The sequence below is a fragment of the Vulpes lagopus genome, chromosome 12 (assembly GCF_018345385.1).
Source record: "Vulpes lagopus strain Blue_001 chromosome 12, ASM1834538v1, whole genome shotgun sequence".
Taxonomy (NCBI): Eukaryota; Metazoa; Chordata; class Mammalia; order Carnivora; family Canidae; genus Vulpes; species Vulpes lagopus.
Window position 1 is genome coordinate 11409820 of NC_054835.1, and position 271709 is coordinate 11681528.

Sequence of the window (271709 nt, forward strand, 5' to 3'; positions counted from 1 at the left end):
CCCAGGCCCAGTCTGTGGCCGGGCCCCAGGAGCCCTTCCCAGAGGCCAGGACGCGGCTCCATCCAGCAGGCTAGGCTGAGCCAGGGATCCAAACTCCCACCCGAGGGAAGGCTGAGTGGGCTGCAGCTCAGCTTCCCAGGGGCAGGGGGGCCTGTGCCAGGTCCTCAAGCCTGCAGTTCAGGCTGGCCAACCCGGGGTGGGAGCATCAGGAGGCCCCTAACAGTGAGGGTGCTGCCCCTGACCTTCCACGGAAGCTGCAGGGCAGCTCTAAGCAGGTAACACCCCCTCCTGCCCTCCCTGTGGACGGTGTGAACAAGCATGGAAGGAGGGGCGAAGGAAGCGGGATCCTCCCGGGATGCTCAGCTCCCATGCAGCCTCAGAGCTCCTGCAGGCTGCGTGCATGGGGGCGTCCACACCTCTGTACCTCCAAGGGGCTCCTCGGCCATAACCTGGAGCTGCCCAGAGCCAGGTGTGGGGCTGGCTGTCCCCCCCCCCCGAGCCCCAGGTTTCAAGTGCACATACGAGAGCATCTCCAGACTGAAGACCACCTGCCTGGCCTTTCTGGGGGCCAGACCCCATGCTCAGAGCTCTGGACTCAGATGCATTAGGTCTGAGCTTTGAAATTAAGGAGGGAAAACAGCCATGGCTGGAGTGGGCAGTCTGGGAAGGGGGCCTGCTTCTCAGAAACGGGAGGCCCAACAGGCACTCAATGCTTATTCTCACTAACAAGTCTGTGAGAGGCAAAACGTTGAGGCAAGAGAGGGTGTCCCCACCCTGGAGGGTACCCTGCACAACCTGGGTGCAGATGGCAGCTGGAGGGGCCTTGGGAGTCCTAGGCTGACCCACAGGTACAGCAAGGAACCTGCAGCCACAGGGGGCCCTGCTGGGGTCCCCCACTGTGGGGTTGCACACTGGCCCCTGTGCTTCGGAGTGTTGCACTTGGCAAGGCCATCCAACAGGCCACACAGAGGGGCACGAAATCTGTTGACCCCGCAGAAATCCCGGCAAAGGGGGACATGGCTCAGGGTGCAGAGAGAGCCAGCCAGCTGTCCTCAACGTGAGGCATTCGCTCATGGCCCTGAAGAGTGTCGAATCTGCAGGCTGGGACTGGCCACAGGACGGTCTTTGAGAACTCCCCCCACACCCACCCCGTAACTGCAGCTGCTGGAGCCTTCCAGCTCTGGCCCATTGAATGCAGGAGGGCCGTCCTCCTCCAGAGCCAGTCACTAGACCTCCACCTACACGGGGCAGGAGCCACACTCAGGCCAGAAGGCACCTTGCTGCTACATTCTTCTGCCCACATCCTATGTTCAGATGCGTCCCCACTCACATGAGACTCCAGGAGACACTAGCCAGGACCCTGGGGGCTACAACGGAGAAAAGGCAGGCAGCGGTAGTGTGCCTGCCACCACCCCTGGTGGCCACTGGGAGGCCCCGGCCAGCGCTGAGGGCTCTGTGTCCCAACCCCAGGGGAGGCGGATCCTTGCACCCTCCAGCCTGCTCTCAGCTCCAGCCCCACAGTCCTCCCTTGCATCCACACCCACCAGCCAGCCCCTCTACAGGCAGCAGGGGCCTGGTGTCCACCCTCCAGGCCTGCAAAAGCAAATCCCACACCTTACTGGCAAGAGGGAGCCAGGCCTCCAAAGAGCCGCTTGCTTGGGCAGCTGATCTGTGGTTCCCACAAAGGGCAGCCCGTGAGACCCCAGGACTTCACCGGCCTCCCAGGTCCCAGGGTAGCTGGGGGCTGAGCCCGTCCTACAGACATTCTACCTACCTCTGAGATCAAGACGGGGTGTGGTGAGGGCAAGCACCCCATCGGCACCTTCCCCTGGAATTGCAGCCATAGTTGCAAACACATGTGGTGTCCAGGGTGACAGGACCGGCTGGAAGCCAGACCCAGGCCGTGTAGCCACAGGAACAAAAGCTACACCCTTGGGCACACACACAGCATCTATGGGTGTCACCACACACACAGGCCAGGCCTGAGCGTCCAAAGCCCCCCTCCACATTCAAAGCCTGATGGCTCTCCCTTGATGCCCCACTCAGCCTCATGCTCCAGCTGTGCACCTGCCGATTAGGGCCTCATCCAGACCCAGCACCAAGCTGCTTCTCACCCTGCGGCCTTCGGAGCCACCTTATCCTTCCCAACGGCTGCACCTCTGGGCTGGCCCCCCACGTTCCTCTGCACTGAGCTTGGCTTCACCCCGTGACCAGGACCCAAGCCCTCCCCTGCGTGCCCCACAGCCCATGGGCACATCCCTCCCGCCCCTGCCTGCTGAGCAGTTCTGCTGCTCTGGACTCCCCCAGGGGACCAGGAGCTCCCAAGGCAGGGAGGTAGGCCCCGATCCCACCGCCTGGTAGGAACAAGTGACCGCGTGTGCTTGGGAAGCACAAGAAGTAGGAGTGAGTGCCTAGGAGTGAGAGCACCGTAACAAAGACCATGGGGACCAAGCCAGCCTGTCCAACAGGAAGTAGGGTCACTCTGTAAAAGCGGCTCCGTCTCCTGCGAAGTCACTGCGTGACACGTTCACACACACTGGTGTTCCAGAAAGCATCAACAAGCGACAGCTGTAAGTAAACAGCCTCACTCGCCCCAGCCCGCCCCCAGCTCACCAGGCCCCCAAGAGGTCTACCCTGGGCCGGGGCGGTGCAGGGGACTGGCCACGGCTCGGCTCCCAAGCCCCCAACCCCAACCCCCGCAGTGCCCTTGGGTCTCCCAGTGGAACATTTTTTACATATTCTAAACTGTCAGCAAAACGAGATTCAAAATTCAGTCATTACTTTTGGCAGAGAGTCCACAGGCCAGAGATAAACCGAAGGGATACAGGAGACGGCCGGGACAGAGCCAGACTGTCGCTGACACACTGCAAGACAGGAAAAGTCCGGCTGTGCAAAAAAACGTAACATCATACTTGAGCAAGTAAAGCAGATGTTGTGCTACTTAGTGGCCCACAGTTGGCCGGCTGGGTCCCCGAGTAGGTGCTGGCTGAGGCTTGCTGGGTGGCACTCGGGTCCCCAGCAGGGGAGGGGGCGTGGATCCCAGGGTGTCTGGCCGGGGTGGGGGACCTGGGTCTGACCCTTCCTGGCCCTAGACGAGGACAGAACTCACTTCACCTGCTCAGATCAGTTTCCGTGTCCCTTGGTCCATCCCTCTACGTCCATCCCCCTGGGTCCATGCCCCCCTCGCCTCCTGCAGGCCCCACTCGGATGCTGGTTTGTCAATGAGGGATGAAAGCAGACTGTGAAGGTAACAAGCCACAACATCCAGGCCACTGGGACATCCAGGCCCCTGGCCGTCAGGCAACTCTCCATCCTCCTCCCCCGCCCCCCCGCCACACACACACACACCGCCACGTCCAGAAGAGGAGATGGAGGCTCACGGAGGGGAGTGCTTTTCCAGGCTTGCACAGCAAGCACTCGGCCCCAGGCTGTCTGGCTGCCCTGGTGGGACCCCAAGAGCAAAAGAGGCAGGGGTCACAGCAGTGCCTGAAGAGGGGCTGCCGGCCAGGGAGGAGACAGCCTCACCACAGCCCTTTCCTGTTCCCTACAATGCCCCAAGCAGGAGGCACCTGACAGTGTGGGGTGGCTGAAATCCAGAGAAGGTACCCAAGAATGTCCCCTAGGGGATGTCTGGCCAGGCCTTTAGTATGGCTCTACTGGGGCCTGGCCCTCAGGACTGGCTGCCCCGAGTTACAAGGAAGGATGCTCTGTGCTCTGCACACCTGCCCATGAGTTGGCCTACCCTCTGTGGGCTCCTCTGTCCCGTCTCTTGGACCGGGCTGGGACCCTTCCACTCGTCACATGACCCCAGCCCTGCCTGGCTATTTCGTTCTTTATTTTTTTTTAATTAAAAAAAATTGTATTTATTCATTCATGAGAGACACAGAGAAGGGGGGGTGGGCAGAGACACAGTCAGAGGGAGAAGCAGGCTCCATGCAGGGAGCCCAACATGGGACTCGATCCCAGGTCTCCAGATCACACCCTGGGCTGAAGGTGGCACTAAACCACTGAGCCACCCGGGCTGCCGGGCTACTCCATTCTTACCCCATGGGGGGCAGGAGGCAGGACAGGGCCCTGTGGTCCCAGCCTGTGCTTGGTCTCCCACCACTGCCCTGTTTCCTGGGGCCTCTCACCTGCGGACCAGGCCTGACTCCAAACCCCTCTCATCAGGAAGTGTGGCCCTCCCTGGACACCTCTGTCTACACCTCCGGGTCAGAGCTGACTCACACGGCCACCTCGCTGCAAGGGCAGCCAGGGGACCCGTGTTTTCTTGGGTTACGCACACTGCCACCCCAAACAAAACCGGGACCCTTCTAGGAAGGAGCCAAAGGGCATGGAGGCTGAAGTGCTGCCCCATAGTCCCTGCAGGCTGATGTGGAAGGGGGCTCTGGCTGTGTGACTCCCAGGGACACAGCCAGAGAGCAGCCTGTGGCCCACCACTCTTCAACAATAGCCAAGAGAAGCTCCCTGGCCCCTCTAGAGCCCCTGAGCTTGCCTTGCAGACTCCCACCAGCCCATAACCAGGCTGCGAGGAAGGACGCCCATGTGGCTCTGTGCGTGCACTTGCGTAGGGAGGCTGCGTGGATTAAACACGTGAGCATGGCCACATGTGCCCCCCATGCACACACTTATACTTCTAGGGGGAGAAGCCCCTCTGGACCTTGCCTGAGGTCTCAGCCCTGCTCTGCCCGTTTGCACTCGTGACAGTGCCTTGACAATGCCATGGGGCTTCCACTGCCCTGGCTGAGGCCGCATGGGCGTCTGCATGCAGCTCACTGCAGAAGGACCTGTACCTGCAAGGAATGTTTTGTTCTGTGTGGCTCAGGGACCCATTTTATAAACAGAGAGCAGCCAGTGGCCCCACATACCTCTAGACGCATGCACACTCACACACGTGCACATGCAAGCTGCCTGCCCCGCTGCCAGCCAGCTCAGTGCCAGCCTCCCAGCCCACCTGGGACTTGTCCGACCGCGTCCCCAAGCCCGTCCTGTCACCTTTTGCAATGTCCCGCCCGCCCGAAGCTGGTACTTTCCTAACCTGGGGCGCCTGGCTGCCCCGCATCCCCGGGAAGAGGCAGAGGGGAGGAGAGGCGGGAGCTGAGGTAGGAGCTCACCCCGAGGTGAAGCCGTGATGTTTATAAAATGGGTCCCTGAGCCACATAGAACCACCGTGGGGCAGAAGGACACCCATGACTCCGGGCAGTGACCGGCATCGGCACCCCCACCCCTCCTGTCCCCTCCACCCCCTATCCTGAGAAAATATTTTGGGTATTAGATACAGACATGAAGGGAACAACGGCAAACAGCAAATGGTTAAAAGAAGTTCTCTCTACGTAACCAGACCTGTGCTTACCCGAAATCTCAAATGTTCCCACTTCGAAAAAGAAAACAAAAAAAAAAAAAAGAAAAGAAAAAGAAAAACACCTTCACCTGCCCCCCAACCCCCCCCCGCCCCCCCCCCCCCGCCAGGCCTGAGGGGATCCCGCCGCGGTGGTGCCATTCCCACTTCAGCCACCAGGTGGCGGCCAAGACCAGCAAATCCCTGCTCCAGGGTCAGGGCTTCCTCCAAGGGTCCCCGGACAGGGGGGACCTGAGGTGGGGTGGGGGGTGAAGGGGAGAAGTATCTGCTGCACAGGTGACCAGAGTGCCCGCTGCTTAGCCTCACAACGCTGCACAGTCACCCTGGCTGGATGCCTGAGGAGGCTGAGGCCCAGAGCGGAGGACAGAGTCCACCGTCACCACCCGTCAGGGACAGGGCCTGGGCTGGAACTCTCATTTCCTGGTCACTTTGATTCATCCCACAGATGCCCAGGGGGAGCACCCAGGATGCTCGCGCCAAGATGGGGGCCCCACCCCCGCAGCAACCCTGCATGAGGTGAATTTGAACCCTCCGGCCTGAGCACCTGTGGCTGCCCCAGGCTCAGCCCACCACCTGCCGCCATTCGCAGGCCTGAGGCTCCAGCAGCGGCCAGGGTCCATCTGAGCTCCTGAAGCTCCAGCAGCGGCCAGGGTCCATCTGGGCTCCTGCCCCCCACCGTGGGGGGGGCCTTAGGGCCTTCCTCAGGTCCCACTGGGGCCTCCCCACACGCTCTACCCCCCAACCCTGTCCCTGGCTCTGGTCCTGTTGCATCACTCCTGAGACAGGGCCAGGCCCAGACAAGGGCTACCCCACCCCCTGCCTGGGAAGCCACCTTAGCAGGGGCCTTGGGAAGCCTGTCCTACAGCAGCCAGGCCAAGAGTAGGAGGAACAGCAGGACCAGGGCTGCAGCCAGGGTCACGGAGGGCACCAGGTCCGAGTCCTCAGGACCAGGGATCACATCGCCAAGGGCATGGTGGAGGGCAGCAGGGGCACCAGACAGCTGAGTGTCCAAGACCTTCTCCCCTGGGGGCTCCGGTCGGCCCATCTGTGAGAAGGAGGACATAAGGGAAGTGTTTCCCTTGGTCTCTGTCCCTCCCATCCCTCTCCCTTGGGAGGCCCTCCAGACACAGCAGGAGCAGGGCCAGGAGGTATCCCACAGGCCACCCTGGCCAGTGACTCCCTGAGACCCGGTTTTCTCCTCTGTAAAACAGGGATGCAGAAGGCCACCAGGGAGGACAGGGACCAGATGAAATAGTAGGGTCTTGGCATCTCCTCCCTCCCTCTTACCTTCTCTCTTGAGATGACCAGGCCTGGAAGGTCAGGTTCAGAGCCACAGACCCCCTCCAAGAACTTTGTCCTTGTGCCAGGGGGTCTGGAATGCAGCTCAGCCAGTTCCTGGGGCACTCTAGGAAGCTGGCAGACTCAGCAGACTCGTCTGGAGGGACCTTTGTCAAACTGTAGAAGCAGCTCCATCAAGGCCTGCCAGCTGCCTTCTGCCCACACAGTGGCCCCCGGGAGGAGGGCACCCGGTTCCATCCACTTTACAGCTCAGAAAACCCAGGTTCAAAGAAGGAAGTGCCTCCCTGGGGCAGAGTTCTCGAGCATTCCCAGAGGTTGGCAGAGATGGTCACAGCAGCCTGAGACCAGGTCCCCAGGCTCCTCGTCTGTACAGGGGCAGACTGTGCACCAGGTCACTTGCTAAGCTCTGGTGCCCTGGATCAGTGGGGGGATGGAGCCAGTCCAGGAGCCCAGAAGTCGGGGGGTGGTCTCTGCCCAGCCCCTCCCCAACCCTGGGAGCTCTGTGGGATGTTTACCTTCTAGCAGGGTGGCAGCTGCCACGCCCTGGGGGCTGTCAGGTTTCACTGCAGACACAGACCACTTGCAGCTCCAGTGGATCAACCAGAGATCTTTCCTCTACAGAACCCACCCTCCCTGGCGCCTCCCTCTGGGAGGAATTGGAGCTGGGGGGCGGGGAAAGGAGAGGCCCAGCCCCTGCTGTGGGTGTGTCCAGGCCAAAGAGGGGAAGCAGATCCAGGTGTCCCGAATCCCAGACCAGTGCTTTGGCTGCTCCCAAGCAGAGGCTTCCCTGATGGGGGCTGGGAGAGCCGCAGGAAGAGGGGAGGGCTCCGAATTCAAATCGACCAGGGGCCTCCTGGCACCAGGCACCAGGAGGGCAGGGAAGAGGAGAGCCCCTGCCCACTCCAGGGGCCAGGTTCCCAAGCAGCACATCTGGGGCTGACCCAGGTAGCAGGAGAGAAGGCCCAAGCCACCCAACTAGGGGGTAGGAGGCAGTGGATAAAAGAGACCTGAAGACCAGAGACACATCCTTGCTGAGAGAAATCATCTTTTAAGGACAAAGATGGCCATCGAATCAATAATCTTTAAAGCAAACATGTTTGAGATAGCCGTAATGCCCATGACCAGGTTATATCTCAATTGTTAAAATATGGTTCCAGGAATTGTGCCCCCTTAGCACTAGGAGTCACTGTTTATTGGGTGTGCCTGGATCCAAAACTCATGTCCTTTACAGCAAGAAAATGCCTCAGATGTGATATAAAGTGGCCACACAGTGGTGTACACACACACACAATGGGGAAATATGCAGAAGGGACCCATGTGGGGAAGGACACTGGAAGGCTGCAGGGAAATGGACGCGACCTTCCCGAACCGGCTTTCTCCATTGTAAAACATGGATGCAGAAGGCCACCAGGGAGGACAGTTGTATTGTGATAGTAAAAGAGAATTCTAGAATACCATTTTTTAAAAGATTTTCGAAATGAAAAAGATTTCATTTATTTATTCATGAGACACACACACACACACACACACACACACAGAGAGAGGCAGAGACACAGGCAGAGGGAGGAGCCTCTGTGGGGAGCCCAATGTGGGACTCGATATCAGGACCCCAGGATCACGCCCTGAGCTCCCAACCAGAACCGAAGGCAGATGCTCAGCCACAGAGCCACCCAGGTGTCCCTAGAATACCTTTTAAAAACAATTTACTGGGCAGCCCAGGTGGCTCAGCATTTTAGCACTGCCTTCAGCCCAGGGCTAGATCCTGAACACCCAGGATCGAGTCCCACATCAGGCTCCCTGCATGGAGCCTGCTTCTCCCTCTGCCTGTGTCTCTGCCCCTCTCTCTCTTTCTCTCTCTGTGTCTCTCATGAATAAATAAAATATTTAAAAATAAATAAAAATAGAAACAATTTACTGAGGGCACTTGGATGGCTCAAGTCCATTGGGCAAACGACTCTTGATTTTGGCTCAGGTCTGATCTTAGGATTGTAGGATCAAGTCCTGTGGGGCGTCAGCGTCTGCTTGAGAGTCTCCCTCTGCCCCTCTCCCTGCTCCCACACTCATATTCTCTCTCTCAAATAAATAAATTTTTCTAAAAAAAAAAAAAAAAACTCAAACGACTTACTGTTTTAATAGGTACAATTTGGAAATAGCCTGAATGCTCAACAACAAAGGATCAGTTAAAAAAGCACGTGTGGCACATCATGCAGCACAGTAGGACGTGAGGCAGCCCCTCTCTGAAAAGGTCGCAAGTAGAGCTGGCACCGTGACTGTGTTATTGTTTGAGGGTAAGCCTCCAGGAAATCTTCAGTTTCGGCTTTTCTTATACTTTAATTTTATCTTACGTGGATGATTCTCAACGAGCCCAGTTTATTTCTGCAGTCAGGGCCAGAAGTGGGGAAAATACAACTCTCTGCCACTGGGGCCACCGCCCCCTCCTCCCTGGGCCTTCAGCCCACACACCGTCAGGCTGTCACCCTCGGGCTGTCTGATGCTTTCACGTCACCCTGGGAGGGGAGGGGCAGGCCCAGCGGCCACACGATGTGGCAGGGAGGGAGTCCAGGAAGGCAAAGCGCAAGGCCTTCCTTGGTGGGAGACATGTGTTCTCCGTGTACCTTGGGACACGGGCGGTTTCCTCCGGCCTGGAGGCGCTGGGCCGTGGTGGGGCTGCAGGAGCAACCGCTGCTGGTGCCCCCCTGGGACCCGGGCCCGGACGTGCTCCGCGTGACTGTCGCGCCTCTTACTTCAGGCGCGGGGTTCCCCTCTGAAGGGCAGCACACCCGCCCCGGGGGCGCACGAGGTGCGCGGCACGCCCACTGGGCGCCGGGCTCGCCCCACAGTCGGAGCCTCAGGAAAGCCCCGCAGAGCTCCGCGCCCCAGCCTGCGCCCGGCTCCGTCCCCCGCGCCGCGCCCCGGGAAAGCCCGGCCGAGCCCCGCCCCGCGCCCCCCCGCCCGGCCGAGCCCCGCCCCGCCCCCCACCCCGCCCGGCCGAGCCCCGCCCCGCACCCCCCCCCGCGCCCGGCCGATCCCCGCGCCCCGGGAAAGCCCGGCCGAGCCCCGCCCCCCGCCCCGCCCCGCGCCCCGCCCCGCGCCGCGCCGCGCCCGCATCCCGCATCCCGCATCCGCACCGCTCGCCGCGGCCCCATTGGCTGGCGCCCGCTCCGCAGGGCCGCCTCGCAGCCAATCGCGGCCGAGGGGTGGAGCTCAGCCTGCGCCGGATGCTCGGAGCCGCCGCTGCCCCGAGCGTCTCCCGGCCGCGCTGTCCCCGGCACCGGCACCGGCACCGGCACCCGGCACCGGCACCCGCACCCGCACCCGGGCCGTCGGCGGCCGCACGGACACACTGCGAGCAGGGCCGGCCATGCAGGAGCCGCTGCTGGGAGCCGAGGGCCCGGATTATGACACCTTCCCCGAGAAGTCGTCCCCGTCGCCAGGGGACAGGACGCGGGGCAGGTGAGAGTCGCCGGGCATGCGGGCTGCGGGTGGGGGCCTCCTCCGACCTCCGTGAGTGTCCGGCAGAGGCCCGCTGGCCTCCCCTAACCCCAGACACCTGAGTCCTATTTAAGGCGTGCTCGCCCGCTGCCCGAGGCCCAGCCCCCACATGACTCAGGTAGGGTGAGAGAGGGAAGCCCAGAGAGAGCAAGGGGCTTGCTGGCCTGAGAGGCGAAGCCGGCAGCAGAAACCCAGGCTCCTCTTCTAGAGAGAAGCACTCCTTCCCGGTGTCTCAGCCATGGGAATGGGCTTTGGGAAGTGTCCTGGGGATTTTCCCAGTGAAAGGACACTCAAGCCCTGGGAGCCCTCAGTCCCGCCCAGCGCTGCCCTCAGAGCCTGAGCCTGCGGCCACTGGGCTCAGGACAGGCAGCCTCTCAGCCGCAAGGGGAGGAGGGACTCCAAACCTCATCCCTCTGCTCCCCACCCCCACTAGGGCCCCACAGAACAAGAGGGTGTTCCTGGCCACCTTTGCTGCCGTGCTGGGCAATTTCAGCTTCGGGTATGCCCTGGTCTACACGTCCCCTGTCATTCCTGCCTTGGAGCACTCCCTGGACCCTGACTTGAAGCTGACCAAAGCCCAGGCATCCTGGTTTGGGGTAAGAGCCACGCTTGGAGCTGGAGACGGGCAGAGCAGGGTGCACGGGGCCCCACTGAGCTTGGGATGCCCTCTTGAGCCCTGGTCCTTCCCCTCCTCCACCCAGCCAGGCTGCAGGCCAGGCAGTGGGTGAGTGAGGCCAAATGATTGCTCTGAAATAGAAGGAGGAAGTGATAGCTAAGAAGGCATGGGAAGGAGCGAGTGAAGAGGTGGCCCTCCAGACCTCCCTGCTGCCCCAGGCCCCCCACACGCACAGCCGGGCAGCCACAGCACAGCAGGCACCTCTCTGGATGATGGGGGGGCAGGAGCATCAGATGCCAATGGAAAGAAGCAGTGGCTAGGGCAAGGAGGGTTCCAGGACAGAGCGTGGGCCCACAGAAGGGAAGAGCAGAGGCCCCAGGAGTCCCAGGAGTATAGAATGATGATCTTAGGGGCTTCAAACAAACAATCTCAACAGAGTAGCTAAGATGACACCCCGTGTGTACTGAGCACTCGGTGTGAGCCGGGGGTGCAGCTGGGCACTGGGTGTGGGAGCTGGTTGAGTCCAGGGCCAACCCTATGAGGTGGATACTCCTCTCTCCCCATAAAACAGCTAGAGAAAATGAGGCTTGGGTAGGCCAAGTGATGTGCCCAAGTCACTGACAGGACCCTACTCACTCCACTCCACAGGGAATCCAAGAACCCCCAAATCTAAAAATGCCAGTGGTTTCGGGTCACAGAATTCTCCCGACAGCTGTATTATTATAGTGTCAGACATTTAAACGTTCAGTTGAACAGAACCACTGTGGACGCACAGCCCCACACACTCCTCAGAGTGAGACTCCCCATGGTGGCGTCTCTAACAAATGGTTGTGCACGTGATGGTTGCACACCTCTAAAGACAGGAGGCTCCCTACTATTCAGGGCCTGATCCCACAGGCAAAGATGTCATGATCAGCCAGGAAAAGCAGCTGAGTCTGGGCTCGTGGGGTGGGTAGGAGCGATGGGTGCCCACACATGTCTGCCTCTGCACCCCTTTCCTGCAGTCTGTGTTCACACTGGGCGCAGCAGCGGGGGGCCTCAGCGCCATGGTCCTCAATGACCTCCTGGGCCGGAAGCTCAGCATTATGTTCTCAGCTGTGCCGTCAGCAGCTGGCTACGCGCTCATGGCAGGTGCCCACGGCTTCTGGATGCTGCTGCTGGGGAGGACGCTGACAGGCTTCGCTGGGGGACTCACAGCGGCCTGCATCCCGGTAAGGCCAGGACTGCCCATCCCTCCCTGCCTCAGTGCCATGCCAACCACCATGCAGTTAAGTCTCCTGGCCCTCGAGGCCCCTGGTCCCGGGGGGGATTTGTGTGCCCGGGAGCCTCAGCTTACCTGCAGCAGGGCGGCTGACCTGTCCCCACATCTCCAGCTGACCTGAGTCCGGACTTCTTGAGGTTTCCACCCCATTTCCCGACACTCAGGCACATTGCTCAACAGGAGAAAATCTGCATTGAGCAATGAGGGAAGGGGAAGTCTCTCCCCTCCCTAGGACTCCTCCTGTAGCTACACACATGCTAACAGGGGCCAGAGATGCCTGGGAGGAGTAGAGTTGGGTGCCTCTCACTTCCCAGCCTCAGGCTACTTCACAGTTGAGCGCTTCTGCCCACCTGACAGGGAAGTGGGCTGAGTCACAATCAGGACCACAATGCCACCAGGAGGCCCGACTACTCACTTCCCAAGGTTCAGCAGGGCCCCCTCTCCCATCTCAGCCTGGCCTGGGTGGGCCGATGTGTCTTGCAGGTATACGTGTCTGAGATTGCTCTTCCAGGAGTCCGTGGGGCCCTCGGGGCCACACCCCAGCTCATGGCCGTGTTCGGATCTCTGTCCCTGTATGCACTCGGCAAGTATCCTCCAGAGGAGCACTGAGCCTCTCCTGCGTGCAGGCATGGGAGTGACAGGGCGCTACTGAGCAGACAGGGGTGGAAGGGGAGTGAACGTGCCCCAAAACAAACCCTGAGCTGGGAGACAAGGTACTTGCTTAGCCACTGCTGTGCTGTGTACCTCCAGGCAATGCCCTGTCTCTCTCTGGTCGAATGGGAAGTCCATCTAGAAAGGAGATGAGAGCACCTATGGTTGAGATGGAGTGGGGGTTTGCAGGTAGAAGCCTGGGGCCTTGTCTGTTCAGGCTACCCCTACATCACCCCGCCACAGCCCTTGAGACCCTGCAAGGACCTCCTTCTGTGTGCTGGGCCCTGTGCTAGGGGCCTAGCAATCCCCATGGCCCCTTCTGGGGCAACCAGGGTAGACTTCCTCTAGGAGGTGGCCCTGGGACGAGCCCTTGAGGACAGATGCATTGCTCAGAGGGCTCCGTGGGAGGGGACTCTGTCCAGCCCAGATCCCAGCTCCTCACCTCCTCCTCGCCCCCAGGCCTCCTGCTGCCGTGGCGCTGGCTGGCTGTGGCCGGGGAAGGGCCTGTGCTCATCATGATCCTGCTGCTCAGCTTCATGCCCAACTCACCCCGCTTCCTACTCTCGCGGGGCAGGGACACGGAGGCACTGCGGGCACTGGCCTGGCTCCGTGGGGCGGACACCGACATCCGCTGGGAATTCGAGCAGATCCAGGACAACGTCCGGAGACAGGTGTGGGGGGGCAGGTGCGCAGGTCTGCGTGGCTGCGGCCAGCCTCTGGGCCTGTCTGTGCCTTGGCTGCTTCTCCTGGGGAGGGAACAGGAGTCAGAGCTGCTCTCCCCTACTAGAATGAGGGGGAGTGGAGATGTTGCCACACCTGCCCCAGAGCGCAAGCTCCATGCTGCCGCCATTCTGGGCACCCAGAGATACCGACAAGCAGAAATCTGCCTTGTCCCACCTGCTTATCCAAGTGCCTGGGGTCAGGCAGAGGTCCCCCGGGCCAGTCTGTGGCCCAGATTGCCTCCATGCACAGGGGTCTTTCCGGGGGGGGGGGAGAAGGGAGTCTTCGACCCGGCCCCGTGCAGCCCAGGGCAGGGTGGTACCTGCTGGAGGGGCCGGCACAGCCCCCTCAGTGGCAGCTTCATGTTTCTAGAGCACGCACATGTCATGGGCTGAGGCTCGGAACCCCCACATGTACCGACCCATCCTCATTGCCTTGGTAATGCGCTTCCTGCAGCAGCTGATGGGCATCACGCCCATCCTTGTCTACCTGCAGCCCATCTTCGAAAGCACTGCCATCCTGCTGGTGAGAGCCCAGCCCCACACCCCAGCTCTGACCCCAGCATCCATGGAGGCCGGCCCTCACTGAGCACGTGTCAGGGGTGCATGCGCCATGGGGAGCACCCTAGAGTCTCTTAAATTTGTTTCTGTCCCCTGCATCTGTTCTCAGAATAACGTCTGTAAGTAAATTTAGGTGTTTGAAAATATACAGAATCACAAAGGAACCCAGAGCCCTTGGCCACGGACCCCAGATTCAGGGTATCGGTCACTCACTGGGGAAGTCGCTTCCTTCCAAAACTCAGTTTCCGCCTCTGTAGAAGGGAGATAACAGGGTGAGCCCCCATTGGCCAGTCCCGGGTTCAGCGGGAGAGGAGATTGAAAGATTAGTGACAGCACAGTCCCAGTCACTGTGGCGCCTGGATTCTGTGCTGGCCTTGGGCTCGGTGGTGGGCACCACACCTGTGCCCTGCCTGAAGGGCCCACAGGTGAGGCCAGGGGACCAGAGGAAGGCCTGGCACGTGGTCTGCACTCAGCAGCCCAGCACTCCAAAAGAGCTGCAGCCATGGCCTAGGACCTGAGCACCCTGTGGCCCCTTGTTGGGGGCCGTGTTGGTGGGTGAGCACAGCAGGTGGAGCCCCTCAGCCCTGGTGGCTTCTTCCCTGCAGCCCCCCAAGGATGACGCAGCCATTGTGGGGGCTGTGAGGCTCTTCTCTGTGCTGATCGCTGCCCTCACCATGGACCTGGCTGGCCGCAAGGTTCTGCTGTTCGTCTCAGGTGAGCACCGGCCTGTCCCTTGCACCTGCTGGCCCCCACAGGGTACAGGGTGCTGAGGGGCTCTGCAGAGGAAGCCCCTGGCTTAGAGGGTCCTGGCCCCCGAGGGCCACCTGTGTGTCCACAGCCACCATCATGTTTGCTGCCAACCTGACGGTGGGGCTGTACGTCCACTTTGGCCCGAAGCCTCTGACCCCCAACAGTACCATGGGCCTAGAGAGCATACCCTTGGGGGGCACAGAGCAGCCCCTGGCCACACCCTCCAGCTACCTCACCCTGGTGCCCCTGGTGGCCACCATGCTCTTCATCACAGGTGGGTATGGCAGTGCCACCACGGGGATGGGGCTCTGGGAGACTGATGGCCAGCTAGCAGGGGGCTATCTGCTGCTTAGGTATGTGGGGGACACGCTAGGGCAGGGGTGGGGTGCTGCTGTCCTGCTTTGTCAGGGTGTTTGGAGGGGGGCGGTCTCGGCAGCTCAGTGGAGGCAGAAGAGGCCCCTTGTCCCCTCTGTTGGCAGGCTACGCCATGGGCTGGGGGCCCATCACCTGGCTCCTCATGTCGGAGATCCTGCCCCTGCAGGCCCGTGGCGTGGCCTCGGGGCTCTGCGTGCTAGTCAGCTGGCTCACCGCCTTTGCTCTCACCAAGTCTTTCCTGCTGGTGGTGGTGAGTAACGAGGGTTAGGCTTCTAGGCCGAGTCCTCTGGGTATCACACAGGCCCTCTAGGCCAGGACGAGCCAGCCACGGGGCCACCCTGCCCACCCAGCTGGGCCTTTGTCTGGGTCTCTCAGCCGGGGTTCCCGCAGGCCCTGAGGCCAGCCAGAATCATGTTCCCCGCTCCCAGGAGGGAAACCTGACAGGCCTCTGGGGCCAGTGCCTACTCTGGTGTAGCCAGTGGGGCAGAGCAGGGCTGAGGAACTCTGCAGTGTGCCCAGCCCCAGCAGAGGCGCAGGTGAGGTGGGGGCCAGGCAGGAGGACACGTGGGGTGGCTCTAGCAGCACAAGAGCTTGGTCCTGTGGGGTTGTAGTGGCAGGCCTCCTGCAGGTGGCAGCATGAAGCAGCCAGGGAGAGAGCTGAGGGCAGAGCTCCCGCCAGGGCAGGCCACTGCCTAGGGGAGGCAGTCCTAGGACCCAGTGCCACAGGGAGGCTGCTCCAGACCTCGAGGGTCTCAGGGCCATGCTAAAGCATTTGCATTTCCTGTGGGAGGCAGTGAGGGAATATGGTAAAGGCCCCCAAGGCTAGCTGGACTAGAAGGGCCAGGAACCTCCACGTGACCAGGTGTCCCCTCCATGTCCCCAGAATGCCTTTGGCCTCCATGTGCCTTTCTTCTTCTTTGCTGCCATCTGCTTGGCCAGCCTGGTGTTCACCGGCTGCTGTGTGCCGGAGACCAAGGGCCGATCACTGGAGCAGATCGAGTCCTTCTTCCGCACCGGGAGGAGGTCCTTCCTGCACTAGGTCAGGTCCCCGCCCACAGCGGGCCAAACCACTGGGCGCAGGGCCTCTCTGCTGGCCAGGAGCCTGCACACCAAGGCCGGGAGGCGGCAGCCGTGCGCCATCAGACAGAGCACAGGAGGACGGGACAACAGCAGGACGGACCCCCACGGTGTGCGTTCTGGCTCCGGGCAGGCAGCACCTCTACCAGCCTGGGTCCCAGCTCAGGCGGCCTGCTGTGTTGCACGCTCATCTGCTAAGACCTGCTGGGGCAGAGGAGGCAGCCACGGGCCACAGGGCAGCACATGGCCCATGGGCCAGGACAAGGCCCTGCTGGGTGACCTGGGGCCCGGTTCCTTACTCGTACACAGAGGACACCCCCACAGAGGACTGTAACCAGGAGAGATGTGGGGCAGGCACACAGGGCCATCGTCACACCGTTTTGTTCTGATCCTCTGAGGTACCACAGAACGACTTGACTCCGGGAAGGAAGACAGAAGCCTGCACTTCTGAAGGCTTGTGGCTGCACTGGGGAACATTCTGGACTCCACCCAGGTCAGGGCACAAGACCCAGCACAGACACTTCCTCCTGCACCCACTTGGCCTCTGGAAATATGGGACTCTTCAGCACTCCCATCTGCAAACCACGTTCACCCCATTTGTAAAAAATAAATCAGGCTACTATCGGCCTTGGAGTAGAAGGTTGAGGTCTGCTGCAGGTGGGGGTGCCTCCCAGCAGCCAGGTTTGGCTAGACCCAAACTCCAGGCAGGCCAAGGCAACCAGGGCCTGCTGCCCCAGGCAAGGCCCTCTTCGCGGCCACCCCCTTCCTGTCCACAGTAAGGCAGCAAGGAGGGGCGAGGCGGCCAGTGAGGGAGAGCCTGGCTCTGCCCCTCAGGCCCTGGCCCTTACCAGCTATGTGACCTGGACAAGCCACTTCCCTGGTCTGAGATGCCATGAACCGGACTGCGATCGAGCCAGGAGCACAGAATGTCCTCAATAAAATGGCACTTACCCCCAGGCCAGGGGTCCCAGCCTGCTTGTTTGTGAGACCAGGGGAGAAGGTAACAGGCAGAGCATGCGAGCAAGCATACAAACTACTACCAGGCTTTATTGCTCAAAATGCAAGCTAAACACAGCGTACATGAGGCCCCCAAGGAGACAGTGCAGACCCATGGGGGCGGGGTGGACCCTGGCGGCCCAGCCCCTCTGCCCCCGATGGCTGTTCCTCACAGGGCAGCACCTCAAACCGAGGGATGGTCACAGACTCCAGGACTGCTTAGCTCTACTCGCTGGGAACCTCGGGCACATGTGGGAGGGTTTGGAGCCCCCCCCCCCCGGTCCCCTGCCTCTAGGGCCCATCCAACACCCCACTTCCTGACAGGGTGGAGGTGCAACCTTCCTGGATCACAGACAGCCTGTCTCCTGCAGAAGGAGCAGGAGGACTGGGCCCAGGTGACCCCGAGTCCCACTCCCTGGGTAAGAATGAGCCAAGAGTGCTCCTCTTGGGAGGTAGACAGGTCTTGTTCACAGCACACACAGAACACACACAGAACACACACACACACACACACACACACACACACACACCCGCCCGCCTGGAGAGTCTAGAGCTCACAGCCCTTTGAACCTAGTGCTTGTTTGAGGAAGATGGTCCCAGAGGACACCTGAAGGCACGTGTCCCACCTGGCCGGCCACCCCAGGGCTCAGCCTGGCCAGCTCTGGAAGGCAGCAGGGCCCTCTGCTGACCAGAAGCCCTCTGACATGTCCCCAGGGCAGTGACTGCTGCTCCTGGTGTCCAACACTGACAAGCCCCCAGAGAGGAGAGCTCCCTCTGGGAAGCAAAGATCAGGACACAGCCCAAGGGCGGTTTCAACAAAGCAGGGCTGGGGCTGAGCTCCAGCTGTGAGCAGGCACAGCCAGGTCCTAGGGGAAGGATGGGCGGGAGCTGGGCCCCAGAGGGAGCCTTGTCCACACCAGCCTGTCTCTCCCCAGTGCCCCCCGGGCTAGGCCAGGCCCCATCGGATGGGCCTAGCAGCTGGGGGGGGGGGGCAGTCTGGGGAGCGGAACGTCAGCGGGCTGAGGCAGAGACACGTGGCGGACACAAGTAACGACGGCATGGAGGGTGGCCGGGGTAGATGGCGCACATCCCAGGTAGGGCTGCTTCCTTGGGCCCTCTGCATAGGCCTGGTTCCCTGATGGCCTGGCACTTGGAGCAGTGGGGACAGCTTATGGTGGTGGAGGCAGCTGTGGTCTCTACCCACCTCTCAAAGGCAAGAAGCTCCCTGAGGGCACGGTAGGGGGCAGGCCAGCAGGAATGTTGGTGGGTCGAGCTTAGCCCTAATAACCGGACTTGGGCCACGGCTAACATGGCAGGACCGCATCACACAGGCGGACAAAGAGCCCCATGGGACAGAGGAGAGCCTGCCCTCCCCAGATGCTTAGCACCAAGGCCCTGGGGGTTACGGGGAGAACCTGGGAGCATGGGCCAGGCCCGTGAGAAGTCCCTGGAATGGCCTGTCCAAGGTTCCAGGGAACTGAGACAAGTACCCAACTGTCTACCCGCTGCCAAAGCTGCTGTTCTGGGTACTCGAGGAGCATCCTGGGAGTGCTGTGGGCTTCCACAGAGAAGAGAGAGGTCGGGAGGGGCCTGGACAGTGGTAAGAGACCCTGGGCAGCAGGGCACAGCTCTGTCCCGATGGCAGGTGAACAGAGGGGGCCCAGGTGGCTCAGCCTACGGGGTATGTTCCTGCCTGGAGAGCCAAGAGGAGGCTCCCCTCTGACCAATGCCCAGGCCCGGGTTGATGTGCCTCCCATCTGAGCACAGGCCCAGCATCTCCGGGGGAAGTTCCTCCCAAGCCTTCAGCAGATCCCCGGTGGTTCTGCTAGTGCTGTAATTCTGGAAATGTGCACAGCAGCCTGTTTCTGGCCAAGCCAGGCCAGCTGTGAGAAGTGGAGCCAGATGGGCTGTCTGCATAGCTACTGCAGGCTCTTCCTCCAGTCCTGTGGCCTGGGTCACCCCTGAAGCTACCTGCTGTCACTGCCAGTCTCTTTGCTGCTGGCTGCGGTCCAGGGCCAGAAGACACCAAGCTATAGAGAGGAAAAGACAGAAGAGGACTCCAGGTGTAGGGACAGGCGTACAGAGACTGCTGGGAGCCAGGCAGGGGCTCCTCTTCCAGGCTGTCCTTCGGGGTCAATGCTCCAGGCCTCGTCCTTGCAGGATGTGTCCACACAGAACCAGAGGGCCAGCGGGAAGCTCACATTACAGCTCCCCCTCCAGGGTGTCCGTGAGTTTCTCCTCATCTGCCTGCTGCTTCTGCTGCTGGATCCTGGCATAGGAAATTGCATCACCCCTGGGAAAGAACAAGTCCACATCACAGTGAGGACAGACCCCAGGCACACAGCCCTCCCAGCCACCACCAGATTCCTGGCCTGTGACCAAGGCATGACCTGCAGAAGAGACTACTGGGCCTCTGGTTTCCCCAGAGACCCTGTTGCTACGATGGCACACACATCACCTCTAAGAGTGGCACAGGCTGCCTGGGATGGTGGGTGGAGAAGGACTGAGAGTTGCAGTCTTGGCTCTGAGGGCAGAGGAAGAAGCTCCTCCAAGCCAGACTTGCCATCCCCACTATCAGCTGCAGCAAGGTACAGCCGGGCCACCAGAAGCCCATGAACCCTCTCGCTCTCATTCCCTAGAGCTGAACACCCTGGGGACACTGACAAAAGTCACTGACAACCTCTGTGCCTCAGTTTCCGCAAACGGCTAAGGGAGGCCTGTCTCCGACCTTCCTCCCTGAGAGACTTCAGATTCCTCCCAGGGGCTGGGAAAGGCATACATACTTTTTGCCGAGAGCAGACAGCCCGTACAGTACCCCAGTGGCAAATGCGATGGCGTTGCCCAGCAGCGTGGTCAGGGTCAGGCTGATGACAATGGGAATGATGGCCATCCTAGGAGAGAGGCAGAGGTCAAGGGGGTACCCCCGCCCTGAGGCTGCCACCCCACCTCCAGGCTCCCCAGACCAACCCCGGCCCCCTTCCCAGACAGCCAGGTACAGGAAGGGTCCCTAGAAATCAGTCTGGACATAGGTTCACCAGCAGGCTTCAGAAACACCCATGCACCTGTCCGCACAATTCTCTGTATTTTCTGGGGAGAGGACATAAAGCCTTCATTAGATCTTTGAAAGGGTCTGTGGCACACAAAGGGTGAAACAGCCCTGGGACAATCCACCCGCCCTGTTCCTAAAACAGTTCACCCTCTACTGGCTTAGCGACTTGGCAAGTTCCTGAACTCCTCCGTGTTAACTACACAACACAATGCCCGGATCAGCAACGTTAGCACCAAACATATGGTAGCTCTTCATGCTGCAGAAAAGCCAGCCCTGTCTAAGAAAGATCCCAGAGCTTAAGCTGCAGAAGGCGTGGGGCTTCCTAGTTGCAAGGTTCCCAGCAGGAGTAGCCCTGGCTCCATCTGGTCCCCTGACCGCAGTCTGGTGCCACTTGGTGGCAGGTGTCCACTCGGGCTCCAATGTCTCCAGGGCTGACTCCACACGCTGGCTGGGATTCCCAGACCAGGGGCAGTGGCTAGGGTGAACCAGAGGACCAGCACTCCGTCCTGTCGCTTCCCTGGGCCAGGCTGCCCGCCCAGCAGCCCCACCTGCCCTCACACACCCTGTACACAAAGAAGGTCAGACTGGGCCACCAGACTGGCCAGTCGAATTCCACCTGACTTTCTATCCAGAACAGACAAGTAAGTGATCGTGAGGTTTTACTGTGGTTATAAAATCTCTAAGTAAAAGCATAATAGAAATGACACACACACAAGAAGAGCACAGAGGAAAATCTTCTGTCAAAGCTGAAAAAATATTTGCAAGAAATATAACAAAGGATTAAAAAATCTTCACTGCAGGAAATGTAGGAACTTGCAACGTAAAACAGTAAAATGCCATTAATGAATGTCTCCCATTAATAGGTAAAAAGTAAACTAGACCATTTTCAAAAAAGAAAATGCAATTAGCAAAAACATTTGGAAGAACAGGTCAGCTCCTAAACAACGGACACAACTGTAAAACGGTGCATGGCCCCGGGAGGGTAGAGAGGTGGTGGAAATGCTGAAAACCTCTTAGCAGTCACGTACTGAAACCTTTTCAATGACTGTGCTCTCTGACTTCATAAGTGCACACCTGGAAACATATCTCAAGGAAAGCATCACAGAAAACATGTTGGCACATCACTGTATATTTGATTTGCACCACAGTTTGGAACTTAAGAAAAGCACAACGTCCACAGTGGAATGAGTATTCCCATCATTAAAAGTAACCTCATAAAGCCTTTGTGGTAGTACTGAAAGTGAGTGTTTATATCACGATATTAAGTGAAAAAAAGCAGGATACATATTTACTTAGGATGGAGCTGTGTAAGAAACAGGTTTATTTTTTATTTTTTTAAGATTTTATTTATTCATGAAAGACACAGAGAGGCAGAGACACAGGCACAGGAGAAGGGGAGGCTCCCTGCAGGGAGCCTGATGTGGGACTTGATCCCAGCACCCCGGGATCATGACCTGAGCTAAAGGCAGATGCTCAACCACTGAGCCCCCCAGGTGTCCCAAGAAACAGGTTTAAAAGGCTCCCCATGCAGAAGTGGACAGAGACCTAAACGTTCCAAGAAATGGGGCTTTAATATTTTCCAAATCATTTTTAATGAATGTATATCTCTGTTAGTATTTTTAAAACACATTTCTTATAAATAAAGATCAAGGGCCCCCTGGGTGGCTCAGTGATTGAGCGTCTGCCATCAGCCCAGGGCACAGTCCTGGAGTCCCAGACATCTTGAAATTGGTTCAACCTCATGACTCAGGTGGGCAGTGCTGTGTACCAAATCTGTTGTCAGAAGTGGGAAAATCAGAGGTGCCTCAACTGTTCAGCAGTTGAGCATCTGCTTTCGTCCTGGGATTGAGTCCTGCGTCGGGCTCCCCACAGGAAGCCTGCTTCTCTTTCTCTCTGTCTCTCATGGGTAAATAAATAAAATCTTGGGGAAAAAAAAAAAGTGGGAAAATCAAAGGAAAGCCTATTGGAAGGTGACAGTTTCTGTTTTGCAACCTGCCCTCATGTCAGGGCACCTGTAAGGACAGTACTCTCTCCAAAGGCTGCCCACAGACGCGCTGTGGACCTACCAAGATGTACTTAACAACTCCTCGAGGCTGGGCCAGAGCTGCAGGCACACTCACTTCTCTCTGACGCAGGGCAGGGCTCCCGCCCCTCATGTCTGCAGCGCAGGTGACTGCAGCGCTGAGCTCACTCCCCGGCCACCACACCACTGGTCCCACTTCACAATAGCCACCATTGTGGTGCAGAGGACCCTGCACCAGGCTCACCCAGGCCCATCCTCACCAACAGCCCCACATGCTGGCTGCTACCCATCGCCTGCCCTTGGGGTTCCTGAGTTTGGAGGTCAGCCTCTGAGCCGTCCCGGCCCCTGGGGCCCCTCACCCGCAGTAGAAGACAGCCTTCTGCCAGGAGCGCAGCCGGTCCACCTTCTCCGCCACGGTGTTTGCAAACTCAATGAACTGGCAGCAAAAGGGTGCCTCGCAGAGCAGCAGGATGAAGGCGTTCATGCTGGAGGGCAGAGAGAGAGAGGGCGGCAGGCTGACGAGCCTGGAGAGCGGGAGGTCCCCAATGGCCCCCCACGTCTCCTCTTGGGGCCTCTGCGGAACCACTGCCCACATGCCAGCCTCCCTAACCAAACTGAACGCTCCAGAGGGAGATTCCGGTCTTCCCTTTATCCTTCTGTATTTGAAGGAGACAAGACCCCCTCCATCATGGCACTGCTGTCAGTAGCACTTTGCAGAGCGTGGACTGCCACTCAGCTACTAGCATGATCACTGCTGTCACCCACAGGGCCATCAGCCCTGAGAAAGCTGTCCCCAGCAGTGGCTTGCCCACTGGGACAGCCCAGAGTGGGTCAGTCCGTCCACAGTCACTGAAGGCTGCCCCTCACAAAGCCCACGTAGGGAGAAGGGAGCTTAGCAAGCCCTTTTGTGCAGTATTCTTCCCCTGCCACCCCCTACCCCGGCCCGCCTTCCTATATTCGGGCTGGGAACAACTAGGCTATGGGGACTGACTGAGGGTCTGCTCCAGTCTTCGTGTTCTCCATGGCTGGGTCACCGTCACAGACATTGGGCCCTCATGACCTACAGAGAATCAAGCTAAGGGTGCCCCAGGTGCCCACCTGAGCCCCAAGCAGGGACTCTGCACAGCCCACACTCGCCCTGGCTCTCCCTAGTCCTCCCCCAGCCCTTCCACACCCAGCCAGCCAGTCTCCTGACTCTACCCACTGATGCCTGGGCCCAGCGCCTTGACCCACCCCCATCCCTACTGCCTGTGGCCAGCACAGGCCTCTGGGCCCCACCACAGCAAGCCTCACCCCTGGCCTGAGTTCTCTGAGGGCAGGGCACCCCGTCTATCTCTGTGCCCCTCCCCAGCCAAGTCCCATACAGGCACAGGCACTGCTTGGTGCACAGCCACTTGGCGCATGCGCTGGGTGGGTCAGATGCAGCCAGAGCTGCACTGGTCAGGGCTCACCCCTGCGTTCCCTTCCCATGGGATCAAGGTATCCTGACACGAGGTGGGCAGGGAATTCATCTAGGGCATTCTAACTACCTGGTCCCGCACTAGCTCTGACCTGCCCTGTCTGTGGCTTGCCCACCTCCCAGCTGGAGCTCCTGATCCCAGCACCTGACTCCAACCCCACCAGACACCAAGCCTCCAACTCAGCCCTTGACTGGCTCTGATGGCCCCCAGAGCTCCCATGGTAGTGGACATGGTGCCCGCAAAGACTGGCTCAGTGGGCACTCGGCAAATGTTTGTGACTCTGGCCCTACAATAAAGGCCTGGGTAGGTGCCTCCAGGGCCCGGCCCTAATGAGAATCAGGAAAACGGAACATGGCAGGGTATGAAGGAGGTGAAGACCTGCCCGGTGACTAGAAATCCACATGCCCCAAACCCCACCGGGCAAGACAGTAGGTCACAAGGCTACTCACATCATCCACACGCCGGCCGCGATGTTCAGGGGGTGGATAGTGACGCAGTTGAAGAGGCCCGAGATGGCACAAGCTGGGAAGCGAGACAGGAGCAGGAATCAGCGGGGAAGAAGGGACAGAGCCTGCCAGGAAGGATTCCTTCCGACACCCAGCACTTGTTTCCCCCCACAGCACCCGCAAGCCTCCTCTCTGCCAGCGGACACAAGTGGGACCAACGTAACTGCCCCACACCCCAGGTGAGGATGCAGGCTCACAGAGGTGAAGCAGCTTGCCCCAGGCCCCAGAGCAAGTGTGCGTGCAGCTGGAGGCTGGTGGGCTCAGAGGGCGTCTCACCCTCCGTCCAATCTAGCGCTGGGAGGGCTGGCCTCTGAACCCCAGCTGAACCCCTACCGACCTCAAGGTATTGAGGATGAAGAGAGAGAGGAGTCTAGGGGGTTCAGGCCAGGCAGGCACCACCACTCACAGGGTTAGCCACATAAGAAACCCTCTGATGCAGGAAACATGGATTGAATTTTGGTTGGGTCAAGGGCTGCCTCTCCTCTCTTGGAACAGAAATTGGGACCAGGGAGACCTGGATCACCACACCGGCTGTGACCTGCACACCAGCTGAGGAACCCTGGGGATGTTCTTGTTACTTTTGTAGGTCCGTTTTCTCTCCTGCACACAGGCAAGTGCCACAGCCCAGCCCACCAACCCCTGGAATATCAGGCCCTGAGGCCCCAAATGTGGAGCCTGGCCCAGGGCTTCTGACTGTGCCCCACAGGCAGGGTGTGCCACACTCGCCTCCGCTTCTGCACACAACCAGTTGCCTCTGGGCCCTGCTTCACCCAGAATTCCTGGAGCTGGCCAGACACTTCTGGGCCCTGGCTCCCAGCTGGCACGTAGCCTGGCACCCAGCCCAGCACCCAGCTGGGGCCTTAGCTGGGGGGGGGGGGGCTGGAAGCTCAGCCCTCAGGCAGCAATTAGCAACCAGTTCATTAAACTTGCAGCAGCTCCTCTGCACTTGATCCCTGACTGGCCTGGAATTCTCAGGCTGTTTTCCCTGGTAACCCAATGCAGACTACCAGTGGTGGGAGAGGAAACCAGATGAAGTGAGCCCAAACTGCAGAGGGACTGCCCTCGTGTGTCCCCAAGGTCTCCTAGAATGACAGAGGTACGTTCTGCCTACTAAGAAGGTGGTACTCCCCTTGGACATGGCATGTATGCTTTCAGGCAGCGAGGTTCCCCAGGGCCACAAATGTGAGCACCCCCAACACAGTCCTGCTTCTGCCCTGATTTCAGCTGGGCCTGGACTAACCTGACAGAGGCCTACACCTGTGGCAGCTAGCAGTTCGCCTCCAGGTCCCACCCTCCCCTCCTCCGTCCTGCCAACAGCCAACCTTGGGAGAGAACCAGGTTTCGACCCAGACAGAAGCTTCAGCCAGGAGTCCTAGGACAATCTAGGCTGGAAGATGTCCGTCCCCCTGAAGTTTCCAGTTCTTGCTAAGTGAGGGAGGCATCCTGTACAGTCCTCTTTGATCCCAGGCTATAGCTTCTGGATGACTGTCGGGACCCAGAATAAATGCCTCTCCAAGACGCCTGCTGACGAGGAGGGCAACCCTACACTGAAGAGACCAGCCAGAGTGCAACCCTTATCAGAATTCCTGTTTCATCCCTAAGCTTTTTTTATTTAAAATTTTGTTTTTGGGCAGCCCCGGTGGTGCGGCGGTTTGGCGCCGGTTTAGCGCCGCTTGCAGCCCAGGTCGTGATCCTGGAGACCCTGGATTGAGTCCCACATCAGGCTCTCTGCATGGAGCCTGCTCCTCCCTCTGCCTGTGTCTCTGCCTCTTTCTCTCTCTCTCTCTCTCTCTCTCTCTCTCTCTGTTGTCTCTATGAATGAATAAATAAAATCTTTATTTTTTATTTATTTATTTATTTATGATAGTCACAGAGAGAGAGAGAGAGAGACAGAGACACAGGCAGAGGGAGAAGCAGGCTCCATGCACCGGGAGCCCGACATGGGATTCGATCCCGGTCTCCAGGATCGTGCCCTGGGCCAAAGGCAGACGCCAAACCGCTGCACCACCCAGGGATCCCTAAAATCTTTAAAAAAAAAAAAAAAGATTTTGTTTTTAAGTGATGTCTACACCCAACATGGGGCTCGAACTCATAACCCCAAAATCAAGAGTCTCACATGCCACCAACTGCACCAGCCAGGTGTCCCTCATCCCTAAAACTCTTGGGTGCCTTGCACTCTACCCTGTGCACACAAATACCTTATGTGGTATTTACATAACAACCCCTGCCTCACAATCTTCGAGTGAAACTGACATTTGAGAGCAATGGCACGAGCTTCTCCTGGTGCTTCATCTGTAGCCCCAACACCATGAAGTCCTGGGGTGGCCCAGGTACCCCACTTTGAGAGGCACAGAACTGCCTAAGGACCTAGAGAAATCAGCAGGGACGGTGAATCCAAGACAGTGGGAGGGTGACGGCCCACAGGCCACAGTCGGAACCCTTCCTTTCTCCCCCACTGACCACTGTCACTCCCTCCAGGACCCCCTACTCTGATCTGCAAGGAAAATAGCTAACCAAACTAGAGAGGGTCTTATCTAAGGCCTGACCTCAAACCACCAGTCTCTCCTCTGGAGGCAAAAACGTGCTTGCTCTGACACCAGTGACAGGGACGCAGGGGCCACCTCTGGATAAGGGCATGCCCTGCCTGAGCCGCACACTCCCACCTCGCACTCCTGAACTTCCAGCATCCACCCACCCGGCAGGGCTGCGGGACCTGCAGGGGACCCTGCAAGGTGTTCCCCCGGCAGACTGGATGGGGGTCTGCCCCGCCCCACCCTCTGTGCCAGGTGCCCTCTCCGGCTCCAGCAATTCCCAAAGTTGAGGGCCACGGGAAGAGAAGAGGAGAGCGGACCAAACAGACCAGACGCGCCTCTGCCTTCGGAAAACACGCCGTAGGATCTCTGCCTTACTTCTGCAGCAGGTCTGCCTCCTATTCGTGTTCCTTCGGGGAGGGGGGATGTGCCCCGGCTTCCCCGCAACTAGAGGTCAGGATGTGCGTCGGGGATGGCGCTGGGGGCATTGCGTCGGGGCAGGAGAAACGGCAGAGCGGCCGGCAGAGGGCTGGACGGGGAGGACCCCCTCTGCGCCCGTCCCCTGGCACGTCGCACGGATCAACAACCGTCGCCCAAAGGTTAAGGCGGCTGCCGCCCCCACCCACGCCCCGGTCAGCAGGCGAAGCCGCGCCCGGCCCGGGCGCCATCTGGGAGGACCCGCCAAGCCCCGGGCGCAGGGACACGCGGCGGGGGCAGCGACTGGGCCGCGGGAGCTCGCGTTCCCTCCCGGAACGTCCCCAGAGCCGCCAGCCCCGCCCGGGGTCGCCACAGCCCGGGCCGCAGGGCCAGTAACCATAGCAACCACCGGCGTCCGCTCCGCGCGCGCCCCGCAGCCCCCCGCCCCGCCCCGCCCCGCAGCCCCTCCCCGCGGGGGCGCGCCGCAGGGGCAGGACCGGGCACGCATGCGCGGTGGGCGACGTGGCCGGCCCCTCCCCCGGGCCGGGTACTCACAGACGGCCCCCAGTACCCCCGACAGGCGACACAGCCAGCGGTACCACCACGTCATGCCCTCGTCCTGCGCCGGCGGCGCGGAGCTGACAGCCGCCGCCGCCGCCCCGCCCGAGCCGCTCATGGTGCCGCCGTCTGGCGCAGCCCGCCGCCCTCACAAAGCGCTCCGGAGCCGGCCGCGTCGGCCCGGCGCGCTGCCTTGTGGGAGAGGCGGCCTCTCATTAGCATAGGGGGCGGGACCCGCAGGGCGGGGGGCAAGGTGCGCCCGAGGGGCTCGTGCTCATTAGCATAGGGGGCGGGGCGGCGCGGCCCGGGCGCTCTGGGCGCTCAGATCGTCCCTGCCGGACGAGCGTCCCGGCCGGACGGCGCGCGCAATTAACAGGTGCGCTGGGTCTGGCCCGTTCTTGACTCCGCAGCCCCCGCTCCTCCACCCTGGGTGGCAAAGGGGAAGACCGCTAGGGACGGCGCGGCTCAAGAATGGTCTGGAGCCCGACCGCTGCCCGGGAACCCAGGCAATGCCTTGGGATAGGTTTTCAAGCCAGATTGGACAGGTTTGGGGAAGGAAACGCTACTCAGACTGCACATTCCGTTTATTGGTAGAGAGGCTGGAGACTGCCTTTCCAGCGAGTCCAGTCCCTGCCTCCCACCGCCCAGCCTTTGGCATGTTGGAGGAAGTCCTAAAGGAGATAAAGATTGGAGGGAATCCAAATTGGAGAGCATTCAGAGCCCAGAATCAACCCTCCAGGCCTCACCGGGCACCTAAGAGGTGCTCATAGATGTCAGGCTCCTTCCTTTCTCTTCTGGGGTTTGGAGGAGGCATCCCCCTGTGCCCACAGGTCACTGGAGGTATGTGCTCAGAGAGGAAGCTAGGGCTCAGCCCAGCCAGGTTCCTGCACTCTAGATTGGAGGGTCCAGTACTGGCCTCGCAGGCTGGCATGCGCCTCCAGGAAGCCCTGGCTAAACTCCATCTCAGCCTGGCTTCCCTCCGACTCCCAGTAGAGTGCCTGCTGCCCACGGAATGTCATCGTCTTCAGGCTGTGGATGTCCCGGATCTGAAGGGAAAGGGCCAGCCCCAGAGGGCCAGCCACAAATGATAACTAGCTAGAATTCGGGGAGCCTTTGATATACAAGGGATCATACACTCAGGATCACATATAATCTTCACACAACAGCCCTATCAGGAAGGCACTGTTACTCTACCAGGAAACGGGGGTTCAGAGAAGTTATACTACTTCCCCAAGGATACACAGCCAGGGTGTTAGAGCTGGGATCAGAGCCCAGGTCTGTCTGATTCCAGAAGCCAGGCTGCCTACAACAGGGGAGCTAACACCTTGCAGAGGACAGTCCCCCATGAACTTTGTGGGGGGAGCCCGCTCTTCTGGAAAAGTTCTTTTGGGGTCTAAAATTATGCATTAGTCCTGGGCTAGCTGACAGTCTACACCAGAAAAAGTGTATTCCTCTTTCACTCCTGTGAGGAGCTCAAGAAACATTTGTTGATGTACTTGGAGGAAATTCTCTCTCATTCTTTCACTAATTTTGGGGTTTTTGAGCAAACTCGGGGCGTCCTCTAGTAGAGTACTCCTGGCTCCCATCCCCAGAGACAGCTGTCTAGATTCATAGCAAAAGTCCGCCTGTTCCTGTCCCCATCCTGGCCTTACCAAGACATAGCTGGCACCGGTTCCTGTGCCATCAGTGGCCAGGGCATGGATGGCAATTCGGGCCTGTGGGGCCACATTAATGAAGATGCGGCAGCCCCCTGAGTTCCTCCCATCAGCACCCATGGAGGGGCTCACGATTTCCCCCCAGGGTCCGAAGAGCTGCATGTCACACTCTGTAGAGAGGAGCAGGTGGATGAACTGGATGTGGACTGGGTGTGGACCACCAGGGGAGCAGTGAAAGGGGGCAGTTTGGTGTTGTGGTCAAAGTCAGGTCTCATGTCCACCCATGTCACTGCCAGGCCCCAGCGAGGAAGGGCGCAGCACACATGCTGGGACCTCATCCTGGGGTCGAGGAGCCCAGGGTGTCTTCCTCCATCTCCATGGGTGCCCTCTGCCTGGCCAGCCGGCCAGTTAACAGTAGCACCCACCCAGCCACCCTGCAGGGATGTGGGGGAGGCTCAAACGCCTTGCCATACCTCGGTGGGGGGCTCCCGGTGCAGGCTGGCTCCTGTACCGCAGCACAACCCCGCCTTCCAGCCGCACGCGGCGCTGCCTCACCACCAGCGTGTTGGTCTTGGAGCTGAAAGTCATGCCAGATAGCTTCCCGCACGTCTTCTTCCACATGAGCCTGTCCCAAAGCAGCAACACATCCCCTAGGAAGCGGCAGTGCAGTGAGGCTCCAGCACCCCCACTCCAGGTGTCCTGGGGTAGACCCACTGCTGTGGGCAGGGCCCTCCCACTTCCCAGCTGTGTGACTCTAAGTCACTGGACACCACCTCAGTTTCATCATCTGGGGCATCCCAGGCCAATCGCGCAATGGGTATGAGGATTATGCGTGGAGATGCACATGGCACATCTGGCCCCAAACGGGGTGGGCTCACGCTCACTGGTGCTTGGCGGCCTGGCACTTGCAGCACTTGCACACATGGCCTGAGACGTACCAGCACTGCAGCTGAGGGAACTCTCGAGGACTTGGAGGGTCACCACCTCACCCAGGGGCCGCCCAATGGCCACTGCACAGTCAGCCCGCCCTGGGCCTCGCATGTCAATGGTTCCCATTGGCTCAAGATGCTGCCGGCCACAGGCACCTGGAAAGGCGACAGGGGCCCCCGGTGAACAGAGGTTCCAGGTGGGCAGGGCATCCCTAGCAGGGCGGGGCCTGGAGTTTTCCATGCTGAGTGGGAGACAGGCAGGGGAGTGGCTGGCATCCTCCTAGGCCCAGCCAGACCATACTGAGGGCAGAGAAGGGAGCTGCATGGGTCCAAGTGTCACCATCCAGGGCACAGAGCCGCTTCCAAGATGCTCCAGACAGAGGGAGGCAGCATATATAGTAGGGCCTGGCTTTGAGTCCCACAGACCTGGGGCCGACTCTCTGAAAACACAGGTTCCCTTCCCTTGATGATAATAAAAGTGAGTTTGCACCCTGCTGGTGGATACAGAGTGGGAGAAGAGGGCCAGCCCAGAGCACCACTTCCAGAGCCCATCCCTTCAGTCCAGCCGCACACATCCCAGGGTTCTGAGGGTTGCTCCACAGGACAGCCCCAGGGGTCCCCACAAGGAGCTAGTCCCAGCTCTCCCAGTGGTGGTGCCTTTGCCCACCCCTCCTGCAGCCAGCCAACCAGCCACCTAGACAGAAAGGTTGAAGAACATAACTGGACTCAGCTGGGTTTTCCTGAGACCCAGGCAGAAGCCTCTGAAGTGGGGGTGCTGGGGAGAGAAGGTGGGCCCGGGGCTGAGGCCACTCCGGAGAGGTACCAGCAGTGGCCTGGTCTGGAGCAGTGGCTTCCTCGTTGGGTGCTGGCCTGGGAGTCACCTGCCCACCACAGGGCCCGGCCCAGCAGCCCCGCACGGTGGCTGGCTTGTGCAAGTGCTGGCAGAAGTCAGCCGGCACAGGTGCCTGGGCCTGGGGTCCAAGGCAGGCCTTACGCCTGCGCTGGATGCCATCTCCGCAGGAGACAGAGCACTGCCAGGAAAGAGGAAAGGAAGTTGAGGCTGACCTTGCCAGAGGGCATCGGGGGCAGCGGTGACCACTGGCCAGGAATGATCCCATCTAATCTTTGCACAGCCCAGGAGGCAAGCATGTTTCTCCATTCCACAGGTGAGGAGACTGAGGCTCCCACCCTGTCCTCATCTGAGCTCCCACCTCTACCCAACCTGTATGCCCAGAGTCCTGTGACCGACACCAGCGGTGGCTGGCTACTTTGCCTCTTCTTCCCCTCTACATCACGAGTGAGCTTACCCAGCAGGAGACCTAACCTTATTTACCTTTGTCTTTCTAGTACCTTGTGAGGTGCTGGACACAGGACACCAGAAAAGCAAGGTGTGGAACAGAGTTACCTTCCCCTTCATCTTCTGGTGTCTCTGGACCTTGGGCTAGACCTGCCCCTTGGGTCTCGAGGCCCTGCTGTGTCTTCCATCTCTGGGTGCCCCAACGACCTCCTACCCCACATGCCCCCTCCTTTCAGGGGATCACAATCAGAGCCCCCAGGGTTCCGTGTGTGAGGACCCTCAGCAGATGCACTTCCCAGCCCCAGCCCCAGCCCCAGCCCCAACCACACAACTTACCTGTGTCCAGGTGCTGACATGCCACCGGTAGGTGCAATAGGCGAGGATGCAGGGGATGCTGGCCTGAGGCCGAACCAGAGCCGCACAGGCTGCCCCATCCACCTCAATGTCCTGGCCTTGGCTGAGCTGCACACAGGCCACAGAACGTGTGGCAGTGCCAAAGCCACAGCTGGCTGAGCATGGGCCGAGGGACATGATTTTCCACCTGCAAGAAGAAAAGACCCAGAGTGCAGCCCTGAACCCAGGAAGAGCGAGCCCTTCCTATCAATGGCTCACCATTCCTGGTTGGTGATTCCAAGTAACAGGGATGGAGGAAAACATGCCCCAGAAGAAGGGAAAACAAATCTTGGCGTGGGTCAGTTCTGCCCATATTAACTTGTAATCATTCAATGAATGGTAACAGCTGACATTTTTTAGAGCTGATACCGAACCCAGGGAGCCTGTGCTGGAGCCTGAGGCTCTAATGGTGACACTGTGCCACCTCCTGGCTCTGGGATGCCACCTCTCAAACACATGCCTTCTGTGGGCCTGACACTCTTCTAGACGCTAGGAAAATGGAGTGAACCAGACCAAGCCCCCCACGCCACCCTTCAGAACACATGTGCTTCTCCACTTCGGCACCACTGACATTTGGGGCCAGTGGTTCTGTCGTGGGGGCCATCTGTGCAGTGTAGGATGTTCAGCAGCACCTCTGGCCTCCACCCACTCACCAGAGGCCACTAGCACCCACCCCCATTCCCTAGTCATGGCATTTAAAATGTCTCCAGACATTGCCACATGTCCCCTGGGAGGCAGAATAACCCCTCGTGGAGAAACCACAGGCTCGAAGGAAGAGACAGCAGATAAAGAAATAAATGCTAAGTGGTAGAGTCAGGCAGCGCCGAGAGTCCTGGGGTGAGTAGAGTGTGCTGTTCAGGACTCCCCACCTCGCTGCTGTGGTGCTTTGAGCAGAGCCTGGTTGCAAGGATATCCAGAGAAGACGCATTCACACAATGGGAAGGTAGGCGCAGGAGCCCTGAGGCAGGAGCATGTGTTCCAGAATATCAAGGAGGACATGGCTACAGTGACATCCAGAGAGGAGCTAGACCTCATGCATGTCAAATTCCCATACAAGTCCCAGATAAAATCCCATATAGATGAATGTGCTGCATGGCCAAGGGACTTTAGCACAAGCAAAGAAGCCAAGAGACACTGGTGCGGGTGGTAAATGGACCACAGAGCTACAGTATTTAAAACAGTCTGATATGGGGATGGGGATCAATGGGGGATTGCGAACTGCAGAATCGGGTCAAAAGCCCTGACACAGATCCCAACACACACAAGGATCTAAGAGGACGTGATAATGGAGCCGGCTGGGGGAAATTCTGTTAGCAATCTGGAGAAATAAAGTATGCTCCCTACTTTGCAACATACCCCCAAAGATATCACAGATGAGTTAAGGCTTCTAATTTAAATGAATTCTTATCTGGAATGGTGTGTTTTTTTAAAGCCAAGGACATGAAGGAAATGTGGCAATAAAGCACATCTGTTAAACCTGGTGGTGGCACATGGGTGTCTGTTTGCCTCTTTCAATGATACAGTAAAGCATTTCATTGGTCAAAGTGCAAAACTACAAGGACGCAGCCATGGAGCTGTGAACAAGGTGGGCGATTGTCTGCTCTTCCTCAGGAGGCTCGGACCCCACCTCTGGACCTTGCTGGCTTGAGCTCTTCTGTCCCACACCCCAGCTGGGACCATCCTTGGGCTCCGCTGAAACCCTGCCTTTTCCCAGGGAAGTTCTCCAGCCCTCCCCACACCTTCACCCCAATCAGAGCGGGCCATGCCACCTGCATTTTGTTGGAATGTCACCTCTGACACTTGGTACAGCCTGCCAGTAGTCCTGCTTCCCAAGGACTGTCTCCCTGGCCAGAGCCACCCTATAATAAGCCCCACGGCAACTGGCCTCGTGTCTGCACACTCCAGGACCTCAGGCTGCTTCCCCAACACCTCGGGGCTGCTGACCTGGGTGGGCAGGGATCTGGGCTGCAGGCTTCCTGCTGCTCTGGACGAGGCAGCCCCTGGCACTGGTTATCTGGCAGGATCTCCTCATCCTTGTCCTCCCCGTGAGCCCGTGCACAATATAGCATCCTCTGTGCAAACCCTCCTCCACAGCTCACACTGCATGCAGCCAGCTTGTACCTCCACCTGGGGCAAACTGGAGTCAGGAGGGACCCAAGGGAACAGGGCTTCCCCTCATCTCCCCATACTGGAGAGGGCCTGGAGGGGTCCTTCCTCTGAGGGTCACCCTTACATCTCCATGGAGCAGCTGGGCACAGTGGATGGAGAACATTCAGAAGGGCCTGTTTTACAGACAGAAAGCTGAAGGCAAACTGATGTGTTCAAAGGGCAGACGGGGGAAAGGCAGGGCACCCCAGGGGGACTGCAAAGCTGTCTGTCTCCCATAGGGATCCCAGCCCGGACAGGGCCTGGCCAGCACTCCCAATCTTCCTTCCCACTGTGCTTGCCACATCACACCAGCACCACCTGTCAAACTCTGTCTCCCTGTCTGTTTGATTTCTCTTCCATCTCCCCAGTACCCCTGGTGTCTGGTCCAGGAGGGCAGGGCTAGGTGCTCACTGCTGCAGCCCCACTGCCAGAACCACACCTGGGCATGGCAGGCCCTCAGTAAAGAGCAAGCAATGACAAGTGAACCATCGGCCACGTGTGCCCACAGCATCCCCCACAGCCTTCTAGGACACCGGTGTGACCCACTCTTGCAGGAGAGGGCACTGGGGGTCAGGAGCTTACAGGAAGGTGATGATGCCACCTCTAAGGATGCATGCCTAGGACTACCTGTCTCCTTGGGAAGGGGCCCACCTGGCAGGGCAGGGCTCTGGACTGCAGTCCTTGATGGGATGGGGCCTGGGGGCCGGCCAGCTCTTGGAGTGAGGCAGGGGGATGGGGTGGCTGTGGTCCAGCCCCACACAGTGAACATCAACTGGCACCTGCCCCCACCCCCCCACCCCCGCCAAGGCCTGGGTCTCCCACCCGCAATAAGAAGGCCAGCACTCAATCAGAGGCTACACCCCAGGGTAAGACTCCTTCCTCTGTAGGGGACCCAGCTGCCGCAACACCCCCTGCGGCACTGAGGCACTGAGCCTCCCCACCACCACTGCCACTCACCAAGCCGGGCATGGGGCAGCCTGGCAGACCTCCTGCCGGCTCCCAGGCTTGCTTTCCAGGTCACATAGCTCTTCCCGGACAGGGGTTCCCAGGGCAGAGTCCATACACATGAAGTTCAGCTCCATCAGGCCTGCAGGGAGGAAGCAGGGACCCCCAAGCCCCAAGAGGAGGGTTAAATAAGAACTACAGGGGTCAGCTCTCTGGAGAGCTCTAGCAGAAAAGGCCTACTTGGGTTTGAGTCTTGACTTGGCCACTTACCAGCTGTGTAACCTTGGACAAGTGACTTAACCTCTCTGAGCCTCAGATTTTTCACCCAATGGTGCCTAACTTACAGGTATATTTATATAGATTTTTAAAATGGAGATACAAATTACCTGGCACATAGTAGGTGCTCAAGTGGTAGCTGCTGTTGTTTACTGTTATTTTATGAGAATTGCCATGTGAAAATCTCTTACCGTGTTTATAACAAATATGTTACTAGAGCTGGTTTCCTTGAACCTCCCCTTTAGGAGTATCCTCAAAGTCTCTGGTCTTGAGTCTAAACATGCACAAATTTTGGGACACCTGGGTGACTCAGTGGTTGAGTGTGCCTAGGACCTGTTTGGCTCAGGGCGTGATCCCGGGGTCCTGGGATAGAGTCCCACATCGGGCTCCCCACGGGGAGCCTGCTTCTCCCCCTGCCTGTGTCTCTGCCTCTCTCTCTTGGTGTCGCTCATGAAAAGAATAAATAAAATCGTAAAAAAAGAAAGAAGAAAAGAAAGAAAGAAAGAAAGAAAGAAAGAAAGAAAGAAAGAAAGAAAGAAAGAAAGAAAGAAAGAAAGAGAAAGAAAGAAAGAAAGAAAGAAAGAAAGAAAGAAAGAAAGAAAGAAAGAAAGAAGAAAGAAAGAAAGAAAGAAAGAAAGAAAGAAAGAAGAAAGAAAGAAAGAAAGAAAGAAAGAAAGAAAGAACAGACACAGCGTATCTTAAAAATCTCATTCCTCTGGTGTGGCTGCCAGGAAGCTCAGAGCTACTGGGGCCCTTCTCTTGCTGCTTTTCTAGATCTTAACAAATTGCTGAGTTTTGTCATCTTTTCTATCTTTCAGCCAAGCAATGAACAAGTTTACATGGTGGTCCTTACTCTGCCCCAACGTCCTCGTGTATTACATCATGTTTCTCCATAGTGTGGATTCTCTGTAAGCCAATTCACATGCTTTTTAGAAGCAGGCAAAATGCAGGCAGGGAAGAGCTCATGAGCCCTGGGCACCTCACCTTGACCACAGGAGGCAGAGCATGGCCCCGCCAGGGGGGTCCACATGTGTGTGGTGCGAGCCCCCAGCCCAGCACTTCCTGATGGGGATGTGGCCTCCTTCTCCTCCTCCAGAGACTGGAGGTCTGGCTGCAAGGGACAAGCAACAAGCTGGCGCATTCCGGCTTGCCCCCTCTAGATCCCTGAGCACCTGGTCCTCCCTCCCCCATCCCAATCTCTTCAGGAGAGAGCAGATGTGGTCACCGACACCCAAAGCCTGCCCCTCCCTGCTACTCCTTTCCAGGGAGGCGTGCTCTGGCTACCAGAGGATGTCCTCACCCCACTACCCACCAAGGTCTCTGTATTGGCATGAGTTATTGCTGGGGGGCAGGGCTGAGGCTGGGGCTCAGGAGCCAGATTTGCAGGCACACTTGGCTCTGCAATCACTACCAGCCTCAAGGACACAGGCTTGGCCAGTACCCTTGTCTGCAAGCCCCAGGACACAGGCGGGACTGTGGCATGGTTTCTCTGTGTAGTGGAGAACTGGCAGCATTCTGACAGGGTCTGGGTCCCTGGCCCCGCTTGCCAGCTGGAGGGAAGGCTAGGCGGGCTTCCCAGCGGTCCCTGTGCTTTTTCCCTAGGTCCATCCTCTGACCAGGGGGATCCTGCACACAGTAGCACTGCAGAAGGACGGTCTTTGAGCTCTGGCCAGGAGGTCTATGGTAACCAGTGCTCCCCATTCTCCTGACCAGATACGCCCCCAATAGCCCGGGTCACCCTCATGCCCAGGACACTCACATAACCCTGTCCCGGAGGACATGCCGTGGCCACACAGGGCTTGAGGGCAGGCAGCTTCTCGTCTGTGGAGCAGGGTCCAGCCGTGGTCAGTGTCTCCAGGCCAGCTACCCTGTGCACACACGTCACATTCTGTGATGCCAGGTCTGCTCCACAGGCTGTTGTGCATGCATCCGATGCCTCCTGCCTAAGGATGGCACAGGACAGATATAAGGCCCTGTCTCTCATTGGGCTGTAGGTACAGCTTCACTCCTGGGACAGGAGGCAGTGAACCTACACCCTGGTGTCCAAGAGCTCAATGAGAAGCCCCACAAAGAAACAAAATCCAGAGGCTGCTCCCTAAAATGCTGGATGAACTACTGCCAGCACTCCACTCAGCAGGGACAGTGACAGTGTCACAGGGACAGTGACACAGGCCCTGACCCTCCTGCCATCCAGAGAGGAAGGTGGGCCTCCATCCAGAGAGTAACACCACTCCTTGCACCCAAGTGGGTGCTGTAACACAATCAGATCACCCAGATCAGGGATGGCCACTGTGTTTCATGTGTGTGCCAACCCTGACAGGTGGTGGCTTCCTGCCGTGCTGAAGCAGGAAGGGTCCTGAGGCAGGAGTGGGCCTATGTGGGAAAGGGTGAGGATTCCCAGGTCCGCCAAGGATGGGAGAGGGACAAAGGAGCCCAAGCCATGCGTGTGCCACCAGTGACCTAGGCCAACCCCCTCCCCACTGGGGCCCAGGGAGGGAAGGGACTTGACCCGGTCACCCAGCCAGTTAGTGGCAAATCAGAATAAGCCACTGTCAGCTTGGACACTGAAGGGATGGGAGGTGCCCTGGGGACAGCAATGGCAAAGTGACGCATTGCTTTACATTTGTGGCTTCACTTGGTCCTCACAACCCCTCCTAAGCAGGGACTAGGGGGTTCAGAGAGGGAAATGGCCGGCCCAGGGTCTCTTGGATAGTGATTCTGAAGCTGGCCACTCCAGACCCAGCCAGAGTCCTGGGAAGAGGGGAAACTCAGGGTAGGGCTCAGTGCAGGGACAAGCCCTGCCAGGCACACTGCTTCCCTGTGTCCCTGGACCCATCTCCTGGAGCAGGGATGAGAGTCGCAGGTTTATAGCACTGCTGGCTGCGGGGCCGGTACTCTGCACCAAGCAGGGGGCAATGTCCTCAGGAGGCTGCCCTGGGCCTCCATGCAATGCACCACCCTCTCCTGCAAGCCTCCCCCATGGGAGGCACTGCACACACCAAAGTCCTCAGCTGCCCAGCTGCAGAGGAAGGGAACAGAGTGTTGAGCTCCATCCCCTGGGGGAGGCGGTGAGAGACAGGCAGATCTATCCAACTGACTCGCTTCCCTGTGCTGGGCCAGGCCCCAGGTCCCTGCAGGTGCCTGGACACTGCACACATACAGCCACCTCAGCCCAGGGGCCCTCCAGATATCTCCAAGCTGCACCTGAGCCAGAGGACACCTGTATAAAAGTGTTGGCAAGGGGCGCCTGGGTGGTTCAGTCGGTTCAGCATCAGACTCTTGCTCTTAGCTCAAGTTTTGATCTCACGGTCATGAGTTCAAGCCCCATGTTGGGCTCCACAGCCAGTGTGGAGCCTACAATCAATCAATTTTTTTAAGGTAGCTGCATCAGCTCTGCACTCAACAAGGACAGTCTTGTTCTTAACGTTACACTCCTACCAGCTGCACAGGCCAGGTACTTTCCCCTGTCACCTTTCTGACCCTCACCACAACCGTTCTGGGGAGGGCGGTCACCTCCACCTTGCAGCATGTGCCCACAGACGAGGTGCAGCAGGTATGGGTCACACTAGGCTGTCACCTGTGTTTGCCTGAGTTTCCATGTCCTCACCTGCAAAATGGGGGTACTGACATAACCCACCTCACAGGGCAGCATCCAAGACTACAGAGAACATGCCTGGACGTGGCCTCACTGAGCGCACGTGACATGGGCTCCGTAGCCAGTGAGAGCCCAGCGGCCATGGCTTAGCGCAACAGCACTCACTGTGGGGGGCAGGGCCTGGGGGCGCAGGACTCTGACCACGCTGCTGGCTGCTGGCTCCCTTCGCACCGGGCAGCCTCCACCCACACGTTCCTGGCCTGGTCCAGACAGCTGTAGGTCACCCAGCGCCGTCCTGGGAGGGAAGAGGGAGGCTGGACCACCTCCCTGCAGGGCGCAAACCATGCTTCAGGTGAGCCCTGCCCCAGGCCTCACCTGCCCCACAGCTCACCGAGCAGGATCCCCGCACGGCGACCCAGGCCCAGGCCTGTGGCTGCTTAGGCTCGAAGTAGGTGAAGGTGATGTCTGGGCGTGCAAGGTCACCATACTCCTCCCCGTAGCGCCTGTAAACCTTCACGAGACAGACAGAGAGCTCGGGTCCTTGTCCAGTGGGCTCCGTGAAGGAGCTCTGAGGGTCACACTGGGCTCCGTCCCCTAGCCCAGCCCCAGAGAGGGGTCAGGCTTGAAGGCTAAGCTCTGGAGGCCTCCAAGTTTCCAGCACCTGCCCCCACGATGCCTCATCTAGCCACACAGGACCATCCTCTGTTAAAATGGGGGTTCTCGGGCCCAGCCTGGCAGGTCCTGATTCAGTGGCTCTCGGAGGGGCCCAAGAATGTGTATTTTTATACATACAAATACATACATTTTATACATACATGTCTGCAAAGGATGCAGACAGCTCAGCTGGCTGCTACCACCTGAGAACCATTCCTGGTGGCAGGGAAGTGGTTGAACTGGGCTGCGTGGGCAGGCAGGGAAGGAGTGAGTGGCTCACCAGGGGGCTCCTTGTGGCCTGGGTGGACTCTGGGGGAGCCCCACTGTCTCCTCCAGCTGTGGGGGCAGAGGCTAGGGCTGCTAGACCAGAGTCAAAGACCACTGAGACTTGGCCCCCTCCCCAAGAGCCTCAGGGCTCTTTACACACATGCTAACATCCATCTCTCCCTCCAAGTGCCTTCCTCAGCAAAGCACGCATGGGGACATGTGCAGAGGAGCTCACGTGCAGATGACGCGCCCAAAGCATGTGCTCCCATGTACCTCTGTCCCCAAGAAACAGTGAGAGTCAATATCCACTCAGAGTTTCCTTGGTACCAGCAATGGCTGCCAACACTGCCTGGCACATGCACCCCATAACCCCAGCAGGCAGGCCGGCAGCTCGTGCGCATTCTACAGAGGAAGCCTGAGGTCCAGGGTGGTGGCAGAGTCAGGCTGAGAGCCTAGAATGCTCTGCAGAGGACAGAGAGGCTTGGGAGAGCATTCAGCTTCCAGGTCAGGCCCTTGCTGTGCCTGTCCCTTTGCCTCAGGACTTCTGGTGGGAGGGGGCTCACTTTCCCACCTTTAGGATGGGGCATCCTCAGTGTCGGGTACTTTCAAGACCTAAGCCAGCAAGGACTTTTGTCGCAGCAGCCACCTTTCAGGGTGCTTGCGCGTGTAGGGTGCCAGACACACCACCACATGCCTAACGCAACTTATCTTTAAAAAATGAACCTTTATAATAACTTCATAATGTGTGTGTGCTTAGCCCCATTTTGCAGATGGGAAAACTGAGACTCAGAAAAGTCAATTCCCTTGCCCAAGTTCTTGCAGAGCCAGGATTCAAAGTCCAGTCTACCTGAGTCCCTAGGCCTTGGCCCCTGACCTCTGGGTTTCCCTGCTTCCAGCTGCTGGGCTACAAGAGTCTCTAATCTGGGCACCCCACTGTCTCACTCCCCACACCCTCCCTCAGCCAGGGCTGACACAGGCCCCCTGTATCCTACACAGAGCCTCCTCACCATCCTCCCTCCCTAACCCCTGGAGATCATGAAGCCCTCCAGCCACCTCCCCTTCCCTTATCCCTCCTAATTACCCGCCCTGTGCACACCCTCTTCCCTCAGCACACGCCACTCCCTGCTTGGCCCAGCAGCATTAGCTCATCTCAGACCTCAGCCACACAGCCCAACCCCAGGCAAGCCCCTGACCCCTGCACACCCACCCTCAGAACTCCAGGGGCTGCTGAGTGAATAAGCAGGTGATACCAGGAGGAGGCCCTGCTGGCTCCCCCAGGCCCTCTGGGTCACCTGGATCTCCATGTCTTCCTGGGTGGGTCCCTGGATGGAGATCTCCTCCAGGCGAGGCAGCCGGTCCTCAGTGAGGGTCACTCTGTACTCCACACGGCTGTCCTCCAGGAGGGACGGGTAGGTGGTGCTGGGAGAGATGCTGGAATTCCCAGCCACGATGTAGTGCCCTCGGATCCGCACCGCTGTGGGGGGGGCAAGGCTGTGAGCAGGGGAGCACCCCCTCCACAGCTGTGGCAGGTGGGCACCAGCCACCCACCAGAACAGATCCTGACTTATGGAAAGGGGTGGTAGCAACAGTCGGATAAATCTCGCCCCAGGCCCCAGCCCTCCCCAAGGAGCCCGTCTGCCTAGCACCTCAGTCCACAGGCCATCCCCGCAACAAGCAAGGCATATCCTCCCATAGGCACACAGGCGCCTGCCCTCAGAAGGCTTCCGCATGTCAGTGGCTCTGTGGCTCTGTCCAGAACCTAGTGAGCATTGTGGACCTGCCTCTCACCAAGTGTGCTCATGTGCAGGCTTGGGGGCTCAAGGACCTGGGGCCAGCACCCCCACTCCAGATTCAGAGGACAGGCATAGGCACCCTCTGGAAATCAAGAAGCACAGATGTGGCCTTTGCCCTGGGACCTACGTCACACTTGATAGGAGTGTCTTTGTTTACAGTGGGGACTTCCCAAGCCAGAAAGACTAAATATGTGATTTAGGACAGCAGCTTTGAGTTGATCTCATCTGTGAACCTAGAGACTGAGGCCATCCACGTGAGTAATCAATCAGTCATGCCTCATGTCTGCATAACAAAGTCCAGGATGCAAACTGGACACTGAGCCTGGGTGGCTCAGCGGTTGAGCATCTGCCTTTGGCTCAGAGTATGATCCTGGGATCTGGGATCGAGTCCCACATCGGGCTCTCTGCTTCTCCCACTGCCTGTGTCTCTGCCTCTCTCTGTCTCTCATGAATAAATGAATAAAGTTTATATTTAAAAAAAACTGGACACTGAGCCTGAGGGAGTTCCCCGGGTGGGCAATACTCTGTGTGCGTTGCCATGCTTGGGATGGTGGACATGGAGCCCTCCCACATTGTGCCCTAGGCATTTCCTGCTCGGGCTTGTCTTATTATCTCCTTCCCCTGTAATAAGCCATAATTGCGGGTATTCTGGGGGCCCTGGTAGTGACATACCCAACCTGGCAGTTGGGAACCCCCCTAAACCTGCAGGTGATACCAGTAGTGAGGGCATCTTGGGGACTGTGCTTTATAAACTTCAGGTTGGCTACCTCTGGGGGAGCGTCCTCAGGTCAGCTCACCCAAGTGTGTGAAGAGAGGCCTCCGGTTGGTGATGTGTACACTGGTCAGGTTGTGGGTAACTGTCAAGAACGTGACATATTCTAGATGGAAGCAGACATGGTGGGTGGTCTCAGATCATTGACATCACAGTGAAAGGGAGCAAATGTCAGATGCCCAGGATGCAGTGCCTCAACACCAAAAGCTAACAACAGGACCACCTTGAGCAGTAGACAGTCTCCTGTCATGGGTGGGGGGGTAGGTAATCAAAGCTGGGGGGACGGTCAGCTTCCAGGGTGTGCCCTGGCCAGGAGGAAGGACTGAATCCAAGGGCTCAGCAGGTGGGACTCCACTCCTTGGCTGACCATCTAAGCGCCTAGTTGGCAAATGAGTTGACTTCTTTTATAAATGGATCAAAGTCAAGGGTTACCGAAGTATAATATCCCTTCTGATGGGATTCCTTGCGGAGGAATGGAGAGGCCAGACGACCGCAGACTGCCCAGTGCCCGGGCTTTATCTGCATCACAGCTACTGTGAGCCATGAGGGCTCAGTATCGAGGCTCTGGGCTGCAGGTGATTTTAGAGGCTGGGAGGATCCCGGCCATCCATCCCTAGGGCAGCTCCTACCTCTGGCCCTTCCAGCTGTGAAAGAGCCGTTCTGTGGGCTACAGGTGCTGTTGTCCCCTCCGCACACCTGGCACACGTCTCGCACCTGTTGGGAGTCCATCCTGCCATCACAGCCGAATGTCTGCGCAAAGAGCAGTGGCAGGTGACACCCAGGCAGGTGTCATTGGAGGGTGCTGGCCCACTCACCCCATAGCTCTGAGGCTCTGGGAGTCACACCACAAATTAGAGGCATTTTGCAAGCATCTGACATGGATGCAGGAAGCAGGTGTGACTCACCCAAGGTCATGGCAGGGGTCTTAACACCCAGATGACTCCAAGGTCAGTCCAGCACCCTGGCATCACCCCGTGCAGACTGCTGCAGCTTCATGGGGGGCCAGCCCCTGCACACTGGCCCCCTCGGAGCCCTTCAGCATCTGGCTTTTGAGGTGACTGGCCTCGGGGCCACCCTAGATGGGAGGGCACCTCTGCTGCCCACACAAACCTACCTTGCAGCTGCCCAACATGCACAAGCTCAGGGTCCCGTCCTCCCGCTGACCACTTGGCACACACCGGGTCCCATCTAGGAAACTTTCCCCACGCCTCACAATGAAGGCCTCGCCAATGGCCCGGCACATGTGTCTGCACAGAGCATCCCCTGGGAAGGTAGAGGGACAGGGAACCCTGGCATGAGGGGGACAGGGGGTAGGGGGAAGGCGGTAACCCTGCAAGGCATGACCCAGGTGGGCCCACCTCCCTGCCAGGGCTATCTGTCTTCATCCTTTGGGTTGGGGGCAAGGGTCCTGCCTCCTGAGGACATGGCGATTGTTACTGAGTTATAAACCAAGGAGCACCCTTGGTGCTGCCCGGGGATCATCTCACTGAACCCTAAACACCCAAGCAGGGAGGCCCTGCTCTCATTTCCATTTTTACAGATGGGAAAACCAAGACTCAGGCCTGTTAGCCAGGAGACTTGCCAGGATGTGACTCGACTGATGCAGAGCCTGAGCACAGCCCTGCCATCTACAGCATCGGGGTAATGGTGGTCAGTCCCACCTTGACTGTACTGCTCAGCGGAGCCCCAGCGGTAGAAGGAGGCATTCCCCGGGGTCAGGTAGAGCGGTTTCCTGTCCGTCTGCGAGCACTGCTCAGACATGAACTCCAGCTGGGTCTTCTCACAGGCCTGGCCGGGAGGAGGCAGAGGACAGGCACAGGAGGGGCCCTGGGATGGGGGCAGGGGACCTAGGACAGGGGCCTCTGCCCCTGGGGATAGCAAGGCACCCTGCAGCACAAGGTCAAAATGTGGATTGGAGCCCAGCTCCTGGCTACACTTCGGTTCCCTGCTCTGTAAGGTGGGGGAGGCCAGAGCCTTCCTCTGCTGATGGGAGGATCCAGAAGAATCTGCAAGGACACAGGGCAGAAACTGCCACTCGGCAACAAAGAGGTAAAGAGCCCTGCTCGCTCATTCCCTCCCCCAAGCCTGTGCTCCAGATGAGAACTCGGCCCTCTGTGTCTGGGGAGGCGCTGGGTCTGCCTGGAGAAGGCGGGAGGGAAGGTCTCACCAGGTGCACATCTTAACTAAGTGTCACAGGCACCATTCTAGCAGTTGGTGCCCAGGATGATGGCCATGATCAAAACCACGGACCACAGGGATAGAGAGGATGGAGAGAAAGTGGAACCCTTGCACACTGCAGGTGGGAAAGCCAAATGGCTCAGCTGCTCTGAAGGATGGCCGGCAGGTTCCTCAAAGGACTGGGTGTAGAAATACCATGTGATCTAATGACTCCACTTTTAGGTGCATTACAAAGGAAATAAAAACTGGTACTCGAGTGTGCATATACACATGTTCAGAGCAGCATGATTCTCAATAACCAAAAGGTAGAGATGGCCCAAAACGTCAAGATGGCCCAAAATGTCTGCCAACAGATAAACAGATAATATGTGGTCCATCCATACGATGGAATATAGCCCTAATCAGCCCTAATAAGGAGTGAACTTCTCACACCGGCTATGACACGGGTGACCCTGGAGGACATGACACGTAGTGAAAGAAGCCAGTCACAAAAGACCACATATTGTGGGGTTCCATGTCTATGAAATGTCCAGGACAGGCAAATCCAGAGGCAGGGATCGGTAGTTGCCAGGAGCTGGAGGATGTTAGGGTCAGGGACTGCTAATGGGTCTGGGGTTCTGCTTCGGGGTCATGGAGATGCTCTGGAACTTGATAGAGGTGGTGGTCACATCACACTGTAAATGTACCAAATGCCCCTGGATCCCATACTTTTAAATAGTTTTATATGATGTAGATTTCACCAGCATTTGGAACTGAAAGAATGGTTTCAGGAGGTCCTGGAGGGGAGGGAAGTCCTAGAGTACGCACCATGGTCCCAGGGGAGGTGGAGCAGCACCCCCAAATCTCAAAAGCGCCCTGGTGTGAACCACAAATTCAGCTGCCCTGATCTTTTGGGATCCTTCCTGATTCCAGGGCCCAGCGCTGCCCACCTGAGCCTCTCGTCCTGTCCCAAGGGAAGGCCTACCTGGGTGTTGCACATCTCCGCCTGGAGGTCAGCACCCACGCACACATGCCCTCCAAAGGCAGGCCTGAAAATGTCCACAAGACATGAGGGGTGACAGGTGAGCCACTGCCCTCCCAACCAGGGAATGTGGAGCAGGCTCCATCCCCTCCCAGACCTGAAGGGCAGTGCTCCCTCCACGTGTACCTGGGGTTGTTGCAGTGCCGCCTCCTGGTGACCACACCTCCTCCGCAGGAGCGGGAGCAAGGGCTGGGGGGACCCCAGCTAGACCACTGCCCGTGCACCACCCCCACTGGGCTCAGCTCTGCCAGGGAGCGGCAGTGACCCTTGGAGCACCACTGTAAGAGAAGGACACACCATCCCATACCCAGGGCACCCCACGTCCCCCATAACCACACGGTACCGCACACACAAGGCACCCACACCCACATAGGCAAGCACATGTGCAGGCACCCCCCACCCTCATCCTGCTCAGGAGACAATGCTAGATGGAAGAGGGCAATGCCCAGGCTGTAGGACCCAGGAAGGGTCTGGCCATGCCCCACAGAGGGGAAAGGCGGAGTCACTTAGGTCTGCAGGGAAGAGGGAGGTGAGTGCCTGGTATGGCCAGAGAGGGAGTCTGGGTTAGGGAGCTGGGCCAGGCTATCACTGTCACTCAAAGCCTTCATCTCCTCTGTGGTACAGGGGTGACAGCACAAGCCGTGTCTCCAGACCCAGGGAAAGAGGGAAGGAGACTCAACAATTGTGCGGGGAGGGGCAGGGCATTCAATACACGCTGGCTGTGGCTCTGGACCCCTCATACGCCTCAGCAGAGTTATCAGCAAGCCCTTTGTCAGTTTTTGTAGGTCCCATGGACCTAGAAAACACATCCCATCGTCCAAAAATCACCGGATACACAGGGCATCCTGCAGCCCATCTCTCCTGACCAGGTGACCAAGGTCCTCTGCTCTGGGAATGCAGGCTGCCCGTATGTATGTGCATGCACTCTCTCTCTCTCTCTCTCTCTCTCTCTCTCACACACACACACACACACACACGCACACGCACACGCACACACACACACACACACACACACACTCTGGCATCTCTTCATTCCCTGCTCTGACCTTCTGCACGCCGCACTCTGTCCCATCCAGGAGAGGGATGAGGAGGCGGCTACAGCTGCTTTGGTCCAGGGGATCTGTGTGGCAGGACAGAGCCTGGCACATGTCCTAGGAGGGGGGACAGCCTGTTCAGCGTCCAGTCTTAATGGTTCCCCACACACCACAGGACACAGTGACACATACGGGGTCCCGTGGGCACAGGGGCCAGGGAGAATGAGCATGGCATGCTCCATAGAACAGGGACGTGACCAGGGCCCACAGTCATTTTATGGGCTCAAGAATATGGTTTCAGTTATTTTATCCAAAGAAAAAATATCTTTTAGGTCAAAGAAGATATTCTAATGTGTATCATTAATATATAGGGAACCTGGGTGGCTCAGTGGTTGAGCATCTGCCTTGGGCTCAGGGCATGATCTCGAGGTCCTCAGATGGAGTTCCCCATCGGGCTCCCCGCAGGGAGCCTGCTTCTCCCTCTGCCTGCTTCTCTGCCTCTCTACGTCTCTCATGAATAAATAAATAAAATCTTACAAAAAAAAAAAAAAAAGAAGAAGAAGAAGGGCCCCCCGACAGCCTGGCACAGAGGGTGCTCACTCAGTGCACAGCGGGGCATGAGCTGGACTGCGGGGCGGACAGGCCCAGGTAGAGGGAGCACCGGCAGGGTCAGAGGGTTGTGCACAGTGGGGCGGCGGGACTCACGAGATGCTCCCTGGTGAAGGTGCAGGCCACTGCCCCAGCGCCGAAGGCAACGCGGCACTGCTCGTCCGTGCCATACAGGAGGCCAGGCTGTGCCTGGGGAAGGCGCCCGGCGGCCCCAGCCTGTGGCTCTGGCAGGTCCCCCAGGCAGCGCAACCGTCCTGCACTGCGACAAGGCCCCTGCTCAGGTCCCCGGCGGACAGAGGGCAGGAGTGGGACGTGGGACGAGGAGCCGGCAGGTGGGGAGGGGAGTCCTTAGCAAGGACCTGCCCTGAGGCCAGAGACCACGAGAAGGGGAGGTGGGAGCGGAGCAGGTGGGGGCCGGAGCGGTGGGGGTGGAGCAGACCCCACGCTATGCAGCCGGAGGAGGACACGGCTGACAGAGGTTGGACTGGGAAGCCGGTGGGGCCAAGGGGTCGATGCAAGGGCGGGATGGGTGCAGGGATGGGCGTGGATGGGGTAGAATTGAGGGGTGGGCACAGAAGCGGGTGGGATGGAAGAGGGGGTGCATGGGGGTGGGAGGGAACCAGGGAGCCTGTGTGGGGAGGTGTGGATGCAGGGACGGGTGCACACGTGGAGGGGCAGATGGAAGGGTGGATGCAAGGGCACCAGGGAGGATGGAGGCTGCCCCGGAGTGGTGATGGGGGCCTCTGGGGAGGGGGCGCAGGACACCATGGGACTGAACAGAGGGCTGGGCAGGGCTGGGCAGGGCTAGGGCAGATGGAGGGGTGGGTCTGAGGGACAAGCAGGGGTGCCCCCTGATATAGATGGGGGCGGGGTGAGGGATGCAGCTACCTGAGCAGATGCAGCAGTTGCTGGCGGCTGCAGGCAGACCACGAGAGGTCCCCACGGGCGGCCGCTCGGTCCTGGGAGCCCATCACATGGCCGCTGGGCTTGCAGCTGCTGCCGGCCACACCGTCGTGCTCCAGGCCCAGGCTGTGCGCGGAAGGCAACACTGAGGGTCTCCTCACGGCCCCCCCACCCAGTTCAGGTCTGACCAACCCTTTGGCCGGCAGAGAGGCCGGGTGTTTTCGGACCAAAGGGCATCCTGATCCTGCCACCAGAGAGCCCTGCTTCGGTTTCCCACCGGAGAGAGCGCTGGGTCAGCCAGGGAGCTCCTGCCTCTTTGGGCTAACAAATACTGAAAAGTTTTAAAAACGTTGAGACCAAGCTAATCTGTGGTGTTACAAGAAGGGGCCCTGGGGGGCGGGGCTGCCAGTGATGACTTTTTGATTGGTGGCCACTCAGAGTAGGAAAATTCATCCACTGCCTGTATAGCGAGGTTGACAAAAAAAATCGAGAAAATGTGCAGGCCTTTGGCCATTGTTTCCAATCCCAGTGGAAGGCAGTGGTTTTCAAAACCTTCTTTTCCCTCCAAACCAGGCGAATGAAGGCACTGTGTGTGTGTGTGGTCATGTCCAAGTGCAGAAGTCATTGTAAATGTAGAGCTGTTGTGAACTGATATGGGGGTGAGAACCCCAGCCTCGCTGGGCACCTGGGCCACCCACAGAGATGGGGATGTGGGGCTTCCACAGCAGAACTCAGAAAGGCTGCAAGGCCTGGGGGCAGGTGGGGGCCATTGGGCAAGGAGCATAGACTCACTTTTTACTTTATGGGTTTCTGTGCTGACTTTCTACAGCAAACAGGTGTTACTGTCATAATGAAAAGACTAAAAATCATAAAAGAAGCTCGCCACTTTAGGTAAATGACAATAGACAGGAACAAAGATTTGCCTACAGAATGCAGAATGTTCATAACAGGAAAAATTTGTAAACAACCTAAAAAGCCAACAACAGGGGATTAACTAAATTACAGCTCATACAAAAAATTATAAAAGATCTGGGGAAAAAGTGTTTGGGATGTAGCGTTCCATTAAAAAAAAAAAAAGAACAGTAACAAAACAATTTATGGTATAATCCCAATTTTACAAATAAAAAATTATGCGTGTGGGTAAGAAATGACTAAAATTAAACATAAACTGTGAACAGATGTTACCTCTAAGCGGTAGGATCTGGGATAATTTTGACAGCCTGCTTTTTCTTTACCTGAATTTTCTAGAAAACTTATTTTCTAATTGCTAAGTTTGCTTATGTTAGGCTGAAAAAGTTTTTTAATCAAGAGATATCAGATTTCCCAGCTCTTGTCCCCCACCCCCAGCCCCAAGTCCACTGGGGCCAAGGGTACAGGTTCCTTCCAGCACACTCTTCCAGGGCCCACTGCCAGCCTTGACATTCCCTCCTAAGAACCCCGGTCAGCTCCTGGGCCTCAGCCTAGAGGACAAGATGCCTACCTGTGACCGATCTCATGAGCGATGGTGACCCCCAGGTCAAAGCCAGTATCCTCAGTGATGACGCAGCTCCAGGAAGATGAGCAAGCGCCCCCCAGCTGGGTGACTCCCCGAACCTGCCGGTTACCATCAGGCAACTCCAGATCAAATCTTGGGAAGAGAGAACAGACACTTGGGTGATGCTTAGGTCCCTGCCTGCTGCCAGGCAGCCTCTGCAGAGAAGGGGTGCAGCTCCCCCAGCAGGCTGGTGGGCCACTGGGGAGCTCAGCTACCTGGTGATGTAGAGGACCAGGTCGGCATGGCCAGGATCTGTGTCATCCTCAGGGTTGACTGTCCTGCTCCACTCACAGACACTCAGCAGTGATGCCGTGATGTTGGCCGTGATGTTCGGAGCATCCTGGGGATCAGTATAGAGCCCATGTTTATGGGAACTGCACCCAACAGGGTCCTCACCACAGCCCTGTTACTGTGAATGCTACAGAGGGGGAGACCCATGGGAAGAGGTAAAGAGGATAGAAATGGGTTTTCCAGTGACTCTGGGCTCCCAGCTTGATGCCTACCTCGGGCTGGGTCAGAATGACCATTTTCACCAGATGCACTTGGAACTGAGCCCCCAGGGATGGGTCCCTCAGCAGCTCTGACCCCTGTGGGAGAGCAGGAGGGAGAGGTGACTCATGTGGGCTCGTGTGGCCTAGCTGGTGGTGGGGGGGCAGAGAGCTGGGCCCACAGAAGATACTCCATCAGCATGGGGGGAAAGGCTAGTCCTTGGGCTGGGAGCCAGCCACAGGGGTGGGCAGATGGGCTCTGGTCCTCCCTTTGCTCATGACTCAAGAAAGCCAGCCAACACAAGGAAGAAAAACCTGAAACAACGGGATGCAAGTAACTGTTATTAGCCTAGAATATTCCACTCCAACACTGCTTCTCTCTCACCAGATTTGCCCTCTCCCTTCTCATTTCTGTCCACCCACTCAAAACACCCTTCTCTCCACCTCTGCATCTCCATGAGGCAGCACGAGGGCCTCCCTGCCCTCCACAAGGCCTTTCCTGGGGACCCCAGAGAGAAGACTCCCCCACAGCCAGCCTCCTGGCTCTCTCTTGGCACATGTGTCAAGATGCCAATCGTGGTCAACGTGTAGTGTGGTTGTTGGCACCAGCTTGTCCTCTGAATTACACATGGTGCCCAAGAGAGCACCCTGCTGTCCCCAGCCTCAGTGGGCCTGAATCCCAGCTCTTCTGCTTCCCACCTGTACGCCCAGGATCCTGCTAACTGACTGGGGAAGCTCAGGTTCATAATCTGTAAAATGGAGGGAAAGCCTCCTGTGGTCTTGGCAGACTTAGGAACAGCACAGCTGGCAAAGGTGGGTGTCCGGTCATGACAACGGCCATTACCGAGGAGCCAGTCTGGTATCTACTACCATCCTAGGTCCTCACATGACACATCAAATGACCAGAGGAGAGTATGGCTCCATTATGAGATGTCAGCATATTAGAGGTGGTAGCACCCCTAATACTCAAAAACAGATTTTAAGGGGCTCAAAGGAAATGCGTTTCACCTCTGGGACTGCAGGCAGACACCTGAGCAGGCTTATTGTGGACTTGGGCTGGGTCTGAGAGGCCGCAGGACCACGTGGGTATGGCCCTGGGACCCAGGGAACACATAGGGATGGGGGGGGATGGCCTGGGGCTCTGAGCCTGGGGGGACTTTTCCTTTGGCCCAAAATAGGTGGACATACCCAAGACTGGGCATAATGCGGGGCTAAGTACCCCACATTCTTGGTGGCAGCCTGCCTCCGGGGCCAGCTTCCAAGAAGGTGGCACTCTCCATGCAGTGTTGGTATTAAGCTCCTGACACTGTGGAAGCTTACCTGGCAGCTGTGTGTGCGTGTCACACGTGCGAGCCTAGCTACAGGTATGGGCTCTCATGTAGTCCCTTACATCACAGTATGTTACACGTGAGCATTTGATTATGGAGACACCTGCTTCTTTGCTGACTCTGTCTCTCGATGCCCACCAGTGGGAATCATACTTCTCATCCCACCTTCACCCCTAGGAGCCAAGTGAAGGAGAGGCCAACAGCAATGGGGATGCCCAAGGGAAAGGGAACTGGGAGAGGCCAGTGTGGGGCACCCCTGCTGGTGCCAGGGCAGTGCTGGCTGAGGTTCCTGGGGAGCAAATGGACCTCAGGACAGAGGCCAGACTTGAGAGTCCCCCAGAGAGAAGAGACCCAGGTAGCAAGAGGCTGTGGGGTGCACTAGGGAGCCAAGAGGGGACCCGGGACCTCACCCACCTCCACTCCAAGTAAGGGAGGGGAGGAGGAACCAAAGGGCAGACCACACCCCTTGCACCCCAAGGCCCTGGGCCCCAAGCATGACCCCAGCCTTAGGTTTACACTGGAGTTCAACAGGAGTTCAAATCACCACATAAGCTGGCCCACTCCCATTCTGCCCCAAGTCCCCAGTGTGGCGTGCTATGTGCAGAGGCTCCCGCACTCCACTCCTCATGGTCAGCATCATGCACGGAGTCCCCTGCCCAAGGAACACTCACCATGTTGAGGTTAGTGAGCACATAACGCTCAGTGTCCTCCTGGTGAGCCTGATAGACGTCGGGGCCCACGGCCACCAGCAGCTCCAGGTGTAGGACACTCCCAGCAACCCATCTCCGGAGGCGAGGGGACCGAGGACGGCCTGGTGAGGGAGGAAGCGGGGCTGACAGCGAAGCTTCTAGAAAACAGATAATCCGTGGCTTTGGCCCCATGGCCAGATCTTTCTGGGCTTGGAGACACCATGTGAGTCCTGTCCCTGCCACTTTCCACCATGGGTTTAGGGAGTCAGGGGGCGTGATCCCCAGCTTTCTCATGGGGAACGTAGGGAGCAGGGAATACCTAATTCCCAGGCAGGGGAGCACCCAGTGAGTGGGCCTATGCTGTGCCTCCAGGAGCTGGCCTCCTGGCTCCTCAGGAGGATTGAGGGTCCCAAGCTCACTTTCCCAGAAGTCATTGTCTGTTGTGAGTCTTATGACCAGTGGTGGCTGGTCCAGGCTGCTGCCGGTCTTGGTTTCCACCCTGCCCCAAGGGCCAGATCCCATTAGTGACTAGGTATTCTGGAGCATCTGGAAGGGCCAGGTGGCAGTGCAGGGCCCAAGGAGGTAGCTCTTGGGTGGCCTTTTTGTTCTTTGGGTTCCCCAAAGCCCCAGGCCCTGGTTCTGACATCTCTCTGGGCACACGCTGGAGAGCAGAACAGGGTCATTCCAAGATGACAAGGAGAGCCCAAGCCACCACCCTGCCTGCACCTGGGTACTGGACGAGTGGGCCTGGGAGGCAGCAGCTACCAGCTCCAATCCTGGTCATGCCCTGGCACCACCATATCAGCCCTGAGCAGCCACTCCATGGTCCCATCTGTACTAGTAACTAACGCCAATAAGTGGTTTCCTGCCAATCACACGTGTCCATGAATGTGCTTTGTAAACTATGAAGAGCTGTCCGTACGTCTACCTGGCCACCAAGTAGACAGTGGGCGGCATGGCTGATGACCGGCCATGTGCTCCCCTGGCCTACCCGCTTCCAGCATCCTGAAGGAGATGGTTCAGTCAGGATTGTGGCCACCTGGGCATTGGGGAGAACTGGCCATCCCCCAGGGCTGTCCCCAAGGGCAGCACCACCCTCTCTCTCCCAGGAGCTGTACCTCGGATGGTGTTAAGGGCCTCGGGGGCCATGGGGACCTTGGGGAAAGGCCTGTGGATCAGGTGGGGCTGGGCAAGAGCCCAGGGTGGCACCAGCTCCCGGTGCTGCATCTTCACTGGCTGGATGTGGAACAGGTCTGCACCCACCAGGATGTCACCCTCCTAGAGAAGAGAGAGCAGCCTGGCATGGAGCCCATGTGCCCCACTTCAGGACAGAGCCTCCCAGGGACATGACAGCCCTGGGCCCCACAGACCTGCCCTGAGCTCTCTCCAAGTGTGACGTCCCCAGGCCCATCCCTGTGGGACAGCTAGGGATCCATGCCTTGCTGGGGCTGTGCCTACTGCTTCCACCTGTCACCAGCCCCCCACTGCCTACTCTCCAGGCCTCCCTCACGTCCTGGCCTCTGGGCCCCAAGCTGTAGGCCTGGTAAAGACACCGGTGGGATCCCACGTATACAGACACAAGAGGGGGTCTCAAGGACTAGTGAGCCCCATGCTAATGAACAGCACAGCAGTCAGCAGCCTGATCCCGAGTAGCACGTGTCCCAGCCCATGCTGGGCCACCCAAGGCAGCAACCACGGAGGGGCATTGGGCTTTCCCCAGAACGACGTGGATGGCTCTAGCTTGACTGATACATGGTGACAAATTTACATGGACACCTGACACCAGTCCTCTCGACAACCCAGGATAGCTCGCCATTTCTCAGTGGAGGCCCTGAGATCCAATGGAGTGACTGGTCCATGGCCATGTGGATGACTGCCAGACCCTGGTTCTTCCCATCCCGTGGTCCCCTGTATTCGCACCTGGCTCTGCCCCCCTGCCAGCCCGGTGGTCTTGGGGAACCCAGACAGCTCTCCTGAGCCTCGACGGAACATGCCTTTGCAGGGCCTGGCACGTGGCAAAGACCTGATGTTGTTGTCCTCTCACACCTTCGGATGGAGGGCCTGTTCACACCATGGGGGTCCCACCAAGCCCAACCTCAGTGTGGTCTTGCCCTGGTGCTCACCAAGTGGCCTGAGCAGTAAGTGACCCTGGCCGCGGCCCCCAGGGGCAGCAGGGGGTGGCCCCCCAAGAAGCAGAGATGGGGCAGCCGCCTCAGGAGTTGGAGGGAGGCGTTCAGGACGAGCTCGCTGGTGAAGGAGGTGGTAAAGAGGCTCCATTCAGGCGGGAAGGAGATGGTGAAGAGCTGTCCCCAGATGTGCAGGGAGCAGCTCAGGGCCCGGCAGGGAGGCACCCCGGGCCCATCTTCACAGATGCAGCTGAGCGGGGCCACGTCAAATGGGGGTGCTGCAGGAGAGAGGAAGCTGCCTGGCCCAGCCCTGCTGAGCCCTCTGGGTCTTCCTGCCTGGGACAGGGGGCCCCAGTTCATTCCCCTTTGGTGAGTGGGCATGAAGGCTGGCCTGGAAGCCCAGGGAGAGAGGGGGCAGCCTGAGTTCAAATCCAACTCCTCCCAGCTTGCAGGGTGGTGGACTGCAAGTTGCCTCTCCAATCTGGGCCTCACCCCTGGGGGAAGACCGGCGTTCAGTGCCCTAGCCTCACCCCATGACAGGCTTTCACCAAGGGTGGCATGAACCCTAACAGGCAAAGCAGGTACGAGCACAGCCTCTGTGGCCTCTATGAACAGCAAGCGCCCGAGGCCAGCCTCACCATCCTTCTCCACCATGTGCCTCACTCCTAAGTAGCCCCCCGGAAGCCTTAGGGACCCCAGGCCCCAGGAAGGGCACAGCTGCAGGGACCTGGGGTCCTGATAACAGTGTCCAGTCCCCACCCTCCACACCTAGGCAGCCCCAAGCGGGGCTCTGTTTGCCTTTGGCCCAGGCCACAGAGAATTCAGTCACAAGCGGGACACCCCTTATTTCTCTCCACCCTAATCACGAGCCCCACCCCCACCTCTGGTTCCCAGCAGCCTTTAGATCAGTGGCCCAACTTGGAGAAGGGGGCGGGCACCCCACAGTAGCCCACAGACAGGTCCGAGAACGACAGAGAGGCTCTGGCTGGAGCCTGAGCCAGCGCCTATCTTGTTTCTCACAGAAGGGATAAATATTTCCATCCATGACCAGAAACCTCCAGAGCTCCTGCAGCTCCGCCAGCCTGCGGGAGGCCCCAGGGTAAAAGGGACCAGCTAATTAGTGACCATTTCCTTGAGATATTGAGCAGAAGCTTGGGGTCAGAATACCAGGACCAGATTCTATGGCCTTGGCAGAAGCCGGGAGCTAATTAGCAGGAATGATGGCAGCCCCTTGGACCTCCTCCCAGCAGAGCCCAGACTCCAGGATGACATGCCCCGCAGGCCCTGGGGAGCACCCCCTGCTAAGAAGACTCTAGGACACGTACCTTTTAAGGTAGCTTCAGGGCCAAAATAAGAAGTCACTTCCTCCGGGTCCAAAGCCTGAAGAAATTGCTGCAAGACCAAAAGGACAAGAGAAGAGGGAGAGGAAGAGGGAGTGAGAGAGGCAAGGCAAGCGGGCGAGAGAAGCAAGGAATTGACATGGCGGTTGCGGGGACACATTGAGAAGCCCATTCCTTCAGCAGCAAGCACACTTCATCCCCGGAACCCCAAGCTCAGATCTTCCCCCCTCAGTGCACGCCCCAAAGCTGAAAGAACACCCCCACTCTACCCAAAGGTTGCTTAGGCAGCCCTCTCCCTCCCCAGGGCACCCTCCTTCAGCACCCAGAAGAGCCCCAGGGCTCCTGCAGACTCACCCACCTGCTGGAAATCGGAGAGTCCCCAGCAGCCCAGGAGAAAGAAGACAGATGTGAGAATTGCCCCCACACATCTCCCCCAGGGGCGAGGCTCCCTCATCCTCAGGAAAGCCAGCCTGGAGCAGAGGGAGAGAGCCTTTTGACTGGAAATCTGGCTGGGGTGGATTGTGGTAGACCCCACGGGGCAGTGGGCGGGGAGAGGAGGCTGTGTTTACTCTTGGGAGCTTCCTCCCAGGGCAGGGGCCAAAGAGTGGGCAGCCTGCAAGTTCTTGTACTCCTTGGTCCAGAGCACCAGATCCTACCCCCACCCCCTACCCCAACAACGGGGCTGGGCCAGGCAGCACGGCCAGGAGGTGACGGCGCTGGACCAGGGATCTTGCAGAAGTGAATTCAGGTGTGATTCTGTAACTGGGGCTGGGTTACTGTCCCCTGACTGAGAGGCTGTACATTCCAGCCTCTGACAAACTGCTCTTCCACTGACACCCCCTGATCTGTCCTGCATTCCAGTACTTATTCCCTTTGTCGATCTAAAATTGTTGGGAGGCAACAATTACACAAGCACCTTTATCCGGGATCCAAAACAATTGCAATTCAGAGCACAGAGATTTGGATCACAATCCAAACAGTGCCCCACTAGGGAGCAAAAGTCGGGAGCATTCACAGCAAAAAAAGGCCGGCTGTGTACACTGCTTACAGAGGATTTTTTATTGGTGTTGGCAACAGATGGGAAACCTTTATGTTATAAATCTCAACTAAGGCCCTCAGTGAGCAGTCTTCCACCCACCGTAGGATGGTTGTAAGTGGTCAGGATAGGTCCCTGTAGGTCCCTGCAGCATTTGCACTTTGGCCCAGTCCAAAAGTTCACAGTTCCACTGGTGAGAATGGGGAAGATGTGCATGTGGCCCATCTCCTTCATGGACTCCCAGTTCCATTTACTTATTTTTTAAAAAGACTTTATTTATTTATTCATGAGAGAGGCAGAGACACAGGCAGAGGGAGAAGCAGGCTCCATGCAGGGAGCCTGATGTGGGACTTGATCCCAGGACTCCAGGATCATGCTCTGGACCGAAGGCAGGCGCTAAACCGCTGAGCCACCCAGGGATCCCCTCCCGGCTCCATTTAAAAACCCCTTGATGTAAGTACTGTGTTTCATTTCACCCTTCTCACCCAGTGCAGATTCTGGGTCCCCCTCTATACTCACGTCCTGCAAACTCTCCTCTGTCTTACTTCCTCCCGCTCAGCTACTATTCTGTGTCTGCTCCCCTGAAAGACAGTCACAGAACCAGGTGAGGTGGCACCATGCTCCCCTCAGCATCACGGATCGCCTGGCAGCCCATTTCACTTTCTGGAAGGTTCTTGGTCACACTCTTCATGCTCCCTTACGCCTCCATGACACCCCCTCACCCAAAACCCAGCTGGCAGCTGGCAGGGGGATTGTGCAGGTTTCCTGCCTCCTTGTCCTCTGTTAGCTGGGGGCGGGGGCTGCAGGATTCCATCCTGGGCCGGTCTGCTTTCCTTTCTCAGGCCAGATCTTCATGATTGCCTGAGGCTCATCCTGCCCATCTTGCACTTCTTCCTTCACCTTTCCCAGGTACACCATCCCAATTTATGCCATGCGTTCCTGACCATCTCTGTGACTGCTCCTTGGAGACCCAGATGGACACATTGCCCTAATCCAAGCTCATCACCGGGGCCCTGGGCATGGGTCATTGGCTCCTGCCTGGCCTCCCTGCATGCATGCTTATTTTCTTTCTCTCTCTCACACGCCCTCCCCATTCCACTTCTCACAGTGCCAGTGTTCTCTAAAGAACTCAAGTCAGACTGCATCACCCCCCAGCTCTAAAGCAATCGATGGCTTCCCCTTGCCCTTAAGATGTCCAAACAAACACTTCCCGGCAGCCTGGGAAGCTCCGTAATCAGATTAGACTGGCCCCTGCTGTCGCTCTGCCCGCATAGCTAAGCCTGTCCCCTTGGCACACAGAGACTTAGCCACACTGGCTTCCTCTTCCTCAGGCACCTCAAGGGTCTTGCTGTCTTCCCTCTGAGTCCTGGTTTCCTGTCCAAGTGTGCACGCACGTGTCACTTGCTCATTCAGAAATAAAAATCAGTGCGCTCAATTAAATTTCAATTTTGGGGGTCACCTGGGTGGCGCAGCGGTTTGGCGCCTGCCTTGGGCCCAGGGCGCGATCCTGGAGACCCGGGATCGAATCCCACGTCGGGCTCCCGGTGCATGGAGCCTGCTTCTCCCTCCTGTGCCTCTGCCTCTCTCTGTGTGTCTCTCATGAATAAATAAATACAACCTTTAAAAAATCTTTAAATTTCGGATAAACACCGAACACTGTCGGCATTCGTGTTAGTAGGTCCCAAACGTTGTAACTACTGAAGGGGGCACATTCACACCGAAAACCGTTCTTCCCCCGGCCTCCGGCCTCCCGCAGGTCGTCTGCCCGCCCCGGCCCTGCCTCAACCTCCCGCCCCCGTCCCTGCCCCCCGCAGCCTCGTCCCCGTCCCTGCAGGGCAGCTCCTGGTACCCGGGACCTCCGGCGTCCCCCTCCGCGAGAGCCCCACCCCCGCGCGCACGCACAGCTGGAAGCTCTCGGAAGCCGAGGCTCCTCCGCGGGATGAACCAGGGCCCCGCGGGGCCAGGCTGGGGGTGCTGGGGATCTACCGTCACCGCGGCGCCGCAAGGTCATACACAGCGTCGTTACAAGGCATCCTCGGTGCTCTCGGTGGTGGCTCAGCGGCCTCGGCAGCCCCGTGTCTCAGTTTACCCTCTGAGGTAGGCCCCGCCCCGGCCCCGCCCCGGCCCCGGCCCGGCCCCGCCCCCGCCCAGCCCACCAGCGCCCTCTCGCGGCCGCCTGCCTCCCGGCGCTCGGCCAGCCCAGTCGCGGTGCTACACTGACGGCGGCCCCCCAGTTCCTTTCCGGCGCCCTCGTTTCTCATCCCCGTCCCGGCTCTCGGTAAGATCCTCGGCCACCCCGAGCCCTGCCCTCGGTCGTGGAGCCTGGACGCCGCTCGCTGGGGCGGTGGGCCTTCTCCCAGGAGGGCGCAGAGGCCCCGCCCCGCCCCGGGCCCTGCGGAACCAGGGGCGGAGGCCGGGTTTCCAGCGGGTCGGGGAGAGAGGAGCGCTTCCGGGGCCTGGGGCGCACGAGCCGCGGCGCGCGGGGTCGCTTCCGGGGTGCGGGAGGCCGGCGTCCGCGGCGTGCGGGGAGCCGGGGGCGTGGGCCTGCGCTCCGCGGGCAGAGCCCGGCTCCGGGCCCGGGCGGCGAGGCCCCGGGGCCCCCCCCGCCCCCGGCATGGCCAAGGCGCTGACCTCCGGGCGCGCCCCGGGCGTCCCCCAGGCAGAGCCGGGCCTGGGCCTGAAGCTGCCTCGGAAGAAAAGCAGGAAGAAGAGACTCTGGAAAAGCAAACGGCGAGAAGCGAGCGAGGGGGCGGGAGGCGGCCGCAGGGTCGTCATGGGGCGGCCCCCAGAGGCGCCGGAGGACTTCTCCCGAAACTGGAGGGCGCTGCAGGAGGTGCGACTGGGCGGCCCGCGGACGGAGGGCGACGTGGGGCCCCGGCCGGCCGGGCGGATGGGATCCCCGCGGTACCGAGGGTGCCCCCAGGCCCCAGCCCTCGCTCGGCGTGGACCCGCGGCCTCGCTCCTGCACGTGCCACGGGCCCCGTTGCGGCCTCGCGCTTGCAGGTGGAGCCCCTGCTCTGCAGGCCAGGGGAGCCTGCCGCCTCTGGGCATCCAGGCCCAGCTCCCCCGTGGATGTTCCTTTCCGCCGGGTGCTGTTCCTTGTAGTTCAGTCACAAATTCGCTAGGCCGCCCTTGGAGTTAGCTGCTGAGGAAACTGAGGCCCGGAGCTTAAGGGATCATCACACAGCTAGTGAAAACGGGGCGCCGGGTTGCAGATTCACACTTCGGCGGCACGTGTGCTTTGCTACTGGTGACCTGCAGAGCCTTCCACGGGTTCCTGGACTCTGTTCTACAGCCTCCGGGCTTCTGGAGCCTCCTAGGACGGCCGGTGTCTTGGGATGGGAGACCCCGACCGCCTGCCTCGGGGGACAGGACTAATGAGCTTCCTTCAGGAAGCCCCCCGGGTTCTGTGCAATTTCTTGGGGTGTGACTCTGCCTTTCTCTCTCTCCGGAGAAAGTAAAGCAAGATTGAATGAGGCGGAAGGATGGTGGTTATGGGGGAAACATCGTATTTTCTCTACTTCCTATAAGAAAGTAAATCCTCCGTTCCTAAACGTGTGTAGAAGTGAGTAGGCACCCAGGTCATCGTGCCCCAGCGCACTGCCACGTGACCAGCGTCGTTGTGGTTGAGAACAGCCGTGCTGGGGACAGGAGCACAGCAGGGAGGTTGGGCTGGAAGAACCCCGAGAGGGATCCCTGGGTGGCGCAGCGGTTTGGCGCCTGCCTTTGGCCCAGGGCGCGATCCTGGAGACCCAGGATCAAATCCCACGTCGGGCTCCCGGTGCATGGAGCCTGCTTCTCCCTCCGCCTGTGTCTCTGCCTTTCTCTCTCTCTCTGATGACTATCATAAATAATAAAAAAGAAAAAAACAAAAAAAACCCCGAGAGCCCTCCTTGCACAACAGCAGTAGTAAGGCCGCTGGCCGCTCGTCAGCCTCCCCCAGTTTGACAGACACTCTCTGTGGAACATACGCCCCTTCCCCTTCCTGGGACCCCATTGGCGAGAGCATACCAAGAGATCTTGTTAAGGAAGTGGTTTCCATACTGCAGCTGGTTGGCCCAGTCTGTGGGAGAAGTAACTCTAACTGTAAACAGGTTGCTTATCGTCCCCTTGGGCTCAGACTGAAGTCTCTGTTCCTTCAATAGGTACTTAAGATGCAGACACAGTTTGAAATGTAGGAACGAGGAAGCAGATCTCAAATCATGCACTGGAGTCAGATAAGCCAGGAAACTTTCACCGTGTGTAACTTCAGATGGGAGTGATAAGGGGCTTTTCCCAGACCCTTTGAAACTGCATCTCAGTGATGGTGGAAGCAGCCATACGTAGATGTGACTGATGCGTATGAGTGCATGTACACACGTAAGGCTTTTCAATCTCTTGTGTGTGATTTCCAAATCTAAATGTGTCCTGTATTTTATTTTGGGTTCTATTAGCTCCTGAAACAAAAAACACAAGCCCCGGAAAAGCCTCTCGTCTCTCAGACAGATTCCAAAAAGCAGCCCGGGATTACCCAACAAAAGAGAAAAGCAATCCTAGATAAAGCACAGAGAAGTAAGGTGGAGATGAAGACCACAGACCCAGGGGCCACTGGCAGTGACTCTCTTGCTTCAGGATCTCCAGGGAAAAGGAAGGTGCCAGCACCTCCCACAAAGGCCAGCAGAGCAGAGCACAGTGAGAAAGGAGCCAAGAAAAGGACAAACGGTGACATTTCTCCAAGAGGAGGAGACATCAAGTATGGAAAGTGGAAATGGAAAGCTAAGGAGGTGCCTGTGGCCTTGACCCCGGCCCTGCCCACCAAGTAAGTACAGGTGGCGTCTGCCTGGGCCAAATTCTGGTGACCCAGCTGGTCACCTCCACCCCCCTGTGCTGCAGGGGGGGCCTGTGTCCTCAGGGAGGCCTAGGCTGGTGGCTCCTGCACTCCCTCCGTCACCTTACCCCACTGCTATTTCTTGGCTTATTACTCGTTTCCCCTAGGATAAAGCCATAGTGAGGGAAGGCCCTGCTTGATAACTGTTGAATCTCCAGGGCCTAGAGCAGCTTGGCCCTTAGTAGGCCTCCAGTAAAGATATGTGGGATGAATGAATGCCACAGCCAGAAAGACCTGAGTTTCAAACCAATTTCTGCATCTTGCAAGTCAGATGCTCTGGTGTAAGCTCCTGACATCCCATGACCTCAGTATGGTCATCTGTGATACTGGGGGTGGGGCGCGGGTATGAGATGCGATGTGTTGGCTCAGCACCTGGTGGTTACTCAGTAGACCCTGTGTGGATCACTACCTGTGGGGCAGGCAGACCAAGAGCCAGTTGCTGCCTCTGCGTGGCTTGGCTGGAAGTGGCATGGTTGTAAGTCAGGCTGGTGGCGAGTCGCCTGGGTTGCTGAAGGTTCCAGGAAAGAGGGGTTTGAGTGCCGGCCATGTGTCACTGTGCCAGGGACATCTTCTGGAAATGGAGCAGGTGCGACAGGGCCCTCCCCCTTGACGATGACAGTCAAGCAGGAGAGACCACTAAACTGAAATTACTCCAGTGATTCTGTAAGTGTGGTCAGGATAAACTCAAGGAGGGAGAAACTTCTGGGAGCAAAGGGCCAAAGCAACGTGGCCAGAGGTGGTGTCAGGAAGAGATTTCTAATAAGGAAAAGGCATTTAGCTGAGCCCGAGAGACCGAGTTTCCCAGGTGGGAATGGTCACCCTTGCATGTGCATCTAGCCTTGAGCCCTCAATGTGACGACACTAGAGGTTGCTGGTGGGCGAAGTTGGGGGAGCTGGGCAGGGATGTCTGGGTTTCCATTTCCTACTCCTTGGAAATGTTCCTTACTAAATGTTCCATGATGAACCTACTGCTTCCTCGACATGGGGGAAAAAAAGTTAGTACTCATTATACCTGGGTTGTATGTTTGTAATTGACGTCCTTTTTGTTTACTTGTAGTTCCTAATTTCTGGATAACGAGCTCATCCTGTAACTAAAAGGAAAGCAGGGTGCCATGCTGGGCAAACAGCAGGAGTAGCTGGACCGCTGGGTCCTCCCCCCTCCTCCAGCTGTACCAGCACCTCCACTGACCAGTGTGCCTGGCCTGTTCTCTGCCCTTTATTTATTTATTTATTTATTTATTTATTTATTTATTTATTTTTAAAAGATTTTATTAATTTATTCATGAGAGACACAGAAAGAGGCAGAGACATAGGCAAAGGGAGAAGCAGGCTCCATTGCAGGAAGCCTCATGTGGGACTCGATCCCAGGACTCCAGGATCACGCCCTGAGCCGAAGGCAGACGCTTAACCACTGAGCCACCCAGACGTCCCTGTTCTCTGCCTTTTAGAGAAGACATCTGGTTTGATGATGTTGACCCCGCGGATATTGAAGCAGCCGTGGGCCCAGAAGCAGCCAGGATAGCAAGACAGCAGCTGGGGCAGAGCGAGAGCAGCATCACGCTGGTGAAGGAGCAGGCCTTCGGCGGGTATGCACACAGGGCCGGGGCCCCCGGCAGCACTGAGCCCAAAAGGGGCAGGGTTTGGTGAAGGAGCTCTGTCCTCCCTGACTTGAATCAGGCAGGCGCCACCCTGTCCTGCAAGGAGCGTTGAGCACAGAGAGCTGGTCCCTGAGCAGTGGTGAGGGGCGGAGAACTGTAGGTGCCGATTGCTGGGTCCTGCCGTGTTGGTTAAACTGGGACCTTTGGTTCCTTTCAGCCTGACGAGAGCCTTAGCCATGGACTGTGAGATGGTGGGCGCGGGCCCCAAGGGGGAAGAGAGTGTCGCTGCCCGAGTGTCTATTGTGAACCAATATGGGAAGTGTGTTTATGACAAGTACGTCAAGCCCACCCAGCCAGTGACGGACTACAGGACGGCGGTCAGCGGGATCCGGCCAGAAAACCTCAAGCAGGGTGGGTCCTCCCAGCTCATGAGCACAGAGGAGAAGCAATGCCTGAGTCCCTTCTCCCTTTTTTTTTTTTTTAAGATTTTATTTATTCATGAGAGAGAGAGAGAGGCAGAGATACAGGCAGAGGGAGGGGCAGGCTCCATGCAGGGAACCCAACGTGGGACTTGATCCCGAGTCTCCAGGATCACACCCTGGGCCTATGGCAGGCGCTAAACCACTGGGCCACCCGGGCTGCCCTCCCTTCTCCCTTTTTATTTTGTTAAGTAACCTCTATACTTAGCGTGGGGCTTAAACTCACGAACCCAAGATCGAGTTGCACGCTCCAGTGACCAAGCCAGCCAGGTACCCCCTCTTTTTCTCTATCCCCTTTCTTTTGGGAGCATTCGCCACAGCAAGAGTCCCGAGGGGTGACCCATTTTCAGATGGCTCTTGGGCGCATTTGTGTCCCTGCCTCTGTGTCACCCAGAGAGTATATGCTGGTGTGGGGGGCAGGAGAGCAGGTAGACCCTACAGGGTCTCATCTTTGTGAGGATTTTCGGAAGCCATGCAAAGGTCTGAGCAGTGAGAGGCCCAGCTCAGCTTCTAGCAGGTTCCTTCTGGCTGTGGTGTCGAAAATAGACTCCTAGGCCCATGAGGGTGGAAATAGGAAGAGGAGGCATGTGCTAGTGGTGACCTGGAGGGGGGTGGCCCAAACCCAGATGCACCCTGAAGGCAGAGTCTGTAGGTTTTCTGATGGATTGGGTGTGGGGGAGGAAGAACAGAAAGGCCCCCAGAGTGACTCCGAGGTTAGGGACCTGGAGAGGTCCTGGAAGCTTTCAGGATTGAGGTCACAGTCCCTTCTGCCCCATGCAGTCTCCTTTCTGCAGCTCTCAGGGTCCCTCTGTACATCCAATCAACAAGTGGTGCTACAGCCTGACCAGCCCCTCAGCTCCAGGCCCTGACAGGTCCTGCTCAAGGTGGGCTGCCCCTGATCTCATCTCCTCTGTTGGGGACAGGCGGGGTCACGGGGTGACCTGACCCTTCCCTTGGCAGGAGGGGGCGGGGTGAGCCCAAGGGCATCTGCTAGGAGAGCAGGCTGCTCCCTGTGGGGCTGAGTGTCTGGAGCAGCACTCCTCACCGTCCGTGGTGAAGGACCATTTTTGTTTTTATTTCCAGTTGGAAAGCTTGAAATCCCAGCCTGATTCTTACAAGATTCAACAGTTAAAATTATTGTTGGGTGGCTCTGAGTGCTTCTGAAAGCCCACCCTCGTCCACGTTGCTAAAAACCACTTCTTCGTTCTGCTTGTCAGGAGAAAAATTCGAAGTTGTTCAGAAGGAGGTGGCAGACATGCTGAAGGGCCGCATTCTGGTCGGACATGCGCTGCATAACGACCTGAAGGTACTGCCGCCTGCTGCGTGCACGCCTCATGCCGTGGAGGGGCTTGTAGGCCATAGTCACAGTACCAGGTGCAACTTAGCGAGTTCTTCCCCTGTCCTGGGAGTAGTGCTAGGCATTTTTCAGTTCTTTAAAAGGCGTCTGAGGCCTTCATGCTCCTGTTGTAGGCGCTAGAAACGAGGTGCTGTGGGTTATGCGACATGCCCACTGCTCAAGCACATTACATGGAGAGGAGCCAGGCTGCTGCCTCTGCAGCTTCCACCCAACTGGCCAGGCCTAGGACTCCACAGAGGTCAGAGTGCCGTCTGTGGGGAAGCGTCCCCTAGGGCCACTCCCCCCACAGCCACTGGGCCGTCTGGGGCTCCTCTTGTCTCCCCAGAAGGGGCCACTTCTGGTGCCCCAGAGGCTGTGACGTCCAGCCTCTGCTCCTTGAGGGTCTCTGCTATGGGCAGAACTGAGCCACCTTAGATGAAAGCAGCAGGGCAGGCAGAGTGGGAGGCTGCCCTTTCTGGGCATGGCGTTTCCATGGAACCCTGGAGTTCTCAGACATTTCAGGCACCCTGGAATGTCAGCCTGTGTTGCCTTTTGAAATTTTGAAGTATTGAAACTGCCGGCAGGTCCTCTGCCCACTGCAATGCAGTGCTACAGACCCTCAGTGGCCACCTCCCTACTGGTCCTGCAGCCCCTTTGCACCTGCCCCATCTCTGGTGACGTGGGCGCACTTGTGTCCAGCCCTCTCCTGAGGTCGTAGGATGAGCTGCTACAATCTGTTATCCCCCCGACGTCCTGCCTGTGTGACACCCACTGACAATGCAAGAACGCTGTGCTCGCTGGTCAAGTGGTGACTGCTGGTCTCCTGTTTCCCTGGCTTTGAGACTGAGGCTTTATTAATGGGGTTCTTAGGGTTTGGCATGGTCTTCGGACAGCGTGATAGCTTTCTATCACAAGTCCGAGTTCATATCAGTCCCCTTTTACCTGAGTGTGTTTTGCATCAGGGTCCCTTGAGAGGCACCTTGAGAGGAGGGAGCCCCGCCACTGCGCTCAAACAACTGTGACCATCCTTCTCTTCTTCCAGGTACTGTTTCTTGATCACCCAAAAAAGAAGATTCGGGACACACAGAAATACAAACCTTTCAAGAGTCAAGTGAAGGTACTTAAAATGAGTGGGGCTCTGTACGTCACAGTTGTTCCCCTGGTTTGTGTAATGGTTCTGGTTTTGGTTTGGGGTTGTCTTAAGTTTTGAAACTCAAAGGTTAAAAGGAAAAAAAGTATAGAGTTCTGCTGAGGGCTGCCCCCAGAGGTCCATGTGAGCAGGAGCAGATTCTTCCAGCCCTGATCTCTGCAAGAAGACCCCCAACATTTCAGGGGAGCTGCCGCTCTCAGATCTGCTGTAGCAGGAGGCCTGAGGCTAGAAGAGAGATGCAGACTCCGCCTGGGTCCTCCTCTCCGGGCTGACTGCGGGTGCCACCAGCCCTGGAGGCCACAGCACCTCTGGTGAAGGCAACATCGAGGGGCACTGGGTTGGGGCTCAGTAGGTGACTCCCCTAACTCCCTGCCCAGTGCAGTGCCCAGCAGCCCTAGGGCAGAGCCCGCAAAGGCCTGCACCCCAGTGTAGCTGTGTGCTTTCTCCTCTCCCCTGGCAGAGTGGGCGGCCATCTCTGAAGCTGCTTGCAGAGAGAATCCTGGGGATCCAGGTGCAACAGGCAGAGCACTGTTCGGTAAGTGTGTCCTGGGGGGACTGTCCTCAGGATCAGGGGCCATCCCTGACCATACAGCCAAGGTGCCCTGTCAGGGACCTGGATAACTTAGTTGTAGGAGGCCTCTGGTCCCTAAAAGTGAGATGGCACAGCAGGCTCACGGAGCGCCTTCCTAAATTCTGAATATTTGTTTACGTTTAGCTAATTAACATTTGAACACAAAAGAGTACCATCATTGCAGCTTTTTGGAGAAAAAGTCCCCCACGTAGGTTGAAGGTCTTTTAGGGTGACATGGCCCCAGCTAGTCCCTGGGCCTGGTGAGAGGCTGCAGTGTGGGGGCTAAGGAGTGCTGGTGTCAGGCTGCTGGCCCCTGGAACCCAGCCCCCACATCATGGCATCACACTCAGAGACGTCCTCCCGCCTACGTGTCCGTGTGTCTGTCCTTGCCCTGCCTTGGGTTCCTTTTTTCCCCCATAAGTGAGGCACCAGGGTCACCAAAGCCTGGCCAAGATCGAGTCCCTAAGCTGCTGCCTGGCTTGGCTTTTTCGTGTGCATGTCTGGTCCTTGGGCCTGGCAGTTGTGGGGTTGGGTGGCCATGCGTGTCACCTGCTCGGACAGTCACAGTAGTGTTCTGTGTCCCCTAGATTCAGGATGCCCAGGCAGCAATGAGACTGTACATCCTGGTGAAGAAGGAGTGGGAGAGCACGGCCCAGGACAGGCACCCCACAGCCCCCACTCCAGACAGCAGCGGTGTCTCCATCCACAGGCGCTTGTGACCAAGCATGGGACAGCTCGGGTCTTCCCAGAGCAGCAGCTGTGTCGAAACATGTTCACTGTCCTGGCGGCAGGGCGTGTAGTCGGAACTTGGGGTGGGCAGCATGGGCAGGAGCGTCTGTCCTGGGCACAGCCAGAGGTGGCTGGTGGGGACTGATGGAGGGAGGTACCTGCTGCCACTGCAGTGTGGCAGCAGCCTTGCCAGGGACTTGCCTGGTCCCAGGGGTGGGAAGTACCCACTCCTGGGTTTGCAGCGCCTTCCTCAGAGGAGGCCCCTCTTCCCTCTGAGTCCGGTTACGTAAAGAAGTCTGCTGGACTCCTGGACCTGGCCCTGTCTCGGAGTCGGCTATGGCTGCCTTTGGACTTAGGGAGATTTTCCAAGAGCGCCATCCCCTTCTCACCCCCTTGCCCCCTCCCCCCCCGCCCGTGTGTAGACCTACCAAGTTTAAACAGAAGGGCAGGGCCCACAGTGTGGCGGCAAGGCTCAGGCTGTCTACGCTCAGTGACAGCAGTCACTCCCAGAGGTAGCACCTCTCCCCCTCTAAGATGGACGTGCCAATCCGACCCCCAGCCGTTGGGCTGGACCATCGTGTGGGTTTGACCCCAGGTGTGCTGGTCTTTCTGAGAACAATCGGGGGGCTACGAGTCGCACTTGGTGCATGAAACCCTGGGCCACCTGACCGCTGCACAACGAAGGCCCAAACCCACTGAGGACAATTAACATAAATGCAGGTTTTTACTGGAGGTGAAGTTTGTGGAGGTTACTGTTTCCCTCATTTAGGATGGCCCCAAAGGCCCGCTGTGTCCAGCTGCCTCCCTGAGCGGGCCAGGGCCAAGGCCTGTGTGCGCCTGCCAATCCAAGCCCGCAGAGCACCACCAGCCTGTCCTGTCCCTGGGACGCTTCCCCACCAGGCTCCGCCTTGGGCCTCATCCCCAAGAAAAGTGAAGTGACGTTGCCCCCCCAACCCTAAGGAAAACCATTCACTGGGCAGCTCCAGGAATGTACAAGGAAAGAAAGGACAGGAGAGAAGGGGCAGGGGGTGGGAGGCTTCGGGGGGCCTGCTGCCTCACGGCAGGCCTGACTCTCTTCCCGCGGAGCCTGGTGGCATGTTGGCCTCTAGGCTGAGGAGCACCGTCTCTGCATATGAAACCAGCTCCTGGGAAGAGACAACCAGCAGGCACTGTTGCTGTGGACACTCTGGGGGCCTAGGAGTAGGTATTTTTGTGATGATCTGCTTTTCAGTGGAGAGGTCTGAAAGTCTCCACCCTTTAGGTTTGGGGCATTTGGGCAGAGTCAGAGACATGAACTCACTACTAGGAGAGGAGTCATCAAAAACCACATATACAGATTTGAGTCTGTGCTACACAAAATCTCTCATTCTGAGCCACTGGATTCAGTGCCCCTGGGATCTGGCTGAGGGGCAGGTGGGAGCCCTGGCTTGTGGGTCCCTGCTGATACTCACCAGGCTGGAGGTGAAGCGCTCCTTGATCTCCTGGACCAGGGGCTGGATCCCATTGGACACCAGCTCAGGCAGGATCTCCTCTGTGGGCAGAGCAGAGGGTCCTTAGGTCAGGGCACAGCCAACCTGATACCCCCAACCCGGCCGGGGCACTTTGAGGAAGCCAGTGTGACAAGGCTGGGCCCATCTGGCTCAGGCTCGGTGTGCCCCACGCTCTGTCTCGGGGGCTCAGGAGCGGTGGGCATGGTGCCTGGCACCTAGTGAGTTCTCTTGACAGGATGTTGCAGTTCGGTTAGAGCTGGGAGGGGTGGTGGGGAGAGGGGGTTCTCACTGTAGGAAGCCAGGTGGGCCAGCAGCATACACACATTCTCTACCACCTCGGGGTCATCCTTGTGGAGCTCATAGGTCTCCTTGATGAGGTTGAGGCCGCTACTGCCCTCTGCTGCTACCACGTGCAGGGCTGCCAGCTCTGGAGGGAAGTGGGGTGACGGTGGTAGCGAGTTTTCAGGGTCATTGAGAAAACCCAACATGCTTAGGATAGCAGGGACCTCAGCCACTGGCAGGGGAGGCCAGTTTCCTGCCCCCAGGGACATCTGAGGCCGGCATGTCCCCACCTCCCTCTCCCAGCAAAAGGCTCCTGCCAGAGGGGTGGTCCCAGCCTGTGGGCACAAGAAGTGCTGGGACGCATTGCAGAGAGTGCCTAGAGGGTGGGTGCCAGGGGAGCCCCAAAGCTGCACGTACACCCTGTTAGGGTTAGACCAATTCCTGAGGGCTGGAGGCCTGGGGATCTGATGCTCAAGTCATCCCACTTGAGTGTCCCAGCCAATAGGGGGCAAAGCCCATTCTTTCCCAGACTGGTCCCAGGCTTGACCACCCCTCCTCCATTGCTAAGCCAGGTTCCTTTTGCCCTCAGGACCTCAGTAGCTGATACACACCTGCATTGGTAGGACCTCAGGCTGGGGAATGGGTCTGGAGCCCTGGGTGTCTAACCAGGAAGGAAGACCCTGCCCGAGTTCCTTGGAACCTCTCTCCCAGGAGTGAGGGTGGCTGTGCTCCCTTCCTAGGGCCCAGACAGTTTCAGGTTGAGAAGTGGACAGAGGCCTGGCTGGCTCTTGGCCCCCAGCCTAGCCTGGCCCACCCTGCACACCTGTCCTGGACCTTGGGGGGACTGAAGCACCCCTCACACACCAGCTGGCAACCCTGCCCAGTGCCCAGGCCCCAAATGTCTCTGAGGGGTTGTGGTGCCATGAAGCAGTCACAGTGCCAGGCGCTGTGCACCGAGTAACCAGCTGTTCTGTTAAGGAGGTGGGACCTGTCTCTTAGGGCGTTTGATAAGCTAAACTTACAGGATTACCTGCGCAGACCAAATATGTATTCATGAACAGGGAAAGACTATCAGTAGAGCATTAAGAAAAAAGTATATGACGAGTCTCCATGGAAACTTATGGATGAAGGGACTACAGATTGTTCTTTTTCTTGATTTTTCACATGTGTGTTTGCTTTGGGGTTGGTTGGACATGCTTTGTCAAGCTCTGCCCCTAGCTCCTAGTGGTACCCCATCCACAACCAGGCTCACCCGACATCTTTGCGAGTCTGGCCAGTCCCCGGTAGGCGTTGTTTACCAGTGGGACTCTGTCCTGGCACAGCTGGATGCTTTGCAGGAACAGTGCCACCACGTCTTCAAACTGGTGCTCCTCTATGCAACCTGCAGGGGGCCTCGTTCAGGCGTCGCGGCCTTGTGGGTGGGCCCCGCTTCTCAGCCCAGCTGCTCACCTAGCAGGGACAGCAGCCAGAAGACTGCACAGCCTGCTTCTGCCATCTCCACGTCCTTGGGGTAGGTGGCCAGCATCTCGGCAACGAGGGCTGGGGCTTTCTCCAAAGGGGTCTTGTCCACAATGATAGCTGGAACCAGGACGGGAGAGAGGAGGGAACACCTAGCTGCCAAGTGCCTGCTGTATACATGGCCCCACACCCCTCCTTCTCCCACCAAGAACAAGAGTCAAAGTTGATGGGGAGGTGGGGGGGAGGGGAAAGACTACCGGCCCGAAGGGTCTTGGGGAACTGTGCCCGCTGGGTGTGGGCAGCACTCTCTGGTTTCCTAGGCTCTTGGTGGCTGGAGCTCCCTTTCCCAGGGGAAACGCTCAGCTGGCTGCTGGGGAGACGGGGCCTGGAGGGGAGGATGCAGCACAGCCTGGGAGGGATGCTAATGCCCAGCTGCCTTCAGAGACCAGGGGCTGCCCAGGCCACCCCAGGATGGGTGGCAGTAAATGGACCCCCAGGGCAGGAGGCCCTGCTCCACTGGCTGCAGCCCACCCTCCAGCCCTCCTCCCCTCCTTGCTGTTCATCTGCTTCCCGGCTCACAGAAGAGCCTTTTGTGGGCCCTGGTCCTGAAGCATGGAAGGGGCGGCCGTGGAGGCCCTGAAGTCTCAGAGGTGATGAGGGAATGGCGAGGACAGCAGCCCCAGGCAGGAGAGCAGGAGGAGGGGCCCTCACCATCCACCAGCAGGGCCCAGAGCAGGCTCAGGCCATTGATGCACAGGTCCCTGTTCGTGGGGAAGGTGCTCAGGTGCTCCAGGATATGCTCAAACAGCCCAGCCTTCTGCAGCTTCTCTGAGGCTGATTCTGTGGGTGAGCCCTGCAATTAGGCTCATGGAGAACCCCCTCCTCCAGGAAGCCTTCCCTGTGCATCACCTCCCTCTGTTGTCCTTGCTCACATCAGGCCCATGCAGCCTGCGTGTCTGGGTGTCCACTCTGGGCTCATACCCAGTGTGGGGCCCCAAAGCCAGACAATGTGGTCTGTCCCTGGGGTCACCAGTCCCAGTATTGCCCATTCCTCCATGGGGCTGGAGCCGCACACAGCAGGCCTGGGACTCCTGCCTGATGGCTCTCATTGACACCTGCTGCTCTAACATGCCAGTTCATTGTGCCCCTGCTTAGCCCCCAGAGTGGGCTCCTGTCAGGTGTGGGGAGGAGCAGAGTGCTGGTGTCTCCCTGGCCACGGGCCTCCAGGTGAGTGTCCCTGGGCCCGAGGAGCTGGGTGGGAGCAAAGTAAGGTGTGTACGACCCACTGCCTGCCAGGCCAGTGGCCTCAGGAGCCCCAGTGCTCTGAGAAGTGGAGATGAACAAGGCGGGAGATGGCAGTGTGAAGCCCACACTGGTCCCTGGCACCTGGTTGATGTCTGCACATTTGTGGAGAACAATTGACCGTCACATGGAAGCTTTCCATCAAGAGAAGAAAAAGAGCAAGCATGTGGAACAGACCCACCAAAGGCAGTGCACCTGTGCCATGTGGGGAGCAGGCATAGTCCCCCCCACTGTGCCCTAGCCCTGGCTGAGTGGGGATGGCCAGGCGCACCCACCCTGGCTGGAGATGATGGCGAGCAGGCTGTAGACCATGACAAGGAGCGGCTCTGAATTGGGGTGGCTCTGCATGATGCTCAGAAGGACGGAGATGACGGAGCTGTCGCTCAGCACCTCGGCTGCTGGGTCCTGCGCCAGTGCTGCTCGGGCCAAGGGAAGGTTACCTCGCAAACTTGGGGATCGTGGGGCAGGTAACCTGTAGATGTGCTCCCTTCCTGATGGGGGGGCAGGGCCCCCACTTGGCACGGAGGAAGCCAAGGTCAGCCTTGTTCTGGAGCAGGTCCATGGAAGGGCTTGCTGTGTGACAGGGTGAAGGACAGAAAGGGCAGGCATCCACCCAGCCCACACAGTTGGTGAGTAAGTGGCACTATGCAGCTGGGTTGGGAACAGTATGCAGGGTCAACACACGGCTCAGCACCCACCTTGACCCAGGCTGCGCAGCAGCAGGGAGCAGGCATACAGCTGTATGTCGAGGATCCTCTCGTGCTGCTTCATGATGGCGACCAGCACCTCCACCACCTCCATGGGCCACGGCAGGCCTGCCAGGGCGGGGTACCAAGGTGAGCCTTGGCCTAGGGAGTGGGGTGGGCAGGAAGGGTGTACGGACCAGGCCAGGGAACCTGACAGTGCCGGGCGTCTCCAGGGCATCGCACCCGGGCCCCCAGACGGATGAGTAGGTGAGGAAAGAACATGCTCGATGAGCACTCACTATATGTCTGCCACGGGCATCTTCCAGCAGCTCTCTCAGGTGGAGCTTCCCATCACTCCCTTACAGGTGAACAAGCAGGGTCAGGAAGATGAAAGTACTTGCTCTGAACCCAGCTGGTCTGCCTCAAGCCTGTGGCCCTAACTGCCCTGAGTATGGGCATCTGTGTGTCTTGCGGACTTTCCTCTGCCACTGCCCAGGGGAGGGGGTGGGAGGCGGTGGCAGGTGGCTGAGGGTCCTGTCTCCTTCCCCACTGCTGCTTCGTTTGCCTCCCTTGGTCTCTGCACCCTGGAAGAGTGGGGAGCACAAGCTGTCCATCACAGGCTTGCAGTGAGAACAGCCAGAACAAGGACACTGGCACCTGCAGGCCCAGCTCAGCTAACCCGCCCCCAAATGAGGCTGGCTGGGGCGGGCATGGTGGCTCTGGGGCACAGTCTCCCAGCCTAGCTCCAGGAGAGGGGTCAAGGATGAAAAAGGGGGAAAGGCGAGTGGCCAGTGTGGGCCTCTGCCATCTCCGATGCCCCAGCCACAGGAGTAGACCCTCCGTGGAAGGACAGATGGACAGATGGGTAGATAGTTAGATGGGAAGAACTGATGGATGGATGGATGGATGGATGGATGGATGGATGGATGGATGGATGAGTAGAATATTCAGGCTGGTGAGGCAAGTTGAATGGAGAGATTTTATGAAACCCTATTTTGGCAAAATTTAAAAGATAGGAGTTGTCCTTGTTGGACAGTATGGGGAAGACAGTGTGTCCTGCACTCTTGATATGATAGGTGGGTAAGTTGGTCAGCAATCTGTGGTATCTGTGAAACTATGAAATGCTCACACCCTGAGCATCTAGGCACACATCCTATGCTCCGGGGTGGTCAGTACAGTACCATTTATAATCCTGGACAACTGGCAACGACTCAGCCATCGATAGAAATGGTGGGAGACGTGGGATCCTTACTCAGAATCCGTGGAAACCATGTGAAGTCTGGGGGCCCGTGTGCGATGCCCTGGAGACTCCCAAACAAACTGGGTACCGAGCCACCCCATCCCCCCTTTGCTGGGTAAAAGGGGTGACGTGAATTCCAGGTTGCCCATTCAAGCAGGTGGGGACATAAGGCTCAAAGGTGTAGGAGAGGTTGGTGTGAAGGGCCATACCGCAGGGTGTGCCCTGGAGCAGCTGGGGAAAGTGGGTACACGGGGTCTCTACCTAGCTGATTCTCAGGCATTCTTAGGAGCCTCTTCATGGCTCTGAGCTGGACTTCGGGTCTGCTGGAGAAGCTCTGCATCACCTCTGCAGGAGACAGGACAGCATGGGAGGAGCCTGGCTGGCTCAGGGACCCTCCAGAGGGCCGGGCACCTGGCACCTATCTGCAGGCACCACACTGCTCACACATCTATGTGACAGGGCATGAGTGGGGCTCTTACCACCCCCCCCCCACTTTGCAGGCCTAGCAGCCGGTCCAGAGTCAAACCCAAGCCCATCTTGGGGCCTCACTCATGGCTCAAGATGGCCAGAGCTCTCCCCTAAGCCCAGGTTCTTTCTGCTGCTCCTCTTGAGCCTCCCTGCAGGGCCTTTGGCCTTTGACTTATAACAAACGACTCCAGCCCCCAAAACAAGCTGCAGTGTCCAGCTGTGCACATTGGAGATCCCTTCCTCGTCCCACTTAGAACCCCTGCTCCACTCATGTCTGGGCACCGTGCACCTCGGAGCATCCCACAAATGGGCCCTGTGGTGCTCCTTCCTCCACATGAGCAAATGACTCATTCAAGGCCACTCATTCATGGGTGATGAGCTTCCACTGGCCTAGCTGCCTGCCTGCCTCCAAAGCCCTGGCCATGAGACCCAGCGAAACAGAAGCTAGGGCCTTGTGAGCATCCCCTCCCCAGACGTGGGGGCGGAGGTGGCAGATGCGGGGAGGGTCCCTGTCATAGGTGGCCAGGCAGGGAGCCACAGACGGAGAGGAGGGGCGAGCAAGGAGCTGGTCTCGGGCCGGAAGGTGGCCTCTAGACCCACCCCGAGACCCAAGACCTAGGGAGTGGCGGTTGTGTGGTCATGGTGCTGTGAGTTGTGAGGAACCCCTCGGCAGGGGCACTCAGTGGAGACATGGGGCTGTGTGGTGAGCGAGTAGGGTGCCAGGTCACTGGCAGCACCCTCAGTGGAGTTCGGAAGCCTTCTGACCCCCCTGGCCACATGTCAGGAGCAGTCCAGGGGCCTGGGTTTGGGGGGCAAGCACTGTCCCCCAGAGCTGAGACCCTCCCCCTTTGGATCCCTGCCATTACCTAAAATGCTGGCGATGTTGCTGTCCAGCAGCAGGTCAGTGATGAAGGCGGGCACCACCTGCTGGTGCAGGGTCACAGCTATGCTGGAAGACTGGAAGTTGCTGATCACGAAGGTGATGTGGATCACCTCCCTGGAGGGGAGGGGACACACCACTGGGCTCTGCTGGGCCCCTGCCCCCTCGCAGGCAGGCTGGCCAATGCAGGCCCGTCACCCTCCTGTTTGGGCCTCCACTAGGCAGCCCTTCTCCCACCATTGCCAGCACCCACAGCTGGCACCCCAGCAGCCCCACCTCCAGGAGGGGCCCCAGGCTTGCTCCCCAGGGCGGGGGTGGGGTGATGTTGGGCAGGGCTGAGGCGCCTGCACTTCCGCCTGTGTGTGCCCCTTCCTCCCTAAAATATATTGAAAAAACAGATTGTACAACTCTATTAGCATAAAGGTGAATCCAACCCAGGCTGGATTCACGGTCGTATGTTCCTTCTTTGCTTCTCATTTTAGGATAACATACAATTAGAACATCTTCCTGGCCCTCAGGGCCGTGTCTCCGTACCCGACGGAGAACCATCGGTTCTGCTGGCTCCAGGGCTCAAAGGTGTGCGTGCCAGGTCACCCGCAGCTGCAGTTCAGGATGCCCATGCTTGGAGAAGCCGGCAGTCCACGGATGAACCGGTGTGTTTGTGGCGTTAAAATGCCAGGTGGCAGGTACTCCGCCGGAGAGATGGCCAGAGAGAACCGCTGGCCCCTGAGCTCACCTGATTGTTATTCGCTCTGAGGGGTTGATCTGCAGCATCAAAGGCAAAAGTGACCCAAAGGTTTTTGCGTCGGGGATCTTCTTCTCCTCCATAGTCTTCAGGACGCCCTGCAGGCCGTCCGGGTGGCTCCTGATGGACTTCCGTAGAAGCAGGCCCTCTGCTCTCTGCACAGACACAACACTGCCCCGTTGGCCCAACCCAGTGGTGCCCCAGGGTGAGCCAGCAAGACGGCCAGATGCAGGAGGCTGGGGCCAGGAGGCTGCATAGCCACCTGGGGTCCCTGGGTGACAATAAACAGCCTCTGTGCGGTCAGGCCCACCGAGGTGCAATTTCCCGTGGCCTGCCTCCTGCCGGGGCCGCTGTGCACCTCAACTCACTTTCTCACCCATAACGAGGTAGGGAGAGCACAGGGATGGACCCCCCCTCCCCCACCCGTGAGGGCTAGCCCTGGGGCCTAAATGTCTCAACCATGGTCGTCATCACCATGCCAAGGGTGAGTGTGGGTGCCCCAGCAGTGGAGACAGGGGATGGGGTCCACACAGCAGCTGGGATGGGGCACAGGGGGTTGTCCACACAGCAGCCAGGATGGGGGGGGTCTGCACAGCAGCTGAGATGGGGCCAGGGGGTCCACACAGCAGCGGGGATAGGGCGGGAGGGTCTGCACAGCAGCTGGATGGGGCGGGGGGGGGGGTCCGCACAGCAGCTGGATAGGGCAGGAGGTCTGCACAGCAGCTGTATGCGGTGGGGGGGTCTGCAGAGCAGCTGGATGGAGCAGGGGTGGGGTGGGGTGGTCCTCACAGCCCCTTGGAGGCATAGAGCAAGGCAGGAGGATGCAGGTGGGGAGAGTGAGCCCCTTTGAGGCAAAGTAGGCAGGGCTGGCTTTTGGGGATGTGGGGTGTGGAGTCCGGGTGCATGGGGGACAGAAGGCAGCTCACATCTATGAAGGAGCAGCTGGCCATGTCAAGAATGATGCAGCCTAGGGACCAGATATCAGCTTTCTGGCTGAAGGAGAAGTCAAGGGCTTCGGGGGCCATCCAGGACTTCTGGAAAGGATCTGTAGGCAGAAGAAGGTGTCGGATGGGTGAGCCTGTGCCCCTGGGGGAGCGAGTGGCTCAGCAAGCGAGGGGAAGTAGGGAGCTGCTATCTATGGAGTCAAAGGAAGAGGGCCAGGTCTTCAGCCAGTGAGGCTGGCCCGGGCGGGCACGCACTCTTCAATGGGCCCAGGAAGGCGCAGATGCGGTCCAGAGGGGCATGTGCCAGGGAGGCTGGAACCTCTACCCTCTTCAAACACCTTGCTCCTCCAAAGGCCAGAACCCGGAGGCAAGATGCCAGCTGCCCCATACTAGTCCCTAAGCCTGAACCCCAGACAACGAGCCACAAGGGTGGGGCCATCAGTGTTAGTGCCTGACAGACCTCAGGCAGCCCCCTCTCTCTGGACCTTCCTTCCCCAGCCAAATAGCACAGGGTGGATTCCAGGGACCCCTGCCCCCCACACACGTCTAGGAGGTCTGCCCACATACCCATCCACCCACCCATCTGTCCGTCCATGCATCCATCCATCTACCCACCCATCTGTCCACCTGTCTGTCCGTCCATGCATCCATCCATCCACCCACCCATCTGTCTGTCCATGCATCTATCCATCTACCCACCCGTCCATCCACCTGCCTGTCCATCTGTGCATTCATCCATCCACCCACCCATCTGTCCACCTGTCTGTCCATCTGTGCATCCATCCATCCACCTGTCTGTCCATGCATCCATCTGTCCATTTATTCTGTGCACGTGGGACTCTGAAATTCTCAAGACAGTTACTCTCTGCTTTCTGACAGCTGGTATGGCTTCAAGCCCAGCTCCCTTTGCCCCATGTCTACCATCTCCTTGGTGACCTTTAGGACTCAGTAAGGTAATCTGGCTCTTACCAATGCCTGGCACCCACTAGCCCCCATCTCCTTCTGAGGCCGTTCTTCTCCTTCCATATGAAGATTAACATTTTCTGGGTGTCTCTTGAGCCCCACTTGCACCCGCCCCCCGGCCTGGGGTACTTCTGCTCAGTTATAACCTGGGAAAGGGGGTCCCTTTGGAGCCCACATAAGCCCATGGGGGTCTGTGGGGGCCTCCTGAGCAAGTGGAGGTTTGATGTTGCCTTGTTCCAGTTTGGGTCACTGCCTCTGGGCTCTAGGAGTGATTGACCCCACCCGGGTGACCACCCCCTACCCCCTGTTCCCTAGCCACTGCTGTCCAGCAGCCTGGGAGGACCCCTGGCCACCTTCCTCTGCGCGGATGTTCCATTTGGCTTTGTCTGTCATCATTGTGTTGGAGCTCAGGTCCTGTAATTTGCAGTGGTTGCTGCTGACAAGGACTATGTTGGAGGGCTTAAGATTCCTGAAACCAAAAGGCAGGACTTTGCTCTGGGGGCCGGCACCCCTCAATCCTCACACTCTGTGCCCCACCCCATCCAGCCCTGCTCCTCTCTCAACAACGCCCCCTTTGCAGCCCACTTTTTAAATAGCGTTTCCTACAGAAATAAAATATACTCGGTTATTTTAAGTGGCAAGACAATAAGCCAACTACAAATAGGAAGACACCCAATCCTGCAGCTTCTCCATTAACATCTCCTCCATTCCCTTCCACCTCTTGGGGGTGCATTTGTGTTGGGACCAGGTTCCCAACCATTTTGTAATGTTCACTGACATTAACACTAAGTTGGAAGCGTTGTCTTCACCCGGATGGTCCACGTGGTTCTCTGTCCTCCTGCAGGTCTGATACTCATCCAAACCAAAGCCACTCCCAGCGCCTTTGGACTATGGATGCCAGAGCGCGACTGAAGCCAGGCTGCAGGTGGGTCTAAAGCTCAGACCAGAGGCCACAGCACGCAGCCTAATCTCTTCCTCCGAGTGCTGTTATCTGGCTTCTTTCCCTGCACTTTAGAACCCACCTGCCCGGGTCAGTGTACACTGGACGGAGCTGGTGAATCACTGCAGGTGACGTGGAGGGGGTGGCATGCTCTTCAAGCCTGGGAGGTGCTCTGCGAAGGTGCTGCACTGACCCCAGCCACACCTCTCTCCCCCGGCCCTGCCCGGGGGGTACCGACGACCAAGGGGACTCAGTGCCCTCTGTCCCAAAGCAGCCTGCTCACCCCACCCCCTGGTCACCTGTGGACGATGTCTAACTGGTGCAGGTATTCCAGAGCGTCCAACACTTGGCCCAACATGTTCTGCATCCACTGCAGAAAAAGTGAGAGATGCCAGGATGCGAGGGGTCTCCCAGCAGCAGGACAGCGACCCCTCAAAGCAGCCTGCAAGGTCACAGCACATTCTCTCCTCACTTCTTAAAACAGGCCCACAGCTACAGAAAAGCTCAGAGCCAGTGCAAGACATTTGTACTTCAGGTTCCCTTCAGGCTAAAGTGTACGCAGCTCTCCAGACAGTACAGTCATCTCAGCCAGGGCCATGCCCCAGTTTCCAGACCCCACACTCCTGGTCTCCATGCCAGAGACACCCCAGCCTGTGCCCCACCCCTTGGGGCCAATGGGCCTTGTGGGTGTCAGAGATAATCGAAGCCTTTATTGTTGACTCTGGGCTTGCCTCTCTATGTCATCGGAATGAGAAGAGCTCTGACAAAGAACGTTCTGGAAACACTTTGTGTCAGACATGAGATCCATCTAGTTTCCAGCATAGTGATTTTCAAACCATGTTCCTAGGAACCCTAGATTCCACCCAGGCATGTCAGAGAGGGGCTGAGTGAACAGGACCCCAGGCTTCTTCCCACTCCACCTTCCACTAGTCCTCCCACACCCCTGATTACAGTAGCTTTGCCTTCCTTACTGGGTTTCTGAGAACATTTTGTGCTTGTAAGGGTTCTACCACTAACAAAGTTTGAAACCCACTAAGGGGAGAGCCTACCCTGAGGTCCGTGCTGGGAGGGGAGTTGCATGCCCCTCAGAAACCCTCAGGGGGGCAAGGTGGTGCACAGAGACCCACCCCTACCCCAGCAGAGGGGTGCTAAGAGCAAAAGCAGGTAGATCATAGGCCTAGTGTGAAAGCAGAAATGACCAAGGTCAAAAGACAACAGGAAAATATCTTCATGACCTTGGGGTAGAACAGGCTCTCACATGAGGTCAAAGGTGCTGTCAAATAAAGAAGCATTGCTAAACTGACTTTGTTATAATTAAGAAGTTCTTTTCATCAAGATATGGTTTAAAAAATGAACTGTCAAACCACAGTCTGGGAGAAGGCAGTCTGGATGCCCGCATCCATAATATGTGAACAAAACTTATAGACCAGTGAGAAAAGACAACCCCAATGTTTAAATGCACACAAGACTCGAACGACACAAAATCCAAATGGCTAAAAAGCACCATTAAATGGTGAATTTAATTCAAATGAAGGGGCGCCTGCGTGGCTTACTTGGTTAACCATCTGCCTTCAGCTCAGGTCATGATCCTGGGGTCCTGGGACCCAGCCCTGAATCAGGCTCCCTGCTTCTCTGCCTCCCTCTGCTACTCCCCCTGCTTGTGCTTTCACACTTGTACTCTTTCTCACGCGCACTCTGTCTTTCTCAAATAAATATTTTAAAAAGTAACTCAAATTAAAATGCAATTTTTAATTAAAATGAGAAAGACTGAAGTGTTGGCCAGGAAATAGGAACTGGAATGCTTACAAATTGTGCTGGGAGTAACCCCAAGTGAACCAAATGATCCTGGAAATTGGAAGATCTACTAAAGCTACACATACACCTGCTCTATGACCCAGCAACTGCACACCTAGGGATGCATCCAGAAAGGATGCGCACACCCAGCAGTGTTCATGGCAACTCTGTTCATGAGTCCCCAGAAACAGGCTGCACGCTCACAGCACTAGGCTGTGCACAGACTAGGGGCACGCAGCCCCGGCAGGGATGATTTCCTGATACACTCGTGCACGAAATCCGACACAAATGATGACATGTGTGTGAGTCCAGTGCTGGGAACTTCAGGGCAGGTAGAAGGACCTTTGGAGGCAGAAACCCAACCGCAGACATGGACAGGGACCTCTGGAGTGTTCTGCATCTCGATCTGCAGGAGGTTATATGAGTGTATGCCCAGGTACAGTGCACCAAGCAGTGCACTTAAGTCTTGCGCACTTTATACTATGCACACACTTCCACAGGTAAATATAAGAAAAAATAAGCCAGACTCCAGTAACGTCTACCTTGCCCTCTGCCCCCCTGGCCCCCGAGTAAGCCTGGGACATACAAGACCCAGGTGGTCCCCAGGCCTGGTGTCCTAGAGAGCCTGTCTTACCTCAGAGTCAATGATTGTCCTTGTCTCCCTCTTCTTCTGGATAATCTCCTGGAAGCTTCCATCGTTATAGTCCATCACCAGGCAGAGGAACAGAGAGGAGATCTGGTGGGGACATGAAGCCTTAGCCGGATGCCGCGGTCCTGGCCCCCAGAAGCCCAGGTTACCTGCTCCAGGGCCTCCCTCCACTGGGCTACCCTCTGTGGTGGTTTTGGAAGCACTACCAGCGGTGAGGTAGGAGCGCCCCTCAAGAGTGGCTCCTGAGGTGCTCAGCCTCTGGCTCATCTGTCCTCTCCTCTGCCTCCACCCCAGCTCCATCTACACTAAGCCCCTCAGATGTTTCTGAGAGCAGCCTGGACCTCTGGGGCTTCTGGCCACCATGCCTGGGACCCCGTCGCTTCCCAGGGTAACTATTCATTCTTCAGGGCTCAGCGTTCCGTCTCCTCCCCCAGAGGCGCTGGCCCTGGATGGAATTCCAGGAGACCAGGTCAGGAGCCTCAACTCAGGGCTCGCAGCGGACCCTGCTGCTTCTTCCATGGTGAAATGTCTTCTTGGCTTTTCTGTGCCTCCTTGAGAGTGTTATGGGTGCTCAGAAAATACCCGGGGTGCACACAGAGATGGCCCCTCCCTACGGCTTTCCTTAGGGTCCAGCTGAAGAGGGAGAACGTGTACGAGGGGACCCTCCACTCCTGCTCAAACCCTTGGCTGTGCACCCCAGACAAGGATGCTAATGTAGAGCTCCCATGATGGGCCAACACTGGCCAAGAAGCCCTGCCGCCTCTCTTCACCTCTAGGCTGCCTGCACTGCCCCAGCTAGACCTCCCCCTGCATCTCAGGCCCGTTTGGAATAATTTGCTACATTGCTACTTTCTGGATCCCTGTAAAGACAAGTCATACAGCCTATGGGGTGAAGCATAGGGCATGGGGGCTTTACAACATCCTGGTTTGAATCCCACCACTTAGCTGTATTTGTTTGTTTTGTTATTTTTCCCCACTCAGCTGTCACTGGCTGTGTGGTCTTAGAGAGCTCCTTAACCTCTCTGAGCCCCAGGGAAATGAGGATAGTACTTCCAACCCTGCAGATCTCCCGGGGGTCTGAGGATAACCATGCAGCTTTAATAAGCTACGGGAGCTGCAGAAGTCGGGGGTCCAGGGACCCGGGACAATTTGATGGCACGTAAGGGGGAAAAGTGGGGACTGGCTTCCTAAGGGCTGCTCCTTCTACAAAAGTCAAAAGCTCCACCTTCAGAGGGCAGACTAGACTCCCTGAGCCTCGGGCTGCAGAATGAGCTCAGAGGCTGAACGCACATGGCACTGGCATCAGGCTGCCAGGCCTCTCCTCCTGGCTGGGCCAAGGGGTGGGTGGGTAACCAGGACGGACATCTTTCTCTTAGCTTCTATTTCTTCTTTAAAGTCGTACACCAACCCCCCTAGGCTGAGACTATTGGAGGTTCATGTGAGATGACCCCCAGAGAGCCCCCGGGGGCCCCAGGAAGTGCTGAGTCAGGGGCAGCCACATTTAGAGTCACGGTCACAACTGCTCAGGGGGTTAACAGTGCTGGGGTGCCCTGTGCTCAGCTCGCTTGGTCCTGCGGGCACTGAATGCCAGCCGAGCCCAAAGGCATGGGCTCTGACCCACCTCACTGTTCCACATGATGAACAGCTCCTGGTATATGGAGATGTGGGCGTGCCGGAGCTTCAGCAGCGGCATCAGCTGTGGGGAGAGAGCAGAGGAAGTAGAAGATGTTCCAGAAACACCGCTTCTCAGCTAGTGCTTCTAGGTCAGGCCTCCCAGCCCAAACACAAGCTCCTGTTCGAACAGGGCTGTGGGGTAAGCATGAGGAGGGCGTGCAGCCTTGTGCTTCAGAGCCAGACAGTCCGGTGGGGGGCCCATCTCTCCAGCCTGTGCCAACTGTGTTGTGTGACTGAGCAGAGGCTTCTCAACCTCTCTGAGCCTCTGGCCTCATCTGAAAATGGCAGTGACTGTGGTATCTGCTTCACAGGGGAGTCGAGAAGGCTAACGGGAGCTGGTGCAGGCAAAGTGCCCGACACAGAGGAAAGAAATCATGGTCAGGAGCATCTGGAGAAGGTGCCCTTGTGCCCAGCTGGCTTCCTGGGTGCGCACACTTGAGGCCCCAGGCCCCGCTCCTGGTTGGAGGTGCTTGGAGGACGCACAGAGTCGGGCTGCAGCAACGGCTGCAGAGGCCACCGGGAGCCAAGGGCACGGTCACCGCTGGGGGCAGGCTGGCTGCGAGAGCCCGTCGCCTTGTGGGCTGGGAAAGGGAACAGGGAGGCACACAGCCGTGATAAGTGGGGAGAGTCTACCACTGTCTCTCCACTTTGTCAGGATGCAGCCTGGGTCCCTCCCTGTATAGCAGTCACACTGTGGACCGGACAGCCATTTGTGGGCAAAGCTCAGAAGCCGGGGATTCTGGGAAGAAGGCAAACAAGTAACCATTAAATAGGAGGGTCATGTTTGCTTCCTGGGAGATTTGAAGGAAGCAAAGAAAAACTACTCCAAACCTTTGTCCAGCAAATCCAAGTGCACGCAGCTGGCATTGCTGTTACTATAAATCAGGATGTTCTTGTTGGTTCTGACTGGCAGATTGAAGGAATATAAAAGAATGTACATTTTCTTTGGTAGACAATTCTGTACTTCCCAAATTTTCTGCTGTGACTAATATTTTTATAATTGAAGGAACAATATTTTAAAAGATGGCTTGTGGTAGATTAGCCTGGGGATCCAGCCAGCATTGGAACTTTATCATCTCTGAGAACCTGTATTCTAAGCTGTCTGCACCTTGATTTATAAATGAATGTTTTGGGTGCAGACTCCTTTTGTGACCTGGGGGATTCTGGCTTCATAGAATAGGGCAAGAACTGGTTCTGACCCTCCATGCCTCCACCAAGGCTTCTATCCAGTCATCCTACAGGAGAGGATGGGACCATCTCTGTGTGTTCTGCTTCATGTCCTTTAGAGAGAAACTACCCAGTGAATTACCTCCTCCAGGGCCTTGTTGGCATGATGCTCATCAATACATTCCACCTGTAGGGGTGCAAGAGCACTAACTCAGTGAACATGTAGTCAGCCCATCACCACCACCACCATCATCACCATCATCACCATCCCCACAATCACCATTATCAACATCACCATCAATATCACCACTATCTCCATCAGCATCATCACCTTCACCACCATCACCACCAATCATCATCACCTTCATCATCATCACCTTCACCACCATCACCACCAATCATCATCACCTTCACCACCATCATTACCAATCACCATCACCTTCATCATCACCACCAATCATCATCACCTTCACCACCATCACCATCACCACCACCATCATCACCATCACCACCACCATCATTCACAGGGATGCCAGGCTTCTACCACATGGCACCAGATGAGGCCATGCTTTGGGCAATGAGAACATCTTTGGTCCTGTTGCAAGGATAAGTTTGGGATAGCAAACTGTAAACTCTGAGCAATCATTAGAGGATCCATTCTCAGACCATCTTGAAAGCAGGAAAGAAAAAAATGTGTTGCCCCTAGAGCCAAACAGCTCTGTTCTGGTTGGCAAAGCATCAACCTCACCACTTCATTCCTTACCCCAATTGGGAACACTGTCCCTGTCCCTGAATGTGGGGCAGTGAGGGAATGTGAGAGAGAAAGGGTGGTGGGTGGGAAGGGGAGCATCAAGCATCCAGTCTCTGACATATTTGGTGGCATAGACTGCAGGTGCATCTTAGCACCACATCTACTACCAGACCCTCCCCCAGAGCTTTTGCTCATAAGACTTCCAAACAATGAACTCTTGTAGTTGAGGGTGATCGTAGATGAAAATGCAGAGATGGTGGCTCATTCCCAGATCCTCACAGACCCCAGACACAGCAGCACTGCGGGTCTGTCTTCCCTTCCTCCTGTTCCAGGACTCGTGCTTATAGGTGAATCTAGCCAAAACATACCGAAAGCCCTCAGAATGTCACATCTTTTGACCTACAGGCCCGACCCCTAGGAATTTATCCCAAAGGATATAATGGATCCTCAAAAATTTTGCTTATCAGAGTTGTTTATAAAGAGTGAAACATCAAGAACAGGCTAAGTGCTTATCATACACAAGGGGATGGTTGGGTCAGTGGCAGCATATGGAGCGGATGGGGTCACACAGCCACCAGAGCCAATAAAGGAGGAAGCTGTGTCAGTGGCATGAAATGGTGTTTGCCATATGCTAAGTGGGAAAAGGTACATTATCAACCTCTGTGGTGTTCTTGTCAAAACAAAGTTTATAAATGCTTAGGGAAAAGATTAGAAGGAGACACAAATCCCTATCTGCAGCCAATCCCCATCTTTATTTAATTAATTTATTTTTTAATAAGAAAGACTGACTGGCTTTTTAAAAAGCTCCTTGATTGCCCAGAAGGCAGTGGGCTCCTGCCCCACTGGCCCATGACACAATGGGGCCGGCCCCACAGCCAGCCCGCCATGGGCCCCATGGAGTGGGAGGAAGGTAAGGACTCTGGGCCCAGGCTCCTGGCGTAGAGGCTGCTGAGTGGCTCCACAGGCAAGAGGCCTGGCTTCACAGAAGCGACCCCAGCAGCTGATGCCAACAAGGCTCTTCCATGTGCACAGCCACCCCCAATCCCATGGTCTACCAGCCAGCGCCGGGCACCACAAGGGGATACCAAGGACTCTTTTATGGCAGTTCTCTTCTCCCACTCACTCTGTTCACCTGGACAACCCTGACTCGGATGCACAAAGGGCTGTCTCCCTGCAGGTCCGTACCCCATCCTGCCATGCCAGTCCTGCCCTTAGCCTCCAGTGACCTTGGGCAAGTCCCTGCCCACCCCTCCTCCACCCTGGTTGTGGCTCCCCTTTGGTAAAATGGTGGCCCCGCTGAGGTAGCCTGAGTTCAAATCCTCTTGGGAGTTGTGTGACATTGGCTAGCCTGCAGCCTCCCCAAGTCTCCCTATCCCAGCTTTGCAGGGCTGGTGGGAGATTAATATGAGCCTGGCACGAAGCACCTGAATAAACCATAGGGATAGTTGCTGTTGTCATTGAAGGACAAATGAGCATTCCTTCTCCAACCAGGTGAGAGAGTCAGATGTGCCAGGAAGCCTGAGGAGCCTCATGCCACCGCCATGTCTACCCTTGACTGGATTTGCCTCTGTGACTGCTGGTGGAGAGGAACCAGTTGTCACGCCAGGAAACCTTTCCCTAACATGGGGATGATGCGTGTATGTTTGGGGGGGACCACCCACACAGGAGCCACCTCTTACCTGCTTTATCACGTGCTTTACTTTGTTTTTTGTTTCTTCTACCACCAGGTTCACCCCCAAGGCCCCAGGACTCAGCCGGCCCAAAATCTACCAGCAAGAGAAAGAGCAGCTTTCAGGAAACGCACAGGCTATTGACTTTTCAAAGTATGCTTAGCCCCGACACCTTTTCTGGCCCCAATTTCTCCTGCAGGCCAGGAGAACAAGCATCTCCACCACATTTTTCAGAGCAGGAAATGCCCAGAAGGTTGAGGAACCCAAGCCCATCTCTCGGGTGCCAATTCTGGACCTCTTTCCACCCTATACCCTTCTCCAATCTGCAGCAGGGACCAGTGGGCACCCAAGAGCCAGCACCTCCCTGGGGCAGAGCTTTATTCACTCTGTTCCCCTATTCCCCCAGCTTCCAGCACCCACCTCCAAACTGAGCATCCAAACAAACAAACTAAATGGTCTATAATTGGTGCATAGTCACAGCCATGAGTGGCCTGGCACTGGGCCAAGCACTTTACAGCCACCGCCTGTGAGCAGCACTATTGCTATCGCCATTGTTCACACCGAGGAAACTGAGGCACACAGGGACCGAGGTCCTTGTGTCTGAGGCTATAGTGCTAATAAGTTAGATGGCCTGGATTGGACTGGAACTGTGGGGTCTGACTCCAGAGCCTGTGCTTTGGACCAAACCCCCAGAGAGACAGCTGCCATGTCAGAACTCTGTGCAGAGAGCCCATGGGCCATGGGGTGGGGTGGCTGCTGGGATTACTTCTGTGGGAGGATGGAGGAAGCCTGGCAAGATACAGGGAGTGGACGCAGGAGATGGAACCCTGAGTCTAGGGGCTCTCAGAGTCGGGCAAGTCTTGGATTCTGCAGTCCGAATCCTGCTTAGGGAATTTTGGGGACCACGTCCTGAGCAGCGTAAGCCAGTCTAAGAATGCACATACCTTGGCCCTCTTAAGCGGCAGGCTAAACAGTAAAACACACTTGTATCTCAGATAGGGTCTGTCGTTATTTTTTCCTGCAAAGGTCACTTTGCCTTTAAAATTCACTGGGCCCTAGAAACTTGTCTCCTTTACCACCAGCTGACTCCTGGGAGTCCTCCCATACAAATGGAGTGCTCACAAAGTGAGAAAAAAACCAATCTACAGATTGTTTTCAAATTAATGACATTTTTACAAAGACTGAATCTTACACTTGATAAAGTTGACATTATGTATAGAAGCAGTTAAACATTCATTCATTTTTATTTTGCAGCTTTCCTTTTGTTTTATGAATTTTTCAAGTCTCATACATTGCCATAGGCCCTGGAAAAGGCTAAAGTCCTCCTACCCAGGACTACTGATGGGCTGTATTAGGAGTATGGGGGCTCCTGATACTGAATTTTGGACGCTTTACGGTGTCCTGGGGACCCATGAGTGGGAGAGGTGGAGCTCTTTGCCTTCAGCTATTCAGACAGACGGGGATGGCCAGTCCTTCATTTCACCCATCATTCTAGAGAGGGGAAAACAGGCTCAGAGACCAAAGGGCAGCCAGGAGGTCACCTCCGAAGGTAGCCGAGGTCACCCTAGCGCTGATGGCTCACCCTGGCCCTCTCCAGGGGCTGTGACCCGTAGACCAGTAGGCGGGTGGGGAGGTGGGAGCGGGTGCGTGTCCAGGTCCCCGGGAGGCTGTGGGCTGTGACCCGGCTGTGACCGGTAAACCAGTCGGGGGCGGGGAGGTGGCGGGGTCCAGGTTCCTGGCTCGCACCAAACTGGCGCGTACTCGTCGCCCCTGCCCCCCCGCCAGGGAACAACTCGGCACCTGGTACTTCTCCATAGCGGCTGCAGCGGGCGGGGGGAGACTCCCAGCCTCGTCTCCCTCCGCGGGGCGCCGCGGCTGCGCCGCCCCCCGGGCCGGCGCGCGGACCCTCCACTGAGCACGCGCAGTAGAGACGGCGTCCGGCCGAGCGGCCCAGCCCCCACCCCGGGGGCGACCGTCAGCCCAGCCCCGGGCTCCGCCCACGCCCCTCCCGCGGGACCACCCTCCCCGCCCCGCGGCCTCCAAGCGCGCCACGGGCGGGGCCGGCGCGCGGTGGGCGGGGCCTGCGGGCGGCGGGCGGGGCGGCGGCGGCGGCGCGCGGCCCCTTTAAGGCGCGGCCGGGGCGGGCCCGCCGGCGCGGCCCCTTTAAGGCTTGGCCTACGTGGCAGCCGCTGGAGCCGCGGACGCGGAGCGAGGCCGGCCGCCGGGCACTTCCTGTGGAGGCCGCAGCGGGCGCGGGCGCCGAAGGGCCGAGCGCCGAGCGAGCGAGCGAGCCGAGCGAGCCGGGCCTCCCGCCGCCGCCATGGGCCAGAACGACCTGATGGGCACGGCCGAGGACTTCGCCGACCAGGTGCGGCCCGCCGCCCGGCCCCCGGCCCCCGCCCCTCCCGCGGGCCCCCCGCCCGAGGATCGCGCCCCCTCCCCCAACCGGGGCATGCCCCCCGGGGCTCGTGGCGCCTCCCGGCCCCGACTCCCGCGGCCGGCGCCCGGGCCCGGCCTGCGCTGGTCGCCGCCGCCCGCCAGGGCGCCCAGCTCGGGGAGCCGTCCCCCGCGCCCTCACGCGGCCCCCCGTGCCCCCCGCGCCCTCCCGCGCCCCCCGTGTCCCCCATGCCCCGTGCCCCCCGCGTCCCCCGTGCCCCCCGCGCCCTCCGCGCCCCCCGTGCCCCCCGCGCCCTCCGCGCCCCCCGTGTCCCCCGTGTCCCCCATGCGCCGTGCCCCCCGTCCCCGTGCCCTCTCCGTGCCCCCCGCCGTGCCCTCCGTGCCCCCCGCCCCCCGCCTCCCCCCGTGCCCCCCGCGCCCTCCGTGCCCCCGCGCCCCGTGCCCTCCGTGCCCCCCGCCCCCGCGCCTCCCATGTCCCCCGCGCCCCCCGCCCGGCCCGGGCGCCTCCAGGAGAGGGACGCGCGGGTCCGCCCGCCGCCGCCAGCGCAGGGAGCCAGCCGGCCGCCGCCGCCGCGCAGCGTCCCCTCCCTTAGAACAGCCGGGGTGGTCCCCGCACGCTCCGCTCGCCGTGGCACCCGGGGGGCGGGGTGCGGAGCGCTGGTCCGAGCTGGTTGGTCCGGCTGCAGGCCTGGGGGTCCTCCCGCGGGGAAGGGGGCGCCCTGCTCGGCACCCCGGCCGCCGCCGGCCACCGCACGCCGCTCTCCGCTCTGCCCCGCGGGCGTTGGGCTCGGGGGTCCCCCGGCCCTCCCGGCCCTCGCCCTCGCTGTGTGGACTCTGCCCCGACCGAGCGGAACGGCGCCTGCCTCGCCGCGGCCTGGAGGAGGGGAGCCGGCCCTGCCGGCGGTTTCCCCTTTCCCTGCCAGACTGCGCCGGCGGCGCTCTGGGCGACGGGGAAGCCCTGGGGCGGGCGGTTGGCCACAGGCTGGATGGACAGAACCAGGTCCTGGAGAGGCACAGGACGGAGCTCCCGCCCGCTTTTGATTAGGCTTTTGAGGATTTTGCGTGCCTCTTACCCGTGAAAGTATTCCGTTACGCCTGCAGACGACAGCCTTCTGCTCTGCCGCGCGGTCCGCGTCTGACCCAAGCCAGTTTCTTCCCTTATTTCGCTTAACGTGCTTGTGCTTCCACCAGAGCCAACAGCAGTGAGGTCAGAGTTTTCATTCTTAGGGAGGTGGTAATTGAGTAATCAAACTCTGAAGCTAAGGTTCATCAGAAGGCTTGTATGCGTTTGAGCGATTTTAAGAGAGATGAATGAGTGTTTTCTGATTGGGCATGGGTGAGCAAGATTTTCCACTGTTCCCCTCAAGGGGTGAATCTGCCTCGTGCGGTCTGCTAATCGGGACCTCATTCCACCACTTTCCTGCGAGCTGCTATCTTAAGACCACTTCGGGGGAGAAAAAGTGTATCAGCTTGAAGACATAGTTTTTCCTAAGGTCAGGATTCTGTGCTTACAGATGCAGTGTAAACATCGTGTGCTTCGCAAAGACGATTCATGCTGAGAGCTCTCAAGAGCTCAGTAGGCCTTCCTTCCCCGCCAGTTTTCACTGTCATGGCTTTAGTGACCTGATTTCATTTCTCCCAAGTAGCGACTCCCTGAGAACATGGCTCCTCTCAGCCAAGGGGACCGGGAGAGCTCTGCACACTCACTCTTCAGCCTGAAGAACCCTGATTTTGCAAGTGCATTTCATAACCGGAGCTAGCTAAAATGTCTCTAACCCAGCTGCTGCCAACGATCAAATGATAAACTTTCTTACAGGGGAAAAAAAAAAAAAAGTTAAAAATCTCTTTATGTAATTTTTTTCTTCTTTTCCTCCACGTATTCTGTATTAAATGAAAGAAGCAGAATCGCGGAACTGGAAAGGCCTGTGGAGGGCACACAGGGTCTGCCTGTACCAAGTTACTGCTGGGAAGGCAGGCAGGGCCTGCAGGAGCTTCTGGACTGGCCCGGGGCTTGGGCGTGGGGGCAAACCCAGACTCCAGCCTCGCCCCAAGGCTAGTGCCACATACCATAAGCTTCTGAGGCCTGGTGTTCTTCTGGCATAAATGGGGGGGCGGGGAGAAGGACCCCCCTCCTTGTAAAAAGGGCATGCTGCATCAAACCCAGCACCCAAAGTGGCCCAGGGCTGTCTGTCAGGCAGTGTGGACTCCTGCTGTTGGTTTATCAGCACCAAGGCCCACCTGGGTGGTGGTAGCAGATGTCAAAAGACCCCTCCATGCCCCGTGATGGGTGACTGGGGAGGGCAGTGGCCCTCGTGCTCTTCAGAACCAAAGTCAGGAGCCTCTTCTGCCACAGGCAGGCTTGACGCAGGAGGATGTGGGCAGATAAGAGGGCAGAGCCAAAGTGATGGCTTCCCATGGACAAAATTTGGCCACACCGCGGTGGCATTTTTGTTTTTAACATTTATCCACATAATATTAAAAGAAGGCAACCAATCATAAAGGTGCTGGGAGTCCAGGATTTTCTTTTTATTGATTGATTTTTTTTTTTTTTTAATTTTTATTTATTTATGATAGTCACAGAGAGATAGAGAGAGGCAGAGACACAGGCAGAGGGAGAAGCAGGCTCCATGCACCGGGAGCCTGACGTGGGATTCGATCCCGGGTCTCCAGGATCGCGCCCTGGGCCAAAGGCAGGCGCCAAACCGCTGCGCCACCCAGGGATCCCTATTGATTGATTTTTTAAGAAGATTTTTATTTATTTGATAGAGAACATGAGCAGGCGAAGGGGCAGAGGGAAGAGTAGGCTCCCTGCTGAGCAGGGACTCGATCCCAGGACCCTGAGATCATGACCTGGGCCCAAGGCAGACACTTAACGAACTGAGCCACCCAGGCGTCCTGAGTCCAGGCTTTTAAAATGAAAATGATTTCAAAAGAAAAGAATGGCGAAATATTAGATAGCATATCCATTTTTCTCTAACCTTGTCTTCAGAGAACAGAAGCAAAAACCAAGTGACAGGATTTGACCAGAAAGTCTGGGTTGCTCGAAGGGGACCTAAAAAGGCCTGTGTTCCCCCAGTACTTAGGACAAGAATCCTGAACTGCTAACTCTGGGCCAGGTCCTCCACACTTGGCGCTGTGCTACCCTCCGGAGCGGGTGAGGCCGGCCACAGTACCTCCATCTTCAGCTGTGGGAAGGTGGTCTTGCATGGCACGTGGTAGGCCGGAATTCTGAATCCACATTTTCGTAGCGGAGGCTGGGCTCCTCACCTCTTGGCTGTCCGGCAGCCTTTCCTTCAGGCCTGCAGAGGTGAGAGTACAGGGTCAGCTGTCTGGTTAGTTCTGACTGGCAGGCTCTTCAGAGCTGCATCTCTGGCATCAGGCTCCTCGCCCCGGGCGGCCAGGGACAGTGTCCTGCTCCCAGGAAGCCAGGCGCTAGAGAAAATGCTGAGCGTGCCCTCTGCAGAAGCCAGGCATTCGGAAGCCATCTGAGACCAGGTTGGAAGGAGCCAGAGACCAATGAACTCAGCAGTCCAAAATTATGTTGTGTCCTGCAGCTGGTGCTTGCTGCCGTGCAGCAGAATGTAGCTCCCAAGTACATCTGTGCCAGCCAGCAGGAGTATTAGCACCTAATAGGTTCAGTGTGACAGCTCATCACTTGAGTGACAGATAAGCTGCATGGGGCCTTGCTCTCCATGATGGCCTTTGGTTTTAACCTATCTCGGGTGTGACAGAGCCAGTCCTAGGAGCTCTTGCCCCATGCAGTGCCCCTGGGCCCCTGGTCAAGCGTTGGGTAGCTGGGATGGCCCTGACAGCAGTGACTGGGCATACCTGACCCACAGGTGTTAGGGCTCTGGATACACAGCCATGGATGGCCATTGGGTGTGAGTGGGGCTCTGGTGACAGTGATGGGGTCTCAGCATCACTTTCCTTCCGTGTCTCTGTGACCCCTGCCCTCCCAGGGCTGCCTGCCCTGCACCACCAGGAGTGAGGGGAAAGGGCAGAGGGGGCTCCTTCCTCCCCACCTGCCTGCCTTAGGAGGTTAAGAAGAGGGGCCCTACCTCTTCTGGGGAGCGGGGTGGGGCCATGGCGGAGGGAACTGTGGTTAGCGAGGCTTCTCCTGGAAAGTGAGGCACAGCTATGTTCTCTTCCATGTGGCCTGTTGCTGCTCTCCTGTGGTTAAGCTCTTGGTCACGTGGATTTTGGGTACGGAAAGCCAGGTCGTCTCCAGGGCCAGTTGACACTTGTTCCTATTCTTGGAGGTGCAGCCTGAACCCACAGAGTGGCACTCCGGGAGACTTGCTGGGGGAGTTCTGGGGTCATGATGGATGCACACGTGTGAGTCACCAAACTCTTGCTCCAGTCCTGACTCAGCCTGATGAGAAGGAAGTTACCCTACTGCAAGCTCTAATTATCTGGGACGTGTAGGCTTGAGGTGGCCCCTGAGAAGGGCAGCCCCAGTCCCTGGTGATCAGACCTGACTTGCCCTCTCCACTTCCTCAAAGTCCTCAACCAAAAATTGCAGACTGTTTCCCTCCTTTCTGTCCCCAATACTCCGAGAAAGTGAGTTTTTCTGTGTTGCGTGGGAGCTGCAGGTGGCTTGGGACCTGATTGCTGTGTGTTCAGAGTTCTGTTTCGGGTGGGGTATGTTTCTTAAATCCCCTCTAGAATAATAACCCCTCATAAAGAAATCCCTGCTTTCCATATTTTGGAAGTCCTTCAGGTGCTGTCACTGCTCATGAGCCATGTCGGGCTTGACTATGAGGTTCTTGGAGACGCCGGTGAAAAGCCGGCCCCACAGAGGCTGACTGTCCTCTCCTGCCGTTTGTCCCTGCTCCGTGTCCGTCTCCAGCTCTCCTGCCACGATGCTCTCCCGTACGAGGCAGTCCGGGTCTCAGCATCCTGAGGGGGCATTACCTGGCCCACAAGGCCTGCAGGTGCTCTGGGCGCCACCACTGCCACCACTTCTACACCAGCCAGGGAACCACTGGGCTTGTGGGTGCTGCTGGGCTGCCTGATTTAGGGACTTTTCTCTGCTGTGCCCAGGCCATGCTGTCCGCAGATGCATGGTGTGGATTCAGTGGCCACATCTGAATTGCTGTGAGCAACACGCATTCAGGGAATCAGTAAAATTGGGCCTGGCTTCATGTTTATTTGTTTGTTTGTTTGTTTTTAAAGATTTTATTTATTCATGAGAGACAGAGAGAGAGAGGAGAGAGAGAGAGGCAGAGACATAGGCAGAGGGAGAAGCAGGCTCCATGCAGGGAGCCCGACGTGGGACTCGATCCCAGGACTCCAGGATGACACCCTGGGTGGAAGGCAGCGCTAAACTACTGAGCCACCCGGGGATCCCCCTGGCCTCATGTTTAAAACAGGGTTGTTTTTTTTTTTTTTTTTTCCATGTTGAGTCCAAACAGGTGCTTATTAGAGGCTGGCTGGTTTAAAAGGCGCTGGAGCAGCCTGACTTAACAAAACACAGTCGGCCCTAAGCCTAGACGACATCTGACTTGGAAAATCAGAGATATGCTTACTTCATAGCACAGATAACCTGAATTTTGGCATTCCACGCCCCCCACCCCACCCCCCAGCCCGGAGCTGTCTCCTCAGCATGTCTCATGGGGCAGGGAGGAGTCTCCCTGTTGCTCTTTAATCCTCTTGACCCAGACACTCAAATTAGGAGTACAGACTGGCACAGAGGCTTTTAAACACTGCCTATGTCTCTTGGGCCATGCGGCAGAGCTGAGCATGTGTTACACGGGGGTGCTTGGTGGTGAGGAGGCTCAGAGTGAGGCCCGAGGGCCCGGGCTCAGAGCACACTGAGCACCTTTCAGTTCCAGGTCCGAGGAAGGTCAGCAAACCTCTAATGTCTGCCTGCCGGCCTTTTGGTCTCAGCTTTCCCCGGAGTCCTGCCGTGGCCCCGCTCTCTGTGTCTCTATGACTGGACTGGGAGTGATGCCACCGGTGACTGTCGCTGGATCTTATGAAAGCATTTGGGGGCCTTGAGGCAGAAGTGGCAGGGGTGGTGGCGTCTGCCGACGGGAGGCGGGGTGTGTACACCGAGTGTGCGTACATCCTACACAGGCTCTTATGTAGACTCCAAAGTTGGTGGGACATTCGAGGCCTCTCTTTTTCTAAAAAAGGGTCTTTTCCTTCATTTTCCTCTGCTTATTGGAGTTGGAAAGAATCTTAGCAGCCATTAACCCAGCCGTTCCCTGCCTCCCTATCCCGCCACAGTACACAGGCTGGCAGGACTCACAGCATCATCTGCCTACATCCACCTGGTTGATTGGGCATCTGTTTTCTCACTGTGACCTCTGCCACCGCTTCAGTGAGGGTCAAGGGCTGAGTGAGCTTGTGAAGAATCGCCACCTTGGGGCTCAGGAGATTTGAAGAGAAAGGACACTTGGCTTGTAATCTCTCTCCTCGCTTGCTCTCCCTCCCTCCCAGGTGAGCCTGTCTGCTGCGGTCCAGGTGGAGGCGCAGGCGGTGGGGAGGCTTCTCTGCTGACCGAGCCAAAGTTGGCCAACTGAGGGTTGATCTAAACAGCCAGAGGCTCGTTACCTGTGGCTGCAAGCATCAGCTGTTTCTAGAACTTGAAGGCAACTTTTCAAAATGCCAACAATTAAGAGATGCTCTTCGATACTTAGACACCCCTTCGTTGGTGCCAGTACGCTTTCATCGGCCCTAAGAGGAGCAGTGACATTCGTTTGACCATCCCTTTGTGGGGGCTAGACCCACAGATGCCCTTTAGACTCTGCCTGACACGTCCCTCCTGTGGGTGGGGCTGTCTTCCCCGAGCGGCCACCGTTGCTGTGTGTGGTACGGTGTCCCTTTGCACTGGGTTTGAAGGTTGGAAAGAGAAAGTGGCTGCTAGGCACCTAAGCAACATTTGTGCCTCAATTCAACTCGAGTTATTTGTTTCCTAACCGTGCCATCACACCTCAGAGGGCAGGAGGAAGTTCTAGACCTGTTCTTGTCTCTCTCACCTTTGCCAGCGAGTTCTGAAACTTTTCTGAATTTCACTGCCCTTGACACAGTGCGCCTTCCATTTGTTAGTGTGTGTTTGTAAGACCCGCAGGGCTTTCCAGCTGTTGGGCACACAGTTACACATGTGTGCTCAGCGCTCGCAAACACCTGCCCCGGCTCCCTCCTGCCCAGTGTGGGCCTGGGACATGCACGCACAGCTGCCAGGGCCTGGCCTCTCCTGGCTGCTCTGCAGGTTCCGGTGAAGTATAGACACGTGAGCATCCTGTTAGGGCCCCCAGAAGGCCCTCTAGGCCTGGGACCCTGGCCATCACCCAAGTGGACTGTCATTTCAAGTGTGCTCAGCCCTGTTCCGTGTAGAGCGGGTTTGAGTGTTGCTGGGTCTGGAAGGCCGTGGCTCGGCCGGCTGTGACCAGCAGGCCAGGTCAGGCCTCGGCACAGCAGTGTCCGGTGGGTGCAGCACTGAGTGGGCCCCCCGGTATGGGGTTCGGTTTTGCCCTTTTATAAAACGACAGGTTCTCAAGGGAGTGGGAGAGGTTTCCCCCTCCAACCTCTGGGACACATGGAAACGTCTGGAGGCATTTTTGGCAGTCACGGTTGGGGCCGGTGCTGATGGCATCTGGTGGGCAGAGGCCAGGGATGCCACCCCCATCTCTGGGCGGGACAGCCCGTGGTAGAGAATGCAGGGGCCCACAGGTGGGCGGGGAGGCAGCTGGGTGGGCTCGTGGGGCCTTTTCATGCCGTGACCCTCATCCACTAAGGCCCCAGCCTGAGAGTCCGCTCTCTGTTGATTACCGTTGTTGCCCACACACGCGTGTGAGACGACGGGGCCCAGGGGCCTGAGCCAGCCCCACAGGGCTGGGCGGAGAGGGGCACCAGCAGGGCTCTGACGTCAGGCCCGCAGCCACTTCAGTGGTTTCTGTGCCTGCAGTTCCTCCGGGTCACGAAGCAGTACCTGCCACACGTGGCGCGCCTGTGCCTGATCAGCACGTTCCTGGAGGACGGCGTCCGCATGTGGTTCCAGTGGGGCGAGCAGCGCGACTACATCGACACCACGTGGGGCTGTGGCTACGCGCTGGCCTCCGCTTTCGTGTTGCTCAACCTGCTCGGACAGCTGAGTGAGTGGCCTTAAAGCGCGTGCTCGGGGGCTGGAGACAGTGTCACCTGGGGGTCTTCCGGAGTGGTCACTGCACCCCCTCCCCTCCTTCCTGGGCAGCAGGCCTCTGGCGGGATGACACGGTCCCTGTCCCAAGCACCTAGAGAGGGACACATAGGGGACCTGGGGGGGATGACATGGTCCCTGTCTCAAGCACCTGGAGAGGGACACATGGGCGAGCTGGAACCCTGAGTGTCAGGGGAAGATGAGTGAAAGGACACAGAAGACGAAGAGCATCAGGTGGGCATTCAGCTCCTGTGGGCCTGGGTTCTCCCTTTGCTGACCGCTGTCTTCTGGTGGCAGCCTCCCTCCCTGTGCCTCGTGGGGCTTTCTAGTCTGTCCACGGTGGAGTTTCTGAGGGACCACACACTCTGGGAGAGGCCCCTTCTCTGGTGCAAGCTTTCTAGAACCAAGTTTCCAATAAGCGAGGTCCAGCTGAGGCGTGTGGTCTGCGCCTATCACTGGTTCTCCTGGAAGTCACTTTTCCTTGGGGTGGGTAGTTAGGCTGCTGCTGCACAGGGCTCAGGCGAGGTGGCCAGGTACCCAGGTACCCGGTGGCATCCCTTCACCTGGGACATGCCCACAGCCCCCTCACCCTCGCCCTTCTCCTTTCCAGCTGGCTGCATCCTGGTGTTGAGCAGGAACTTCGTGCAGTATGCCTGCTTTGGGCTCTTTGGAATCATAGCACTGCAGGTACATGGGGCGTGAGGTCCGGGTCTCTCTCTTCCTGAGCTTCTGCAAAAAGGCATTTTTGGGGATTCGGCTTCACTCCCCCTTGAGCCCTCTGCCTCTGGCTGAACCTCCTTTTCTTTGCTGAGAAATCACTGAATTTTCCTCAAAGCAAGCTCAGGAGAGCTGGAGAAGATGGTGCCCCGAGAAGGCCCCGAGCTCTGGGTACCCACGTTTTTGCCATCTTCTGGAGTTTCCTTTGACTGGGGGATGAATCATAAGGTTGGCTGAGGCCAGGACATTATCTTATCATTTCATCTCCTAAGGAATGCCCGTGGGCTGCGCGGGCTGCATAACACAGTGCATCTTAACCTGTTCTAGCACACCTTGGGCACAGCTCTGGTGAGCAGGTGCGTGCTAAGCAGGTCCAGGCTGGCGGCATGCCCCGAGAGATGCTGAGCCAGGTTGTAGAACTTGGCGCTGTCCTGGGGTCCAAGCTGTTCTGTACCTCCTAATGTTCGCACTCATGGCAGAGAAGTTGCCTCGGTAGGAGTCTGAATGGGTTTGAAAATGCTGAGATTTAAGTTTCTGTCTCTCTTCTCTGTTCCATTCAGACCATTGCTTACAGCATCCTATGGGACTTGAAGTTTTTGATGAGGTATGTGTACTCCTGATGGTGAGCTTCCTTTTCATGTCTCTAGACCCTGTAACTAGCAGTCGGGGTAAACTTCTTTAGGTCTGAGTGGCTTTGGAGTCTGGCGGGTTGGCAGAGGCTCCCCCTCCCCACCCCGAGCACGGGGGACAAGGCAGCCTTTTCTCCCAGCCCTGTGTTCATGAGGGAGGGAAGGAGGCCAGAATGAGCGCACTAGCTCACAGGGACCCAACTGGTCGTCATTGGGGCCAGGACTAGGATGGGTCCCGAGCGTGTTCAGGTTCCTGTCACCATTTGGCACAACAGCCACAGAAGGCCCTTGGAGCTATCAGTCAGTCACCTGGCTGGTCCAGCTTGGTGTGGAGAGGGACCTAGGGACCCTTTCTGTGCTCCCGCCGAGGCCTTGTGACCTGGTCTGAGGGGCACGTGCCCGATGAGCCTTAGTGACTCACCTGGCGTTTGTTGTCAGGAATCTGGCCCTGGGAGGAGGCTTGCTGTTGCTCCTGGCGGAGTCCCGTTCTGAGGGGAAGAGCATGTTCGCAGGGGTCCCCACCATGCGCGAGAGCTCTCCCAAGCAGTACATGCAGCTGGGAGGCCGGGTTCTGCTGGTCTTGATGTTCATGACCCTCCTCCACTTTGATGCCAGCTTCTTCTCGGTAAGTGTTCCTGTTGGCTTGGATGGGTCAGGTCTCCTGGCCTTTGGGAGCCCGTCCCCTTCCCTGGTTGCATACTCAGCCTCGTTGAGGGGCTGTTGTTATGATGTTCCAATGAGTTGGCTCAAAGGAAGCAAACCTTTGATCCTACGAAAAGGAATGAAGACCCGTCAAGTCCTGTGAACCCAGAGTGGGCACACGAGGTCTAGAGTCTCCCTGAGCTCACAGGAGGACCAGGCACCCGGCATGCTGGCCTCCGGGCTGCCCACTCAGGCTCCTTACAGACCCTCGCTTTATTTCTTGCCCACCGCTCCCACCTTTAGGGCATGCTATGTGCGCCAGGTGTCGGCTACAGAGCTGAAGTTCTGTCTGTCCCCAGGAGCTTGCAGCGCCCCTTTTTTGAGCCGGCTGGGCGCCCTGGCCAGGAAAGGTTCCCAGGAGGGGTTCCCGGCACCCTAGGAGGGGGAGCCCAGCCCTAAGAGAGTACTGGGGAAGATCTCGATGGCTTGCAGGCCCCCAGGCTCCTGGTAAATCACAGCCTGTGCAGTGGAGGCTTTCCTTTACCCTTCCTGACCGTTGGTGTTCAGAGTGTTGCTCTGTGTACCGCCCCCTGCACCGGTCTTTACTTCTCACCTGGACGCACGCCCTTCTGTGACATCGCCCCGACACTGACAAGGGAAGTTGGAATTTGCCTGTTGATAAAACACAGTATGAGTATGTCTTTTCTTCCTTACCTCTTTCTGAATTTCTTGCCTTCCGACCTTTGCAGATTCTTCAGAACATCGTGGGCACAGCTCTGATGATTTTAGTGGCCATTGGTTTTAAAACCAAGTTGGCTGCTTTGACTCTTGTCGTCTGGCTGTTTGCCATCAACGTGTATTTCAACGCCTTCTGGACCATTCCTGTCTATAAGCCTATGCACGACTTCCTGAAGTATGACTTCTTCCAGACCATGTCGGTGATTGGAGGCTTGCTCCTGGTGGTGGCCCTGGGCCCCGGGGGCGTCTCCATGGACGAAAAGAAGAAAGAATGGTAACACACCCCTTCCCTGCCTGGCTGAGACCCGTGGCCATCGAGGACTGGTTCGGGGTGGATTCGACAAAACTGCCAGCATTTATGTATCCTCTTCCCTTCTTTCCCTTGGTAAAGGCACAGATGTTTTGAGAATTTATTTGCAGACACCTGAAAATTGATGGTTAAATCTGCTCTGGACCCACACCCTAGTATCCGGCCATTGGGGCTGGCCAGCTGGCCGGCAGTACCTCCCCCACCAAGGCAAGGCCTCAGCCTCTCGGAGTGAGTGGCCGGCTGGGCTGTGGCCTCAGTTCCTGTTTTGTTTTGCGGGTGGGGGCCTCAAGCTGTACCGTGAGCAGATACATTGGTGTATCATTCAAAGTGGTCTCCCTCTTCTTATTTTTTAAGTTTACGTTTTTAGCCAAAACAAAAGAATTCGGGATGGCCCAGCCCAACATCAAATACACTGTCAAAGCCCTGGTTTTAAACCGCACCCATGGCTTCAAGTTGTCCCTGCCTTGCGTTATATTACTTGTGGGAACAGTGACAGCACTTCGAGACCCAAACCCAAAGAAGGAAGCTGTACTGGAGGGGTGGCCGAGGCCACTGCTCATGGTGAAGTCCCTCATCAGAAAGCCAGCTCAGATTGGTACAGATTTTTTAGAGAGTAATCCCCCCAGAGCTTTAGTGGCTCAGGGTGGGGACGGAGGGGCCCGAGGTCCTCCGGCGCCCCAGAACCCGTAGGGATCCCAGCTCCAACCCTGGCCTGGCCACATGCCTGCAAGTTGGCTCCCCCAGGAGGGGTATGGGCTGAGTGGCAGCCGCGTGGGGCAGGGTGGCAACAAAGCAGCCTCTCAGACCAGTTACCTCACCCCCGACCTTTACACAGCCTCTGCTGAGCCGTGGGCCTGGCCTGGCTGAGCACCCGCCTGGTTCTCTGGCGGGAGGGAGCAGTTCCCCAGGCTGAGCGGCCGTGACTTACCATCTTCTCAAGGCTGTCGCTTGCTCAGAGTGTCTATTTGCTATGCTGAATGCAGCCCAAATTACTTTTTACGATTTGTGATGCCTTACCGATTGGATCTTAATCCTGTATTTAAAGTTTTCTAACATTGCCTTATACTGTGTTTCTCTTCTTGGGGGTGTGAGCGCCTGTGGCTCTTCTCTGCTCGCTGGGCTATAGCGAACACCACGAGGGGAGAGTGGGACATCTCTGTGCTTCCCCCCAGTCCTCCCCCAGAACCTCTTGGGGGCAGGCTGACCAAACTCAAGTGAGGACTGATCAGAGCTTTTCTTTTCTCCTGGTTCATCAGCGAGGTGTGCAGGCCTCAGGGTCCTGCTCAGGGATGCTGGGGCCAGTCCCGAGCCAGGATCCACATTTCCCAGCCAGACCAGAGCCAGTGTGAGGTGGGGAACCTGCCCCACTTTTGCCTACCTATGCTCCTAGAACCTTTACTGGCTCCATAGCCTGGACCCACCAAACCTGAGGGCCACATGGCACACCTTCTTGACGCCCCCGCCCTGGTGGAGGTTCACCCCAAGATGTCCCTAAACCCTCCCCCACGGCCCACTTGCATGCCCCTCTGGCCTTCTGAAGATGAAGCAGTGGCTTATCGGACGGAGGCTTTTTCTACTTCCCGACACTAGGACATTTACCACACAAAGGGGTTTCTACCTGCTGGGGCCACCTGTTGGCCTATCCCTCCCCCATCAGCACAGCATGACAGTCCTATCAATCGACACTCAGCCAGGTCCGTTCCTCTGTGACACGGTATTTGACGGTACGGGTCCCTCTTGGCCCTGTGCTCGCAAGACCTTTTCTTTGTCAGTTTGTAGAAACAGGTGGACCCCAGGAGGCTGATGGGTGTGGTCAGAGGACACCCTCAATGCTAGGGGGTGTTCTGGCCTCCCGGGGCCCTGCGCAGGCCGGTGCCTGGGACAGGGTAGATGCCTTTGCAGGGAGGAGAAAAAAAAATACTACCAATTGGCTTTGGCAAAACAATTTCTGAAAATTTTTTTGCTTTATGTGGGAAATAGGTATAAATCTCATTTTATGCTGTATTTTATATCTTAGTTGTGTTTGAAAACGTTTTGATTTTTGAAAACATCAAAATAAATAATGGCATTTGTTGTACGCAGTGTGGTCCTCTGGTGTTGTCCAGCTGGCGTGAGGCCTCGCCAGGCCTCTCCTCAGACGCTGAGTGAGCCTGACGGACCCCTAGGCTTCACTGAGGACCACTTAGAAGCCATGTCCAGACATAATTCTTCCCTGGGGGTCCCTGCTGTTTCTTGGGGACAGGGAGTGTGCCCCTGAGCCTGGGGGCCAGACCCCCAGCCCACCAACATGGAGTGGATGGAGAAGGGCCTGGGACACCCCAGCAGCTGAGAGGATGCACTGCAGACGGCATGAAGAGGAACACGGGGTCGAGTGTCTGAAGAACTCTCAGGCTCTCTACATGTGCTTTCTCCAGCAGCCGTTTATTAACCACAGTGTTTAAGAGAGCTGAAGCTCTTAGCTTTACGATGATGACTTTTGAACTTCTTCTTTGACAAACTCAACTGCTTCTGGAACACGAACAGAGGGTTCCAGGTCATGAGCCTTTCCCGTCAGAGAGGAAAGGGCCCCATGGGGACACCCAGCCGCAGAGACAGGCCAGCTCTCTGTGGCCGCTCTCCTCTGCTGCTGGCCTCCCGGCACCCCCGCGTCCCCAACTTCCTTGAGCCCGGCTCTGCTCAGCTACCAGGGATGATGGCACTGGCGATGGCAAAGGGAAACAAGTCCTTCCCTCAGCCAGAAGCAGCCCCCACATGTCAGGGCAGAGCGGCCCTGGCTCCTGTTTTACTTACAAACTGTTAGCTTGGCACTTTGTTGGCAAGAACAAGGTTCTTTAAAAAAATTTTTTTTAAGGAAATGGAAAGCTACCCCCAGAGGAAGCTGCTGCCACACCAGCAGCCCCGGAGGTGACACTCACCTTCCCACGCTTGTGAACTAGTGCCTGGGCCACTTCCATCTCTTCTCTGTCCCCAGGGCCCTTCCCTGGTGTGAGCCTTGGCTTCCCGTCCTCGTCTTCTGTCAAAAAGTCACTGGTGCTGTCGCCAGGCTCAGTCCTTCCCAGGTCCTTTCTGGTGAACAACTCGGCTGGAAGGCACAGAGGGATGGGCAATTTCAGCTTAGCTTTACCGTCTGCACAGGGCTGAGCAGGGGGCGGCCAGCCAGGGCCCAGGACTCGAGGTGGGACAGACGGAGGCATACACCAGACAGCCAGGACCCAAATCTGCAGGAAGGCGGGTGGGGGGGCAGTCCCACTTACGCGGGTACAGGTCTGTCATGCTGTCATCACTGTCACTGGCAGCTGCATCGTCCTCACTGGACGCAGGTTCCCAGAAGGCTTCTCTTGAGTGAGGTGGTCCAGCGCCGTCCATCTGGGCTTCCCTCCTCCTCTTGTGCAGGAGGCAGGCAGGCACATATTCCACACCCTGCTTCTGACACTTTTCATCTGGAAGACAGACCAGCACATTGCCTGGTTCTGTGCCTGCCCCTGTCCTCCAGTGCGGGGCCACGCAGGGGTGGGGCCTTGAGTGCTGAACCCCCCAAGCCCTTGCCTGGCCTCGGGAGCCCCAGGGAGGGTGGCTGGGCCCCCACGCCAGAGCCACAAGGTCCTATGTAGAGGACTCGGTGAGGCCAGGAGCTCAGTGTGGCAGATCCAGATTGAGCCGAGATGAGGAGCAGGGTGGCACCAACCAGCCTGGCTTCTGAACCCTGCCCTCTGTGGGCATGGCTCCTGTCCATGCAGCCCCCTCAGAGAGGAGGGAGGGGACTGGGCCCCCTGGTCTCTGATGTCTGCTTCTGCACTCCTCCAAGGACATATCCTCTGCCTCACCTATGCCCCACAGGGCCTTGTGGCCACTGGGCTCTGCACCCGGGTCTCCTCTCTACACTCCTAGCCGCTGGTCCTATGAACCACATACCCCAACATAGGATGACTCTAGCCTGTGGGGAAACCCAGGCCCCCCTTCCCGCCCACACCAAGCAGCCCTCAGGCTCTGCACCTGTGTAGGATGCCTGCTTCTCAGCTGTCCACAGCATCCCTCACTACTGTCCTGAGGTGAAGACTGTACCTCGTTTCTTCCTGGGAGAAACCCCGCCTTCAGAGTTCTCTTCCTTATCCTGTCTCTGTGTCTGTCCCCAAAGCCCCTGGTCGTCCCAGCACTCCTAAAACCTCTGCCCCCGACCCCTCCACCTGGCTCTTCTCACCCTTCTGGACTCCTTTGTTCTCAGGCCTAGCCCCATCTCTTCTTCCTTCGCTCTGTGTCGGTGATGTGCACCCTCCGAGCACTGGCCCGACTTCAATAGCCACTGTCCCCCGACACAGGTTGAAAGGAACATTTCATTTCCTCAGGGAGTCTCTTATCCAGATGCCACTTTCCAAACCACAGGTCTTGAGCCAGGAATTGAGGAATCCAGATGATTTCTGATCTCCAGGTCAGAGCCAGGTCTTGAGCCAGGAATTCAGGAATCCAGGTGATTTCTGACCTCACTCCCTCACCTACTGATTCTAGCCACAGACAGTTCTGCCTGTCCACATCTTCCCTGCCCACAGTGGTCGTGCCACAGCCCTGCTTCAGTCCTTTCAACGCATCTCCACCTTCCGTGGTCCAGGCCATGGCCTCCAAGACCCCCTGTGGTCGTCTCCACCTCCCTTGCTGACTGACCTCCCCTTGCATGGTGGCATGGAGGCCGTCGTTCAGGAGCTCCAGCAGCCAAGCGTTCTTCTGACCTTGGCTGAATCCCTGCCTCTACTCCCCACGGACAGCCCTCGGCACCCGTCCTTCACAGCACGTAGCAGTCACCAGCCTGCAGTGACCTCGGGGCCCACCGCCTGCTTTATCCCCACCTCCAGCCCCATGCCTCCCCTGGGCTGGGCCCAGGGCACCACCAGCGGCTGCCAGTGGGTGACTGAGACGCCGCTGCTGCCTTCCAAGGGCGCTTGTCCTGGAGGAGAGAGCAGGCCGGGTCCACCCACGGCTACTTACATTCACACAGGGCTCTCTGGTACCGCTGGCCCTGGGTGTGCCTCAGCACATGCTCTGGGGACTTGTTGATGTGCCGCAGGGTGAGTTTGCAGAACAGCTGGTGCCTGGGGGACAGGGACAGTCATGAGGATCTCAGCCAGCCTGACAGCAGAGGTCTAGGATGGGGCCTGGGCAGCAGGGCGGTCCCCTCTGCAGCCGAGGTGGACAGCACTGGTCCGGCCCGGCTGTGACCTCCCGCGGTTGGCCTGGAACCCAGGCCTGGCCAGCCTCAGCAGCCGCCCCTGCTCCAGGGGATGCGGGGAAGACTCGGCGGCCCGGCCCAGCGCGAAGCAGCGGCCACCACCGCCCTCTTCCTTTCAGCCCCTGTCGGCAAACAGCGGCGGCTACACCAAAGTCCTCCCTAAGTATGTGAAACTGGCCCCACTCAGAACCTGAAGGCACAGACCTCGGCCCCACGAAAAGCGTCGGTAACACACGACGGTGGGCCCGTCCCCCTCGGAGCCCCGCCCGCAGCGGCCCCGCGCACGTACGGGTTCTTGGTGCTGGGCACGATGTGCGGCTCGAACTCCGCGTAGTCGAAGGCCGGGTTGGCGCGGACCAGCCGCCGGTATTTCTTGCCGCGGGTGTAGACCTCGAGCTCCGGCAGGCGGCAGGGCAGCTCGTGGCCGGTGAGGACGCACTTGACCTGCGGGCAGGAGGGCGGGCGAGGGGGTCAGGGGGGCCCGGGGCGCCGCGCGGCGCCGCGCCTCCCCCCGGGCCCGCGGACCTTGTGCGCGCCGGGCTCCAGCCGCAGACTCGGGTGCTGGCGCAGGAAGGCGCGCACGTCGGCCGGAGGCTCGCCCATGGCTCAGACCCGGAGGCGGGCGCCGCTCGCGCCGCGTGGACCGTGGGCCGGGGGCGGGGCTCGGCGGTGCCCCGGAAGCAGATGTCTCGCGGCCCGGAAGTGCCGGCGGGCGATGGCGGCGGCCGTGCGGTGGCTGGGGCTGCGGGCGGCGGCGGGGCGGGTGAGCGGCGCGGGCGTGTCGGGCGGGCTGGGGGCCAGCGTCCCGGCTTGGGGAGCTCAGCCTGTGTCCCGGTCTCCGCAGGGCCCGCCCCGCGCGGTCAGGAGGAGCGTCCTTGCGGTCCCCCTGCGCCCAGGTGAGGACTGGCTCGCGGGTGCCCCGGGCGCCCGGGAAGAGCCGCCCCCGCTCCCGTCCCCCGCTCTGCCCGGGGGCCGCGGCCTTGAGGGGAGCTCGGAGCTGCCCCCTTCCAGCGCCTGATGGGGTTTGAAGGCCGGGAGCCTGGGACCCGCGGCCTGCGGGCTGCGCGCGCACCGACAGCCGGGAGCGGGGCGCCGCGCGAGGGGGAAGGGTGCCCGTCAGCCCGCTGCAGCCTTTTTCTTTTTTTTTTAACCGTCCACAAAGCCCGTGTTACTGACTTGAGACTCACACTCCGACAACTAAAATATACTTTCTGAGTACGTTGTTCCAGCTTTAAGTTTATGAGCAGTGGAAAGGAAGGTGTTCGAGCGCTGAGAGCCGTGAGCCGCTGTCCGGGTTTTCACGGTTCTGTCTCTGCGCGGGTGCGTCTTAGTGCAATGGAATACCTCGCAGAGTATTGTGTAAAAGGCGCAGGTGGTTCCGGGAGTTACCCGGGGTCACAGCTGGTGGCACAGCAGGACTAAGCCCTAGGCCGCGTTTATTCAGTCAGTAAACATCACCGAGTGTGCAGCGTGTGGCCCCAGTTTAGAAGCTGGGCTGGACGCAGGTGTCACTGGTTGGCTGCTGGCCACGGGCTGTGGCCTGTTTACTGTCTGGCAGCAGTGGTGGCGTCTCCTTGAGGGATTGGCTGCTCCCATTCTATTTGTCAAGGGCTTCTGACCCTGGTTCTGTGGTGTTGAACTTCCCAGGGTTGGCCTGGAGGCCAAGCAGGTGTGGCAGTTCTTCAGCTGAAGCACCTGCCACAGAAGCACAAGAGGACTCCTTCCTCCAGTGGTTCCTGCTTCTCATTCCTGTGACAGCCTTTGGCCTGGGGACATGGCAGGTAAAGCCCGACTTCTAGCTCTGGCGGCTCTGAGCTTTTGCCCTTGCTGCCATTTGCTCGGGTTTGTACTGTTCCCACAGGTCCAGCGTCGAAAGTGGAAGCTGCAGCTGATAGCAGAACTGGAGTCTCGAGTTATGGCTGAGCCCATCCCTCTGCCAGCAGAGTGAGTGTGCAGCTGCCCACCTGCAACTGGTCTCACTTGGTCAGCAGTGGGGGCCTGGCTTCTGCTTGTAGTCCTGACCCTCACATGGGAGCCCCTAAAACAAGTTACCTTACTGGGCGTCCTGACAAACTTAGAAAAACATCTTTGATCCTGGATTTTACTTTTTTTTGAGATGCATTGTACCTGAGGCATCCCCCACAGTGCTGATGGGCCCCCTAGAGCAGTGACTCTTACCTGATGGGTGAAGGAGGGCAGAGTGTACCCTCATGTCATGTCTTAACATCAGAGCCTTATCTTGAAAGAGTGCTGCAAATGATTCTACAGTGTCTACCCCTTGTTTCAATGGACTGTCTTGGAGCAACAGTCCACAGAGCTTCCCATTCAGGGGAGCAGACGTGTGTGCTGTATTTGTAATAGTGTACAGGCCTGGAAGGGTTTGAATGTCCTGCCAAAACTTGCTTGGCCTCAGCCTCACTTCTCCCCACTCCCATGTAGCCCAATGGAACTGAAAAATCTGGAGTACAGGCCGGTGAAGGTCAGGGGGCACTTCGACCACTCCAAGGAGCTGTACATGATGCCTCGGACCATGGTGGACCCAGCCAGGGAGGCCCGGGAGGCTGGCCGTCTCTCTTCCTCGCCCGAGAGTGGTGCCTATGTCATTACCCCCTTTCACTGCACTGACCTGGGGTGAGTGGGACATGCAGGGATGAAGCAACCTTGGGGAAATCTAAGAGACTCAGAAGGTTTCAGTTTCCTTAAGAGTTTGGAATTAGTACTTGACTTCCCTAAGCCCATTCATTTCAGTTCTTCCTGAGTCATTCATCTGCGTGAAACTCTGAAGCAAATGAAATCGGCCACCTTGGAGACTGTGTAGTGGCAAACACACTAAATGGTCATAGTGCAGTACGAGGTGGGGGCTCGTGTGAGGACTGAGGGAAGGGAAAGGAAAGGAACCAAACCCTCACTCGGGTGGAATCAGGGAAGGGTTCCCAGGTGACCAGTTGGGCCACAAATGGAGTCAGGAGGGGAAGGGCAGTCCAGGGAAACGACCTTTCCAGCAAGGGGGCACTGAGCTCAGCCAGAGCAATTTCCTGGCTTCGGGTGTGGGAGGGTCTCTGCGACCCCACAGGCAGGTCCAGAAGGCAGCTGCTCTTCACAGAGAAGCTATCCGAAACCTGGCTGTTGCAGTGGCTGAGGCACAGGGAAGTGGAGATGGGGGGTGGGGGGGTACACTGCATGAGAAAGGAAGACCTTCCCATTGGCGTACCTGCAGGCTAGCCTCATCTTAAACCATCCCAGACACCATCCTTGTTCTCATAGGGATGACCAGTGATAATCTTTATTCAAAGATCCTTCCCCGCCCTGAGAGCATACTTCTATTTATTCCAATAGAGTCACCATCCTGGTCAACAGAGGGTTTGTCCCCAGGAAGAAAGTGAATCCTGATACACGGCAGAGAGGCCAGGTGAGGAGCCTGAACCTTCCCTTGTAAGCAGGGGTGTCTAGAAACCGCCAGCCCTGAAGAACAGTCTTGGTTTCCCTTTGTAGGTCGAGGGAGAAGTGGACCTAGTTGGGATGGTGAGGCTGACAGAAACCAGGAAGCCCTTTGTCCCAGAGAACAACCCAGAAAGGAACCACTGGCATTACCGGGACCTGGAGGCAATGGCCAGGCTCACAGGCGCAGACCCCATCTTCATCGATGCAGACTTCCGTACGTTGTGAGCGGCCTGCCTTCCTTTCAGCCCTGGACAGGACCATTACTTCCTGCTGCCTGCATTTTAATGTGTGGGAGGAGTGTCTGGTGGGCACTAAGGAAAGGAGGCCACAGGGTCTAGTTACAGGTCCAAGGCCTCACTGAATTTGACAGCTCTAAAGAGCTCTGGAAGGCCCCATGGAGACAGCTGGCCAAACTGCCCTAGGGATTGTGGACACTAAACCCACTGTCTCTGCAGAGAGCACGGTCCCCGGGGGACCCATTGGAGGGCAAACGCGAGTTACTCTGAGGAATGAACACATGCAGTACATCCTCACCTGGTAAGTCCCCGCCTCTGGCTGCTCCCTTCTCTTCCCCTTCTAAACCCTGACTGCTCATCTCTTCAACCCAAGGTATGGCCTCTGTGCAGCTACATCCTACCTGTGGTTTAAGAAATTCCTACGTCGGACTCCTGGTGTATGATCTACTGAAGTAGCTCCGCTACTCTCTTGAATAATCACTAAGTCACAGATTTCTTTCTTTTTATACGATTTATGTGGATTAGGTATGAGCGGTATGAATAAATCCATACAGTACACATGCCGTGCTTGCCTTTTCTACCTATGCAACAATCTGATCATAATCAGTGGGTTCAAGTACCATGTACCAATGTGTGGGTGAGCTGCTTGTTCAGAACCATCGCCTTGCACCCCCCACATAGCACGTCGTCTTCCCTCAACTCCCACCCTGCATCAAATACAAATCCTGGATTTTAAACAACTTTAACTTACGGTAACAAGATCAAGTATATTCAACCCCAAATACCCACTGACACTCACTGAAAGAGAACCTTTTATTACTTTTATGTACAGAAAGTTCAACAGCGTCCACTCAGCCCAGCTTGGTGGCCAGTTCTTTAGCCTTTGCTTTTTCCAGCTTGGCGATGCGAGCCACTGACTTTGGACCCAGGACGTTGCCTCCCCAGTGGCGGCGGATCTGCAAAGACACAGAGGGGTCAGTGTCCGCTGCTGAGGCTCCCACTACGCTAGCTCATGCGGTCTCCTACTGGAGTGCTTAGGAGGGCAGAGTCAGCCAGTCCTCTCCCCAATGACTTACCTCATCATATCTGTCATTGTAATTGGTCCTGATGGCTTCTACCAGCTTAGCCAGAGCTCCCTTGTCTTCCCTAAAAAGGCAGGGGAAAATCTGGGTCATTAGCTTCTCTTCTCAGTTACCTTCCAAAAACCAGGGAGGACCTGCTGACCCAACAAGCCCTTTGCCTCAGATACAGTATGACCACATGGCTGGTTCAGGTGAAGAAATTCGTAACCATCATTGGCAAAGATGAAGATAGACACACTCCTTTAGAAAAGCATGACGTTTAATCTTTAGGGTAAAATCCTAAAGGAATTAAAGGAACTGTGTGTGTGTGTGTGGGTCCCTGACCTCCACTGGCTGTTGGGAGTTTGGAGCCATCTTGCATACTTACGAGTTAACCTGTGTGAAGGCGACAGTGGTGCAGGTCTTCCTGTGGACCAGACGCCCCAGCCTGGCCTTCCCCTTGATAATGCAGTAAGGAACCCCCATCTTACGACACAGGGCAGGCAGGAAGACAACCAGCTGGAAGACAGAGTTAGCTCTAGAGTGTATTTTGACCAAAATGGTAATTTAAAACCTAACTCTGTAACAACTGCTAAGGATTATGAGGATTAAACTCCTGGATTTGCACTTCAAGGTTTAATTCACTAAGAAATCCACATTGTCGTAATGGCTATCACACGGATCCCTCGTCAGTACCGTCCTCAATAGAAAGCGGTCACCCCACCTTGGCCCAATGCGCCAGACAACATTCAGCTTTAGCCTTCCTGATACCAACATAAAGACCCAATCTAGGCTCGACAGTGGATACTTCGACGTACCTCAATGGGATCCACATCATGGGCTATCACTACCAGCTGAGCCTTCTTGTTTTCCACCAAGGTGGTGACAGTGTTAACCCCTAGGACACAGAACCCATTAGCCTGAGCAGTCCGTGTGGGCTGCTCTGTTCACAAAAGCCATCCTACTACTCTGGGCAAAGGCTGTGACTCAGGGTTAAAAAGCTCGATTTTACTCTTCACAGAGATTCCAGGTGTAGAAATTCCTGCATCATTGTCAACAGCCGGCCCCACCACTCACCCCTGGAGAAGGGGCCCACTCACCAGCTCGAAGGACAGGCGGCCTCTTAGTGGGGACATCCCCTTTGCCCGCAGCTTTCTTCTCGGCCCGGGCCAACAGCCTCTGCTTCTTCTCTTGCTTAGTCTCTGGTCTGTACTTGTGCGCCAGCTTAAGCAGTTGTGTAGCTGGAAAAATCACGGTTTAGGTTTGTGTTTTAGGCTCTGGTCTGTGCCACCTGACCTCACGCTAGGCCACTGTCCCCTCACACTGTGTAGTGATCCCTTCAGCGGCACCACCTCCTACCCTCACGGCCCACGAACTAGAGATTTCCTAAGTTATGACAACCCAACGTACTCGAAAACACCCACCGCCCCCCCAACATCTGCGGGTCCAGCCGTGTCCCCACCCCGTCGCCCAGGAGGTTTTGTCCACAGCAGCTCACCTGTTTGGCGGTCCAAGGCCTGGGTGAACTGGTTAATGGCGGGAGGCACCTTGAGACGTTTATACAGGATGGCCCTCTGGCGCTGCAGCCGGATGTAGCGCGGCCACTTGACAAAGCGGGTGAGGTCCCTCTTGGGCTGGATGTCCTGTCCTGAGGGGAGGGCAACACGGGTCGGTGCGGCTCAAGCTCCGGCGGCGCGGCCGGTAGGGCCCCCCGAGGGTGCGCGTGCATCAGCGATCTTGGTGGTTTCGGGCGTCATCACCGTCTCTCGGATAGCAAATATTCCTTCACATCACCTGCACGCACACCGGGGAGCGCCCCCGCCCCGCCCCGCCCCGCCCCGGCGGAGGACGGGCTCCCACCCCACCCCGCTCTCCAGGCGGCCGCACGCACCGATGCCGAAGTTCTTAGGCCTCTTCTCGAACAGGGGGTTGACCACCTTCTTGGCCTCCTGCTTCTTCACCACGGCAGGGGCCGGGGCCACCTTCTTCCCCTTCGCCTTCTTCCCTTTCGGCTGGGCGACAAGGGAGGGACCCAGTCAGCCCCGGCCCGCGCCTCGCCGTGCGGGGCCCCGCGCAGGCTGCCAGCCGTTAGGCGCTGAACACCTCGACGTGAGCCCGGCAGCCGCGGCCGCCCCGGACTCGGAACCGCGCGCGCCCGAGGAGCCCCGCATTGCGGCGCTGCGCTCCCCGCCCGGGCCCTCGCCCCGCACTCCCGGAGGCAGCCGTCGGCGTTACACACGGCCCAGCGCCTCCCTGCCAGGCCCCGGGGGGCTCCCCTAGCGCCCGGCGGTGGAGGGACCCCCGCACGGCCGCGCCCCGAGGAGGATGGCGGCGGATAGAAGCCGGACTCGACGCCGACACAGCGAAAGGCGACATCACTCACCATCTTGGCTTGCCGGAGAGGAGAGAAAGAAAAGGGAATTGTGGGCAATATGTAGGCGACCTTGGAGATCGCGAGAACTGGAGCCCGCGCGGGATTCCGGATTTAAAGCGACAGGACCGCTCTCGCCTACCCACTCACCCCGCCCCCGCAGGAGGCGGTGCCTAGCGCGGCGGCCGCGGCAGGTGTGAGCGGGCGGGAAGCCGGGACTTCCGGGGAGGGGCGCGCGCTCGTGTGCCTCGCGCCTCCCGCCTGCGTCCCGCCGGCTCACCCGGCTCCGCGGAGTAGGTGGGGACGTCGGCGCGTCGGGGCGGGGTCGCCGTCTCTTCTCGGGTGTGACCCTCCCTGCCCCGCTGCCAAGTGGCTCCCAGGCCGCGAGTTGGGTGGGTCGCGGGGCGCGGGCGCGGGGTCGGCCTGTGCGGAGCGAGCGGGCCCCGGGGCGGCGCGGGCGGGGTCTGCGGGCCTCCGGCCGGCGCTCGCTGGCCCAGGGCGCCGGCCCGTCCGTGTGCCCACGGCCGCACTGTGTGCTGGCCGGGACGGGGCTCCCGAGACCGAGTCTCTGCTGAGGCGGGGGCACGGAGGGCGGCGGCTGGGGGTGGCTCCGCTCACGCCGGACTCCGGCCCGCAGGTGCCGCCCGAGGCCCGAGGCCGGCCATGGCCCAGCAGAGAGCCCTGCCGCAGAGCAAGGAGACGCTGCTGCAGTCCTACAACAAGCGGCTCAAGGACGATGTCAAGTCCATCATGGACAACTTCACCGAGATCATCAAGACCGCCAAGGTAGGGGCGGGCAGGCCGGCTCCTGCCCTTCGGAGACAGGAGACAGGGGCGGGGATGGGATGGGGTGAGTCTGCGTGCCGGTGGTGCGGAGCAGCAGTGAGCGAGGCGGCCAGGGCCTTGTTCCCCCCACCCCAAGGCAACAGGTCACCCGGTGACCGAACCAGCCGGTTGGTTACCCGCTGCGGTGAGATGGCCAGGCTTCCGTGTGCCGCACCAGCTACCAGCAGCATGGATCTGGGGGGGAGTGGACTCCGTGCCTTGGTTTCCCTGCACCCTAAGGTCCTTCTGGTGACTGGGTGACTTTGTGTAAAGTGGTTACGTGCAGCCTGATGCGGGCCAAGGCGCCCCTTGCCCAAGTGCCATCAGGGAGAAAAGCTGGGAAGGCCCCTCCAGGTGTCTGGGTGGGGTCGGGCAAACCTGTGGGGCTGCGCTGCACCAGGTGCGGGTGGATCTTGAGCCGCTGTAGACCTCAGAAGGCCGGGTAGCCCCGTGATGAAGAAAGCTAGCCTGTATTAAGCATGTGTTCACTGTGCTCTGTTGTGAGGGCTAGGGTTAGCGTATATTATGCGTTTAACCTTCACAAGAGCTCTGTGGGGCAGGCACTTCTTGTCTCCGTGTTTAAAAGTGGAAACTGAGGCTCAGACTTAGTAATTCGCCAAGGTCATTCTGCGAATAGCCAGCGGAGCCAGGATTTGAACCCAGGAAGTCCAACTCCCTCACTTTAAAGTGCCCTGCCCCCAGCCCGGCCTGGCAAGGCCCCCTGTGGAAGCCCTGTCCCCATGGATGGGCTGGATGGAGCCTGAATAGCCTGCACTTTGGACGAGACAGGCCAGGCAGTGCTTCTGGTTCCTCCGTTTACTGTCGGAAATGCCTTGAGTGCACCCTCTGTGCTGTCCCTAACTCAGGTTTGCACCCTGGAAACCCAGGATGGCACTCCAGGCTTCTGCGACAAACCTGTGAGATAGGTAACGACGGTCAAGCGCTGACCGTGGTGCCCAGCACCCTGGAGGCACTTGGTAGATAGTTGCTTAAAAGAGATACGACGAGCCTTCATGCGTTCAGTAATTTATCGAGCGTCTGAGTTAGTGACCTGGTTTGATACTGAACAGGGTTCTAAAAGAGACCTAGACCTCCTTGGCTGTGGCACCGCAGTCAGGGTACATGGACACCCATCTTCCTGGTGAAGGTGCCCCTTAGCTCCTAAGAACAGAACTAGAAGGCATGAGGCTGAAGGCTGTCCAAGGTCTGGCCAACAGGGCCTGGCAGAGAAGGCGAAGGGGATGAGAGGCAGCGGGTGTGGGTGTGCTGCAGCCGCCCAGTGACCTGCGGGCTGGGGCACCTGCCAATTCTGGGCTTTTTTGTTCGCCCTTCAGATCGAGGACGAGACACAAGTGTCGAGAGCCACTCAGGGCGAGCAGGATAATTACGAGATGCACGTTCGAGCTGCCAACATCGTGAGTCACTAGGTGGGGGGCACAGCCCCAGCTGTGCAAGCCTCATGGTCCCACTGGGGCTTCCTGGGTGGGGGGCAAACTACTTCTCAGGAGACTCCTCCCAGGCGGGGGGCTGCCTGGCAGCTGTGCAAGGGGTGGCTGACTGTCGCTGCATCCATCACGGAGAGTGCTGTGCACTGGTTGGAAAGAGGTTGATCCTGTCTTGCTGACGAGAAGGCTCCTGGAGATTCATTGTGAGAGCAAAAGCACATTGCCGAACAAAACACGATGTGGGTTTTAATCTGTTCTGAGGTCACAGAACAGGCACGTCAGCCGAATGTTGCCATAGATTAATGCCCACAGGGGATCCCTGGGTGGCGCAGCGGTTTGGCGCCTGCCTTTGGCCCAGGGCGCGATCCTGGAGACCCGGGATCGAATCCCACGTCGGGCTCCCAGTGCATGGAGCCTGCTTCTCCCTCTGCCTGTGTCTCTGCCTCTCTCTCTCTCTCTCTCTCTCTCTCTCTGTGACTATCATAAATAAATAAAAAAATTATATAAAAAAAAAATGCCCACAGGTGAAGATGCATAGGAGAAGCCCCGGAGATATCCTGCCCGCCTGGCTTGCACACTGCCCCCAGGAAGCGCAGGGGCAGGAGTTCAGCAGGACAGTAGTTTTATCTTGGGGTTTGAGGCTTTGAGAAGCAGGCCATGTACCTGCATAACCTGGAATGGGAGGTCAGTGCCTCGTGGAGCAGCAGCCAGTGTGAGGGGAGGGACTGGGGAGCGTGTCATGCCGTCAGGGCTGTGCCATGGACCCTGTCCCCCGTGGCTCACTTTCAGTTCTTATTTCCTACAATGACTCCGTCATCGCTGTAGTCCCACTTTACAGACAAGGAAATGGAGGCAGGGCCGCTGTGGCTCCCCACCCACGTCTGCCCTGGTTCTGATGGCCGCAGGTCCGAGCCGGTGAATCCCTGATGAAGCTGGTGTCTGACCTCAAGCAGTTCCTCATCCTCAATGACTTCCCATCGGTGAATGAGGCCATCGACCAGCGCAACCAGCAGCTGCGAGCCCTGCAGGAGGAATGTGACCGGAAGCTCATCGCCCTGCGGGACGAGATCTCCATCGACCTGTACGAGCTGGAGGAGGAGTATTACTCGTCCAGGTACAGATAGGGCTGGACCCTGCGCAGAGCACACCTGTGGGCCCGGGCCCGGCCTGCAGCCCCGAAGGCCCTGTTTTTGCAAACCCTTCCTGGTCGTGGCAGCACAGACGCCTGCTCTGGTTTCAGAGCAGAGCTCGTGGTCAGAGTGATTGATGGACAATTTACACCGACTACCAGGCCCGGGGCAGCAGGATGAAAATCACAGAACTTCAGGGGATGGGTGGGCTGAGCCCAAGAAGGGAGTGCAGAGCCAGCATCCCTCCCTGCTGGGGCTGCTGACTGTCTCACTCAGGGCCTGTGTGCTTTTCTTAGCTTTTTATCAAGATTTAAACATTCCAGCCAGGCTTGGGCTAGCTTCTCTTGGCAGCCCGGGTTCGTGTCCAGGATGTGCAGGACATTAGTTGTTGCCTAGGGATGTAGTTCCAACTGGGTATCACCAAACCTTCAGTGTATGTCAGGTCCCACATTGCAGTGGTGGGGCAAGGGGGATCCAGAGCAGAGGATGGCTTTGAAAGCTGGGCCTGGAGTGCCTGCACTACTGAGTTCCTGTTCAGCTCAGCCTGGTTCGCAAACCAGAGCCTTCCTACACACTAGGCCCACGCCGGGCCCCAGGGGTAGCGGGCAAGACCTGTCTCCCCAGCCCACGTGCACCACCTTGAATCCTGAAACTGGAGTTGTATGATCTCAAGGAGTCCAGAGGAATCAGAGTCCAGGTGTGATTTACATGCGGGAACAGGCTGGAGACCAGGAGGCCTTGCACCTCTGTCCCCAAGTCAAGTCTCAATTCATACAGAGTCAGTGGCCCGCGTGCCCTTGCCCAGACAAACCTGTTCCTCCTGTGGTGGCTTTCAGATGCTCCTTTCTGCCCCACGGAGACCAGCTGCTCCAGGCTGGTCTGTGGTCTGGGCCTTGGTTTCCCTGCCCTGTACTCAGTACCAGCCCTCACTGTCCCTGGCCATCTTGGCCTCTGTGGGAAGGGACAGTGCCACTTTCCAACTGGAGTGGTTCTAGACTTTTCAGAAATTCTGGGGCCACCCTTGGTGCCTGGTGCCTATCAGCTCAGTAGACGTATGGAAGCACCTCATGCACACCAGGCCTTCAGAGAAGGGCCCTGGGTGGGTCCCTGGGGGTGGGGGTTGGGGGGTGTCTGTGTCACCAGGGACATGGCTCACAGCCCCACTGCATTTTGCAGAGTACCCTCACGTCCCTGTGTTTGTTTCCTGCTGCCTCCGGGGCTGGGCTTGTGTACTAAGTGATTACGGACATCATTTCAGCCCTGCCTCTTGACGTTGCGGCCTGGGTTAGGGGTGGCCTGAGGGACCTGCCCAAAGTCACTTGGACAGGACTGCAGGGAACCCAGGGGCCCAAGTGCCAGGCTTCCCACGTCCTGCCCTGTTGGTCTCTGGTTCATTCAAAGGGGTTCCTTGCTGCCCCCGGTGCCTTGGGAGGCTGAGTTCCTCCCTCATGGTAAAGACCTGTGTAAGGCCAGGGCTCAGCTGAGTCACAGCTGGCAGGCTGCGTGCTCCTCCGCGAAAGCCCCCGACACAGACTGCCATGCCCTGCATGCCCGTGTCCACGCTCGCCTGCTCTCTGCTCACGACTTGCTCTTTCTCTGCCTCTTGCCCTCTGCTCTCCTTGGGATGCCACTCTGGGCCCAAAGTGCTCAGGGCAGGAGCAAAGGAGGGAGTGAGGGGTGGGGTAGGATGAGGGGCAGGTCAGATAGGTGTGGGACCTCTGTGCTCTAGCCACCCCTTGACGGCCCTAGTGAGCCACGCCCCTCACCTGCATCCTCACCCAGGTTCCTCCCATGCCCAGGGAGGCCAACACTTGCAACCCCATGTTAGAGGTGGGGAGACTGAGTTCAAGGGGCCTCTGGGCCTGCTGGAGGCCACACAGGTGGTCCAGTGGTGCAGAAGGGGATGCCAGGGCTTCTGGTTCTGTCACCCCATTCAGGCAGAGTCCCTGCTGGCCAGAGAATCCAAAAAGAAGACCGGGTCTGCTCTCGGGATCCTTGCGAAGTATAGTGACTGTGGAGAGACCCTAGCGAGCTCTGGACACTGGTGTCCGGGGCCTGCAAGAGCATCTGGAGCTGGGGTGGGAGGTGGCAGCTCGGTGGGCTCAGCCCTGTGGCCCCCAGTTGGGGAGCACTCCTGGCTGGTCAGCGGGAGGAGACCGCTGGGAGGGTCACACAGCCTGCTGGTGGCTGGTCCTGGAAGGGCCTCCCCTTGAGGACCCTGGACCCTGAGGCAAGGGCAGCCCCACCTACCCACCCGCAGCCAGGCCAACCCAGAGGAGGGGAAAGCAAGTTTGGGGTGTGGTCTGTTTCCTTAACTCTGCTTCTATCTTGCTTCCCCTGCCCCTGCCCCCGCCCTGCCTGCTCCTGTCTCTCCCTGGGTTTCTGGTGGTGGAAAAGCTCAAGTCTTTGCGAAGCTAATGACCTGCCTCTGTGCGAAGCGTACTGGAGGCTGGACCCGGACACAGACTCTGCGGATGGCCTCTCGGCCCCCGTGCTGGCGTCCCCGGAGCCCAGCGCTGGCCCCCTGCAGGCTGCAGCCCCTGTCCACTCCCATGCCAGTGGCCCCGGGCCCACGGAGCACGCCTGAGCCTCCCAGGGCTCCCTTCCCCACGCCCCTAGGTTCTTAGGAAGGCTGGTGACCCCTTCAGCCTTGCCTCCCCTTGGGGAGCCGTGGTGGCCTGCCTCCTTGGGGACTTTAGCCCAGGGACAGCCCCCTGCCAGGAGTGTTGGGGAGGATGAGTCCCCCCAGGGCCGTTGCCAAGGTGGCCCACCAACCTGAGTGGTCACCTCTGTTCACAGCCCTCCTGGCCTGCTGGGCAGAAGCTTCCCGGCCAGTGTGTCCTGGGAGGCCCTAGTAGTGGGGCAGGAGGATGTCCTGCTGTTTTAAAAGCTGCAGTTGGTGCTCTGAGTGGACAGTATCAGCCAACTCCAGACTCCCTGTCTAGGGCAGGCCTCCCATGCAAAGCCCCACCTGTTGCCTTGTCCCAAGGGTCCCTACACAAGCGGACTGTCCCTGTGGGGGCTGTGACAGGGAGAGGGATGCTGCCCTTCTCACAGAAGCTAGGACAGGGACCTTCTAATTCTGCCGTATATGTTACGGTACTTTTGTGATGATACCGTTGAATAAAAGCAGCACTGCCCTTTTGTGTTGGTTGGCTCTTTCTTCCTTAGTCCTTGGTCTCTTGGACCACCCTTGGTTTCCTAGTGACTGTCGGGAGAGCAGCTTTCAGGCTCAGCCTGGACAGCTGGGTGAGCAGGGACTTGGCCAGTTTGTGGTTGTGGCTGCATTGCCATTGCCTAGAACTGCCTGGGACCTAGGTCTTGAATATCTGGCAAGTGAAAAACTGCTGCCTCTCCTTCACATTAAAAGATCCAGGTGCCTGTACCTGTGGTCCCAGCGAGCCCTCACTGCCCCTGGAGTCCCCTGTACTATTGGGAGGAGTGGCCGCAGGCTGGGAAGGGGTTGAAGTGTTGTGTCCGCAGTCACCCAGCTGGGAGATGCAGCAGCAGAAGTCAGGACTCCACCCACAGGGGGTGCAAGGCCAGGTGCTGCGGTGCCAACACCAGCAGAACTGGGACTTCAACCCTGTGCCATTACTGGCATGCCTTCTCTCGGTGGCTATGGGGGGGGGGGGGACAGCCCACAATCCAGCCTCAAGGGCAGTTATGTTGGGTCCCACAGATCCCCCACCCCCTATAGCCAGGCAGAGGCATCCCACAGGTGGGAACATGGAGCCCGGCCCTGGCTCTGGTTTTCTGGGGCGGCCTGGGGAAGTTGTTTTTCCGTCGAGAAAACAGGTGATCTCTTTCCGACAAACCTTAATTGCTGCTAACAAATTAAAAGGAAATGCATCCAGTGGAAGCCCTTGTGAGGAAAAGGCTGGAAGGACTGGACCAAACCTGATGGGGTTTCTACTGTTTTCACTTTCTAAACACCTGAGGGGCAAGATCTCTGGACCATCGGTGTGACGCTCTCCTGGGCTCGGTATACTGTTCCCATTGGAAGATGAAATGGTTTTCCTCATCCTAAAGCAAGGTAGCTCTTTGCCACCTTCTCCTCTCCAGCCCATGTCCCTGGAAGCAGAACCCACTGGACTCAGGGACCATTTTCAACTCTCCCTTGAGCCTGCTTCCGGCAGGTTTGGTCTCCAGGACTCTGGCGGAGCTACACGTATTAAGGTACCCAGTGGCCTCCATGTCGCTAAACCATTAGTGCTCCTCAGTCATACCCTTTGTATCCCAAGTGTTTTATTCTGAGACCATCCAAACTCCTGGCGAAGGCATAAAGGTTGCATAAAGAACACCCACAGAGACACTTTTCTGGATTCATCTTTTGCATCTTTACTTGCTCTCACTTCTAAAAACCACCTGAACGTCAGCTGCATGCCTCATAACACCTCACCTCTAAATACCTGCCAGCTTGCCTAAGAAGACCAACATTCTTCATGGCCCGATGTCAGCATCAGGCCCAAAATGACCAATTGCTCCATAATATCCTCTAGGATCATGACACATTCTAACTTACCCAGTTCTCCAGCTGTTTTTTTTTTTTTCCAGCTGTTTTCTTTTATACTTATTTTTATTTTGCATTGCATTTACTTATTATTTCTTACAGTCTCTTGAAATCTAGAACAGGATCAAGGTGGTGGTCTGGGCTAGGTCTAGATACAGTTCCAGATATACTTTTGGGGTTTTATTTTTATTTAAAAATAAAATTTTATTTTATTTTATAAAAAAAACTTATTCACTCGTTTTAGAGAGAGAGGGAGAGAGACTGCATGAGCAGGGGGAGGGGCAGAGAGAGGAAGCTGATTTCTCCCTGAGCAGGTAGCCTGATGTGGGATTAGATCTTCGGACCCCGAGATCATGATCTGAGCTGAAACTAAAAATCAGACGCCCCCTGCATATACTTTTAAGGGAGAGCCAACAGGATTTGCTCAAGGACTAGATGTGGGGAATGAGAGGAGGAGGCAAGGTGGCTTCCAGGTCTGACCTGTGTGCCTCCAAGCATATGGCGGCCTTAACTGACATGGGAGGCAGTGGCAGGAGGCCCGGGGGGGGGGGGGGGGGGCAGACCTCTCTTCTCTACATACCCATGGAGATACGTGGAATTCAGGGGAATCATCAGCACCAGGTCAGGGGCCCTGCAAGGGGTCACTGCACTGAGTTGACAGAAAAAGCAAGTGAGGCTCAGAGGAGAGACGGGGGAAGGAGGAAGGCCTGTCCTTTGGGGTCCCTGGAGTCCTCTGGGGACAGGATTTCAGGGAGGAGGTAGGATCAGCTGGTTAGACCCTCCAGGCAACCTAATAAGGGCCATAAATCTACATTTGCTCCTGGAACTCCTTTTCCCTCCCCGCGGCAGTTCTGCTGGCACGTGTCACCCCGTCCAGCAAAGACCTCAGCAAAGCCTCAAAGGCCTCCCTGGAGGTGGTGACGCAGGACGGGGAAGCCTGCCTTGTGGCGTGGACCAGCGTCGCCCTGAAAGAGGGCCCGGCATTCCTGGACCTTCCCGCATCCCGGTCCCTCGGCGCCCCTGGCTTTGCCGGCTGAAACTGACAGCCGGAGAGGGCGCGCTCTGGCCCAGGGGTTTGCTCCAGAGGTCGGGCTGGGGCACTGGAACCGTGCGGGAAGACAGGGGGCCACCCTCTCCTCCAGGCGTCACCCCACAGCAGAGGCTAGGGCCGCGAAGTCAAGCCGTGCTTCAGGTGTGACCTCCCAGCGCCCCTGTGACCCAGGCCCGAGCCCCCGGCCCCCCTCCACGAACGTCGCGGTCTCCGAGGCGACCCTCGAAAGGCTCCCAAGGTGTCGGAGCCCGTCACCGCCACGCAGCAGGGCGCCGGCGTGCGGGGCCCGCCCGACCCTCGGGGCGCTGCGGGGAGGGCGAGGGCAGCGCCGGGGCACGGACGGGTGTCTCCGGCGCCTCCCACCCTTCCCCCTGAGCACCCTCCGACTCGCCCTGGCCGCGCCGCGCTCAGCACGCGGCCGCACCCTGGCGCTCCGCTGACGACACCGGCGCGCGGTCCCCTACGAGCCGACACGCCCTCGCCAGATTCCGCGGGACCCGAGCCCCCGGAAGCGCAGCCGCTCGTCCCGTCGCCGCGGCGTCCCGAGCGCCGACTGCGTAGGCGGCACCGCGCGGAGCGCGGCGGGCAGGGGCGGGACCCCCAGGCTCCCTCCCAGAATGCTTTGCGCCTGGCCCCGTGCGCCTCTTCCGGCGGAGCCAGGCCGGACTAGTCGAGCGCCACGCGCCGGCGGCTCGGCGCTCGGCCGGCGGTGCCTGCGCACGCGCGGCTTCCCGCGCGGCCGGAGGGGCGAGGGCGGCGCGGCACCCTGGTGGCGTCTCGGGGCCCGCCGGCATGTCTTCGCTGCTCGCCAAGGACGCCTACCTGCAGGGCCTGGCCAGGAAAATCTGCTCCCAGCCCAGCCTGGAGCCGCAGAAGCGCACGTCGGGTAACGCGCAGCCCGCGGTCGCGGTCGGGCCTGGGAGGGCTTCGGGGGGGGCTACCCCGGCTGCGGCAGCCCGGACGCCCCCCCGCCCCGCCGCCTCCTGCTTGGGGGCACCTACAAGGGACGGTGAGAGTGGCCGCGGACTGCTCCCGGCCGGCAGCTCCTGCGGGGCTCGAGGCGGGGACCCCGTGGGGCGGGCAGCGGTGGGAGAAGCGGGGAACACGGTGCCTCGTGCCGGGGACGGGGGTGCTTGCGGCGCAGGGCTGGCAGGGAGGCCGGCCCGCGAGCAGGTGGGACGGGAGCTGCCCCCCGGGGTGGGACGTGTGGGTGCTGCCTGGGCGGGAGCGGGGCGCGGGGGGCCGGGCGGGAGAGAGGACGGACTCCTGTTTTCACGCAAAAAGCGGACGGAATCCATCGACGGAGTTCAGAAACTAAGCGAGTTATTTAAGCAGTTGGTGATCATTTAGGTCTGTATTTTTCCTACAAGCGTATTTTACGTTTGAAAACGCTTTTTGTGTACTCGTTTGCATCCTTAAACGTAAATGTTACTTAACCTGTTAGAGCGCAAGCTGGTGTCCTTTTTTTACGGGCGCTCAGCACTTTGTCAGGTAGCAGTGCCTTACGCTGCTCTTGTAGGTGGGTATTTAGGTGTTCTTGGGTTTGCCTAGTTTTTCTCTCAGAAAACGTTGTAATAAAAATCCCTGAGGCCACGGCTTCATGCACACCACGGATGGATTCTCACAAGCAGACTGCTGGGTCATGTGGATGTTGATTTTTCAGGGTTTTGATATGTGTGGGCAGTCTTCTAGGGTGTGTGGGTCTGAGCTCTATGGATAAGGGCTTCTGGGTCCTCCTTCCTGATTCATTCGCAGCCTGTTCTGGGGATTCGAGCTTTTACAAGATTTTTTTTTTTTTTTTTTTTTGGCCAGTTAAACGGGTCACAAAACTTGAGACCGCAACCTTTTCTAATTTTGTATTTCAGCCAGTAAAGCTCGAAGCTCTGAAGCTGCTGGGCCCCCCAAGAAGAAGAGGAAGACGGCGCAGAAGAAATCCCAGAGGCGGGAGGAGAAGGCTGCGGAGCCTAAGTCCCAGGCCCTGGAGAAGTCTCCCCCAGCTTCCAGGGCTGGAAAGCCAGCAGTAGCCAAGGAGGAAGAGGCCTTCAGCTCCACAGGATCCCCAGCAGGTGGGGATGTCGGGCAGGGCCAGCTGAGATCAGGTGAAAATGTGGTCCTCTTGATCATAAGAAAACACTGTGCCAGGCGCACTAGGGTAGCTTGAGATTTCCCAGAGAGTGAGCTTTCCAGGGACAGACCCCAGGGGCTCTGAGGGTGGATGGTTCCAGGCCATTTGGCAACTGGGTCTGGTGAGGGGCAAGGTCATGTCCCCCTGAGGACCTGGAGCAGTTTTCCCTGAGGAACTTCACTGCCTGCACATGTCTGAAGGGAATTCGTGAGAGCTGACCTGTGGGGAGATGTAGGGAAACCCAGGTTGCAGAAGTTGGAAGAAATGAGAGGTGGGTTTGGCTTGTCCCATAGGAAGTGCCTTGTCATACCACACGGGGGGTGTTCTGTTCTGGAGGCTGTCCTGGGGGCCAGTCCAGCTTGAAAAGGTGGAGTAGAACTTACTGAATCTGCCCTGCAGGTCTATGAGTGGCCACCTGGTGGTGGTAGTGGTGGGAGGTTCAGGCTTTGAAGCTGGGCCTTAGGAAGAGGGACAGGAGGCAAGGAGGGGGTGTCTTCTCAGCTGTCTATTTTCTTCCTTGTAGATGCCCTGGTTACAGAGCCTGACTCTCTCTTTGCCTTGGAGGTTGTACGACAGCGGCTACATGAAAAAATTCAGGAGGCCCGGCATCAGGTGACCCGGGAGGCCTCTGGGTTGTGGGGAGCAGTGTGGTTTATTAGGGTGGTTTCCGTGCTCTGTTTGGAGGAGAGGTGCCTTGCTGCTCTCTGTGGGGTTGGTTCCCAGCTCGGCCAGCCATTGTGGGGCTGGTGGCAGAGGCCTCAGCTGCCACTGCCACCCCTGTAGTGGGTCCTGCCAGGGCCTTAGCAGCTTTGATCAGCAGGAGATAAGGTGTGGTTGCGGCATCTCACAGGGGCCTCTGTTCCCAGGTTTACTCGCCTTGTATGATCTGTGCTGAGCTGCAGATTCCTTGTGCCCTTGGAGAGAGGCTCAGTCTCCTCTCCCTGGGAAGTGGGAAGCTCCCTTTGCTGAACACCCCACCAGGCAGCCCTTGGGTCCCCAGAAGTGTCATGACAGCCTTGTGAGGTAGGCGAGGGCTGGAGAGAAGACCTCCACGGGGAGCACAGACCTGAACCAGCCTGGGCCTTTTCTGCTAGTGGTGTAGTCCTCCTGGTCAGCCATCACCTGCCTTTTCCCAGGGGATGTCCCCTGAGCCTCTGGCTGAGTGGGGATGGTCCCCTACCTTCTTTGTGTGCTGCCATGGCTCAAGCTAGGAGGTGGTTCCCAAGGGGTAGTCCAGGCTCCAGGCCTGGCCTTCCTACACACAGGTCTGGGTCACTTTGGTCCAGGGTTTTCTTGTTTGCCTCCAGAAGAAAAGGCCATCAGTGAGAGAGCAGAGGTCAGACATGTCACTAGCAGAACGCTGCTGTGGTCAGCACGGGCACTGAGTCATTCTGACCTGATGCTACATTCCAGTTGGTGGCCTTTGCTAAGCCTGTGCTTTTCATCTATGGAATGATGCAGGATATGTCATCTGTTGGAGCTTTAGGAAGTTACAGTCGCTATGCTTGTAAAGTGTCCTAGTGTGGTATAAGTCCCTAGGAACTGGAAGCTGTGTTTCTTATTTGTGGGTCCCTTGCATTCTGGGCAATAGATGGTTTCACAGGCGAGCACTGAAGTCAGTGGGCACTGTGTCCTGCACAGCAATCTCCTACCTGCTTTTCTGCCCTGATTCCTCATCCCAGATTCGGGGGCCCCAAGTTGGAGGACCTTAGGCTTGAGTTCTTCCTTTCCTCCTCTCCAGGGCCGTGACGCGGAGCTGTCTCCTGCCGCCTTGGAGAAGAGACGGCGGAGGAAACAGGAGCGGGACCGGAAAAAGAGAAAGCGAAAGGAGCTGAGGGCAAAGGAGAAGGTGGCACAGGCTGCGGAGGTTGCTGAGCCGCCCCATGAGCCTCACGAGCCACCCTCTGAGGAGGCACAGTCAGGGCTGCTCTTCAACAAGGTGAGGGGCATGGGGACTCTGGCTTTCCCCCAGCTGGCCATGTGGTTCTAGCCTGTGGTTGCCTATCTGCAAAGTGGAGTGGCAGCAGTGCCTGCCCACAGGGGTGCTCGGGAACATTCATGGGAAAGGTTCCGAAAAGCTGTAATTCACTGGGGTTGCAACCCTTGCTCCTGAGGTGGAGGTGACTGAGGAGCAAGCCAGCAGCAAGGCCCAGCGCCGGAAGGAGAAGAGGCAGAAGCTGAAGGGGAACCTGACGCCGCTGACGGGCAAGAACTACCGGCAGCTGCTGGAGCGCCTTCAGGCACGGCAGGCTCGGCTGGACGAGCTGCGGGACCAGGACGAAGGGAAGGCCCGGGAGCTCGAGAGTAAGATGAAGTGGACCAACCTGCTGTACAAGGCCGAGGGCGTGCGCATCCGAGACAATGAGCACCTGCTGCAGGAGGCCCTGAAGCGCAAGGAGAAGCGGCGTGCCCAGCGCAAGCGCAAGTGGGAGAAGCGTACCGCCCACGTGGTCGAGAAGATGCAGCGGCGGCAGGATAAGCGGCGGCAGAACCTGCGCAAGAAAAAGGCGGCCCGGGCCGAGCAGCGCCTGGAGAAGGCTCACAGGAAGGGCCGCATCCTTCCCCAGGACCTGGAGCGAGCTGGCCTGGCATGAGGGCCTGCAGCCCAGGTACCCAGACCATGCCCCTAACCTGGGATTGCCCTCCCACATCCTGGGACACTGAGCAGGAGCTCCTGGCCAGCAGGAGGCTCCGTCGGCTCACCTTGCCAGTGGGTTCTCAAGGCTCAGCTTGTATGTGTCAAAGGAGGAATGCTGCTGAGAATGGAGGCCTGGATCCTCCAGAGCCCAGAAAGCTGTGACTGGGCCCGGGGTCCAGCCTTCTCTTAGGAGGTTGTAAAGCTCCCCGGACATTTGCAGGGTGAGGGAAGAATGGAGGCTGCGAGGGCTCTGGAGGGCATGTCACTGGCCCTTCTTCCCCACCGTGGTGGCATAAGCTGGGAAAGAATGGCCTTTGGAACTGCCCATGTCAGTCCAAAACTCACCTGGAAGGGAGGAAACTCAGAACTGCTGTACCCTGAGGCAGAGGTGGAATGGGCCTCATGGGACTGGCAGAGGGTGGAGCTGACCTTGGCTGAGACTGGGAGGGAATCATCCTGAGCTGACTTGTAAGAGGAGCAAGAATTAGAGCTTAAGGTAAACATGTGCATGAAAAATGTTCAGGTGCCTGCTGGATTGGGGGTGGGGGGTCCTTGAGGGACTCAGTTAAGTGGGTTTTGGCTCAGGTCCTGATCTCAGGATCCTCAGATCGAGCCCCATGTCTGGCTCTATCCTCAGTGTGGAATCTGTTTGAAATTCTCTTACTCTCCATCTTGCTTTTTCTGCTCTTGCTCTCATTTTAAAATAAATACATTTTCTGGGAGGGGGAAGTTGTCTCCTGGAAGATGGGCACAGTATACACTACACTGGGAGGAAGGGAGAGGCGGGGTGGGTGGGAGGGTGTCAGTCCAGGAGAAGGCAGGAGATGAGGAGGGATAGAAGCTAGGACTCAGCGAGGCTATGGAAGATGCCCAGTGAGGTGGTGGAAATCCACGCATACCTGCCAGCAGCAGAACCACTGCAGATGCACAAGACCAGCAGGGCTGGTGTGGATTTCGTGGCTGGTGAATCACTTTTCAGTAAATCCTTGATAACTTTTGACTGAGCTCCAGTGAGGGAAGGGCTCAGTGTGGCTGTGCTGGAAGTGAGGATGAGCCACACTGAGGAGGGCAAAGAGCATCATGGTGTAATGGGGGGACTCTGTGCCCCCAGTGACAGAGCTGCAAGGCTGCCCCTAGAAACCCACTCACAAACAGAAGTGGGAGATCTCTGACACCCATCTTAGACCAAGAAACACCAGACAGGATTCTGGTATTGATGAGAGGTCTAGGTGGGACCGATAAGCTTGATCTAACGACACTGGGTGTCTGGAAACAAGGTTCAGGCTCTCCGCGAGCATCTGGGACAGCAACCAGAACTGATGGCCTGATCTGTGAAGCAAGTTTTCCGGTTGAAGGAATCCGTGTCCCCAAGCATGTTGTCACTGCAGCATGATAAATCGTTAAGAGGTAATTCTAGGAATTTCACATTCAGAAGTTTAAGAACGTATTTCCGAGTTAATTTGTGGGTTGTTGTGGGAGATTAATCTAACTCCTAGTGTTAACACTGAAAATGCCCTGATTCGCTTTCTCCACTTTCCCAGGCCTAGCCAGTCCCCACCACTCCAGAGCTGGGGGCTGCTGTTGCGTAGGGCAGCGTAGCATGTGATGTGTCCTGGGACGGATGGCAACAGAAACAGCTCATCTAGGACCTGTAGTGGACGAAGGAACATGGGCAGTAGGGAAGAAAGGGTAAAATCAGAGTGGATCTAAGGCCTGATAGACACCTGTTGAGTGTGGAAGAACTGAGTGTAGCATTGTGGGAGAAAACTTCCAAGGGCCAAGTGTCCGAGACCTTTCCAGAACCAAATGGTGGTGGTTCCCAGTTTCAGAGCTACCCACCCTCCTCGGGTGGAGGGAAGTGGATGAGTGCCTTAACCAGGACCCCTCCTGCCCAGGAACTGGGGTTCCGGCAGTCACAAAGGTGGTTCTATGGAAAGCAATAAGGGGAAAGCTCACAAAAATGTGGTCAGGAGGTGGGAAAGAGGAGCTCCCGTGCACTGTGCCACCTGGAGTCAGTTACAGGAAGAATTGGCACTTCCACACCCCAGCAGAAGTATCCTCAACAGGAGGGAATCGAGACTACATACCCAATAGCCAAAGATGGATGCTGCATCTCCTACGGGAAATCCACTCCCCCAGCAACTCCCAGTGAGGACCTGCCCTCACCTGAACTCCTACTCTTCTCTGGCGGACTTGGGATCAGGACAGCCCCTTCTAACTTCCTCCTCACGACACAGCACTCCTTTCTTTGTTGGACTTGTCTGGTTTTGTTGTAGCTTGTGTGTCCCAAATTGCAATTCTCTGCTATTCTTGAATAAGCCCATTTTATTGGTGAAGTACTGGCAGTTTTAAGGTCAGTAGTAGTCTCCCTTTGACACTGGCCCTTTGGGCAAAGCTGAGCAGAAAGATCACAGCCAGCCATCCCTCCTTTTCAGGGGCCCCAGGACTTGAATTAATGCGTGTTTAGAAATTCAGTGAGGGGCTGTGACCAGTCCTAGTGAGTCTTCTGTTCACCAGACCTTGGGTTGGGTGGGGGCAGAGATTGAGGTCTCCAGACCCTGGTGGGTTGTCTTATCCAGTTCACTGCACTAGTCTGGCAGACAGTCACAGGATCCCTGAATACATGGTGCGTGGAAATAAAACAGCTGTGTATTCTCTGCTGTCTGGTTGTGACGACTGTGTTGACCGTGGGAGCTCAGTTATGGTCTCACACCAGCATTCCAGCCGTGCTGCTTTTCCGTGATCTCTGAGCCCTGCATGTGGCAAAGGTGTGTCTTCTGGATCCTCCCCAGACCATCTGTTGGGTGGATAGGCAGAGAACATGGTAAGGCTCCAGTAAGCCTACCTCTCCATTGGGGTTTCTTACCTTTCTGTTATTCCAGGTTTCTAGAAGCTTCACTTACCTTAGTATGGACCTCCATGGACTCCACTTTTTGGTTGGGTCCAACAGAGAAAATCACTGATTCCTTTCTAGTTCCCTCACCTAGGCCACTGGATCTTAATTCCAGATGGAAGCCAATCTGATATTGCATCTCTCCCTCCGGCCAAGCGGTTCCAGGATCAGTTCCCACGTATTTCTGATACTTTTCGATATAAAGCAGCAAATGTTTCTGTTCACTTACGGGGTTAACCTTCATACTTTGACCTTGTAATTGGGTGCTTGGGGCCTGCTCGGGCCCTACTCTTGCTTGTAGAGACCGGAAGGCGAGATGGCTGTGGGGATGAACACACGGCTCCTCACAGGTTTGCTGTGGGCCTGAAACTGTTCTCAGTGGTAAAGTTTATCAGTTAAGGAAACAGACTAAATGTTGGATCTGAACACTTTTGTCTGCAAGTGTCATGTATTCTGATATCACTGGCCAAAACAAGACACATGGCTGCACCTAAGTTCCAATGGGCACAGAAATGCACCTACTCAGTGGCAGGAAGAAGAGCCAGGATGCTTTGAAGAGCCTGATGCCTCCTGAGCAGAGGCTGCCTGCCACTGCTCTTAGCACAAATTTCCACATCAGGGCTCTTAGCTACAAGATACAGATGACCACTGTTGATCGAAGCAGAAAAGGGTTTTAAGAGATTAGGGCACACCCAACTTGAAAATGTCAGCGTAAAGCTGGCATTTCTTCATTCATAAAGCACCACAGCCGACTGGGAAAATAACAGAAAACAGGACCATCTTAGCTGTAAGGAGTTGTTGATGTCCTAACCCACACAACAGTTGGACTGGGTGCAGAAGCCAGGAGAGGTTGGATGGGAGCAAAATGAAGTGAGGAGGGGATGTCCTTGGTGGTAATCTCTGGGAGGACTAAGAAGTCCCCTTCTCTAAGATGCAAATACAAGCCTGTGCAAGCTCCGAGAATGTGAGGGCAACTCTGGCAGCTGGAGCCTGTGTGGGAGTTTGGTTCTGGGAAGTTGAGTATGGTGTGGGACCAAGACTCCACCACCCTCGCTGAAACTCCTCTGTGTTGGGGGCTGGAGTGACCATTGTTGCTTTGAGAACAGTCTCAGAGCTGCTTTTTTCTCTCTGACTCAGATATAAGAGCTGAAGTTTACACATCCAGTCCTGAATGATAATCATGTTTCATCCTGTTTCAGTGACGCTGATGCAAATACATAAGTCAGGAAGATCCTTAGTCCTTAATGAGTTTCAAAGTGGGAACTTGCATGAGATCTGTGTAATAATATCACACAATCCCAACAAGGAAAGAGCCAGTAACACAAGTGCACACGAATAACCCGTACCAAAACGCTTTTGCCAATGAATTTTCTCAAATATTTCTCCATAAATTAGAAAACAACAACAAAAAGCAATCACCTCTATAAAAGAAAGCCCAAAAAGGAAAAACAACATATGGAGGAAATAGTTAACAGAAGGATTGAAGATATCAGACAAGGGGTGCCTGGCTGGCTCAGTCAGTGGAGCATGTGACTCCTGATCCTGGGGTTGGGAGTTTGAGCCCCACGTTGGGCGTAGCCATTACTTGAAAATAAAATCATGGGATCCCTGGGTGGCGCAGCGGTTTGGCGCCTGCCTTTGGCCCGGGGCGCGATCCTGGAGACCCGGGATCGACTCCCACGTCGGGCTCCCGGTGCATGGAGCCTGCTTCTCTCTCTCTCACTGTGTGCCTATCATAAATAAATAAAATTTAAAAAAAAATAAAATAAAATCATTTAAAAAAATACATCAGACAGCTCAGAGAAAGAGTGGAAGAAAAATAAGTCATCACAGAAATAAAGTTAGAAGCAGCACATGAAAGAATAAACAGTCCTAAGATTTTATACAAGAAGAGGCATTGACAAAACACAGGAAATGAAACAGGATAAAGCATTAAGAAAGTACAAACAGAAATTCCAAAGTATTGAAAAACACACCAAAGAAAACCAACCAAAGCTAAAGGTCCTTCAAGGCTATAAAAAGCAAAACAAACACCTTCACAGAGTAAATATGATAATCCTTCCGTTCCCTTATCAAAGGGAAAGAGTTTCCACCTGGACCAAAGAAGCCCGAACTCAGTAATGTGTACAAGGAACACACTTTACAAAGATGTGATGCAGATGGGCTCACAACCAAAAAGTTCCCAGGGAAACCGGATGAATGCAAAGAAAAAGTGCCCAGGCTGTGTCTGCGGCACCTGTTGCCATTGACTTCAGGGATTAGAACCCTGGTGGGTGGGGGGGTGGGTGGGGGGGTAGGCAAAAAGACAGGCTTCTTAAGACAAGTGGCATTCTCAACAGGGCTTCGGTAGGTGTGACTGACCGGCTACCAAACAGCACATCATTAATGTGCAAAATGCAAGGAGAGATGGGCCGAGTCGGCGTCAAGCTATTTGTGTCTGTTCATTTACATCATCTAGACACAAAATAATACTGAACACTGAAGTGACAGGATTTCCCATTCAGGTGTGATGTGTATATTGAGAGTGGACGGTACAACTTTTCAAAAACTCACTGGATGGTCACAATTAGAAATGTCCACAAATGGGGATGCCTGGGTGGCTCAGTGGTTGGGTGTCTGCCTTCGGCTCAGGGCGTGATCCCAGGGTACTGGGATCAGGTCCCACATTGGGCTCCGCACAGGGAGCCTGCTTCTCCCTCTGCCTGTGTCTCTGCCTCTCTCTGTGTGTCTCTCATGAATAAATAAATAAAATCTTTAGAAAAAATAAACTATCTGTTCTCTAAACTTTTGGGTAAGATTCTGTAAAATTCTGCACCTCATTTTATTTCATCATTATTATTTTTTGCATGGCAGGTGTAACTCTGGAAATTTTCTCCATTTCCTTTATGAAAAGCAGTGTGCTTTAACCTTCTCTCTCTCCCAAAATCAGCTTTGCTAGCAGACAGTCAATTGCTGAGCCACCCAGGTGCCTTGAGAACAGATAGTTTAAAATCTGTTTAAATTGTTCAGAAAATAGAACAAGTATTGCTTCTAAATTACTTGCATTAATTGAGCATAATGTTGGTAGTGACACACAACAAACAGCACAAAAGAGAAAAAAGTCCAGGGCGACAGCGCGTAAGGTCTGGCCAAGCCTGTTGGGCGAGGAGGGCCCCAGCGTCTCCCTGGTTCCTGGAACAGGGCCTGCCACGTCGCTGGCCACCACCACCAGTCATTGAGTACGTGAACATGGACGCACCAGGTCCTGTTGGGGGCACAATGCCAAGATGTCTTATCTTCCACCCGAAGTCCCCATATCCTAGAGGGTGCACAAAGCACCATTCAGCAGTGTGGGGAGGGCTTCCATGGGGCGGCACCCAGTGCACTACAGGGGAACTGAGGCACGGCTCCTGACACGGGCTAGTGGTGTTCAGGAAGACCCCCCCAGGGGAGCAACGCAAGAGGGAGAGCCAGTTGGACGTAGCTGCTGTAGCTGATCTGGGGAGGGGTGTCCAGGCAAGTCAGGGGGTGGGAGAGGAGCATATATTCTGGGGGGTAGGCAGAGTTTGCTTTGGTGAGACTCAGAGCAGCAGGTGACAGAAGGTGGGCCAAGCCGGGAGGGTCTTGATGGGGGCAGGTTGTGTGTGGTCTTGGGTTGTTTTTTCTGTTTTTTGTTTTTAGTTTTTAAAGATTTATTTTATTTATTTGGCAGAGCACAAGCAGAGGGAGAGGGAGCAGCAGACTCCCCACCGAGCAGAGAGCCCAACGCGGGGCTCCGGGATCGTGATCTGAGCCGAAAGCAGATGATTCACTCACGAGCCACCCAGGCACCAGGTTGTGTGTGTTTGACAGGATTTCACGTCTAGGATGATCTGCACCCAGGTCCCAGGTGACCCGAGGGGTATGGGGAGAAGGAGTGAGTCCCATCAGATGGGAGTGCTCCTGGGTGACCTACGTGTGTGAAGCTGGGGCCGAATCCTGAGGCAGTGTTGGTGAGTGCCTGATAGATTGGGGCAGTGGGTGGTAAGAAGGCCCTTGAGCAAAGACTGGATTGAGCAGACGGGCCCTGGGGAAAGGCCCAAGTCGGGGGTGGTGGCTGCAGGGGGCAGGAGACAGCTCCAGGGCCACCTGGGAATGAGGCCCTCCAGTCTGCAGGCAGAGGCAGTAGGAAGATGAAAGCAGGTTTGTCAAGCCAGTAGAGCAGGGAGGAGGCTGGGAGGGAAGTAACTGGAATGTGGCTGAGCTGCTAAGGGGTCATAACCCTGGGTAGGGCTCCCTGCCAGCTGTGCCTGGGTCACATCTCCCATGTTTCCCTTAGTTCCTGTTGGGTCTGGCTCTGCCCCACCTGCCCCCTGCGCTGGGGACTTTGGCCCAATCTGACCTGGTAACACGTAGGGGGCCCAGTCGCTTCTCCTGGCCTGGACCACTGTTGTTTCAGCCTCATGGTGCCACACGGTGGTCCTCGGACCCTGACCTCGGGCTGGAACCTGGGGGCCCTCGCCTGCATCGCCCAGGCCTGTCTCAGTGTCCAGCCCCCACAGGTCCTCATGCAGTCTCCCCATCAGACATGCAGCCCTCAGGCTCAGCAAGGGAGTAGGGGACCCACCGTCTCCCTCACCCCCTGGTGCCTCAAAGGCCAACATTGCCCCAGGGCAAGGGGAGTGCAACCAGGAACCGGGAGCCCAGGTGGCTGGGGTCTGGGAAAGATGTCCTTTGTGGTTTATGAGCCAGTGGTAGGAAATAAAGCTGATTTGTGAAAATATTAGGACAGGGGCACCTGGGTGGCTCCCATCTGTCAAGCATCTGCCTTCATTTGGCTCAGGTCATGATCCCGCGGTCCTGGAATCGAGACCCTGTGTCGGGCTTCCCATTCAGTAGGGAGCCTGCTTCTCCCTATGCCCCTCTGTCCTTGTGCTCTCTCGCTTGCTCTCTTTCAAATAAACCAATAACATCTTTAAAAAAATTAATCAAATTGTTAGGATGAAATTAATATATTATAAAACTAAATGTTTTAAAAGCGTACAATTCAGTGGCCTCTAGTCATCCACACTGTTGTGCAGCCACCATCATTCTCCTCAGGACATCCCCATCACCCCCAAAAAAGACCCCCTGCCCATTAAACAGCCGCTGCCCATTCCCTCCTCCCTCTGGCCCCGGCACTCACGACCTGGTTCGGCTGCACAGAGTTACCTACTCTGGACAGTTCACAAAGGGGAATGACAGAATGTTGGCCCTGGGCCCCAATCCTTTCACTGAGCAGAGTTTTTTGAGATCCCTTCACAGTGGCATCCATCAGGACCTCATTCCATTTTACAGCTGAATCATTTTCCATTGTGTGGACAGACCACATCTTATCTGTCTGTTGATGGGCTTTTGGGCTGCTTCCACCTGTCGGCCATTGAGAACCTGCTGCTGTGCACGTATGTGCACAGAGACATGTTTCAGGAGGTGTTCTGAGTCCCTATGGGCTGTGCCCAGGAGTGGAGTTGCCAGGTCCGCGGCTTGGGGGGAGCCGCCAGAAAATTTTCCATGGTGGCTGCACCATTTGACATTCCCACCAGCACAGTATGAGGCTCCAATGTCCCCAGTCTCACCAGCATTTGTGATGTTCCCGATTTCTGACTGAAGCCCTCCCAGTGGGCGTGAAGGAGTAGCTCATGGTGGCGTGGACTTGTGTTTCCTTGAGGACCGATGGTGTTGAGCAGCTTTGCCCACATGTATTGACTTCTCAGGGTCTTCTTCCGAGATGCGCCAAGTCCTTTCCAGTTTTCAATCGGTTGTCTTTTGTTGAGATGTAAGAGTTCTCTATACATTCTGGACATTAGACCCTTGTCAGATGTGATTTGCAGGTGTTTAAAAATGTCATTATATATATATATTTAAATATTTATTATTTATTTTATTTATTTATTGAATATTTATTATTTATTATATATATATTTAAATATTTATTTATTTATTTATGATAGACATAGAGAGAGAGAGGCAGAGACACAGGCAGAGGGAGAAGCAGGCTCCATGCAGGGAGCCCGATGCGGGACTCGATCCCGGGTCTCCAGGATCGTGCCCTGGGCCAAAGGCAGGTGCCAAACCGCTAAGCCACCCAGGGATCTCATGTCTTTTATGTTTTATAAATATTAAAACAATGTTTTTAATTGCTTAAGCTCATATTTAGGGCACAGATCCATTTTGAATCAAGTTTTGTGCACAGAGTGAGGTAGGTGTGAGGGCTGATTTGTATGCTGCTTCTCCTACCGCCATGTCACCCTGACCAAGGACCTCTCTGGGAGCAGCTCTGCTCCCCTGCCCTCGGCGGGATGGGGGCCTACACATGCCTTTGGGAAAGCATGTGGAAGGGCCGTCTCTCCATCCCCCAGGGCTGGTACCGTGGCTGGTTGGGCGTGGCAGTGTGACATCCCCACCCTGTCCCACCTGGTTCTTCTCCCCTCCCCCAGGCCATGTGAGAGCCTGCACAGAAAGTCTGCGCAGGAGGACAGGGCCAGACACGCGGCTGTCCTCTGCCTCTCCCGCTCTCTGCAGCGTGCTGTGTTCAATCCCTGAGTGGGCCCCCACACCCCAGTGTGCCCTACTCCGGGCGACACCCTCTCCCAGGCCTGCATGTCGCTCAGCTTTCTCCCAGGGTGTCAGAAATCTCTGGAACCTCCCCTCTAAAGAGAATTGTGGGACACAGAAGGCGTCCAAGACCATGGGGCATTTTGAGGTTGGGTAGATGATGTGCCGGGTGAGAAAAGCAGCTTCCCCAGGCTGGAGACAGAGTGAGGAAGACCAACGGCGCCCTCCCGGGAGCCGAGGTAGGTGGGAAACACTGCCCCTGTGCCAGCTGGGCAGCCAGCCACGGGCATCAAGCTGAAAAGTCTGTTTTTTGTCATGGGACTGCCCCAGCTGCCCACCCCTGCCAGACCTGGGCGAACCGGAAGCCTGCTGAGGTTCCTCCCACCCAGAGGGCTGGATCCAGGCAGGCACCAGGACTTTGTTCCTTGGGCTTGTCTGGCTCTGAGCCTAAGGTCTGAGCAGCACTTAGCTTCTGAACTGTGCCCTCTACCTCCTGCCCCCGCCGTGTGCCCAGAGCACCTGGCTTCTGGGGCCCCAGGGGAGCCATGGACCCCAGAGGTGAGTGGGGAGGATCCAGGGCTCCAGGATGGGCCTCTGACCATCTGGTCGGGGCTCCCCAGCCACAGGGAGCCAGGGTCCAGACCCCGCAGGGTGGGGACAGCTGGGGCGAGGGCAGTGGGGAGGGCCTGGGGGCTCAGTGTGCCCCTGTGCTGTGGGAGGGGAGGTGGTCTTAGGCAGGGTGATGGTGGCACTCAGGGAAGAAGGACAGATAGGATGTGGCTGGAGCAGTTTTGTATGGGGGGCAGACCTTTGGAGGAAGCATCTTGACTTGACATACAGAGCTCCCTGGCTAGCCCTCTGCCAGCCCTCCTGCCCAGGCCTCCTGCCCGGTCTCCTCTCCTGGGCTCTCTTCTCTGTACTTATCTGGTCCCCAGAGGTCAGAGTGGAGGGCCCAGGAGGGGATTTCCTCCTGCTGGGACGTCTGCCTGTGGGAGGAGGGCCAAGAGCCGTCCCAGGAGCTCAGAGCTCAAGCACAGCCAATGCTAGGAGTGGGGCCCTGGGCACCTGCTGGGGATGGGGGTGTGGGGAGGAGGCCGGGAGAGAGAGGGAGGGAAAGAGGAAGTAGGCTTCGGGGAGAGGAGTTTCCTGTGGGTGCAAGCTGGCTCCCTGATATCAGTAACCCTGCCTGTGAGGCTGGCATCTGAGGGCAGAGGGGACAGAGGGAGGGCGAGGGAGGAGAGGGGAGCTGGAGCCAGGAGGAGGGCCCCTTCCTGCCTCCACCCTGCCCTCCCAACCGGGCCGGGATGGTGGGGGGGCTTCACTTCCCCATGGGGTGGTCTTTACCCCTCTGGCTGAGAGATGGAGGCTTCTGGGGTCCCTCGACCCTCTCCCCCTGCCTGGCCATCTCATGCCACCTCTGCTGCTACCTGGCAACAGACCAGCTCAACAACTCAGTTCTTGTCAGCAGGACCTGCAGGCCCTAGGCCCAGCCCCTGCGGCCGTAGAGGGGGCAACCCCAGCAGAGTGGTGAGCGCTGGGAGCCCCCCACTCCCCGACATGGGAGCATGTGCCCTCTCTGGGTGCCGGCGCCACAGCACAGCAGCAAGTACACCTGCTCTGAGCTCCTGCCTGGGACTGCCCTGTGCCCAGCTGCGCCTCCTCAGGGACCAGGAGGGCAAGGGTCTGGCTTTCATGTGCATCTACTGAGGCCCAGGACCTGGCACTGTTTATTTACCCTCTCATCCGTGGCACTCTGCTGGGGGCTGGGACACTGTGCGATCTCATGCAGAGGTAGGTGTGAGGGCTGATTTGTATGCAGCTTCCCCTGCCGCCATGTCATCCAGCAGAGCATGTGCCCAGCCTAATGGACATGAGATGGGCTATGTGGGTCCAGGTCTCCTGGGTGCCCTCACAGCTGGGCTCAAACCCTAGGTCCTGGAGTCACCCCTTCCTTGACCAGAGGAGAAAAAGGAGTCCTGGGGGCCCAGGGAATGCTCTGGGCTCTGTTCAGCCCCCTGCCCTGACTGCAGGAGGAAGTGGCCCTGAAGAGACCGTTGGAGGGTCCAGGGAGATGAGGACAGAGCCCTGGAGGCCTCCCTCCCTTTTGTCCTGCCTCCTGGGACAGGGCCGGGCTGGGTGGGGTCCCTGCCAGAGCCTGGGAGGAGGCGTAGAGAGGCCAGGGGCTTCCTCGGTCACTTGGGGAGTCAGGCACACATCTCAGAAGAGAAACCAGAGACAACAGCCACTGTTTTCCTCATGTTTAGTCATTGAAATTCTTTCATTGATAAGAGGCCTCCAGCCTGGCCTGGCTTGGGCTTGGGCCTGGAGCAGGCCTCCCTGAGGGAACCCGCCTCGGATGGGCTGAGAGGATGCACCGGGCTATCACAGTTTACTTCTGCCCTCGTTGTAAAGTCTTCTGACCTAAGCAGAGACCCCGTGTGGTTGGGGGTGGTGAGAAGGGCCCTCCTAGAGCCCAATCCCAGGCCTAGGAGGCACCAACACCAGGGCAGAGTGCAGGGTGCTCCTGTGATGGCAGCGCCCCCGACATGGGCCTGAGCTCAGGGTTTCCTGGTTCCCTGGAAGGTGGTAGGTCAGGACCCGGTGGGTCTCCTGGGGCAGACATTGGCTCTGATGCCAAGCTGCTCAAGGAGAACCAGGCTGGCAGCCCCAGATGTGGCTGTCCCACCTCCTAGGGATGCCGCTCTGTTAGAGGCCTGCAGGCAGTGACACGTCTGGTCTGAAAGTCACACCCTGGCTGGGTGCCCAGGGCTTCCCAGTGTGCCCAGATCTTCCCTGGTTTTAGCACTCCAGACTACCCTCCGGGGCCTGGCGGTCCAGCTTCTGGCCCTCTGGGATGGCTTCTCTTCTTCCCAAGGCCCTTGGTGACCAGGTCCTTCCTGCTGCTATGGTTTTGCTAGTCCCTTCCCTGGATCTTGCTCATCTGCTGTGCCCCTTGGGCCTCTGCTTCTTGTGTGCCCTCTGGGGGGCCTGCCAGCCCCAGTGGACCACCACCCTGGTGCTCCAACCTTTCCTGCCCCACTTCCCTGTGTGGGGTGTGCATGCCCTACATGCTCCACATTGGGAACAGGCCAACCCAATCAGGGAGCTAGTGGCCCTTTAGGGTCACCCAGGCCAGCCTGCCCCGTGTCAGTATGGGGGATGTAGAGGGTCAACTGGAAAGTGCCAGGACCCGGACCGGGCCCCAGCCTGGACTACGGGCCACTGTGCTGTACACGGTGTGGGCCAGCAGTGTCCCATCCTCAGCTGTCTGGTGAGCTCCTAATGCGTGGGGCCACTGTCTAGATGGGGGGCCAAGAGAAGAGTCAGAACACACGGCACCAGCACCCCTGGGTCGGGTGGAGACCATGCGGGTTATTGGGGGAACTTGCCAGCAGAAAGAGTGGAGTGGTCCAGTCGGCACCCAGTAGCCTGATGCCAGCTTCTCGCAGGGCAGGTCAAGGGCAGGTGTACTGTGGACACTAGGTGTCCCCCTTGCCCCCAGCTGGGTCCAGGTGAGACGGGGGGGGGGGGGGGGCTCCCCACATCAGGAAGCCGCCTTGCTGGACAGGGGCTACCTGCAGCCATTTGGCCAGCGCTAGCTCCGGGGCAGGGGAGCCTCCAGGCCAGTCCCACTCGCCTGCCTGCCCTTCTCATAATATGTTATTGTGATATAATGCGCACAAGATGGAATTTACTGTTTTAACCAAGTTTAAATGCATAGTCTAGCGGCCACAAGCATCACACTGCTGTGCAAGTGTAACCACAGAGCTCTTCCATCCCCCCCAAACCGAAGCCCTGTCCCTGTAGAACACTGACCCCCATCCCCGGCCCCTGGCACCCACCGTCCACTTTCTGTCTCCAGGTCCCTGAGGGGCATGGATTCCTGAAGGTTCTGTCCCTCCATGACCTCCCTGTTTCAGTCATCTCTTGTCCTTGGAGCCCGTTCATGTTGGAGCCTGGGACTACCTTACCTTCCTTTCTAAGAATATTCCATGGGGCGGATGGAGCATGTCTTCTCTGCTCCTGGGTTCCTGGTAGGACCCTGGGACGCTTCCCATTTTCAGGGAATAGCGCTTGGGAACATGCAGAGACCCAGCCCTGGAATTGCTGAATCATATGGTAATTGTACATTTAATTTTGCCTTACTTCCTCCCCCAGCAGGTGGACCCGCATGTGGAAGGTGTGGCCAAGGAGGCGTGCTGCTGGGTCAGGGTTGGGGTGGGAGGAAAGGTGCCTCTGAGTTTCCCAGGCACCCTGGTGTCTGGCCATAAGATGGGAAGAATGCCCCACTTGGGGTGTGGGCAACAGGGACCCACGGTCCTACTGGGCCGTGAAAGGGTTGATGGGCCTTCGGTGGGGAGGCCCGTGGGGCTCAAGTCTCCTCGTCCTCGGTCCACGGACACACAGGTAAAGGCTAGAGAATGGCGGGAGGGGGATGACAGTGTAGATGCCGTAGTTCATGCTCCTGGCACAGTGGGGACAGAATAGAGGCCGGGACCACACCTGAAGCCTCGGAGGATTGTGCTCCTAGGGAGGTTGGGCAGGTGCAGCCAGCTGACAGGCCAGAGGGAGCAGAGTTCACCTGCGCCGAGGAGCTGAGTGGCCAAGGGCAGAGGAGAGAGCGCCAGGTTAGGAGGCAGGTATCCCAGAGCCAGCCAGCCAGAGGGGAGTCCCGGGGTGGTTGGAGTGACAGGCTGGGTAGGGAGGGTGAGGAGAGAATGGGAGGAGGTGGGGAGGGCATGGGGATGACCATTCAAGCTGCTCTCTACAGGGAGGGGTGAGAACAGGGTGGGGAGAGAACGCGGAGGGAATGTCGGTAGAGAAATCTGAATGATGCACGGACCTCACGCTGGTCTTTGGTGCCCTCCTCTGGTCCTGGCCGCTGCTCCCAGCTCACCTGGCTCAGCGCCCACTTTACCTGGGCAGCCAGCCAGCTCCCCGTGCACACCTGATGAGGGAAATCAGGACCGTGGGGACAGTCTTTAATGTGTTGCTCTCACTATTGATAAGATCAAATGTCTTTAACGTGGTTATTGCTGCATATCATTTGCCCTTTAAGCCAGTTTGTGGGGCACCTGGCTGGCTCAGGGGGTGAAACATGGGGCTCTAGATCTCAGGACTGTGGGTTCAAGCCCCACCTTGGGTGTAGAGATTTCTTAAAGATAATATCTTAAAAAAAAAAAAACCAACTCACCAGTTGCTCTTATTTATTAAATCATAGGAAGATATTATCCTAAAGGGTTTGGGGCTTTTTTGTGATATGAGTTCCAAAACATTTCTTTAAGTTATTTATTTGATTTTGTTTGTGGTTGTCTTTTCAACCATGCGTCAAATTATTTTCATCAGGTCTTGTTTATTTGTCTTTATTTAGGGCTTTTGAAAAAAATCTGGGGCCACACTTAGGGTCTTCCCCTCTCCCAGACTGAAAACATAGGCTCTTTCTTTTGTTCTGGTGTATTTACAGGTTTGTCTAATTTTGTTATTTGTAGCGGTCAGTACATTTGCGGGGTACTGAAGTCAGAGCTGATGCCTCAGGGTCTGATGGAGAAGGGTTGCCTTGCATGGTGTCTGCCAAGGCCTCTGCGGGCTCCCTGCTCCCCGCAGTTACTTGTTCTGAGTTATTGCTTGTCAGCCTTTTAGGTGTTTAGATAAGCATAAGAATATACAGAAGTGCTGTTCTGGACTTTATTTGGAGCTACCCCACCCCCCATGCCTTGAGCGCTGGGCTCTTCCTTAAAGCCACACAGGGAGCTGAGTTGGCAGCTCGGCAGGTGACCTCTTTCAGCCTCTAGTGCAGAGCACTGGCCATTTCCAGGCTTCTGCTGGAAACAAAGCCACTAAGAACAACCATCATCTTCTGTGTGGGCAGGTGTCTCCGCAGTGTAGACCCTCACCTGGGTTTGCTGGGTCAGATGCTGAGTGAGTCTGGCTCAGGGTAAACACGGCCAGATGTCCCTCCCTGTGGAGTCTGGTCTCTTTCTACCCCTACCGCGGTGTTTCTGAGCCTCACCCCTCCTGGCTGATGACCCTGTAAGGAGGAAAATAAAATTGAATTTATTTATTTATTTATTTATTTTATAAAATTGAATTTAAATCGCCCCTAAAGGGCAGCCCCGGTGGCGCAGCGGTTTGGCGCCGCCTGCAGCCTGGGGTGTGATCCTGGAGACCTGGGATCAAGTCCCACATCAGGCTCCCTGCATGGAGCCTGCTTCTCCCTCTGTCTGTGTCTCTGCCCCTCTCTCTCTGTGTCTATGAATGAATAAATAAAATCTTTAAAAAAATAAAAATAAAACATAAATAAATAAATAAATCGCCCCTAAAGAGAGATGCACCTGACTGGCTCAGTCCGGAGAATATGGGACTGTTCTTGAGGTCATGAGTTCAAGCCCCAGGTGGTGTAGAGCCTATTTAAAACAAAACAAAACAAAAAAAACCAAAAAAATTTGTCCCTAAAGAAAAAATATTAAGGAGTAAGAGTTTGCTGGGTAAAGTTAAGCTTTGGAAAGCCACAAGTCATCAATGATCAAGTTTTTTTTTTTGCATCCTCAAAAACCAATTTTCACCTTCTCAGGGGCGGCATCCTGACCTCCCGCTCCCTGCTCCTCCCCCTGCCTGGAGAAGGCTAGTGCCACCCAAGGTGTGGACAGGAGGGATCCCTGGGGCACCTGGAGAGCCCAGGGCAGGCGCAGGCATGTTGTTGGCATTTGGTGGTGAGAAATAGTATCTACTGTGGCTTTTTTTTTTTTTGACCAGCTCCAAGAATAATTGACTTACAATAAACTACACATATTTGAAGTGTGCTGTTAGATAAATTTAAACATTTGCATACACACATGAAACCATTACCAAAATCAGATAATGAACCCCCATCCCCCCCAAATGTTCCCTCTTCCCTTCTACAATCCATCCCCCTCTGCCTCACCCCTGCCGTATGAGGCCACATACGTATGTTGGCCCCTGCCGTATGTTGGCCTTCCATAGCTACAGACTAGTTTGATCTTCTAGAATTTCACATAAAAGGAATCAGACATTAGCCACTCCTTTCATGCCCCCATCTCTCAGTGTAATTACGCTGAGATTCCCCCACGCTGGTGAGTGTATCCACAGTTCATTCCTCTCACTACTGTCTGGACACACGTCCACTGGCCGATCTACTCATTTGCTGCTGGCCATCTGGGTGGTTTGCAGTTGGTGGCTATGACCAGGGAAGCTGCTGTGAGCCTATGTGTTAAGTCTTTGTGTGGACACACTTTTCTTTCTCCTGGAATGACTGGGTCACGCGGTGGGAAGTGCCAGGCTGTTTCTCAAGGGGGTTGTATGAGATACATCCCCACCCCGAGCATCTGAGAGCTTGGTGCACCACGTCTTCACCAGCATTTTGTGTGGTCAGTCGTTCTAATTCCAGTAGATGTGAACTTGGGACTCACTGTGATTTTTTAAAAATTTTTATTTATTTATTCATGAGAGACACAGAGAGAGGCAGACACAGGCAGAGGGAGAAGCAGGCTCCACGCAGGGAGCCCGATGTGGGACTTGATCCCAGGACCCCAGGATCATGCCCTGAGCCAAAGGCAGGCACTTAACCACTGAGCCACCCAGGCGTCCCACTCACTGTGATTTTAATGTGCGTTTCCCTAAGGACTGATGCATTCTGTGGAACTCTGGCCATCTTTGTATCTTCTTTAGTGAAGTGTGTGTTCAGATCTTATATGTATCTATGAGATATATATGGGTAGAGTTTGTTTTCATACAACTGAGTTTTGAGACATAGCTCCTTTCTTCCATATGTGGTTGGGAAAGAATTTTTTTCTAGCCTGATTTGTCTTTTCATTCTCTTAATTGTGACACTCAAATAGCAGAGGTTTTTAGGGGTCCCTGGGTGGCTCAGTGGTTTAGCGCCTGCCTTTGGCCCGGGGTGTGATCCTGGGGTCCTGGAATCGAGTCCCACATCGGGCTTCCTGCATGGAGCCTGCTTCTCCCTCTGCCTGTGTCTCTGCCTCTCTCTGTGTGTCTCTCATTAATAAATAAAATCTTAAAAAAAAAAAAGCAGAGGTTGTTAATTTTGATCAAGCCCAATGTATGCATTTTTCTTTTATGGACATTGCTTTTGGTGTTGTATTTTGATTTTGTTAAGTTTATTTATTTAAGTGATCTCCACACTCAACGTGGGGCTCGAACCCACAACTCTGACACCAAGAGTCACGCACTCCACCAACCGAACCTGCTGAATGCTCCTCGGTGCGTCACATTTTCAAACCTTGGCCCAGTCCATGGCCACGAAAACTCTTATTTTTGCATACATCTCTGAGATGACCCATTTGGATACATCCCTGGGATACATCACATTTTCATACCCAGAGGGAACAGACATGTCTGTCTTAGACCAAGGGAAATCTTTGGTAACAGTTTTTGGGCTGCACCCAGGTGTCTGCATGCACAGTGTTTTGTTTCTCGGTCCAGCACTTGGGGCCCCAAACACATTTGTGATCAATGAGATTCTGGTTGCTAGGACATCAGACTTGGGTGTCTTGGCTGTCACGTGGTGGGTGGAGGAGGCCCTTTATCAACGGTGGGTCTCACTGCACCACCACCTCTGCTAAGTTTCACCAACACGTGCAGTTTTGCTTTCTTCCAATGTGCACCTTTTCTGGAGAGCTGCTCCCTGCCTCGGGCTCTCTGGCCATGGCATATTGTGTGTAGCTCCCCCTGTGTTAGGGCTCGAGGCGTCCACGGGGTCTGGAATCCCCTCAGTGGAGCTGGGTTGGTACACCCTTGTCTGCCACAGCCCTCACGTGTCTTGTCATCCACACTTTGCCAGTCGGATTGTGGCTGCGTTCCACCTTATTCTGCATCCCTTGGGTCAGGTCATGATCTAGGGTCCTGGGATGGAGCCCTGCTCAGTGGGGAGTCTCCTTATCCCTCTCCCTTGGCCACCCCCTTGTTTGTGCATGCTCTCTCTCTCAAATAAATAAAATTTTTTTTTCTTTAAAAAAAGAGTTGACCCATTCCCTCAAGACTTGTCAACAAGGAGGGGCACTGGGGCAGGTACCCAGGGACTGTAGGGTTAGGCTCAATGGGATTATGTCTCCAGGAGAGGTTGACCCACCTTGTCTGTGAGTACAGAAGAGGGAGGGGGCGTTCAGCTGGAGCTGACATGAGCCCATCACTGGCCAGTGCCCAATTTTGACCTCAACAGGGTGACTTAGGTAACCCAACCCTGAATAACTGAGACTTCCTCTCCACAGGCTTCTGGGGAAAGAGTGCCAGCCCCTGGCTGTGCGGCTTCCTGCTCTTTGCTGCCTGCCTGGGCTTCTACAGGTAAGGGGTGGGGGATGATCCTGGGGACCCTATGGCAGGTTGGGATTAATTATGGCTTATTTGACTGTAGTTAACAAAACCAGTGAGGGTTGGCCCACAACAATGATCCCAGAGAAAGTGTGACCAGCACTGTCATGATCATTTTGCACATGATGAAACCAAGGGAATGTGGTGGTATCCCAGCCTCACTCACCCCACTTCACGGGGGCACAGACTCCCAGCCAGCCCACTGCTCTGCTCCCCAGTGGACATTTATAGGTGCCAGGGGTGTGGAGGGCCTCAGCCTGTTAGAAACACCAGTTACCTCAACATACGGAACTCCCATCATGCTGCAAATACATTTGTGGAAAACAGATAACATTTTTTTTTTGTTATTAGTTTAAAACAAACAATAAAGTTGATGTTTTAAAACAAATTTGATAAAGTTGCTCCCCTTAAGAGCAATAGATTCTAGTGGATATCTTTTCAGGACACTGGTTCTTATCCCACAAAGTGAAATTGCTCTTAGCCTCAACTTTGAGGTGGATGTTGAGTGCTTGAACATATAGGTCAGATGACAAAAAGGCATTTTTAATTAGCAGTAAACCTTCAGAGCTATACACGTTTTCATTGGCAACTTTTTTTTTTAATATTTTTTTAATTTTTATTTATTTATGGTAGTCACAGAGAGAGAGAGAAAGAGAGGCAGAGACATAGGCAGAGGGAGAAGCAGGCTCCATGCACCGGGAGCCTGATGTGGGATTCGATCCCAGGTCTCTAGGATCGCGCCCTGGGCCAAAGGCAAGCGCCAAACCACTGCGCCACCCAGGGATCCCCATTGGCAACTTTTGTAAAGAAATTTGTCAGTGGGGCACCTGGGTGGCTCAGTTGGTTAAGCGTCTGACTCTTGGTTTCACCTCAGGGTCCTGAGATTGAGCCCCTTGGTGGGTTCCATGGTCAGCGGAGAGTCTGCTTGAGATTCTCTCTCCCTCTCCCTCTGCCTCTCCTCTCACTGCTCACACACTCTCTGTCTCTAAAAAAGGAAGGAAGGAAGGAAGGAAGGAAGGAAGGAAGGAAGGAAGGAAGGAAGAAAGAAGAAAGAAAGAAAAAAAAGAAGAAAGAAAGAAAGAAAGAAAGAAAGAAAGAAAGAAAGAAAGAAAGAAAAAGAAAGAAAGAAGGAAAGAAAAGAAAAGAAAGAAAGAAAGAAAGAAAGAAAGAAAGAAAGAAAGAAAGAAAGAAAGAAAGAAAGAAAGAAAGAAAAAGAAATTTGTTAGAAGGAGCTTCCATTTGTTGGATTTTTATTCTGTGCTGGGCACTGAGCTAAGTGCTTGATGGACATTCTTGTACTTCCTCTTGTCAATCTGTAAGATGTGCACTATTATCCCCACTTGACACCTAAGAAACAGGCCCCAGAGGTGGAGGTGACACCCAGGTTACAGGGTAGGAAGTGGCAAGGCCAAGATGCAGAACGCTCCCAACACCCTCCCCAGGGCCCCAAGGGAGAGTCAATCTAGGCTGGCATCTAGTCTCGGGGCTGGTGGGGCAGCCAGTGCATGTTTGGCAACATGATGCCCTTGTGCTGTTGGGCACATCTACACCTTCACCCAGGCAGGTGTTTCCTGAGCCTGGTGCTCCCAGGGGTGCTGACGTGTCACCGTCCATGGGACAGCTCCCTGTCCTGAGCAGCGACAGGTCTGGTCAGGGGAGTAGACAGGTGGTCCAGTCAGGAGAGTGGATACGGGGTCTCCTGGATCTCCTGGGAGGAAGATACCTCTTGACCTGCCAGCGGTGGAGACATGTCAGGGCTTTATAAAGCAAGTCTGAACAGCAAGTTGAGCAAGTCACATATGGAATATGATGGGAAAAGGGGGTGGTGGTGGCGGTGACATTCCAGGTATGTAGTGGCCGAGGTTAGAAGCTCTCACCCCAACCCAAACCCTACTCACGGGGCAGGGAGACACAGAAGCTTCCTGGAGGAGGGCATGCTTGTTCTGGGACCAGCAGTGCCTGGACAGGGGAACTCAGGGCAGGGCAGGGGAGGGTGGGAGAGATAGTCACGCCAGGAGTGGCATCCCAGTGTGACATCGCACACCCCTGCTGTGTCCTCAGTGCAGGGGGCAGGGCGTCCCAGGCCCTATAGTCACCCAGGGGTGGAGCCATAGGTCCCTTCCTGCTCTGACCCTTAGCTAGCAAGCCACCAAGTTCAGGACCCGCTCCCTTGGGCTTCTGTTGTCTGCGTGACAGCACTGTTAGAAAAGGGGAGGGAGGCAGGACTTCATCGTGTCCGCAGATCACTTGGGGAGCCTGTCAGAAAGCGAGGTCTCTACTCACAGCCCTCCAACCGCTCAGCTCAGCGGTGTGCACATCTGGATCACATCTGGGTGAATCCAATGCCAGGGTCCCCTGGTCCCCTCCATGCTATTCATTACTACGGCGACGAGACTGTGTTGCAATGGTCAGGGTGTCTGGCAGGGGTGGGGAGGGGGCCAGCACAGCTTGGGCCCCACCTGTTTTCGCAGGAGCCAGAGGCGAATAGGGTGAAAATGTATGTGTTAGAGTCTCAGCCTCGAATCCACAGCCTGTCCCTCCTCTGGCCCAGCAAAGACTCAATCACACTCTTGTTTGTCTCCTAGCAACATTTTCAACCTGATTCCTGGATGGGGGCAGAGAAGAGAGTCTGAAAGGTAATGGCAGAGTCTTTGGAGTCAGGATGGTTCCTTCTAGAAAGATGTAGAACAGAAATATGTATGTATCGAACTGGAGGTAATTATCACCAAGGAGATACTCATTTCCCAGGGGGACTCCTGGCTCCTCCTTCTACCCTGGTTCTGAGTCCTTGACAAGGGACAAGGTGGAGCTCTGACTGCTGTTGGAGAGGACACGTGCACAGGGTTAACACACTGCCCAGCAGGTGCTAGGCAAGGTCGGGGTTTGAGGAGGGACGGCCTGTGGCGCTGGCTCCAGGTTCCCTGGTTTCCATGGGCCCATCAGGGAACGGGGTGTCCTCTGACCCCATGGGGCCCAGGCAGGGGGGCCCAGTTGTCCTCTCAGAGCTACTCCCTTCCAGGGCCGGCCCTCTCTGGCTGACCTGGGACCAGGTAGGTGAGAGCCCCCAACCAGTACAGCTTGTGAGCCAGCAGGATGCAGCCTAAAGCCATGTCCTGAATCCAGGTCTCCTCCTTCCCACCCACGTGGGGGTCCGCACATGCTGCTTGGATGGACAGGTAGATGAGGGCCACGTGGCACCACTCTTCTCTCCAGCAGCACTGAGGTCCCCACCCACAGGGCCAGAGGGAGAGCCTGCCATTGGGGTGACGGCTTTCACTCCTTTGTCTTCACTCACCAAGATGGACCTTCCTTGGCCTTTGGGATGGAGGAGGGACCCTCCAGGAGCCTGTGTCCCCTCTTCCCCTCCTGGGGCCTTGTGGGGTCAGCAGGGATAGGGGGCGGGGATGCACACCTCCCCTTTGCCTGGGGCACCCGTCCCCAGGACGCGGCACTTTGTTAGCAATGGCGACTTTTCCTGAAGTGACTCAGGTGGAACCCTTCCCATTGCAGCCAGGAGGCTGGGCCCGTGGTCCCGCAGAGGATGCTGGAGACAAGACAGTGCAGGTAGGGGTGGGGACCCAGGCTCCCAGGGCCCAGAGGGCCAGGGGGGCTTCACCAGAGCTTCCTGTGGGATTCTAGGGCCCACCTGGGTGGCCACAGCTCCTGCCTTCAGGGCTGTGTACCTGCTCCCCGCACAGAGGGCCTCTGGCCAGGCTGCTGGCACTGTGGGTGTGGAATGTCCCATGGGTAGATCTGTGCCCCGAGCTCCCAGATGTGACCCGCGTGTCCAAGGTTTGTCTGCTGTGCTCTGGACCCCTGTTCTACTCGCTGGGCCACACTGCCCAAGCTCTGGATTCCCTGGGGAGCTGTCCTCCTCAGGGGCTCTGTTGGGGGGGCCCTGGAGGAGAGCCACCTGTGTTCCTCCCAGGACCCGGCCCTGGGCTCTGAGCACCCTATCTCCCTCCCTCAGTGACCGTGACAGCCACCTGGACCCCTGCAGAGTCCCCAAGGTACCCAGGTATGGGGACACCTGTTCAGGCTGTTTCTGGGCCTCTTTCCAAGAAGTGAACACGTGTCTTGCCCCCTCCCCTTCCTCATCCTCCTGTGGCTCCTGAGGCTGGTTCACAGGGAGGGAGGTACCAGGGACCCAGGAGAGGAGGGTAGGAAGGTCAGAGAGGAACAGGGGAGATGTTCGAGGGTGGGGTTCCTCGGACCTCAGGCTTCCTGTTGGCCCTGGTTTAGGCGTCACAGCTGTGGGGACCCAGTCCCGGCTTCTCAGTACTCAGCCTCGAGGAAAACTGGATGATGTGGTGGGGGTGGGGGGTGGGGGTGCTGGGGGACCAGGGAGGCAGCAGGTGGGTGTGGCGGGGAGGGGCGGTGAGGTAGACCTGGGCTCGGTGCAGGGGCAGGGCCAGCCCTCATCTTCTCACCCCCAAAATAAGAGCAGGACAGGGCACCTTAGTTACAGTGAGGGAGACCCCTGTGGGGACTTATGGGGCGCTGGGAGAGAAGGTAACATGGGGGACGTCTAGAACCTCAATAATCCTCACAGACCATGAGGGGTGACCTGCGGCCTTTGCTTGGGCTTTAGCCTCAGTTTATCACTGGGCAGCGTGTGACCTCCTCAGGGTGTGTGGGTATGCTCCCTGGGGTCTGTGAGGGACTAAGTGACTGAAGGAGGGGAGGGGGAGGGAGTGGAGGGAGAGGAGGGCAGGAAGGAGGGAGGGGAGGCAGTAGGTGGGGGAGGGAGGGAGGACAGGAAGGAGGCAGGAGAGGAGCAGGTAGGAAGGAGGGTGTGTGCCCTGGGGCTGGGTGCTGACCCTGGCAGTGCTGGCCCTCTGGAGGAGGAGGACAGCCCCCTCAGCTCTGGGCGCCAACTCCTGGGGTCTGAGGAGCCTCCGGGTGTGACCTGCATCTGCCCTGATGCATGTCTTGTCCGCAGGATGCTTTACCCCAATGTGCAGCTCCTCAATCCCATGTAAGTAGTGGGTCCCTGGGGCGGCGGGGGCTCCCCGGCCCTGATGGCCTGGGGGGTCTCCTTTCTCTCTCTCTCTCCTCTCTGGGGCTGCGACCTTTCCTTGCCTTTTCTTCCCTTCTCTCAGGTCTCCCTGGGGCTGGGTGTGTTTTTCATGGGAGGGTGACAAGTGTGGGTGCCGTGGAAGGCGCCTCCAGCCCTTGGGCCCTGGGGAGCTGTGGGCATCCGCAGGAGGCACAGAGCCCACTCCTGTGTGTCCTGGGGATGGAGGACAGAGCTGGGGGCGGGGGTGGCCCTGAGTCTTTCCTGGGGTGCAGATGGCTGAGAGACCACAGTCCGTGCTGGACCGCACAGCCTGGCCTCCTGAACCCACACCTCCTGCTTGTTCTTGGCATTCAGTGCTGGTTGCCAATGGGAAGGCCACCCAGGGGCCACTCTGAGGCAGCCCTTGTTTTACAAGCAGGGAAACTGAGGCTCAGAGCAGTGCAGGGGCTTGCCTGAGGCCCTGCCCTAACCCAGAGCACCTCTTTCCCCCAGGAGGGCGGATGTGCTGGTCCTGACCCCCTGGTTTGCCCCCATTGTCTGGGAGGGGGTCTTTGACTCTGCCATTCTGGATGCGCAGTTCAGAAACACCACCATCGGTCTCACCGTGTTTGCCATCAAAAAGTAAGTGGGGTCCGGGCCATGCTGCTGGAGAGGGGTGCCTGCCTGGGGGAACTAGGGAGCCCACCCGAGTGCAGGTGGCACCAGGCACAAGGTGTCCCTCCTGTCCAGGATGAGGTGCTCATGGGATCTGGGGAGATGTGGGTGGCTTCGGGTGCAGGGGACCTTGCTGGGATTCTCAGGGGCCGCTGGACACCCCCTGCTCATGATAGCAGCCCCACCCCTAAGGGTCACAGGCTCCGGAGTTTGCTGCGTGAACGTCTTCGAGCTGCACCGTCACCACTGACCACGTGCAGGGGCAGTCCCTGCGCTGGGAGCTGAACCGCAGCACAGCCCAGGAGCAGAGGCTCTGCCGCCCGGATCTGTTCCCAGAGCGGCTGACCGAGGCTTAGGGGCCTGGTTACCCAGCAGGTTTACCGTGTGGCAGAGCTGGACCCGCGACCTCCAGGTTGCATCTACAGCTCTGGGGCTTGCTTGTTTGCTTCCCACACTGGCTGGTATTTTACAGACCACATCATCACTTAGGGCATCTTGGTCGCCCTTGCACACTGGCACCTGTGGCCCTTCCTCACTCTTGAGTGGCTGCCCACACTTTGATCCCAGAGGTGCTTCCTTCCTGCTGGAGCTGTTTTGTAGAGTTGCCTCAGGTCACACCACGATCGATGATGTCTTATCATGAAATTGTTCAACTGGGCAGCAGTGTTGCAAAAATTGGACAGTGAACGTGTGTGTGCCCCCACCCCACATTCCACCCTGAAGGGTGTGCTTTCTTCATTCCCCGCTCAGCCTCCCTAGTCTTAATGGGATATAATGGACACGTAACACCATGTAAGTGTACGGTGCAGGATATAATGATGGGACGTACGGATGCACAGTGTGTTCACTGCAGTCCCCATGCTGCTAGCTTCATTCCCAGAACTTCTACATCTTCTACCTGGAAGTTTGTTCCTTTTGACCCCCTTCATCCATTTCCCCAGCCCTGCACCTCTCTCCTCTGGTGAACCTCTTACTTGTTCTCTGGTGCTATGGATTCAGTTTTCTTAGACTCCACCTGTGAGATCATCCTGTATCCCACTGTCTCAGCCTGACCTGTGTCACATGGCATCATGGCCTCAAATTTCAGCCCTGTTGTTGCAAACGGCAGGGCTCCTTGCTTTTTTATGGCTGAGGAATATGTAGCTTGGAAAGGAAATATAGGAAATGCTGCAGGGCATCCTGCTCTTCCAGCAGAAAGAAAAGGATGCCAATTAACTTTATAAGAGCATATTCATACATTTATACAGTACACAGGTAGCAGTCAGATTCTCTAATGTTGTGATGGCAATGTATTGTATAAATGTATGAATATGCTCTTATAAAGTTAATTGGCATCCTTTTCTTTCTGCTGGAAGAGCAGGATGCCCTGCAGCATTTCCTGTAAGGCATGTCTAGAGATGACTAACCCCCTCAGCTTTTGTTTGGGAAAGGCTTTATCTCTCCATTTCTGAAAATCAGCTTTGCAAGGGTGGTATTCTTTCAATATTTTTATTATTTTTTTTTTTGAGAGAGAATATGAGAGTGGGAAGGGAGGGGCAGAGGGAGAGGGAGAGAGAGAATCATAAGCTGTCTCCATGCCCAGCATGGAGTCGAATGAGGGGCTTGATCCCACAACCCCGAGATTGTGACCTGAGCTGAAATCAAGAGTCAGACACCCAGCCGACTGAGCCATCCAGGTGCCCCAGTATTTTGAATGTATCATCCCACTCTCTCCTGGCCTGCAATGTTTTGTTCATAAATCTACTTATAGTCTTATGAGAGGGGCTACCTTATATGTGATGACTTGCTTTTTTCTTACTGCTTTGGACATTTTCTCCTTGTCTTTGACTTTTTAAAAAGTTTATTTATTTATTTTTTTAGTAATCTCTACACCCAATGTGGAGCTCAAACTCATGACCCCAAGATCAAGAGTCCCCTGCTCTTCTGACTGAGCCAGCTAGGTGCTGTGCCCTCCTTGCCTTTGACTTGTGACAATTTAATTATAATATCTCTCTCTCTAGCGCTTTTTAGGTTCAAACTATCTGGGTTCCTTTGAACCTCATAAATCTGGATGCCAAGTCTCTCTTTTGGGAAGTTTTCAGCCCTTATTGCTTTAAATATGTTTTCTGTCCCTTTCTCTTTCCATTCTCCCTTTGGGATTCCCATAATGCAGACACTCTTTCTTTTTATGGTTTCCCTAAGTCCCTAAACTTCACAATTAAAATTTTATTGTACTGGCATGATCACTAATCTACCCATCTATCTGTCCATATTGTTTTTGATATACACAAAGGTAAATCTGGGACACCAGCACACTCCCCATACATACTTCTCTGTGTGTATCGTCAACTAGAGTTCAAGATGTGTTTATGGTTTTTCTTCTTCCCAGGTAAAATGTACATACAAAAGTTTGCTGAGTTTTGGCAAATGCATATAGTTGTATAACCAAAATCCTTTCCTGGGGCACGTGGGTGGATCAGTGGTTGAGCACCTGCCTTCAGCTCAGGTCGTGATCCCGGGGTCCTGGGATTGAGTTCCGCATTGGGCTCCTTGAAGGGAGACTTCTCTTCCCTCTGCCTGTGTCTCTGACTCTCTTTCTGTGTCTCTCATGAATAAATAAAAAAATCTTAAAAAAAAAAATCACTTTCTATTCATAGAACATCCCACCAGCCCCATAAAGTTCCTCAGCACCCCTTCCCAGCCAACACCTCCCCCTACTTCCTCTCCCACATCAGCATTCTGACTTTTATCCACTCCAAGATTATTTATGCCTACTGGAATTGTAAAGTACAGACTGTTTTTTGTTGTCTTTTCTCACTAAGAATATATCCGTGATTGGAGATATATCCGTGATTTGGCATGGGTCAGAGCTCTTTTTTGTTGCTTAGCATTCCATCATATGGGCATCCTAACATTGGTTAATCCATATTCCTTTTGATAGACACCTGTTTCTAGGTGTTGAATATTAAGAGTAAATACGAATTTTGTCAGAAAAATCTTTTCTGGACATAGGATATATTTTTCTTGATTAAATATCTAGCAGTGGGATTGCTCAGTCCTAGGTTAGATACATGTTAATTTTGAAAAAAATTCCTGACATTTTCACAAGCAAGTTGTAGCATTTTACACCTGCACCCACAATATATGGAAGTTCTGGTTGTTCCACATGCTCCACAGCATTTTATGATGTGAGTTGTCTGTAAACTTTTATACTTGGGTCTTTATACACACCTATGAGTCGATCTGTGTGGTAGAGTCCTGGAAGTGAAATTTAAAGTTTTGATATATTGGTGGCTCAGTCAGTAGGGTGTCCAACTCTTGAGTTCAGCTCGGGTCATGATCTTTGCCTGCAGGAATTGAGCCCTGCATCAGGCTCTGCAGTCAGCATGGCGTCTGCTTGTCTCTCTCCCTCTCCCCACCCCCATCTCTCAAATAAATAAATAAAAAACTATAATCTTTAAAGTTTTGATGGATTTTCTCATATGCCCTCTGGAAGGATTATAAAAATTGGTATATTCATTAGTGGCATGTAAGAGTGCCTGCCTTCCCTTACCCTCAACCTCACACCCAGTATTCACTTACTCATTTGTTACAAAGGTCTTTGCTAAACACTTACTATGTGTGGACTATAGGGATAAGACAGTTACCAAGACAGGCAAAGGCCCTGCTTTCATGGAGCTCTATTCTGGTGTGAAAACACAGAAGAACAAATAAAACAAAAGCACAAAATATGTCAGATAGTGATATGGGCTCTAAAAAAATAACTAAGGCTGGGTCAGGGGGAGAGTGATTTGTTTTCATATTTATTTGTGTATTTATTTTCTCCTTTTGAGTTATAATTTCCACATAGTAAAATACGTGCTTCAAGTGCACAGCCTGCTGCATTTTTGCATCTGCATTCATCCATGCTGGTACCAGCAGGAAGAGCTATAGGACACGTTCAGTTCTGACCATTAATCTAAGAATGGAAGGTACTGCAGGGGTGAGCCTTTCAGGGAATGGATCCCAGCCTGAGGGAGGAGGAAGCACAAAGGCCCATAGGAGCATGGCAGGCATGTGTCAGGAACATCAAGGAGACGGCCTGCCCACACAGAAAGAAGGAGAGAGGGGAGGAGACGAGGTCAGAGGCAGATCTTGTAGGCTCTGGTAGACCACTGTAGGATCTGGATTTACCTTTTTCTTTTTTTTAAAGATGAGAAGCCATCAGAGGGTCATGAGTTGGGAGAGAGCTATCATTTAGACATTATCCATCATTTGATTTTTATCAACATCATGGATTAAGAAAGTACGTAATGGTTGAGACTACATGCTCTCAATACCAATCTGAAGGCCTCTGCTACTCTACAGTTGATTCACTGTCTTTAGCTAGTAGATTGGCTATGGTTTTTATTTTTGGTTTTTGATTTTTGTGTTAAAATGCACATAGCATTTATCATCTTAGCTATGTTTAAACACCATAGTTCGGTAGTGTTAGATTTGTGTTTCGGTGCCACCAGAGGGCCACGCATCTTCACAAGCGTTTTCCTCACAAAACTGAAGCTCTGTGCCCACTGAACACAAGCTCCCCACTCCCCGGCCTCTGGCACCCACCCTTCTGCTGTCTCTTTCTAGGAATTCGCACATTCTAGATACTCCCTTTAAGTGGAATCAGACAGTGCTTGACTTTTGCAATCGGCTTATTTCACTCAGTACAACATCCTCCAGATGTGACTACGGGGTCATAAGCTGTCTATGCCCTAGTCTGTTTGTGTGCTGCTGTTTGATTCTGTTTAACACCCACCGTCTCTGTTCTGGGGTGCCTATCGTTGGTCTTAGATATGTGGTCTTCCTGGAGCTGTTCCTGCAGACGGCAGAGAAGCACTTCATGGTGGGACACAGGGTCATCTACTACGTCTTTACTGACCGGCCGGCTGATGTACCCCGTGTGCCCCTTGCGGAAGGGAGGCAGGTCGTGGTACTCGAGGTGCGAAACTATGCCCGCTGGCAGGAGGTGTCCATGCACCGCATGGAGATGATCAGCAACTTCTCACAGCAGCGCTTCCTCCACGAGGTGGACTACCTGGTGTGCATGGATGTGGACATGAAGTTCTGCGATCACGTGGGCGTGGAGATCCTGTCCCCCCTCTTCGGCACCCTGCACCCTGGTTTCTATGGGGCGGCCCGCGAGGCCTTCACCTACGAGCGCCGGCCGCAGTCCCAGGCCTACATTCCAAGAGATGAGGGTGACTTTTACTATGCAGGGGGCTTTTTCGGGGGGTCGGTGGTCGAGGTTCTCCAGCTGACCACGGCTTGTCACCAGGCGATGGTGGTGGACCAGGCCAACGGGCTCGAGGCCGTGTGGCACGATGAGAGCCACCTGAACAAGTACCTGCTCTACCACAAGCCCACCAAGGTGCTGTCCCCAGAGTACCTGTGGGACGAACAGATGCAGCAGAGGCCACCTTTCCTTAGGAAACTGCGCTACGTGGCAGTGCCCAAGAATCATGCAGAAATCCGGCAGTGACAAGCGTGGAGCCCTGGGGAGGTCTCTGTTCAGGCTGCCTCCTTAGTGGGTCTTCCCCGGGCAAGGGATCTGCCAAAGATTGGATGGTGTGGCTGAGTCCCTGGGCCTCAGTGTCCTCTCCTGGAGAGGTGCCCATCACTCATCCTTGTATTAAAGCTGGGCTCATCCTTCATGCTGCCCATAAGGTCACCTTCTCCAGGAAGGGCTTTGATTGTCCCTTTCTCTTGCTGTGGAAACACACCACGCTTCACTCTGCATCTATGTAGCACTTGGTGTAATCCCTGGGTGAGCTGTGCTACCATTCTGCTCCATTCCCTGTTGGCCGTGCCCATTAAGTATGAGCTCCCGAGGGCAGAGGCAGTACCTACCATGGTGCCTTATGCCCAGAGACTCTCAAAACCTGTTCCCATTTGAGCCTAAGTGATCCATAAAAACCTAGTGAACCGTGCACACAGACAAGGGGAGGGTTGCCCAGCCTACAAGACTTTTCCTGGTTTCGTTTGTGCATATTGGTAGCTTGTTGCTTTGGGTTGTTTGTCTTTTCCTCACGGATTTGTGGGAATTTGTTATGTGTTTTGGCTATTAGTACTTTCCTCAGACACATGTTAAAAAATCTCTTTTCATTTTTTTTTTTTCTCTTTTCATTTTTATGTTGTTACTTCAACTCCTTTAATTCAGGTAAATTTATTTATTTAATTTTTAAAGATTTTATTTATTCATGAGAATACACAGAGAGGAGAGAGAGACAGAGACACAGGCAGAGGGTTCCATGCAGGGAGCCCGACATGGGACTCGATCCTGGGTCTCCAGGATCACACCCCAGGCTGAAGGCGGCGCTAAACCACTGAGCTACCCAGGCTGTCCCATAATGCAGGTAAATTTAACAACTCATCCCTTGCCTTGAAATCATGAAGATGGTGTTTTATGTTATCTTCCAGAAGGTTTGTTTTTGCCTCACACTTAAGTCTTTAATCCACTCATACTGACTTGTGTTTGCTTTTAATGTAAGGATCTGATTTAGTTTTCCTTTCTCTAGATAACCATTATCTTAGCACCACCTATTAAAATGCTGTTGCAGTCTTACCCAGAAAGTTCTTTTCCTGACTTGCAATATTATGGGCCTCATACTGTCAATTGTCCCCATGTGCCTAATCTGTTTGGGGCTCTCTGTTCTGTTCTGTAGGTCTATGGGTCTGTCCCTGTGGCAATAACACACCATCTTAGTTACTCTAGCCCCATAGTCAAATCTTGGTATCTGGCCTGGCAAGTCCTCTCCACTGATTCTTTAAAAGTAGTTTTATTGCTCTTGACCTGTTGCATTTCCATCTGACTTTTATATCTTCCGTCAAATTGCACAAAGGAGCCTGCTGCAGTTTTTTATTTTATTTTATTTTATTTTATTTTATTTTATTTTATTTTATTTTATTTATTTATTTTTTTTTGGAGAGAGAGATAGGATGCAGATGAGTGGTGGGCAAGGGACAGAGGCAGAGGGAGAAACTCTTAAGCAGGCCCCATGCCCAGTCCAGAGACCCACTAAGAGCTCGATCTCACAACCCTGAGATCATGACTTGAGCCAAAATCAGGAGTCAGACTCTTATCGGCTGCCCCTCCCAGGTGCCCCTGGCTGAAGTTTTCATCAGAATCGTGACCAGTCAAGCCGAGCTGATCAGTGGCTGCTGGAGGCGCCCCTCCCCTCTGCCAGAAGGCTCACAAGCCAGGGCTGGGTTCTCTTGAGGCTGGGAGGGAGACCACCACTTCCTCTCCCCCAGCCCCGGGGTCAGCTGGCAGCCATGGGTGCTCTTTGGGTGTCGGGGTGCCACCTCTAAGTCTGCCCACATCTCTGTACACCATCCTCCCTGTGTGCGTGTCTGGCCCTTCCCAAACAGGTAAGAGTTCACAGAACACAACACACGAGATCCTTCTGTTGCAGGGATTCTCTGCCTTTAGTGCTGTAATTCTTGGTCACGTTGCTTCGAAGAATGAAGAGATAGACCAGGTGAAGAGTGGTGGGCAGTAAAGAAAGTTTATTGAACAAGAGTATAAGGCTCCCAGAGAGGGAGGGGTCAACGTTGTGCCCAAGATCGCAAACCCGAGAAACCGCCAAGGAGCCGACACCGATGCAATCACACGAGGGTTTATTTACAAGCTCGAGCCTGGGTCCAAGTATACCCATCGGAGCGGAGCAGGAACTTGGACCCCGAGACTAAGAGGCTTAGCAACTTTATAGGGGCCAGTGGCCAACGGGATACACAGAAAGTTGCTTAGTCATGCTGGTCCGCTGAGCCGGATTTCCGATTAGGGTGTGTCCTGGTCTTTGATTAGGGCAGGGCAGTGCCCTAAGTAATAAGCAGGTCAGCACAAGGCGGGTGCAGCCTAAAATAGAGTCAGTCCTGCTCTGCTTGTCCAGGGGTAGGGGATTTTGTTCAATTTCCTGGGTCCCACAGTCCGGAGAGGGTTGCCCCCAGAGTTTCTAAGTTTAGAGGTTTTTATGAGCTCTTTTGCAGAACTATCTTAACTAAGCAATCAGAGCTTTGGTCACGCATCTGTCTACCTGTTAGGTTAATGTCAACATGTCAATGGTCTTTTTTTGCTGACACCTGGGGGCTTATGTCTACACTGCCCCTTACCTGTGATAGGGACAAAGTCAGTGCTGTTTTATCTTAGCTGTCCTGAGGCCATATTTTCTCGTTGGGGACTCCTGTCCTGACTACCTAGCTGTCCAACTAGTCCTGACACTTCCCTCAAAAATCGCTTGATGAACAAATCGCTCTTGGAATTGAAAACCAATCCAAGCCTGAGCGTTTCATTTTCTTTTCACTTTCTCTCTCCCACTTCTTGTCCAGTGCTCTCATGCCTTGGAGCACACTGCCCTGAGGATCCCCAGTCCTCTGGTGTAGACTGTTTACACTCCCTTGATCTTAAGTGAAATGACGATTTAAGATCAGCCCCCAAGTGGCGTCCAGCCAGAGTCACCCCCGGACAGTGCTTCCCAGCCGGCCCAGGGCACCCCCGCTGCCTTTCTGACTTTCAGTGAAACGTCTCTGGGGAGTCAGTGCAGGAAACTGTGTTGTGCCCAAGATCGCGAATCCGAGAAACCACCAAGGAGCCAACACTGATGCAAGCACACGAGGGTTTATTAGCAAGCTCGAGCTTGGGTCCAAGTATACCCGACATAGCGGAGCAGGGACTTGGACCCCGAAGTGGGTTACAGCTGGGTTTTTTATAGGCTGGTCTAGGGGATTTCCAGAAGGGATGGAGGAATTCTAAGATGGGACTTTCTACCATGGGCGTGGGCTCTGTTGTCTTTCTGATATGGGATTCTCTGCGGAGGACATTGAGGACATTCTGCAGTTTTTCCCCTTAAAGTTCAGCTCTTATTCTCAGGGACCTAAGATGGCTGTACTTGTGCTAATGCTAAACTTTAGGTGGGATGGCCTTAATTTTTCTCGGCCTCCACAACTGTGCCCATGGTTGTGGCCAGGTGACCTCTCTTGTTACAGTGAGAATGTTTCCCTCTCTTCTTGCTTAATGAGAACTGTAGTTTTTCCCCTTAAATCAGGAGTGGATTTGAGTTTGGTCAAAACTTGTAGTCGACCGTAAGGATCATCTAATCTCTCTCCTCCTGTTAATAGAAGTGACTTGTAAATGCCAAGTCCTTATATCTGGGTTTCCTACCCTCACAAATCTGAATTGACCCTACTTGGTCAGGGCATATTACTCTGGCATATTGGATTATTCTTTGTTTTGTCCGTATTCACCAGGAAGACCCATCTATGGCACCTGTTTGGGATCTTTCCGGGAGACCTTGGCATCATGGTCCAGATAGTCTGGGAGATTGGATTCAGAACCTTATCTTCTATGCCCTGGGATATTTGAGTCATCTCAGGATTGTTTTTGCTCAAAAATCCTGGAACCTACTGACATTTATGGCGGTAAACACCTGGTGGGGTCTTCTTGTTCCTTCGATGATAAGAATGCAGATCAGAGTCACATTCAAGTTTTCTACTTTTTTGGTAGATATTTTATTATTTTATTTGTGTGTGTGTGTGTGTGTGTGTGTGTGTGTGTGTGAGAGAGAGAGAGAGAGAGAGAGAGAGAGAGAGAGAGAGAGGGAGAGGGAGAGGGAGAGGCAGAGGGAGAGGGAGAGGGAGAAGCAGGCTCCCCGCTGAGCAAGGAGCCCAACAATGCGGGACTCGATCCCAGGACCCCAGGATCATGACCTGAGCCAAAGGCAAATGCTTCACCAACTGAGCCACTCAGGCGCCCAAGTTTTCTACTTGAATCAATTTTGATCATTTATGTTCTCTTGGAAAAGCTTCCACTTTATATTGATTTTCAAATTTGTTGGAAAAAGAACAGCATTTTAGGCTTACAGTGACTTTAAATCTCTAGAACCTAAAATCATACTGTCTTAGTGGTAATGCTGTTTATTTGTGCTTTCTTTCTCCTTCTTTCTGATCTTTTTTTAAAAGATTTTATTTTTTTACTTGAGAATGAGAGAGAGAGAGCATGAATGGGGGAGGAGCAGAGGGACAAGCAGTCTCCCCACTGAGCAGGGAGCCCTTCACAAGGCTGGTTTGGGGCTCCACCCAGGGCTTCACATGGAGTTCCGCACGGGGCGCAGTTCCAGGACTCTGAGATCATGACCTGAGCCCAAGTCAGATGCTTAACCTGCTGAGCTACCCAGGCATCCCTCTTTCTGATTTTATGCGAGTATTGAAGACAATCCACTTTATTTTTTGAAAGAAGCGTCTAGCCTATTGTTGGTTTGTCTATTAAATGGTAGTTTCTGCTTTGTATTTATTAGTGTATTCCTTTAATTTTAGTTTGGTCTATTCTTTTCTAGCATTCTTGAGTGGAATGCTTAGTTAACAGGGTCATTTGTTTGGAATGCTACTTGTTCCTAAGAAAAGCATGTGGCTGGGACCTTCCCTTTGAGTACAGCGTAAGTAGGTTGTGGCCCTGGGCGCTTATAACCAGTGTGCACACTGTCACTCCTTCCTAAATACTCTGCTTTTATTTCTTCTTTAACTCAACATTATTTAGAAGAAATCTTAAAACACCGAAGTAGTAGGTTGTGATTCCTGTGGCTATCCTTTAGCTGTTTCTTTCTGGATGTATAGTTTTATAGCAAGAATAAGATGAGTGCACAATTTTAACTCTGGGGAATTGGTTGATCTTCTTTAATGGCTTACTGATGTGTCATTCAAAAAATTGTTATGGGCAGTTGCAAACAATGTACACAAAATAGTACAAACACTTTGGAGAGTGTCTGGCAATTTCTTGTCAAGTTCATAGCTACCTACTGTATAAACCCTTGGTTCTACTCCCTGGTATCTGTCCAAGAGAACAGATGTCCACCAGCAGAAGAGCAGACAAGCAAAGTGGAACATTCACAGAATGGACAAATTCTCAGCACAGGAAAGAAATGGACTGTTGATGCAGGAGGAATGTGAATGAGTCTCCAAAACATCACGCTGGGCCAGACACCAGACACAAGGGCACACAGGCTGTCCGGTTCCGTGTGTCATATCCAAGCAGGGGCAATAGCTCTCTATGGGGACTGATGCCAGGGAGCGGGTGCCACAGAGCTAGGTGGTGGTAGTTGTCTGGAAAAGAAGCAGGAGGTGCCCTATTATAGGTGATTCAGAGTGTATTGCAATTGCTGAACATTTCTCGTGGATTTATTGTATGTAGATGATTTACCAATTAAGAAGACCAGGACTCTCCCTGCTGTCAGTTATAGCATTTCAAATATTGGAATTTGATTAGTGTCTGAGGACTGTCATACATAACCAAGTACCACAAACTGAGTGGCTGACAACAGAAATTTGTCATCTCCCAGTCCTGGAGGCTGGAAGTGTGAGATGTACGTGTCGGCAGGGCTGCGCTCCTTCTGAAATGCTGGGTAGAAGAATCCTGCCCCTTCCAGCGTCCAGTGGTGACCATGCACCCTTGGCCTTCCTTGGCTTGCAGCTTCCCCATCCCGTCCCTGCCTCTGCCTGGCACAGGCTTGTCTCTCCTCTCTGTGTCTATGTGGCCCATCCCTCTGCTCCTCCATTCTCTCTGTGAGGCCATCAGCCAAGTGGATAAAAGGTCCACTCTACTCTGCTAAGACCTCACTTTAATTTGTATCTTAATTGTACCTGCAAATACCCTATTCCAAATCAAGTCACATTCACACGCCCTAGGGGTTAGGATTTCACCTTATAGTAGTGGAGGGGACACAATTCTACCCAAACCATGGATTAAATCAGCCTTTCTGTTCAAATGCTGTATATGTCTACTGCCTTCTTTGTTTTAATTAATAGGTTTTATTTTTCGGTAAAGATATTATTTATTTCTGAGAGAGAGAGGGAGAGAGAGAGCACAAGCAGGGGGAGCAGGAGAGGAAGAAGGAAAAACAGAGGGAGAGGGAGAAGCAGGGTCCCTTATGAGCAGGAAGCCCGACCTGGGGGCTCGATCCCAGGACCCCAGGATCATGACCTGAGCCAAAGCAGACACTTCACCGACGGAGCCACGCATGCACCCCAATAGGTTTTATTTATTTATTTTTTTGAGCAGTTTGAGGCACACAGAAGAACTGTCTCCCTCTCTCCCCTGCACACCTTCCCTAGTGCTGTCATCTTGCCTTTGGGTGGTACACTTATATGTGATGTATAAGAAAATATTGTTTCATTCATGTTAAATGAAGTCCACAGCTTAAATTAGGGATCACTCTTGGTGTTAGACATTCCATGGGTTTGGGAAAATATAGAATGACATGCACCTGCCATTATAGCATCACACAGAGTGGTTTCCCTAACTAAAAATACCTAAAAATCTGTGTTCCGTTCCTTCATCCCTCCTCTGCACCCAGCCTGAGGAATCACCACTCTGTTCACATCTCCGCAGCTCTGCCTTTTCCAGAATGCCACAGACTTGAGATCATATAGGCGGTAGGCTTTTTTTTTTTATATATAGGATTTTATTTATTTGTGGAGAAGGGGCAGAGGGAGAGAGAGAGAATTTTAAGCGCACTCTGCACTGAGCTCCATCTCAGATCACGACCTGAGTGGAAATCAAGAGTTGGACGCTTAACCCACTGAGCCACCCAGGTGCCTCCATACCTGCTCTTTTTGATTGACATTCTCCTATAATATTTTGGTTCCTTGCTAATGTTTTTCAAGCTGTCATGTAGTCATTTCTCTTCTAAAAAGGACATCACACAATCTGTGCATCTTTATCTTTCACCAGGGGAACTTACTCTCTTCATGCCATGATCCTCAGTGTTTGGGGCTAATTCTTGCCAGCCCATATACTGTTTTCTGTTTAGCAGTAACTATTGAGCTCTCTGGTTTGTCATCCTAATTGTTCTGCCGTGACCCTTAGCCTCTTCTCCTGCACTAACGGTGACTGTCTCTTGGCCCCTACATCACTAATTTAATCACGGCCTATATCTCTTCTGTTTCCTGCTTTTTCTCCTCATGTATTCACTGTGCAAAGGGACTTGGGGTCTTTGTTTCCAGGTCTGGGATCACCCTTTGGCATGGTTCATGTATTTCAGTGCCTCGCCCCCAACCCCTGGTTGTGGTGAACTTGTCTTCCATGCATGTCTGAGACACTGCTCTGGAATGGACTTGTATTCCCTTTGCTGTGTCTAACTTGTCAGCTGTCTCTGCAGCCTGGGCTGGTGTGTGCAAGGCTGTCATCAGCCTCGGGCCACCCTGTCCACAGCATCTGCTTGCCGCCATATCCTCCAGGTGATCAGTGACCCTGTCCCACTGTGTCTGAGGTGTCCTGGTGTCTCAATCTCTCCAGGGAGCCACTGCTTGAGCCCATTGGGTTGTATTTTCCCTCCTTGCTCTGTAGCCAGAGGGGCTGAGGGCACAGCAGAGGTCACCCAAGGCCGTGTGCAGGGCTCTCTGCAGTACTGGAGCTTCAGCGATGTGCCGCCCCTCCAGGGTGGGCCTGGCCAGGGCCAGGGGGGATGTCCTCATCTGCCTGGAGGCAGGGAAGGGGTGAGGGGCTGATGGAGGCACCTAATGGTGAGAAACCCGAGCACAGAGCCCAGGCCACTGGGTTTCTGGCCGGCTGCTCCCTGACGGCAAAGCAAAGGGGAAACTGACAGGAAAGGATCTGGCTACCTGATAGGGGCCAGGGGCGTAGGGCCATGCAATCCAGGACTGAGCGGAGCAGCAGGGCCTGGGAGTCCACCCTCAGGCCCGCTTCCCTCCCTGGGCCTCGGCTACTCACCTGTAAAAGGAGGATCAGGAGGGCACCAGGACATGTTTGGGGTGGGGGGAGGACACTAGAAAGAAGCCTCTAGAACAGCACCCGGCTCGGACTAGCTGGAGACCAGTGGCCTATCGTGGTGACCCGCCCACCCTCAGGATGGCCCTTGCAGGCCCGGTGATGGGGACACGGGGTCCTGGTGAGCCTTCCTGGGGCACAGCTTGGGCGGCACTGAGGGGCGCTCAGCCAGCATCCGTGGACGCTAAGGGGCCCCGGGGTTGGGGTGGGGGTGGGGGGCATGGAAACCGGACGTTGGGCGGGGTGGCGGGGTGGCGGGGTGGCGGGTGGTGGGGTGGCGGGCGGGCCGGCCGGGAGGGGGGGCGCGCTCCGCGTGGCAGGGTCAGGTCTGCCCAGGCCCCTTTCTGTCCGGAAGGTTAGAGGGCCCAGAGGGGTCCTGGGCCGGTGCTCGGGGCCGGGGCCGGGGGCGGGGTCAAGGCCCAGCCGGGCGGGGGCGCGGGGCGCCGGGCCCCTGGCTGGTGTAGGTCTGGGTCAGGTGGCCCCCACCCGGCCAGGGCCTCGGGGACCCGACCCGGAGATTGCCCCCAGGGCCCCGCTCCTCGCTCCCCTCGCGCGGTCAGGGGTCGAGGGGTGCAGCAGCCCAGCCCGGCCCCGGGAAGCGGGAAGCTGCGCGGGAAGGTCGCGGAGGGGGTGGCGCGTCGGCAGCGCGCAGGGGACGCGCGGAGGCCGCAGTGGGACGCGGGGCCACTGCCCGGATGCGGCGGACGGATGCGGCGGACGGGCGGGTGCGTGGCGGTCCCGGGCCCTGGCGGGAGGGGCCGTAGGGGAGCCTGTGAGCAGCGTGTGCCCTAGGGCCGGCAGGGGGCGCCGCCACGGGGCGGGAGCCTCCTGCTACCCTAGTGCTGGGACCCAGCAGGCCGGCTGGCGCCCCCGGGGTCGGTGGTCTGGTCCCGCGGAGGGCGGGGACCTAGAGGACGCGCCCGCGGCCTCCGGCTTGGCGCGCGCCCCCCTGCTCCCGCTGCGGCCTCCCCCTGCGCTGGGCTGGGGGGGCAGCCGGAATGTAGGCGCGGCGGGAGGGGGTGCTCCCAGGGGCCTGTGGCCCGGGGGCGGGGGCGGGGAGTGGCCCCGCAGCACCAGGGACTCTAACTCCAGGACAGTCTGTGTCTGCGCCCCGGGGCCAACACGTCAACAGCTTAGTTGCAGTAGCACCTACAGACCATGACAGTCACCTTTTCTAAGTGTGCCCCCCAATGACCTTTCATCAGCTTGCAGAGTTGTGTCATAGACTTTGGCACTTTCCCCAGAACCCCCTGGGGCCCACCTGCCACCCCTCTCTGTTCCTGTCCACCCCAGGCAACCACCATCTCTCTGTAGCTTTCCCTTTTCTGGACTTCCATATAGTCGGAGTCTTATAAGATCTCTTGCATGGATCTCCTTTCCCTTTAAGTAAATGTTTTCAAGGGTCATCCACGCTGGAGGTGTTGGTCAGTGTTTTATCTGATTTCCTGCTGGGGCCTTCCGCTGGGGGCCGCTCCATGGTGTGTTTCCCCACTCTTCAGTGGATGGACATTGTGGTTGGTTCCACTCCGTAGTTTTGGGAACCACACTGCACTGAATATTGCCTACAAGTCTTTGTGGGGGCGTATGTGTTCATGGCTCTCTGGGGGACACCTAGCGGTGGCCTCGCTGGTTCATAAGGTAAACATGTGTTTCACATTTTCACAAACTGCCCAATTGTCTTCCAAAGTGGTTTTGCCGCCTGACGCCCCTGCCTGCAGTGTAGAGGGCTCCCCGTTCTCCACATCCTCACCAGCACTTGTTCCAGCCAAACTTGGGGAGAGATCATGGTGTCTCCCCAAGGTTCTGATTTGCTTCAGCTGATGACTAATGACATTGAACACCTTTCCATGTGCTTATTAGTCATTTGGGTGTCTTTGGTGAAAGGTTAGTAAAAAAATGTTTGCCTTTTAAGAAATTGGAGTATTTGTCTTCTTTGTTGAGCATTAAGAGTTCTTTAATCGGGGATACCTGGTCTTTATTAGATATATGATTTGCAAATATTTTTTCTCCTCTATGGCTTGTCTTTTCACTTTCTTCATGGTGTTTTGAATGCACAAGTTTTAATTGTGATGAGCTCCACGTAGTTTTTTTCTTAATTGTTTGTACTTTTGTTGTCATAGGTAAGAAATCTCTGCTTGACCGAATGTCACAAAGATGTAGTCCAGGGACGCATGGGGGGCTCTGGTGGTGAAGTGTCTGCCTTTGGGTCAGGTCATGATCTTGGGGTCCTGGGATCGAGCCCCCCATTGGGCTCCCTGCTCAGTGGGGAGTCTGCTTCTCCCTCTGCCTCTGTTGCTCTGCCTGTTCCTGTTCTTTCTCTTTCTCTCTCTCTCTCAGATAAATAAAATCTTTTTGAAAAATTAAAAAAAAGTTTTCTAGTTTGTGTCTTTCAAGGATGTGTGCATCTTATCTTATCCAAGCTGTCTCAGTTGTCAGCAAGCAGTAGTTAATAGTGTTCCCTTAAAACGCTTATATTCTCAGTAATATCCTGGTGTCGGTGCCTCCTCTTCCCTCCCTAATTTTATAGTCATTTGTGTGTCCCCCAACCCGCTCTGTCCCCATCCCCCAAATTTTGCCAGCCAGCTACAACTTTGTCACCTTTGTTGCTCTTTGCAAAGAACTAGGGTTCGGTATCACTGTTTTCTCCCCTTTCTGTTTCTTGTAGTTCCTTAGGGTCAAAACCTAAGCATGGAGCTGGGACTTTTCTTCTCTATGCCAGGCATTTACAGCTATCCATTTCCCTCGAAAAGTGGCTTTGGCTCCATCCCATGAATGTGGGCACACTGTGCTTTCCTTTTCCTTCAGCTTCAGAACGTCTTTCGCTTTTCCTCTTTGCCCGTGGGTTATTTAGGGGCAGTCTGTTTCATTTGTGCATGTTTGTGGGATTCCCAAGGTGCCTTTGTCATTGCCCTTCTAATCTCTGGCCAGCCTGCTATGGTCAGAGTGCATGCTTGTGTGAGAACAATCCTCTTAAAGTTATCCCAGCTTTTTTTGTGTCCCAGCTCTGGGTGCATCTTGCAGAATGTTTCGTGTTCCCCTGAGGATAGTGTGCATTTTGCTGTTGGGGGCCAGGTGTTGTTTGGTGCTGTCAGGTCTCATCGGTTTGCTGTGTGGCCCAAGCCTTCTGTACCTGGGCTTGTCTAAATATCCATCCACTGTTGGCGGCGAAGCAGGATTTCGAAATCTCCAACTACAATTGTCGAATGGAGCATTTCTCCCTCCCATCGTGTCTGTGTTTGCCTCGTGTGTTTTGGGGCTAGGTTGTTAGGTGTGTGCAGGTTTGTGTTTGTCGTATCTTCAGCATTCATCTCATGCTCATTTCAGACTCCGAGGAAAGGAGGTGCTTGGTGGAAAGAGGCCCTACCTAGAGAGGCCTGCATAGCTCTGGGATCCAAGGGGACCCCTGGGTGATGTGCTGGAAGGAACCACCCACTTCCCTCTCTGTGAATGAGAGAGAAGCCAGTCTCCGATGGAGTCTTCCAGAAGTTAGTGGAATGATCAAACCACCTGCAGGGGGAGGCAGCCACCAGGGGAGCTGATCTGAATCACACTTGAGGGATGTGGGCAGGATGGGAGGAGCGGGAGGGAGTGATCCGGGTCCCACTGCTGTTTTCCAGGGAAAACAAAATGCTGCTCACTTCACACGGTGACCTTCCTCCTAGTAACGCTCTTCTTGGTCCTTTTTGGGTAAGAAACGTGCACCCCATCCAGACCTTCCAGGCAGCACCAGCAGCAGCCCCCACCCCAGCACCATTGCCATAAGGACAGGCATGATATGCTACCCCTCCACACACACCCTCCCACTGAACCCTGCCTCGACTGTGAGCTGTCTCCCCCCTCCCCCAACTGGGGAGTCACGTGGCTGGGGAGTAGGGATGGCCAGCAAGGGAGCTGTGCTATTAGCTTCCAGATAGAGAAGATTCTAGAAGTAGGAGCAAAGGCCCATGGCTGCCTTCCTGGGGGTTGGGGACACGGCCAGGATTTGCTCCCTGGGGCAGCCTCAGGGCTGTGCTGTCCACACACAGGGACCCACTCTGGCTGCCATAGGAAGGAGCTCAGATGCGAGCAGTGTCCACAATGACGGCCCTCCTGCCACCTCACAGGTTGTGATGTGTCACTCGTGCTTTGGGGAAAATTGCTCCTGGCCCCGCCCAAGCCCCTGCAGCAGTGCCAGGGAGCTCTGAGCTCCCCATATGGGCTCCAGCTCCTGTTTTCCCAGGGATGGATGGACAGCCAGCCCAGGTGACCCTCCTCAACAGTGACTTTGGTGGCTCTTTCCACAGCACTGGTTTCCGGATCCTGGGAAGCTCGATGCTAGGGAGCAGGCAAGCAGGGGTAGGGTAAGTCGGATGAAGGCAGGGTCCCAGTGCCTGACAGCCTTGGGGACGGGCTGTGTGCTGGGTGGCAGACATGGCTGCTTCACAGGCTCACTCCGCACCTGGGCTGATGCATCGGTGACCCGGGCCTCACCCCCATTCCCCTCTGCTCTGCCCAGAGCAGCCAGGCCACTTCCATGGCCTTGTCAGGTCATCTGTGTAGCACTGACCCCTACGTGGGCAGGACTGACCCCCACCTGTCCAGCTTCAGCCTCAACCTCTCTTCTGACCTCCCATCTCCTGCCTCTGGAGTCACCTGTGTGTCCCACCAGTGACCCCCTGCTCCTGCCACTCCTGCTCTCAAGTCCCTGATTTAGTGAATGGCCTCAACTCCCCCAGCCCAAGGTGGAAGCCTGGGGATCATACCTGCCTCTTCCCCCTCACCCCTACCCTGCTCACAACAAGCCTGCCAGTCCTGCCTCTAGGTACTTCTCTGTTCACATGCTTCTCTCTGCACTCCCAGCCCCACTCTCTGTGAGGGCCTCTCATCTTTCCAGCAGCTTCCATGCTGTCTCCCATCCCCCACTCCACAGAACCCATTCTCCTCTGATAGCCAGAGTGATCTTTCCAGAACATAATCAACAAGCCCCTCTGTGGTCTGTTTTCTGCCTGCCTGTCCTCTCTGGCCTCACCTCTCCTCCCACGGCCCCCTTCTCTGTGTTCTGAGGTCTGTGAGCACAGGGGTCTGTGCTCATCCTGCACGTGCCCCATAGGCCTGATTCCAAGCCTCTGCCTGTGCTGTGCCCTCTGCCAGGACCCCTCTTCTCTCCTTTTGCTTCATGTCTGGCTTGTTCCCCTTGGATCAGGCACCTGCTGCTGAGAAACACCCCCTGGTTTGCGGTGTGAATCATCACAGTCACTTACCCCACATCTCACTGGATCCTGGGGTTGACTGGCCCCAGCTGGGCACTCAGGCCCCGGTCTGTCCTGAGAGTGTAGACGTATGGAGGCCGGGCCGGGCCGTTGACGGCCTCCTCCCATTTGTGGGGTCGCTGCTGGCTCTGGCCTGAGACACTACTTGGGCATCCCCTCGGCCCCCCTTCTCAGCGAGTTCAGAGGCTCAGGATCAGTGTCTCCAGGACAGACAGAGGTGTGTAGCCCCAGACAGCATGGTTTCAGAAGACCCATGGCACCAGCTGGTGGCACTAGATTAGTTAGAACCCCGAGACCAAGGCCCGCTGTGTGCAGAGCTGGGGACGGACCCCTTCCCAAGGGCAGTGGCCTCAGGATACAGACACGGTTTGAAACCACCAGCTGCTTGGTGTCAGCTCCGGAGCATGTGGAGAGCACAGGGGCTGTGGCTGAGCGGAGGGCAAACTTGCCACCACTGTGTCTGAAGTCCCCTTTGGGGACGTGCAGGGACACGGGCCAGCTCCAGGACCATTGTCCACAGTGATGGCTATTGTAGCAAGTCTCAGACAGACTCCGTCTTCACTCTCCAGGCCACCACTGTCCCTTCTCCAGGACCCCAGGCAGGATCCCTGACCTTGTGCCCTGAACCCTCCTGGTAAAGCCCTCCTCTGTGTTCTCATTCACAGCAAGAGTGGGGAACTGGATGGCCTGCAGGCCGTGGAACCTTCCAGGTAGGACGTCTTCCCGGTACCTCTGCCTCTTATCTCTGCCCGCCAGCCCAGGGCACAGGGGAGCTGCCTGGATGGCTCCCTTTCTTCCTAGGCCTCATACAGGGACAGCCTTTCTTCCTGAGCCCCAGGGTGAACTTGCTCCTCCTCCTGCAGCCTCAGAAAGATCTGGGTGGACCTGGTGCTTCTGTTTGGACCCTCTGCCCAGCACGTGGTTCTCAGTGAGGGTCGCCAACTGGCCTGGCTCCTCTGGACTCAGGGGGTTCCTGGGAAACGGGTCTTTAAAGGAGTCGAGATCTGGAAGGTCAGGCAACCTGGCTGGTGGTGCCCGAGTTTTCTTTTCCTCCAATTCTTAATCGTGCCAAATACCTGCGCCCTAAAGGTTACCATCTTCAGCATCGTTAGGTGTACAACTCAGGGCGGGGGGGCCTTCACCGTGTGGTGCACCCATCCCCAGGTCCGTCTCCGTCTCCACTTCCCAAAGGGGACCCTGTGGCTGAGAAACACTAACCCCCACCCCTCCCAGCGCTGGCGCCCGTCTTCCACTGCTGCCTCTGGCTCCCTGTGCAAGTGGAATCCTAGGCTTTGTCCTATTGCACCTGGTTTCTGTCCGCAGGCTCATCAGGGGTCGCTGCTGCCGTCTCCTGCCTTTTCCAGGCAGATGCCCTACCCTGGGATGCCACCCAGGAGGCAGGCACAGGCAGCATGCACCCTGGCCGATGCCCGCTGGCTCTTTGCTCCTGGGGCTTCAGGATCCTTCTGCTGGGACAGGGTCGTAGGGCGCATGTTCCCTGGAGCGCAGGGCACTATGGGGTGGGGCCCAAGACACCCAGTGAGGCCCACCTTCCTCTGCATTTGCAGACAGAAGCCTGGGTTTCAGGAGCTTCAGAGCTGTGGCATCACCCCGCCTGGGAGCAGCCAGGCAGGGGCAGGCCCCGGGGGACCTTGTGGGTCTGACTGCGGTGCCCCTGACCGGGCCCTTTCCTTGGGTGAAATGCCCAGGACAGTGGCCACTTCCAGCCCTTTCCACCACTGTGAATTAGAGCACCGCCCCTGAGGGCTGTCCTTTAAATCATGAGGGAGGCCACTCACCCTGAGGGGAAACTGAGTCGCAGAGGCTCAGCCCCCCTCCAGGCCCTGGGACTGTGTTGGAGAAGATCATGCAGCAGCCCCAGTGCAGCTGGTGGGGTGGGTCCTCCTGGAAGGACCCAGAAGCTCTGTCACCTGCAGCGACTCCCCAGGGACTGGGCACAGCCTGCCAGCTTCTTGCAAACTCACATCGCACGCAGGGTGTTTTTTTCAGGATGGTTTATGGACAGCCCAAGGTGCTAACACCCTGGTAGGTAAATCTATTGAAACTTCCCCTTCCAGCCCCTCCCCTCCCTCCCCCCTCTACTCCCCTCCCTTTGCCCATCCCCCTCCCTCTCCACTACTGCCTCCTTCCCTCCCCCTCCCTTCACTCCCTTCCTCCTCCTTCCCCTTCCTCTTTCCTTCCTCCCTCTACTCCCCTGTCCTCCCCTCCCCCCACCCCCCTCCCCTCCTATTCCCACTTCCCCCTGCCCCTCCCTCCCCTGCATCCCCAAACTTAGTGAAATTTGAGGTAGACACAGAAGGGCAGTTTCACTGAGAGCTCAGCTGGTGCTTGCTTGGCCTGGTTCTGTTCCTCCCTGTCCTTCTGAGATCTGAGCATGGAGCCCACAGACTCTTCTCCGTCCTTTCTCCTCTGTGGCCTGCATTTCCTACTGTGTGTCTTGCCCACTGGGGAACTTGTGAGGGGTGCTTCCTCGTTCCCTCCCCGGGGAGGCCCCCTCTCCTTGCTGGTGAATCCCAGTTCCCACCCTGAGGCCCAGGGGACTCCGATGTGTGGTAGAGCTACTCGTGACATGCACAAGGTTGAGTGTGGATTTGCATCTCAGGGGCTCCTTGGAAGTGTGAAGTCCTTCTGGAAGGAGGGTCAGGCCTGGGAGTCCCTGGAGGGTTGGAATTGGGGCCAGGGAGGGCCCAGGTAGGGTGGTAAGCCCTGGGGCCCTGGCCGTGTCACCTCCCTCCCCACCGGCTCACATGTTGCCGTGTGGATCTCTGCGGTGCAGCAGGAGCAATGTGTTGGTCCTGAACCCGTGGCTGGCGCCCGTTGTCTGGGAAGGGACCTTCAACTACTGATGTCCTGAACGAGCAGTTCCGGCTCTGGAATGCCACCATCGGACTCACGGTGTTTGCTATCAGAAAGTAAGGTTACCATCTTACATGAGACATGAGACATCTCACATGTCCCCTTTGTGAGGGGACATGAGGCATGTGTATGATCCACACAGGGTGGGTGGAGACCTCTGCCCCCCAGCCCATCCCAGGGATTAATGCTAAAGTGCCTGCATTCAGCAGTTGTCCTGGGCTCTCGGGCCCCCAGTGAGTGGACACCATCTGGCTCCCTCTCAGGAGGCTGCCCATCACTGAGGACAGCACCTCCAGCCCACTGCTCCCCTCAGGGCAGACACAGCACTGACCCCAGGCCACTCCCCTGCTGAGCCCAGGGGCAGAGCACCCCTACATCCTGACCACCGGGAAGCCCTCGCCCACCCTGAGAAGTGGAAGGGGGGAAACACGCGTGCCTCCTGGATTGCGACAAAGGCATCGCCTGTAGAGCTGGCTCCTCCTGTGTGTCATTTGTAAGATGAGGATCCTGAGGGGGACAGCCAGGCCAGGCCCAGCGCTCAGTGCCAGACCCAGAGCCCGAGAGGGAGCCGACCAGCGAGGCCCTGGGACATCAGGGTCAGGGGATCGGTGAACATGCTGGGTGGCTGTAGGCAGGTGGCTTGGTGTCTCTGAGCCTCAGGAAGGCTCAGCGCCCTTGCCTGAGGATGGGGGAGCTGGTGTCCCTACGGTGGGGAGCAGATTGCCCCCTCTAAGGGGGCCCAGCTGTGGGAGGCTGTTGGACAAGGCTTCCAACCTCTTGGGGCTGGACCCGGATGCTTACACCCTGGGATCCAAGGCTGAAGCCCAAGCAAGCCCCCTCTTATTCCAGGGGTTCTCTTTCCCTTCCCTACCCGTGTGCTGGACCTGAGTCCCCGATCTGGGAGAGTCCAAGGGTGAGTGCTCCGAGGCACACCAGTGGTTTACTGGGGGCCTTGTCAACAAGATGCCCAGTAGGCTTCCAGGGAGGACCTCAGGGGTGGAGATAGTTTGTGGGGGCTGGAGAAAGCCCACTCAGAGCAGCGTGGGACAGGTGGCCCTGCTGTCCCACCCCATTCGTGGGGCATAGAAAGGAAGGTTGTGCCCCAAGGAGCTCATGGCAGGTGGGGACAGGATGGGCAGGGTGGTTGGCCAGGGAGGGCACCTTCAGGGTCTGCCCGGGAGCTGAGCACCAGGGTTGGAGGTGTTCCTGGCTCCAGGAGGCTGAGTGTGGGGCGGTGGTGTGTCCAGCCTCCTAAGCCTCAGGCTCCCCTTTGTGAGGTGCCGATGATCCCATCTCTGGGAGTAGAATCAGGGAGGCCCTGGCGGCAGATCGCTCAGGACAGGCCAGGAGAGGAGCTGTTGCTTTAAAGCAGCCCGGGGTTGAAGAAGGTCCCCAGGTCCATGGCTCCCGACCCCTGGCAGTGACCGTCCTCCCGCCCTGCAGATACATGGTCTTCCTGGAGCTGTTCCTGCAGACGGCAGAGAAGTACTTCATGGTGGGACACAGGGTCACCTACTACGTCTTCACCGACCTGCCGGCCGATGTGCCCCACGTGCCCCTCAGGGAGGGCCGCAGGGTGGAGGTCCTCAAGGTTCCCGGCGCCCTGAGCTGGCAGGAGGTGTCCATGCACCGCATGGAGATGATCAGCAACTTCTCACAGCAGCGCTTCCTCCACGAGGTGGACTACCTGGTGTGCATGGATGTGGACATGAAGTTCTGCGATCACATGGGCGTGGAGATCCTGTCCCCCCTCTTTGGCACCCTGCACCCTGGTTTCTATGGGGCGGCCCGCGAGGCCTTCACCTACGAGCGCCGGCTGCAGTCCCAGGCCTACATTCCGAGAGACGAGGGTGACTTTTACTATGCAGGGGGCTTTTTCGGGGGGTCGGTGGTCAAGGTTCTCCAGCTGACCACGGCCTGTCACCAGGCGATGGTGGTGGACCAGGCCAACAGGCTCGAGGCCATGTGGCACGATGAGAGCCACCTGAACAGGTACCTGCTGGACCACAAGCCCACCAAGGTGCTGTCCCCAGAGTACCTGTGGGACCGACAGAAGCTGGGCTGGCCCCCCGTCATGAAGAAGCTGAGATTCGTGGCTGTGCCCAAGGGTCGCCTGGACATCCGGGGCTCCTGAGGGGCAAGTCCAGGCCCCCGGCCATCCCCACACACTGAGACCGCCTGGCACAGGTCCCTCTCTGTGGTCAGTCCGTGTTCATCAGCTGCGCCATCTGCAGCTGGGATCGGCTCCAGTTTCCTCTTGGTGGTTTTCCTGTATCAATGCCGAGCAACCAATTTTAAAAAGAACAATTGAGGGAAAAGGTTTTCTCCCTGGTTCTAAGCGGACCCAGCCTGGTGGGGCAAGGGGCAGCCAGGTCTTCCCTCCCAGTACCCGTGCCAGGCCCCAGCCACGGGGTTTCAGGGTCAGGGGTGCTTGGAGCCGCCTCTCAGCCCCAAACCCCTGCCCGTCAGAGGCCTTGGTGGGCTGCTAGCACGGCCTGGAGGAGCGTGGAGCCCTCTGCAGTATTTCCAGCTCCTGCCTTTGTTTTAAATGGATAGTTCTGCGCTGGTATTTGGGAAATGTGGGCACCCACTCAGTCTGGACATGGCCCCGTTGGGATTCCTCAGTGGCCACAGTCGGTTTGCACTTGTGCGCTCTCTCCAGGACGTGTGCATGCACTGCATAGCCAGCATGTACTGAGTGCCTACCATGAGCTCCATCTCCTAACAGGGGGCAGAGCATGAGGACGAGAACTGAGACAGGATCATGTCCCTGGGCCATCCAGGGACTAGCGACAGCCCTGGTCTCCTGACTTACCTCTTCTGCATGTGGGGGGAGCAGACACCCAGCCAACACGGTTGAGTGTGCCTAAGTGTACAATTCAGTGTACATGCACTGTCGCCTCCTTCTGTGGCCACAACTTTTTCATCATCTCAACCTTAACCTCTGCCCAAGAGACGCTCACCCCCCAGCCCCCAGCCCCAGCCCTGACAGCCAGCAGCTCCTGCCACTTCTATGAGTTGGATTGCTCTCCATCCTTCGGGATTGGGGTCCTCTAGTATCAGACCTTTAGGGACTGGCTTGTTCCATGGAGCACAAGGCTTCCAGTTCTGTCCCTGTGAGCCTGGACCTGACCCACTTTCCCCCAAGGGAATGGCTCTCTCCTGCTTAGTCCCCTTGGGGCCCCATCACCTTCCTTCTCTGCCCTAAGGGCCCCAGGGCAATGTCCCTAGGGCCTCAGTGATCCCAGCAACTCTGCAGCTTTGGACACCTGTTCAGTCCAGATGCCAGACACACCCACCTGAGGGCCCAGGCCCCACATCCCTCCCACCTGTGCACCTCAGGTACCTCCTCCCCCCACCCTCTGACCACCTGCTCCTCCCACAGGCATCCCCAACTCAGGAGAGGGAAGCACCAAGTCCAGACCCTTGGAGTCATCCATGGCTTCTTGCTTGCCACCAAACCTTCCAGTGGTGAGGTGGCTACTGGAGGGCATTCACTGTCCAAAACATTTAAAGGCATATGCGAGTCTCTGCTGCCTAGAGCAGTGGGTGACAGTTGGCGCAAATATAAACTGAGCAGAATAACTGGAAGAAAGGCTGCTGAGGAGGAGCTTTAGGGAAGAAGGGCCTTATTCCTGAGCCCCTGGGACACTTGCATGCCTGCCTAGGTGCATGCTCAGGGCAGACCTGAGAAGGCCCTAGGCTCTCCCCTCCGATGATCATCAGACTCTGTAAGCAGGAAGTGATGGCCAGGGCAGAGTTGAAAGCGGCCTGTCAGGTGCCAAGGCTGTAACCTTTCACACACCCAGAGCCCTCTTCCCCGTGTGCCACAACCAGGACTTGTTTTCCTCGATATGGGGGGGTCCAGATGTTTAAGGAAATCCCCCCAATCAACAGCTGACCACTACGTTAACAGATCAGACACTTCAGTGGCCACACACAACAAGGAATACAGGTTTGATAAAATTAGTGCAGAAAAGTCACCAAGCCAATAGTAGCAGCTACAAGGAGCAGCAATTATGACACCCAGAGGGGGAAGGTCTGATGTTCGGGTTGTTCATATTATAATATTCTTTTTTTATTTTTTTAAAACGGATTATTTTTATTTATTTATTCATAGAGACACAGAGAGAGAGAGGCAGAGACACAGGCAGAGGGAGAAGCAGGCTCCATGCCGGGAGCCCGACGCGGGACTCGATCCAGGGTCTACCAGGATCACACCCCGGGCTGCAGGCGGCGCCAAACCACTGCGCCACCGAGGCTGCCCCATATTATAATATTCCTAATCACAGCCTGGACTCATCACGGGGGCCACATCCCCCGGCTGGGGGTCAGGTAGCTCCACAGGCTCCCCCAGCCTCTCCTTGACTCCCCTTGCCATGCTGTGCGTGTGCTGCGTCCCAGCAGAGGTCGGTCTGAACCGAGGCCAGGAAGACAGAGTGGGTTCTCCTGCCTGCCCCGCTTCCCCAGAGCCCAGCATTGCCAGAGAGGAAATTGTTTTCCTCAAGCCTCTTAAGGTCCTCCGCTGGGTCTGGATGTAGACAAAGGCAGATGAACAGGAGAGAAGCAGGCCAAGCATTTGGTTTTCACAGGTATGTGTGAGCCTGACAAGACCCGGAGACCAGCAGAGGTGACAAGCACACAGAAGTGTAACAAAGCACACAAAGAGGTGACAAAGAAGCTGTAATGTGTGAAGCTTAACAGACACAGGGCTTGGGTAGGGCTGCTGCACGCTGTCTTAGGAAGATAAGGGCGAGTCTGACCAGATGTGTTCGGACAGCCTAGGTGGCCCTCAGTCCTCGACTCTGGTGATAAGGACGTCGTCCCCGTTGTCCCGGGAAAGGAAATTCCCCATGCGAGTGTTCTGACCTGCTTCAGGGAAGACAGGCCGACGGCTGGATGCTGGAGCGAGCTTCCTGCTTCTGCTCGACGCAAAAGTTCTTTCCGCTCATATATTTAATTTGCCAGGGTGCTGTGTTTGAGGTCATGTGTCCTGCCCCTCTCCGGCTGGGTGCTGTCCTCTGTCTCCTCCTACTACAACCCAGGATGTTGAATGTGCTGCTGTGCAGACCTCCCAGCCCTGGGGCGGCTCCTTGTCCAAGGAGGTACCTGCCTCAAGGGGGGTTGGGGGAGGATTGCTAGGACTTCCCAAGCAGGTGTCCTGTTGCTAAGGGTGGCCACCCCACCTTGCGGAAAGTGGGTGGGAGAGTGCAGATCTTACTTCCAGAAACTGCCTTAATGTCCTGCAAATGTCCACCCGGTAGTGGGATCATGTAGGAGTTCTAGTTTAGTGTTTTGGGGGAAGTGCCACACTTTTCCCAAGGTGGCTGCACCAACAGAACTCAGTTCCGGATGGTCTTTAGATATAGACAAGAGATTTTACAAGAAGTTCTCCAACAGAGAACATGAGAACATTTTCAAGACCTTAGACAGCCAGAGATTTCCCAGAGTGCAAAGTATACTAACCATACGAACAAGCCAGACACTTGGAAACTATGGAAGTGGAGACCTGGTTCTCCGGCCATTTCTGGGCAGCATGCTGGCCTGAAGCTTGATCCCACCTCAGGCAGCTGGAAGGTTGACCCAGGTCAGCTGCCACCGAGTGGCTACTGTTTCCGGAAATTCTCCAGGATGTGGCCAGGGTTTCCCTGCCTGTGCACAGATCAAGCTGGCAACCTCTGACAGTGAAGCCACTGGTGCCCCTGGAGTGACAGCCACCCTCCCAGTAGAGGCATCACTGAGGGTTTAGGGGGACGGAGCTGCCCCAGGAAAAACCCAAGTCCCTCACTGTCCCTTCCTGACCTTCCGGTGTTCCTCAGTTACTTGTGTGCCTCTGGTCTCTCCTCGGAGCCCTGACCTGGTGACTGACGGCTCAGCCAGTGGTACCCTCACCTTCTGGGAGGGGGGGGATTTGCTGTCATCCTCAGTGTGTCCATCATCTTGGCCATCTGAGGACCCAAGGCTGTGGCTCTGTGGCCTGGACAGATTGAGAAGAGCTGGTGGGACTGAAGGGCTGCATAGCACCGAGGCAGGTTTCCAGAAAGCTGTCTGGAGCCTCAGCATCCTGCCGTTGGAAGGCCTGTTCTCTAAAATGGCAGCGACGTTACAGCGGGGGCCACACACACACAAATGGCTCTGTGCACCCGAAACCACCTCAAATACTGTCCATTGCTTATCACTTGAGCTGAGTGGAAATGATTGGGAGTGGGGTGTGTGGAGGGGGTCCTAGGCTAGACTTTGTGTCTGGGGGGCAAAGGCCATCAGGAGATGCTTGTGCTGGGCCTGGGGAGGGGGCATGTGTGGAAACCCAGCTGCAGGCACTGCTGTCCAGTGATGCCCCCTCCAACCACCTGGGTCTGCCTGCTGCTGGGGGAGTGCCCCCCTTCCCTGCCTGAGGAATCCCTCCTGCCTCCTGCTCCAGGGGCACCTCTGCTCCTGCCAGCTGCTGCCAGCCTGCAGCCTGGGAGGGTGGACGCCTCTACGGCCTTCAGCCCTGGGGACAGAGCTGGTGGTGCAGGTGAGATGTGGGCTACCAGAGGCGGAGGATGGAAGTGAGGAAAGGAAGAGAGGGAGGGAGGGGGGAGGGGGGAGGGAGGGAGGCAGTCAGAAGGGGAAGGAGGGAGAAGAATGAATGAGGGATTGAATAAATGAGGGAGGAGGGAGGGAGGGAAACCACAGAAGTGGGGTCCATACACCAGGAGCTAGTATTTGGGGTGAGGTCCCAGGACATCACAGCCCCGGCCCTGGATGGTGGCACAGGCCCTGAGCAGCGGTCCTCCCCGTACTGACCTTCCTTCTCCTGGACCTGCCGTCATCCTGGATCCTCTCCACCGCCTCCTCCAACAGCTCTGAATGTGCCCAGGGGCCGGGTGGCAGGAGGGGACTCAGGAGGGCCTTCCCGGATCCGTGCCCTGAGGGGTGCGGTGACAGTAGCTACAGGGCCTCCTGTCAGGGGGACTGGGACCGGGGATGCCACCCACCTCCTCGGGCACTAGTGTTGTCCCTTCCCTGCCATCTCCCCGACCGTCGTGATGAAGGCTCCTGAAAATACACCTTTGAAAAACCGTGCCAGGGTTTCCGGGGGGTGAGTCTGAGGCCGAGAACGGCAGGTGATGTGTGCACCTGCTGGCTGGGATGGGTGCTGCTCCCTGTTCTCCCAGACACGGGTGCCGTCACCCTTCTCTCCAGTGACCTGCGGGGGCCTCTGTTCCCTCACATCCTCACCAGGGCCGCTGGTCCCCGCACCATGTACCTGCCGGTCAGAGGGTGACCAGCGCTGCCCCATAGGGTTTCCTTTGCCAGAGTCCCTCCCCGGGAGCTCCCGTCTCTGACACATACTCCCCGCGTCCTCCCCTCCCCTTGCACGTGCGTGTGTTGGTCTCTGTCCCTGTGGACCCCATGGACATGGAGCAGTGTTTGCACCAGAGGCTTGTGAAACCTTTCTCTGGCCTTGGGTTGTGACAATGCTTCTGCCCTCCGAGGGGTGTCTTCCAGCTTTCTGCATTTCCCCTGTTTCTGTGTTGGCCACAGGAGGAACCCACTGTCTGGGCTCCTGCCTGGGGTCTGGCTGTGGGGTCCCAGAAGGATCAGGGTTTGGACCACTTGAGTGTGCCCATATTTATTCAAGGGGCCTCTGTTATGATCTCCTCTTTCATCCTTCAGGGATTTCAGTACCGAAATAGGGGAATTCTGTGTCACATAAACACACACACACATACGGGGTCCCGTTTGAAAATCTGTGTGCAGACACAAAGGTACCGACTGGATGATTCCACTTCAGGAAACATCCAGAACACTTAAAGGAACAGAGAGAAAAAGCAGCTTAGGGCTTCCAGGGGCTGGGCGGGGTGAACAACGGGCAGGGAGGGCTTCTGGGTCAGGGTGTCCTTTGGGGACTGAGATATTCTGTGACTACACAGTAGATGCAGGGCATTCAAACATTCTTCATGCTCATAAATAGTGAAATAAAAAATGTACTTTTATTTAAAGCCTAAAATATATGATTCCATCAAAAGTGAAATGACAAAAGTAACAGAAAAAACCCCCCGGGAGAAACCATGATAAAGAACAACATTCCTAGTGGGACATCAGGGTGACCTTGTGGAGCAGGAGGTACATTCAGGGTGGTGGCAGCTGGCGCCCCCTGCGGGTCTACCCCATCCAGAGCAGGGCCTGGTTTCCTGCAGGAGGAGGGGGACCAGGAGCCAGGAGCTCTCCCTACACGGGTGGCACCTGTCCCTGCACCCCTGTCACCTGCTGGCTCCAGGGCCCCTTCAGGAGTCTCTGTGGACACCCCTCTCCCCCCAGACCTGCTGATGCAGGAGCAGCCTCTGCAGGGGGCCCTCCAGCTGCAGGGGGACCATCCTCTGGTTCTTCAGGGGTGCAGGCTCCCACCCCTGCACCTGGCTGCTCCACCTCTGTGAGAGGGGCCATGGGAGGGGGTTCTGAGGGGTCAGATGGAGTCCCACGTGGGAGGAGAGAGGCCCCCCCCAACATGCCTGACTCCCTGTGAGCCCCTATAAGGACAGACCCAGCCCAGAGCCTCCCAGAGGGGCCACAGCCAGGAAGGGACCCCCGAAGGCATCTCCCTGACAACCATCCCCCAGCTGGGTGCTCTGAGCCGTCTTGGCTTCTGGCCCCACCTCAGCTTCTGAGGCTCCTCCCTGTGGGGCCCAGCACCCACCCCTGCCCAGACACCCACAGACACCCACCCCAGCTTCTCACCCTGGAAGTCAGTCTCCGTGAGCTCCGGCTCTAGGACCAGAGTCCGATATAAGATGACCAGGGACCGTGACCTGGGCGGGGTCATGGGCCTTCCCAGGCAGTCCTGGGTACCTGCTCCTGGAGATTGCTCTGTGGAGACTCCGTCCCTGCGTCCACACTGGCCCTGCTGGGTGGTGGGGCACAACTGTACCACTGGAGGGAGGTGGGACCTGGTGTCCCCCGCCTCTCACCTCCAGCCTCTGTGGTGCTCTGCAAAGAGGGGGACAGGCAGCCGCCCGGAGACCTCACAGCCTCACCCGGCCCTCCTCCCTGTGCTCCTGCCCACTCCCTCTGTGCTCCCAGATCACACACAGACCTGAGTGTGCACAGCCCTGCACCCGGGATGCAGCGACCCATCCCTGCAGAGCCAGGGTCAGCCCTGGGCAGAAGGGCACCACCCCCCTCCATCCCACCAGGCAGCCTGGACCTGGGGAGTGAACAGCACCCGCCCACCAGGCATCTGTGCCCTCATCAGCCTTCTCCTGCTCAGGATGGGCGCACCCTACATGACCCCTCTTTACACACACACACACACACACACACACACACACACACCACACACACAAAGGAGGGCGATGGGGTTGCTTGGTGGGATCACAGCAGTGTCTGGCCAGACTGGGCCTCTCAGTGTTCCTTGTGGCCCTCTCCAGGCACATGGCGGAGCCATCGGGGTGACAGGCCACCTACAGTCTGTAGCATGGAAAAGGCTCTCACTGCGGGCTTCCTGAGAACACATCCCGGGTCACGAGGACACAGCAGGACAGTAGGCTGCTTATTTGAGCATCTCCAGCCAAGTGAAGTGGAAGGGCCGGGCTGCTCTAGAGCGTGGGTGCCCGTGGCGAGGCACCCTGGGCACCCACTGACCTTCAGCCTGGCATCTCCCCTCCCCATGCCACGGTCCTGGGCAGTTCCCAGGAGTCAATGCCCTCATCCCACGGTCCAGCTGCCTCCTACCTCTTCCTTCTTTCCCCCTTATTACCCCCAGGGTCCACTCCTCCTTTGACCCCACCTGGGGAGCTAGTTCGTGTGTGTGTGCAGGCACAACCTTGTACCTGGGCCCACACGAGGATGCTCAGAGGAAAGGGCCCCGCATCGGAGCAGTGCACAGGGTTCTCCAGGACCTTAGGGGCTCTGGTTCCCACAGGACCATCCTCCCTACCCCCCGCCACCCCCGGGGAAGGTGAAGTCCTGGCCTAGGAAGAGGACCCTCCTGCTCCTCCAGCCTCTGCTCACCGGTGGGTCCCAGGCCAGTCCCCCCTCCCCTGGCCTCAGGTACCCATTGTCCCAGGAAGGGCTGGAGGAGGAACTTCCTAAGCGGGCTCGGCCTCAGCGTATCCAGGCAGCTCCCACCTTTTGGAGGGTCTGACGCAGAGCACTCTGGTTGGGCGCTGTTGTCCGACCAACGGCAGGAGGGGTAGGAGGCCGGTGGATCCTGCGCAGGCGCACACGGACCAGCAGAAAGCGCGTGCACGGGACCTCACCTCGCAGCGGGCACGCGCACCGCCAAGGGGTCGCTGAAAGGTTGGTCCCGCGTGTCCCCGTCTCCCTGGCCTGCTCGGTGACCCTCACATCCTCTAGGCGGGGCCACCTCCAGTCCTGCCAGGCAGGGCCGCTGGCCTGAGTGGACATGGAGACCTGGGGACAGAGAGACAGGAAATGCCCCCCACCTGGCGTCCTGGCCCCCACGTGCCACTCCAGGGTTCATCTGGTTGCTGGATGGGTCAGGGGCGGAGGGGGTGGAGGTGGCCTCCAGTCTGGGCGGGGACTTCTCCAGGTCAGGCTGGAGAGGTCAGGCTGCCTTTTCCTCCTCTACATCCCTTCCCCTGTTCCTGGCAGCCTCCAAGCGCCCCACAGTCCAATACTTCAGACACCTTCATCTCCCTGCTTTAGTCCCCAGCACACCCTCCTGAGGTCCGAGTCACTGGTTCCATTTTCTTTTCTTTTTTCTTTTCTTTTCTTTTCTTTTCTTTTCTTTCTTTTCTTTTCTTTTCTTTTCTTTTCTTTTCTTTTCTTTTCTTCTTTTCTTTTCTTTTTTTCTTTCTTTTTTTCTTTCTTTCTTTCTTTCTTTTCTTTCTTCTTTCTTTCTCTCTTCTTTCTTTCTTCTTTCTTTCTCTTTCTTTCTTTCTTTCTTTCTTCTTTCTTTCTTTCTTTCTTTCTTTCTTTCTTTCTTTCTTTCTTTCTTTCTTTTTCTTCTTTCTTTCTTTTTTTGTAAAGATTTTATTTATTCATGAGAGACCCACACAGAGGCAGAGACACAGGCAGAGGGAGAAGCAGGCTCCCTGTGGGGAGCCCGATGTGGGACCCGATCCCAGGACCCTGGGGCCCTGGGCCAAAGGCAGATGCTTAACCACTGAGCCCCAGGTGCCCCACTGACTCCATTTTCAAACTAGGAAGCGGAGGTTCCAGGAGCTTCCCGGTCAACAGGGCTGTGACATGGCCCTGCTGGGGGTGTGAACCCAGAGCAATCTGACCTAAAGCCTGAGCTTGCGCAGAAGCCTGAGGAAGTGCCCTTGAGCCCAGGTTTGCAGGTCAGGCTATCCTGGAGGGGGCCATGGGGTCAAGCAGTGGGGCAGGGGGCTCTGAGGGGCAAGGGCTTAGTGGGCTTCCTGGGAGAGGAAGCCCTAGGGAGGCTGGAGTGGGGTGCCCACTGGGGAGCGTGTCTGCACCAGATCATGCTGGACTTTCTGGAGGTTGGGTGAGGAGTCAGGAGTCATTGCAGGTTTGGAGGCCCAGGGGACACAATCTGAACAGTCTTACCAGAGCCACTCCTCCTAGATGTGGAGGGAGCTTGGTAGGCATGTTATTGCCCCCACTCAAGCATGGATCACCAAGCCGCTGCCAAGGATGAGGCGGCTGCCTCAGTTTCCTCCTGTGCAGAGTGGTGTCCATGTGGTCTTCTGCCTCTGTCCAGCCCTGAACATGCTGCCTGGAAGATCCAGCAATGGTTTCTGGTCAGGGTAGCAGCTCCAGTGAGGCCAGTACTTAGAGAGACCTGAGTGAGGCTACCGGAGGGACTCCCCACCTGCCAGTTCACCAGGACGCTCTTGTACCTTTTGCCAATCTTCACAGTAGGGCTGACACGGTTCAGGCATCATTGCCCACCTGCTGCATGCAGAGCTGCAGCAAGGAGCCATGGATGCAGATCCCGAGACACAGAGCTCCTGTGAGCCTGAAGCTGCCAGGAGTGTGGTGGAAGCTGAGGAGGACGAGGTGCTGTGTGAAACTTAGCTGGTGCCTGCGGTTTCCAGAGGAAACTGGGAGGTCAACTCTGGAAGTTGAAGAAAGGAAAGGTCAATGGAAACTCTGGATTGTGCAGGGCACCCCCTGTCAGCATCTAGCTCTGAGGCTTCTAGAGACTGTCTTCTTGGCCCCTTGTGGGTGTGGATTGGGAACTCAGGTCCCAGGAAGGGCTATCCATCAGGAAGAAAGGGTGGGACAGCCATCTTCTTTCCCTGGCCATTTAGGGACCCTGGGACAAAGCCCATATTGATCTACTCTTCCGCATCAGGCTGGGGAACATGGTTGAGGCAGGCAATGTCCCTGCTGCCTAGGTGGGGGCTGCATCTGAGCTGACCACAGGACTTGGAATGAGGGCTCGTTCAGGTCTTGGGTGCTGTGTTGGGGGTCTGGTGGCAGAACTGAAGGGCTGATTTTGCATGGATCAGACACCATCGGTGAATGGGTGCTTTTGGGTTTCCATGAGCACAGATGGACCTGACACACACAGGAGAAGGTGTGAAGGAAGTTCACAGAGACAATGCCCAGGGCCATGCAGAGTTTCCTGCCCAGGGCCAGTGCTGCCTGGCAAAATCCAGCTAGTCTTCTTGTTCCCACAGCACAGAAGGTGCCTAAGACCTGAGTGGTTGCTGGGAACCAGGTCAGTCTGTTGCTGGGCATCCTGCCTGCCAGAGGAAAGGTAAGACTGAAATTGTAGTCTGGAGGTGGCCTGGATGCCCATTGAGGTAGAAATTGCCCAGGTAGCCTGATCCACTTGAATCTGTAATTCCTTCTCTACCCAGACCTGGAAGGTCACCCTCCGTCTGGCTGTTGTCTGGAAGAGTTAGAGGTTCCTCTTTTTCAGTAGAAGAAGATCAAAATTACTAGAGTCAACAAAATTATGAAGATTGGAATGGAGATAAATGAAAGTGAACAGCCCTTGAGAAAATCAGTGACAGCAATGGTTCTTTCTTTTGCACATTTATCCAAATTTGGAATGAGAATTAAATGGAACCATTTTTTTTTTAAATGGAACCATTTTATATCAGTAGTTGGCTCACTGAGGTGAAGCAGATAATTCAAGAAGCACACAAACTACCAAAACTGACTCCAGAAGAAATGGAAAACCTGAGTAGACCTATAAGAACTACATAGACTGAAGCAGTCTTGAGAACTTCCCAACAAAGTAAAGCCCAGGACTTGATGCTTTCCATGGTGATGTGTCCCATACATTTGAAGAAGACATAATACCCATGCTTCTGAAATTCCACAAAAAATACAAGAGGGGGGGAATATTTCAGTTCACCCTAGAATGCCAGCCTCATCCTGATTCCAAAGACTGACAAGGACCTTACAAGTAAGGACAATGGCAGCCCAAAATCTATTATGAAGAGAGCTGCAAAAATCCCCAACAGGATTCTAGCAAACAGAATCAAGCAGCACATTGACAAGACTCTACATCATGACCTAGTGTGATGTAGGCCCGAATGCAAAGGCTGTTCCACATAGCTAATCAGTGTTCTAGGCTACATTAGTAAGAAACAGGATCAATTGATGTAGGATAAGCTTTGACAAAATCCAAACACCTTCACGATAGGTGCTGTCAAGAAAATAGAAATAGAAGATTCAAATACGATAAAGGAGGGATGCCTGGGGACTCAGGAGACTGAGCATCTGATTCTCAGTGTGGGCTCAGGTTATGATCTCATGGGTGTTGGTATCAAGGCCCCATTGGGCTCTGCCCTCAGAAGGAAGTCTGCTTGGAGATTCTCTCCATCTGCACCTCCCCCTACACAAGTGGGCACTCTCTGTCTCAAATAAATAAATAATCTTTTAAAAAGTAGGATAAAGATTAGTGATGAAAAAACTCATATGTATATCATTCTCAGTGCGAAAGACTGAAAGTTTTCTCCTAAGCTCTGGAATAAGTCAAGCATGTCCACTTCCACCACCTCATTTCAATATTGTCATGGAATTTATTCAGAGTAATTATACAAGATGAATTACTAAAAGCTCCTAAATGGAAATGAAGAAGGAAAAGTGTGTTTATATATGTGACATGATTTTATATGCAAAAAATACTAAGAGTCAAAAAATCTCTATAGGAGATTAGAACATGTTCCACAAGATATGAGCAGAGAAGACCAACACTTGTGGGTCAATGGAATACCAGTGTGAATCAGGGAATAGCTACATGTACAGTCAGGTGTTTCCTAACATGAATACCAAAATCCTTCATTGAGACAAAAACAGGGTCCCAAACAAATGGTGTTGGGAAACCAGATATCCACATACAAAAGAGTAAAGTCAGTGTACTGTCTTGCACCATATAAAACAATTCACTCCAAAAGGATCAAAGAACTAACTTTAAGAGTGAAAACTGGGCAGCCCGGGTGGCTCAGCGGTTTAGTGCCACCTTCGGCCTAGGGCGTGATCCTGGAGACCCAGGATCCAGTCTCACGTTGGGCTCCCTGCATGGAGCCTGCTTCTCCCTCTGCCTGTGTCTCTGCCTCTCTCTCTCCCTCTCTCTCTCTCTCTCATGAATAATAATAAAAAAAAAAAAAAAGAGTGAAAACTCTTAACACTTCAGAAGTCAACTCAGAAGTCAACTAAGAACACTTAGGGGCAAATCTTGGATTTGGCAATGGTGTCCCTAATAAATCAAAGGAGAATGTAAAGAACCCCAAAGAGTGGTAGGAACTATTTGCAAGTCCTCAATCCGATAAGGGCCTTGCATCTAGAATATAGAAAGATTTTTTACAACTTAAGAACACAAACCACCTCCTTGAAAATACTAGACATTTCTCTCAAGAAGATAGTTAGACAGTCCAGTAAGTACATGGGAAGATGATCATCACTAGGTAGTGGGGAAATGCAGCCAACACCACAATGACATAGCTTTTGACACCCAGGAGGGGGTTATACTGAATAAACAGAAATAACAAGTGTTGGAGAGGATTTGGGGATATAGGAGCCCTCACACATTGCTGGGGGAGATGGAAAATGGTTAAGGTGTGGCATATCCTTCAGACATTAACCGTAATGTCATCATTGGACCCCATTCCACTCATTATCTAACCAAGAGAATTGAATACAGGCACCCTAACAAAAGCCTGCACAGAGGCAGTCATAGCAGCACTCATCACAATCCCTGAATAATGCAAACGGCGCCCACATCCATCCACAGGTGAACGGATAAACACAACGTGGCACATTCACACAATGGAATTCGTTCAGCCATGACGAGAATGATGTGCTCATACCCGGTATCATGTGGGTGAACTTGGAAAACAGGATACCCAGTGGCAGAGACTAGAGGCAAAATACCACATACTGTATGGCCCTCCGCATAGGAAAATTCATAGAGGGGTAGGCGCCAGATTAGTGGTTGCCAGGGAGCAGGGGCAGTGGGCAATGGCCAGTGCCTGACTGCTTAGTGGGTGGGAGGTATCTCTCTGGGGCGATGACATGTTCTGTAACTGGATAGTGGCGATGCTGCACAGCATGGGAAATGTAGGTAATATCAGTGAATTGAATATTTTGAAATGTTTAAAAAGATAAAGTTTCTTTTATATTAATTTTGAAATATAACACACATGTAATCACAAAAAGAAAAAAAAAGCCAAAAGAAAAGAAAAAGTACCTTCCCCGGAGCAGACAGGAAGACTCTGGTATCTGAATTGGCCCTGGTTGTATCTCCTCCACTGGTCCCGGAGGTGAGGCTGGAGCTCGCTCCAGCTCTGGAGCTGGTGCCAGACTTGGTCTTGCAGTTCAGAGCCCAGTTGCTCTAGGTCTGCAGTGGGTGCCAGATCTGCCTGTGTGTCAGGAGGTGATGCTGCACCTGGATTTGGAGCTGGGTCTAGCTCTGGGTCTTGCACCTGCGCTAGCTCTGGCGATGGTGAAGGAGCTGGTGGTAGCTCTAGAGCTGCAGCAGCACCGACGTTGGAATTGGTGACGGAGCATCTGTAGGTCTGGAGATGCTGGTGGTGGAGGCTCTTGACCTACTGTTGACTTGTGTGTAGGATCTAGAGCATCATGTGCAGCTGGTGTTGGCTCTGGAACTTGCCAGGCTCCAGCTGGGATCTGGTGCCACAGGTAGTTCTGGACCTGACTCTGACCTGAGCTGGCTCTAGCTCTAGATCTCAAGCTAGAGAAGTATCTCTGGAGCTTTCACAGGAGTCGGTGATAAAAATGCCTCTCTTTCTAGCAATCGTGTTTGATGTGGTACGAGGTTTTCCTGTCCAGTTTGTGTGAGAGCAGCTGCTGGAGCTTTATCTCCCTCGGAGCTTGTCCCAGGACACCTGTCTGCTGGAGCTGGTGGGACAACTGCTGGAACATGGGCAAGGGTTGTAAGCTTGGGGCTCAAGCTAGAGCCATGGTGCAGCTGACTCCTCCTCCCAACCCGGCTCTGTCTGTAAGTCTGCAATCTGTTTCGGAGCCAGTTATAGCTCTAGGTGAGTCCTGCCGCACTCTCCTCCTGTGCAGAGCAGGGTGCTAAGGCCTCCCTCTGCCTGGGGATAGGCATGCTGCCAGGAGGTCCTATTAGGTCCTTCACAGGAAGCCTTTCAGAAGAGTCCTGTACTGAGAGGGGAAGGCCCCACAGGGACTCCTCACCCATGAAGTACAGGTTACCATTGTTTCCAACTGGAGTCACATGGATGATGCAATGTTGCCTCTGTGCTGGATGGAGAGCTGCAAAGAGGAGCTGTGGTTGCAGACTCCTGGGACAGAGTGTTTGCAGGGTGCATGTGGCCACCAGGGACATGGTGGTGGCTCAAGAGGAGGAGGAGCTGTGTTGGTGCAGTTGTGCCAAAAATCATCAGAGATGATGAGGAGGCAGACACTGGGGTGGGGGATCGGTATGATCAGTAGATTCTCTGGATCCTGCAGGGCACTCCAGGCTGGGGTCCAGCTCCAGGGGTTCTAGAAGCTCCGTTTAGGAGCTGGGATTTCCTGGCCCCTTCTGTGCAGGTGAGTGGGGATCCCTGGCACTTGGAAGGGCTGTCAGGGAGAAGGGATGGGACAGTCAGCTACTTTTCCTGGCCATCTGGGACCTCTGGGTCATAGCTCATGCCGATCTCCTCCACGTTGGAGTTAGGGGAGGTCATGGAGTGGCAGTGTCCCCAGTGCTGAGGTCTGGGTCCCACCTGAACTACTCCAGGCCTTGTGAGTGAGAGCTGGCTTTGTCCCTGGCCCAGGCCCTGGATGCTGTGTGAGGGCCTGGAGGATGCAGGGAAGGTTGAATTCTGCAGTGGTCAAGCCAGCTGGGGCTGTGGGTGCTCTGGGGTTCCCACAGGCACAGACTGGGGACCCACAAGCAGGAAGGTTGAGGGAAGAGTGGAGTGGGCAGTGAGTGACCTAGCAGGGCTCTGTGCCCATGGGTGGTGCTCTCGGGGAAGGACAGCAACTCCTTAGATCCCTGATCAGCGGTCACCCGAGGCTGTGTGGACCACGGAAGGCCAGGTCAGCCAGTTGGGAGTGAGGCATCATGCCCAGCAGCTGGATGGGCCCAGCCTGATGCTATTCCTGGGGGTGATCTGACGCAGGTGAGGTAAAGGTGCCTGGCTGGTCTATGTCACTCGTGTCTGTAGGGGTTTAGCTACCCAGCCAGCCAGCCAGACCGTGGGGAGGGTGACCCTGGAACTGGCCAGCTCTGGGGACCAATTACAAATTCCTGTATGCACTCTCAGGTCCCTTCTGCTTCAGGTGGGGAGGGGAAAGTTGACTCCAGGGTTTGTCCACCCCCTCGGTGAAGATTGGCTTCTCAGGACATAGTGACTCTGGTCGTAGAGTTCATGGCATGTTCATGGCACATTGACATTGTCTGGATCTTCAGTTCCGAGGGAGGTGAGGCCGAGTGGTGCTGAGGAGGGGGCTGCGGGCCTGGTGAGGGAAGTGCACCGAACTGGGAGCAGAGTAGTCTTTGTCAGGGGGTAAGGAAGGAGATTGGGGAATGACTGCTTCGTGAGTACAGGGTCCCGTTGGGGTGATGGAGACGACAGGGACCAGCTGGCGGTGACAGGGGAGCAGAGTACAGGACGGAGTTAATGCCTCCATGGTACGGCTTGATGGGATGAAAGGTTAATTTCTATTGAATCTAAATGTTTATGATTAAATAGAGAAATCATGAAACATATAGAAGAAAAACCATTGCTCCCTCTCCAGAGAGGTGATGCGTGGCACTGGGCAAGGATGGGTCTAGCATTGGAGCTGGAGCTGCGGCTGATGCTGGGGATGCCCCTGGCTCTGGCCCTGGACCCGGCTCAGGACCTGTGCCTGAGCTGGAGCTGGAGCTGGGACTAGGGCTGGGGCTGGGGCTGGGGCTGGAGCTGGGGCTGGGGCTGGGGCTGGGGGTGGAGCTGGGGCTGGAGCTGGGGCTGGGGCTGGGGCTGGGGCTGGGGCTGGGGCTGGGGGTGGAGCTGGAGCTGGGGCTGGGGCTGGGGCTGGGGGTGGAGCTGGAGCTGGGGCTGGGGCTGGTTCTGTAACAGGCAGTCGTGCACAAGCTGCTTCTAGAAATGACTAGTCCTCCTAATGAGAGGATCATATGGTTCTTGGTTTTTCTCTTGCTGATATGATGAATCACATTGATTGTTTTAGAGTGTTGAACCCTTTTTGAACTCAGCCACAGTAACTTCTTGCAAGATACATCCAGGAAGGCAAAAGAAACAAAAGCAAAAATGAACTATTGGGACTTCATCAAGATAAGAAGCTTTTGCACAGCAAAGGATACAGTCAACAAAACTAAAAGACAACCTACAGAATGGGAGAAGATATTTGCAAATGACGTATCAGATAAAGGGCTAGTTTCCAAGATCTATAAAGAACTTCTTAAACTCAACACCAAAGAAACAAACAATCCAATCATGAAATGGGCAAAAGACATGAAGAGAAATCTCACAGAGGAAGACTTGGACATGGCCAACATGCACATGAGAAAATGCTCTGCATCACTTGCCATCAGGGAAATACAAATCAAAACCACAATGAGATACCACCTCACACCAGTGAGAATGGGGGGAAATTAACAAGGAAACAACAAATGTTGGAGAGGATGCGGAGAAAAGGGAACCAACCCTCTTGCACTGTTGGTGGGAATGTGAACTGGTGCAGCCACTCTGGAATACTGTGTGGAGGTTCCTCAAAGAGTTAACAATAGACCTGCCCTACGACCCAGCAATTGCACTACTGGGGATTTACCCCAAAGATACAGATGCAGTGAAAAACTGAGACACCTGCACCCCAATGTTTATAGCAGCAATGTCCACAATAGCCAAACTGTGGAAGGAGCCTCGGTGTCCATTGATAGATGAATGGATAAAGAAGATGTGGTCTATGTGTACAATGGAATATTACTCAGCCATTAGAAATGACAAATACCCACTATTTGCTTCAACGTGGATGGAACTGGAGGGTATTATGCTGAGTGAAGTAAGTCAATCGGAGAAGGACAAACAGTGTATGTTCTCATTCATTTGGGGAATATAAATAATAGTGAAAGGGAATATAAGGGAAGGGAGAAGAAATGTTGGGAAATATCAGGAAGGGAGACAGAACATAAAGACTCCTAACTCTGGGAAATGAACTAGGGGTGGTGGAAGGGGAGGTGGGCGGGGGGTGGGGGTGACTGGGTCATGGGCACTGAGGGGGGCACTTGACGGGATGAGCACTGGGTGTTATTCTGTATGTTGGCAAATTGAACACCAATAAAAAATAAATTTATTATATATATAAAAAAGAAATGACTAGTCCTCAGCTGACTCTTTCTCTGACATTGATGCTAGATTTGGTGCAGGAACCAGTGGAGAGATGACTGTTGCTCTGGAGCTGGCCCAAGTGTCCACTGGAGGCCCTCTATCCGTAGCCTGCCCACCTCTTTTTTTTTTTCCCTCAAATTCTCCACTTCATGATCTTTATTGGGTCAAACACTAGAAAATTATGTTAGGAGGCCCAAATCAAAGAGGGCCAAATTGAGTTTGATCTAATTCCATGCAACTTCTAGGCCACCATAACAATGCAAAGTCATTCTGTGGCAGCCTGGCAGGGGGAGAGTTACAGACATTCCCATCCTAATGGGAAATGGAGTGTTGGGTAGGCCTAATCACAGAGGCTAGAGATAGTTTGATTTATTAAGACATTGGTGAAAAGACACAGCCAAAGGAAGCCTACTCTTATTAAATGTCAAATTACACTAAAAGCAGAAAGTAAATCTATGCTCTAAGAAGAAGGTTGGACAAAACGGTTATGAGGATAAAAGGATTAAAAACAAAAATATAAGTGCATGGTGGAAGGCAATTCAAGTGAAAGTTTCCATACATCAAAATGGTTAGAGTCAACATAACAGAAGAAAGAGAAAAGAACAAATACTCCTTTGGATGCACAAAATGGAATTAAAACACAGCTAGAATTTCTTTCCAACAATATATTATTTTCAAACATAGAGAAATGTTGCAAGACTAGTACAATGTGTAATTGTCTGAATGTCTAATACACATACCACACAAACTTGCCTGATGTCTACCTATCTCCATATATGTATATGCATATGTGCTTTTTGCTGACCCAGTTGAAAGTAAGTTGCAGACATCATGACACTTCATTTCTGAATTCTTCAGCATATATCTGGAGGGAATGTGTTTTGTCACACCAAAGAGATGAAATTTTTGTAAATTTACATCTCACTTAGGTTGCAGATTCTTTGCCATAGGCCAATTTGCTTTCATCTAAAATTCTGTGGGAGATAGGGATGACCCACGCCAAGTTGCATTCAACATAATGTTAAGCTAATGAGGTTCTGTTAGTTTGGGAGTTTTTTTTTTTTCTTTTAACTTGAAGGAAAACCTGTTTGGTGCTTCTAAACACTAAAGAGAAAATTTTGGCTTAGACTAGTATTCAGTCTGGTTCCAAACTTCCAATGGAATTCAAATCCACGGAATAGAAGTTTTATCCATAGAGGCTATCCTAATAAATTAATCCTGGCAGGTGCCAGAGTGGACATGAGTCCTTAGTTGGTGCCAGGAGCAGGTGCTCACAGCGGCTCTGGCTTTGTAGGTGGAGGTGCACTTGCTCTGCTGCTGGTACAAGAACCTGCTGTAGCTCACCGGGTGGCAAGCGCTCCTGTGCCTGCTCCAGGTCTCCCTGTGGGGCTGAGGCAGATGCTGGCTGTAGGTGCAGCTGGCCTCCCAACCCCGGTGCACACTTGGCTCAGGCTCTGGAGCTCCTGAGGAAGGTGCTACGGCAGGAGATGGAAGCGCCTCTAGCTCTGGAGCGGGCTCTGGTTCCGTAGCTGCTTCTGCAGCTGCATCGGGCTCTGGGGGGTTTACCAGCCCTGGTACAGTGGCCTGGTCTCCATCTGGAGGTGGTGCTGAGGCAGCAAGAGGAGAAAACATCACCAACTTAATTGCATGTCCATGTGGCTTCTCAAAAGAAAAGCCCACAGCCTCCAGAGCAGGGCTAGAGCTGGTGCTAGAATTACTTCTCGTTCTCAGGCTGCCCCTAACTCTGGCACTGGGGCAGCATGGGAGGGAGAAGTGGGGGTGGAGGCGGCCTTCGCTCTGAAGCTCCAGTCAGAGGTTTTTGTAACCGTGTAGCTGGTCCATGTGCTTGAGCCAGAGGGGCTTGTGTGTGGATGGCACTGGCTCAGGCTCTAGAGCTGGCTCCACAGATAGTACGACTCGCTCTGGTGCAAGTTCTGGGTGTCAGATGGTTCTAGATCGTAGCTCCCGCCAGAGCTGGCTCTGCTCCACAGCTCATACAAGGTCTGGTGCTGGAGATGCTCTACTCTCTCTCCCCCGCTTGCTGACTGAGAGTGAGATGCTGACCCATAGGTCAGGCTGTAGCCCCGAGGGCAGGGAGGGGGTCTGGGGTGCACCTCTTCTCCCAGGGACAGACATGGGTGCTGGTGCGGGCACAGGTGTGGATGGATGAACAGGAGAATATGCCCAGATCTCCCACCTGGGGGACACCCTCCCCACCCCCCTGCATCCCTGGGCTGCTGGGGGGTCACATGAGTATAACATGTGAGGTGCTATTACCTTCCAGGCACTGTTCTGAGGCTGTGGGCAGAGCAGTGAGGAAGCACTGTCCCCACCCCCGTGGGCCTGCCCCGACCAGAGGTCAGAGGGGCATAGGGTGCCTGGTAAGTGTCTCCACTCAGGTGGGAGCAGCTGCTGGGGCGGTGGGACACACAGATGTCCCTAACGGGAGCTCAGGACTGAACCGGGCAGGGTCTGTGGTGTAGGGGATGTGGGATCCTTGGTCTGAACACCCCTGTTAGGTATTGTCCCCATGTAGCCTTGCCTGTTGCTCTCCCTAGTTTTGCCTCCATAAAACAGGCTGGGAAGGAGGCTGTTCCTGGGTTCAGGAGTTATATCCAAGTGCAGACCCAGGTCTAGATCAACTCTGGAGGTGGATTCAGCTCTGGCACCTGTCCGGCAGCTGGAGCCTGGTCCTACATAATGCTTGCGCCAGCCCAGAGATTGAGGTAGCTCCAGTCTCAGCTCTCTTGCCAGTTCTCTGGTCAGAGCCACCTTTTGAGCTGGATCCTGCTCCGGCCCCCGCTGTGGAACTCCCTGTACAAGGGCCGCACCTCCCATCCTACATTCGCCATCAAGCACGAGGTCAGGAGTGGGGCTGGGGAGCAGGAGGGTCCCTGCTGGGCGGGTCATCCCAGAACCTTGGCGACCCCATTCAGATTCTCTGCTTCCTCACATCCTCACCAGGGCTGCTGGTCCTCACACCAGACATCTGCAGATCTGAGGGTGACCAGCGCTGCCCCATAGGGTTTCCTTTGCCAGAGTCCCTCCCCGGGAGCTCCCGTCTCTGACACATACTCCCCGCGTCCTCCCCTCCCCTTGCACGTGCATGTGTTGGTCTCTGTCCCTGTGGACCCCATGGACATGGAGCAGTGTTTGCACCAGAGGCTTGTGAAACCTTTCTCTGGCCTTGGGTTGTGACAATGCTTCTGCCCTCCGAGGGGTGTCTTCCAGATTTCTGCATTTCCCCTGTTTCTGTGTTGGCCACAGGAGGAACCCACTGTCTGGGCTCCTGCCTGGGGTCTGGCTGTGGGGTCCCAGAAGGATCAGGGTTTGGACCACTTGAGTGTGCCCATATTTATTCAAGGGGCCTCTGTTATGATCTCCTCTTTCATCTGCCAGGGATTTTAATACTGAATAAGGGGAATTCTGTGTCACATAAACACACACACACATACGGGGTCCCATTTGAAAATCTGTGGGTGGACACAAAGGTACCGACTGGATGATTCCACTTCGGGAAACATCCAGAACCCGTGAAGGGACAAAGAGAGAGAGAAAGAGCAGCTTAGAGGTTTCCAGGGGCTGGGCTGGGTGAAAAATGGGCAGGGAGGGCTTCTGGGTCAGGGTGTCCTTTGGGGACTGAGATGTTCTGCAGCAATGATCTGGGATCCAGTGGCACAATGTTGGGAACACACTTAATGCTCATGATTTGTTCAAGGGAAACAACTAAATTTATTTAAAAGAAATAGTATATGCCGCACAGAATGTGTAAAGATAGAAAGACAGTGAATAGATACCAGAAAGGAAGAATATAGGAGGAAGAGATGATGCATGCGGGCAGGGGGTCGGGGTCAGGTGATGGACCTAAGGGTGATTGTACAAGGAGGTCTCTCCGAAGGGTTGTGGGCTCCGGGTATGTATCTGGGAGCCCTACAGGAACAGGAGGAGGGCCAGGGTCCCTGTCAGGAGCAGTGACAGGGTCAGGAGAAGGGTTAGGACCAGGGGCAGGATCACTGACAGTGGCTAGGGCAGGAGCAGGGACAGGAGCAAGGGCAGGAGCAGGGGTTGGAGCAAGAGGTGGCTAAGGGCAGGAGCACTGGTAGTGGCTGAGGCAGGGGCAGCAGCAGGGTCAGGAGATGGGGCAGGGGAAAGGTCCTGATCAGGAGCAAGGTCAATCTCAGGAGAAGGAGCAGGAGCAGGGGTGGGGACGGGAGCAGCGGCAGGGTCAAGGTCAGTCTCAGAAGCAAGATCAGTATCAGGAGCAGAAGCAGGAGGAAAATCAGTGTCAGGAGCAGGAGCCGAAACAGGAGCAGGAACAGGGTCAGGGTCAGGATTTGGGTCAGAGTCAGGTCAGGGTTAGGGTCCGGATCTGGAATAGGGTCAGGGTCAGCGTCAGGAGCTGGAGCAGGGCCTGGGGCAGGAGCAGGTGCCACCTCCCCTTGGTTGGGATCCAGCTCCTCTTCCTCGTGTGGCTGCTTGTCCTAAACCCCTGTTAGGTCACCTGCTGACTCTAGGGCCCCTGCAGGAGTCTCTGCAGACACCCCCTCTCCTCCTAGACCTGCTGATGCAAGAGCAGCCTCCGCAGGGGGCCCTCCAGCTACAGGGGGACCATCCTTGGGCTCTGCAGGGGTGCAAGCTCCCACCCCTGCTCCTGGCTGCTCCATCTCTGTGAGAGGCATCGTGAGAGGGGCTCTCAGGGGTCAGATGGGGACCCCGTGTGAGAGGAGAGAGACCCTTCACATGCCTGCCTCTCTGTGAGCCCCTGTAGGGACAGACCCAGCCGAGATCCTCCCAAAGGGGCCACAGCCAGGAAGGAACCCCCCCAGGGCATCTCCCTGATGACTGTCACCCAGCTGGGTGCTCTGAGCCTAGTCTTGGCTCCTGGCCCCACTCCAGCCTCTGGGGCTCCTCCCTGTGGGGCCCAACACCCACCCTTGCCCAGACACCCACAGACACTCACCTCAGCTTCTCACCCTCAGGCTCTACCTCCCTGAACTCCCCCTCCAGGATTAGAGTCCAATGTAGGAGGAACAGAGACAGTGGCCTAGGCAGGGTCAGGGGCCTTCCCAGGCAGTCCCGGGTACCTGCTCCTGGAGATTGCTCTGTGGAGACTCCGTCCCCATGTCCACGCTGGCCGTGCTGGGCGGTGGGGTACAACTGTACCACTGGAGGGAGGTGGGACCTGGTGTCTCCCGCCTCTCACCTCCAGCCTCTGCGGTGCTCTGCAAAGAGGGGGACAGGCAGCCTCCCCGGAGACCTCACAGCCCCGCCCGGACCTCCTCCCTGTGCTCCTGCCCACTCCCCCTGTGCTCCCAGATCACACACAGACCTGAGTGTGCACAGCCCTGCACCCGGGATGCAGCGACCCATCCTTGCAGAGCCAGGGTCAGCCCTGGGCAGAAAGGCACCGCCCCCACACCCCATCCCACCAGGCAGCCTTGACCTGGGGAGTGAACAGCACCCACCCACCAGGTTCTGACCCCTCATCAGCCTGCGCCTGCTCAGGGAGGGCTCACCCCACATGTCCCTTTCCCTCCTTCCACATGCGCCCTAGGGGAGGAGACCCAGCGCTGCACAGGTTGGATCAGAGTGGTGTGGGGTTGGGTGGGATGGCTCTGGGGTCCTTTTGAACCTTCCTGCCAAATGGCCAGAGGCTCCGGGGAGCCCTGATGGGACACCCCCATGAGGGGCACTGCTGGCAGGGTGCGCTGTCCTCCTCCTGCAACATCCAGATGTGTTGAAGCAGCAGGAAAACATGCTGTTGGTTTGAGGATCTCCAACCAACTGAGCGGGTAGGGAGCTGTGTCCAAATGCGGGTGCCTGGTTATCCGGGTTCCAAATTCCGAGGGGTTGTGTCGTCGGGGAAGTGAGGTCCCCACATCATGGGGTCCTCACATCCGACTTCCTCCTCACACAAGAGCCCCCAAGGGCCCCCTCCCCGATGGGTTCTGTGCTCACCGTCCACCTCATACCCCATCCATACAGATACACCAACACAGCCCCTCCCACCCCCCCAGGGAGGCCTGGGTGCAGCCCGTGTTCCCGCGTGGAGGACACACAGCTGGTTTCAGACCTGCCTTCTCCTGCCCAGGGCTGTGACCCCGGACAGACCCTGTGCCTCTCAGGGCCCCTCAGGCTCCCCATCTGCACAGTGGGGTTCAGGCTTCTCCGTCTAGGGATGCCATCAGGGGTAGGAACTATGGATCTGTCCTGTCCCTGCTGTCACAGAGCCTCTGGGACCCCATTGACCCCCACCTAGGCAGCCCAATTACTCGGGCTTCAGCGGAGGTCTCCTGGGCAGTAACCTCTTCCCCACTAGAGGGGTGTCTCTTCCCACTTCCAGGTGCCCAGGGTGGTGGTGGACAGCGGACCCCAGACCCTGTCCCCTCCCAGTGCCCTGGCAACCCCCCTGGGCACTTCAGGGCCCCTGGACACTCACCTGGAAGATACTCCTCCTCCCCTGCTGTGGATCTGAGTTATTGTCAGGAGTCCCTATGCCCCTGCCCCTCCTCTTCCTCCTCCCCCTTGTCATTCTCCCCTCCCAGGACGTGCACCCCTCCTGACCCCTCAGCTGGGCACCCAAAGTGGTGTGTGTGTGTGTGTGTGTGTGTGTGCGCACAGGTGTGCTTCTCTGCCTGCCTGGGGAGCCCGGGGTCATGTCCTCACATGGGATGGGGTGGGACGCTGTCCCCGAGGACCTGGGGGCTCTCCTCCCCAGGCGAACCTCATGGGGGGTGAGCCTGGAAAGGACTGGAGAACAGCCCTGCTCCGAGGACCCTGCGTGCCTCATTGGCCTGGACCAGCCCTTCCCACCCCGACCTTGTCTGCAGCCAGGCCTCCCTCCAGCCCAGCCAATCCAGCTGCCCCAGGGGATGCACAAGCATCACAAGCTGGAGCCCTGCAGCCCTGTGGGGCCAGGCTCCAAGTCTGGGGTCCTGGGGTAAGGAGAGGTGAGGCCAGGCAGGTGTGGGGAGAGGGCAGCGTGGACTCTCCTGGGGTCATGGCCCCCTGGTCAGCACAGACCCTGCTGCCAGCTGAGCCCATGGGCGCCCCGACTCCAGGTCTTGGGTGGGCTCTGAGAAGGAGACCAGATGTGGGTCCTGCTTGCTCACAGGGGTCATGCTCTCCTGTTGCTCCAAGACAATCCTGCCAGCCGGACTTCCCCTCCTCGTTGGCCAGCCACGCCCTCAGCCCAGGAGCACAGGCCATCCTCCAGCTCAGGGCCAGTGGGTGCTGGGCAGGCAGGGAAGGCTCACTCGACCTGGTCCTGCCCCAGGACGGTGGCTCCTTCCGCAGCTCCTGAGGAAGAGATGTGAGGGCATCCTCACATGCTACTGGCATGTGACCCTTATCAGGCAAGGACTCCAGTCTGAACCTGGAAGTGCCCCAGCGGGGAGTGGACCACTCACTGTACACACACGATCGTGGAAGGTGGGCAAAGGAAGAGCCGGAGGTGATGCTGTGCCATGGCCTCGAGCCCAGGGGGCTGGCTGCCTCAGAGCCCTCCAGGGGTCAGCGGCCTCCCCTTTCCCTGGATGGGAATCCTCCTGGAGCCTCGTCTCGCCCCTCAGAGCTCCTCATCTGTGGCTTTCAGGACCAAGGGAGAGACTGTGGTGAGGCCCTGAAGGCTCCACTCGCCTCCTTCTTCCACACACATCACTGCTCCCCGAGAAGCAGGAGCTGTGCTCTCTCACCACCCGGAGCAGCTTGGTTAAGGCACATGTTCCCTCCAAGGCCCAGCCCCTCTGGCTCTGTCACCTACATGGTGGCCCCGGCCACCTGGCTGGGTGAGGAGTCCCAGGAGAGCTCTCCTGGCTGGGTCAGGGTTCATATTCTTGGGCACAGAAATGCCCCATCTGTCCTCTCCTGCAGAAGGTGAATGCCTGGCCCGGGTGGCCCTCAGGGGCCTGAGGAAGGGGAGACCCCACAGCTGCCCTGGAGACAAGGGTGATGGCACCTCTGTCTGGAGAACAGGGATCAGCACCTATCCCACTGGCAGGTGCACCATCAATTAGCCATCCCCATTCTGGGATCACCCCATAAACTCTGGCATAGCATGTGTACCTGTTACTGTGCATCACGGCTGATGCCAGGTGTGTGATCTTCCCGAACCTGCTTTTTCAGGGGAGGACACCAGCCCCTCCATCCTATTCCTCCCCCCATTGACTCTCTCTCCACATCAGTATTTCCAAGGAGCCCCGGCTCTGGAACACAGACCGTGCCCCAGGTCTCCCTTCCATCTTACTGAGAGGAACACCCATGTCCATAAATCTCTCTATTTGCAACAGATTCCAGAAAGTGGAATTTCTTTGTCAATATAATAATTTTAAGGTAGAAGCCTGGACATACAACATTCAAGGTCTCTGTTCCTCTTTGAGCCTTATTTGGGAAGCTGGGTCTGTGACCTCCAGGAAGGGTCAATAGTAGTAGCTCTTAGTGGAGTGAGTGAAGTATTGGAGTGACCTAATCAGCAAGTACCTCTCACCTCCCAGCTCCCTTCTGACTTTGTGCTCAATTTGAATGTACATTGGGGCAGGTGTGGCCCCTTGTATGGGGAGTTCCACAGCTGGAGCCGGAGTGGGCTGTAGCTCAAAAGACGGGCCTGATCCCAGAACTGGCATGAGAGCTGAGACTGGAGCTGCCCCAATCTCTGGAGTTGGCTCAAGCATCAGAGTTGGACCTGGCACTAGCTCCAGGGCAGGTGCCAGAACTGAATCCACCTCCAAAGATAATCTAGACCTGATTTTTCAACTGGATTGAGCTCTTGAATCCAGGAAAGTTAGTATCCCATGTCTGTTTTATGGATGGCAAAACTAGAGACAGTGACGGGCATGGTACATGGGGATAATGTGCGGCACAGGTGTTCAGACCAGGATCCTGCATCTGCCTCACCATCCAGCACCCTAGAATATTCAATAGCCCTGGACTTATGGCAGCTGTGAAACCGGCTCTAGAGTCCAAGCCAGTGCTATCCACACACTAGAACTCCTCCAGCTCCAACATGTAGACCACCTACAGAGTGAAACAAATCTGGCCATAGCTTCAGAGCAAAGGTCATCTCGAATACAGCTTCTCCCCCTCACTCTGATCTCATTGTCAGAGTTAGAGGCAGTTCCAGAATGAGAGTCAATTCTAGCAGCAGCTGTAGCCTTGCTCTGGAAGGCTGTGGGCTGTACCTTTTGAGAAGCCACATGGACAGACAGGCAGGTTGGTGATCTATTCTCCTCTTGCTGCCTCAGCATCATCTCAAGATGGAGACCCAAGCACGGAACCAGGGCTAGTACCCCCCGCCCCCCGAGCTAGATGGGGGACTTCTGCAGCTGCAGAAGTAGCTATGGAACCAGAGCCCGCTCCAGAGCTGGAGGCAATTCCATCTCCTGCTGTAGTACCCTCCTCAGGAGCCTGAGCAAGTGCATACTAGGTTTAGGAAGCCAGCTGGACCTATAACCAGCTTCTGCATCAGCTCCACAAGGACACCTCCAGCAGGCACAGGAGGCTATTTGTCCCCATTCCTGAGCTCTGAGTGATGCTTTATCATTTTCTCCTTTTTCCTATGACCTTAAAATTTATTCCTTTCTAAGTTTTGGTGTCAAGCTCAACACCATGCCTTGTAAAGATGTCTGTTATCATCAATTTGAGTGACAGGTTCAATACAATCCCCATAAAATACATCAGCAGGCAATTATCTGTGGAAACTAGTGAGATTATTCCAAAATGTACACTAAAAGACAAGGCCCTCAATATTCATAAAAGTCATGAAGGAAAACAGTGTCAGAGAACTTACACTACCCGATACTCAGGCTCTGTAAAACCTACGGTAATCAGGGCAGTGAGGTGATAGAGCAAGGGGACACACAGAGTAGTATGGAGTCCAAGTCCAACTCATACATGCACATCTTCAGGAATTCTAGAAACATAATGAAGAAAGACACACAAAAACAGTACATCCTGAGGATGGTTTGATATACCAATATATACATAAACCTCATTCCCAGAAAGATGGACAAATCCACCTGATTATCTCACCCAATATAGAAAAAGGTCCTGACAAGATTTCAAACCCTCACATGATAAAAACATGAAACCAACGAGGAAAGAAGGAAAGAGCTCAACAAAGTCAAGGCTGTTTCTGAAAAGCCCACATTGAACACCATCCTCTGGGGTTAAAAGCTGAAAGCATTACCCTAGATGAGTAACAAGGCAAGGATGCCTGCCATTGTGGTTCCTATTCCACATAGTACTGCAAGTCCTGGGCAGAGCGATTAGACAAGAAAAAAGTGCATCCACAATGGGAGGGAAGAAATAAATCATCTGTGTATGAAGATGTAGATGTCTTCTATACTTCCACCAAATGACGGTGGAAGCATTCACCAAACACTTTTAGAAGCAGCAGAGGACTTCAGTGGTGGTGCAGGATACAAATTCAACTAAGAAAAATAATTTGAGTCAATTTACATGAAGAATCAACCAAAGAGAAAGAAAATTAAGAAAATTCTATTTACAATAGCATAATAAAATACTTAGGAATAAACCTAACAAATGAGGTGAAAGGCTTACACATAGAGAATTATAACACCCTGCAGACAGAAGTGAAAGAAGATGCAAATAAAAGCCTCTTGTGCTCTCAGACTAAAGGTCTTCTATTGTCAAGATTCCATGCTACCTGCAACAATCTCCAGATTCAGTCTCTGTCAACCTCAATGCCATTTATTGCAGAAATAGAATAATTCATCCTAAAGGAGTGTGTAATCTAGAAGGACCTCAAATAGCCAAAACAATTCAGAAGACAATTGGTACTGGTCCAAGATGGTGAAGCAATAGGAAACCTTAGTCCCTTAGTCATGTTGATCCCAGGAATTCAACTAGAAGCTATCAATTCATTCTGAACTCCTGTGAATTCTGCCAGAGATCTAAGAAAAGCATAGCTGCAACTTGCAAATAGAAAAGCAACCACTTTCTGATTATATATGACAAGATCGAAACACTTATCTTAAAAAAAGAAAAGAGGCAGTCCTGACTGCCAAGGGCCTAATCAGTATGGACATAAGACGTCAGAACTAGAGTTCAGAATAATAATTATAAAAATACTAAATAGGCATGAGGAAAGCATAGAAGACACTAGAGAATCCCTTTCTGCAGAAAGTAAAGAACTGAAATCTAATCAGGACGAAATAACTGCTAGGATCCATAAGGCAGGAGAGAGAATCAGTGATCTAGAAGACAAAATGATGGATAATAGAGAAATTGAGAAAAAGAGAAATAAACAACTACTGGATCACAAGGGGGAGAATTGAAGACATAAGTGATAACAAAATGTGAAACAATATTAGAATAATTGGGATCCCATAAGAAGAGGAAAGAGAGGTGGGGGGTGGTGTCAGAAGGTATATTGGGGCAAATTAGTGTTGAGAACTTCTCCAATCTGGGGAAGGAAACAGGCATTCAAGACCAGGAGGCAAAGAGAACTCCCCTCAAATTAAGTAAAAATAGGTTAATATCACGATATATAATAGTGCAACTTGCAAATCTCAGAGACAAAGAAAAAGTCTTGAAAGCAGCTTGTAACAAGAGGTCTGTAACCTATAAGGGTAGCAGCCTTAGACTGACAGCAGACCTATCCAGAGAGACCTGGCAGGCCAGAAAATACTGGCATCATATATTTTTGGTGCTAAATGAGAAAAAATGCAGCCAAGAATACTTTATCTAGCTAGGATGTCATTCAGAATAGGAAGGAGAAAAAGCTTCTTAGGACAAACGGAAACTAAAAGAGTTTGTGATGACTAAACCAGCCCTGGGAGAACTATTAAGAGGGATATGCAAAAGTTGACTCAAAATGGATGAAAAGACCTAAACTTAAGACAGGAATCCATCAAAATCATAGAGGAGAACACAGGTAGCAACTTCTTGCTAGACACATCCCTAAAGGCAAGGGAAACAAAGGCAAAAATGAACTATTGGGACTTCATCAAGATAAAAAGCTTTTGCAAAGCAAAAGAAAGAGTTGACCAAACCAAAAGAAAACTGACAGAATGGGAGAAGATATTTGTAAATGTCTTATCACATAAAGGGCTAGTATCCAAAATCCGTAAAGAAGTTATCAAACTCAACACCCAAAAAACAGATCATCCAATGGTCAGAAGGTACGAACAGATATTTTACCAAAGAAGACATACAGATGGCCAACAGACACATGAAAAAAAAGCTCAACGTGACTCGGCATCATGGAAATATGAATCGAAATCACATAAAATGAACAAGCCAGGAAATGACAGATGTTGGTGAGGATGTGGAGAAAGGAGAACCCTCTAATACTGTTGATGGAAACATAAGCTGGTGCACGCACTCTGGAAAACAGTGTGGACGTTCCTCAAGAAGTTAAAAATAGAGCTACCCTATGGCCTTGCAATTGTACTACTAGGGATTTACCCCAAGAATACAGATGTAGTGAACCCAAGGGGCCCCTGCACCTCAATGTTTATAGCAGCAATGTCCACAATAGTCAAACTCTGGAAAGAGCCCAGATGCCCACCAACAGATGAATGAATAAAGAGGTGATATATATATATATACACACACACACATAATGGAATACTACTATGCCATAAAAAATAATGGAAGAATGGAATCTTAGCTTTTGCAATAACATGGATGGAACTAGAGGATAATGTAAACGAAATAAGTCAACTAGAGAAAAACAATTATATGATTTCCCTCACGTGTAATTTAAGAAACGAAACAGAATCATAAAATATTATTTTATTTTTGATGAAATCATTAAGGAGGGCACATGATATAATGAGCACTGGGTGCTATATAAGAGTGATGAGTCACTGAACTCTACCACTGAAACTAATAATATCTGATATGTAATTACATCAATTTAAAAGAAAAAAGAAAAAAACAACAATGGATGACTGACACTTCCTGGTTTCAAAAAGTATTACTAAGTATTACTAAGTAATACTTTTTTTAGTATACTAAAAGTATTACACCATCAAAACAGTGTGGTTCTGGCTTAAAGACACATCTATAGTGTTGAAATACAACACAGAGATGAGACGATGGCTTGTATCTATGGTTAAATAAAGCAAACGTACAAAGACAGAACCTTCCATTTCAACATTTACAGAAATGAGTCAACCATGGATCAAGACCTCAGTGAAAGTCCTAAAATGGTCAATCTCCCATATGAAAACATAGAGGAGAAGCTCCATGACACAGGGTATGACAACGATGTTTTTTAGATAGAACACCAAAAACACAACAATAATAAAATGGCCAAATAGGACTACATCCAAGTTAAAAACTATTGTGAATCATAGGACACAAGTGGTGTAAAGGCATCCTACAGAAGAGGAGAAAATATTTGCAGATCATGGATCTGATAATGACTCCTTATCCAGATTAAATACAGTACTCCTACAACACAATAACCAAACAATCAAATGACCTGATTTAACAATGGCCAAAGGACTGGAATTGACATTTCCCCAAAGATGAGATGTGAATGGCCATCAAACGTATGAAAATATGCTCAATGTGACTAATAATCAGAGAAATTAAACGAAAACCACAGAGATAAAATCTCACTCTCACTGTGATGACTACCAGAAACAGAAAACACCAAATGTTGGCAAAGATTCAGAGAAAGTGGAACCCCTGTGCCCTGCTGATGTGATTGTGAATTGGTGAACCACTATGGAAAACAGGATTGAAGCATCTCAGAAAATTACAAATGCGGGACACCTGGGTGGCTCAGCGGTTTTGTGCTTGCCTTTGGCCCAGGTTGTGATCCTGGAGCCTTGGGATCGAGTCCCACATCGGGCTCCCTGTGTGGAGCCTGTTTCTCCCTCTGCTTGTGTCTCTGCCTCTCTAGTTCTCTGTGTCTCTCATGAATAAATAAATAAAATTTAAAAAAAAAAAAAGAAAATTACAAATGCAACTGCAGTATGATCCAGCAACCCCTCCTCTGGGTATATGTTCAAAAGAATTGAAAGCAGGGTCTGGAAGAGATAGTTGCACACCCACGTGCACAGCAGCACTCTTCACAGTAGCCAAAGGGTAGAAGCAACTCAGATGTCCACCAATGGATGAAGGGAGAAACCAAATGTGGTCTCTCCACCAATGAAATAGTGTTCAGCTTTAAAAAGGAAGGAAACCCTGACACCTGCTCCAGCATGCATGAGTCCTGAGGACACAAGGCTCAGTGAATGAAGCCGTCACAGAAAGACAAGTACTGCATGAATCCACAAGTGTGGGGCACCTGATGGCTCAGTCAAGTGAAGCGTCTGCCTTCAGCTCAGGTCATGATCCCAGGGTACTGGGATGGAGCCCTGCATCTGGATCCCTGCTCAATGGGGAGTCTGCTTTTCCCTCCCCCTCTCTCTCCTCAGCCACCCACCCTCTTTCTCAAATAAATAAATCAAATACTTTAAAAAAAGAATCCATACCTGAGCACCTCCAAAGTAGCCATATTCATGGACATAGAAACTAGAATGGTCATAACCAGAGATTCAGGGGAGGAGTTGAGATCCCCTATCCTGCTGGGACCCCATAGCCAGACCCCAGAAGGCAACCCAGCCGGCGGGTTCCTCCTGTGGCCAACACAGAAATAGGGGAAATGCAGAAAGCTGGAAGACACCCCTCGGAGGGCAGAAGCATTGTCACAACCCAAGGCCAGAGAAAGGTTTCACAAGCCTCTGGTGCAAACACTGCTCCACGTTCATGGGGTCCACAGGGACAGAGACCAACACACACCCGTGCAAGGGGAGGGGAGGACACGGGGAGTATGTGTCAGAGACGGGAGCTCCCAGGGAGGGACTCTGGCAAAGGAAACCCTATGGGGCCAGCGCTGGTCACCCTCAGATCTGCAGGTGTCTGGTGTGAGGATCAGCAGCTATGCTGAGGATGTGAGGAAACAGAGGTCCCTGCAAGTCCCCTGAAGAGCAGAGTTCGTTGGGGGAATGGCAGGTCCAGTAGCGGGAGAACCCACAGAGTCCAGAGTCATCCATTCCTGGCCACCATGTCCCTTTTTAGGCAGAATGGTCAGCTCTGCTCCCCTGGGTTCAGTAGAGCCTCATGATGTGATGGTGCATTCCCTCAGAAGCTAGGACCCTGTGCTCCAGGATGCTGAGCATTGGGTCCACAGCTAAGAACAATCCAAAGTCAAAGAGATGGGGCCCCTGACCCAGATCAACTTTCTAGTGGTCCCAGTCTCTGTCATCAGTCTCAGTTTCCCCATCTATGACATGGGTTGAATTCCCTGAGAAAGTGGAATCATTGCCTGGTGCCTGAGGACAGAAAGAGCCACCGGGCAGGCTGTCTCAGCATTCTGCCTCTGGGGCACAGAATCCAGGAAGCTCCTCCTGAGCCCCCTCCTGCCACTCAGTTCCTGGGAATATTCAGAATTGTTTGAGGAGGAGGTGGAGGAGATTCAGGATGACAGCAGATCCCAGGAGAAGGAAGGTCAGTATGAGGAGGACCGCTAGTCAGGGCCTGTGCCACCAATCAGGGCCCAGGCTGTGATGCCCTTGGATCTTACCCCAAATACTGGCTCCTGGTATATGCACCCTACTTCTGTGGTTTCCCTTCCCCCATCCACCCTGCTTCCCTTCTATTCCTCACACCCTCTCCCTAATTCAATCACTCCCTTTCTAGTCTCCCATCCTTCCTCCCTCCCTCCATCCCCAGCCTCCCTCCCTCCCCATCCTCCCTCCCTCTCTCCCGTCCTCCCTTTCACCTTCCCTCCCTCAGTAGAGGATCTGGGTCCCTGCTGTGCACCAAACACTGGGGTTTCAACAGTGAGCACCCCTCCCTGTGGTCTCTGCCCACATGACACTCAGGTCCACTGTGGGAGGTGACAGGGGCAGTCTTCAGGGTTAGCAGTGATGATGAGCACCAGGAATTTGCTCCTGAAAATGGAAGTCCATTGCACAAAGAATGGAGAGGCTCAAGCTGGACACTTCCTCTAGAAGTATCTAGTCCTAAAATTTGATGACAAGTAAGTTTATCCTAGATTCCATGCAACGTGAGTTACAATGGCTCCTATGCACAGATTCCTAAAATCAACAGAGTCACTTATCCAGTGTTGAGTGGGGGTTTGGGACATAAATTTTCTGACCAAATGACAGAGTTTCAGCCAACATCTCCACAGCCTCTGCATTTTCCCAAGGGCCCCTGTGATTCTCTTCCCCTTACAGTGTTCCCCTTGGGAAGCTCTGTCCTGTTGTCTTCCTTGTGTCTGGCCTCTTCTGGGCCCTTCATGGGCCTCCCTTGCCAGGACATCCTGAGCTCTGTGGACACTGGGCACCCGTATCCAGCACTGGATTAGGTTCCAGGAAGAGACCAGAGGCACACAAGTCACCGAGGAGCATCTGAAGGTCAGGTAGGGACAGTGAGAACCTCAGGTGTTTTTCCCCCAAAACCCTCAGTGTGATGTTTATCCTGGGGGTGGGGGGGGAGGGTGGGGCGGTGACACATGAGGAGCACCAGTGGCTCCACTGTCAGAGGTCACCAACTTGATGTGTACACTGGTAGGTAAATCCCAGCCCTGCTCTGAAGAATTTCTGGAAACAGTGGCCATCTCAGTGGCAGCTGATCTGGGAGGTCAACCTTTCAGCTTCCTGATGCAGAATGGAGCCACAGAACAGCACAGTCAGGAAAGACCAGAGAGGGCCCTAGTTCTCTGCTTACTCCTGGCTCAGTGTGAATCCTTGTACATGTGCAGAGGAGACATGAGATGGTTGGCAAACATCCAGGGCAGATTTATAAATGGTCAGACCTTTGAATGTGCTCCCATACCCAGATCCATTGGCAAAGAACAGAAGCCTTCCTGACTGAAAGTATTTGAGCCCAACCTCTAAGCAAGCACTCACCTATCACTAGGATGCCAGGATCTGAAGTAGAAACAGAATTAATGTCAACCATGTTGAAAAAAACTAAAGGAAAGTATCTTGATAACTACTCACAGAACAGAGAAAATAAAGACAAAGAAATGATCAAAAAGAACCTAATGGAAAGTCTGTAGTTGAAAAGTACTGTATCTTATATGGAGAATGTACTGGGACAGCTCAACAGGATGTCTGAGATGGCTGAGAAAGGAATCTACAAACTCAGAGCAAACTGAAGGAAGAGCAACATAAATCATCTGATCTGAAGAGCGGAACAAAATGAAGAAAAAGGAGCAGAGCTTTTAGGCTGTGGAGTACAATCAGGCATAGCAACACTCACAGTCCAAGAAATGAGGAAGAGAGGGAGCAGAAACTATCAGACCAGGTATCTATTTAATACAAATGAAGGTGGTAAAGGAGGAACAGAGGAACAAAAAGACACGAGACACATAGAAAACGGTGAGAGGGCAGACAAATCCCACCACTGGGTGTGACATGCAACTGATGAATCACTGACCCCTACCTCTGAGAAACCAATAATGTACTATATGTCAATTAATTGAATTTCAATAAAGTAAAATAAAACTGCCGCTATTTTAACAGCAAAAAATTTAATTCCATTAAATGTAAATGGATTAAACTCTTCAAACAAAAGGCAGATACTCACAGATTGGATGGAAAACACCATCCAGCTCCATGATCTACAAGAGAAATGTTTCAGATTCAAGACACAAGTAGATTAAAATAACACAATGGAAGAAGAGGCACCATGTGAACAGTGACCATGAGAGCTGGAGAAGTCATATTAAAATCAGAAAAATAGGCTTTAAGACAACAGAAATATTAAAAAAGACAAAGAGAGATATTCCATAACCAATGAAGGCTTGATTTTTTGGGAAGCTAAAATAATCATAAATGTCCATGCATTCAACAACAAAGTCTTCCAAATTCATGAAGGTTCTAGCCAGTACACTAAGAGAGAGAGAGAGAGAGAGAGAGAGAGAGAGAGAGAGAGAGAAACCGAGCAGCAAAGTCAAAATAAAAAATGAGAAATGAAAGAGATCAAAGGTCCCAATTGGAAAGGAAGAAGTGAAATGGTCTCTATTCACATACAGCATGATTCTGTGTAGAAAACCCCAGGGAATCAATAAGAAACCATAAAAATCAATAAATGACTTTGCACAGTCTCAGGACACAAGATCAACACGCATGTTTCCACTGTATTTCTATATACTAACAATGAACAATCTATAAATGAAAGCAAGAAGACAATTCCAATTGCAACATGTCCCAAAAGAATAATATGCTTAGAAGTAACTTTAATAAAAGAAGGGCAAGACCTGTGCGCTGACCTATAAAGCATTGCCGAGGGCTCAGATGTTATAGGACATGAGATGTTCTGTGCTCATGGATCAGGTGACTCAGTGTTGTCAAGATGGCAAATCTCCCCAAATCTCCCCAATCAATATGTAGACTCAATTCAATTGCTGACAAAATCCAAGTGGGATTTTGGGTTGGTCCTTATTTTGGTTTGTTTTTGAAATATACAAACTGATTTTGAAATTTATATGGGATTGCAAGGTACCCAAATAGCCAAAATATCTTCAAAAAGAACAATGTTGGGGATCCTATACTTCTAATTTTAGAATCTCCTCTAAAGCTTCAGCAATCAAGGTAGTGTGATACTGCCATAGGGAGAGACATAAGATCAATGAAATAATTTGGAGAGTCTGGTAAGAAGCCCAAATATTTATGACTCATTAATTTTGACATGGTGCCGGGGCAATTCAATAGTGAAAGAGAAACATTCCTACTAATTCTCCTGGTATAATTGTGTAACCACTTGCAAAAAGATTACTTCAGGCCTGACCTCACAGCATGTGAAAAAAACAACTCAAGATAGAGCATAAATCTAAATGTAAGAGGTAAATCTATAAAACTTGAAGAAAAAAAACATAGAAGAAAATCCTCATGATCTTGGGTGGGCCAGATTTCTTACATATACACCGAAAGCATGATCCATTTAAAATAAGACAAATTGGACTTCATCAAAATTAAAAACTTTTGCATTTCAAAAAACACCATTTTATCTGTAATATCTAAAGAATTCTTTAAAAAATTAAATAAACAAAAAAATAAAGAACTCTTGAGAAAAATACAAAAATAATGAAGAAGGAGGAGGAGGAGGAAGAGGCAGGGGGAGGGGTAGGAGGAGCAGGAGAAGCCATAAAAATGAACAACCCATTGCTGTGCAAAAGCTTCTTATCTTGATGAAGTCCCAATAGTTCATTTTTGCTTTTGTTTCTTTTGCCTTCGTGGATGTATCTTGCAAGAAGTTACTGTGGCCAAGTTCAAAAAGGGTGTTGCCTGTGTTCTCCTCTAGGATTTTGATGGAATCTTGTCTCACATTTAGATCTTTCATCCATTTTGAGTTTATCTTTGTGTATGGTGAAAGAGAGTGGTCCAGTTTCATTCTTCTGCATGTGGATGTCCAGCAATTGCACTGTTGGGGATTTACCCTAAAGATTCAGAGGCAATGAAACGCCGGGACACCTGCACCCCGATGTTTATAGCAGCAATGTCCACAATAGCCAAACTGTGGAATGGAAGGAGCCTCGGTGTCCATCGAAAGATGAATGGATAAAGAAGATGTGGTCTATGTGTACAATGGAATATTACTCAGCCATTAGAAACGACAAATACCCACCATTTGCTTCCACGTGGATGGACCTGGAGGGTATTATGCTGAGTGAAGTAAGTCAATCGGAGAAGGACAGTGTATGTTCTCATTCATTTGGGGAATATAAATAATAGTGAAAGGGAATATAAGGGAAAGGAGAAGAAATGTGTGGGAAATATCAGAAAGGGAGACAGAGGGATCCCTGGGTGGCGCAGCGGTTTAGCGCCTGCCTTTGGCCCAGGGCGCGATCCTGGGGCCCCGGGATCGAATCCCGCATCGGGCTCCTGGTGCATGGAGCCTGCTTCTCCCTCTGCCTGTGTCTCTGCCTCTCTCTCTCTCTGTGACTATCATACATAAATAAATTTAAAAAAATTAAAAAAAAAAAAGAAAGGGAGACAGAACATAAAGACTCCTAACTCTGGGAAATGAACTAGGGGTGGTGGAAGGGGAGGAGGGCGGGGGGTGGGGGTGAATGGGTGACGGGCACTGAGGGGGACACTTGACGGGATGAGCACTGGGTATTATTCTGTATGTTGGTAAATTGAACACCAATAAAAAATTAATTTATTAAAAAAAATGAACAACCCATCTAAAAAAATGAGTAAAATATTTGATATGCATTTCACCCAGGAAGACATGTGAATGGCTGAAAGCACAAGAAAAATGAGTGGATGCCCTTAGTTACCAGGGAAACACAAATCAAAATCACAAAGAGACACCACCTCACACCCACCAGAATGGCACCAGTCCAGAAAATAGGCACTAACAGGTGTTGGCAAGGATGACGGGCAAGCGAGCCCACCGGAGGTTGTGAGCGGGACTGTGAAGCGGTGCAGCCACCACGGAGAACAGCCTGGTAGTTTTCCAAATAATTGGAGAGTTGCTGGATGACTCAGGACCCCAACCCCGCTTGGCACAACCCCCAGAGATCTGGGGAGGGCTGGCTTTTACAAAAATGCTCACAGCTGCATTCTTCCTCATAGCCCCAAGGTGGGAACAACCTAAATGTTCATTAAATGGGAAATAAACAAAATGGATAAACAAAATGTGGTCCATCCACAGGATGGAATAGAATCGTATTCAGGGCTGGGGTGCCAGCACCACTACTACAGGAAGGAATCCTGAGCATGTGTTCCTGAGTGCGAGGAGCAAGGCCACATGTACGAACCCCTTTTGTATGAAATCTCCAGAGGAGAAAAATCCATGGTGCTGGTTTCCAGGGGCTGGGGTGCGATTGGCCATTGATGTGTGGTGGGCATGAGGGACCTTTCTGGGGAAGTAGGAATGCTCTAAACTAGATTTTGCTGGAGGCTGCACAACTGTGAGATATATAGTAAAAGCCATGAAATTGTATGATTATTAGAGATGAACACCAGGGAATGTGAAGTACACGGCCAATAAAGTGGTTAAAAGGCAGTGTGACCTAGAAGCCGTTCTGTCCCTTGACTGGGGCAGAGGAAGAAGAAAGAATTGAAAAATATTTCCAGGGGCACCCGAGTGGTTCAGTTGGTTGAGCAACTGCCTTAGGCTCAGGTCACGATCCCAGGGTTCAGGGATTGAGTCCTGTAGGAAGCCTGGTTCTCCCTCTCCCTCTGCTGCTCCCCCTGCTTATGCGCGCGCGTGCTCTCTCTCTGTCAAATAAATAAAATCTTTACAGAGAACAAGAAAACTATTTCCAAAACTAACCCTGCGATTGGATCAGAATGTTCCCAGTGCTGGTGCCTGGGGCAGAGCTCAAGGTGAGGTGCGTCACTGAGATCCTTGGCTTAGTCACCAAGCCCATTTCGCTCTGGGATAGTTTCCACTGTCCCCTGCAACATCCCCCCCCAACCCCGTCCCCAAAACAGAACAAAATCAAGACAAAGCAGGTGGTGATGGACACGGGTCCTTGTTCTCTTCAGCCTACAGGAAGGTGGCGGCTGTTGACCTGCCCTTCGGAATCTCCAGGTCCATGTGGCCCCCGCTGCCCGGCAGTGGGTGCTAGGGCTGCCAGCCTGGCACTGGCTCCCCTTCCCCGCAGCGTGGCCAAGCCCGCTAACGCCCGTGTGCACACAGATGTTGATGTTGGCTCCCCACGTGCACAGCAGACCACATAATTGTTTGATATTCACTTCCCCGTGGCTCAGTCAGGCCAACTTACACCAGCTCACACACGGATATTAACGTGGACTTTCCGCATGTGTGGTGGACCGCGTAATCGTTTGAGTGGGGACTCTTGAGACAGGCATGTCCCTATCTGGAGTTTTAAAGGTCAGCTGCTACAGACATATCCTGTTGCTTTGTCCATGCGCCTCCTTCCTTGTAGCTGGAAATCAGTAGTGATGGTGGCCCATGTCGAGCCCCTATCTCACCAGAGTTGACCTCTCACTGCGCAGCACCTGCCTGTCCTTGACACTGGCACCCAGTATCACCCACACCTCCCCACCAACACAATACCCTCACTGTCTGCCGTCCATGCAAGGCCAATCTCAAAAGTGGACCCCCACTTTTGCTTTGCCTCACACTGCTAGACCAACCTGGCTGTGCATCGGCTCGCAGGCCTGGACTCTAAGTTTCAGGCAGGCTTCCATGAGGTCACTGAGGGCCTGGGAGCTTTCCCTGTCTCTCGTCCAGGGTCCACATGGTTGGCTCATCCCGACGGGGTTCCTACTGTGGTTCTCAGACATCCCCTGCCAGTCTCCCCACCATGTCTCCCCTGCTCCTTCCAGAGCTGACACCAACCAGAGGATGGGGTCACTGTGAGCTCAGCCAGACTCACTATGGGGCTGGGAGGGTGCTCAGTGCCCAGGAGGACATCGGTCCATGGGGGAGGACGGAGGGAGGGGAACCATTGCTGGGCGAGCCACCAAAGTGCCACCACAGGCTTCATGGAGCCCCTGACTTCCTGTACTCCCATCGCTCCAGCGTGCCCAACAGCCTGAGGACACTGTTGGCTGATCCCAGTGATCTCTCTGAGGCCTCAGAAAACCAGCAAGGAAATGCCCAATGGTCTCCGGGGACATGAGGCTGCAGACTGGATGGGAAGCAAATGAATAGGGGAGAAATCATGGCAACAATCAGATTATCCCTAAATTAATGTTTTTCCTAACAGCAACCCTGTTAAAACCCCTGGGGAACTTTTGTGGGGGCTGGGTGAATTTTAGGCAATTTACATGTTTTCTTAAAAGTATAAAATTATGGGGCACCTGGGTGACTTAGCAGTTGAGCATCTACCTTTGGCTCAGGTTCACGATCCCAGGGTCCTGGGATTGAGTTCCACATTGGGGTCCCCTCAGGGAGTCTATTTCTCCCTCTGCCTGTGTCTCTGCCTCTCTCTCTGTGTCTTTCATAAGTAAATAAAACCTTTTAAAAATAAAGTATAAAATTACAATACAAATATATTGGTGTCTATTTAGCGCCAACAACCTTTTTAAAAATTCTGATTATACAGCTGATCCTGAAATAATGCGGATTTGAACCGCATGGATCCTGTTACCCCCGGATTGTTTCCAGTAAGTGCAGGCTGGTGCTGTAAGTCTATTTTCTCTGCTGTATGATTTTCCTGCTGACATCTTTCCTGAAGTTCCCCGTGTGGTAAGGACAGTGTGTTGTGCACAGAACTGCACCTGTGAGCCCATTGGCTATTCATGTGATCAGTAAGCCTTCGGGTCAGCAGTGGGCTATTAGTAGCTCAGCTTTGAGGGGCCTCCAAAAGTATACGTAGATTTTCGACTGCACGGGGAGTGGGGGGTCCAGTGCCCCTAAGGCCCACATTGTTCAAGAGCCAAGCACACAAAAATCAGAAAGTGCTGAGAATTCAAAATTCGGAATAAAAATCTCCCTTGTTCAGCTCAGCACCCCGAGGCCAGTATTTCTATTATTGGTTTGGGACGGTGGCACCCCACAGGCAGTTACATCCAAGGACCCCAGAAAAACCAGGAAAAGAGAAAAAGGAGAGTCTCAGAGGGGGCGGGGGTCCAGACTCCCCATCTCTGCCTGAGCCTGGCCTGTGCAAGCCTCTGAGGCACTGGGCCCTCCACCCCCACTCTGGCCCTACCGCCTCTACCCTGAAAGGGGATGAGAGTCATGGCCCCTCCAAGGCCAAGGCCATTGGCACCTGCGAGCCTCTCCAAGGGCTGGCTGGTCCTGTTGGCCTGGAGGTGTGACACCTGGGGACATTGGACAGATGCATGCCGTTTGGCCCACAAGTCCCACTTTTGGCAGTTTATTAGATTCACTCTGCTTGTGTTCAACACCTGTATGTGAAGATGTCCAGTGTTTGCAGGAGATGAGAGTAGGTGTTTTCCTGTGGAATGCATCAAAGTCATGCTCTTGAAAAAACGGAGAGATGTTTTTAGAGCATCGTGCACATGGACATGGAAATTCTGAAGCTGTTGGCAGCCATGGGCTGAGAACGGGTGCTGAGTGCCCTGGTGGTGGGTGACGGTGCTGAGGCCATCACGGCCCCCTCCATGGGTGCCTGGTGGTGTGACAGCAGGTCCCAGCACTATTAACATGTGAGCGCTACCTCTGCCTGGGTATGAAAAATTGTTTTCTTCAGGTTTTTGATAAATTATGATCTCCAAAGGGTGTTGCGAATCCCTGCATGTGGTTTCAGACTCACAGGCTGTCTCGTGATTTCTTTATCACCCTCGCATTGCCTCTGAGACAGGCAGAAATGGCTTATTTCATCTCTGAGTCTTTCACCAAAAAGGGCTTTCCCAGAAGGAGCATCAGTGTCAAGCCCGGCCCCAGAGAGGAGCCTCTTGGCGCTCACCTAGGGTAGGCAGAAGGGCAGGTGCTCAGGGAGGAGCCTGGTCTCAGGGCCCCCACCTGGGACATCTCCAGCTCCCCCACAGCAGTGAGGGTACGGGGTGGGTGGGCGGGGGTGGATTTCGGGAGGCAGGAGAGCTTCAGGGCAGAGGCCGGGGGCCTGGGTCTGCCCGACTGGGTCCGAGGTCCCGGAGGCAAACAGAGGCAGAGGCAGAGCCACTCTGTTCCCTCCTCCCCGGCAGCTCCAGTTTATGACACCTCCTTCCGTGCTGCTCCCCGGTCCTGACCCAGGTCAGTAGGGAATGTGCACACATTGTTGTCCTGCGGCACGGGGGCAGTTTGGGGCAGTTTGGGGCAGTTACAGGGCTGGCCCTCATGCTGCCTGCTCAGAACCTTCCCAGTGGCAGAGATGCCTGGTCCCCAGGAAGAAGCCCGGCCAAGAGGTTAGTGTGCTCATAATGAGGCCCCTGCACCAGCCAGTGATGGGGCCTGTGCTGGCCAAGGCCGAGTTGGCGGGATCTGAGCACTGACCACATTGGGGAGCTCGACATGGCTCCCAGGCACCTACTGGGAGAGGCCTGCCTCTGGATCCCACTCTCTGGGATCTGCCTTGTCCAAGGAGGGTGGGAGGAGCCCCTGAGAAGCTCCCTGTGCTGGTGGAGGGGGAGACAGGTTGGCAAAGCCTCCCCTGGCGGCCGTGTCTGCTGGCATTGAACTAGCAGCCAAGATAGGCAGGCACGGATCTAGGTGGCCTCCAGGCACACTCCTGTTTGTGTGACATTCACCATGACACAGAGCAAACTAGAGGCACAAAGGGGTCCTGTGTCCAGAAAAGCCAGGGACCTAGCAGGAGCTCAAGGAAAGAAAGAACTGGAACAGAAACACAGCATGACCTTTCCTGGAAGCAGCCCCTGGGCACGCACAGGCCCTCCCACTGCCCTGCTGCTCCCGGGGGCCAAGGTAACGTGCAGCTCAGCTCTCCCCGCTGCCCTCGAACCTCCCCCGGGGACCCCGGTGAGCCGTGTCGTGCACCAGCGTTCCCTCTATTTCCCTGGTCCATTGCTGGGGCCCCAGGACAACAGGGCCGCGCTCCTCTGGGGGCGCTGAGACCCTCGGGGCGGCCTCTGCACCTGCTCATCGCTTGGGCCGCAGGTGTCTACCTGTGGTTCCCATCACCTCCTCATACTAAGACAGTTTGACTGCGTTTCTAATTCTTTCCATCAGTCTTGCTAGAAGTTTGTTTCGATGCATTCTTCCCAGCCAGCTTCACCACTCTTGGGTTCCCCCATTTTAAAAATACCTCAGTTCTTCAGTTTCCATTCTTTGTAATTTTTTACCTTCTAATTTTCTTTAGGCTACTTTTATTACTTCTTGATTTAAATGCTTATAACTCATGTATTTTCGTCGTTTCAGGGGTTTAAACAATAGACATTTCTTTCTCAGAGTTTTGAGGCTGGAAGCCCGCCAGCCTGGCACCCGCAGATTCATCCTATCTGAGGGGGCCCCCTCCCTCAGAACCTACTCACCCTCAAAGGCCCCACCTCCTCACCCCACCCCCGTGGAACTAGGCATTCAGCACGTGAATTTGAGGGGGACATGGACATTCAGACCCCAGCACGTGGTGTCACTTGACATCCAAGCTGTTTATGGTTTTCTAACTATTCTGTATTTTTCACGTGGTTTCCTCCTCAAACCACGAGCTGTTTAGGATGATATTTTTTTAAGGGACGCCTGGGAGGCTCAGTGGTTGAGCCCCTGCCTTCGGCCCAGGGCGTGATCCTGGGGTCCCGGGATCGAGTCCCCAATTGGGCTCTCTGCATGGAGGCTGCTTCTCCCTCTGCCTGTGTTTCTGTCTCTCTCTCTGTGTCTCTCATGAATAAATAAATTTTTATTTATTTATAAATAAATAAATTTTTAAAAATTTAAATTAAATAAATTTTTATTTATAAATAAATAAATTTTAAAAAATTTAAATTAAATAAATTTTTATTTATTTATAAATAAATAAATTTTTAAAAATTTAAATTAAATAAATTTTTATTTATAAATAAATAAATTTTAAAAAATTTAAATTAAATAAATTTTTATTTATTCATGAGAGACACAGAGAGAGAGACAGAAACACAGGCAGAGGGAGAAGCAGGCTCCCTGAGGGGAGCCCAATGTGGGACTCGATCCCAGGACCCCAGGATCACGCCCTGGGCCAAAGGCAGGTGCTAAACCGCTGAGCCACCCAGGGACCCCCAAAGTGTGGGTTTATCTTCTACCACTCTGTTCATTGTGGGTTCCATTTTCACGGCCTTGTAGCCAAACAGGATAGATGCTTTGTATTGTTTCTTGAAATTTCTCACGTTACCTGGCATGTGGACAATCCTTATAACTGTTCCGTGTGTGTTTTAAAAGAATGTAGTTCTTGGGGCAGGGTCTTTGTACACACAGATTTTTATCATTTTGGTTTGGAATCTCCTGCATTGGTATGAACTATTAAACCTGCGGCCTCTGTTCTGGGTGGAGAAGGATTAAGGCCTTCCGGCGTGACCGTGGATTTGACAGGAGCCCTGGCTTCTTCCAACTGTTTTCGCTTTTTGTATTTTTGCTGCAGCTTGCCTTCAAACTCATGGCTATTGTATCTTCTTGGTAGATTGCTCCTTATGCTGTTTTTGTACGGGTTCTCTGTTTATCCTTATATAATGCTTTTCACCTTAAATTGTGTTTGGTCTGCTCTGTCTGCTGTGACGTGTGGGGAACCAGGGTGATGTTGCCGGGTGAGTAGGTGGGGGGCAGCTGGTTCCCATCTGCTTTGTGGGTTGGGTCTGCACTCTCCCACCTCCCTGAACCCTGGGCCCCCACATGATGTCATGTGTGTGCACACTACACTGTCCCTGTGGCCACCTGCCTGTCGTGGCTTTTCCCTTCTAGGCCCAATCCTTCACATGCAGCAGACAGGGTGCATCAAAATGCCCATGTACCTATCTTGACAGGAGTGTAGATAGTCCCCTTAAATACACACAGGGTCATGTTCACATAGTAGGTCCCTTTCTTGATGCTGAATTCGAGGTTAGGAGGCATGCCCAGGAATACAGGAGGGTCAGGGAGACCAAGCCCCATGGTTCTCAGGTCCAAACTGCACTCCCTCTCTGGCAGTCACACGTCTGCCCAGTTGGTGGGGATGGGCCACTGGCACTTTACACATCTCCCCTGGTGGCTTCCCTCACAGAGAGCCTCTACCTCCTGCGCTCAGACCCACTCCCTCCTGTATAATATTCGTAAGTCTGTTCTTCTGGCCTGTGGCACCGCTGGTTGCACAGTGGTGGTCTGTGCTGGTTAACAAGAGTTTACAGTTGAAAATAATGACATTTTATCCGCTCCACTGCAGAATTGGCCACGGTTTATGGGCGGGAAGGGAGCGGCCAATTGTCTGTGCCAAGTCTCCTGGGGGCCCTGGGCCGAGAGGGGTATAAAGGGTGACCATGCCCTTCGCACAGCCTGTCCAAGCCCAGGCGAGCAACCTGTTGGCAGCTGTGAGCACAGACCCCCTAGACATGAAGACCCTGCTCCTGACCATCGGCCTCAGCCTCATTGCGATCCTGCAGGCCCAGGATCCCCAAGCCTTGGGAAAGGACACTGTGGCTGTGAGGCCCTGATGGGGCAGGGTGGGCCGGGGGCGCTCAGGGAGAGGCACTAACCGCTGTCTCCAGGGCAACGGTCAGACAGAGCAAGACGGGTCTGTGCCAAATGAGCTGCGGTGCGGAGGGCCCTGGGAGTAAGGACACCTGAGGTCCTAGCTGGCCTGCAGGGCCTGGCCGCTGGCGCCTGGAGGTCCGGCAAGGGCACCGGGCATCTGCTGGGGAGGGAGGTGGGCCGGGACATGCTCTGTGCCCCCAGTCCTGGGGTTGGGGGACAGCCTCGGGCTGCAGAGCAGGAGGGGGATCCCAGGGGAGCCAGCCTGTGCCCTGAGGAAAGTGAACCTTCTCCAGGTGTCAGGGAAATGGTATCTGAAGGCCATGACAGCAGACCAGGAGGTGCCTGAGAAGCCTGACTCAGTGACTCCCATGCTCCTCAAAGCCCAGAAGGGGGGCAACCTGGAAGCCAAGATCACCATGCTGTGAGTGTCAGCGACCAGGTGGCCCGTGACCTCCCTCAGCAGCACCCCCTGTATGCACACACCCAAGAGCCAGTGTCCAGGTGGGACCAGCAGACCACGCAGTGACCTGGGCAGCCCCTCCTCATGCTCAGCACCGGGCAGCTTTGAGGGGGTGCTGCCACAGAAGATGCCTCACTGGCAGGGAGCGCAGAGGACAGGAGAGGCCTCAGAGGGGTAGCACTGGCACACTGGGGGAGCTACTGCCCCAGCTCCTCCCGGGGGAGCCCCAGGGAGCTGCCTCATGTGGCACCGAGGGTCTGGTCGGGACTTGGGTGGGAGATGTCAGTGGCTCCGTCAGCCTGTGCCAGACCCAGGGCAGCATGCGGCGTTGCCCTGGGCTGCTGGAGACAGGAGGGACGTGCCCAGGGAGGCATCACAGGGCTCCTGTGTTTCAGGACAAATGGTCAGTGCCAGAACATCACGGTGGTCCTGCACAAGACCTCTGAGCCTGGCAAATACACGGCATGTGAGTCCTGGAGCCTGAGCCGGGCAGTGCCCTGCATGTACTGGGGGAGGGGGTGGCTTCAGGAAGCCGGGGCGGACTCGCAGCCTGAGAAGTCCGCTCCTGCCTGACCCCTCAGTGCCCACTGTCTCCTTGCTGAGCCAAAGTGCCTTATGGTACCAGCACCGCACCCCAATTACTAGTGGGACGGATCTGTCCCCAGAAGGGCTGGCCTGCAGGGCATTCCAGCCATGTCTGTGCCCAGGTCAGGGGCAGAGGGCAACCTGGTTGTTGGGGACTGAGCACCCCGTGCCCCATGTGCTTCAGACCCCTCTGCCTGGAGCCTCTCTGGGACCCGGCAAGGGGGGCCCAGACCCGGGTGGGAATGCATGGAGGCTGGGTGGTGTGCCCAGCTGGACCTGGGTGAGCCCTGGTTCTTTCTGGAGAACCACGAGGCCTTTTTAGGACACGTCCTGCTGTCATCCCACAGACGAGGGCCAGCGTGTCGTGTCCATCCAGCCATCCCAGGTGAGGGACCACTACATTCTCTACTGCGAGGGCGAGCTCCATGGGAGGCAGATCAGAATGGCCAAGCTTCTGGGTGAGGCTCACACATCCCAGTGCCTGCAGACCCTCCCCCCAACCCCCGGCCCGCTCCAGGTGGCTTCTCCTTCTGGCTGCTTTCCCCCCACCACCACCCTCAGGGAAGGACTCATCGCCATTCCTGGGGTTCAGGATTTGGGTGTCCAGCCCGGGTCCATGCCCAGCAAGAACACAGGAACCCAAATGTCAGGGAGCAGGCCAGGCTGTGCCTGGGGGGCCGCACCACCTTCCCGGGGTGGGGGGAGCTCCAAGCGTGTGGGGTCCTGCCTGGGAAGGAAATGCCTCTGTGGGGGGGGCTTGGGGAGTCCTGCAGCTGGCCCCCTGCTCCCCAGAGACACCCAGTGTGTCCTCCCGGGTCTGCTGCTCCAGCTCCCGCTACATGCCCACAGCTCCTCTGCTCCGCCTTTCCAGCTGCTTGCCTGCTCTGGCCCAGAGCCCTCTGGCCTGGCCCCCATGGGGGTGCGCGGGCTCCCACCCAGGTTGGGGTGCAGATGCTGCCTGGTCGTGTCCCCTAACCTCATGCCTCCTGGTTTCCCTGACAGGAAGGGACCCTGAGCAGAGCCAAGAGGCCTTGGAGGATTTTCGGGAATTCTCAAGAGCCAAAGGATTGAACCAGGAGATTTTGGAACTCGCGCAGAGCGGTAGGAAGGATGCCTGTGCCTGGTCCTGCCCAATTGCCTCCATGGTGGAACCACCAGCAGAGTGACATTTTAGGAGAACACACCACATCCAACTCTGGTTGTTCTCTCTGGGCTTGTCTGAAACCTTGGCTGGCAAGGGCCCTGGGGATCTTCTGAATCATGTGTTTCCTTCCTTCCACAGAAACCTGCTCTCCAGGAGGACACTAGGGTAAGTGGACAGTTGCAGAGTCAGTGGGATTTCAAGAGGCCATGTCCCACCTGGGCCGGGCAGGTGCAGCCATCCAGTAGAGTGGCCCCTGGCAGCGAGCACTCCACGGGCCGGTGTGCAGGTGGGCGATGGACCTCCCGATAGGCCAGTGTGGGAAATCCCTCCTCACCCCTAAACAGTCATCGTGACTCTGTTTACCCAATGAGTTGCTTAAAAGATTCAGAAACATGGTGACCCATGCACAGGATGCCTCCGATCCCCTGAGTCCCTCACTGGCTGTGTGTCCTTTTGGAACTGGAGTTTCAGAGACTTGCGTCAAGGCTGCTTGCCCAGTGCTGGCGGAGCCAGAGTCTAGATCTGCATTCCCGCTCCTCCTGTGCCCCCCACCCCCGACCTGAAGTCACCTGTCACCTTGTCACAGGTTCACACTTCACATGACCTACTGGGCTGGGAGCCTTGGGGGCGGCCCACGGGAAGCTTCCCCTTCTGATGGCTCAGGTCCAAGGGCTGGAGCCCCCAGGAGCTGCCCCTGGACCCTGTGCAGCCGCCCCTCGGGCTCCTGCCACAGCCTGGGCCTCACAGACACCCCCTCCCTCCCAGGGCAGGAGGCACTAGCAGCGGTTCTACGGCAGCCCCCGGGGCAGCAGCTCCATGACCCTCTGTCCTGCAGAATGCAGAAGGATCTCCTCCCCCGAGCCCACCTGCTCCACCCCTCCTGCCACCACCATTCCCTCCTCCCGGCCCACCACCGTCTCCTGCTTCCACATAAAAAGCTTCTGCAGGGGGATCCCTGTGTGGCTCAGTGGTTTAGCGCCTGCCTTGGGCTCAGGGCATGATCCCAGAGTCCCGGGATCTAGTCCCACATCGGTCTCCCTGCATGGAGCCTGCTTCTCCCTCTGCCTGTGTCTCTGCCTCTCTTTCTCTCTCATGAATAAATAAATAAAATCTTAAAAAAAAAAAAAAGCTTCTGCAATCCCTGGTGACTCTGTCTGTCTGTCTGTGGGGTACCTCGGGTAGGCTGGGAAGGGGGCAGGGTGGACGAGCCAGGGCAGGAGGGATGCGAGGACTGGTGATGTCCTGGTTCTGGGCAGCAGTGCATTGGTCCAGCGGGCAGGAGGGTACAGGCAGGGCCAGGGTGCTGCAGCTCTGCCTGGGGGTCCTGCAGGGGCTTTCTGCGGGGCTGGCACCCACGAAGCTCAGGTCGTGGGTGGTCTTGGGGTTGAGGGACAGGTCTGATCCATGGGGAAGCACAAGTCAGACTTGTGGGCTTGGGACAAAGGGAGCATCTGCCCGGGTGGGGGATGCAGGGTGCCCTGGACCCTCAATATTGGTCCTGCATCCAAGCCACCTGCACAGGGCGGTGGGCGGGGGTGGAGCTCCAATCAGGGGTGTGGCTGGCACTGGAGCTGTCAGCCAAGGAGGCCAGCCTCTGCTTCCCAAGCTGCCCCGTCCAGACTCCTAGCCTCCCTCTGGGTCCCGGCTTGAGGCTTGCCAGGTCTGAGTCTGGGTTTGGGGGGTGACATCTCTGGAGTAGAAAGTACCACATGTATCATTTTGTTCAGATACCTTTGGGGGTTTCTGGTGTTTGATAAGATTTAAAAGCTTCTCTGACAGCACAACACAGAGAGACACGGTGACACACTGGGAGATGAGAGGGAGCCTCTGCATACGGGGGCTGCCAGGGCTGACCAGGTGCCAACCTGTCAGGGAGGCTCTTGTGATGCATGTGGGGTGGGGAGAGTGGGCCGTCCCGGCTCCCCGTGTGGACTGCCTACTGACCCAATCTGGGGGGCCTGGAGCAGAGGCCACGCAGCACCCGAGGCTTCCTTGGAGCAGATGCTCTCGACACACGGCTCCATGTCCAGCTTCCCAGCTCCCAGCTCACCTGTGACGGGCGCACGGGTGTCTCCCCGGCTCACCTGCAGTGGGGTCATGGGTGTCTTGGGGCAATTTCTCTACTTGGCTGCACTTGTGAGGCCAGGGGAGGCAGCTCCGATCCTGGAGGGCAGTCTGGGGGCCTGGGGTGTCCTGCTGGTCCTCTGTCCCTCGTGCAGTGTCTTTGGACCCAGCCTGTGGGTTCGGCTGTGGCTTGAAAGCACTTTGTTGATTTTCCTCCCCGCCCCCCCGCCCCCGACTCAGGCTCCGCTTCCTCCCACTTCCTGGGCAACTGCCACATAGACCACCGGGGGATCTGGGGGAGGACATCCATTTAGACCAGCCTGCCCGCAAGATGCCGTGCACCGGGCTGTGGGGAGGAACCCGTTTGCGGGGAAGAGAAATGACCATTCGTGGGGGACCATGAGGATTGAGGACTCTGCTTGGAGGAACATACATTCACAGAGTGAGTCACAGGTGCGCCAGTCCTGCCCATGGTACATGGTGTGGCCTCCACAAGACCTCCCTCCCCTGTGAACAGACCAGAGCCCCCTCAGCCCAGCCAGAGCCTCACCCAAACCCCACCCCCACCCTGGGCTCTGTCCCAGGGACAGTGGGGCTGGGACTGCTTTCTGGCAGGAGGGGCATTTTGGAAGAGGGAATGTCCCTCAGTGGTCGGGTCTCAGGGCTTCCAAAAGATAAGGGGATCCATGTGGACCCCCAAAGCCACCCCCCATTCTGATTGCTCCTAGAGTGGCTGCCTGGGGGCCACAGCACATATCACCTGGGGCTCCACGGGCTTGGCTAAAATGTGGAGGCCTTGCGGCTGCACAGGCCCATTCCTCCCAACTTCTCAAAGGTGCCCACTGGCCCGTGTGTTGCATCCACCAGCCAGATGTGCCAGAGAGGGACGGAGAGGGGAAAGCGAAGCTTCATTCACCCATTGTCCTGCCCTTTGCCCTCCACTCCTGGGTCCTGAGTCCCACTGTCCATTATTCTGCAGCTGGACCGGTGCCCCCAATCCACAACATGTTTCCAGCCCAATGCTTTCACTGTTGCTTTTATTCATGAAAGGTGTTTTCAGCGGCTGTACGATGCTGGGTGGGCTCTTAGTTTCTTTCAACCCTTTCCTGACGACAGCCCACAGTCTTCTGGGCCCTGGGGTCCCTGATGTGGACTGATGCTTACCTGATGTCTGTCCTGCCCCCAGTCTCCACCCATGGCCATGCAAGGCATGTCTCTTCTCTCTGGTCATCTCCACTTTCTCTGCATGTTTGGTGCCTCTCTCTCTCTCTCTCTCTCAAATAAATAAACAAAATTTTTTAAAGAAGACTATGGACTTTACCATTTTATTTTTTTAAAAGATTCTTCATTTATTTATTCATGAGAGAGGCAGAGACACAGGCAGAGGGAGAAGCAGGCTTCATGCAGGGAGCCCGATGTGGGACTCGATCCCGGAACCCCAGGATCATGACCTGAGTGGAAGGCAGATGCTCAACCGCCGAGCCACCCAGGTGCCTCTGTACTTTACCCTTTTAAACAGGCATTTAACTTGTCTGAACCCAACCTGCATGCTCTGTGTCCCCTGCACTGGGCACAGGCCAGTTCCGTGAGCCTGGCTGGGCTGCCTGGAGTCCACCCTGTACGTTCATATTTTAGGGTGAGCCCAAGATTCGGACAGTTTAGGTGCAGAACTTGGGGCTCTCGCTCTCTGGCTCCTTTCTTTCCTGGCTTTCTGCCTTCCTTTCCCAGCAGCCTTAATTGCTGGGGACCCTGTCCCCATTCTCCAGCCAGGAGGATGGCAGGGTTTCTATCAGAACTGCATCTGCTCCAGGCAGCAGACACCAGGCCTGCCTTCAACACAGAAGTGGGGGCAGCAGAGAGCGCACCCAGCCGAGTCCTTCCCCCAGGTGCTCATGGACCAACTGACCACAGCTTACCCACCAGGCTGCCAGGGTCTCAGAGAGTTGCATCCCACCTCGTTGGAGATAATGTTGCTCCCCAGGGAAGGAAGGGGTGGCCGGCGGTCAGGGAGGGACTGCTTGACGATCTTGACAGAAGAGGGCGCATGAGCAGAGCGCTGGCCAAAGTCCCCAAATCCGTGCTCTGCCCTTGGAGTGGATGTTGCCTTTGGGAAACTTGACCTGGCTTCGTACACAGTCTCTATGAGGAGGAAATAGAACGTGGGTGCCCCAGGTTGGGGTCCCCAGGCATCAGACCTGCACACAAGGCACTCGGCACCTTCTCCCCATCAGTCTGGCCTGGGTCCCTTGAGGGCCATCCCAGGGCACGCATGGCCTGCAGTCCTGCTCTACCTCAGTTGCTTTGGGTGTGCTCCTGCCCCCAGGAAGGCCAGCGGGAAGTCTCGCAGTAGGTCTGGGGGCAGATGGGTGGGGCCTCGCGTCACTGCCTCTCCCCAACGCCTCACACACACAGGTGCACTCGGCCCCAGGTCACTGCGATGGACACTTCCGTGTCGGCTGTTCCAACTCTCTCATCTCCTGGCTGCTTGGTCGGGGTGCTGACCTCAACCATGGTGAACCGGGGGACTGGCTACCAGTGGGCAGAGCAGAAAGGAGCTCATCTGGACCTGGGGGTTTGCTGGGGGCTCACCTGCTGGTGCCTCCCTGCCCAGAGACAGTCATGACGAGGGGCTCAGGCCCCCCAGAGACAAGAGTAAGGATGGCCCCTCTGGGCCAGCCACCTAGAGAGTTGAAGGGAACCCAGAATCAAGATGACACCAGGGGACCCCGACGTGTGTCCTGCTCCCCTCCCACGTGGGATCCAGGGCCGGGCCTGTGGGCAGAGGGTGACGAGGATGGGGCCCAGCCAGGGGTCTGCCTCCTGCCCTACTCCTTGTCTCCTTGCTCCTGGGATGCCTGGCAGCAAGCAGGATGCCCTGTGGTGGCTTTCTGGGGAGTTCCACAGGTACCCCAGCCACCAGCCCTGAGCCCCATGAATGTCTCTGACTCCGCGGGTCTGCTCCTGGCCGGGTCCCAGGCCTCAGCCCTGGTGGGCTTGCAGGCATCCTCTTGGATGCCTGCATTCTCTCCAGTCCTGGCTGCCTTTAGTCACTGTCCCCTGTGACCAGTTACGAATTCTGTATGTTTGTTCCAACGGCAGTGTGGGCTCTCTCTCCGGAACCTCGACCAAAAGACTGACTGACCGACGTGGGACCCTTCCTCTCTCTCTAAAAGCAGTTCTGGGATCTCAGCCTCTCCGCATGAGCCCGCAGGGCAGTCTTGGCTGGTGTCTGGAGCCCCCAGCTGCCTGCGTCGTCTCCTGACATCCTGACTCCAGCATGCACGCGCAGCTGGTGAATCCTGTGATTCAGCCTTCAGGCCAGCTCTCTGACGCCTCCAGAATCTTCACCACGCCTCAGCCGGGGCTTCCCAGGGGTGGGAGGCGGGGTGCTCTCGGTGGGGGAGAGGGGTTGGTTCTCAGGGAGGGAGGGCCACGGTCCCCTCTCCTGCCCCAGGGCTTCATCGACGTCCCACATCCGGGTGTCGAGATCCCACTACTTTGTCATCTCCCCAACGTTGCCAGGACAGACTTGGCAAGGATTGAGTTCAGCTCCTGGCACAGTCCCACAGACACACCATCACCGCGGGGTCTGCTCTCAGGCACCTCTGTCCTGAGGTTTCTGAAATAAATGATGATGCCAAGGCCCTGATACTTCCTGGAGCCCCAAGGTTCAACATCTCCTTTTGGAAAGCCACCCTCAGCCCATCACTGGTCCCACATTTATGGTTGAGAGCAGCAGCCCACTGGGTCCCCCAAACCAGCTAGTCTCCAGCGGGTGCCGTGTCCCTGCAAGCAACCCCAGGGTAAGGAACTGCTGTCACTTGGTGCCCTGCACCACCACGCCCCATGTTCCACTGATGCATGGCCTGCTTTCCGGGAACATGCAACACACTTGCAGAGACTCTGGGGAAACGGCCTCTGGAGGCCTCCCATCCCAGGGGCTGGAGGGAAAAACAACTCCAAATGCTGTGCCTTCTGGCGCTGGTGGACAGAGCAGGGAGGGAGCACGTTCCCTGGTGGGGCTGGGGTGGGTGGGTGTTTGCTCCACATCGACCAGGAGCATTTCCGCAGACAAGTCTATGAACCTTAGCTTGTGCACGGATCTGTGTTGCCACCACCCTAATCGGGATACAGAGCCATTCCATGCCTGACACTACGGGCGAGGCCTCCCTCCTGCTGCCTTCCCTGCCCCCGCAAGTTCTCATCTATCCAGAACGTCACATAAACGGAGCCCTAGCACCCCGGGGCACCCCGGTGGGAACCCTCACTCTGCTCAGGCCCTCGCCACCCACCTTGCCACCAACCTGGTCCATGCCTTGCTCCATTTACTGTGTCATTCCATCGCATAGACAGACTGTGGCTTGTTTGACCAGCTCAAGAGAGAGGCACGTGGGGCCATCTCTGGTTCTTAGCAATTGTGCCTGGGGCTGCCATACACATTTGTGGGCGTGGAATCCTGTGTTTTCATTTCTTTTACATGCAGACCTAGGAAAGATCGCCTAGGTGTAAGGTGTGTATCTGTATTTGTAAGAAATCCCCAAGCCGTTTCCCAGAGCAGCTGCGGGTGAGGGTCCCACTCTTGGTGTCCCTGCTGATATCCTGCGCTCTGGTGGGCATGTAGCGCTGCTTCCTGGATGGTGTGGTGACACATTTTCATCACCAGTGATGCTGCAAGTCAGATCCCACTGCCCTTTGCCTTCTGGATGTCCTCTTTGGGCAAGTGTCTGTTCAAGTGTTTTGCTCATTTTTATTGGGTTGTTTGTTTTTTGCCGTTGAGGTTTGAGGTTATTTCAATGTATTGTTTTTTTGAGATTATGAAATTTACAAATATTTCTCCCAACACAAGCTTATTTTTATTTTTTTAAGATTTTATTTATTTATTCATGAGAGACACAGAGAGAGACAGAGACACAGGCAGAGGGAGAAGCAAACTCCCTACAGGGAGCCCCATGTAGGACTCAATCCCAGGACCCCAGGATCACACCCTGGGCTGAAGACAGATGCTCAACTGCTGAGCCACCCAGGTGTCCCACATGCAACTTATTTTTAAATAAAATCCTCTCAACAACAGACTTGGCCAAGCAGAAGTTTTGAATTTTAATGACATCCAGTTCACCGGTTTGTCTTTATGAATGATACTTTGGGTGCTGTCTCTGAGAATGCTTTGCCTGACACCAGCTCATGAAAACGTCTCCTGAATTATGTTACATTGAGGCCTGTGATCAATGTAACAGCTACTTTCATAAAGGAAGGCCTGTGGCTGACGTCAAGGCTCCTGTATTTGTGTGTTCAGTCACTCCAACAGGTTTATCGAACAATAAATTGGCCCTATTGTGTGACCCCATTTCTGAGTTCTCCGTTCTGCTCCACTGATGTGTGTGTCCCTTCCCAGCACCCACAGCATACCCGCAAATGCAAACGTGCCCATCAGGTGACCTCTTACCTGCCTTGAGGGCTGGGCCCACATCCTGCCATGGCCTGCCAGCATCCCTCAGCACCCCAGAGTCCCAGCAAAGCTCAGTTGGGCCATGGACACCACTGCCTCTCAGGCCCTTTGGTGCCCTGCTGCCCAGGCTTCTTGTGAGGATGGGGCAGCACCGGGGTGTCTACAGAGCTAGGCCATCGAGGGTTCCCCGGGGACCCCTGTCATCTCAGAGATCTGGTAGGGACAGGGATCCTGCCTGTCCCTGGCAGAAGGTCAGCACACACAGGGAACACGAGAGCCTTTCTCAAGGCCTGGACCTGCCTCCTGGTCTCAGGCCTAAAAGAGCATTTGACTTGCCCCTTCTCCACCCTGGGGAGGGCAGGGCTCTGCTCATGAGCACTTTCCTGGGGGTAATTACTGGGGTAATTACAAGTAGCACGTTCAGTTCCATCACCCAGGGGTTATGGAGAGCATGTGGGGAGGCACACCTGGTGCAGAGAGGCATAAGGATGCCTTTGTGAGGCTGGAAATACCTGCCTGGGGCCTTCACCTCCCGCCAGGATCAGCTCCAGGCCCCAGGACAGGCACTCCAAGCCCAGGGCCAGCACAGGAATCCTTATTCAGAGGGCAGCAGGGGCCTGACCACAGGGTCTAGGCTTGGGCGCCTGAGCCTCTCACCTGGTCTGTGTGAGATGGAGGCAGCCAGATGACCCCGCAGGGCCATGGGTCAGATACCATGGAGGGGTTAGGGCTGCAGGGTAAGGACAGGGCCCCTCAGGGCTGGGCTCCTCTGTGCCCTGGGTGTGGGGCCCTGAGCAAGTGGATTGAGTCCCCTAACAGGGGCAGGTGGCAGCAAATGAGAAGCCAGAGATTCATGCTGGGTCAGTTGGAGAGAGCAGCATGGCGTGCAGGTCTGGATGGCTCTGAAAGGGTAGACCCACCTAGAGCCTGACAGGGAAACAGGGTCTTTGCAGATGTGATCACCTAGGTACTGACCGTGGGACGAGGTCATGCTGCTGGGGGCTCTACACCCGAGGGCTGGTGTCCAGAGGGGAGAAGAGGGGATTCAGGACACAGGACAGAAGCCAGAGGATACTGAGCAGACAGCTGGGCCCTTTGGGATCTGGGAGAGGTGGCAGCGTGGGTAGAGGGGGCTGGAGGACCTCGGCCGGTGATACCTTGCTCTCAGACTTCCGCCCACCCGACCTGGGAAAGAGTACGGTTCTGTGGCTCCGAGCACCAAGTCAGGGTAGACCCAGGAAGAGAACAAAGGCGTCCCACAGCAGGTCCAGCAGGAACATGATACAGGGGAGAGGGTGATGCTCCCACAGTGAGCCTGGGGGCACCCCAGGGTGGCTGCAGCCGAGCCCTGAATCCCAAAACATTCCCCCTTGGGGGGCTCCCCAGGGTGGGATGCGGCAGGTCTGGGATCTGCAGGAGCGGGGCCCCACCCAGGGGTGAGCACAGGCCTGACCAGAGCCAGGGTGGTCGAGCAAAGGTAAGCCATGGGCGGGGGGCTGGAGGAGAGGAGCCACTCTGCTTCCTTGCCCCCTGAGGATCCCATTCTGAGAGTGTGGCTCGCCCATTCGGGCCCCAAACACAGCTCATGGGACACAAATCAAGTAAATCAGGGCTTACTGAGCAGCTATTCCAAATGATAGGCTCTACCTGCCAGCAGGTGGGCTGGACAAGCCCCCAGGGACCCAGGCCCAGGGATGGGGGTGGGGGTGGGCGGTATAAAGGGCGGCCCATGAGGAGCCTACACAGCCTCTCGAGCCCCAGACACGGACCTGCGTGGCAGCCGTGACCCCAGGGCCCTGGAGATGAAGACACTGCTCCTGGCCATGGCCCTTGGCCTCATCACCGTGCAAGCCCAGGACCCCCTGATCTTCCAGGACCCCGACGTGCAGCTTCTGTGGGGTGGGTGGGGCTGGGGCAGCAGAGGGTGGTCAGGAGTTAGACCCCTTTTAGAGCTCAAGCCTGACCCTCCCCAGGCTATGGTCAGAGAGCAGGAAAGTTCAGAGCCAAGAGGACCTGCGTCTTGTCTCCAGGCCCTGGGACACGAGGATGTGGCCGAGGGAATGTGCCAGAACTAGCAAGGGACCCAGAGCCCCCAAGGGAGCCGGTGTCCACCAAGAGGCCTCAGACGTGTGGGGGTGATGAACAGCTGGATTCTGGAGGTGTCTGGTGGGGCCTGCGGGTGGAATTATGAGGGGGTCAGGGTCGGGGGAGCTGGTCACAAGTGCTGCAAGGACATGTGTCTTTCAGGTTTCAGGCAAGTGGTATATTAACACTGTGGTATTGGAAAGGGGCACCTCAGTGGCCGAGGTGCCCCCGTACAGGTCTTGGGGCTGAGCAGTAGTGACCTGCACATCTCCTTGATGCTCAGGTGAGCATTTGCCCGGCTCTACCCCAGGCAGCACCAGGCTAGCTGCCCACCAGCTCCCCCATCCCATGGCCTCAGGCCCCACTTGGGGTCCCCCAGCCCTGCGCTCAGTGTGGGGTAACACCGAACACCCACAGAGCTCTGGAGGTGGGAGGGCCCCAGGCAGGGCTGGGATCTACTGTGCTGCCCTGAGGTCAGGACTAGAGGCTTCTGCATCCCCCCAGACAGGAGCAGACATCAAGCCGTTGCCCACTTGGCCTCTGTCCCGACCTCCAGGTCCAATGAGCAGTGCCACACAGTGGAGACCTTCTTGGAGAAAACCGATACGCCCGGCAAATACAGAGCCTATGAGACTCGGATGCTCAGGGGGTGGATGTGCCCCACCAGACCCGGAGCGTCCCCTCCCCAGGCAGCCTTCCTGCCCTGCCTCCACTGCCCCGGGGGCAGTCCTGGGCCGGGGACTTGAGACTCTGGTGCTGGGGACCTCAGTCCTGGGGCTCAGGTCAGGAGGCGGAGGCTGGGGACAGGTGGACAGATCCAAGGGCATGGCAGTCAGGGGTGGGGAGACGTCTGCCACCCCCGAGCTCTCCTCCAGGATCAGGAACCTGTGTCCACCCCGTGGCCTTCTGCAGTGGGCAGGAGCCACCTGCACGTGGAGGAGATACCTGTGAAGGACTACATTGTACTTTACTGTGAAGGACAGTTCAAGGGGGACGGGTTCAAAGTAGCTAAGCTCATGGGTGAGCTTCCTGCCACCCTCCATACCCCCAACCCCCGGTTCCTCCCGGTCCGCTCCCTGACACTGCGGGCTCACCTGCATACCTCACTGCAGGTAGAAATCCGGACATGAACGCAGAAGCACTGGAAGCATTTAAGAAATTCCTACGGCACAGGGGACTGCCACAGAACATGGTTGTGCCTGCCCAGACAGGTAACGGCTAGCTCTGCCTGTGCCCCCCGTCCCTTCTCGGGTCCCCTACTCTCACGGGGACACATCCGTGCAGTGACATGTCTCAGGGACACAAGGGACCCTTCTAGGTCTTCATTGTCCAGTGTGAGCTGCGGGTAGTGACAGGTCTGGGCCTTGTCTGGGGCGTCTTGTCATTCGGGCTCTTTCTTGGTTTCTATATAAAGATGCGTTCCCACATGTGATTAGGATGAGTGACCCCTGGAGGGACGTCCTGGGTTCCATAGGACTTCAAGGTCCCTGGAGACATCCCAATCTGGGCCCAAGAGCCTTCTCTGCGGTGAGACCCCCCCCAGGGGTCACACAGGGTGTCTGTCCCCAACTGTCTCAGGGACAGAGAGGAACTCTTTTCTTTTCTCCAACTGTCTGGCGGTGTCATTATGTGGAATTCGGGAGTGAGCGGCCAGGCTTTGCCCTGACCACACCCCATGCACCCCAAGAAGACATCTAGGCCGGCCTGAGTCCTGGTGATGTCCCTCCCGGCTCCTCCCTGAGGCGCTGGGACCCCCTCACCTCCCTCTCGCTCTGGGTGCCCCACATGTGCCCTGTCACCGGGTCTCTGTCACTAATATTGGAGCTGGAAGTGCAGAGACTTGCCTGAGGTGCGCGGATCCACCAGATCTGCCGTGAGCACAGCCCAGATGGGGACAGAACGGGGACCTAGTCCCGGCCCCAGGGTGGCCCAGCCCGCTTACCTCAGAGGCATCCCCCACACACAGCTTTGGGTAGTGGCAGATGGCAGAAGGACCCTCTCCCTCTGGAGCCCCCGGGAGCCACCCTGTACCCCGCATGGCCACCCCTCACCACCCCTGCCTAGGCCTCATGGACACCTCCTCCCTCCCAGGGTAGGAAGCACGAGCAGCGGCTCCACGGCAGCCCTGGGACAGCAACACCGCGACCCTCTGTCCTACATGATGCAGATGGAACCCCTGCCCCCGGGTCTGCCCGCTCCACCCCTCCCGGCCCCCTACCCTCTCCTGCTTCCACATAAAGAACTTCTCCAATCCCTAGTGACTCTGTCTGTCTGTGGGGTCCCTCGGGTAGGCTGGGAAGGCGGCAGGGTGGATGAGCCAGGGTAGGAGAGATTCAAGGAATGGTGATGTCCTGGTTCTGGACAGCGGTCCACGGCCCAGCGGGCAGGAGGGTGCGGGCGGGGACAGGGTGCTGCGGCTCTGCCTGGGTGTCCTGTGGGGGCTTTCTGCAGGGCTGGCATCCACGAAGCTCAGGTTCTGTGGCTGGGGGAGGGAGCAGGAGGGTGACAGGTTCTGACCAGAGGTGGGGACACACATGGAGGGATCACCTGGTGCCCCCGTTCCCCACTGGCTGGAGGCCGTGGCAGGGATGACAGTGCAGGCCTGAGGCCAGGCTCCTCGGGGCCACCAGGATGAGGACAGCAGGACACTGGGACCCCAGCCAGGGTAGACTCTGCTCGTGACCCCACCCCAGGCTGGGCCAGACACAGACTCTGCCCGAGGAGGGGCCGCCTCAGGAGGAACTTCAGTTCATGTCCTGGTGCCGACATTGCAGCTTTGCAATGCATAGCCTGACATGCTGCTGGCTGGGGTCTCCCTTGTGATGGGAGGGATGCACCCCACCAGCCTCCTGGAGGCAGGAGATACGGGGAGTTCCCTCCACACCCCAGCTCGAGGCATTCCCGGGCCTTTCCTGGCACAGCAGGCCCCAGGGGCAGAGCACCAGGGACAAACTAGCTAATCTAAGCAGATAAAATTCAGTCCGATGACGGCGGTGCCCACGGAGTTCACTGGGATCCGGATAATCAGGTTTGAGAATGTGTGGGAACTAGGGGGCAGTGGGAACAGAGGGCAGTGGGAATGGGTGCGGTGGGAACCGGGGGGCAGGGGGACCGAGGCCAGTGGGCAGGCAGGGATGCTCGGGCCTTCAGACATGGGGCTGTGACCATAGGTTTCACTGATTTGGGACCTGCTGCTCTGGCTCCCTGCACACATGCACATGCACGGATACACACACACAGGCATACACGTGCACACGTACAGACACAGGCACACACAGGTACACATAGACACATGCACCGATACACACACACACAGGCACCCATGCGTACAACACACATGGCCACGCTCAAACCCAGAGGCTCCGCTCTGCGTCTCAGGCTGAATTCTAAGCCTTGAGAAGCCCTCCCTTTAGACGTGCGAACAGCTCAGGCCAAGGGTCCTCCAGGCCGGCCCGGATCCCGTGCACAGAACCGCCTCCCACACCCCCTTGCCCAGTGCACAGCAGGTGTCCCCCGCACCAGCTGAGCATGCTCCTGAAAGTATTGATTCCAACAGAGCATTTGTGCCCACCCCTCTGGGGCTCACGTTGGGGGGGTGCTGCATCTCCTGGCTCCCACGGTCAGCCGTGTCCAGGGGTGTCCTCCTCGTGCAGTATCCCCATCCTCACATCTGCTCTGCTCTGACTCTCTCCCACCTCCAACGTCGACTTACATACTGTGCCCACCCTGGGCCCACCTGGATGAACAGGGTCCCGGCCCTTAATCCATTCACATCTCTCTGCTGTGAACCACACATATGCACAGGTGCTGGTGCTTGATGGACGCAAAGGGATGACATGTGGTGTTGCTGAAGCACCAGTGACAGGAAGCTTCCGAGGGCCTCTCCGTGGGCAGTACCCATGCAAGGCAGATCCCATGACAGCAAATACCCCTTCCTGCCATATGACAGTGATGGAGGGGTCTGTGGTCAGTGGTCAGGGGTGTGTGAGGAGCCACGAAAGGGGACATGACAGGATGGCTGGCCCTCCTTGGGGGCAGAGGGAAGACCTCCCAACGAAGGAATATCTGAGCTCGTTGTGACCACGTGGGTAGACACACCCTAGCAGAGGGGCAGCAGGGCCAGGGACCAAGTGTTCAAAGAAGGTTCTGGGGCTTCATCGAGGTGGGGTCACCTAGACTTTGAAGTGGGAACTGTATGGCAGCTCCCCCCACCATGCACAGGCACACGCACATGATCTCACACAGACACACATGCATGTGCACACATGTACCCACACACGTATACATAGACACACATGCATGCATACAGACACGCACATGTATATACACACATCTGCACCTGCAAACGTGTGCACGGAGATACACACATGCACACAGAGACAAGCACATGGAAAGATTCATGTATACACGTGTGCACATGCATACACAGGCACATACAGATACATGTGCATGCACAGGCACACATGCATGCACACCACACACACGCAGACACATGTAGACACATGCAGACACATATGCACAGACACACAGAAAGGTGCATGAGCACATGCAGACACTTGTGTGCACACAGACACTCATGTGTACACTCCAGGATGCCAAATGCACTTCAGTGGAAAGTTCTGGGAGCAGAACGGAGAAGGACCGAGGGACAGGGAAGCAGAGACCCCTCAGGGGTTTTGGTCAGGAGACTCACGCCTGGTGCTCTGGAGCCTGGAATGAGGGAAGGGACAGCAGGGCCAGAGGATGGAGGAAGGTGCAGGGCGTGTCCCCTTCCTGCTGTGGCCACCTCACTTCCCTCCTGCCGGCCTATGTGCCTCCGTTCTGTCCTCCTGTCTGACCTTATGAACCAGTGCGGCCGGCGTCACGCTAAGGAGCAATGGTTTCTGTGGGCATAAGCGTGCTGTGCCTGGGATTCGGGCCACCTGTCCACGTGAGCCACCAGGTGGGCAAACTAGAGTGGCACCTCCTCAGACGCCAAATGGCATTCAGGAAAACGCTACACGCAACGTAGGGCCGCTCCTCTTAGCAAACTACAAATAGAGTTTCCTTAACCTGGCAGGGCGGTGATGGCGGCGGAGCGTGGGGACCTGGTGGCCGGGGCGGGCCGGTACCAGGGAGCAGGGAAGGGTTTGCAGCTGCCAGAGCTTGGCAACCACAGGACCCAGGGGACTTGAAGCCATTTCTATTTGGGGACTCCACTGTCTCTGTGAAGACTCCCCAGGTGGTCACAGATGACAGTGGTCACAGGTTGTTGGTATTGTTTTTAAATTTATTTTAAAAATTATGGAAACTCACCCGTGTAGAGAAGAGAGGATGGCAGATGACCCCCTCAGACACTGTGCTCAGTTTCATGCTGCCCATGCCCCAGAGACCTGTCACTTTCCTTCTCTCTTTGGTGGAGCATTCGAGAGCCGCCCCAGGCACCTCTCCCCAACCTCTGGCACTAGAAGAATCCGCTCCTCTGCTGGGGTGGTGTGGCATGTGCCATGACCACACCTAACAGTCGTCATGCATGAACACCCCTCAGTGGCCCTCGTACCCAGATCCACACAAGCGTGGTGGGTCCGTCCCTGCCTCAGTGGGTCTGGGGGAACCCAGGACGACTTGAAAATTCTCCAGGAGGCTCCAGTGAGCCCTCTAGATTCCTAAATAATGGGGACCGTCAAGGTTCATCCCTTCTGGCTCACAGAGAAGGGAACGGGATCACACCTGCATTTGGATCTCCTTTCACGTAGCAAGTGTGTGCCCACAAAACAAAACACGTTTCATCCACAAGAGAGATGATTTAAGAGGTCATTTCTGGGTGAAGTTGCCAAGGTCATTTGGACACACCCTGGTCACCCCGGGTTCCCAATGGGGGTGCTGCCTGTGTCCCTGCTGCCAGATGGCGGAGATTTGAGGAGCACAGAGGAGGCGGGGGTGGGGATAGAAGCAGGTTCAGTGTCCTCAGAGGAAGTGTTACGGACGCTGGCGGCCAGCCCTCACCCTCCGGCCCCCACCCTCCCCTCTGGGACCTGCCAGGAGCTGTCCAGGCCCCAGGGACACAGGGACCTTCCTGATTCCACTGGGAGGAAAGAGGCCTCCTATTGTCCTGGTGGAGGAAGCCCCCTGGGGGCCTGGGGATGAGCCCGGGGATTCCAGGAACCGCATGGGGGACTGGACGGTGCTGGCCCGCACGCCCCCGCCCCTACATAAGGACCCGAGCCCGTCGCTCGGCCTTGCTCACTCCCGGGAGCTCAGTGCAACCACAGCCACAACCATGAGGAGCCTCCTGCTTGTCCTGGCCCTCGTGTGTGGCATCCAGGCCACTGTCGTCCCCCGGACCATGGAGGACCTGGACCTCCAGAAGGTTCGAGGACGGCCGGGGTGGGTGGTGAGCTGCAGGGTGGCCAGGGAAGGGAGTCCTCCACAAGCTCTGGGGCATGAGCAGAAGCCATGACGTCGGGAAACCTGCCCCTGGCTCTCCGCCTTCAGGCTGGCTTGTCATTTGGTTTCCCCAGTCCCAGAAGGTTCTAGGGAACTCATGTGACTTGTACTTCAGACCCACCTGGGTAACAGGTGCGTGATTTCCAGTGTGGAAACCCTGTAGCCCCGTGTCTGGTAGATGGCCAAGGGTCATCCAGAGCCCACTGACTGCCACCCGCCTAGACTCGGCCCCTGGCCTGGGTGGGAAGGGGAGTCCTCTGTGGGAATGGGAAGGGGCCCAGAGGCAGCTCACGGCCCCTTCCCCAGGTGATCCTTTGATCCTTCACAGAAGAGTATTTTTGTAATTTATTTTTTATTATATATATATTTTTATTGAAGTTCGATATGCCAACATATAGTATGATACCCAGTGCTCATCCTGTCAAGTGCCCCCCTCAGTGCCCATCACCCTAGAAAAGTATTTTGAATTAACTAAAAATGAGAACAAAATATATTAAAGTATGTGGATGCAGCACTTTGAAGGGAATTTATGGCATTGATTCTTATATTAGGCCACATAAACATGCTCAATTGAAAAATCCAAGCCTGAGAAAAATCCAAGTAACCAAGAGAACAATTTGAAACCAATATAAGCAAGAGGAAAGAAATAATGTAATAGCAAAAAACAATAACATATAAAACAGAAAACCTACAGAGAAAATCAAAAACAATTTTGATCTTTGAAAAGATCAGGAAAAAAATGAAAAGATCAGGAAAATGGATAAACGTCTAGCCAGATGAACCAGGAAAATCCAGGTCGTTGACATGTATCATGATTAGGAACAAAGAATGAGACAGCAGTACAGACCCTGTGGACACTAAAGGATATCAGAAAGGACGCCTGGATGGCTCAGTCGGTTAAGCATCCAACAACTGGTTTCTGCTCAGGTCACGATCTCAGGGTCATGGGTTCGAGCACGGCATTGGGCTCCAAGCTCAGTGGGGAGTCTGCTTGAGATTCTCTCTTTCCCTCTCCCACTGCCCCCTCCTCACTCATGTACACACACTCTCTCTCTCTCTCTCAAAAAAAAAGGGAGCATCTTGCATGACCTTATGAAAATAGTTCTGATAACTTGGACAAAATGCATAAATTCCTGGAAAGATAAAAAGTATCAAAGCTTATTAGAGAAGCAATGGATAACCAGAATCGATGTAGATCTATTGCAGAAATTGAATTTGTGGATGAAAATCTTCCCCCTATCCTGCCACCAAAATCTCAAACCCCAGTTGGCTTCCTTGTTAAATTCCATCAAACATTTAAGAAAGCAGCAACACAAATCTTGCAAAAACTCTTCTGGGAACTGCAAGCTGAGGGGTGGCCCCCCCCTCCCCAGCTCAGGTTGTGACACACACACTACCCCAATTCCAGCTGCCTGTGTGTCATTTATTAAATAAGACTTACTTTGAATTAAAATACCACCCTCATCTTCCATTACTTTTCAACACAAATTTCTTGCCACACTACTTTGCTCCCCTGACCTTTTGGGTTTTATTCCAATGACAATGTGAATCCTTCCCCACACACCCCCAACCCATCCCTTCTTCTTATGACTATGCATGGTAGGTAAGAGATTGGCCCCACCGGCCGCAGCCCCTTCCCTCCTTCCCTGCTGACAGATCTCCTTCTAAATGCAAAATCCTTCAAAGCCATTTTTCAAGTTCCATCTGTTTCAATTTGGACTCTGATAAGAGCACCAGTATTGTCACCAACACGAATATTATTACTAGGTTGATGCTATGATTTCTTTTTCCTGGGATGCCCCTGTGGCTCAGTGGTTGAGCATCTGCCCAGGGTCCTGGGGTCAAGCCCTGCATCGGGCTCCCTGCAGGGAGCCTGCTTCTCCCTCTGCCTGTGTCTCTGCCTGTGTGTGTGTCTTTCATGAATAAATAAATAAAATCTTTAAAAAATTTTATTTTTCGCTAGAATATAGTCCACAGAAGATCAAAGTATGAATAGGTGGAGCACTGTCACAGGGGCAAGACCCCAGGGTGGGTGTGTGCACAGCAAAGTGAACAGGGTGTGACCAGAAAGCACGGCATCTGACCAATATTGCTCGACGAGGCTTCTCCTTCCACCACTGTCTATGTTCCCTCTCATTGGAACTAACCACCTTTCATGATGGATCAATTGCCAGGTGGCATTAAAGCATGTCACCGGCCAAAAAAAAAAAAAAAATCAAAACTGAAATGGTCAGTTTTACAGAAGTTAGATTCATTCATTTCTGCTTGTTTATCATTTCATGGCTGGCTGCTTTTCGGTTTTTATTTCAGTTCACATCTAAAATACAGAAGATATGAACTGGTTCAAATCTTAAAATTGCATGAAATCTACACCCACCAATGTCTCCACCCGCGCTCTCATGTTCCTCCCCATAGGTTTCTAACTCAGCATCTGCTCATTCTTCCTGTGTGTCTTAGTCCATGTTTCTGCGCATTTGTGTATTTCCGTTCTTTCTTACACAGAAATTAGCACGTAACTGCACACCCTGGAAACTGCCCCCTATCCATTTAGAGAATTTACAGGAAGGAGTCTTAGCAGGACTTAGTCACCTACAGAGGAATCATTCTTCCTCTTTAATTATCTGAATATAGTTTGTTTGAAATTAGTTTGAGCTTCACACAGATGCTCTGCCATTGGAATCCAGGGGCGATGAGGTCATTCAGGGGCTCTGCATGGGTGCATAGGGTGTCCTGATGGGAAAGGCAGGGGGTGGGTGGGTGTGCGCCGCGACACTGGCCCACTGCCGGCCCCATGTGGCCCCCGTGTCGGGCAGGTGGCTCATGCTATACCTCTGTGACAACAGTAGGGGCACGGGTTGCCTGCCCCCCTGCACTGTCATGGGGATGACATGCCCACATGTATAGCAAGCACAGTCCCTCTGGCTGTGCAAGCACGCTGTTCGTGTTACGGACTTCTTCCGCTGCTCATCTGTCAGGGGTACGAGAATGTGAAGGCGTTGCCTGCCCCCCATGCTGAGAGCTGCTCATTCCTGACCACTGGTCCTGAAGGGCCTGTCTGCCCCCTTCTGAGGCCGGCGGTGGGGCTAGAGGGCGGGCGGGAGGCTCTGCACTTATGTGTCCTCTGCCTCGGTGAGGGGCCTGACCGCTTTTTCTCTAGTCTTCTTGGATTTGTTTTGGACGCATTCATTTGCTGTGAAAATCATCCACTTGAGGTTTTTAAGTATATGAGATTAGAGCCAAACAACTGAATCCCTTATGATTCTTTAAATTAAATTTCTTTCCATCTGTGGTCATTGATATTTCTGGAAATTTGTGGGGATTTTTTTTCCAGCAGTTTCTGATAGGTGAGCTAAGTCTGTCCAGCCTCACCCCCACCCTTGCCTTAGGGGCAGAGGCACCTTATTTTCCTTATTTTAATGCTTTTTTTCTAACCTGATTTTATTATGGATTCATTTATTTTAGTTTCTCTTAGCTAACTAATTTAAGGATTCAGGACTATGAGTTTTCCTCCTAGTTCACTGATAATATTTTACAATTTTGCTCAAGTGGATTCTCCTGTTTTGTGCATGAGAAACTTGAGGAAGTTTCTCCCCAGGAACTGGTCCCTCCTGGAGCACACCCCCCACGCACCCTGAGCCCTGACGCCTCCCAACAACACACATCACAGAGGGGAGGTCATGCGGCTTTATTTAGAGTCCTCAGAGAGCAGGGTCCCAGCCTGAGCACACAGACCCAGGAAATTGGAGGGGGACCATCTAGCAGGTCGTTGGCTTCCTCTTCGAAAGGACAAGGAAATTTCTGCCCCAGGAGATGGGTCAGGTGGAGCTCACTAGACTAGAGGAGGCATTGCTCTGTGGGGGGAGGAGAGTGGAGGGGGGGTCACAGGTCGCCAGGACAGACCCTGGCCCAGAGGGGGCAGAGATGGGGTGGGGAGGGGGACCCCCCTCAGGGGCTGTGACCTGCTCCACCCCATCCAGGGAGGCCTGGGGGATGGGGAGGCCAGTGCTCATGGCTGTCTGGTGGGTGAGCCACACACAGAGTGAAAGCAGGGGTGTGAGGTATGGGGTGTGGGGTGTGGGGTGTGGGGTGCTCACCTTCCACCTGGGTGGGGTTCAAGAGCTGCATGTGCACGGGCAGAGTCTTGAGGGCTCTGTTGAATTTCCCTATGACCTCGTTGTCAACCTCCAGGGTCCTGGCTGTGGGGGGGTGGGGGTTGCAGTCAGTCTTGGGCTCCGGGGTCCCTGTCCCCTCCCCCTCAATCTAGGGCAGTGCGGGGGGTCTGCGTGGACAAGGGAGGAGACGGATTGCCGCCGCGGGCTACCAGGGGTCACCCAGCATAGCTGGTGTGCTGACAGGAACACGTGTATATGACCCCACAGGAAATGCTTCTCTCAGGCAAACCAGGACTGCCTCAGCCTTGTGCCACCAGATTCTACTGGCTTCCATTTCAGGGGAGAACATGACAGTTTCAGTGGTGCTTTTGTCGAACATGACCATCCACCAAAGCTTCGAATTAGTAGTCATCTTTTGATGAGGCCAGTAACACTAAGCCAGCCCTCAATCCTGCAACCAGCCTCCTGGCCCCCTTATCTTGGATTTCTCAGGCAATCTGGGGACTTAGCCACCACTGGGGTAAAATGTGGCATCTCCAGGCCCTAAGGCCAGCAGGATGCTGCTGTGTCTGCTCCCCGGGGCCCAAGGGACCGGCCAGGGGTGCTCAGCCTTGCACTCAGGGTGACCTCGCACATCGTCAGCACATACCCAGGCACTGACACATGAGGCTCTGCTGGGGGGTGTCCATGTTCTCCATGCAGAAGAACAGGTAGTTGTCATAGTCCGTGTCCAGCAGGAAGATCTGGTTCTCCTCCACATCTGGGGGCACAGGAGCCTGGGTGAAGATGGTGTCCTGTCTGGCAGGAGGGTCCCTCCCGTGTGCAGGTGCAGTGGCCCCAGGCACCGGCATGGCCAGGGGCAGCAGGAAAAGGGAGGGAGAGGAGAGGCAGAGTGGTACAGTATGAAGCACCTGCTCAAGGTGAGAGGTGTGTGGCCAGCCAGGATTGTGGTGGGTCAGAAGGGTGGAACAGAAGAGCAGAGCCCCCACCCTGGGGGGTGCAGGAGCTGGAGGGTAGGGAGAGATGGAGGGGAAGCAGGGATGCAGGGAGGCAGAGGAAGGAGAGGGAGGAAGGAGAGAGAGGAAGGACAGGGAGGAAGGGCAGGGAGGAAGACATAGGCCCCAGGGAAAAGAGGAGGCTCAGGGTGGCCCAAAGCAAGTCTCATGTATAAGGAACAACTAGAATTTGTAGGGGGAACACCTATGAGAAATCTCTGTGTCTCCTTTGTTTAAAGTTTACCACTAAGTTCTCCGTTTGTGTTTTTTTTATTTTTTTTTTTTATTTATTTTTTTTTATTTATGATAGTCACAGAGAGAGAGAGAGAGGCAGAGACACAGGCAGAGGGAGAAGCAGGCTCCATGCACCGGGAGCCCGATGTGGGATTCGATCCCGGGTCTCCAGGATCGCGCCCTGGGCCAAAGGCAGGCGCCAAACCGCTGCGCCACCCAGGGATCCCTGTGTTTTTTTTATAATTTACAAAACCCCTCAAATGTTACAGTTTGTGGCAGAGGATTCAGTAGAAGATTCTCTGTGCCCCCCGCCCCACCCTTGCCCCAGCCCGGCAGAGTCCAGGAGCTCAGTGTAAGGGGCGGTGGCAGCTGTCCATTGAGCACAGGAGGCCACCCCACTCCACATGAGGCTGGTGACCCAGGGCTTGGGCAGAGCACCCCCCGAGTCAGAGCAGGCAGCCCCGAGCACCCCCCACCTCCCCCACCCCGACACTGGCAGGGACAGCAGCCTCCGGGCAGCTGGGGCTGGGGCTGCAGCTCAGAGTCAATGTGAGTCGACACTCACCGTCGATGCTGAACCTGGTTGCAAGTTCCGTTTTCTCTGCAAAGACCTTCTTCTCAACACACCTGTTGTCCTCCCTGAAAGGCGGTGACAGCATAATGGGGGGATGCTGAATTTGAGTGGTCCCCGCTACAGTCCCTCAGGGCAGACAGGGCTCACGGCAGGACCCACCTGGGCCGCAGGGCCCCAGCCCCATGGCTGACCAGCCTCCACACAGGCCTCTCTGTGTCCTGACCTGGGTCCCCTGTGTGGTTGGCCTATTGGCTCAGAGCCCTGGGCAGGGGCCCCAAGGGCACCAGGAACCACCCACACAGAGCCGCTCCCATTTGGACCCTGGGGAAGCGTTTGTCTATTGAATTCTTGAGGTTTCTCTATTGATTCACATGAGCTCTTTATATGTTAGGGAAATTAGATATTATATGTGTTATCAGTTAAAAATACTTTTCCTCAGTTTATCATTTCTCTTCTTATTCAACTTGTGGTATCATCCCAATTTGTTTCCTCTAAAACTCACCAGTGTTTCCTTTCCTGGCTTCTGACCACCGTTGCAGGATTTGGGTCACCCTTTAGAAAGTCCTCTTATGTTCTGAAATTGAATTCCTGGATTTTCACTGTTTCATTGTTTCCATTGTTCAATCTTTTGCTCCATCAGGACTTCATTTGCTTTAATTCATGAGTTCGGACTCAAATTGTATTTTCCAAATGTCCACCCCCTTCTCCCAAGACCATTTATTAACTACTGAGTTTTCCCACATTCCTGATTCTCATGTGTACTTGGTTCTGTTTAGAGACATTCTCTCCATTCTACTGGGCTGCCTGTGTGCCAGAACCCCAATGGTTTTGTTTTGTTTGTTTTGTCTTTGAAGTACAGTCGGCCCACACTGTCACACTCAGTTCAGGTGTATAACATAGTGATTCAGCATCTCTACATGTTATGCTGTGCTCACCACAAGTGTGGCCACCACCTGTTATCATACCTGTACTGCAGTATCACTATGTTCCCTGTGTTGCACCTGTCATCCTCGTGACCTACTTATTCCATAACAGGAAGCCTGGACCTCCCATTCCCCTTCACCCATTTTGTACATCTCCCTTCCTTTGGCAACCACTTACTTTGTCCTCTGTATTTATGGGTCTGTTTCTGCTTTATGTTTATTTGTTGTTTTTTAGATTCCACCTATAAATGAAATCATATGGTATTTGTCTTTCTCTGCTTGATTTACTTCACTTAGCAGAATACCATCTAGATCCATACATGTTGTCACAAATGGCAAGATCTCATCTTTATGGAATGTTCCAGCCCCTTTTATGACATGCATTTCCTTCGTTTGTGTCCTTTGTTGGGTCCTCAGGAGTGTAATTCTTTTTTCACATTGAGCTTGTATAATTTTTGTTAAATTTATTATTAAAAATAATTTTGAATTTTATCAAAGCCTTGATAGTTATCATCGGAAATGATCACATAATTTTTCTCTTGTGACCTATTACTACGATGAATTTTATCAATAAATTTACTCATATGAATTATGTTCATGATCCTGGAATGAAGGTTTTATGTATTGCCCTCTAAAAGCGTTACTGTGTTCTGTTTGATAATATTTTAGTTAGCAATTTTACACTGATCTTCAAAAGTGAAATCAATTTGTACATTTCTTGGTAGGTTCCGAAAACAGAGTCTTAACTTCATAAAAATGACTTGGAATTTTTTTTTTTTTTTTTTTTTTTTTTTAGCATTCAAATTAACTGTCCCTTGAAGGTGTGCTAGATTTTCCCTTTAAAACTATTTGGAACTGGTATTTTAGGGGGAAATAAATGCCTCCTAAATAACTTATTCTTCATTTTTCCAGTTTTTTTTCTAGGAAATTAGTCCATTAATACTTGATAGCTCTCTCACTACCAGATTGGGTAGCTTATATTTTTCTAGAAACTGTCTATTTCATCCAAATTTTTTGTTTATTCCATGAGGTAAAGTAAATGTTTCCCTTCTATTGGTTCTTTACTTTCTTCTCCTTTTGTGATTATTTTCCCAGTAGCATTGATTATTTGATGTATATCCTCTTTTTCCCTTTTTTCTTGATGTGGGCATTGAGGGCTCCCTATTTTATTGGTATTTCTCAAGAAAACACCACTTGACCAAATATACAATTTTTCTATTCCCTGGTTCAGTAACTTCTGCTTTTATACTTGCAGTTTCCTCCTTATCCTTTTTTATGGTTATATTGTTTTCCCCCTAGTTTTTGCGGCTAATTAATTCATTTCCATTCTTTTTACTTATTAAAATTGTCATTAGGACAACAGATTTTCCTCTCAGTGCTCCTTTACCTGGATCTCTCAGAATCTGATGTGCTGTGTGTTCATTTTCATTTTCTAAATATTCTGCAACTTCCTCTTTCATTCAAGAGTTGCCCCCACAATTTCCATGTTTTTGCAGTAAAAAGAATGATGGGCTGGTCTAGCACATAAAGAGGGTAAAATCCAATTCTGATCATCCTAAAACATGAGTTGAAGTGTCAAAAAGTGTCTGCCCGGGTTTGTGGTCTAGGCCAAGTGTTTCTGGGTAGGTGGAGGGAGCCTGAGGAATAACGGGTCCAAGTTCAGGATTCTGAGTCCTACTGACTCTTTCCTTGTAAATATTTATCAGCACCGCCTTGGAGCCCTAACACTGAATAGTGTTCACCTCTTTCCTGTCCCACCCAGTTAGTTATCAGATCCTGCTGTCACTTGGGTTATTGGGAAGTCCCAGATGGAGCCAAAAATTGAGCCAGTGGGACACAAAGATCTATTGTGAGGAAGTGCCTGAGGACTCTGCAGAATCTGGCAGGTGTTGGGCTCACCCTGGGTTCAGGAAGATGGCCCAATACCAGGTCGATGAGGGCCCTGGGAGTTGGAAGCCATGTTCTGTTCCAGAACCAGTTTCCAGCTGACCTCAACAGCCCTTGATTCAAGGCCAGCCTTGATTACTAACTGTGTGTAAATATAGGTCAGGGACTTGGCACATCCTACCTTATTCCTGATATCTGCACAGGAAACTGATTGGGAGAGGTCAAAAGTGACAACGGACATGAAAGCACCTTGGAACGTAGGAGGGATTGTGAGAATGAGAAACTAAATGGCCTATCCAATATGAGTTAAAGAAGCCATTCATCCATCCATCCATCTAGCTAACCAACCATCCACCATCCATCATCCATCATTCCTCTTCTCAAACACCAATTGTGGTGCTGTGTGCCCTGTTTTTACAATCTTTGCTATCTCAACACTGCCTAAGTAGAGCCCCTTGAACAGTCAACTCTGGGATGAATGCTGCAGAGGTTTACTACATGGAGTATAGGTAACTTTCAAAATGCAAAAACAATTGTTTCTGCTACACAACTATGGATCAAATGACATTGTTGGTGATGTAACAACGTGTGTCAAGTAGAGCTGACAGATTCAGCTGATAAAGAAACAATGACTCCTTTTTAGATTCAGAAATTGTATTATTTACATGGACAGCAAAGCAGGATAAGCAAGGGTATCACCCCCCATGTCCCTTGTTTTACAGGATAACACCATATCCAGAAGGATCTGGATACAGCAATGCAACAATAGTGGCGGGAAGCCCTGTTGTTGAGAAGTCCCTTCTAGACAAAGCTAAGTAGCTTTGTCCTGAGAGGCAGAAGCCTCCTACTGCATCAGAACCTGGGAGGAGCTGAGACTCTCTGTGGCAGCCTCCTAGGAAGATGTGGAAATGCTCTCATAGCAGTTCTCCTAGGCCCCCCAGGGTCTGTGTTCCAGAAGAATCACAAGGCATCTATCAGGGCTCATATTTAGTATGGTGTAAATCTGCCTATATGAACATGTGCAAGGTGGCAACGATGCCACCGGGAAACCAGGCCCTGACAGTATGGGCCCCAAATACTTGGGAAAGCTCCTCTGAGAAAGGGGTCCCTAAACTTGTCTTGAACATGGAGGATGGGTTTGCCAGCTGGCATGCTGCAGAAAGGCCTTCTGTGGGAAGGTTTACAGCTCTGCTGGCCTCAGAGGCAGGGGAGTGGGAGCATCAGGGGGGATTCCGGAACTGTAGGTATGGACTTGGAGCAAAATTCAAAGCTAAGGCAGCTTGAATTTGCAAGAGCTTAGCCCCTAGATAGGCAGCTAGTGAGTCAGCATCTATAAATCTTGAGAGAGCAAGAGATTTCTGGACAACCCCACAGGATGCGAGCCCCGCTGGGGAAACCTTAACCCGGCTTGAATCAGAATCAGAGGTGGGGAGAAGTAGCCAGTCAATAGACCTCAATCCCCAAACTCAGAGGTTCTGCCTTAGGTCTTGAAGGAGGCCAGGTACACACCCTCTCTGTGATTGTGATGCACATTCTGTTTAGAACACTTCCCAGCAAGGAGAGTATCTGTCTTTATTTGTTTGTGTTTTTGGTATCAGAGCAACATGATCCCATTGACACGTAGGACTTTTCCCTCTGTGGTGTGCCTGGAACAGGGCGAGGCCGAAGGTGGGGAGGCCATGTAAGGGGCAAGCCCAACAGCACATTTACTAAAGAAACATGAAGTTGAGGAATAGGGAACTGGCAGTGAGAACAGAACAGAGGACGTGGACAATTTACAGGTGAAACACAAAGATCAAGTGGAGGAAGATGGAAAATCCAGGGATGACTCTCAGGGCCCCTCCCTGAGATGAAGGAAGGGTCGGGTCTCTGGAAAGGAACCAGTTCAGAGGTGCTTTGGGTGGGAGCTGGGGGGGTTTCCAGGTGCTGGTGCCTACTGGGGAGTTGACCTGGAATTCAGGAGATTCATAACCGAAAAGTGAAACCTAGAGGTCAAGAGAGGGCAGCCAAGACCCTGGGGAAGAGATGAGACCCCTCAGCAGCAACAGAGCACAAAGGACGAGCACTCTGGGCATGGGGAGAGATATGGGGGGTCTCTGGAGGAGGAAACAGCCCAAATGAGAAGAACCCCAAAGTTGGAAGATGTGTTTCCAAAGGAGAAAGGACAGGTCAACAGGCCGCACTGGTGGAGTGCCCACCAGGGGACAATCGCTGGAGACCACCTTTGAGTCTGCAGGGTGCCAGGCTGGGTGGAAACCACACCGGGTGGTGGTGAGGCTGATGGGTGGGGCTCCATCGTCACCCCAACCCTGGGCCATGCGATGCAGGGAAGAAAGAGCCAGCAAGGGTGAGGGTGGGCGGACGCCAGGGGTGGGTCTCCTTCTTTGTCGTTCTAAGTGTTTCACCCCCACGTCCTGACGACATCCTCCTTTTGAGGGGAAGCTGTTGGAACAGACTCCAAGAGGGACACAGGGGACATTTTGTTGATGATAAGCCAGCACCACCGCCCACCCGGTGAGGTCCTGTGGCCATCGTGGCAGCGGGCAGGAGGGAAACGGGCCTACTCCAGGCCAGTTCAGAGCAGAGACAAATGGGAGGCCAGGCGACAGGAGGAGCAGGGCTCCCCCAACTGTGCTGCTGGCCTCCTGGCCGCAGGCTGAGCCTACTGTCTGTGATGGACACAGGGCGCCCCTCTCCTCCTGTCCACCCCACCGAGCCTGGGGATGGCCACACATGCAACCTTCAGCCACCTGGGGCCAGTTTCCACAATTGGACAGCAGGCAGCACTACCTCATGCCCATCATGCCAGCCGTGCTCGGAGCCCCAAGTGGACACTAGCCATAGCCCCTCCCCTGCACTCGTATGGGGTCCGCCCCAGAGGCGGCCCGACGGTGCCAGGCAAGTTCCCCTCCGCAGGCAGAGCAGGCACAGTCCTGCTGGCTCAGTGAGGCTGGTCAGATTGCCCACGACCACCTGCCAAGGGTCCCAGCCTGTGTCCCTCAGGAACTTCGTTTCTTCCGTCAGGCTCGTGTGTTGAAGGAGCATGTGAGGCATCGCTCCTGGGTTTTCACTTGGCAAGGGCAATGCATCACGGCTAATATAAAATTCCATTCTTGTCAAGATTCTGTGACTTTTAGAAATTCATGGAATTATTAGAGCAAGACGTAAGGTCTGCACATGCCAAGTCCACCCAGGCCACGGTCACAATCCTCAGGCAGGGACCGTCACTCCTCCCTTCCTGAGGACCCCCTTGTCGGGGGTGCCGGCATCCTCAGCCCCTGGGCCTGTGGGTCGTCTAACACCGCTGGACATGAGGGCCTTCATTTTCCTGTCTGGCCAACGGGCTCCCGACCCGGGTCAGAAGCGGAAACTGCATTACAGCCAGGTGCTCACAAAATTTCAACAGAGCAACTGGCACTGGGATCATGTGAGGACAGTATTAATGCCCACTGGGGACAGTTTGTGAACACTGAGGAGTACCGGGAAGGTACGGATCAGACGCGGCCAGTCAGCAGCAAATTAGCCGGGTTCTTTCTCTCCTCTTCTTCCTCTAAATCCTGTATGACTCTCTCACTTCCCTCCCTCATCAAAGCCCCTGGCTCCCCCTGCACGAGCAGACACTCCCTGGCCCCTCTGGAGCCTGTGCTCTCCGCCTGCAATCTGAGACCCCAAAATAAAGGTCTGTGTTCTTTTTGGTTTGGGCTCCTGAGTGACAGGCCTGGGCTGGGTCCCAGGTCCCAGGTCCCAGGTGCCAGCCCCTGGCCCACCCACTGCACCCCCATGTCCACCTGCCCACCCCGGAGCCGGTCAGCTTGCTGGCCATGCACTCAGAGGCCGATGACCCAGGGCCTGGATGGCCAGGCAGGCGCAAGGAGGGGGTCCTCCTGGAGCACAGCAGAGCACGTAGCTGCGTCCAGCCCAAGGGCGCATATGCTCGGGATAGCTGTGTGAACTGCACACACACAGGGGGGACCAGGAGTATGAGAGTCTGTCCCTTGTGCAGGACACATGGCCACCATGTGGCAGGGCACATCGCTCACAGACTCCGGGGCTAGCAGGGGGCTCTGAGGCCACTGGCTGAGCCCGGGGCCCACCCTCCAGATGCAGCTGTGCCCAGTGCTGACTGACCTGTTGCCCAAGATTGCGACCCCGGAAGTGATCCCAACGCTGGCCAGCCTAGGGCCAGACCCTCTTCTCTGGGACCTGCCAGGAGCAATCCAGGCCCCGGGGACACAGGGATCTTCCTGCTTGGACGCAGTGGGAGGTCAGTGACACTGTCACAGAGAGAGGGTTCATGCTCTCCTGGAAGAGAATGTCCTCGTGACCCTGGGGATGAGACCGGGGGATTCTGGGAACCACATGTGGGGGGGGGGGCTAGACAGTGCTGGCCCGCAGGCCCCCACCCCTACATAAGGACCCGAGCCTGCTGCCTGGCCTCGCTCACTCCCGGGAGCTCAGCGCAACCACAGCGGCAGCCATGAGGAGCCTCCTGCTTGCCCTGGCCCTCGTGTGTGGCATCCAGGCCACCATCGTCCCCCAGACCATGGAGGACTTGGATATAAGACAGGTACAGGGGTGTGTGGGGGCGTGCTGGGGGCTGGGGCCAAGGGTGGCTGTGGGAGGGCAGGAGGACCTGACTGCAGAGATCTAAGGGGAGGCATAGAGCTGGGGCACATCTTTGTCCCCCTGAATGCTGGCTCCAGCCACCCCCGTGTTTCCCCCTGGCTCCTGGGGTGGTCACCTTGGACACCCCAAATGGAAGCTTACTCAGTGTAGCACTGGGGTGGAAAGGGCCATTGTTCTAAACATGTAAGAACCCCCATGCGGGCATTGGCACATGGCTGGTGATCCTCAAGTGTGCCCTGAGTCCTGACGCCCATATTTGCTGTGCCACCTGAGAAACATGTGTAGGAGACCATCCAGTGGCCTGGGGTGAGAGGGGGAGCCACTGTGGGGGCAGGAAGGAGCCTGGGGACAGCTCACGGCCCCTTCCCCAGGTGGCTGGGACGTGGCACTCCATGGCCATGGCGGCCAGTGATATCTCCCTGCTGGATGCTGAGACCGCCCCTCTGAGAGTGTACATCCAGGAGCTGAGGCCCACCCCCCAGGACAACCTGGAGATTGTTCTGCACAAACAGTGAGCGTGCAAACCCCCCTCCCAGGCTGGGGGCCACCAAGAGCCTGGCTCCTGGGTGGGCAAGTGGGCAGGCAGGTGGACGGACAGGTGGATGGGCAGGTGGATGGGCAGGTGGAAGGGCAGGGCAGGGTCTCTATGGGAGCGGCTCTGTGTGGGTGGTTCCTGGTGCCCTTGGAGCCCCTGCCCAGGATTCTGGGTCAATAGGCCAACCACACAGAGGGACCCCAGGTCAGGGAGGCCCCTGTGGAGGCTGGTCAGCTGTGGGGGTGAGGCCCTGGGGGCCCAGGCAGGTCCTGCCGTGAACTCTGTCTGCCCCTGGAGTGGCGGTGGGAGCTCAAGGAATTCTGAGTGCGACCCACAATGAGGTCCTTGGCAGAGCTGTAACCCAGCCCCTCACAGACGGGTCAGTTTGGGCTGACACATGTCTACGGCCACTGGGCAGGTTTCCCAGCTGGCTCCGTCTACCCCATTGTCCACCTGCCCGAGCCACCCACTCAGAGCCACGGGGCCACTCACATTCAGGCCAACACCTCAGGCATTGCTCCAAGCCGGCCTAGGGCCAGACAGGGCTAGGTGGCCTCTTGTCCCTACCCTGGGGTTCATGGATGACACTGCCACTCTGGCTTTTCAGGGAAAACCATGCATGTGTCAAGAGGACCATCATGGCCCAGAAGACTGAGGACCCAGCCGTGTTTATGGTCGACTGTAAGTGTTCCCACACCATGCCTGTGGGGCCACCCTCCGGTCAGCACCCCCCAGGCGGCCCTGGACAAGCAGTGACCCCTCCCACGTTCGGCCCACTCGGGGCCTGCTCTGAGTCCTTGCCACATCTTGGCAGCAGGGAAGAGACAGGACCTGCTTCTCCTATGCCAATGCCACAAAGGGCACTCCTGGGGGTGAGGAGACCTGGGGATCTCACTCCCTCTGGAGCCCAGTTTCCTCCTGGCCCCTTCACCCCCTGCTTGGCATCTGGCTGGCCATGACATCCATGTTGCTATGCAGGTGTAGGTCAGTGAGGGTGTAGGTCTGAGGGCAGGCAGCCGGAGGCTTCTCCTTGGAAATGTCCACAGAAACCAGACCTGTGGGCAAACACACTGTGGATTTGCCTCTTGGTCCTGGAACCCACTTCTGGAACGTTCTGGGCCTTACCCCTGCACCTCTGGCCTTTCTGTACGGCACCAGCACTGCACGCTGGGCCTAGCAGCCTCCTGCCCTGCCTCGGTCTCATCCAGTACAGGCCCCCGGCCCTCCCTATGGATTGCAGCCCGCCCCTACCACCAGGGCCCACCTGCCCTCCCCCAAGTCTGTGGGGCCTGCAGCCTCTGACACTGTGTCACACTGTCTTCCTCTGAGAGGCAGTGTGCATGGTGGGTGGGTGCGGTCTCATCCCCAGAATGGCCTGGCCACCAGGGGCAGCCACTAACCACCCCCAGCCCTGGCCCATACCGCCCCTTCCACACCTAAGAGCGGGTTCATCTGCAGGGCCTCAGGTCTACCTGAAAAGGTGGTGGGAGTCTCCAAAGAGCTGGACAGGGTGTGGCGGGGGCCCCCACAGACTGGGGACCCCACACGCTCCCCCTGGCTCACTGCCTCTGAAGAACGGAGGCATTACAGCCCTACCTGGTGCAGTGACTGTTGCTTTCTGTCTTCTGCTTGTTGCTGTCCACATAGAAACCCCAGCTCCAGTGGGCACCGGTCCTGGAGCATCTTGTCATTGCTCACAGGACCCACTGGCACCTGTTCTAGCAAGGGGGGGTGGTCACCTGGGTCTGAGTGCCTGGGTGTGTGGACAAATAGCCGGATGAATGAACGGCACAGCCAGACATGGGGAACCTGCCTGTTCTCAAGCAGGGCAGTATCTCCGTGAAGGGCCTCCCTGGAGTGCAGGCATTTGAAAGAACCATTTACGGTCTTGGCGCAGGTGCAGACGGTGCTGGTCTCAGCAGCCAGAGCTCCCCCAGCGCCCCCATGGGGGTCAAACCCTGGTCCCTCTGCAGCTCGGGGCTCGTGGCAGCAGCCGTGGAAATGAGGGGCGGGGGGGTCCACTTGGCGGCGGGGAAGTGGCCTGAGGCTGTGAGGGAGGTCAGAGGACCCGCAGATTTCAGGGCTCTGTTCCTGCCTCTCTTCCAGACCAAGGGGAAAGGAAGATTTCCATGCTGGACACAGACTACACTCACTACATGTTCTTTTGCGTGGAGGCCCCACTGCCCACCACCCAGAGCGGCGTGATGTGCCAGTACCTGGGTACGTGGCAGAGTGGTGCAGGGGTGCCTGCGAGCACCCCCATCCCCGGCCCTGGTCTCCGTGGGTTGTGTTAGGTCATCAGGGGGATCCGGTGTGGGTGACTCTGGGTGAAGGGATGGGCTGGGGCAAAGCGGGGACAGGCCAAGGCAGTGCTAATGGTAAAGACCACGGGTTTGTCTACGGTGGAGTGGCCGCGCTTAACACAGGGTGGACGGGTCAATGTGGATCCAAAAATAGGGAAGAAGTAGATTTTTAAGGATTTTAAAAATGTTCAGATATGAAAGCAACTTAGAAGGGTGACATTCAGGTGTCAGACAGAAGTGCATTACAGCTCCCAGGGGACCACAAGCTGGGGTAGCAGAGGCTTCCGGGCCACACATCATCAGCCTCCTGGGCCAGGACCCCCTGCAGCCCAGGGTGGCGAGCCGTCTCCTCCTGTGTCCACGCAGACCCCCTGCGCTGTGCTGGGAGGAGGTGGAGGGGACAGGGACCTGGAGGTGGGTGGACTGAGCCCCGGAGGCCTCCCTGGTAGGTGACCTCAGGATGCCAGTGTGTCCCTCCCACATTCAATTCTTGGGTGAGGTCCTGGGCACCCCAAGGAAGTCCACAAAGCCCTGCGGCCCCGGGACTAACCCACTGCCCCTCCCCCCCAGCCAGGACCCTGGAGGTTGACAACGAGGTAATGGAGAAATTCAACAGAGCCCTCAAGACTCTGCCCGTGCACATGCAGCTCTTGAACCCCACCCAGGCAGAAGGTGAGCCACACCTCACACCCCTGCTTTCACTCTGCGTGTGGTTCACCTGCCAGACAGCCATGAGCACTGGCCCCCCATCCCCAGGCCTCCCTGGACGGGGTGGAGCAGGAGGTCACTGCCCCTGAGGCGGGGTCCGCCTCCCCACCCCATCCCCACACCCTCTGGGCCCGTAGCTGTCCTGGTGACCTGTGACCCCCCCACCGCTCTCCTCCCCACACAGAGCAGTGCCGTGTCTAGTGAGCTCCCACCTGACCCGTCTCCTGGGTAAGGTAAGAGCCCTGTCCCCGCCCACCCAGCCTGGGTATGTGCACGGGTTGGGGGCATCCCAAGGGATCCCGGTTCCCCTCCATTTGGCCCTGGCTCCTCTGAGGGAATGGCTGGAACCTGGCATCCCTCCCGGTGACTGCAGGGGCCAGGCTGGCCGCATGCCCACTCTCTCTCTCTCCAGTGGTCTCTCTGGGGTGTCCTTCCCATGTCCCCGTCAAGCTCCCACGTGATGTCCCCATGGCCTCTCCTGGGCGAGGGTGGGGCAAACATGGGGGCTGGCATGGGTTGACCAGTCTGCAGCCTGAGGCGGACAGGCCAGGCCCCACCCTCAGGGTCCGATAGGCTCCCCAGGAATCACAGGGGAGCCCCCGTCTGTTTCAGGGCCCAGAGGCGACATCACCCCTTCTGTCCCCCATCAGAGGAATCAGGGGGGATGGAGCCCCAGGTCCTGCCAGTCCTGCCCTCCCAGTCCCCAGGCTCCTCGGAGCTCCAGCCTGGGTCCCCTGCCCTGAGCCTCTCCTCCTCCAGCAATAAAGAGATAAACCAGAGCAGTCTGCCTGGGTCTTTCCTGGTCAAGGTGTGGGGGGTGCATGGGGTAGGGGGTGCGGGGCAGGGGTGAGCAGGACTTGTGGGGCAGGGGGTGGGGTGACACACAGGGTGGGGGGAAGGTGCGTGGCTTGGGAAGAGGGTGACACACAGGGAGGGGGACAGCAGTGTCAGCATGGGTCCCAGCAGGACCTTTATCACTCCCCACCCCAGTGTCAGTCTCCCATTGCCGCGCGTGTGGCATTCCTCTCGTCCCGGGACCGTGGAAGCCCTAAGTGCGGACAGGGACAGGGCGATTCACCTGGAGAATCATGACTTTTCAATTCTGCTTCTTGAAAAAGACGTGTCTTGGAGGCCATCCTGAGGGTTGGGGGGCGGGAGCCCCAGGGCGGGAGGGGGCACAGCATGTGCTGCAGAGGGACAGATGCACATGTGCCAACATCACACGGCAGCCGCCTCATCCCCATCCCCATCCTGTGAGGACCCCGGGCCCCCACCACGGGAGCCACTGTGGAGGTGACCCGCTGCACATCCCTGATGTGCACTCCCGAGCCCTGGCCTGAGTGGGGGCCTTCTGTCCATCCCCACTGGGTCCCTGGGAGGCAGAGCTCTCCATCCTCGCCGAGGGAGGGGGCATGAGCCGGTCAGAGACAGAGCTGGACATGACCCAGGCCCCTCAGCTGCAGCCCAGCTCTGAACCTGAACAAAATCCCTTCTGAGGGAAACACAGCAGGTTCTAGCTTCCGAGACACAGGCAGTGGGATTCCCACAGGGTGGGTGGGAAAGGAGCTCATCTGGGTGAGAGCCGGTGTCCCCGTCGCAATGCTCGTAGGGGCCATGTGGCAGGGAGGCCTCCGCGCTGAGATCAAGAACACGGGCGGCAGGCTGGCCTTCCTGGCGCCCTGCTGTCACCGGTTTGTGGGGATCCCGAGTCCCTCACTGTCCTGTATCTGGTTCCTGGGTGCAAAGTGGAGCGAGCAGAAGGAACGGGCTCAGGGGGTGGCTGCTGGGACCCAAGGGCTCAGTCTGCACCCTGTGCGCTCAGTCTCTGCCAGCTGCCAGCACGGCACCACCACTGCCACCCGGTCCATCCTACTGCCACCATCCGGTCCCACCGCCACCATCCAATCCCACCGCTGCCATCTGGTCCTGCCGCCACTAGGTCTCACCCGGCCACCACCCCACCGCCCAGCCCACCCTGAGCCTCGAGCCCCAATGTCAGGGTCAGCCCAGGTGTGCCTGATAGCTGGCACTTTCTGCTGGCCCTCCTGCCACTGCCACTGTCAGTGAAAGCCAGTAAGGCCACCTCCCCTCCCAGTTCCTCCATGCTGAGCACCTGTGACAAGCCCTGAAAATAACTCCACTCTGGAAGGCGGATGAGGAAGATGGTCTGGTCTAGGACCCCAGGATCGGGCTATGGGTCCCCCCACTGTAGAGAATAAGATGACCCCGGCCTGGCACCAGAAGGCAGCCCAGGGTGACTTACTCCCTGCCTGGATCACACCAGACACCCTCTCATGACAGCAGGTTCACCCAGTGCCTGTGGCCACAGAGGTCCACAGGGGGTCCTTCAACTGGAAGCCGTCCCTGGACACACTCCCCTTTCACAAGAGACCAGGCCTGAGATGCCCCTTGCCTGTGAAGCCTGGCCGGGGTGGAGATGGGAGGGTGGGGGGAGTGCTAGCAGGGATGGGGTATGGGGGACAGGGGACAGGGAGGCCCCCCGGCCGCACCAGGTACACGTCCTGGCATTGCATGCTGAGGCAGCCTGCCCTGCACACTGCGCCTTCCTGGGGAGATGTTGTGACCGGGACCCAGAAGCTCCTAACCAGCAGCCAGCCAGGGTCACCGTCACACGGGCACCAGGAAACCCCATCCGGAGTGACACCAGACAGTGAAACGTAGGAAATCTCAGCACAAAATGAAAGTCCTAGGAAGGAGCCAAAGGAGGCAGCGGTGCCCAGACATGCACACAGCGTGCAACCCAGGGGCAGGACAGCCTCAAGCCGCAGGTGCCCGCACAGAGGAAGGTCACCAAGGGCACCCCGCAGCTGTGATCGAGGACAGTGGACCGGCCGCGTGAGACCCAGCAAGGCTGGTTCCCAGCGAGGACGGCTGCCACAGGTGGAGACCACAGGACACAGCAGCCCAAGATGTGTGCCACGCACCGGGCTTCAGAACCCCTGGAGCTAAGGCTGGGGGACCCGAACTGGGGCAGACAGATGGACAGCTCAGGATCAGGCTGGGGCTCAAGCCGGCCCCAAGCAGCCATGCATGAGGGAGATGGCAGGCGTGAGGTGAGTGAGGGCGTCCGAGCAACCCCTGCCAACTGCGCGGACAACACGCCCACACGGAGCTCACCCCCAAGTCACAGGGCCTGCTGCGCTTACCCCGGTCCTGGCTCCGACACCTGGCTGCAGGGCATGGAGGGTTCAAGGAATTTCCAGAGCAGCTCACAGGAGTCAGAGACACATGAAGAAAGTCGTGTCACAACATTCACGGTGCTTAACACCCATGAGAGATGCAGAGGACAGTGACATAGAGAAGGGACCAGGGTCAGGAGGGCAGCATATTACCACTGTGCTTCTGGGGCTCAGGGCCTGTGAGCTTGGTCACCCAGGGTCCCTCCCCTTCCTGGTCCTGTCCTCTCCTGTCCTCTCCTCTCCTGTCCCATCCTGCCCCATGTCCCATCCTGTCCTGTACTGTCCTCTCCTATTCTGTCCTCTCCTGTCCCATCCTGTTCCATCCTCTTCTGTCCCATCCTCTCCCATCTTGTCCTCTCCTCTCCCGTCCTGTCTCGTCCTGTCCCATCCTTTCCCATCCTGTCCTCTTCTCTCCTTTCCTGTCCCATCCTCTCCCGTCCTGTCCTGCCCTCTCCTGTCCATCATGTCCCATCCCGTCCTGTCCTCTCCTGTCCTGTCCTGTCCCGTCCATGAGCCAGAACTGCTGGTACCTCTAACCAGCGTGATTCCTGTGTAGTCTAAGCTTATCAAATAGCTTTTCTTCTCCAACCTACTGAGATCCTAAATCCAGCCGTGCACCTCCTGCTTCCTGCCCGCTGGCCCTTGTTGCTGGGAAAACCCAGTTGGTTCCCACGGATCCTTGACTCACTGCTGGATCCCAGGTGCCACCCTTCAGCTCAGAGAGTCTTGCTCTCATTTCTGAGGGGCTGCTGATCCTGGCCTATGGGTTACTGGGTCCCACGGGATGGGGAACGGGCGTCCCCCACCATCTGTCCCCAAAGCTCAGATAGATCAAAGCGCAGTAGAGCTCAGCCATGAAGCTGCCAACCGGCGACGTGGTGGGAAGCATCTGGTGACAGTGAAGCGTCCCCCACCCTCTTCTAGGGATGTGTGTGCAGGTCGGCGTTCCTGGGCATCTTCACGGCCTCTCAGGCCTCCACCTCCATGGCCTCTGCATCCCCACATCTGTGGCCTCTTCACCCCATTGTTCTTGATCAAGCTTAGCATGGCTCACCCAGGACCTTGGGGGGTCACGTTGTTGAGTCTGGGGGGGCCTGACCCCCCCTCATCTGCAGGGCTCACAACACCCTCTTTACCGATGTCCTCTCTGTAGGGACTGCTCCCTTCCCTTCTCCTGGGGCTCCCATCCCAGCCCCCACGCCAGCCCCCAGGATGGCCCCCAGGACAGCCCCTAGGACAGCCCACACGCCAGCCCCCACACGGGGCCCTAAAGGCATCTGCTCGTTCTACCAGTGGCTCTTTCTGTACCGGGCCCTGGGGGTGAATGTGTCCCAAGCGTCCCTATGCTGCCACCAGCTCCAAAGCAGCAGCTCCAGGCCACGGAAGGTGAGCAGCAGGTGCCTCCGGGGCCCACACACCGGCTCTGGCACTCTGCTCTCTGCTTTAAGATCAAGCTTGCAAACGGCTGATGCCAAAATCCTCTGTGGAAGCTGGCAAGGCCACTGCGCTTCCCTGGGCTCCTACCGCCTGCCCCCTGAGGGCCGCTGACAGCACAAAGCGCTCACCCAGTGACCCGGGGCTCATTTCAGAACTAGGCTTCTCCAGCACTGAGCACCAAGCTTCGGTGGGAACCCCGAGATGACTTGGCACAGAAAGTTCTAGATGGGGGCTGCAGAGTGGGCTGCGCTGGCCTTTCTGTGGAAGAGCAGGGGCTTCAGGTGGCCTCAGATGAAACAGCGTGCAACCCCTCCTGGGACGGGAGCTCCCAGAACGAGGATCGGGACGACAGCAAGGGAGTGTGCAAGAGGGGGTGCTGCACGTGGGCAATGAGAATTTTTTTTAATTGTGGCAAAATATACAGAACATGAATGACATCACCTTAGCATTTTTAAGTGCACAGCTCACGGGTATCAGGGCGCATGCTCAGTCCTGTGCTGTCCCCTCTGACGGTCACTGGAACGTGGTCCTCTTCCCACCCTACTGCTCGTGCTCTCTTTCTATCAGATCAATCATTTTTAAAAATCTATTTTTTTAAAAAAAAGAGAGTTTGATGACACATTTGGGACTATTTGGGCACGTTCTATTTTATATGCTATGCTAATGATGTGCGTAGTGACAATGAGTGCAAGCACACCAAGTGCCTGGAGCTCTGGGGGCACAGGGAGGCGGGGGTCCACCGGCTTCATCAGGGTTTGTACGGGGAAGGGGCCCCCACCAGAGAGGGGTATTCTTTCCCGAAGAAAGGTCACCCACTAATGTGCAGGTTTGGGGGCCCCTGGCACTGCCATCACGGCCATACCCCATGTCCCGCTGACGTGTGCTCCCGAGGCCACACTGCCTCCTGGTCCTGCTGGAGCCCAGCTACAGGGAGGGGTCCTGGGGAAGCAGGGCAGGCTTGCACGCAGCCTATCTCCCTGAGCAGAAGCCTCCGACCCTCCTTGGCGCCAGGAGTTCATCCTGAGGGGTGTAGTTCCCACTCCTGCATTTACAGGCCCCCCTCTTCCCGCCCACTTCCACAGCACAGGGGTCCTGGCAGGAAGGGAAGTGCCTGTGGGGCCCAGTCTCCTCCAGGCTCCACTTGCTGGGGCAGCAACCTGGGAAAGTGGGACCCCGGGGCCTGGGTCTCCCCCACCCCGGACAACATCAATCACCTTAGACTTGGGAGGCCTCTTTCTCTTGCGTGTTCCTCTAGTGGAATTCTCTGGAACCCCGTTCCTGGAAATGAACAGATTCGTCCCAAACAGTCAGCGTTGGCAGGAACACAGCAGGATTTCTGAGGCCTGGGCCAGGCAGACGCCCCGCAGCCACAGGAGGGACCAGGGGAGGCTCTGCCCATGGCTGCCACAGGAAGGCCACCTGAGAGGCCACCCAAGACCCTCCTCTCCCCACCCGCCTTCCCCAGGAGCCCAGGACCTGTGGGCTCCCCAAAGGTGGGCTCTTCCCCTGTACAGGGGTGAATCGTCTCTGCAGAAAGAAAGCAGATCTGGTGTGGGAGAGCCCTTAGGCTCCATCCAAGCTGCTGACAGTGACATGTGGTAGAAAGGCCCAACACATAGGCCATGGGCATCTGGAAAGGCCCAACGCATGTGGGTGTGGGGTATAGCTCCCAAGGCCCCACATCAGGAGAGCAAGGCTGCCATCTGTAGGACTTGCTGGGGCAGCTGTCCCCCTCTTTGCTCCATTGTCCAACCCATGCCCTCCTCCCCAGGGGTGCGCAGGCCTTGGCACCCCTTCCCTCGGGGCACGGGCTCACTCCTCTCCCCCATGGGTGCTGGTTGGCCAACGTGGATCATCAGGACATATTCTGTGACTGGTCTCTTCTCCTCCAAACTCCTCAGGGGCACACCTGTAGCTCCGGGTCGCCAGAGACAGGTTGCACGAGGAGCCACAGTGAGTGCTTCAGAAGAGGTAAAGCATGGGGGTCTGGCAGGCTCGGGGCCCCAGCACTATGACCTTTCCGATCACAAGGAAGCTGCCCATGCTGGGCCCGCGGGCACCCTGCCCTGAGGGGACCCACACAGCCATCTGGCGACCCTGCTGATTACAGAAGCCATCACCGCAGCCCGGTGACTCAGCACCTGAGCCTGCAGAGGGCTCGTTGCCTCGGGCGCCACCCGAACCTGCTGTACCCACAACCGCTTCCTGCAGTGGGCGGCGGCGGGGGGGGGGTGACCCAGGAGGATCTGATGCCCAAGGCTGGAGGGTAAACAGGACAAAACCAGAAAGGACCACATCCTTTCAGGGAGGCTGGGCATGGGTGACCCGGGGAGGCAGGGGGGAGCTGCAGGAAGGAGCGGGGTAAAGGGACATAGGTGATGTCTGTCCCTTGTGCAGGACACATGGCCACCACAGACACGTCACCCACAGACCCCAGGGCTGGCAGGGGGCTCTGAGGCCACTGGCTGAGCCCTGAGGCCCACCCTCCGGGAAGCAGCTGCACCCAATGCTGACTCTGACTTGTTGCCCAAGACTGCGACCCAGAAAGTGTTACCGACGCTGGCGGCCAGCCCTCACCCTCCGGCCCCCACCCTCCCCTCTGGGACCTGCCAGGAGCTGTCCAGGCCCAAGGGACACAGGGACCTTCCCGATTCCACTGGGAGGGAAGAGGCCTCCTATTGTCCTGGTGGAGGAAGCCCCCTGGGGGCCTGGGGATGAGCCCGAGGATTCCGGGAACTGCATGGGGAACTGGACGGTGCTGGCCTGCACGCCCCCGCCCCTACATAAGGACCCGAGCCCGCCGCTCGGCCTCGCTCACTCCCGGGAGCTCAGCGCAACCACAGCCACAGCCATGAGGAGTCTTCTGCTTGCCCTGGCCCTCGTGTGTGGCATCCAGGCCACTGTCGTCCCCCGGACCATGGAGGACCTGGACCTCCAGAAGGTTCGAGGACGGCCGGGGTGGGTGGTGAGCTGCAGGGTGGCCAGGGAAGGGGGTCCTCCACAGGCTCTGGGGCATGAGCAGAAGCCATGACGTCGGGAAACCTGCCCCTGGCTCTCTGCCTTCAGGGTGGCTTGTCATTTGGTTTCCCCAGTCCCAGAAGGTTCTAGGGAACTCATGTGACTTGTACTTCAGACCCACCTGGGTAACAGGTGCGTGATTTCCAGTGTGGAAACCCTGTAGCCCCGTGTCTGGTAGATGGCCAAGGGTCATCCAGAGCCCACTGACTGCCACCCACCTAGACTCGGCCCCTGGCCTGGGTGGGACGGGGAGTCCTCTGTGGGGACGGGAAGGGGCCCAGAGGCAGCTCACGGCCCCTTCCCCAGGTGGCTGGGACGTGGCACTCCATGGCCATGGCGGCCAGCGACATCTCCCTGCTGGATACTGAGACCGCCCCTCTGAGAGTATACATCCAGGAGCTGAGGCCCACCCCCCAGGACAACCTGGAGATTGTTCTGCGCAAATGGTGGGTGTGCAACCTCTCCCAGGCTGGGGTCCAGTGAAGGTTTGGCTTCTGGGTAGGCAGGTGGGAGGGCAAGTGGACAGACAGGTGAATTGGCAAGTGAACGGGCAGGTGGATGTGCAGTTAGGTGGGCAGGTGGAGAGACAGGTGGATGGGCAGGTGGGCAGGCAGGTGGGCGGGTAGGTGGGCAGGTGAGCGGGCAGGTGGAAGGGCAGGTGGGTGAGCAGGTGGAAGGGCAGGTGGATGGACAAGTAGAAAGGCAGGTGGATGGACAGGTAGATAGTCAGGTGGAAGGGCAGGTGGATGGGCAAGTGGGTGGGCAGGGCAGTGTCCCAATGGGAGCAGCTCCATGTGTGTTGGAGCCCCCACCCAGGGCTCTGGGCCAACAGGCCAACCTCACAGGGTGGCCCCAGGTCAGGGTGCAGAGAGGCCTGTGTGGAGACTGACAGGTCAGCTCTGGGGCTGGGCCCTGGGGGGGGGCAGGTCCTGCCATGAGCCCTGTCTGCCCCTGGAGTGGGGTGGGGTGTAGGAGAGAGCTGGGTGAGTGTGGGGGCCAGAGAGTAGGACCCAAACCCCATGATGGCCAGCCAAATGCAGACTATTGCCCCTGACTGTGGGCGCAAGGGCACTCCCAGCAGCTTTTCCCTCTGGTTCCATCTGCCCCTCGTAGTCCTGTCCCATCTGGTCACCTGCCACCCGCTAGAGATTATGATGAGTGCAGCCCAGGTCCAGCCACCAGCCCGGGGCCTTCCTGGAGCATGGCCCTCCTCCCCACTGTGGTTTGGCTCCAGCACAGTAAGGCCTGTGCAGCCGGCCCATAGGAGGAACCTTCTTTCAGGGAGGACGGCAGGTGTGCTGAGCAGAAGGTCCTGGCAGAAAAAACCGAGGTCCCTGCTGAGTTCAAGATCAACTGTGAGTGCTGGGCTGCTGGGCCATGCTGGACCCCAACCCGCCAACTCACAGGCAGGGCAGTGGGGCTCATGCTCTGGCCTGAGGGTTCCTCAGTGCCTGCTCTCACTGCCATTGCCGCCATCCGTGCTGTGGCCTGGGGCCCCAGGGAGTCTCTGCTGGGCTGCTCTGACCCCTGCACCCCTGCAAGCACCTCCTGCATGCTTGGCCAGGAGACCAAGCTCGCTGCCTATGGGTGGGGCCTGGGGGAGCCTGTCCATCCACTGCCCTCTGCCCTGCCCTCCTGGGCCATCTGTGCCCAATGAGATACCTGCTCCCAATGGTCAGGGCTCCATGACGCCCCAGACACTCCTGGGCTCCTCCGCTCCTCCACTCCTGTTGGGCTCATTCCCTCCTATGCTCGTTCTGCATTCCTCACTGAATCCAAAATGAGACAGCCCCGCGGCAGGGGCAGCTTCCACCACAGCTGTCCCCCCCCCAGCAGGCAGGCTAGGCTGCGACCACCTTTGCCCACCCCGGGCCAGCCTCCAAGACTGGCTTTGACTGGAGGAGGAGGCTTCACAGGACCGTTGCTGACCGGCCCCAGGGGCTCCATACCATTTGCCGCAACGGGGCTGGGATGTGGGCACCGGCTGCGCAGCTGCCAGGAGGCAGTGCGGTGCATCAAGGGCCCACCCGCGCTGGTCCCTCGTCACCATGGGGACACAGCTCCACCGCCAGAGGCCACTCTTCTCCCCACCGAGGTGTCCAATTCACTCAAACTCAGTGTGGAAACCACTTTTAACCACGCTGGGTCCCAGGCTGCGGGGCTGGGGACATCCGGGATCGAGTGAGGGGCAAGCGCCATCTAGGAGGTGGCCCTATGGGGCCTTGTGCGGGTCCCAGGGAAGCCCCCGCCCAGGCCTTGCCAGGTGCTGGCCATGGGCACCTCACACGTCCCCTCCTGCAGGAGTGGAGAACCTGAGTCCTATACCCCATCCTGGTGTTCCCCCAGATGTGGAGGAGAACCAGATTTTCCTGCTCGACACGGACTATGACAACTACCTGTTCTTCTGCATGGAGAACACGGACGCCCCCCAGCAGAGCCTCATGTGCCAGTGCCTGGGTATGCGCCCCTGTGCCCGCAGAGAGCACGGCTGCTCTGTCCTCCCTGTGACCCGCGGTGGGCGGTGGACACGCCTTGAGTCCCCAGGGGGCCCCAGGGCTTGTCAGGAGAAGGTGGTCAGGTGCTAAAGAAGAGGGCGCCTTGGGGACTGTGGGTAGCTGGTGACAGGGAGAGATGTGAGCTGCTGTGACCATCTCTAAACGGGCAGGTTCAAAGCCTTTGTAAACGTAGTTGCTTTTATTTCACCAAGCGACAAATCAGAGATAAACATGTCTTTGAATTGTAACATCCTGAAAACAAACATAAAGTGACATTTTCACAGTCCCAGAAGCACCATTGGGGCTCCCAGGCTCCCCAGGGGACCACAAGCTGGGGGACAGAGGCCCCTGGTCCACATGTCAGCAGCCCGCAGCGGCAAGCCATCTCTTCCCATGTCCACGCAGACCCCCTGCGCTGCCCTGGGGTGAGGGGGAGGGGCAGGGACCCCGGAGCCCAAGACTGACCTCAACCCCCACCCCCCACCCCCCCAGCCAGGACCCTGGAGGTTGACAACGAGGTCATAGGGAAATTCAACAGAGCCCTCAAGACTCTGCCCGTGCACATGCAGCTCTTGAACCCCACCCAGGCGGAAGGTGAGCACCCCACACCCCACACCTCACACCCCTGCTTTCACTCTGCGTGTGGTTCACCTGCCAGACAGCCATGAGCACTGGCCCCCCATCCCCCAGGCCTCCCTGGACGGGGTGGAGCAGGAGGTTACAGCCCCTGAGGGGGATCCCTCTCCCCACCCCATCTCCATCCCCTCTGGGCCTGGGGCTGTCCTGACGACCTGTGACCCCCCCCCACTGCTCTCCTCCCCACACAGAGCAGTGCCGTGTCTAGTGAGCTCCCACCTGAACCGTCTCCTGGGTAAGGTAAGAGCCCTGTCCCCGCCCACCCAGCCTGGATATGTGCACGGGTTGGGGGCATCCCAAGGGACCCCGGTTCCCCTCCATCTGGCCCTGGCTCCTCTGCGGGAATAGCTGGAACCTGGCGTCCCTCCCGGTGACTGCGGGGGCCAGGCTGGCCGCATGCCCACTCTCTCTCTCTCCAGTGGTCTCTCTGGGGTGTCCTTCCCATGTCCCCATCAAGCTCCCACGTGATGTCCCCATGGCCTCTCCTGGGCGAGGGTGGGGCAAACATGGGGGGCTGGTGTGGGGTGACCAGTCCGCAGCCTGAGGTGGACAGGCTGGGCCCCACCCTCAGGGTCTGATAGGCTCCCCAGGAATCACAGGGGAGCCCCCATCTGTTTCAGGGCCCTGAAGTGACATTACCCCGTCTGTCCCCCGTCAGAGGAATCGGGGGACGGAGCCCCAGGTCCTGCCAGTCCTGCCCTCCCAGTCCCCAGGCTCCTTGGAGCCCCAGCCTGGGTCCCCCTGCCCTGAGCCTCTCCTCCTCCAGCAATAAAGAGATAAACCAGAGCAGTCTGCCTGGGTCTTTCCTGGTTGAGGCATGAGGGGTGGGCAGGGTGGGGGGTGCAGGGCAACGGGGAGGGGGATGTGCGAGGCAGAGGGTGCGGGGTTCAGGCCTGGGCCCCACAGTCCATGGCATCTGGGCATCAGCACTCGTGATGGGATCTTTCAAGCCCAAGGAAGGAGCCGAGGGGCTGCAGGCGTGCCTGTCATCCCTGCACACCGGGCAAACGTCACAAAGGACCACAAGTGAGAAGCGCTGAACACTTAATCTGATAACTATCGATAGAAAACCATAAACACATTACTTGCCAATCAAATTCTGTGCTCTTATGAAAGCGCCACCCGTGACCCTGGAGGCTGTGTCTCAGGAACATGAGGCTGACTGCTCCAGGAAGACCTTGGGCTTCAAGCCTCACGTTCTGACAAGCACGCTGACCCGTTCAGGGCGAGAACGAAGCAGAGGCTCCCCGGGTTAGTGGGTCTAGGAAAAGCAGTCAGAGGTGGAAAGGAGACTTGTTTTCCGCAGACGTTTAGTGGCATAAACATAGGAGTGAACCCCACAGAACCAGGGCTCCTTCAATAACCAGAACAACTCACATTTAACAACATATACACATATTTTTATATATGTAAAATTATATATGAATGTTACATACACATAACAGTTTATGTATAATTTTGATGTTTTAAAACCATAGATGGAATAGATACATTTCTAGAAAAACATTAATGACCAATTTTGGCTAAAAGGAAAACTTGAAAAAAATTTCTTTTAAATTTTTAATTGAGATATAGTTGATCCATGACATCACATTAGTTTCAGGGGTACAGCAGAGCGATTCGACAAGTGTGTACCCTGCAGAACGCACAAGTGTGGTCGCCACCTGTCACCGTGTGAAGTTAGTACAGTGTTACTGACTGCGTTCCCTCTGCCGTATTTCACATCATTGTGACTTATTTATTTTACAGCTGGAAGCTTGTACCTCTTCATCCTCGCCACCTATTTTGCCCGCCCCACCCACTAGTGACCACCAGTTCATTCTCTGTATTTATAAGTCTGCTTTTTTCTTTGTGGTTTATTTTCTCATTTGTTTTGTTTTTTAGATCTCACCTATCAGTGAAATCAAATGGTGTTTGTCTTTCTATTTCACAATATCCTCTAGGTCCTCCCCTGTCATCATAAGTGGCAAGATCCCTCGTGCCACTCCTCGTGATTGCTGAATATATTCCATTGTGTATATGCGCACCGCATCTTTCTTTACCCATTCATCCAAGGACGATGCAGGCTGCTGCCATGTCCTGGCTGTTGTCAACGATGCTGCAGTGAACACAGGGGTGCAGATATCTTTCCAAATCGGTGTTTTCATTCTCTTCAAATAAATACCCAGATGTGGAATTTCTGGGTTGTATGGCACATCCATTTTTAATTTTTTAAAGATTTTTTTAAAGATGTATTTATTGATTTGAAAGAGAGAGAAAGAGAGTGCGAGCAAGCATGAGTGGGAGGGGGCAGGGGGAGGAGGAGAGAGAGAAATTCAAGCAGACTCCACACTGAGTGTGGAGCCCTACGTGGGACTCAGTCTCACCACACTGAGATCACAACTGAGTGGAGACCAAGAACTAGACGCTTGACTGATGGAGCCACCCTGGCGCTCCTATTTTTAATTTTAAAAAAGAAGATTTGAAAAGAACTATAGCTATAGAAAATGAAGAGCAGTTCTAGACCCCAGTCTATAGGCGAGAGCCACCAAACTGCTATCAGATGGTGCCCAGCTCAGAGAGTCGCCCCAAGGTGTAGACACAGATGGGAAGTTGCTAGACTATCCTATGACAGAGCTGGAAGAGGAGGAGGCAAGGAAAAAGAGGGCAGACATCCACTTTTAGGATAAAGACAAATATCTAAATGATTTATTACCACGTTGAATCTAACGATGATTTCAATACATCATGATTTAACCCAGAGAGTCAAGGACATTTCCATATTAGAAAACACATTCAAACCTCACTAGCTAAAAGAGTAACTTTAATTGGTTTTTTTAAATACTTCAAATATATCATATCCCTTTAACAAGGCAAACTTTTCACTATCAAGAGTGTCACTCAACACAAGCTGATCTACACCACATTAACAAACAACCTTAAAATCTCAGTGACTCAAAGCATCAGATATATTTCTTGTTTATTGCAAATGTCCTTTATCATTTAGCAGGGATATTGCACCTCATGGCCACTCAGGAATCCAGGTGGTTAAACAGCCACCCCCAGGAGGTTGCCGGTCACCATATAGAGGGAAACTGTAGACCTCCAGAGAGCCTCAAACCATCCGTTCAATGCTCCATCCGGAAAGGAACACACGTCACCTCCCTTCTCCACCTATAGTTCAGAAGTTGTCACTCAGCTAGAGGGAAGCTGAAAATAAAATCTTGCCTAGGACTGGAAGGGAACATCCCTACACTAGTAATTAAAAACAAAAACAAAACAAAACAACTTAACTAGCGGACGTCATTTTTAAGGGTGAGAAACTCATTGCTTTGCCCTTATGATTGACAGCAAAGCACGGCTGTCCTCTGCCGGTACTCTGTTCAATACGTGCTGAGGGTCTTACTGCAATAAGACAATGATAAGAAAGAAAAGACATAAACATTGAAAAGGAAACATCTAGCATCACCGACAAAACAAAAAAAGAGAGAAGACACAAATTATTAGCTCAGGAATGAAAGAAGGGATCTCACCACAGGCCCTGCAGACACCAAAGGACGATAAGGGAATCTATGAACACTTTTATACACATAAATTTGACAACTCAGATGAAATAGACCAATTCCTCAAAAAATACAAATGACCACAACTCCTCCAGCATGAACTAGATCATCTGAATAGCCCCATGCTTATTAAGAAAATTTAATTCCTGGGACGCAGGATGATTCAGTGGTTGAGTGTCTGCCTTTGGCTCAGGATGGGATCCTGGGGTCCTGGCATCGAGTCCCACATGGGGTTCCCCACAAAGAGGCTGTTTCTCCCTCTGCCTGTGTTTCAAGATGTGATTTCAGGGTCGTGGGATTGAACCCTACACCGGGCTCCAGGCTCAGTAGGGTGTCAGCTTGAGATTCTTTCTCTCTTTCCCTCTGTTCCTCCAAATCATGTTCTCTCTCTCTTAAATAAAAAAAATCTTTAAATGGGGAATGATGAATGCTTTCATCAATGATGGATGGATGGTGAGTAGGTGAATCATGGAACATGGCAAGGATGCCTGCTCCCAATCCTCTTAGTCATCAGAGTGCAGAAAGTTCTAGGCAGGACAATAAAGCAAGAAAAAGTAAAAAATATATATAATAATAATAATTAATAATAATAATAATAAGGCATACAGTTCCAAAAGGAAGAAATAAAAGTATCTCTATTTGCAGATAATACAATTAACTATGTAGAAAATCTTAAGGAATCTGCAAACAAAAGCAAAAACAAAACAACAAAACCTTCTTAAATTAATGAGCTCATCAAGGTGGCAAAATATATGAAAAACATACAAAAATCAATTACGTTTCTAGCAATGGACTGTGGACACTGAAATTAAAACACAGGATGCCAGGGCAGCCCGGGTGGCTCAGCGGTTTAGTGCCGCCTTTGGCCCAGGGCGTGATCCTGGAGACCTGGGATCGAGTCCCATGTCGGGCTCCCTGCATGGAGCCTGCTTCTCTCTCTTCCTGTGTCTCTGCCTCCCTCTCTCTCTGTGTTTCTCATGAATAAATAAATAAAATCTTTTAAAAAATGCCATTTATAATCACTCCCAGAAAAGTGGAATGCTTTGATGTAGATCTAATGAAACATACATAGGGTCTGTAGGCTGAGGACCATGCCACAATGAGGGAAAAAAATTGAGGAAATCTAATAAATAGTCTTACTGTGTCCGTGAACCGAGACTCAGCAGCGTAAAACATGTCAATTCTCCTCCAGGGGTATACAGCTTTCATGCAATTCCTGTCAAAATCCCAGTAGGGTTTTTCTGTAGACAACAAGATTATTGTAAGATGTTTATGGAAAGACAAAGGTCCTAGAATAGCTACAGTAATTTTGGGGAAAAAATGATAAAGTGGGAACAATCAATCCATCCATAAATTTTAAATCTTATTATATAGCCCAAAGAATCAAGGCAGTGGTACGTGTAGAGGCGGAGACACACAGATCTGCAGAACAGAGTGAAGAGCCCAGAAATAGATTCACACAAACACACCCGGCAGCAGGCAGGTGTTGGGGTGGGGTATCCCTAAAACCTGCCATGTCCTCCCTAAATTGTGTTTAAGCCCAAGCAGGGCTGCCAGGAAACAATGGCCTCTCCTTGACTCAGTCTCCCCAGGTCCCCCAGAAGAAGGAACCTCGTTCCTCCACATTGCAGCCCAGCACTGCTCGCGTGGCCCAAAGTTTCTACTACTATGCACGTCCCAGCCGGTTATCAAAACTGCTCCCTGAGAAACCCTGCAGCTGAGCTTCCTGGCCTGGAGTCAGGGCGGTGGGGAGACCCGACGGCAGAGCTCCCATTCCTGGAGTTACCACCAGCTTGCCGAGGGATCCAGGGATCCAGGGATGGAGGGATCCAGGGATGGACCTCCAGGTTTCCACCGTCGGCTCTCTGCAAAAGAATTCCTTGTTCTCAGTTACCCCGAAAGGGAGAGAAACCAGCGACGCCCCAGAAGCGGTGGGATGATGGGAGATGGGATGTCTGCAGGATGGAGCTGGAGCGAAGCACTCACAGAAATGAGT

The 271709-nt window shown here is 55.7% G+C and overlaps 16 protein-coding genes and 3 non-coding genes across 41 annotated transcripts; 10 read left to right on the forward strand and 9 right to left on the reverse strand.

Annotated features, from left to right (window-relative positions):
- The first annotated feature begins 9885 nt into the window (after window positions 1-9885).
- SLC2A6 (solute carrier family 2 member 6) lies at window positions 9886-16786 on the forward strand. Of its 4 annotated transcripts, none has more exons than XM_041725014.1 (10): window positions 9886-10111; window positions 10584-10746; window positions 11771-11977; window positions 12511-12610; window positions 13138-13349; window positions 13771-13923; window positions 14564-14672; window positions 14797-14986; window positions 15188-15333; window positions 16023-16786. In XM_041725014.1, the coding sequence occupies exons 1-10, from the start codon at window positions 10020-10022 to the stop codon at window positions 16547-16549; spliced, it is 1899 nt and encodes a 632-aa protein (XP_041580948.1). In that variant the 5' UTR covers window positions 9886-10019; the 3' UTR covers window positions 16550-16786. The 4 variants fall into 4 exon arrangements, with proteins under 4 accessions (XP_041580948.1, XP_041580949.1, XP_041580951.1 ...); XM_041725015.1 differs by having other exon boundaries at window positions 15967-16501; XM_041725017.1 differs by having other exon boundaries at window positions 14797-14982; window positions 16023-16501.
- Window positions 16787-17187: 401 nt separating this feature from the next.
- Window positions 17188-27891, reverse strand: CACFD1 (calcium channel flower domain containing 1). The gene is made up of 5 exons (XM_041725019.1): window positions 27698-27891; window positions 24138-24210; window positions 22588-22713; window positions 19940-20047; window positions 17188-19449 (listed from the first exon to the last, which is right to left on the reverse strand). The coding sequence occupies exons 1-5, from the start codon at window positions 27816-27818 to the stop codon at window positions 19359-19361; spliced, it is 519 nt and encodes a 172-aa protein (XP_041580953.1). The 5' UTR covers window positions 27819-27891; the 3' UTR covers window positions 17188-19358.
- A 375-nt stretch (window positions 27892-28266) lies between these two features.
- ADAMTS13 (ADAM metallopeptidase with thrombospondin type 1 motif 13) lies at window positions 28267-58797 on the reverse strand. 3 transcript variants are annotated; one of them, XM_041725013.1, is made up of 31 exons: window positions 58724-58797; window positions 56033-56144; window positions 55660-55726; window positions 54332-54612; window positions 53327-53486; window positions 52191-52366; window positions 50207-50290; window positions 49919-50043; window positions 49650-49796; window positions 48155-48295; window positions 47363-47525; window positions 46670-46774; window positions 45750-45901; window positions 45567-45630; window positions 44086-44212; window positions 43539-43687; window positions 43054-43174; window positions 42450-42530; window positions 41152-41333; window positions 39314-39449; window positions 39104-39233; window positions 37103-37286; window positions 36328-36454; window positions 35080-35209; window positions 33919-34101; window positions 31918-32122; window positions 31006-31315; window positions 30294-30440; window positions 29829-30005; window positions 29353-29525; window positions 28267-28746 (listed from the first exon to the last, which is right to left on the reverse strand). In XM_041725013.1, the coding sequence occupies exons 1-31, from the start codon at window positions 58741-58743 to the stop codon at window positions 28561-28563; spliced, it is 4545 nt and encodes a 1514-aa protein (XP_041580947.1). In that variant the 5' UTR covers window positions 58744-58797; the 3' UTR covers window positions 28267-28560. The 3 variants fall into 3 exon arrangements, 2 of the variants coding, with proteins under 2 accessions (XP_041580947.1, XP_041580946.1); XM_041725012.1 differs by having other exon boundaries at window positions 30240-30440; XR_005983092.1 differs by lacking the exon at window positions 28267-28746 and having other exon boundaries at window positions 29385-29525; window positions 29829-29980.
- A 360-nt stretch (window positions 58798-59157) lies between these two features.
- On the forward strand, window positions 59158-68172 carry REXO4 (REX4 homolog, 3'-5' exonuclease). Its single transcript, XM_041725914.1, has 8 exons — window positions 59158-59543; window positions 61144-61508; window positions 63026-63163; window positions 63393-63586; window positions 64872-64960; window positions 66033-66107; window positions 66601-66675; window positions 67299-68172. The coding sequence occupies exons 1-8, from the start codon at window positions 59325-59327 to the stop codon at window positions 67428-67430; spliced, it is 1287 nt and encodes a 428-aa protein (XP_041581848.1). The 5' UTR covers window positions 59158-59324; the 3' UTR covers window positions 67431-68172.
- Window positions 68173-68197: 25 nt separating this feature from the next.
- STKLD1 (serine/threonine kinase like domain containing 1) lies at window positions 68198-88576 on the reverse strand. 4 transcript variants are annotated; one of them, XM_041725911.1, is made up of 19 exons: window positions 88344-88576; window positions 87873-88034; window positions 86553-86639; window positions 84265-84309; window positions 82903-82977; window positions 81267-81368; window positions 79138-79208; window positions 78252-78367; window positions 76918-77036; window positions 75983-76146; window positions 75233-75363; window positions 74160-74243; window positions 72671-72787; window positions 72248-72388; window positions 71382-71510; window positions 70662-70790; window positions 70465-70593; window positions 68892-68971; window positions 68198-68585 (listed from the first exon to the last, which is right to left on the reverse strand). In XM_041725911.1, exons 5-19 carry the CDS (start codon window positions 82972-82974, stop codon window positions 68496-68498), a joined length of 1674 nt encoding a protein of 557 aa, XP_041581845.1. In that variant the 5' UTR covers window positions 82975-82977; window positions 84265-84309; window positions 86553-86639; window positions 87873-88034; window positions 88344-88576; the 3' UTR covers window positions 68198-68495. The 4 variants fall into 4 exon arrangements, with proteins under 4 accessions (XP_041581845.1, XP_041581846.1, XP_041581843.1 ...); XM_041725912.1 differs by lacking the exon at window positions 88344-88576 and adding an exon at window positions 88126-88146; XM_041725909.1 differs by lacking the exon at window positions 87873-88034.
- Window positions 88577-88711: 135 nt separating this feature from the next.
- SURF4 (surfeit 4) lies at window positions 88712-102196 on the forward strand. The gene is made up of 6 exons (XM_041725920.1): window positions 88712-88911; window positions 96853-97039; window positions 97694-97770; window positions 98361-98404; window positions 98868-99054; window positions 99821-102196. Exons 1-6 carry the CDS (start codon window positions 88864-88866, stop codon window positions 100085-100087), a joined length of 810 nt encoding a protein of 269 aa, XP_041581854.1. The 5' UTR covers window positions 88712-88863; the 3' UTR covers window positions 100088-102196.
- Window positions 102197-102515: 319 nt separating this feature from the next.
- On the reverse strand, window positions 102516-106021 carry SURF2 (surfeit 2). The gene is made up of 6 exons (XM_041725923.1): window positions 105863-106021; window positions 105627-105781; window positions 105097-105200; window positions 103374-103559; window positions 103035-103201; window positions 102516-102627 (listed from the first exon to the last, which is right to left on the reverse strand). The coding sequence occupies exons 1-6, from the start codon at window positions 105938-105940 to the stop codon at window positions 102544-102546; spliced, it is 774 nt and encodes a 257-aa protein (XP_041581857.1). The 5' UTR covers window positions 105941-106021; the 3' UTR covers window positions 102516-102543.
- On the forward strand, window positions 106018-109572 carry LOC121473488 (surfeit locus protein 1). Of its 5 annotated transcripts, XM_041725917.1 has the most exons (9): window positions 106018-106100; window positions 106182-106233; window positions 106985-107118; window positions 107199-107281; window positions 107777-107968; window positions 108674-108746; window positions 108830-108992; window positions 109234-109315; window positions 109388-109572. In XM_041725917.1, the coding sequence occupies exons 1-9, from the start codon at window positions 106053-106055 to the stop codon at window positions 109455-109457; spliced, it is 897 nt and encodes a 298-aa protein (XP_041581851.1). In that variant the 5' UTR covers window positions 106018-106052; the 3' UTR covers window positions 109458-109572. The 5 variants fall into 5 exon arrangements, with proteins under 5 accessions (XP_041581851.1, XP_041581852.1, XP_041581853.1 ...); XM_041725918.1 differs by having other exon boundaries at window positions 106048-106233; window positions 108830-108999; XM_041725919.1 differs by having other exon boundaries at window positions 106048-106233; window positions 108830-108999; window positions 109405-109572.
- A 241-nt stretch (window positions 109573-109813) lies between these two features.
- Window positions 109814-112563, reverse strand: RPL7A (ribosomal protein L7a). The gene is made up of 8 exons (XM_041725921.1): window positions 112459-112563; window positions 111967-112087; window positions 111574-111723; window positions 111176-111316; window positions 110894-110973; window positions 110464-110594; window positions 110091-110160; window positions 109814-109970 (listed from the first exon to the last, which is right to left on the reverse strand). Exons 1-8 carry the CDS (start codon window positions 112459-112461, stop codon window positions 109866-109868), a joined length of 801 nt encoding a protein of 266 aa, XP_041581855.1. The 5' UTR covers window positions 112462-112563; the 3' UTR covers window positions 109814-109865.
- LOC121474334 lies at window positions 110250-110316 on the reverse strand. The gene has a single exon (XR_005983346.1). It is a non-coding gene; the product is annotated as a small nucleolar RNA SNORD36 (small nucleolar RNA).
- LOC121474333 lies at window positions 111058-111131 on the reverse strand. Its single transcript, XR_005983345.1, has one exon. It is a non-coding gene; the product is annotated as a small nucleolar RNA SNORD36 (small nucleolar RNA).
- Window positions 111800-111874, reverse strand: LOC121474335. Its single transcript, XR_005983347.1, has one exon. It is a non-coding gene; the product is annotated as a small nucleolar RNA SNORD24 (small nucleolar RNA).
- A 46-nt stretch (window positions 112564-112609) lies between the features above and the next one.
- MED22 (mediator complex subunit 22) lies at window positions 112610-118990 on the forward strand. Of its 3 annotated transcripts, none has more exons than XM_041725925.1 (5): window positions 112610-112743; window positions 113084-113232; window positions 114606-114686; window positions 115622-115830; window positions 118244-118990. In XM_041725925.1, exons 2-5 carry the CDS (start codon window positions 113110-113112, stop codon window positions 118431-118433), a joined length of 603 nt encoding a protein of 200 aa, XP_041581859.1. In that variant the 5' UTR covers window positions 112610-112743; window positions 113084-113109; the 3' UTR covers window positions 118434-118990. The 3 variants fall into 3 exon arrangements, with proteins under 3 accessions (XP_041581859.1, XP_041581860.1, XP_041581858.1); XM_041725926.1 differs by having other exon boundaries at window positions 112659-112739; XM_041725924.1 differs by having other exon boundaries at window positions 112681-112838.
- A 3143-nt stretch (window positions 118991-122133) lies between these two features.
- SURF6 (surfeit 6) lies at window positions 122134-126899 on the forward strand. The gene is made up of 5 exons (XM_041726692.1): window positions 122134-122296; window positions 123276-123476; window positions 124059-124147; window positions 125277-125474; window positions 125650-126899. Exons 1-5 carry the CDS (start codon window positions 122203-122205, stop codon window positions 126127-126129), a joined length of 1062 nt encoding a protein of 353 aa, XP_041582626.1. The 5' UTR covers window positions 122134-122202; the 3' UTR covers window positions 126130-126899.
- Window positions 126900-136024: 9125 nt separating this feature from the next.
- On the forward strand, window positions 136025-180463 carry ABO (ABO, alpha 1-3-N-acetylgalactosaminyltransferase and alpha 1-3-galactosyltransferase). 9 transcript variants are annotated; one of them, XR_005983091.1, is made up of 15 exons: window positions 136039-136176; window positions 137087-137409; window positions 144864-144936; window positions 147549-147599; window positions 148474-148527; window positions 148934-148981; window positions 149906-149941; window positions 150476-150604; window positions 168032-168101; window positions 168698-168754; window positions 170329-170373; window positions 171674-171709; window positions 172461-172596; window positions 173390-173453; window positions 173984-174149. XR_005983091.1 is itself a non-coding variant. In XM_041725007.1 (12 exons), the coding sequence occupies exons 2-12, from the start codon at window positions 137184-137186 to the stop codon at window positions 171995-171997; spliced, it is 1113 nt and encodes a 370-aa protein (XP_041580941.1). In that variant the 5' UTR covers window positions 136038-136176; window positions 137087-137183; the 3' UTR covers window positions 171998-172591. The 9 variants fall into 9 exon arrangements, 6 of the variants coding, with proteins under 6 accessions (XP_041580943.1, XP_041580941.1, XP_041580944.1 ...); XM_041725007.1 differs by lacking the exons at window positions 173390-173453; window positions 173984-174149 and having other exon boundaries at window positions 136038-136176; window positions 171674-172591; XR_005983090.1 differs by lacking the exons at window positions 173390-173453; window positions 173984-174149 and having other exon boundaries at window positions 170329-171709; window positions 172461-172572.
- Window positions 180464-220136: 39673 nt separating this feature from the next.
- On the forward strand, window positions 220137-233284 carry LOC121473175 (major allergen Can f 1). The gene is made up of 9 exons (XM_041725214.1): window positions 220137-220226; window positions 220572-220699; window positions 221134-221204; window positions 221671-221781; window positions 222326-222424; window positions 222606-222626; window positions 231739-231876; window positions 232975-233082; window positions 233175-233284. The coding sequence occupies exons 1-9, from the start codon at window positions 220137-220139 to the stop codon at window positions 233282-233284; spliced, it is 876 nt and encodes a 291-aa protein (XP_041581148.1).
- Window positions 233285-242322: 9038 nt separating this feature from the next.
- On the reverse strand, window positions 242323-244488 carry LOC121473176 (beta-lactoglobulin-2-like). Its single transcript, XM_041725215.1, has 4 exons — window positions 244395-244488; window positions 243250-243360; window positions 242583-242684; window positions 242323-242339 (listed from the first exon to the last, which is right to left on the reverse strand). Exons 1-4 carry the CDS (start codon window positions 244486-244488, stop codon window positions 242323-242325), a joined length of 324 nt encoding a protein of 107 aa, XP_041581149.1.
- Window positions 244489-251690: 7202 nt separating this feature from the next.
- Window positions 251691-256077, forward strand: LOC121474230 (beta-lactoglobulin-2-like). Its single transcript, XM_041727162.1, has 7 exons — window positions 251691-251780; window positions 252211-252350; window positions 252982-253055; window positions 254481-254594; window positions 255248-255349; window positions 255570-255618; window positions 255998-256077. The coding sequence occupies exons 1-6, from the start codon at window positions 251691-251693 to the stop codon at window positions 255584-255586; spliced, it is 537 nt and encodes a 178-aa protein (XP_041583096.1). The 3' UTR covers window positions 255587-255618; window positions 255998-256077.
- A 6796-nt stretch (window positions 256078-262873) lies between these two features.
- Window positions 262874-266266, forward strand: LOC121473179 (beta-lactoglobulin-1). Its single transcript, XM_041725224.1, has 6 exons — window positions 262874-262963; window positions 263347-263486; window positions 264322-264395; window positions 265387-265497; window positions 266028-266129; window positions 266226-266266. The coding sequence occupies exons 1-6, from the start codon at window positions 262874-262876 to the stop codon at window positions 266264-266266; spliced, it is 558 nt and encodes a 185-aa protein (XP_041581158.1).
- The last annotated feature ends 5443 nt before the right edge of the window (window positions 266267-271709 follow it).

Coding starts and splice junctions, on each gene's coding strand:
- SLC2A6 (XM_041725014.1), top strand. CDS start 10,020: ATGCAGGAGCCGCTGCTGGGAGCCGAGGGCCCGGATTATGACACCTTC. Junction 12,611..13,137: donor TCTGTCCCTGTATGCACTCG/GCAAGTATCCTC, acceptor CCTCGCCCCCAG/GCCTCCTGCTGCCGTGGCGC. Junction 13,350..13,770: donor AGGACAACGTCCGGAGACAG/GTGTGGGGGGGC, acceptor TCATGTTTCTAG/AGCACGCACATGTCATGGGC.
- CACFD1 (XM_041725019.1), bottom strand. CDS start 27,818: ATGAGCGGCTCGGGCGGGGCGGCGGCGGCGGCTGTCAGCTCCGCGCCG. Junction 24,211..27,697: donor GGGGGTACTGGGGGCCGTCT/GTGAGTACCCGG, acceptor CTCGCTTCCCAG/CTTGTGCCATCTCGGGCCTC. Junction 22,714..24,137: donor GCGGCCGGCGTGTGGATGAT/GTGAGTAGCCTT, acceptor TCTGCCCTCCAG/CATGAACGCCTTCATCCTGC.
- ADAMTS13 (XM_041725012.1), bottom strand. CDS start 58,743: ATGCCTTGTAACGACGCTGT. Junction 35,210..36,327: donor CTCTGCCTCCTGTGGTCAAG/GTGAGGTGCCCA, acceptor TCCTCCCTGCAG/GCCTGATGGAGCTGAACTTC. Junction 32,123..33,918: donor CCAGATCCCTGCCCACCCAG/GTCAGCAGCCCC, acceptor TTCTTCTTGCAG/GTGGAAAATCATGTCCCTCG.
- REXO4 (XM_041725914.1), top strand. CDS start 59,325: ATGGCCAAGGCGCTGACCTCCGGGCGCGCCCCGGGCGTCCCCCAGGCA. Junction 61,509..63,025: donor ACCCCGGCCCTGCCCACCAA/GTAAGTACAGGT, acceptor TCTGCCTTTTAG/AGAAGACATCTGGTTTGATG. Junction 64,961..66,032: donor CGCTGCATAACGACCTGAAG/GTACTGCCGCCT, acceptor CTCTTCTTCCAG/GTACTGTTTCTTGATCACCC.
- STKLD1 (XM_041725909.1), bottom strand. Junction 75,364..75,982: donor TCAGAGCGAATAACAATCAG/GTGAGCTCAGGG, acceptor CCTCCCCTCCAG/GGAGGTGATCCACATCACCT. Junction 72,389..72,670: donor GCTGCGCAGCCTGGGTCAAG/GTGGGTGCTGAG, acceptor TGGCCCGAGCAG/CACTGGCGCAGGACCCAGCA.
- SURF4 (XM_041725920.1), top strand. CDS start 88,864: ATGGGCCAGAACGACCTGATGGGCACGGCCGAGGACTTCGCCGACCAG. Junction 88,912..96,852: donor CCGAGGACTTCGCCGACCAG/GTGCGGCCCGCC, acceptor CTGTGCCTGCAG/TTCCTCCGGGTCACGAAGCA. Junction 99,055..99,820: donor TTGATGCCAGCTTCTTCTCG/GTAAGTGTTCCT, acceptor CGACCTTTGCAG/ATTCTTCAGAACATCGTGGG.
- SURF2 (XM_041725923.1), bottom strand. CDS start 105,940: ATGGGCGAGCCTCCGGCCGACGTGCGCGCCTTCCTGCGCCAGCACCCG. Junction 105,782..105,862: donor TGGAGCCCGGCGCGCACAAG/GTCCGCGGGCCC, acceptor TCCTGCCCGCAG/GTCAAGTGCGTCCTCACCGG. Junction 105,201..105,626: donor GTGCCCAGCACCAAGAACCC/GTACGTGCGCGG, acceptor CCTGTCCCCCAG/GCACCAGCTGTTCTGCAAAC.
- LOC121473488 (XM_041725915.1), top strand. CDS start 106,053: ATGGCGGCGGCCGTGCGGTGGCTGGGGCTGCGGGCGGCGGCGGGGCGG. Junction 106,234..106,984: donor TGCGGTCCCCCTGCGCCCAG/GTGAGGACTGGC, acceptor TGAACTTCCCAG/GGTTGGCCTGGAGGCCAAGC. Junction 107,282..107,776: donor CCCATCCCTCTGCCAGCAGA/GTGAGTGTGCAG, acceptor ACTCCCATGTAG/CCCAATGGAACTGAAAAATC.
- RPL7A (XM_041725921.1), bottom strand. Junction 111,317..111,573: donor GGCCTTGGACCGCCAAACAG/GTGAGCTGCTGT, acceptor TGATTTTTCCAG/CTACACAACTGCTTAAGCTG. Junction 110,974..111,175: donor GCCGCCTGTCCTTCGAGCTG/GTGAGTGGGCCC, acceptor TCTGTGTCCTAG/GGGTTAACACTGTCACCACC.
- MED22 (XM_041725925.1), top strand. CDS start 113,110: ATGGCCCAGCAGAGAGCCCTGCCGCAGAGCAAGGAGACGCTGCTGCAG. Junction 114,687..115,621: donor ACGTTCGAGCTGCCAACATC/GTGAGTCACTAG, acceptor TGATGGCCGCAG/GTCCGAGCCGGTGAATCCCT. Junction 115,831..118,243: donor GAGGAGTATTACTCGTCCAG/GTACAGATAGGG, acceptor GTGGTGGAAAAG/CTCAAGTCTTTGCGAAGCTA.
- SURF6 (XM_041726692.1), top strand. CDS start 122,203: ATGTCTTCGCTGCTCGCCAAGGACGCCTACCTGCAGGGCCTGGCCAGG. Junction 123,477..124,058: donor CTCCACAGGATCCCCAGCAG/GTGGGGATGTCG, acceptor TCTTCCTTGTAG/ATGCCCTGGTTACAGAGCCT. Junction 125,475..125,649: donor CAGGGCTGCTCTTCAACAAG/GTGAGGGGCATG, acceptor CTTGCTCCTGAG/GTGGAGGTGACTGAGGAGCA.
- ABO (XM_041725004.1), top strand. CDS start 137,184: ATGTGCCCTCTCTGGGTGCCGGCGCCACAGCACAGCAGCAAGTACACC. Junction 148,982..149,905: donor AGAGTCCCCAAGGTACCCAG/GTATGGGGACAC, acceptor TCTTGTCCGCAG/GATGCTTTACCCCAATGTGC. Junction 150,605..155,431: donor ACCGTGTTTGCCATCAAAAA/GTAAGTGGGGTC, acceptor CGTTGGTCTTAG/ATATGTGGTCTTCCTGGAGC.
- LOC121473175 (XM_041725214.1), top strand. CDS start 220,137: ATGAAGACCCTGCTCCTGACCATCGGCCTCAGCCTCATTGCGATCCTG. Junction 221,205..221,670: donor GCCTGGCAAATACACGGCAT/GTGAGTCCTGGA, acceptor GTCATCCCACAG/ACGAGGGCCAGCGTGTCGTG. Junction 221,782..222,325: donor CAGAATGGCCAAGCTTCTGG/GTGAGGCTCACA, acceptor TTTCCCTGACAG/GAAGGGACCCTGAGCAGAGC.
- LOC121473176 (XM_041725215.1), bottom strand. CDS start 244,488: ATGCTGTCACCGCCTTTCAGGGAGGACAACAGGTGTGTTGAGAAGAAG. Junction 243,361..244,394: donor AACCAGGTTCAGCATCGACG/GTGAGTGTCGAC, acceptor CTGTGCCCCCAG/ATGTGGAGGAGAACCAGATC. Junction 242,685..243,249: donor CCTCATGTGTCAGTGCCTGG/GTATGTGCTGAC, acceptor ACCCCCCCACAG/CCAGGACCCTGGAGGTTGAC.
- LOC121474230 (XM_041727162.1), top strand. CDS start 251,691: ATGAGGAGCCTCCTGCTTGCCCTGGCCCTCGTGTGTGGCATCCAGGCC. Junction 251,781..252,210: donor AGGACTTGGATATAAGACAG/GTACAGGGGTGT, acceptor CCCCTTCCCCAG/GTGGCTGGGACGTGGCACTC. Junction 252,351..252,981: donor GAGATTGTTCTGCACAAACA/GTGAGCGTGCAA, acceptor CTGGCTTTTCAG/GGAAAACCATGCATGTGTCA.
- LOC121473179 (XM_041725224.1), top strand. CDS start 262,874: ATGAGGAGTCTTCTGCTTGCCCTGGCCCTCGTGTGTGGCATCCAGGCC. Junction 262,964..263,346: donor AGGACCTGGACCTCCAGAAG/GTTCGAGGACGG, acceptor CCCCTTCCCCAG/GTGGCTGGGACGTGGCACTC. Junction 266,130..266,225: donor GAACCCCACCCAGGCGGAAG/GTGAGCACCCCA, acceptor CCCATCCCCCAG/GCCTCCCTGGACGGGGTGGA.